At 43.2% G+C, this 206,535-nt stretch overlaps 6 protein-coding genes across 8 annotated transcripts; 3 read left to right on the forward strand and 3 right to left on the reverse strand.

Annotated features, from left to right (window-relative positions):
- Nucleotides 1-2,305: 2,305 nt before the first annotated feature.
- On the reverse strand, nt 2,306-64,468 carry LOC128704906 (ras-like GTP-binding protein RhoL). 3 transcript variants are annotated; one of them, XM_070104330.1, is made up of 5 exons: nt 64,367-64,468; nt 26,733-26,816; nt 18,689-18,835; nt 9,281-9,401; nt 2,306-3,976 (listed from the first exon to the last, which is right to left on the reverse strand). In XM_070104330.1, the coding sequence occupies exons 2-5, from the start codon at nt 26,814-26,816 to the stop codon at nt 3,768-3,770; spliced, it is 561 nt and encodes a 186-aa protein (XP_069960431.1). In that variant the 5' UTR covers nt 64,367-64,468; the 3' UTR covers nt 2,306-3,767. The 3 variants fall into 3 exon arrangements, with proteins under 3 accessions (XP_069960431.1, XP_053656102.1, XP_069960432.1); XM_053800127.2 differs by lacking the exon at nt 64,367-64,468 and adding an exon at nt 33,994-34,115; XM_070104331.1 differs by lacking the exon at nt 64,367-64,468 and adding an exon at nt 33,924-33,943.
- On the forward strand, nt 63,539-133,009 carry LOC128704905 (uncharacterized). Its single transcript, XM_070104329.1, has 10 exons — nt 63,539-64,466; nt 95,241-95,352; nt 103,009-103,110; nt 109,110-109,244; nt 122,211-122,291; nt 122,625-122,775; nt 130,245-130,441; nt 131,155-131,312; nt 131,820-131,918; nt 132,033-133,009. The coding sequence occupies exons 1-10, from the start codon at nt 64,052-64,054 to the stop codon at nt 132,971-132,973; spliced, it is 2,391 nt and encodes a 796-aa protein (XP_069960430.1). The 5' UTR covers nt 63,539-64,051; the 3' UTR covers nt 132,974-133,009.
- A 10,023-nt stretch (nt 133,010-143,032) lies between these two features.
- On the forward strand, nt 143,033-145,958 carry LOC128704904 (oplophorus-luciferin 2-monooxygenase non-catalytic subunit). Its single transcript, XM_053800125.2, has 3 exons — nt 143,033-144,141; nt 144,851-144,964; nt 145,628-145,958. The coding sequence occupies exons 1-3, from the start codon at nt 143,319-143,321 to the stop codon at nt 145,777-145,779; spliced, it is 1,089 nt and encodes a 362-aa protein (XP_053656100.2). The 5' UTR covers nt 143,033-143,318; the 3' UTR covers nt 145,780-145,958.
- Nucleotides 145,959-152,871: 6,913 nt separating this feature from the next.
- Nucleotides 152,872-156,962, reverse strand: LOC128704903 (oplophorus-luciferin 2-monooxygenase non-catalytic subunit). The gene is made up of 3 exons (XM_053800123.2): nt 156,100-156,962; nt 155,337-155,453; nt 152,872-153,590 (listed from the first exon to the last, which is right to left on the reverse strand). Exons 1-3 carry the CDS (start codon nt 156,908-156,910, stop codon nt 153,388-153,390), a joined length of 1,131 nt encoding a protein of 376 aa, XP_053656098.2. The 5' UTR covers nt 156,911-156,962; the 3' UTR covers nt 152,872-153,387.
- An 11,830-nt stretch (nt 156,963-168,792) lies between these two features.
- On the reverse strand, nt 168,793-170,633 carry LOC128704900 (oplophorus-luciferin 2-monooxygenase non-catalytic subunit). The gene is made up of 3 exons (XM_053800119.1): nt 169,785-170,633; nt 169,196-169,312; nt 168,793-169,032 (listed from the first exon to the last, which is right to left on the reverse strand). The coding sequence occupies exons 1-3, from the start codon at nt 170,584-170,586 to the stop codon at nt 168,860-168,862; spliced, it is 1,092 nt and encodes a 363-aa protein (XP_053656094.1). The 5' UTR covers nt 170,587-170,633; the 3' UTR covers nt 168,793-168,859.
- An 8,574-nt stretch (nt 170,634-179,207) lies between these two features.
- LOC128704899 (oplophorus-luciferin 2-monooxygenase non-catalytic subunit) lies at nt 179,208-182,667 on the forward strand. Its single transcript, XM_053800118.2, has 3 exons — nt 179,208-180,076; nt 180,525-180,641; nt 181,991-182,667. The coding sequence occupies exons 1-3, from the start codon at nt 179,254-179,256 to the stop codon at nt 182,161-182,163; spliced, it is 1,113 nt and encodes a 370-aa protein (XP_053656093.1). The 5' UTR covers nt 179,208-179,253; the 3' UTR covers nt 182,164-182,667.
- Nucleotides 182,668-206,535: the final 23,868 nt, after the last annotated feature.

The following is a 206,535-nucleotide window of genomic DNA, read 5'->3' on the forward strand; positions in this document are numbered from 1 at the left end:
AGCCAGGTATAGATACTCAAAAATTAGGGACAAAGGAATTAATGTACAATTGCTATGGATCCCATCACACATTGGATTACTCCTTCATGATAAAGTACCCAGAAGGAGAGTACCCAGAAGGAGAATGTAGAATATAACTTTGGTATAACTGTCTAGCATTAGGAATAATATTAGCAGAGAAATAATGAAAATGATTGTTATAGGAATGCAGTTAGAAGCCTGAGTAGATCTATAACCCACTATGATAACATGAACGTAGATAAGTATGTTTATGGAGCAACTTGCAATGTGAACAGACTGACTGATGTTGTAGTGACCAGACTTAGGCTTAGTTACAAGTACTGACTGATGTTGTAGTGGCTGGCACAAGTTTGGTTGTAGTGGCCAGACTTACACAGATGATGATCAAAGGCTAAAGTGTAAATTATTGTGATCAGTTGTAGTGGCATATGGTCACTGTCTTGAACACTATGTGCTTAATGTTGTCCACTTATTGAGTACTGAATACAGAGGCTTGGTTACAGACAGATAGTAATAACCTATGTGAGTGGCATGTCAAGTAATATTTGATTAATGAAATTATATCAGATACCAGATATGTGCTTACTAAGCAAACAGACAGTTAATCCTAAATTTCAAGCTTATTAATGTAAGATACCAGATATACTAAGCAAATTTGCTTGTAACAGACAAGTGAACTGTAGATATGTAGATATAAATCCATATGTATTCCTGTTAACCCTTTGGGGCCTAGTTCCTGGGCCTTTTGTGTATCCATATGCTCTTGCGCTACCGTCCACAGGATGGATATGGGGTGCACAATAAACTAGCCACTTCGGTGGCAAAATCTAATCTTCACTAAATATTACCCTGCTCACTCCAACAACTCGTCAGGTCCCAGATACCATTCGTCTCCATTCACTCCTAACACGCTCACGCATACTTGCTGGAAGTCCAAGCCCCTCACCCACAAAACCTCCTTTACCCCCTCCCTCCAACCTTTTCGAGGACGACCCCTACCCGGCCTTCCTTCCCCTAAAGATTTATACGCTCTCCATGTCATTCTACTTTGATCCATTCTCTCTAAATGACCAAACCACCTCAACAACCCCTCTTCAGCCCTCTGACTAATACTTTTATTAACTCCACACTTCTCCTAATTTCCACACTCCGAATTTTCTGCATAATATTTACACCACACATTGCCCTTAGACAGGACATCTCCACTGCCTCCAACCGTCTCCTCGCTGCTGCATTTACCACCCAAGCTTCACATCCATATAAGAGTGTTGGTACTACTATACTTTCATACATTCCCTTCTTTGCCTCCATAGATAACGTTTTTTGACTCCACATATACCTCAATGCACCACTCACCTTTTTTCCCTCATCAATTCTATGATTAACCTCATCCTTCATAAATCCATCCGCCGACACGTCAACTCCCAAGTATCTGAAAACATTCACTTCTTCCACACTCCTCCTCCCCAATTTGATATCCAATTTTTCTTTATCTAAATCATTTGATACCCTCATCACCTTACTCTTTTCTATGTTCACTTTCAACTTTCTACCTTTACACACATTCTCAAACTCATTAACTAACCTTTGCAATTTTTCTTTAGAATCTCCCATAAGCACAGTATCATCAGCAAAAAGTAACTGTGTCAATTCCCATTTTGAATTTGATTCCCCATAATTTAATCCCACCCCTCTCCCGAACACCCTAGCATTTACTTCTTTTACAACCCCATCTATAAATATATTAAACAACCATGGTGACATTACACATCCCTGTCTAAGACCTACTTTTACCGGGAAGTATTCTCCCTCTCTTCTACACACCCTAACCTGAGCCTCACTATCCTCATAAAAACTCTTTACAGCATTTAATAACTTACCACCTATTCCATATACTTGCAACATCTGCCACATTGCTCCTCTATTCACTCTATCATATGCCTTTTCTAAATCCATAAATGCAATAAAAACTTCCCTACCTTTAAATACTGTTCACACACACACACACACACACACAAACACACACACACACACACACACACACAAATATATATATATATATATATATATATATATATATATATATATATATATATATATATATATATATATATATATATATATATATATGAAAAGCAGTAGATTTTCAACGAATCTTGGGATTGGGAATGATCTCTGCAATATTTACTTCTGCATTTGGAATATTGGAGCATTTGTGTGGACTGTTTCGTAGATTTAATGATATATATCTGAGTATTATTAAGGATATTCTACCGATCAGAAGTTCCATCAGATATGTTTAATCAGATTGAGTGCATGAATGTAATGAAATACGTATAACACTTTTTAGTCTCTTAAATGGAATTGTTGTAATTTTTTTTCAACAAGTCGGTCGTCTCCCACCGAGGCAGGGTGACCCAAAAAAGAAAGAAAATCCCCAAAAAGAAAATACTTTCATCTCACTCACACATAATCACTGTTTTAGCAGAAGTGCTCAGAACACAACAGTTTAGAAGCATATACGTATAAAGATACACAACATATCCCTCCAAACTGCCAATATCCCAAACTCCTCCTTTAAAGTGCAGACATTGTACTTCCCATTTCCAGGACTCAAGTCTGGCTATATAAAATAACCGGTTTTCCTGAATCCCTTCACTAAATATTACCCTGCTCACACTCCAACAGATCGTCAGGTCCCAAATACCATTCGTCTCCATTCACTCCTATCTAACACGCTCACGCACGCTTGCTGGAAGTCCAAGCCCCTCGCACACAAAACCTCCTTTACCCACTCTCTCCAACCTTTTCGAGGATGACCCCTACCCTGCCTTCCTTCCCCTACAAATTTATACGCTCTCCATGTCATTCTACTTTGATTCATTCTCTCTAAATAACCAAACCACCTCAACAACCCCTCTTCAGCCCTCTGACTAATACTTTTATTAACTCCACACCTAATTTCCACACTCCGAATTTTCTGCATAATATTTACACCACACATTGCCCTTAGACAGGACATCTCCACTGCCTCCAACCGTCCCCTCGCTGCAACATTTACAACCCAAGCTTCACACCCATATAAGTGTCGGTACTACTATACTTTATACACTCCCTTGCCTCCACATATAACGTTTTTTGTCTCCACATATACCTCAACGCACCACTCACCTTTTTTCCCTCATCAATTCTACGATTAACCTCATCCTTCATAAATCCATCCGTCGACACGTCAACTCCCAAGTATCTGAAAACATTCACTTCTTCCATACTCCTCCCCAATTTGATATCCAATTTTTCTTTATCTAAATCATTTGATACAAGCTTTGGTGCTTCAATGCTCGTATATATATTACAACAATCAAATATGATTGTTGTAATATATATACGAAAATTCAAGCAGCAAAGCTTGTTTAATGAATGTAATGATTTATAGGGACGACTGACATTGACTACACTTACTGAAGTTACCAGTGGAACACTTCTGAGTCACATTGATGAAAACGAGAAATTCCCAGAATAAGCTTTTATTGTTGCTTTTCGAACAGTCGTCTCAAAGCTTACTCTGGAAATTGTCTGCGTTATAGTCATATTTGCTGGCAACATGTCATTTCATCCAGGGGCGAGACTGTTGTATTTACACAGAGTTAAGGAGCCGGAGGTTCTTGCCTCGTTCTCTGGACGATTGTTCATAGGATCTTACGAAGATGTTCAGTGTTAACTTGGGTCGTCTTACAGGCGGGCGTTCATAGTATCTTACAAGTATGTCCTCCTGGCTTACTGGCTTGAGTACACGCTCTCACTGCCGCCTTCATAACAGCATCACAGTTAATGATCTTCTTTGCTGAGCACTCGACGTAGCCGTGCATTTTGAGAGAGTCAGCTAGCTTTTTACCCTCAGCCTTCGTCACTATAAGCTTGGAATCAGTAACGTCTCGTAGGTCAAGCTTGGTTCCTACAGAACATTACATCTGCATTACTAAACATGAATTGGGAAAGTAGTGACAATTGTTTAAATGCAAGAGTCTTAACTTAAGTAATTCCCGATAGTGACACTCCATTAAACACAAACAATATAGAACTCACTTACACCTACACTCACTCTAAACTAACATGTACACACGTCTTCCAAAACAAGGACAAGAAGTCACAATACCCTGACTGGAACAATACACAAGTAACGCGCACACAGGAGAGAAAAGTTTACCACGACATTTGGGTTCCATCTGTGAGTCAGATTGTGACTTGCAAATGGTCGAAGTCGGAACGACATGTCCTGATAATTATTATTATTATAATCAAGGGGAAGCGCTAAACCCGGAGGATTATACAGCGCCTGGAGGGGGGATGTGGAAGGCATTCAGGCTTAATTCGGGGAACTGGAGCACAGATCCAATTCCCTAAATCAAGAGCCCCTCACCAACATCAAGGAACCTTCCTTGAAGGGACGTCCTGATAAGCTTCTCTCTTTGTGCAAGTTATTGGTGTATTCTGAAAATTCTTCTGAATCAGTAAAAAAAAAAAAATCTGTGGCAACGTACATACCAGATTCTTTATATTTTAAACCTACACCTCTGTTTAACACACTAGAATTCCATTTTGTCACAAAATTAATTTATAAACATACTATTAACATAGCTGATCCAACGCTCTACCACTGACCTATACTGCTGGATCTGCTACCATTCACGACTGCGGTTCGAAACCCTGCCCATTCTTCTGTTTATTCATTGACAAATATTGACATTATTATTCAGGCAGCAGAAAGAATTATAGAAAATATATTAAATTTCTTTGTCCCAGCAGCGTCTAATAACCAGACCCTTGCTAGCTGGTCTCCTACACCCAGAGGAATAGACCTCCAGACCCTTGCTAGCTGGTCTCCTACACCCAGAGGAATAGACCTCTAGACCCTTGCTAGCTGGTCTCCTACACCCAGAGGAATAGACCTCCAGACCCTTGCTAGCTGGTCTCCTACACCCAGAGGAATAGACCTCCAGACCCTTGCTAGCTGGTCTCCTACACCCAGAGGAATAGACCTCCAGACCCTTGCTAGCTGGTCTCCTACACCCAGAGGAATAGACCTCTAGACCCTTGCTAGCTGGTCTCCTACACCCAGAGGAATAGACCTCCAGACCCTTGCTAGCTGGTCTCCTACACCCAGAGGAATAGACCTCCAGACCCTTGCTAGCTGGTCTCCTACACCCAGAGGAATAGACCTCCAGACCCTTGCTAGCTGGTCTCCTACACCCAGAGGAATAGACCTCCAGACCCTTGCTAGCTGGTCTCCTACACCCAGAGGAATAGACCTCCAGACCCTTGCTAGCTGGTCTCCTACACCCAGAGGAATAGACCTCCAGACCCTTGCTAGCTGGTCTCCTACACCCAGAGGAATAGACCTCCAGACTCTTGCTAGCTGGTCTCCTACACCCAGAGGAATAGACCTCCAGACCCTTGCTAGCTGGTCTCCTACACCCAGAGGAATAGACCTCCAGACCCTTGCTAGCTGGTCTCCTACACCCAGAGGAATAGACCTCCAGACCCTTGCTAGCTGGTCTCCTACACCCAGAGGAATAGACCTCCAGACCCTTGCTAGCTGGTCTCCTACACCCAGAGGAGTAGACCTCCAGACCCTTGCTAGCTGGTCTCCTACACCCAGAGGAATAGACCTCCAGACTCTTGCTAGCTGGTCTCCTACACCCAGAGGAATAAACCTCCAGACCCTTGCTAGCTGGTCTCCTACACCCAGAGGAATAGACCTCCAGACCCTTGCTAGCTGGTCTCCTACACCCAGAGGAATAGACCTCCAGACCCTTGCTAGCTGGTCTCCTACACCCAGAGGAATAGACCTCCAGACCCTTGCTAGCTGGTCTCCTACACCCAGAGGAATAGACCTCCAGACCCTTGCTAGCTGGTCTCCTACACCCAGAGGAATAGACCTCCAGACTCTTGCTAGCTGGTCTCCTACACCCAGAGGAATAAACCTCCAGACCCTTGCTAGCTGGTCTCCTACACCCAGAGGAATAGACCTCCAGACCCTTGCTAGCTGGTCTCCTACACCCAGAGGAATAGACCTCCAGACCCTTGCTAGCTGGTCTCCTACACCCAGAGGAATAGACCTCCAGACTCTTGCTAGCTGGTCTCCTACACCCAGAGGAATAGACCTCCAGACCCTTGCTAGCTGGTCTCCTACACCCAGAGGAATAGACCTCCAGACCCTTGCTAGCTGGTCTCCTACACCCAGAGGAATAGACCTCCAGACCCTTGCTAGCTGGTCTCCTACACCCAGAGGAATAGACCTCCAGACTCTTGCTAGCTGGTCTCCTACACCCAGAGGAATAAACCTCCAGACCCTTGCTATCTGGTCTCCTACACCCAGAGGAATAGACCTCCAGACCCTTGCTAGCTGGTCTCCTACACCCAGAGGAATAGACCTCCAGACCCTTGCTAGCTGGTCTCCTACACCCAGAGGAATAGACCTCCAGACCCTTGCTAGCTGGTCTCCTACACCCAGAGGAATAGACCTCCAGACTCTTGCTAGCTGGTCTCCTACACCCAGAGGAATAGACCTCCAGACCCTTGCTAGCTGGTCTCCTACACCCAGAGGAATAGACCTCCAGACCCTTGCTAGCTGGTCTCCTACACCCAGAGGAATAGACCTCCAGACCCTTGCTAGCTGGTCTCCTACACCCAGAGGAATAGACCTCCAGACCCTTGCTAGCTGGTCTCCTACACCCAGAGGAATAGACCTCCAGACCCTTGCTAGCTGGTCTCCTACACCCAGAGGAATAGACCTCCAGACCCTTGCTAGCTGGTCTCCTACACCCAGAGAAATAGACCTCTAGACCCTTGCTAGCTGGTCTCCTACACCCAGAGGAATAGACCTCCAGACCCTTGCTAGCTGGTCTCCTACACCCAGAGGAATAGACCTCCAGACCCTTGCTAGCTGGTCTCCTACACCCAGAGGAATAGACCTCCAGACCCTTGCTAGCTGGTCTCCTACACCCAGAGAAATAGACCTCTAGACCCTTGCTAGCTGGTCTCCTACACCCAGAGGAATAGACCTCCAGACCCTTGCTAGCTGGTCTCCTACACCCAGAGGAATAGACCTCCAGACCCTTGCTAGCTGGTCTCCTACACCCAGAGGAATAGACCTCTAGACCCTTGCTAGCTGGTCTCCTACACCCAGAGGAATAGACCTCCAGACCCTTGCTAGCTGGTCTCCTACACCCAGAGGAATAGACCTCCAGACCCTTGCTAGCTGGTCTCCTACACCCAGAGAAATAGACCTCTAGACCCTTGCTAGCTGGTCTCCTACACCCAGAGGAATAGACCTCCAGACCCTTGCTAGCTGGTCTCCTACACCCAGAGGAATAGACCTCCAGACCCTTGCTAGCTGGTCTCCTACACCCAGAGGAATAGACCTCCAGACCCTTGCTAGCTGGTCTCCTACACCCAGAGGAATAGACCTCCAGACCCTTGCTAGCTGGTCTCCTACACCCAGAGGAATAGACCTCCAGACCCTTGCTAGCTGGTCTCCTACACCCAGAGGAATAGACCTCCAGACCCTTGCTAGCTGGTCTCCTACACCCAGAGGAACAGACCTCCAGACCCTTGCTAGCTGGTCTCCTACACCCAGAGGAATAGACCTCCAGACCCTTGCTAGCTGGTCTCCTACACCCAGAGGAATAGACCTCCAGACCCTTGCTAGCTGGTCTCCTACACCCAGAGGAACAGATCTCCAGACCCTTGCTAGCTGGTCTCCTACACCCAGAGGAATAGACCTCCAGACCCTTGCTAGCTGGTCTCCTACACCCAGAGGAATAGGCCTCCAGACCCTTACTAGCTGGTCTCCTACACCCAGAGGAATAGACCTCCAGACCCTTGCTAGCTGGTCTCCTACACCCAGAGGAATAGACCTCCAGACCCTAGCTAGCTGGTCTCCTACACCCAGAGGAATAGACCTCCAGACCCACGCTAATAGATCTATACCCTCAGTAATACACCTCCAAGACCCACACTAATAGATCTACTCCCACAGTAGCAGATCTCCAAGACCCACACTAATAGATCTACGCCCATAGTAACAGACCTCCAAGACCCACACTAATAGATCTCCTACGCCCACAGTAACAGACCTCCAAGACCCACACTAATAGATCTACGCCCATAGTAACAGACCTCCAAGACCCACACTAATAGATCTACGCCCATAGTAACAGACCTCCAAGACCCACACTAATAGATCTACGCCCACAGTAACAGACCTCCAAGACCCACACTAATAGATCTACGCCCATAGTAACAGACCTCCAAGACCCACACTAATAGATCTCCTACGCCCACAGTAACAGACCTCCAAGACCCACACTAATAGATCTCCTACGCCCACAGTAACAGACCTCCAAGACCCACACTAATAGATCTCCTACGCCCACAGTAACAGACCTCCAAGACCCACACTAATAGATCTTCTACGCCCATAATAACAGACCTCCAAGACCCACACTAATAGATCTCCTACGCCCACAGTAACAGACCTCCAAGACCCACACTAATAGATCTCCTATGCCCACAGTAACAGACCTCCAAGACCCACACTAATAGATCTACGCCCATAGTAACAGACCTCCAAGACCCACACTAATAGATCTCCTACGCCCACAGTAACAGACCTCCAAGACCCACACTAATAGATCTACGCCCATAGTAACAGACCTCCAAGACCCACACTAATAGATCTCCTACGCCCACAGTAACAGACCTCCAAGACCCACACTAATAGATCTCCTACGCCCACAGTAACAGACCTCCAAGACCCACACTAATAGATCTCCTACGCCCACAGTAACAGACCTCCAAGACCCACACTAATAGATCTCCTATGCCCACAGTAACAGACCTCCAAGACCCACACTAATAGATCTACGCCCATAGTAACAGACCTCCAAGACCCACACTAATAGATCTCCTACGCCCACAGTAACAGACCTCCAAGACCCACCCTAATAGATCTTCTACGCCCACAGTAACAGACCTCCAAGACCCACACTAAAAGATCTCCTACGCCCACAGTAACAGACCTCCAAGACCCACACTAATAGATCTTCTACGCCCACAGTAACAGACCTCCAAGACCCACACTAAAAGATCTCCTACGCCCACAGTTATAAAGATTCTTTGATGGTCCTCTGAATTAAGATTTCTTGCTCCCTTCGGAATTTCGACTTTCTGACGGCCATCAGAGACCAGAACTTACCGACAAGGATGGCAGGGATGTCCCTACCACATTCCTTCCTGATCTCCGGCACCCAGACTGTTTTTACGTTCTCGTAAGACGTTCGGTTTACCAGGTCGAAACACACCAAGAAGGCGTTCGTCTGAGACAGAAACGTAGGTGAGAGACTACATGAACCGCTTAACATAATGAAAAAGTGTTTCAAAGGAGGGTTTCGATCCCATAAGGAGGTAAACAAAGCAAAGTGTTGTAGGATGAGAGTAAACAGGTCGAAATGTTGGCTGGTAAGGGTATAAACAGGTCGAAATGTTGCCTGGTAAGGGTGTAAACAGGTCGAAATGTTGCCTGGTAAGGGTGTAAGCAGGTCGAAATGTTGCATGGTAAGGGTGTAAACAGGTCGAAATGTTGCTTGGTAAGGGTGTAAGCAGGTCGAAATGTTGCATGATAATAGTGTAAACAGGTAGAAAAATTATAGGATGAGAATCTAAACAGGTCGAAATGTTGTCTAATAAAGATATAAACAAGTCGAAATATTGCCTGATAAGGATGTAAACAGGTCGAAATGTTGCCTGAAAAAGATGTAAATAGGTTACAACGTTGCAATAAGGATGTAAACAGGTCGAAATGTCTGATAAATTAGCACTACACCCACGAAACTGAATTTTTTAGACTCATGATAGTGAAAGCTGCGTGTCTTATAACGTCTATATGGTGTGACTGTGAATTTTGTATCAGTATTGTTTGAATTATGTATCAGTATTGTTTGAATTATGTATCAGTATTGTGTGAATTATGTATCAGTATTGTTTGAATTATGTATCAGTATTGTGTGAATTATGTATCAGTATTGTGTGAATTATGTATCAGTATTGTGTGAATTATGTATCAGTATTGTTTGAATTATGTATCAGTATTGTGTGAATTATGTATCAGTATTGTTTGAATTATGTATCAGTATTGTTTGAATTATGTATCAGTATTGTGTGAATTATGTATCAGTATTGTGTGAATTATGTATCAGTATTGTGTGAATTATGTATCAGTATTGTGTGAATTATGTATCAGTATTGTGTGAATTATGTATCAGTATTGTGTGAATTATGTATCAGTATTGTTTGAATTATGTATCAGTACTGTGTGAATTATGTATCAGTATTGTGTAAATTATGTATCAGTATTGTGTGAATTATGTATCAGTATTGTTTGAATTATGTATCAGTATTGTGTGAATTATGTATCAGTATTGTGTGAATTATGTATCAGTATTGTTTGAATTATGTATCAGTATTGTTTGAATTATGTATCAGTATTGTGTGAATTATGTATCAGTATTGTGTGAATTATGTATCAGTATTGTGTGAATTATGTATCAGTATTGTGTGAATTATGTATCAGTATTGTGTGAATTATGTATCAGTATTGTGTGAATTATGTATCAGTAATGTGTGAATTTTGTATAAGTATTGTGTGAATTATGTATAAGTATTGTGTGAATTTTGTATAAGTATTGTGTGAATTATGTATAAGTATTGTGTGAATTATGTATAAGTATTGTGTGAATTTTGTATCAGTATTGTAAATCATGTATCAGTATTGTAAATCATGTATCAGTATTGTAAATCATGTATCAGTATTGTAAATCATGTATCAGTATTGTAAATCATGTATCAGTATTGTAAATCATGTATCAGTATTGTAAATCATGTATCAGTATTGTAAATCATGTATCAGTATTGTAAAATATGTATCAGTATTGTGTGAATTATGTATCAGTATTGTTTGAATTATGTATCAGTATTGTGTGAATTATGTATCAGTATTGTGTAAATTATGTATCAGTATTGTGTGAATTATGTATCAGTATTGTTTGAATTATGTATCAGTATTGTGTGAATTATGTATCAGTATTGTGTGAATTATGTATCAGTATTGTTTGAATTATGTATCAGTATTGTGTGAATTATGTATCAGTATTGTTTGAATTATGTATCAGTATTGTGTGAATTATGTATCAGTATTGTGTGAATTATGTATCAGTATTGTTTGAATTATGTATCAGTATTGTGTGAATTATGTATCAGTATTGTGTGAATTATGTATCAGTATTGTGTGAATTATGTATCAGTATTGTTTGAATTATGTATCAGTATTGTGTGAATTATGATCAGTATTGTGTGAATTATGTATCAGTATTGTTTGAATTATGTATCAGTATTGTTTGAATTATGTATCAGTATTGTTTGAATTATGTATCAGTATTGTGTGAATTATGTATCAGTATTGTGTGAATTATGTATCAGTATTGTGTGAATTATGTATCAGTATTGTGTGAATTATGTATCAGTATTGTGTGAATTATGTATCAGTATTGTGTGAATTATGTATCAGTATTGTTTGAATTATGTATCAGTATTGTGTGAATTATGTATCAGTATTGTGTGAATTATGTATCAGTAATGTGTGAATTTTGTATCAGTATTGTGTGAATTATGTATCAGTATTGTGTGAATTATGTATAAGTATTGTGTGAATTATGTATAAGTATTGTGTGAATTATGTATAAGTATTGTGTGAATTTTGTATCAGTATTGTGTGAATTATGTATAAGTATTGTGTGAATTATGTATAAGTATTGTGTGAATTATGTATAAGTATTGTGTGAATTATGTATAAGTATTGTGTGAATTTTGTATAAGTATTGTGTGAATTATGTATAAGTATTGTGTGAATTATGTATAAGTATTGTGTGAATTATGTATAAGTATTGTGTGAATTATGTATAAGTATTGTGTGAATTATGTATCAGTATTGTGTGAATTATGTATCAGTATTGTGTGAATTATGTATCAGTATTGTGTGAATTATGTATCAGTATTGTGTGAATTATGTATCAGTATTGTGTGAATTATGTATCAGTATTGTGTGAATTATGTATCAGTATTGTGTGAATTATGTACCAGTATTGTGTGAATTTTGTATCAGTATTGTGTGAATTTTGTATCAGTATTGTGTGAATTTTGTATCAGTATTGTGTGAATTTTGTATCAGTATTGTGTGAATTTTGTATCAGTATTGTGTGAATTTTGTATCAGTATTGTGTGAATTTTGTATCAGTATTGTGTGAATTATGTATCAGTATTGTGTGAATTATGGATCAGTATTGTGTAAATTATGTATCAGTATTGTGTGAATTTTGTATCAGTATTGTATGAATTATGTATCAGTATTGTGTGAATTTTGTATCAGCATTGTGTGAATTTTGTATCAGTATTGTGTGAATTTTGTATCAGTATTGTGTGAATTTTGCATCAGTATTGTGTGAATTTTGTATCAGTATTGTGTGAATTTTGCATCAGCATTGTGTGAATTTTGTATCAGTATTGTGTGAATTTTGTATCAGTATTGTGGGAATTTTGCATCAGTATTGTGTGAATTTTGTATCAGTATTGTGTGAATTTTGCATCAGCATTGTGTGAATTTTGTATCAGTATTGTGTGAATTTTGTATCAGTATTGTGTGCATTATGTATCAGTATTGTGTGAATTTTGTATCAGTATTGTGTGAATTTTGTATCAGTATTGTGTGAATTTTGTATCAGTATTGTGTGAATTTTGTATCAGTATTGTGTGAATTTTGTATCAGTATTGTGTGAATTTTGTATCAGTATTGTGTGAATTTTGTATCACTATTGTGTGAATTTTGTATCACTATTGTGTGAATTTTGTATCACTATTGTGTGAATTTTGTATCACTATTGTGTGAATTTTGTATCACTATTGTGTGAATTTTGTATCACTATTGTGTGAATTTTGTATCAGTATTGTGTGAATTTTGTATCAGTATTGTGTGAATTTTGTATCAGTATTGTGTGAATTATGTATCAGTATTGTGTGAATTTTGTATCAGTATTGTGTGAATTTTGTATCAGTATTGTGTGAATTTTGTATCAGTATTGTGTGAATTTTGTATAAGTATTGTGTGAATTATGTATCAGTATTGTGTAAATTATGTATCAGTATTGTGTGAATTATGTATCAGTATTGTGTAAATTATGTATCAGTATTGTGTGAATTATGTATCAGTATTGTGTGAATTATGTATCAGTATTGTGTGAATTATGTATCAGTATTGTGTAAATTATGTATCAGTATTGTGTGAATTATGTATCAGTATTGTTTGTTATGTATCAGTATTGTGTGAATTATGTATCAGTATTGTGTGAATTATGTATCAGTATTGTTTGAATTATGTATCAGTATTGTGTGAATTATGTATCAGTATTGTTTGAATTATGTATCAGTATTGTGTGAATTATGTATCAGTATTGTGTGAATTATGTATCAGTATTGTTTGAATTATGTATCAGTATTGTGTGAATTATGTATCAGTATTGTGTGAATTATGTATCAGTATTGTGTGAATTATGTATCAGTATTGTGTGAATTATGTATCAGTATTGTTTGAATTATGTATCAGTATTGTGTGAATTATGTATCAGTATTGTGTGAATTATGTATCAGTATTGTTTGAATTATGTATCAGTATTGTTTGAATTATGTATCAGTATTGTGTGAATTATGTATCAGTATTGTTTGAATTATGTATCAGTATTGTGTGAATTATGTATCAGTATTGTGTGAATTATGTATCAGTATTGTGTGAATTATGTATCAGTATTGTTTGAATTATGTATCAGTATTGTGTGAATTATGTATCAGTATTGTGTGAATTATGTATCAGTATTGTGTGAATTATGTATCAGTATTGTGTGAATTATGTATCAGTATTGTTTGAATTATGTATCAGTATTGTGTGAATTATGTATCAGTATTGTTTGAATTATGTATCAGTATTGTGTGAATTATGTATCAGTATTGTGTGAATTATGTATCAGTATTGTGTGAATTATGTATCAGTATTGTGTGAATTATGTATCAGTATTGTGTGAATTATGTATCAGTATTGTGTGAATTTTGTATAAGTATTGTGTGAATTATGTATAAGTATTGTGTGAATTATGTATAAGTATTGTGTGAATTTTGTATCAGTATTGTGTGAATTATGTATAAGTATTGTGTGAATTATGTATAAGTATTGTGTGAATTATGTATAAGTATTGTGTGAATTTTGTATAAGTATTGTGTGAATTATGTATAAGTATTGTGTGAATTATGTATAAGTATTGTGTGAATTATGTATAAGTATTGTGTGAATTATGTATCAGTATTGTGTGAATTATGTATCAGTATTGTGTGAATTATGTATCAGTATTGTGTGAATTTTGTATAAGTATTGTGTGAATTATGTATAAGTATTGTGTGAATTATGTATAAGTATTGTGTGAATTTTGTATCAGTATTGTGTGAATTATGTATCAGTATTGTGTGAATTTTGTATCAGTATTGTGTGAATTTTGTATCAGTATTGTGTGAATTTTGTATCAGTATTGTGTGAATTTTGTATCAGTTTTGTGTGAATTTTTTATCAGTATTGTGTGAATTTTGTATCAGTATTGTGTGAATTTTGTATCAGTATTGTGTGAATTTTGTATCAGTATTGTGTGAATTATGTATCAGTATTGTGTGAATTATGGATCAGTATTGTGTAAATTATGTATCAGTATTGTGTGAATTTTGTATCAGTATTGTATGAATTATGTATCAGTATTGTGTGAATTTTGTATCAGTATTGTGTGAATTTTGTATCAGTATTGTGTGAATTTTGTATCAGTATTGTGTGAATTTTGCATCAGTATTGTGTGAATTTTGTATCAGTATTGTGTGAATTTTGCATCAGCATTGTGTGAATTTTGTATCAGTATTGTGTGAATTTTGTATCAGTATTGTGTGAATTTTGCATCAGTATTGTGTGAATTTTGTATCAGTATTGTGTGAATTTTGCATCAGCATTGTGTGAATTTTGTATCAGTATTGTGTGAATTTTGTATCAGTATTGTGTGCATTATGTATCAGTATTGTGTGAATTTTGTATCAGTATTGTGTGAATTTTGTATCAGTATTGTGTGAATTTTGTATCAGTATTGTGTGAATTTTGTATCAGTATTGTGTGAATTTTGTATCAGTATTGTGTGAATTTTGTATCAGTATTGTGTGAATTTTGTATCACTATTGTGTGAATTTTGTATCACTATTGTGTGAATTTTGTATCACTATTGTGTGAATTTTGTATCACTATTGTGTGAATTTTGTATCACTATTGTGTGAATTTTGTATCACTATTGTGTGAATTTTGTATCAGTATTGTGTGAATTTTGTATCAGTATTGTGTGAATTTTGTATCAGTATTGTGTGAATTATGTATCAGTATTGTGTGAATTTTGTATCAGTATTGTGTGAATTTTGTATCAGTATTGTGTGAATTTTGTATCAGTATTGTGTGAATTTTGTATAAGTATTGTGTGAATTATGTATCAGTATTGTGTAAATTATGTATCAGTATTGTGTGAATTATGTATCAGTATTGTGTGAATTATGTATCAGTATTGTGTGAATTATGTATCAGTATTGTTTGAATTATGTATCAGTATTGTGTGAATTATGTATCAGTATTGTGTAAATTATGTATCAGTATTGTGTGAATTATGTATCAGTATTGTTTGAATTATGTATCAGTATTGTGTGAATTATGTATCAGTATTGTGTGAATTATGTATCAGTATTGTTTGAATTATGTATCAGTATTGTGTGAATTATGTATCAGTATTGTTTGAATTATGTATCAGTATTGTGTGAATTATGTATCAGTATTGTGTGAATTATGTATCAGTATTGTTTGAATTATGTATCAGTATTGTGTGAATTATGTATCAGTATTGTGTGAATTATGTATCAGTATTGTGTGAATTATGTATCAGTATTGTGTGAATTATGTATCAGTATTGTTTGAATTATGTATCAGTATTGTGTGAATTATGTATCAGTATTGTGTGAATTATGTATCAGTATTGTTTGAATTATGTATCAGTATTGTTTGAATTATGTATCAGTATTGTGTGAATTATGTATCAGTATTGTTTGAATTATGTATCAGTATTGTGTGAATTATGTATCAGTATTGTGTGAATTATGTATCAGTATTGTGTGAATTATGTATCAGTATTGTTTGAATTATGTATCAGTATTGTTTGAATTATGTATCAGTATTGTGTGAATTATGTATCAGTATTGTTTGAATTATGTATCAGTATTGTGTGAATTATGTATCAGTATTGTGTGAATTATGTATCAGTATTGTGTGAATTATGTATCAGTATTGTGTGAATTATGTATCAGTATTGTGTGAATTATGTATCAGTATTGTGTGAATTTTGTATAAGTATTGTGTGAATTATGTATAAGTATTGTGTGAATTATGTATAAGTATTGTGTGAATTTTGTATCAGTATTGTGTGAATTATGTATAAGTATTGTGTGAATTATGTATAAGTATTGTGTGAATTATGTATAAGTATTGTGTGAATTTTGTATAAGTATTGTGTGAATTATGTATAAGTATTGTGTGAATTATGTATAAGTATTGTGTGAATTATGTATAAGTATTGTGTGAATTATGTTTCAGTATTGTGTGAATTATGTATCAGTATTGTGTGAATTATGTATCAGTATTGTGTGAATTTTGTATAAGTATTGTGTGAATTATGTATAAGTATTGTGTGAATTATGTATAAGTATTGTGTGAATTTTGTATCAGTATTGTGTGAATTATGTATCAGTATTGTGTGAATTTTGTATCAGTATTGTGTGAATTTTGTATCAGTATTGTGTGAATTTTGTATCAGTATTGTGTGAATTTTGTATCAGTTTTGTGTGAATTTTTTATCAGTATTGTGTGAATTTTGTATCAGTATTGTGTGAATTTTGTATCAGTATTGTGTGAATTTTGTATCAGTATTGTGTGAATTATGTATCAGTATTGTGTGAATTATGGATCAGTATTGTGTAAATTATGTATCAGTATTGTGTGAATTTTGTATCAGTATTGTATGAATTATGTATCAGTATTGTGTGAATTTTGTATCAGTATTGTGTGAATTTTGTATCAGTATTGTGTGAATTTTGTATCAGTATTGTGTGAATTTTGCATCAGTATTGTGTGAATTTTGTATCAGTATTGTGTGAATTTTGCATCAGCATTGTGTGAATTTTGTATCAGTATTGTGTGAATTTTGTATCAGTATTGTGTGAATTTTGCATCAGTATTGTGTGAATTTTGTATCAGTATTGTGTGAATTTTGCATCAGCATTGTGTGAATTTTGTATCAGTATTGTGTGAATTTTGTATCAGTATTGTGTGCATTATGTATCAGTATTGTGTGAATTTTGTATCAGTATTGTGTGAATTTTGTATCAGTATTGTGAATTTTGTATCAGTATTGTGTGAATTTTGTATCAGTATTGTGTGAATTTTGTATCAGTATTGTGTGAATTTTGTATCAGTATTGTGTGAATTTTGTATCACTATTGTGTGAATTTTGTATCACTATTGTGTGAATTTTGTATCACTATTGTGTGAATTTTGTATCACTATTGTGTGAATTTTGTATCAGTATTGTGTGAATTTTGTATCAGTATTGTGTGAATTTTGTATCAGTATTGTGTGAATTATGTATCAGTATTGTGTGAATTTTGTATCAGTATTGTGTGAATTTTGTATCAGTATTGTGTGAATTTTGTATCAGTATTGTGTGAATTTTGTATAAGTATTGTGTGAATTATGTATCAGTATTGTGTGAATTATGTATCAGTATTGTGTGAATTTTGTATCAGTATTGTGTGAATTTTGTATCAGTATTGTGTGAATTTTGTATCAGTATTGTGTGAATTTTGTATCAGTATTGTGTGAATTATGTATCAGTATTGTGTGAATTTTGTATAAGTATTGTGTAAATTTTGTATCAATATTGTGTGAATTTTGTATCAGTATTGTATATGGTATGTATGAGCATTGTATTGTTTTCGTAAATTCTCACCAGACAATGTATACTTGTGTTACGTCGAGGGGAAGTATAATGTGTCCAGTAATGAAAACCTGAGTTAAATTTATATATATACACTTTAAGATGTGATTATGAAGTGGTTATAAACATAACCTTAATTTTTAAAGGGGTGGAGGGGTAAGCCAGGATGAGCGTTTGGTCATCTGACTGAGGCCTTCCGCTGGCTTACCGGTCCACCCCTTTAAAAATTATAGTCATGTATAACCATTTTTAGTATCTAATGGAACAAACTTTTTTTTCTTAGTGGTGACCCGACCTTGGCTCCCTATCTGGGGAGTGTCTCGAGACCTCTGCCATGGGAGGAGGTACAAGTATCTCCTCATCTTTGGGACCAAGTGTCCCCAGGCCTAGCCACAGTCCCCGCCCTCACGGGGATATCGGTGAGACTTACTGTAGACTTTAGACCCACTAACCTGAGTGTAAGACAGTACCCGACACTTGTCGAAGCCTTCTTGACCAGCCGTGTCCCACAAGTTATAAGAGTAATCCTTCTCATCTACGGTTATCGTGCCTGCGTAGTTATCAAAGACTGTAGGGACGTAGTCGTTATTGAAGGTCCCCTGGTGGTGATACTCGCAATCAACTTACAAATTCTTACACTAGCGGTACATGTAATAACACTGAGAAAGTTGACTAAGATTGGTTGAGATAGAATGTAAAGATCAACGATAAAAGCTTTCCTGGACACTGAAATAAAATTAATCCAGATTCTAATGCTAATTATAGTAGCAATATTAATTATTACTCTTCCAAGAAGCTACGTTTGTGTCAAAGATTAATTGTACATCTTTGAGGGAAAACCCCAGATGTATGCAAAGCAGTGGAGGTTATCCATCCTGTGTCCTTTACCAAGCTTCCTGTACACTGTGACTACCCTGAGTTCTCTCTCTCAGTGTGTGTACACTGAGAGTTCACCTTCTTATTTCTGGTATTGCTGACTTGTGGTGTATAGGTGACATGCAGCCTTAATGACCCTCGTGTAGTAGATAGGCTTTAAACTCCATTAATCAACCATTTTATAAGGGTAACTGTGTCAGTTTACAGTTTTATTCTGGTGTATCGATATCAATAATAATGCATTTGTCTCTAAATTTAGTGTACTTAAGAGTACTGCCCATCTAGGTAGGTCTACACTGCATTAGGCCTAATTTTAAGGTATTCTCTCATTCCAAACGCATGATTTCCTAGGAATGAGGCCACAAGGTGTCCCGTGGCCTGGTAGGTAACGCTCTCGCCTCACACATTGAGCGTGGTTCGATCCCCAGCACTGGTGGAAACATTGGGCGTGTATCCTTATATCTGATGCCCCGTTCACCTATCAGTAGGTAGGTACCTGGGTGATAGTCGACTAGTGTGGGTTGCATCCCGGGGGTCAAAATTCAAGGACCACAATGGAAATAAGACTTTCTTGGGTTATCCTGGGTGACTAACCCTCCCTACCCTGGGTTATCCTGGGTGACTAACCCTCCCTACCCTGGGTTATCTTGGGTGACTAACCCTCCCTACCCTGGGTTATCCTGGGTGACTAACCCTTCCCTACCCTGGGTTATCCTGGGTGGCTAACCCTCCCTACCCTGGGTTATCCTGGGTGGCTAATCTTGGGTAGCTAACTTCCCTATCCTGGGTGGCTAACCCTCCCTACCCTGGGTTATCTTGGGTAGCTAACCCTTCCTACCCTGGGTTATCCTAGGTGACTAACCCTCCCTACCCTGGGTTATCCTAGGTGACTAACCCTTCCCTACCCTGGGTTATCCTGGGTGGCTAACCCTCCCTACCCTGGGTTATCCTGGGTGACTAACCCTTCCCTACCATTGGTTATCCTGGGTGACTAACCCTCCCTACCCTGGGTTATCCTGGGTGACTAACCCTCCCTACCCTGGGTTATCCTTGGTGACTACCCCTCCCTACCCTGGGTTATCCTTGGTGACTACCCCTCCCTACCCTGGGTTATCCTAGGTGACTAACCCTTCCCTACCCTGGGTGACTAACCCTCCCTACCCTGGGTTATCCTGGGTGACTAACCCTCCCTACCCTGGGTTATCCTTGGTGACTACCCCTCCCTACCCTGGGTTATCCTGGGTGGCTAACCCTCCCTACCCTTTATCCTGGGTGACTAACCCTCCCTACCCTTTATCCTGGGTGACTAACCCTCCCTACCCTGGGTTATCCTGGGTGACTAACCCTCCCTACCCTTTACCCTGGGTGACTATCCCTCCCTACCTTTTATCCTGGGTGGCTAACCCTCCCTACCCTGGGTTATCCTGGGTGGCTAACCCTCCCTACCCTGGGTTATCCTGGGTGGCTAACCCTCCCTACCCTGGGTTATCTTGGGTAGCTAACCCTTCCTACCCTGGGTTATCCTGGGTGACTAACCCTCCCTACCCTGGGTTATCCTGGGTTGCTAACCCTCCCTACCCTTTATCCTGGGTGACTAACCCTCCCTACCCTGGGTTATCCTGGGTGGCTAACGCTCCCGACCCTGGGTTATCCTGTGTGGCTAACACTCCCTACCCTGGGTTATCTTGGGTAGCTAACCCTTCCTACCCTGGGTTATTCTGGGTGACTAACCCTCCCTACCCTGGGTTATCCTGGGTTGCTAACCCTCCCTACCCTCTATCCTGGGTGACTAACCCTCCCTGCCCTGGGTTATCCTGGGTGACTAACCCTTCCCTACCCTGGGTGGCTAACCCTCCCTACCCTGGGTTATCCTGGATGACTAACCCTCCCTACCCTGGGTTATCCTGGGTTGCTAACCCTCCCTACCCTTTATCCTGGGTGACTAACCCTCCCTACCCTGGGTTATCCTGGGTGGCTAACCCTACCTACCCTCTATCCTGGGTGACTAACCCTCCCTACCCTGGGTTATCCTGGGTGGCTAACCCTCCCTACCCTCTATCCTGGATGACTAACCCTCCCTACCCTTTACCCTGGGTGACTAGCCCTCCCTACCCTGGGTTATCCTGGGTGGCTAACCCTCCCTACCCTCTATCCTGGGTGACTAACCCTCCCTACCCTGGGTTATCCTGGATGACTAACCCTCCCTACCCTTTACCCTGGGTGACTAGCCCTCCCTACCTTTTATCCTGGGTGGCTAACCCTCTCTACCCTGGGTTATCCTGGGTGGCTAACCCTTCCTACCCTGGGTTATCCTGGGTGACTAACCCTCCCTACCCTGGGTTATCCTGGGTTGTTAACCCTCCGTACCCTGGGTTATCCTGGGTGGCTAACCCTCCCTACCCTGGGTTTTCCTGGGTGGCTAACCCTCCGTACCCTGGGTTATCCTGGGTGGCTAACCCTCCCTGCCATGGGTGGCTAACCCTCCCTACCCTGGGTTATCCTGGATGGCTAACCCTCCCTACCCTGGGTGGCTAACCCTCCCTACCCTGGGTTATCCTGGGTGGCTAACCCTCCCTACCCTGGGTTATCCTGGGTGGCTAACCCTCCCTACCCTTTATCCTGGGTGGTTAACCCTCCCTACCCTGGGTTATCCTGGGTGGCTAACCCTCCCTACCCTGGGTTATCTTGGGTGGCTAACCCTCCCAACCCTGGGTTATCCTGGGTGGCTAACCCTCCGTACTCTGGGTTATCCTGGGTGGCTAACCCTCCCTACCCTGGGTTATCTTGGGTGGCTAACCCTCCCAACCCTGGGTTATCCTGGGTGGCTAACCCTCCGTACTCTGGGTTATCGGGGGTGGCTGACCGTCCGTGCCCTGGGTTATCCTGGGTGGCTAACCCTCCGTACCCTGGGTTATCCTGGATGGCTAACTCTCCCTACCCTGGGTTATCCTGGGTGGCTAACCCTCCCTTCCCTGGGTTATCCTGGGTGGCTAACCCTCCCTACCCTGGGTTATCCTGGGTGACTAACCCTCCCTACCCTGGGTTATCCTGGTGGCTAACCCTCCCTACCCTGGGTTATCCTGGGTGGCTAACCCTCCCTACCCCGGGTTATCCTGGGTGGCTAACCCTCCCTACCCCGGGTTATCCTGGGTGGCTAACCCTCCCTACCCCGGGTTATCCTGGGTGCTAACCCTCCCTACCCTGGGTGGCTAACCCTCCCTACCCTGGGTTATCCTGGGTGGCTAACCCTCCCTACCCTGGGTGGCTAACCCTCCCTACCCTGGGTGGCTAACCCTCCCTACCCTGGGTGGCTAACCCTCCCTATTCTGGGATATCCTGGGTGGCTAACCCTCCCTACCCTGGGTTATCCTGGGTGGCTAACCCTCCCTACCCTGGGTTATCCTGGTTGGCTAACCCTCCCTACCCTGGGTTATCCTGGGTGGCTAACCCTCCCTACCCTGGGTTATCCTGGGTGGCTAACCCTCCCTACCCTGGGTTATCCTGGGTGGCTAACCCTCCCTACCCTGGGTTATCCTGGGTGGCTAACCCTCCCTACCCCGGGTTATCCTGGGTGGCAAACCCTCCCTACCCCGGGTTATCCTGGGTGGCTAACCCTCCCTACCCTGGGTGGCTAACCCTCCCTACCCTGGGTTATCCTGGGTGGCTAACCCTCCCTACCCTGGGTTATCCTGGGTGGCTAACCCTCCCTACCCCGGGTTATCCTGGGTGGCTAACCCTCCCTACCCCGGGTTATCCTGGGTGGCTAACCCTCCCTACCCTGGGTTATCCTGGGTGGCTAACCCTCCCTACCCTGGGTTATCCTGGGTGGCTAACCCTCCCTACCCTGGGTTATCCTGGGTGGATAACCCTCCCTACCCTGGGTTATCCTGGGTGGCTAACCCTCCCTACCCCGGGTTATCCTGGATGGGTAACCCTCCCTACCCTGGGTTATCCTGGGTGGCTAACCCTCCCTACCCTGGGTTATCCTGGATGGGTAACCCTCCCTACCCCGGGTTATCCTGGGTGGCTAACCCTCCCTACCCCGGGTTATCCTGGGTGGCTAACCCTCCCTACCCCGGGTTATCCTGGGTGGCTAACCCTCCCTACCCCGGGTTATCCTGGGTGGCTAACTCTCCCTACCCTGGGTTATCCTGGGTGACTAACCCTCCCTACCCTGGGTTATCCTGGGTTGCTAACCCTCCCTACCCTTTATCCTGGGTGACTAACCCTCCCTACCCTGGGTTATCCTGGGTGGCTAACCCTCCCTACCCTCTATCCTGGGTGACTAACCCTCCCTACCCTGGGTTATCCTGGGAGACTAACCCTCCCTACCCTGGGTTATCCTGGGTGGCTAACCCTCCCTACCCTCTATCCTGGGTGACTAACTCTCCCTACCCTGGGTTATCCTGGGTGGCTAACCCTCCCTACCCTCTATCCTGGGTGACTAACCCTCCCTACCCTGGGTTATCCTGGATGACTAACCCTCCCTACCCTTTACCCTGGGTGACTAGCCCTCCCTACCTTTTATCCTGGGTGGCTAACCCTCCCTACCCTGGGTTATCCTGGGTGGCTAACCCTCCCTACCCTGGGTTATCCTGGGTGGCTAACCCTCCCTACCCTGGGTTATCTTGGGTAGCTAACCCTTCCTACCCTGGGTTATCCTGGGTGACTAACCCTCCCTACCCTGGGTTATCCTGGGTTGTTAACCCTCCGTACCCTGGGTTATCCTGGGTGGCTAACCCTCCCTACCCTGGGTTTTCCTGGGTGGCTAACCCTCCGTACCCTGGGTTATCCTGGGTGGCTAACCCTCCCTGCCCTGGGTGGCTAACCCTCCCTGCCCTGGGTGGCTAACCCTCCCTACCCTGGGTTATCCTGGATGGCTAACCCTCCCTACCCTGGTTGGCTAACCCTCCCTACCCTGGGTTATCCTGGGTGGCTAACCCTCCCTACCCTGGGTTATCCTGGGTGGCTAACCCTCCCTACCCTTTATCCTGGGTGGTTAACCCTCCCTACCCTGGGTTATCCTGGGTGGCTAACCCTCCCTACCCTGGGTTATCTTGGGTGGCTAACCCTCTCAACCCTGGGTTATCCTGGGTGGCTAACCCTCCGTACTCTGGGTTATCCTGGGTGGCTAACCCTCCCTACCCTGGGTTATCTTGGGTGGCTAACCCTCCCAACCCTGGGTTATCCTGGGTGGCTAACCCTCCGTACTCTGGGTTATCCTGGGTGGCTAACCCTCCGTACCCTGGGTTATCCTGGGTGGCTAACCCTCCGTACCCTGGGTTATCCTGGATGGCTAACTCTCCCTACCCTGGGTTATCCTGGATGGCTAACCCTCCCTTCCTTGGGTTATCCTGGGTGACTAGCCCTCCCTACCCTGGGTTATCCTGGGTGACTAACCCCCCCTACCCTGGGTTATCCTGGGTGGCTAACCCTCCCTACCCTGGGTTATCCTGGGTGGCTAACCCTCCCTACCCTGGGTTATCCTGGGTGGCTAACCCTCCCTACCCCGGGTTATCCTGGGTGGCTAACCCTCCTTACCCCGGGTTATCCTGGGTGCTAACCCTCCCTACCCTGGGTGGCTAACCCTCCCTACCCTGGGTTATCCTGGGTGGCTAACCCTCCCTACCCTGGGTGGCTAACCCTCCCTACCCTGGGTTATCCTGGGTGGCTAACCCTCCCTACCCTGGGTGGCTAACCCTCCCTACCCTGGGTGGCTAACCCTCCCTACCCTGGGTTATCCTGGGTGGCTAACCCTCCCTACCCTGGGTTATCCTGGGTGGCTAACCCTCCCTACCCTGGGTTATCCTGGGTGGCTAACCCTCCCTACCCTGGGTTATCCTGGGTGGCTAACCCTCCCTACCCTGGGTTATCCTGGGTGGCTAACCCTCCCTACCCTGGGTTATCCTGGGTGGCTAACCCTCCCTACCCTGGGTTATCCTGGGTGGCTAACCCTCCCTACCCTGGGTTATCCTGGGTGGCTAACCCTCCCTACCCCGGGTTATCCTGGGTGGCTAACCCTCCCTACCCTGGGTTATCCTGGGTGGCTAACCCTTCCTACCCTGGGTGGCTAACCCTCCCTACCCTGGGTTATCCTGGGTGGCTAACCCTCCCTACCCTGGGTTATCCTGGGTGGCTAACCCTCCCTACCCCGGGTTATCCTGGGTGGCTAACCCTCCCTACCCTGAGTTATCCTGGGTGGCTAACCCTCCCTACCCTGGGTTATCCTGGGTGGCTAACCCTCCCTACCCTGGGTTATCCTGGGTGGCTAACCCTCCCTACCCCGGGTTATCCTGGATGGGTAACCCTCCCTACCCTGGGTTATCCTGGGTGGCTAACCCTCCCTACCCTGGGTTATCCTGGGTAGCTAACCCTCCCTACCCCGGGTTATCCTGGGTAGCTAACCCTCCCTACCCCGGGTTATCCTGGGTAGCTAACCCTCCCTACCACGGGTAATCCTGGGTAGCTAACCCACCCTACCCCGGGTTATCCTGGGTAGCTAACCCTCCCTACCCCGGGTTATCCTGGGTAGCTAACCCACCCTACCCGGGGTTATCCTGGGAGGCTAACCCTCCCTACCTCGGGTTATCCTGGGTGGCTAACCCTCCCTACCTCGGGTTATCCTGGGTGGGTAACCCTCCCTACCCCGGGTTATCCTGGGTGGCTAACCCTCCCTACCCTGGGTTATCCTGGGTGGCTAACCCTCCCTACCCTGGGTTATCCTGGGTGACTAACCCTCCCTACCCCGGGTTATCCTGGGTGGCTAACCCTCCGGGGTTAAAAATCCACCCAAAATCTTATCTCTTAAGGTTGAATCTTACAAGTTTAACCTACCGTAGTTAATGTTTAGTACGTTTATTTAGAAACAGGTACGAATAAGTACAACTGTCATACATTAGTAAATTAACAAAGATATGTAAAATTAATTTAGATAATCGAAGTCGGGTAAATTTACATAAATTTACGCAAGTTACCCCTAGAAAAAAAGTCAAACGTAAACTATTATAAACTTTGATTCGAGAGGAAATAACTGAGAAAGCGTATTAAGAAATGTAATTACGTTTGGAAGGAAAACTTACAACTGTTGTTTTTCTACTCCATCTTATTACTTTGTTAATTTTCCGAATTCCAATATCGACACTAAGCCTATTGATGACTGTGGAGGCTGGGCAGAAAACGAAATTGAAAAAGTTACTGACTTTTTTGGGTGACCCTGGAGAGGTAATGTACACTTGCTGCTGTGTATGATTATATTAGTGTAAGTATTTATGTATACCTGTACCTGTATAAACTTCAATGCAAGTTGAACAACAATGGTCAGCAGAGAATGATTTTTAGAAGTTCACCACTGTATGGTGTTACAGGGGTCTCTTCGACCACTGTATGGTGTTACAGTGGTCTTTTTGACCACTGTATGGTGTTGCAGGGATCTTTTCGACCACTGCATGGTGTTACAGTGGTCTTTTTGACCACTGTATGGTGTTGCAGGGATCTCTTCGACCACTGCATAGTGTTACAGTGGTCTTCTTGACCACTGTATGGTGTTACAGTGGTCTTTTTGACCACTGTATGGTGTTACAGTGGTGATAGTTTTAAACTGGGGAATAGGTAGGTTCTTACCTGTGTATATGCAATGAGGAGGCAGGTCTTCCCCACTGCACCGTCTCCCACTGCAACAATCTTCAGTGTTCGACCTTTGCTCATCTGCGAAATGGACAGAAAATGCTGCATGATTCGTATGATTTCTTAGCACTTAGATGAATCGAGGTTAGTCATCCTGGTATGAAAGAGACAGGCTACGGAACAGGCTTTTGTGTGTATTAATGAATATCGGCTGCCATACTGATTTCCCTGGTTTCCGTCAAAGTACCATGATATTGGAACATAAGAAAGGAGGAACACTGCAGGAGGCCTGCTGGCCCATACTAGGCAGGTCCTTTACAATTCATCCCACTAACAAAACATTTGCCCAACCCAATTTTCAATGCCACCCAAGAAATAAGCTCTAATGTGAAAGTCCCACTCAAATCCAACCCCTCCCACTCATGTACTTATCCAACCTAGATTTGAAACTACCCAAAGTCCTAGCCTCAATAACCCAACTAGGTAGACTGTTCCACTCGTCAACTACCCTATTTCCAAACCAATACTTTCCTATGTCCTTTCTAAATCTAAACTTATTTAATTTAAATCCATTACTGCGGGTTCTCTCTTGGAGAGACATCCTCAAGACCTTATTAATATCCCCTTTATTAATACCTATCTTCCACTTATACACTTCGATCAGGTCTCCCCTCATTCTTCGTCTAACAAGTGAATGTAACTTAAGAGTCTTCAATCTTTCTTCATAAGGAAGATTTCTAATGCTATGTATTAATTTAGTCATCCTACGCTGAATGTTTTCTAACGAATTTATGTCCATTCTGTAATATGGAGACCAGAACTGAGCTGCATAATCTAGGTGAGGCCTTACTAATGATGTATAAAGCTGCAGTATGACCTCTGGACTTCTGTTGCTTACACTTCTTGATATAAATCCCAGTAATCTATTTGCCTTATTACGTACGCTTAGGCATTGCTGTCTTGGTTTAAGGTTGCTGCTTACCATAACCCCCAAGTCCTTTTCGCAATCTGTATGGCTAAGTTCTACATTATTTAACTTATAAGTACTAGGGTTATGGGCACTCCCAAGCTTCAGAACCTTGCATTTATCTACATTGAACTGCATCTGCCACTTTTCTGACCAAGAGTAGAGTTTGTTTAAATCCTCCTGAAGTTCCATAACATCTACGTTTGAATCAATTATCCTACCTATCTTTGTGTCATCGGCGAATTTGCTCATATCACTAGTAATTCCCTCATCAAGATCGTTGATATATATTATAAACAACAATGGGCCCAAGACTGATCCCTGTGGAACGCCACTTGTTACAGATCCCCACTCGGACTTAACCCCATTTATGGACACTGCTTCCTGTCAGTGAGCCATGACTCGATCCACGAGAGCACTTTTCCCCCTATGCCATGAGCTGCCACTTTCTTTAACAGTCTATGGTGCAGAACTCTATCAAATGCCTTACTAAAATCTAAGTAAATAATATCAAATTCTTTATTGTGGTCAACAGCCTCAAAAGCTTTACTGAAGAAAGTTAATAAATTAGTTAGACAAGACCGGCCTCTTGTGAATCCATGCTGAGTATCATTAATCAAGCTATGCTTATCGAGATGGCTTCTTATAATCTCAGCTATAATTGACTCTAGTAATTTGCCTACAATTAAGGTCAGGCTTATTGGGCGGTAATTTGACGGTAACGACTTGTCCCCTGTTTTAAAAATAGGAATTACATTAGCCATCTTCCACATATCAGACACTACACCTGTTTGAAGAGATAAATTAAAAATATTAGTTAATGGTTCACAGAGTTCCATTTTGCATTCCTTAAGAACCCTTGAAAAAACCTCATCAGGACCCGGCGACTTATTTTGCTTCAGTCTGTCTATCTGCTTCACTACCATCTCACTAGTGACTGTGATGTTACATAATTTATCTTCTTCTAGCTCACTGTAAAAATTTATTACTGGAATATTGTTAGTGTCTTCCTGTGTAAAAACTGAGAGAAAATAATTATTTAAAATCGAGCACATTTCATTCTCTTTGTCAGTAAGGTGCCCATAGTTATTTTTAAGGGGACCTATCTTATCTCTAACTTTTGTTGTATAGACCTGGAAAAAACTTTTTGGGTTAGTTTTAGAATCCCTAGCAACTTTAATTTCATAGTCCCTTTTAGCTTTTCTTATCCCCTTTTTAATGTCCCTCTTAATGTCAATATACTGATTCATAAGATGACCCTCACCTCTTTTGATACGCCTATAAATTCCTTTCTTATGCCCTAGTAGATATTTGAGCCTATTATTCATCCATTTTGGGTCATTTCTATTTGATCTAATTTCTTTATATGGGATAAACGTTCTTTGAGCAGCATGTATAGTGTTCAGAAAACTGTCATATTGATAGCTCTCTTCGTTACCCCAGTCAACAGATGATAAGTGTTCTCTAAGCCCATCGTAATCTGCTAAGCGAAAATCTGGGACTGTTACTGAGTTATCGCTACTATCGTACTTCCATTCAATGCTAAATGTAATTGATTTGTGGTCGCTAGCACCCAGTTCCTCTGAAATTTCTAAATTATTAACAAGGGATTCATTGTTTGCCATAACTAAGTCAAGCAGGTTATTTCCCCTTGTAGGTTCTGTCACAAACTGCTTCAAAAAACAATCCTGAACTACTTCTAAGAAGTCGTATGATTCTAAATTCCCAGTCAAGAAATTCCAATCAACATGACTAAAGTTAAAGTCTCCTAGAATTACTACATTATCGTGCCTTGTGGCCTTAACAATTTCCTCCCATAGTAGTCTCCCTTGGTCCCTATCTAAGTTTGGGGGACGGTATATCACTCCTAAAATCAGTTTTTCATGCCCCTCTGAAAATTCTATCCAAACAGACTTTGTATGTGTTACTTCAGACTTAATACCCGTTTTTATGCAACAGTTCAAGCGATCTCGGACATACAATGCCACCCCACCCCCCCTCCCAATACTTCTATCTTCTTGGAACAATTTAAAACCCTGAATATGACATTCTGCAGGCATGTCCCGACTTTTTGAATTAAACCACGTCTCAGTTAAGGCAAATACATCAATGTTACCTGCACTAGCAACTAGTCTCAACTCGTCCATCTTATTCCTAGCACTACGGCAATTAGCATAATAAACATTGAAAGACTCTCCTTTCTCTTTACCCTTCCTGCTCATTTCTATTTTTCTACTAAACCTATTACTGTCCTTATCACCCAAGGCCCCTGGCTTTTCAATATCTACCTCGTTCTTATTATTACTAGTTCCCCTAGAACTCGTAATATTACTACACTGGGACTTCACTGTTTTCCTGCCAAAACCCATACCACTAACTACTCCTAGTTTAAAGTTCTAACTGCTCCCTCCACTGCAGTTGCCAGTGCTCCCACCCCACACCTAGATAAGTGAACCCCATCCCTGGCATACATGTCATTTCTGCCATAGAAGAGGTCCCAGTTGTCAATGAATGTTACCGCATTTTCCTTACAGTATTTGTCCAGCCAGCAATTGACACCAATTGCCCTGGACAACCATTCATTTCCAACTCCTCTCCTTGGCAAAATACCACATATGACAGGGTTCCCACCCTTACTCCTAATTATTTCTATTGCTGACCTATACCTGCTAATCAGGTCTTCACTCCTACGTCTGCCAACATCGTTGCCTCCAGCACTGAGACAGATAATAGGATTACTCCCATTACCTCTCATGATGTCATCCAGACGGCTAACAATATCCTCCATCCCAGCCCCAGGAAAGCAAACTCTCTGTCTCCTACTCCTGTCCTTCAAGAAGAACGCCCTATCCATATACCTAACTTGGCTATCCCCAACAACAACAATATTCTTACCTTCCTTGGTGTCGTTCGTCGTGATGTTCCCAGTAGTCGACTCACATTCGTCGGGTAGCACTGAGAATGTATTAGATGTTTTCACAACAGTTTCCATGGCAGTCTCTTTCTTCTTCATCGTTTCTACCTTTCCATTCGTCTTCTTGATCGTCAACTTCTTTCTCTGCTGTCCAGCCACTGACCAGTTTCCCTTCTTGACCTGAGGACTCAAAACAGGAGGACTACTACGAATCTTCTTGTTTTCCTCGGTCAGTCGCCGAATTTCCATATTCGCCAACCTCAATTCTTCCTTAAACTGTTGATAAAGTTGTTCGATGGAGGGCATCTTGCTTCAATTCTAGAGAGCGTGCAAACAGGTCTTCACAGAGCCAAGTACACGTCAACACTGCGCAAAAGCCAACTCAATCAGGAGCTACTGCGCAGCACGTCCACACGGCCCAATAGCGATGCGAACACTCACGTAATTCACCTAATTGTGGTTGCAGGGGTCGATTCACAGCTCCTGGCCCTACCTCCATGAGCTTCATCATACCTCTTCTTAAAGCTATGAATGGATCCTGCCTCCACTGCATCACTCTCAGGTTTATTAAGTCGTTCATCACAGTTTAATTAAGTCATGTTACATTCAGAGAGCGTTGTCATGTTTCACTCGTTGTAGCGTTTAATCAAGTCATGTTTCACTCGTTGTAGCGTTTAATCAAGTCATGTTTCACTCGTTGTAGCGTTTAATCAAGTCATGTTTCACTCGTTGTAGCGTTTAATCAAGTCATGTTTCACTCGTTGTAGCGTTTAATCAAGTCATGTTTCACTCGTTGTAGCGTTTAATCAAGTCATGTTTCACTCGTTGTAGCGTTTAATCAAGTCATGTTTCACTCGTTGTAGCGTTTAATCAAGTCATGTTTCACTCGTTGTAGCGTTTAATCAAGTCATGTTTCACTCGTTGTAGCGTTTAATCAAGTCATGTTTCACTCGTTGTAGCGTTTAATCAAGTCATGTTTCACTCGTAAACCTTTATTATACATGTTTCACTCGCAGAGCTTTGTCAAGTCGCTTCACTCGGACAGTATTGTCATATTTCACTGGTCGTAGAGCTTTATTATTCATGTTTCACTCGTCGTAGAGCTTTATTATTCATGTTTCACTCGTCGTAGAGCTTTATTATTCATGTTTCACTCGTCGTAGAGCTTTATTAGTCATGTTTCACTCGTCGTAGAGCTTTATTATTCATGTTTCACTCGTCGTAGAGCTTTATTAATGTTTCACTCGTCGTAGAGCTTTATTATTCATGTTTCACTCGTCGTAGAGCTTTATTATTCATGTTTCACTCGTCGTAGAGCTTTATTAATGTTTCACTCGTCGTAGAGCTTTATTAGTCATGTTTCACTCGTCGTAGAGCTTTATTATTCATGTTTCACTCGTCGTAGAGCTTTATTAGTCATGTTTCACTCGTCGTAGAGCTTTATTATTCATGTTTCACTCGTCGTAGAGCTTTATTAATGTTTCACTCGTCGTAGAGCTTTATTATTCATGTTTCACTCGTCGTAGAGCTTTATTAGTCATGTTTCACTCGTCGTAGAGCTTTATTATTCATGTTTCACTCGTCGTAGAGCTTTATTAATGTTTCACTCGTCGTAGAGCTTTATTATTCATGTTTCACTCGTCGTAGAGCTTTATTAGTCATGTTTCACTCGTCGTAGAGCTTTATTATTCATGTTTCACTCGTCGTAGAGCTTTATTAATGTTTCACTCGTCGTAGAGCTTTATTATTCATGTTTCACTCGTCGTAGAGCTTTATTAGTCATGTTTCACTCGTCGTAGAGCTTTATTATTCATGTTTCACTCGTCGTAGAGCTTTATTAATGTTTCACTCGTCGTAGAGCTTTATTATTCATGTTTCACTCGTCGTAGAGCTTTATTAGTCATGTTTCACTCGTCGTAGAGCTTTATTAGTCATGTTTCACTCGTCATAGAGCTTTATTAGTCATGTTTCACTCGTCATACAGCTTTATTAGTCATGTTTCACTCGTCATAGAGCTTTATTAGTCATGTTTCACTCGTCATAGAGCTTTAATAGTCATGTTTCACTGGTCGTAGAGCTTTATTAGTCATGTTTCACTCGTCGTAGAGCTTTATTAAATCATGTTTCACTCGTCGTAGAGCTTTATTAGTCATGTTTCACTCGTCATAGAGCTTTATTAGTCATGTTTCACTCGTCGTAGAGCTTTATTAGTCATGTTTCACTCGTCATAGAGCTTTATTAGTCATGTTTCACTCGTCGTAGAGCTTTATTAGTCATGTTTCACTCGTCGTAGAGCTTTATTAGTCATGTTTCACTCGTCGTAGAGCTTTATTAGTCATGTTTCACTCGTCGTAGAGCTTTATTAGTCATGTTTCACTCGTCGTAGAGCTTTATTAGTCATGTTTCACTCGTCGTAGAGCTTTATTAGCCATGTTTCACTGTTTTTCGAGCCTTATCAAATCAGGAAAAGCAGCCTGTGTATAGACGAAGCTTCAAGGTTACTAAGAAAGGCCAGACACATCACCACTGTTGTTTAACTCTCTCAACGCCACTACTAGGCCTAAGACACCTTTAGCCCCGAGGAAAATGCAGGCGTTTACGCAACTTTTTGAAATTTCTGCGATAAAGCGTAAGATGGTCAGAGATTTGTCTATATACGTACAAAAACACACGTAGTTTGTACGTCGGTAACAGCCTGGTTGATCAGGCCCTGATCCACTTCGAGGCGTAGTCATGAACCGGGCCGCGGGGGCGTTGATCCCCAAAACACTCTCCAGGTATATACCAATAACGTCAACAGCACCTCTGTTGTAAGTTGTATCATGGCTACACAGCATGGAACACTTCACACCGGGGGTCCCAAGGTGGTGATTGCAGTGATGTATAACCCACCACAGAACAGCAGGAGGCCAAGACAAGAATATGAGAGCAACACAACAATGGTGGATACACGAGCCGAGGTGGCAGGAAGGGCCCTCAGCACACACCCTAGTTCGCACTATCTACCTATGATTACCATGGACTTCCTATAGGCTTGAAAAACCTTGATCTCCAAACACTACGTATTAACAATATCTAATTTGCTATATACTTCTCTGTAACAAGTTAGTTTAGTGATACTGACATATTCTAGAATTTGTTTATATTTGTAACCTTCACGATATATGGGTTTGAAGTTGACTACACAAATAACCCGCACACAGAAGTCCGACTTGGACTTTGTCATTGGTCCAAGTCGGACAGAAACATCGTCATAAGCTTATCTATGTGTTCATTATTTTTGTACTGTTCCAGTACGGTATTGTACCTTTTTGCTCTTAAGTTCACCCAAACACAGCAAGTGAACGCGTTCAGTCGCTGGACACACTTATACTGACCTTAAAGTTTGTGTAAACAGACGTAGAACTGTTATAATCTAAGACGTTGTGGCCACCACCTTACCACATCACAAACACCCCTTGAGACTGACAGCACCACCACCGCCACAGGAAGGACGGAGATAATGCAACTCACTGTGGTTTGTGATAAGCTTCTTGCTATGGAGTCCTCGTCATTATTATTACATTTAATATTGAGTACGAATTCCGACTGGGAGGTGGAGGCTTGATACTCCGTTGACTAATATCGAAGTGGAAACTTGGCGTTCACGGTCTGGCTTTTTCCATGTTCGTAAACGAAGAGAATGTTAATTGAAAATTGTGTAGGAAAGACCGTCAAAAACTGGCTTCTCGTTATTAAAGTCTTTTTCGGTTATGTTATACGACACACACAGTGGTAGAGGCGAGATTCATACATAGCTTTAAGAGGAACGACAAGGCTCTACAAGGTGGGGGAGCCTGGACCTAGTAGCGACCAAAGAGGCGAGGCCAGGAGCTGTGAATCGACCCCTGCGACCACATATAGGCGAGCACACACACCATAACAACGTGGCAACCTATTTTAAACCGTAAAAAATCCGCGAGCGAAGGACCCAGTGTTTCAAAAAGGCAGAACGAAGGTCTGGCAAGACGGGAGGTATTCCAGGAACTCAACAAAATCCAGCAGAGCCTGACAAAAGCAGAACAACAGTTTGTCGAAGTTGAACGAGCTAGTTTAGCTCCAGTTGGTACAAGAGCAACACTGTTTTGACAAAAGAAAGTCTATTAAATATGAACAATGCTGGTTCTAACTTCAGTACTTACAAGGACTCGTTTTGACGACTAAACAAGAAGAGTCTGTGGATGCTGGAAGAGTTTAGTCTCAGTGGACCGAGGAACACTCAGTGGTGGCAGAACAAGGAACACTCAGTGGTGGGAGAACAAGGAACACTCAGTGGTGGCAGAACAAGGAACACTCAGTGGTGGCAGAACAAGGAACACTCAGTGGTGGCAGAACAAGGAACACTCAGTGGTGGCAGAACAAGGAACACTCAGTGGTGGCAGAACAAGGAACACTCAGTGGTGGCAGAACAAGGAACACTCAGTGGTGGCAGAACAAGGAACACTCAGTGGTGGCAGAACAAGGAACACTCAGTGGTGGCAGAACAAGGAACACTCAGTGGTGGCAGAACAAGGAACACTCAGTGGTGGCAGAACAAGGAACACTCAGTGGTGGCAGAACAAGGAACACTCAGTGGTGGCAGAACAAGGAACACTCAGTGGTGGCAGAACAAGGAACACTCAGTGGTGGCAGAACAAGGAACACTCAGTGGTGGCAGAACAAGGAACACTCAGTGGTGGCAGAACAAGGAACACTCAGTGGTGGCAGAACAAGGAACACTCAGTGGTGGCAGAACAAGGAACACTCAGTGGTGGCAGAACAAGGAACACTCAGTGGTGGCAGAACAAGGAACACTCAGTGGCGGCAGAACAAGGAACACTCAGTGGTGGCAGAACAAGGAACACTCAGTGGTGGCAGAACAAGGAACACTCAGTGGTGGCAGAACAAGGAACACTCAGTGGTGGCAGAACAAGGAACACTCAGTGGTGGCAGAACAAGGAACACTCAGTGGTGGCAGAACAAGGAACACTCAGTGGTGGCAGAACAAGGAACACTCAGTGGTGGCAGAACAAGGAACACTCAGTGGTGGCAGAACAAGGAACAACTCAGTGGTGGCAGAACAAGGAACAACTCAGTGGTGGTAGAACAAGGAACACTCAGTGGTGGCAGAACAAGGAACACTCAGTGGTGGCAGAACAAGGAACACTCAGTGGTGGCAGAACAAAGAACACTCGGTGGTGGCAGTGGTGGCAGAACAAGGAACACTCAGTGGTGGCAGAACAAGGAACACTCAGTGGTGGCAGAACAAGGAACACTCAGTGGTGGCAGAACAAGGAACACTCAGTGGTGGCAGAACAAGGAACACTCGGTGGTGGCAGAACAAGGAACACTCAGTGGTGGCAGAGAACAAGGAACACTCAGTGGTGGCAGAACAAGGAACACTCAGTGGTGGCAGAACAAGGAACACTCAGTGGTGGCAGAACAAGGAACACTCAGTGGTGGCAGAACAAGGAACACTCAGTGGTGGCAGAACAAGGAACACTCAGTGGTGGCAGAACAAGGAACACTCAGTGGTGGCAGAACAAGGAACACTCAGTGGTGGCAGAACAAGGAACACTCAGTGGTGGCAGAACAAGGAACACTCAGTGGTGGCAGAACAAGGAACACTCAGTGGTGGCAGAACAAGGAACACTCAGTGGTGGCAGAACAAGGAACACTCAGTGGTGGCAGAACAAGGAACACTCAGTGGTGGCAGAACAAGGAACACTCAGTGGTGGCAGAACAAGGAGAACAAGGAACACTCAGTGGTGGCAGAACAAGGAACACTCAGTGGTGGCAGAACAAGGAACACTCAGTGGTGGCAGAACAAGGAACACTCAGTGGTGGCAGAACAAGGAACACTCAGTGGTGGCAGAACAAGGAACACTCAGTGGTGGCAGAACAAGGAACACTCAGTGGTGGCAGAACAAGGAACACTCAGTGGTGGCAGTGGTGGCAGAACAAGGAACACTCAGTGGTGGCAGAACAAGGAACACTCAGTGGTGGCAGAACAAGGAACACTCAGTGGTGGCAGAACAAGGAACACTCAGTGGTGGCAGAACAAGGAACACTCAGTGGTGGCAGAACAAGGAACACTCAGTGGTGGCAGAACAAGGAACACTCGGTGGTGGCAGAACAAGGAACACTCAGTGGTGGCAGAACAAGGAACACTCAGTGGTGGCAGAACAAGGAACACTCAGTGGTGGCAGTCAGTGGTGGCAGAAGGAACACTCAGTGGTGGCAGAACAAGGAACACTCAGTGGTGGCAGAACAAGGAACACTCAGTGGTGGCAGAACAAGGAACACTCAGTGGTGGCAGAACAAGGAACACTCAGTGGTGGCAGAACAAGGAACACTCAGTGGTGGCAGAACAAGGAACACTCAGTGGTGGCAGAACAAGGAACACTCAGTGGTGGCAGAACAAGAACAAGGAACAACTCAGTGGTGGCAGAACAAGGAACAACTCAGTGGTGGCAGAACAAGAAACACTCAGTGGTGGCAGAACAAGGAACACTCAGTGGTGGCAGAACAAGGAACACTCAGTGGTGGCAGAACAAGGAACACTCAGAACAAGGAACACTGTGGTGGCAGAACAAGGAACACTCAGTGGTGGCAGAACAAGGAACACTCAGTGGTGGCAGAACAAGGAACACTCAGTGGTGGCAGAACAAGGAACACTCAGTGGTGGCAGAACAAGGAACACTCAGTGGTGGCAGAACAAGGAACACTCAGTGGTGGCAGAACAAGGAACACTCAGTGGTGGCAGAACAAGGAACACTCAGTGGTGGCAGAACAAGGAACACTCAGTGGTGGCAGAACAAGGAACACTCAGTGGTGGCAGAACAAGGAACACTCAGTGGTGGCAGAACAAGGAACACACAGGGTGGCAGAACAAGGAACACTGGTGGCAGAACAAGGAACACTGTGGTGTCAGAACAAGGAACACTCAGTGGTGGCAGAACAAGGAACACTCAGTGGTGGCAGAACAAGGAACACTCAGTGGTGGCAGAACAAGGAACACTCAGTGGTGGCAGAACAAGGAACACTCAGTGGTGGCAGAACAAGGAACACTCAGTGGTGGCAGAACAAGGAACACTCAGTGGTGGCAGAACAAGGAACACTCAGTGGTGGCAGAACAAGGAACACTCAGTGGTGGCAGAACAAGGAACACTCAGTGGTGGCAGAACAAGGAACACTCAGTGGTGGCAGAACAAGGAACACTCAGTGGTGGCAGAACAAGGAACACACAGTGGTGGCAGAACAAGGAACACACAGTGGTGGCAGAACAAGGAACACTCAGTGGTGGCAGAACAAGGAACACTCAGTGGTGGCAGAACAAGGAACACTCAGTGGTGGCAGAACAAGGAACACTCAGTGGTGGCAGAACAAGTGAGAACACTCAGTGGTGGCAGAACAAGGAACACTCAGTGGTGGCAGAACAAGGAACACTCAGTGGTGGCAGAACAAGGAACACTCAGTGGTGGCAGAACAAGGAACACTCAGTGGTGGCAGAACAAGGAACACTCAGTGGTGGCAGAACAAGGAACACTCAGTGGTGGCAGAACAAGGAACACTCAGTGGTGGCAGAACAAGGAACACTCAGTGGTGGCAGAACAAGGAACACTCAGTGGTGGCAGAACAAGGAACACTCAGTGGTGGCAGAACAAGGAACACTCAGTGGTGGCAGAACAAGGAACACTCAGTGGTGGCAGAACAAGGAACACTCAGTGGTGGCAGAACAAGGAACACTCAGTGGTGGCAGAACAAGGAACACTCAGTGGTGGCAGAACAAGGAACACTCAGTGGTGGCAGAACAAGGAACACTCAGTGGTGGCAGAACAAGGAACACTCAGTGGTGGCAGAACAAGGAACACTCAGTGGTGGCAGAACAAGGAACACTCAGTGGTGGCAGAACAAGGAACACTCAGTGGTGGCAGAACAAGGAACACTCAGTGGTGGCAGAACAAGGAACACTCAGTGGTGGCAGAACAAGGAACACTCAGTGGTGGCAGAACAAGGAACACTGGTGGCAGAACAAGGAACACTCAGTGGTGGCAGTGGTGGCAGAACAAGGAACACTCAGTGGTGTCAGAACAAGGAACACAGTGGTGGCAGAACAAGGAACACTCAGTGGTGGCAGAACAAGGAACACACAGTGGTGGCAGAACAAGGAACACTCAGTGGTGGCAGAACAAGGAACACTCAGTGGTGGCAGAACAAGGAACACTCAGTGGTGGCAGAACAAGGAACACTCAGTGGTGGCAGAACAAGGAACACTCAGTGGTGGCAGAACAAGGAACACTCAGTGGTGGCAGAACAAGGAACACTCAGTGGTGGCAGAACAAGGAACACAGTGGTGGCAGAACAAGGAACACTCCATGGTGGCAGAACAAGGAACACAGTGGTGGCAGAACAAGGAACACACAGTGGTGGCAGAACAAGGAACACACAGTGGTGGCAGAACAAGGAACACACAGTGGTGGCAGAACAAGGAACACACAGTGGTGGCAGAACAAGGAACACTCAGTGGTGGCAGAACAAGGAACACTCAGTGGTGGCAGAACAAGGAACACTCAGTGGTGGCAGAACAAGGAACACTCAGTGGTGGCAGAACAAGGAACACTCAGTGGTGGCAGAACAAGGAACACTCAGTGGTGGCAGAACAAGGAACACACAGTGGTGGCAGAACAAGGAACACTCAGTGGTGGCAGAACAAGGAACACACAGTGGTGGCAGAACAAGGAACACTCAGTGGTGGCAGAACAAGGAACACACAGTGGTGGCAGAACAAGGAACACAGTGGTGGCAGAACAAGGAACACTCCATGGTGGCAGAACAAGGAACACAGTGGTGGCAGAACAAGGAACACACAGTGGTGGCAGAACAAGGAACACACAGTGGTGGCAGAACAAGGAACACTCAGTGGTGGCAGAACAAGGAACACTCAGTGGTGGCAGAACAAGGAACACACAGTGGTGGCAGAACAAGGAACACTCAGTGGTGGCAGAACAAGGAACACAGTGGTGGCAGAACAAGGAACACACAGTGGTGGCAGAACAAGGAACACTCAGTGGTGGCAGAACAAGGAACACTCAGTGGTGGCAGAACAAGGAACACACAGTGGTGGCAGAACAAGGAACACACAGTGGTGGCAGAACAAGGAACACACAGTGGTGGCAGAACAAGGAACACACAGTGGTGGCAGAACAACTGTGCAACACTAAAGCTTTTATCAGACAACGTTTCGCTCATGAATAAACTTACCTGACAGCTTTAGCTATCCATGCTGCGCGATATAGACTGTTTCCTGGTCTTCTCTCCTCGGTTGTCAGCGCTGTATAGTCCTTGTGGCTTAGCGCTTCTTTTTGATTATAATAATAATAATCTCCTCGGTTGTGACCTGACAATGGTCTAGGACGGAGCGAAACGTTGTCAGATGTTCCTCTTCTAATTATTATAATTATGGGGAAGAGCTAAACCCGTAGGATTATACAGCGCGTGGGGGTGTATGGAAGGTATTCAGGCTCAATTCAGGGAACCGGAGCACAGATCCAACTCCCTAGATCAAGAGCCCCTCACCAGCGTCAAGGAACCTCCCTAGAAGAATTCCTCTTCTAAGTTTTGATTATTTGTGAATCGTTTCAGCCACGGTATTGTATAATTTATTCACCTTTAGTTTAAACTCTTTCAGGGATGTAAATATTCTGGTAGTGAACGAGTGATGTGACGTTTTAATTACCCTCGTGTAATTGACTGGTTTTAGACCTCATTTCTCGGCTATTGTTTGGAACTTCTTGTTACTGGTCATAGACCGGGCCACGGGGGCCCTGACCCCCGAAAACCTCTCCATGTACACCTCTTGCATTTCTTTTACCACAGCAGCCACCACATACAGTGATGTAGACCCCTGTGTTTGTATCTGTGTGTGGTGGTGGTCTTCCTAAGCAGGTCCTTGACTCGTGAAATCGTAATGACACGATTACAAACAAATCATACCATGGGCGGTGCTAGAACCCGCGATCAGAGAGCCAGTAAACTCCAGACCGACTCGCTAGCCACTGGGCCAGCTGGCTACAAGATTCGTCCAACTACGTATATTTAATGTACTTGGACGAATTGTGTTGTAGCTAGCTGGCCCAGTGGCTAGAGCACCTGTCTGAAGTTTTGTGACCCTCTGATCGCGGGTTCCATCCCCGCATGGTCACGTCAGGTCCTTGACGGTGGTAGAAGAGTAGGTCGCCACACTCATCTTTCAACTTGTTAGTGCACTCGCCAGTTTATTAGTTAAGTGCCCGCATGGTAACAGTCTTCAATAATAAAGATCAGTTGCAGAAATTCTTTTCGATTCTCTGCAACTATTGTCTACCTGCCTCAACATTTCTGTCTTTCTGTGGAGCTATGTTGAGTTAGTATGAGGAGGATTTACTGTACCTAGTTCCTGAAGTCATTGTTACAGTGAGCTGGGAACTTGGGGCGAATGAATACACATTCGACTTCGAACACTGACGAGTTACAGTGTGACTTGTCATCATAAGCTTCTCTCTCCTATGTCCGGGTTATGTGTGTATTGTTCCAGTCACGGTAATGTACCTTTTTGCTCTAATACACGTTGGATACAAGAGGATTCCTCTTGAACGAGGACCAAGTTGGGCATCCTTCAAGTTCTCGAGCCTAACCCAGTTAAAACTTGGCCCTGATGTCATATTGGAAACAAAGATCGAAAAGTGAATTGAGGAACTTACGAAATTCCCTCTCTAAGAAAGCCAAGATCCAGCTGTCTGCTATTTTCCACAATATACTAGAAATAGGACATCACCCGTTCCTTGAGGTTGTGGTGCACAAAACCTGTGACGTCCTAGTTATCAATGTTCCTAGCAAGACACACAGCAAGTGGTGCACAAAACCTGTGAGGTCCTAGTTATCAAGGTTCCTAGCAAGACACACAGCAAGTGGTGGACAAAACCTGTGACGTCCTAGTTATCAAGGTTCCTAGCAAGACACACAGCAAGTGGTGGACAAAACCTGTGACGTCCTAGTTATCAAGGTTCCTAGCAAGACACACAGCAAGTGGTGGACAAAACCTGTGAGGTCCTAGTTATCAAGGTTCCTAGCAAGACACACAGCAAGTGGTGGACAAAACCTGTGACGTCCTAGTTATCAAGGTTCCTAGCAAGACACACAGCAAGTGGTGGACAAAACCTGTGACGTCCTAGTTATCAAGGTTCCTAGCAAGACACACAGCAAGTGGTGGACAAAACCTGTGAGGTCCTAGTTATCAAGGTTCCTAGCAAGACACACAGCAAGTGGTGGACAAAACCTGTGACGTCCTAGTTATCAAGGTTCCTAGCAAGACACACAGCAAGTGGTGGACAAAACCTGTGACGTCCTAGTTATCAAGGTTCCTAGCAAGACACACAGCAAGTGGTGGACAAAACCTGTGAGGTCCTAGTTATCAAGGTTCCTAGCAAGACACACAGCAAGTGGTGCACAAAACCTGTGACGTCCTAGTTATCAATGTTCCTAGCAAGACACACAGCAAGTGGTGCACAAAACCTGTGAGGTCCTAGTTATCAATGTTCCTAGCAAGACACACAGCAAGTGGTGCACAAAACCTGTGAGGTCCTAGTTATCAAGGTTCCTAGCAAGACACACAGCAAGTGGTGCACAAAACCTGTGACGTCCTAGTTATCAAGGTTCCTAGCAAGACACACAGCAAGTGGTGCACAAAACCTGTGACGTCCTAGTTATCAAGGTTCCTAGCAAGACGCATCAAATCTGAGTTCATCTGAGAGGAAAAACATGAAATATAATGAGGTATAAGTTTGGAGAATGATCAGAGACTTGGAAAACTTAGAGATGGCATCTTTGAACGTTGTTTCCGCTCTCTTGCTAAGCCCTAAAGAATATTTTTTTTTTAGCAATATGTTTCTCACCGTTTGTTATTTTTATGATAATTTAATCCCCACCCCCCAAGTTGCAGTTTATGATAAATATTGTCATGATGCTGTGAACCAATTAGAGATGGTGATGTGTGTTTTTAGACAGTCTTTACACAGAGAGTTTACACACACACACACACACACACACAAAGCATTAAATAACACAGCTTCATATGGTCTTATTTCCTGTCTCTCATAACCTCTCTCCCTCCCACTATCTTCCATCATGGTATATCACTTCTCCATCACTCCCTCCCGCCACCGTCCATCATGGTATGTCAGGTATGAGGTTGATCATCAAGGTTAATAACTGCACCTGACATTTACACGTCGTGAGACAGACTAATCCAATATTTTTGGTATGGAATAAGTCTAATGCTGAGAATGAACATTTCTCTGCCAGGTCTGTCAAGTTCACATGAGTATATGTAACAATTTGTAAACAGGCGAAATTATTTATTAATATTACCTCTAATTCCACAGCAGGATTCAAACCTGCAAACTGGGCATCAAAGTACGTAGTTCTTTGATGCAGAGTGTGTAGGTTCGAATCCCTCTGTAGACTGAAAGATACTGTTGAGTGTGTGTGTGTGTACTCACCTATTTATAGTTGTAGGGGTCGATTCATAGCTCCTAGCCCCACCTCTTCGGTGGCCGCTACTAGGCCCACTCCTTGCTCCTTGAGCTTTATCATACCTCTTCTTAAAGCTATGTATGGATCCTGTCTCCACCACACCACTCTCCAGATTGTGTAGGTGTGTCCTTCACGGTACACCGGATCAACTTAAGTCGTCTTGCGCTGCTCGCCAAAGGTAGAAATCGATAATCAATTTCCATATTCATTAAATGTTGTAAGTGGATTTCTGCCCCGAGTTGACACTTCTAACTCAGCACTCACCTCTTTCATATTTAAGACATTTATAATGAGAATTTTTATTCATGCTAATGGCAATGTTGAGATCTTGCATTAATTACAAATATATATATATATTATATATATATATATATATATATTATATATATATATATATATATATATATTATATATATATATATATATATATTATATATATATATATATATATATATTATATATATATATATATATATATATATATATATATATATATATATATATATATATATATATATATATATATATAATATTTCGGGGCGAATATGTAAAACTGGTCAATTAGCAAGAACTTATTTAAAATTAAGTCCTTTCTAAAATTTTCTCTTATACGTTTAAAGATATATTTTTTTTCATTAATGTTGATGTAATTTTGCACCAAAAGGAACTTAGAAAACTTACCTAACCTTATTATAACAAGAGCAATTTATTTTAGCCTAACCCAACTAAATATATTTTAGATTTGTTTACAATAATTTAATACTAAACAAACACAGTGAAATATATTTTTTTCGTTAGGTTCAGAATGATTTTGGCGAAATTATTGCATACACAAATTTTCATTTGTCCTATATGGCAAGATGATCGTTGCTATTTAAGCCAAGATCGCAAGTTCTGCCTATTCGGCACGACATATATATATATATATATATATATATATATATATATATATATATATATATATATATATATATATATATATATATATATTTGTTCCAGACGGCCGTTCCCATAAGAAACAATGTAAATTAGATTAGTCCGTTTCCGACCCCCAAAAATACATTACAAAAGCACTTACAAAAATACTTGCATAACTGTTCGAGTTTGGAGGTGTTCGAAACTCGAGGTATATTGTTTACGAGTCTCCGGCCGTCTCCCACCCAGGCAAGGTCACCACCACGAAGAAAACAATTTCACTGCTAAAAAATGGTAGGGAGATAACTAAGGAACCGTTTCACGAAACGTTCTCCTTAATAAATGTACTGAAATGTACACAAGTATCTTTTTCCATACCTTCACACTTATTGCTTCAGTCACTGTCTTGCTAAAACAGCGTTGATATTACAGTTCAGTTCCAAACTGTAACATCCTCACTCATCCTTCAGAGTGTAGGCACTGTACTTCCCACCTCCAGCACTGTAACATTCTCACTCATCCTTCAGAGTGTAGGCACTGTACTTCCCACCTCCAGCACTGTAACATCCTCACTCATCATTCAGAGTGCAGGCACTGTACTTCCCACCTCCAGCACTGTAACATCCTCACTCATCCTTCAGAGTGTAGGCACTGTACTTCCCACCTCCAGCACTGTAACATCCTCACTCATCCTTCAGAGTGTAGGCACTGTACTTCCCACCTCCAGTACTGTAACATCCTCACTCATCCTTCAGAGTGTAGGCACTGTACTTCCCACCTCCAGCACTGTAACATCCTCACTCATCCTTCAGTGTAGGCACTGTATTTCCCACCTCCAGCACTGTAACATCCTCACCCATCCTTCAGAGTGTAGGCACTGTACTTTCCACCTCCAGCACTGTAACATCCTCACCCATCCTTCAGAGTGTAGGCACTGTACTTCCCACCTCCAGCACTGTAACATCCTCACCCATCCTTCAGAGTGCAGGCACTGTACTTCCCACCTCCAGCACTGTAACATCCTCACTAAATCCTTCAGAGTGCAGGCACTGTACTTCCCACCTCCAGCACTGTAACATCCTCACTCATCCTTCAGAGTACAGGTACTGTACTTCCCACCTCCAGCACTGTAACATTCTCACTCATCATTCAGAGTGCAGGCACTGTACTTCCCACCTCCAGCACTGTAACATCCTCACTCATCCTTCAGAGTGCAGGTACTGTACTTCCCACCTCCAGCACTGTAACATCCTCACTCATCCTTCAGAGTGCAGGCACTGTACTTCCCACCTCCAGCACTGTAACATCCTCACTCATCATTCAGAGTACAGGTACTGTACTTCCCACCTCCAGCACTGTAACATCCTCACTCATCCTTCAGAGTACAGGTACTGTACTTCCCACCTCCAGCACTGTAACATCCTCACTCATCCTTCAGAGTGCAGGTACTGTACTTCCCACCTCCAGCACTGTAACATCCTCACCCATCCTTCAGAGTGCAGGCACTGTACTTCCCACCTCCAGCACTGTAACATCCTCACTCATCCTTCAGATTGGCACTGTAGGTAACATCCTCACTCATCCTTCAGTGCAGGCACTGTACTTTCCATTTCCCCACCTCCAGCACTGTAACATCCTCACTCATCCTTCAGTGTAGGTACTGTACTTCCCACCTCCAGCACTGTAACATCCTCACTCATCCTTCAGAGTACAGGTACTGTACTTCCCACCTCCAGCACTGTAACATCCTCACTCATCCTTCAGAGTACAGGCACTGTACTTCCCACCTCCAGCACTGTAACATCCTCACTCATCCTTCAGAGTACAGCCACTGTACTTCCCACCTCCAGCACTGTAACATCCTCACTCATCCTTCAGAGTGTAGGTACTGTACTTCCCACCTCCAGCACTGTAACATCCTCACTCATCCTTCAGAGTACAGCCACTGTACTTCCCACCTCCAGCACTGTAACATCCTCACCCATCCTTCAGAGTGTAGGCACTGTACTTCCCACCTCCAGCACTGTAACATCCTCACCCATCCTTCAGAGTGCAGGCACTGTACTTCCCACCTCCAGCACTGTAACATCCTCACTAAATCCTTCAGAGTGTAGGCACTGTACTTCCCACCTCCAGCACTGTAACATCCTCACTCATCCTTCAGATTGTAGGCACTGTACTTCCCACCTCCAGCACTGTAACATCCTCACTCATCCTTCAGATTGTAGGCATTGTACTTCCCACCTCCAGCACTGTAACATCCTCACTCATCCTTCAGAGTGTAGGTACTGTACTTCCCACCTCCAGCCCTGTAACATCCTCACTCATCCTTCAGATTGTAGGCACTGTACTTCCCACCTCCAGCCCTGTAACATCCTCACTCATCCTTCAGAGTACAGGCACTGTACTTCCCACCTCCAGCACTGTAACATCCTCACTCATCCTTCAGAGTACAGGCACTGTACTTCCCACCTCCAGCCCTGTAACATCCTCACCCATCCTTCAGAGTGCAGGCACTGTACTTCCCACCTCCAGCACTGTAACATTCTCACTCATCCTTCAGAGTACAGGTACTGTACTTCCCACCTCCAGCACTGTAACATCCTCACTCATCCTTCAGAGTACAGGCACTGTACTTCCCACCTCCAGCCCTGTAACATCCTCACCCATCCTTCAGAGTGTAGGTACTGTACTTCCCACCTCCAGCACTGTAACATCCTCACTCATCCTTCAGAGTACAGCCACTGTACTTCCCACCTCCAGCACTGTAACATCCTCACTCATCCTTCAGAGTACAGCCACTGTACTTCCCACCTCCAGCACTGTAACATCCTCACTCATCCTTCAGAGTACAGCCACTGTACTTCCCACCTCCAGCACTGTAACATCCTCACTCATCCTTCAGAGTGCAGGCACTGTACTTCCCACCTCCAGCACTGTAACATCCTCACTCATCCTTCAGAGTACAGGTACTGTACTTCCCACCTCCAGCACTGTAACATCCTCACTCATCCTTCAGAGTGCAGGCACTGTACTTCCCACCTCCAGCACTGTAACATCCTCACTCATCCTTCAGAGTGCAGGCACTGTACTTCCCACCTCCAGCACTGTAACATTCTCACTCATCCTTCAGAGTACAGGTACTGTACTTCCCACCTCCAGCCCTGTAACATCCTCACTCATCCTTCAGAGTACAGGTACTGTACTTCCCACCTCCAGCACTGTAACATTCTCACTCATCCTTCAGAGTACAGGTACTGTACTTCCCACCTCCAGCACTGTAACATTCTCACTCATCCTTCAGAGTATAGGTACTGTACTTCCCACCTCCAGCACTGTAACATCCTCACTCATCCTTCAGAGTACAGGTACTGTACTTCCCACCTCCAGCACTGTAACATCCTCACTCATCCTTCAGATTGTAGGCACTGTACTTCCCACCTCCAGCACTGTAACATCCTCACTCATCCTTCAGTGTAGGTACTGTACTTCCCACCTCCAGCACTGTAACATCCTCACTCATCCTTCAGTGCAGGCACTGTACTTCCCACCTCCAGCACTGTAACATCCTCACTCATCCTTCAGATTGTAGGCACTGTACTTCCCACCTCCAGCACTGTAACATCCTCACTCATCCTTCAGTGTAGGTACTGTACTTCCCACCTCCAGCACTGTAACATCCTCACTCATCCTTCAGTGCAGGCACTGTATTTCCCACCTCCAGCACTGTAACATCCTCACTCATCCTTCAGTGTAGGTACTGTACTTCCCACCTCCAGCACTGTAACATTCTCACTCATCCTTCAGAGTGCAGGCACTGTACTTCCCACCTCCAGCACTGTAACATCCTCACTCATCCTTCAGAGTGTAGGCACTGTACTTCCCACCTCCAGCACTGTAACATTCTCACTCATCCTTCAGAGTGCAGGCACTGTACTTCCCACCTCCAGCACTGTAACATCCTCACTCATCCTTCAGAGTGTAGGCACTGTACTTCCCACCTCCAGCACTGTAACGTCCTCACTCATCCTTCAGTGTAGGCACTGTACTTCCCACCTCCAGCACTGTAACATTCTCACTCATCCTTCAGAGTGCAGGCACTGTACTTCCCACCTCCAGCACTGTAACATCCTCACTCATCCTTCAGAGTGTAGGCACTGTACTTCCCACCTCCAGCACTGTAACATCCTCACTCATCCTTCAGTGTAGGCACTGTACTTCCCACCTCCAGCACTGTAACATCCTCACTCATCCTTCAGTGTAGGCACTGTACTTCCCACCTCCAGCACTGTAACATTCTCACTCATCCTTCAGAGTGCAGGCACTGTACTTCCCACCTCCAGCACTGTAACATCCTCACTCATCCTTCAGAGTGCAGGCACTGTACTTCCCACCTCCAGCACTGTAACATTCTCACTCATCCTTCAGAGTACAGGTACTGTACTTCCCACCTCCAGCACTGTAACATTCTCACTCATCCTTCAGAGTGCAGGCACTGTACTTCCCACCTCCAGCACTGTAACATCCTCACTCATCCTTCAGAGTGCAGGCACTGTACTTCCCACCTCCAGCACTGTAACATTCTCACTCATCCTTCAGAGTACAGGTACTGTACTTCCCACCTCCAGCACTGTAACATTCTCACTCATCCTTCAGAGTGCAGGCACTGTACTTCCCACCTCCAGCACTGTAACATCCTCACTCATCCTTCAGAGTGCAGGCACTGTACTTCCCACCTCCAGCACTGTAACATTCTCACTCATCCTTCAGTGTAGGCACTGTACTTCCCACCTCCAGCACTGTAACATCCTCACTCATCCTTCAGAGTACAGGTACTGTACTTCCCACCTCCAGCACTGTAACATCCTCACTCATCCTTCAGAGTACAGGCACTGTACTTCCCACCTCCAGCATTGTAACATCCTCACCCATCCTTCAGAGTACAGGTAAGGTACTTTCCACCTCCAGGACTCAAGTCCGGCTAACCAGTATCCCTGAATTCTTTCATTATTACGGGGAGCGCTAAACCCGCAAAAGATTATTCAGCGCCTGTGGGGGGATATGGAAGGTACTCAGATTTAATTCAGGGAACTGGAGCACAGATCCAGTTCCCTAGATCAAGAGCCCCTCACCAGCATCAAGGAGCTTCCCCTGAAGGTTGAGTTGTTTCAGATGTTACCATGCTTACACTCCAACAGCACGTGAGATAGAGAGAAAACACTTGCCTAGCTTGCTCACCCAAGCCTGCTGCATGTCCAAGTACCTAGCCCTCAAAACCTCCTTTACCCCCTCTCTACAATCATTCCTCGGACGATCCCTACCCCTCCATCCAGATTTATACACCCTCCAGGTCATCCAATTTTGTTCCATCGTCTCTAAACTAAAACACCTGAATAACCCCTCGTTATCCCTCTAGATAACACTAGCAACGCCGCATCTAATCTCCAGACACCGGATACTCAGGATAATATTCATACAACACATTGCCCTCAAACACATCGTTACTACCTCCAGCCTCTTCCTACAATCAAAAGAACTCATACACTCAGGATGGTGTTCCGTGGCCTGGTAGACAACGCTCTCGCCTCAGTGTCCGTAGTTCGATCCTTGGCAAGGGTGGAAACACTGAACGTGTTGTCTTACACCTGCTGTCACTGTTCACCTACCAGTAAGTAGGTACCTGGTGTTAGTCACCTTACACCTACTGTCAGTACTTACAAAATCATTATTAGATACATTTCGATTTATGCTTGAAAAATATTGAAAGACTTAATAGACTATCTATAATATCATTGTAATGGGTCTTGTCATATATAATAATTTAAATGAATATAATCATTGTTGTTTAAATTATATTGGGAGATTATGCATATTAAAATAATGATTTGATCATTATTATTTATGGGAGAGAGGGGGAATATATTATTTTATTCATTATGGTGTCTCGTGGCTGGGTTGGTAGCGCATTTAACTCACATATTGAGGCACCTGCTGTCCATGTTCACCTGGCAATAAGTAGGTACCTGGGTGTTAGTCATTTTACACCTGCTGTCCCTGTTCACCTATTAGTAAAATAGGTACCTTGGTGTTAGTGGACTGGTGTGGGTCGCATCGTGGGACAAAACTGACCTAATTTACCCGAAATGCTCTGTATAACAAGCGGCTTTCTATATAGTAGTATATATACACGTAGACCCGCATCACCGGATACTTTCCTGACAAACAAAGCACCACCGGCAGTATATATTATGTAACTTACAGCATATGCTAACAAAGTTATGGCATATATACAGTGCCTCGCAGCATATATTATAAAAGTCTGGCATATATTAAAGAACTTGTCACACGTGTTGTATCTTACTTGAGAACATTGGCATCTCTAATATTTCCTGTTTTATTAAGCTATCAGTAATTACCTGCATTATACCTATTATTTAATAGTTGACATTACCTATTTTTAGTCTGTTTTACCTATTTCTAACGACCTATGTGTAGTTACCTATTTTTAATTGGTCTTCAGAGCCCAGTTTTCTGATTATCATACAAATTCTTAAGTTTCCCATCGAGTTCAGCTCAAACTATTTTAAATTTCCGAAAATTATCTAAATTGATTTTTTTTCACCGGTATCTCTTCTACACTGCTTTTTGAGCCTTTTTAGGCTGTGTTTTTTTTTTTTTAAATTGAGTGATAGCTCAAGTGACATGAAGGAGTTTAGACACGATCCTTCGTCCGCCTAGATCCTGAAACGGTGAAAAACCTACGTTCTTCACGAAGGATGGAAGACGATTCCTTCTTTAACATTAACGAAGAATGAATGGATTTTGATTCCAGGAGTTGGAGCAATCTTCCCGTTCTTTGGAGTGCACCTAATTACCTCCTGTTCTCCAGGCGCTGTTGATCCCTACTGAATTATCACTTTCCTGTATAATACGTGTAATAATAATACTGTAGGATCTCAATTTCTAAGTATTTCTGTATTTTTAACTACAGAGATTGTTAATATCCACTTGAGACAAGAGTTCAGTATAATTCTGCACACAGGATGTATACACTGAGGTGTATGTTTCTCAGTGTATATAGACTGATTGCACCAAAGTGGTTGGGCCACTTACCTTTTATATCCTACCTCACTCCCCCCTCCCACCCTTTTCCAATATTGCTATCCTTACTCATCCTTCTTCCTTACCCATCTTGCCAAAGACTCTGGTCATAAGAATCGATATACACTGAGAAATATACACCTAGGTATTAAAACATTCTTGCCTAGTGAAGTGCAGGTGACAAGCTGTCTTAATGACCCTCGTGTAGTAGACAGACTTGTTAACATTCAGTCTTAATGACCCTCGTGTAGTAGACAGACTTGTTAACATTCAGTCTTAATGACCCTCGTGTAGTAGACAGACTTGTTAACATTCAGTCTTAATAACCCTCGTGTAGTAGACAGACTTGTTAACATTCAGTCTTAATGACCCTCGTGTAGTAGACTTGATGACATGTAGCCTTAATAACCCTCGTGTAGTATACTTGATGACATGTAGCCTTAATAACCCTCGTGTAGTAGACTTGATGACATTCACTCTTAATAACCAGACTTGTTAACATTCAGTCTTAATAACCCTCGTGTAGTAGACTTGTTAACATTCACTCTTAATAACCCTCGTGTAGTAGACTTGTTAACATTCAGTCTTAATAACCATCGTGTAGTAGACAGACTTGTTAACATTCAGTCTTAATGACCCTCGTGTAGTAGACTTGTTAACATTCAGTCTTAATAACCCTCGTGTAGTAGACAGACTTGTTAACATTCAGTCTTAATAACCCTCGTGTAGTAGACAGACTTGTTAACATTCAGTCTTAATGACCCTCGTGTAGTAGACTTGTTAACATTCACTCTTAATAACCCTCGTGTAGTAGACTTGTTAACATTCAGTCTTAATAACCCTCGTGTAGTAGACAGACTTGTTAACATTCAGTCTTAATAACCCTCGTGTAGTAGACAGACTTGTTAACAATCAGTCTTAATAACCCTCGTGTAGTAGACTTGTTAACATTCACTCTTAATAACCCTCGTGTAGTAGACAGACTTGTTAACATTCAGTCTTAATGACCCTCGTGTAGTAGACTTGTTAACATTCAGTCTTAATAACCCTCGTGTAGTAGACAGACTTGTTAACATTCACTCTTAATAATCCTCGTGTAGTAGACAGACTTGTTAACATTCAGTCTTAATAACCCTCGTGTAGTAGACTTGTTAACATTCACTCTTAATAACCCTCGTGTAGTAGACAGACTTGTTAACATTCAGTCTTAATGACCCTCGTGTAGTAGACAGACTTAACATTCAGTCTTAATGACCCTCGTGTAGTAGACAGACTTGTTGACATTCAGTCTTAATGACCCTCGTGTAGTAGACTTTGTTAACATTCAGTCTTAATGACCCTCGTGTAGTAGACAGACTTAACATTCAGTCTTAATGACCCTCGTGTAGTAGACAGACTTAACATTCAGTCTTAATGACCCTCGTGTAGTAGACAGACTTGTTGACATTCAGTCTTAATGACCCTCGTGTAGTAGACAGACTTAACATTCAGTCTTAATGACCCTCGTGTAGTAGACAGACTTGTTAACATTCAGTCTTAATGACCCTCGTGTAGTAGACAGACTTGTTGACATTCAGTCTTAATGACCCTCGTGTAGTAGACTTTGTTAACATTCAGTCTTAATGACCCTCGTGTAGTAGACTTGATGACATGTAGCCTTAATAACCCTCGTGTAGTAGACAGACTTGATGACATGTAGCCTTAATAACCCTCGTGTAGTAGACAGACTTGCTGACATTCAGTCTTAATGATCCTCGTGTAGTAGACAGACTTGTTAACATTCAGTCTTAATGATCCTCGTGTAGTAGACAAACTTAACATTCAGTCTTAATGACCCTCGTGTAGTAGACAGACTTAACATTCAGTCTTAATGACCCTCGTGTAGTAGACTTGATGACATGTAGCCTTAATAACCCTCGTGTAGTAGGTAAGTTTTAAACCCAATTAACCAAGCAGTTCTGTACCCTTGACTACAGTAGCCTTAGTAACCGTCGTGTAGTAGGTAAGTTTTAAACCCAATTAACCAAGCAGTTCTGTACCCTTGACTACAGTAGCCTTAATAACCGTCGTGTAGTAGGTAAGTTATAAACCCAATTAACCAAGCAGTACTGTACTCTTGACTACAGAAACATTGACAAGAAGAAAAGCGAGAAATTTAAGTCTACTAAGTATTATTTGACTGACATATGTCGACATCCACGTCATTCCGATATTCATTCACCTGTCGTCCATTCCATCATCCTGAGTTTTGATGGGCGGATGGAGTTCAATTGGTTTTTTGACCAGACAAGTGGATATTTCCCATACTTCCATTTTCCCAAAATTATTTTTATACGATATAAAAAAAAATATCGTCAGATAAATTGCATACACCATGTCAGTTTTCGATATTTTTTTTCCTTATTCGCCGGTATTCTCCCGGTCCGGGTCTTTTCCAAGTAGTGGTGACCCGACCTTGGCTCCCTCTCTGGGGAGTATCCCGAGACGTCAGTCTCACATGGGAGGAGGTACAAGTATCCCCTCAACTTTGGGACCAACTGTCACCAGGCCTAGCCACATCCCCCGCCCTCACGGGGCTCGTAGGGATAAGCTAGGCCTCTGGTTTCGATATATTTTGAATATCTATTGAACTAATGAAATTTAAAACAAAAATGCTTGTTCCGATAATATATATTAATTTCATGATGGTGTCCAGTCAACTATTTTAACAAATTTCGAAACAGGCAGAGATGATTTTCAGCTAGGAAATTTATCTATTGAAAGGTTCTCAATTTTAATGGTACAAATTGGAACAAATTGGTTCGTTATGAGGACCTGAACAGCTTACTGGAACGAATTATGTTCGTAACTCGAGGTATCACTCGACTGATACGACGTGCGACTTGGATTTGTTGTAGAGGCTTCAATGAGCCACTTACAGCAATACAGAGACAATGTACACACCTACAACAGCCACTTACAGCAATACAGAGACAATGTACACACCTACAACAGCCACTTACAGCAATACAGAGACAATGTACACACCTACAACAGTTACAGCAATACAGAGACAATGTACACACCTACAACAGACAGTTACAGCAATACAGAGGCAATGTACACACCTACAACAGCCAGTTACAGCAATACAGAGACAATGTACACACCTACAACAGTTACAGCAATACAGAGACAATGTACACACCTACAACAGACAGTTACAGCAATACAGAGACAATGTACACACCTACAACAGTTACAGCAATACAGAGACAATGTACACACCTACAACAGTTACAGCAATACAGAGACAATGTACACACCTACAACAGTTACAGCAATACAGAGGCAATGTACACACCTACAACAGCCACTTACAGCAATACAGAGGCAATGTACACACCTACAACAGTTACAGCAATACAGAGGCAATGTACACACCTACAACAGCCAGTTACAGCAATACAGAGGCAATGTACACACCTACAACAGCCAGTTACAGCAATACAGAGGCAATGTACACACCTACAACAGCCAGTTACAGCAATACAGAGGCAATGTACACACCTACAACAGCCAGTTACAGCAATAGAGACAATGTACACACCTACAACAGCCACTTACAGCAATACAGAGGCAATGTACACACCTACAACAGCCAGTTGCAGCAATACAGAGACAATGTACACACCTACAACAGCCAGTTACAGCAATACAGAGGCAATGTACACACCTACAACAGCCAGTTACAGCAATACAGAGGCAATGTACACACCTACAACAGCCAGTTACAGCAATACAGAGGCAATGTACACACCTACAACAGCCAGTTACAGCAATACAGACGCAATGTACACACCTAGAACAGCCAGTTACAGCAATACAGACGCAATGTACACACCTACAACAGCCAGTTACAGCAATACAGAGACAATGTACACACCTACAACAGCCAGTTACAGCAATACAGAGGCAATGTACACACCTACAACAGCTACAGCAATACAGAGGCAATGTACACACCTACAACAGTTACAGCAATACAGAGGCAATGTACACACCTACAACAGCCAGTTACAGCAATACAGAGGCAATGTACACACCTACAACAGCCAGTTACAGCAATACAGAGGCAATGTACACACCTACAACAGCCACTTACAGCAATACAGAGACAATGTACACACCTACAACAGCCACTTACAGCAATACAGAGGCAATGTACACACCTACAACAGCCAGTTACAGCAATACAGAGACAATGTACACACCTACAACAGCCACTTACAGCAATACAGAGACAATGTACACACCTACAACAGCTACAGCAATACAGAGGCAATGTACACACCTACAACAGCCAGTTACAGCAATACAGAGACAATGTACACACCTACAACAGCTACAGCAATACAGAGGCAATGTACACACCTACAACAGTTACAGCAATACAGAGGCAATGTACACACCTACAACAGCCAGTTACAGCAATACAGAGGCAATGTACACACCTACAACAGCCAGTTACAGCAATACAGAGGCAATGTACACACCTACAACAGCCAGTTACAGCAATACAGAGACAATGTACACACCTACAACAGCTACAGCAATACAGAGGCAATGTACACACCTACAACAGCCACTTACAGCAATACAGAGGCAATGTACACACCTACAACAGCCACTTACAGCAATACAGAGACAATGTACACACCTACAACAGTTACAGCAATACAGAGGCAATGTACACACCTACAACAGTTACAGCAATACAGAGACAATGTACACACCTACAACAGCTACAGCAATACAGAGGCAATGTACACACCTACAACAGCCAGTTACAGCAATACAGAGGCAATGTACACACCTACAACAGCCAGTTACAGCAATACAGAGGCAATGTACACACCTACAACAGCCAGTTACAGCAATACAGAGGCAATGTACACACCTACAACAGCCAGTTACAGCAATACAGAGGCAATGTACACACCTACAACAGCCAGTTACAGCAATAGAGACAATGTACACACCTACAACAGCCACTTACAGCAATACAGAGGCAATGTACACACCTACAACAGCCAGTTGCAGCAATACAGAGACAATGTACACACCTACAACAGCCAGTTACAGCAATACAGAGGCAATGTACACACCTACAACAGCCAGTTACAGCAATACAGAGGCAATGTACACACCTACAACAGCCAGTTACAGCAATACAGAGGCAATGTACACACCTACAACAGCCAGTTACAGCAATACAGACGCAATGTACACACCTAGAACAGCCAGTTACAGCAATACAGACGCAATGTACACACCTACAACAGCCAGTTACAGCAATACAGAGACAATGTACACACCTACAACAGCCAGTTACAGCAATACAGAGGCAATGTACACACCTACAACAGCTACAGCAATACAGAGGCAATGTACACACCTACAACAGTTACAGCAATACAGAGGCAATGTACACACCTACAACAGCCAGTTACAGCAATACAGAGGCAATGTACACACCTACAACAGCCAGTTACAGCAATACAGAGGCAATGTACACACCTACAACAGCCACTTACAGCAATACAGAGACAATGTACACACCTACAACAGCCACTTACAGCAATACAGAGGCAATGTACACACCTACAACAGCCAGTTACAGCAATACAGAGACAATGTACACACCTACAACAGCCACTTACAGCAATACAGAGACAATGTACACACCTACAACAGCTACAGCAATACAGAGGCAATGTACACACCTACAACAGCCAGTTACAGCAATACAGAGACAATGTACACACCTACAACAGCTACAGCAATACAGAGGCAATGTACACACCTACAACAGTTACAGCAATACAGAGGCAATGTACACACCTACAACAGCCAGTTACAGCAATACAGAGGCAATGTACACACCTACAACAGCCAGTTACAGCAATACAGAGGCAATGTACACACCTACAACAGCCAGTTACAGCAATACAGAGACAATGTACACACCTACAACAGCTACAGCAATACAGAGGCAATGTACACACCTACAACAGCCACTTACAGCAATACAGAGGCAATGTACACACCTACAACAGCCACTTACAGCAATACAGAGACAATGTACACACCTACAACAGTTACAGCAATACAGAGACAATGTACACACCTACAACAGCTACAGCAATACAGAGGCAATGTACACACCTACAACAGCCAGTTACAGCAATACAGAGGCAATGTACACACCTACAACAGCCAGTTACAGCAATACAGAGGCAATGTACACACCTACAAAAGCCAGTTACAGCAATACAGAGGCAATGTACACACCTACAACAGCCAGTTACAGCAATACAGACGCAATGTACACACCTACAACAGCCAGTTACAGCAATACAGACGCAATGTACACACCTACAACAGCCAGTTACAGCAATACAGAGACAATGTACACACCTACAACAGCCAGTTACAGCAATACAGAGGCAATGTACACACCTACAACAGCCAGTTACAGCAATACAGAGGCAATGTACACACCTACAACAGCCAGTTACAGCAATACAGAGGCAATGTACACACCTACAACAGCCACTTACAGCAATACAGAGACAATGTACACACCTACAACAGCCACTTACAGCAATACAGAGGCAATGTACACACCTACAACAGCCAGTTACAGCAATACAGAGACAATGTACACACCTACAACAGCCACTTACAGCAATACAGAGACAATGTACACACCTACAACAGCTACAGCAATACAGAGGCAATGTACACACCTACAACAGCCAGTTACAGCAATACAGAGACAATGTACACACCTACAACAGTTACAGCAATACAGAGGCAATGTACACACCTACAACAGTTACAGCAATACAGAGGCAATGTACACACCTACAACAGTTACAGCAATACAGAGGCAATGTACACACCTACAACAGCCAGTTACAGCAATACAGAGGCAATGTACACACCTACAACAGCCAGTTACAGCAATACAGAGGCAATGTACACACCTACAACAGCCAGTTACAGCAATACAGAGACAATGTACACACCTACAACAGCTACAGCAATACAGAGGCAATGTACACACCTACAACAGCCACTTACAGCAATACAGAGGCAATGTACACACCTACAACAGCCACTTACAGCAATACAGAGACAATGTACACACCTACAACAGTTACAGCAATACAGAGGCAATGTACACACCTACAACAGTTACAGCAATACAGAGACAATGTACACACCTACAACAGCTACAGCAATACAGAGGCAATGTACACACCTACAACAGCCAGTTACAGCAATACAGAGGCAATGTACACACCTACAACAGCCAGTTACAGCAATACAGAGGCAATGTACACACCTACAACAGCCAGTTACAGCAATACAGAGGCAATGTACACACCTACAACAGTTACAGCAATACAGAGGCAATGTACACACCTACAACAGCCAGTTACAGCAATACAGAGACAATGTACACACCTACAACAGTTACAGCAATACAGAGGCAATGTACACACCTACAACAGTTACAGCAATACAGAGGCAATGTACACACCTACAACAGCCAGTTACAGCAATACAGAGACAATGTACACACCTACAACAGTTACAGCAATACAGAGGCAATGTACACACCTACAACAGCCAGTTACAGCAATACAGAGGCAATGTACACACCTACAACAGCCAGTTACAGCAATACAGAGGCAATGTACACACCTACAACAGCCAGTTACAGCAATACAGAGGCAATGTACACACAACAGCCAGTTACAGCAATACAGAGGCAATGTACACATCTACAACAGCCAGTTACAGCAATACAGAGGCAATGTACACACCTACAACAGCCACTTACAGCAATACAGAGGCAATGTACACACCTACAACAGCCAGTTACAGCAATACAGAGGCAATGTACACACCTACAACAGTTACAGCAATACAGAGACAATGTACACACCTACAACAGCCAGTTACAGCAATACAGAGACAATGTACACACCTACAACAGTTACAGCAATACAGAGACAATGTACACACCTACAACAGACAGTTACAGCAATACAGAGGCAATGTACACACCTACAACAGTTACAGCAATACAGAGACAATGTACACACCTACAACAGCCAGTTACAGCAATACAGAGACAATGTACACACCTACAACAGTTACAGCAATACAGAGACAATGTACACACCTACAACAGACAGTTACAGCAATACAGAGACAATGTACACACCTACAACAGTTACAGCAATACAGAGACAATGTACACACCTACAACAGTTACAGCAATACAGAGGCAATGTACACACCTACAACAGTTACAGCAATACAGAGACAATGTACACACCTACAACAGCTACAGCAATACAGAGGCAATGTACACACCTACAACAGCCAGTTACAGCAATACAGAGACAATGTACACACCTACAACAGACAGTTACAGCAATACAGAGGCAATGTACACACCTACAACAGTTACAGCAATACAGAGACAATGTACACACCTACAACAGTTACAGCAATACAGAGACAATGTACACACCTACAACAGTTACAGCAATACAGAGGCAATGTACACACCTACAACAGTTACAGCAATACAGAGACAATGTACACACCTACAACAGTTACAGCAATACAGAGACAATGTACACACCTACAACAGTTACAGCAATACAGAGGCAATGTACACACCTACAACAGTTACAGCAATACAGAGACAATGTACACACCTACAACAGTTACAGCAATACAGAGGCAATGTACACACCTACAACAGTTACAGCAATACAGAGGCAATGTACACACCTACAACAGTTACAGCAATACAGAGACAATGTACACACCTACAACAGCCAGTTACAGCAATACAGAGACAATGTACACACCTACAACAGCCAGTTACAGCAATACAGAGACAATGTACACACCTACAACAGCCAGTTACAGCAATACAGAGACAATGTACACACCTACAACAGTTACAGCAATACAGAGACAATGTACACACCTACAACAGTTACAGCAATACAGAGACAATGTACACACCTACAACAGCCAGTTACAGCAATACAGAGACAATGTACACACCTACAACAGCCAGTTACAGCAATACAGAGACAATGTACACACCTACAACAGTTACAGCAATACAGAGACAATGTACACACCTACAACAGCCAGTTACAGCAATACAGAGGCAATGTACACACCTACAACAGCCAGTTACAGCAATACAGAGGCAATGTACACACCTACAACAGCTTATACGTAGAGCTTTATCGCGACTTAATAAAGCTCTACAAGAGGCTCTGCTTCATATAGTCTCTACATTCCTAAAATATTTGCTCTGCTTGGTTAAGATTCTGTGCGGATTTTTAACCCCGGAGGGTTAGTCACCCAGGATAGCCCAGGGTAGGGAAGGGTTAGTCACCCAGGATAACCCAGGGAAGGGTTAGTCACCCAGGATAACCCAGGGAAGGGTTAGTCACCCAGGATAACCCAGGGAAGGGTTAGTCACCCAGGATAACCCAGGGTAGGGAAGGGTTAGTCACCCAGGATAACCCAGGGAAGGGTTAGTCACCCAGGATAACCCAGGGAAGGGTTAGTCACCCAGGATAACCCAGGGTAGGGAAGGGTTAGTCACCCAGGATAACCCAGGGTAGGGAAGGGTTAGTCACCCAGGATAACCCAGGGAAGGGTTAGTCACCCAGGATAACCCAGGGTAGGGAAGGGTTAGTCACCCAGGATAACCCAGGGTAGGGAAGGGTTAGTCACCCAGGATAACCCAGGGTAGGGAAGGGTTAGTCACCCAGGATAACCCAGGGTAGGGAAGGGTTAGTCACCGTGGATAACCCAGGGTAGGGAGGGTTAGTCACCCAGGATAACCCAGGGTAGGTAAGGGTTATTCACCCAGGATAACCCAGGGTAGGGAAGGGTTAGTCACCCAGGATAACCCAGGGTAGGAAGAGTTAGTCACCCACGATAACCCAGGGTAGGGAAGGGTTAGTCACCCAGGATAACCCAGGGAAGGGTTAGTCACCCAGGATAACCCAGGGTAGGGAAGGGTTAGTCACCCAGGATAACCCAGGGTAGGGAAGGGTTATTCACCCAGGATAACCCAAGAAAGTCAGTGCGTTATCGAAGACTGTCTTATTTTCAATGAAATCTTCAAACTTGTCTCCCAGGATGCGACCCACACTAATCCGCTAACATCCAGGTACGTACGTACTTGCTAGGTGAACAGGGGACAGCAGATACAAGGAAACACGCCCAATGTTACCACCCTTTCCGGGCATTGAACCACACACACACACACACCGTGAAGCGAGAGAGTTTATAGCCTGGGTTTATAGCCCCTGGACTACACCAGGGTCATCAAGGTTGCACGCAACCTTTCCTCCACAGGAGAAACAGATTAAGCTAAGCTCTCAGCATAAATCTGCGACAAATACAGCTCTCGGGCGTGCATATCCTGTGCTCTATACACAGTGGTGATAAAGCGATCGCAGTGGAGCAATGTGATTGATTACATACAGAAGACCCGTGATGGGTAACATTTGTAATGTTTCTTGACGAATAAAGCAAAAAATTGAAGTGGTATAGTCTTGACTGACAGTCAGAACTGGTTAAAAAAAAAAGTAAAGGCTGTCTGTTAAAACTAACAGTTGTTCCACGACCGGGTGATCCACCAAGGTCCGTGAAACCAGCAATTAAAACTATCCTACCGTTTCTCGTAACAATGATTACCTCTCATTTCCTAGGCGCTCTGAGACCCCTACGATTGAGCATAGGAGAGGAACAGAGCAACAGCGGCGTTACACTCATACATTTTACAAATCTAGCTATAACATTCGGTTACCTCAAGAGTCTTAGAAGAACATATAAGCACAAACACAGTAACCATGTCCGGGGAATTCAGAAAACTGTTATTCATTATATATTACACTGCCCCCGCCTCCAGGCGCTACTCATTCATGCAAACAAACTGGCATATTAAAGTAAGGACAGGATAGGTAAGTTACGTTAGCAGTGTTTCCTGACGCGGATCTTAGTGATGACCCACCACCTCCATCCCTTTAAAAATTAAGATTAACACATCTACTAAAGGAGAGGATAAAACCCATAAAAAACATACTAAAATATCTTAAAAAGACTAAAAGAAAAAAAGTAATATGAATCTGACACAGAAACTGGAGACGTAGAACGAATATTAAATTCCTGCAGTTATTTATTAACTAGAAATTAAATTGAAAAAAACATACCATTCATTACGAATTAAATGGAGTTCGGCACCGTGGAATTCTATTATATATTGTATTCATCTCAATGGAGGGAGAAGATTAAAACCCACTGGAAGTCAGTCCCAAAACCAGTCTTACAAGTATATATAATACACAGTAAGGTATATATTTCTCGGTGTATATACTCTGACAGGTCACTTTTATCCTTATCTGAGTGTTGTTGACTGGCAGTGAACAAGTGACATAACTCATATAACACTCGTGTAGTAGATAGAATTTAAACCTCATTAATCAATCAAAACCAGCAGGTCTGCTCTAATCACCACACCTTTCCTAATATGATTTATCAAAGCAGAGATGCTTCAATATACAAGGAAGGTCAGCATAGGCCACTATTGTGGCCCAAAATGAATGTTTATACAGACGAACCTAACACAAACATGACTTAGGTTAAGAAATAGGACAAGTGTTTCCTGACGCGGGTCTTAGTCATATGACCCACAGCTGGAGCTTTTGGTCATCTGACTGAGGCCTTCCACTGGCTTACCCCTCCACCCTTTTAAAAATAATGGCCATAGTTATAACTATTTCATGACTGTTACACGAGTTAAAGTCAGTGACGAAAAATCCTTCATGCCTTTGAGTGTCCTTCAACTGAAGCTCGCCACAGCCATGTGGGGGCGATAGATACAGCTGGGGAGGAAACAGATAGCTGTGGAGATAATATAAGACTGAGACAACAGTGCTGTCAGGGCATTAGCCTACTCTGAGGGCAACAGATCACTGCCAGCATAATAGACATGGAGGCAGTAGATCGGTGTGTGGGCAATAGATCAGCGTTAGGGCAATAGATCAGTGTGAGGGTAATAGACTGTTGAGAGGGTAATGGATCACTGCCAGCATAATAGATATGAGGGCAATATATCGTCGAGAGGGCAATAGATTGCTGTGAGGGCAATACCTCGGCTGAGAGGGCAGTTCCCACTGAGCTGGAAGCAAGCCGCTTCAGTCGAGGCTTGGCGGCCATATCGAACACATCTCTTCCCTGCTACCTTGGCACTCTCCTGGCTCTCAGTGCCAATACCTGGCCCTCAGTGCCAACTCCCGCAGCCTGGGTTGTGGCCGCACATCCCCAGTGGACAGTCTGATCAGCCAGGTTATTCCTGTCAGCAGATCAAAGAGCTATCGCAGCCTGGCTGGTCAGACACTAAGAAATAATCCAGTTTTCCCTTGAAAATAACGACTGTATTGTTTATTTCTAGTAAATTATTTCCTTCAACACAGATAGTGTACCATTTCATAAGAAATTATTTAATAATTTCAAGCTCATATTAATTGAAAAACAGTGCAAAATTTCGAATTTAGTGGGGGAAAAAATCTGAAAAATATATACATATATTTAAACCGTTTACTAATTTTATGTATAGTAAAAATAATTAAGATAACTGTAAATAAATGTATCGTTTAATTGTACTTTATTTATAATTTTAAGTGATAAAATATAAATTTAAGTTGCAGAATTTACCCAAAAAAAATGGCTGAGAAAGAGTTGGATGTAAATTATAACCTGTTAGAGGGTAGCTATGGTAGCAGCCAAGCGCCACTATCCTGGGTTAACACTGTCTTCGCCTGCCTCTCTGAGGCGTCCCACAAACTCAACCTTAGTGACCAGGTCACCAGCAAATTACAATCACTGGTCAACAACTCCAGTCTTTATACAGACATGGAACTTTATTGGCAGCTGGTTAATTTGTCTCTGTGGGGAAATATTAACGAAACTGAGTGGGAGAATACCGGAGACTTTTCCCTGGAAGACTGTCTGGGTCCAGGACCTCAAGACCGACCTTACCTTCTACCGTGGTGGCAACAGCTAACGTGGACGTTAGCCTTTGGCTCAATGCTTGTGGTGGCCGTCGGGGGCAACGCTATCGTAATGTGGATCGTCATTGGTGAGTTGAGAATACCTGAAACGGTAATATAGGATTATAAGAAAGCAGTGTGAGCAGGGTAATATTTAGTGAAGGCATTCAGAGAAACCGGTTATTTTTATATAGCCGGACTTGAGTCCTGGAAATGGGAAGTACAATGTTGCCTGCACTCTAAAGGAGAGGTTTGTGATATTAGCAGTTTGGAGGGATATGTTGTGTATCTTTATATGTGTATGCTTCTAAACTGTTGTGTTCTGAGCACCTCTGCAAAAACAGTGATTATGTGTGAGTGAGGTGAAAGTGTTGAATGATGAACGTATTTTCTTTTTGGGGATTTTCTTTTATTTTGGGTCACCCTGCCTCGGTGGGAGACGGCCGACTTGTTAATAATAATAATAAACAATGAACACTGCAGTAGGCCTGTTGGCCCATACTAGGCAGGTCCTTCACAAATCCAGTTCACTAACATAATAAATGGTACCCAAACAATAAGCTTTGATAATTCTATTTACTCAGGTACAAGTCCCACTCAAATCCAACCTCTCTCACTCGTGTATTTATCCAACCTAAAGTTGAAACCTGTGTAACAGGTCTTATAATCACGCTTCAAAATGAAAGTTCTTAAAATATTGATATATTATAATCAACCTTAATTTTTAAAAGGGTGGAGGGGTAAGGCAGTGGAAGGTCTCTATCAGATGACCAAAAGCTCCAGGTCATTTGACTAAGACCCGCGTCACGAAACACTTGTCCTGTTTCCTGATAGACCCTATATACATAAAGTTGTTAAATAAGTGGTAGACATATCACTGGAGTCAGGTCACGCCTCGCCGTGATGAAAGTTACACAGCACCTTACTTATTCCTGGTAAAGAGGCTCTGAAGTGCTGTAATGATGCTAGTTGTTCATTATGTTGGGTAAGGTTTGTCAGGAAACAGGACAAGTGTTTCCTAACACGGGTTTCTACCTTCTGTACCCTTATATAGTCCCACCCATTCCACATAAACAAACCAAAACGTATAATTGGATTATCAGCTTTAATCTATGCTATTTCCATTCTGCATCCTCTTTCAACGAGCACAGAAGATTTATCCAGTTCCATAAAAATCTGTAATCCTTGATCGTTTAATGGCTCTTGTCAGCTGAAGGCAGGCAAAAATAGCAGTTATAAATGGATATAAAAAAATAATCAAGGCTGCAATTACATACAATATAATGCTTATCAAGCAGTTGATTAATTGTTTAAATCGCATCAATTATACGAGGCTCATTAAGACTGCATATCACCTGCTCACTACCAGTCAAGAACACCCTTCAAGTGTCCAAGCACATCTACCTTCACATGCCTGCTGCTACAAAACTACATCTACCGTTTTTTTTACATATTTTCAAATATAACAAAAAAAAAAGTAGATCAAAGTATTTTTACACGTTTTCAAATGTACAAAAAAAAAAGATCTACTTTTTTTACATACTTTCAAATGTTGAAAAAACGTAGATCTACGTTTGGACCGTTTAAGTGTTAATATCTAAATAAGGGTTTAAAGTAAACTTTCAATGTATATCCACCGAGATATACACTTCTGAGTGTATATTACACTTCTGGGTGTATATTACACTTCTGGGTGTATATTACACTTCTGAGTGTATATTACACTTCTGAGTGTATATTACACTTCTGGGTGTATATTACACTTCTGGGTGTATATTACACTTCTGGGTGTATATTACACTTCTGGGTGTATATTACACTTCTGGGTGTATATTACACTTCTGGGTGTATATTACACTTCTGGGTGTATATTACACTTCTGGGTGTATATTACACTTCTGGGTGTATATTACACTTCTGGGTGTATATTACACTTCTGGGTGTATATTACACTTCTGAGTGTATATTACACTTCTGGGTGTATATTACACTTCTGAGTGTATATTACACTTCTGGGTGTATATTACACTTCTGAGTGTATATTACACTTCTGGGTGTATATTACACTTCTGGGTGTATATTACACTTCTGGGTGTATATTACACTTCTGAGTGTATATTACACTTCTGGGTGTATATTACACTTCTGGGTGTATATTACACTTCTGGGTGTATATTACACTTCTGGGTGTATATTACACTTCTGGGTGTATATTACACTTCTGGGTGTATATTACACTTCTGGGTGTATATTACACTTCTGGGTGTATATTACACTTCTGGGTGTATATTACACTTCTGGGTGTATATTACACTTCTGGGTGTATATTACACTTCTGGGTGTATATTACACTTCTGGGTGTATATTACACTTCTGGGTGTATATTACACTTCTGGGTGTATATTACACTTCTGGGTGTATATTACACTTCTGGGTGTATATTACACTTCTGGGTGTATATTACACTTCTGGGTGTATATTACACTTCTGAGTGTATATTACACTTCTGGGTGTATATTACACTTCTGGGTGTATATTACACTTCTGGGTGTATATTACACTTCTGGGTGTATATTACACTTCTGGGTGTATATTACACTTCTGGGTGTATATTACACTTCTGGGTGTATATTACACTTCTGGGTGTATATTACACTTCTGAGTGTATATTACACTTCTGGGTGTATATTACACTTCTGGGTGTATATTACACTTCTGGGTGTATATTACACTTCTGAGTGTATATTACACTTCTGGGTGTATATTACACTTCTGGGTGTATATTACACTTCTGGGTGTATATTACACTTCTGAGTGTGTATATTACACTTCTGGGTGTATATTACACTTCTGAGTGTATATTACACTTCTGAGTGTATATTACACTTCTGAGTGTATATTACACTTCTGAGTGTATATTACACTTCTGGGTGTATATTACACTTCTGAGTGTATATTACACTTCTGAGTGTATATTACACTTCTGAGTGTATATTACACTTCTGAGTGTATATTACACTTCTGAGTGTATATTACACTTCTGGGTGTATATTACACTTCTGGGTGTATATTACACTTCTGAGTGTATATTACACTTCTGGGTGTATATTACACTTCTGGGTGTATATTACACTTCTGAGTGTATATTACACTTCTGGGTGTATATTACACTTCTGGGTGTATATTACACTTCTGAGTGTATATTACACTTCTGGGTGTATATTACACTTCTGGGTGTATATTACACTTCTGAGTGTATATTACACTTCTGGGTGTATATTACACTTCTGAGTGTATATTACACTTCTGGGTGTATATTACACTTCTGGGTGTATATTACACTTCTGGGTGTATATTACACTTCTGGGTGTATATTACACTTCTGAGTGTATATTACACTTCTGAGTGTATATTACACTTCTGGGTGTATATTACACTTCTGGGGTGTATATTACACTTCTGGGTGTATATTACACTTCTGGGTGTATATTACACTTCTGAGTGTATATTACACTTCTGAGTGTATATTACACTTCTGGGTGTATATTACACTTCTGGGTGTATATTACACTTCTGGGTGTATATTACACTTCTGGGTGTATATTACACTTCTGGGTGTATATTACACTTCTGGGTGTATATTACACTTCTGAGTGTATATTACACTTCTGAGTGTATATTACACTTCTGGGTGTATATTACACTTCTGGGTGTATATTACACTTCTGGGTGTATATTACACTTCTGAGTGTATATTACACTTCTGAGTGTATATTACACTTCTGAGTGTATATTACACTTCTGGGTGTATATTACACTTCTGGGTGTATATTACACTTCTGGGTGTATATTACACTTCTGGGTGTATATTACACTTCTGGGTGTATATTACACTTCTGGGTGTATATTACACTTCTGAGTGTATATTACACTTCTGAGTGTATATTACACTTCTGGGTGTATATTACACTTCTGAGTGTATATTACACTTCTGAGTGTATATTACACTTCTGGGTGTATATTACACTTCTGGGTGTATATTACACTTCTGGGTGTATATTACACTTCTGGGTGTATATTACACTTCTGGGTGTATATTACACTTCTGGGTGTATATTACACTTCTGAGTGTATATTACACTTCTGGGTGTATATTACACTTCTGGGTATATTACACTTCTGGGTGTATATTACACTTCTGGGTGTATATTACACTTCTGAGTGTATATTACACTTCTGGTGTATATTACACTTCTGGGTGTATAGTACACTTCTGGGTGTATATTACACTTCTGGGTGTATATTACACTTCTGAGTGTATATTACACTTCTGGGTGTATATTACACTTCTGGGTGTATATTACACTTCTGGGTGTATATTACACTTCTGGGTGTATATTACACTTCTGGGTGTATATTACACTTCTGGGTGTATATTACACTTCTGAGTGTATATTACACTTCTGAGTGTATATTACACTTCTGGTGTATATTACACTTCTGGGTGTATATTACACTTCTGGGTGTATATTACACTTCTGGGTGTATATTACACTTCTGGGTGTATATTACACTTCTGGGTGTATATTACACTTCTGGGTGTATATTACACTTCTGGTGTATATTACACTTCTGGGTGTATATTACACTTCTGGAGTGTATATTACACTTCTGGGTGTATATTACACTTCTGGGTGTATATTACACTTCTGGGTGTATATTACACTTCTGGGTGTATATTACACTTCTGGGTGTATATTACACTTCTGGGTGTATATTACACTTCTGGGTGTATATTACACTTCTGGGTGTATATTACACTTCTGGGTGTATATTACACTTCTGAGTGTATATTACACTTCTGAGTGTATATTACACTTCTGTGTATATTACACTTCTGAGTGTATATTACACTTCTGGGTGTATATTACACTTCTGAGTGTATATTACACTTCTGGGTGTATATTACACTTCTGGGTGTATATTACACTTCTGGGTGGGTGTATATTACACTTCTGGGTGTATATTACACTTCTGAGTGTATATTACACTTCTGGGTGTATATTACACTTCTGGGTGTATATTACACTTCTGGGTGTATATTACACTTCTGAGTGTATATTACACTTCTGGGTGTATATTACACTTCTGAGTGTATATTACACTTCTGAGTGTATATTACACTTCTGGGTGTATATTACACTTCTGGGTGTATATTACACTTCTGGGTGTATATTACACTTCTGGGTGTATATTACACTTCTGGGTGTATATTACACTTCTGAGTGTATATTACACTTCTGAGTGTATATTACACTTCTGGGTGTATATTACACTTCTGGGTGTATATTACACTTCTGAGTGTATATTACACTTCTGGGTGTATATTACACTTCTGGGTGTATATTACACTTCTGGGTGTATATTACACTTCTGGGTGTATATTACACTTCTGAGTGTATATTACACTTCTGGGTGTATATTACACTTCTGGGTGTATATTACACTTCTGAGTGTATATTACACTTCTGAGTGTATATTACACTTCTGGGTGTATATTACACTTCTGGGTGTATATTACACTTCTGAGTGTATATTACACTTCTGGGTGTATATTACACTTCTGAGTGTATATTACACTTCTGAGTGTATATTACACTTCTGAGTGTATATTACACTTCTGGGTGTATATTACACTTCTGAGTGTATATTACACTTCTGGGTGTATATTACACTTCTGAGTGTATATTACACTTCTGGGTGTATATTACACTTCTGGGTGTATATTACACTTCTGGGTGTATATTACACTTCTGAGTGTATATTACACTTCTGGGTGTATATTACACTTCTGGGTGTATATTACACTTCTGGGTGTATATTACACTTCTGGGTGTATATTACACTTCTGAGTGTATATTACACTTCTGGGTGTATATTACACTTCTGAGTGTATATTACACTTCTGGGTGTATATTACACTTCTGGGTGTATATTACACTTCTGGGTGTATATTACACTTCTGGGTGTATATTACACTTCTGGGTGTATATTACACTTCTGAGTGTATATTACACTTCTGGGTGTATATTACACTTCTGGGTGTATATTACACTTCTGGGTGTATATTACACTTCTGGGTGTATATTACACTTCTGGGTGTATATTACACTTCTGAGTGTATATTACACTTCTGGGTGTATATTACACTTCTGAGTGTATATTACACTTCTGGGTGTATATTACACTTCTGGGTGTATATTACACTTCTGGGTGTATATTACACTTCTGGGTGTATATTACACTTCTGAGTGTATATTACACTTCTGGTGTATAGTACACTTCTGGGTGTATATTACACTTCTGTGTGTATATTACACTTCTGGGTGTATATTACACTTCTGAGTGTATATTACACTTCTGGGTGTATATTACACTTCTGGGTGTATATTACACTTCTGGGTGTATATTACACTTCTGGGTGTATATTACACTTCTGGGTGTATATTACACTTCTGGGTGTATATTACACTTCTGAGTGTATATTACACTTCTGTGTATATTCCACTTCTGGGTGTATATTACACTTCTGGGTGTATATTACACTTCTGAGTGTATATTACACTTCTGAGTGTATATTACACTTCTGCGTGTATATTACACTTCTGAGTGTATATTACACTTCTGGGTATATATTACACTTCTGATATTACACTTCTGTGTATATTACACTTCTGGGTGTATATTACACTTCTGAGTGTATATTACACTTCTGAGTGTATATTACACTTCTGGGTGTATATTACACTTCTGGGTGTATATTACACTTCTGAGTGTATATTACACTTCTGGGTGTATATTACACTTCTGAGGTATATTACACTTCTGTGTATATTACACTTCTGAGTGTATATTACACTTCTGGGTGTATATTACACTTCTGAGTGTATATTACACTTCTGGGTGTATATTACACTTCTGGGTGTATATTACACTTCTGGGTGTATATTACACTTCTGAGTGTATATTACACTTCTGGGTGTATATTACACTTCTGTGTATATTACACTTCTGGGTGTATATTACACTTCTGGGTGTATATTACACTTCTGGGTGTATATTACACTTCTGGGTGTATATTACACTTCTGAGTGTATATTACACTTCTGGGTGTATATTACACTTCTGAGTGTATATTACACTTCTGGGTGTATATTACACTTCTGAGTGTATATTACACTTCTGGGTGTATATTACACTTCTGAGTGTATATTACACTTCTGGGTGTATATTACACTTCTGAGTGTATATTACACTTCTGGGTGTATATTACACTTCTGGGTGTATATTACACTTCTGAGTGTATATTACACTTCTGGGTGTATATTACACTTCTGGGTGTATATTACACTTCTGAGTGTATATTACACTTCTGAGTGTATATTACACTTCTGAGTGTATATTACACTTCTGAGTGTATATTACACTTCTGGGTGTATATTACACTTCTGAGTGTATATTACACTTCTGGGTGTATATTACACTTCTGGGTGTATATTACACTTCTGTGTGTATATTACACTTCTGGGTGTATATTACACTTCTGTGTATATTACACTTCTGGGTGTATATTACACTTCTGAGTGTATATTACACTTCTGAGTGTATATTACACTTCTGGGTGTATATTACACTTCTGGGTGTATATTACACTTCTGAGTGTATATTACACTTCTGAGTGTATATTACACTTCTGGGTGTATATTACACTTCTGGGTGTATATTACACTTCTGGGTGTATATTACACTTCTGAGTGTATATTACACTTCTGAGTGTATATTACACTTCTGGGTGTATATTACACTTCTGGGTGTATATTACACTTCTGGGTGTATATTACACTTCTGGGTGTATATTACACTTCTGGGTGTATATTACACTTCTGAGTGTATATTACACTTCTGGGTGTATATTACACTTCTGAGTGTATATTACACTTCTGGGTGTATATTACACTTCTGGGTGTATATTACACTTCTGGGTGTATATTACACTTCTGGGTGTATATTACACTTCTGAGTGTATATTACACTTCTGGGTGTATATTACACTTCTGGGTGTATATTACACTTCTGGGTGTATATTACACTTCTGAGTGTATATTACACTTCTGAGTGTATATTACACTTCTGGGTGTATATTACACTTCTGGGTGTATATTACACTTCTGAGTGTATATTACACTTCTGGGTGTATATTACACTTCTGGGTGTATATTACACTTCTGAGTGTATATTACACTTCTGGGTGTATATTACACTTCTGGGTGTATATTACACTTCTGAGTGTATATTACACTTCTGAGTGTATATTACACTTCTGGGTGTATATTACACTTCTGGGTGTATATTACACTTCTGAGTGTATATTACACTTCTGGGTGTATATTACACTTCTGGGTGTATATTACACTTCTGAGTGTATATTACACTTCTGGGTGTATATTACACTTCTGGGTGTATATTACACTTCTGGGTGTATATTACACTTCTGGGTGTATATTACACTTCTGAGTGTATATTACACTTCTGGGTGTATATTACACTTCTGGGTGTATATTACACTTCTGGGTGTATATTACACTTCTGGGTGTATATTACACTTCTGGGTGTATATTACACTTCTGGGTGTATATTACACTTCTGGGTGTATATTACACTTCTGGGTGTATATTACACTTCTAGGTGTATATTACACTTCTGAGTGTATATTACACTTCTGGGTGTATATTACACTTCTGGGTGTATATTACACTTCTGGGTGTATATTACACTTCTGGGTGTATATTACACTTCTGGGTGTATATTACACAGGCTGTTGTGTCTACGCAGTTAACAGTTGGATATATTTTGTGACGTGAAGTAATATACAGGATTTATTATAATAAAAAAGAAGCCCTAAACCACACGGGCTATACAGCGTAATATACAGTGTGAGTTAGACCTACCTAGCAAGTGTAACTCACAACAACATTGCAAATAAATCACATCGCCTGACATTTTCGGCTTATCCTAGGTACTATATACATGTAAGTGTATAGTGTAAGTGAACTTATATGTATACCCGTACCTAAATAAACTTATCTACTTAACAAAGTTACCCAAAGTTCTGGCTTCAGTGACAGCCTCCGGGAGTTTGTTCCACTAATCCATGCCGTAAGGGGCGTATTCCGCCCAGGGTATATCCTAGGAGTTTGTTCCACTAATCCATGCCCTAAGGGGCGTATTCCGCCCAGGGTATATCCTAGGAGTTTGTTCCACTAATCCATGTTCTAAGGGGCGTATTCCGCCCAGGGTATATCCTAGGAGTTTGTTCCACTAATCCATGTTCTAAGGGACGTATTCCGCCCAGGGTATATCCTAGGAGTTTGTTCCACTAATCCATGTTCTAAGGGGCGTATTCCGCCCAGGGTATATCCTAGGAGTTTGTTCCACTAATCCATGCCCTAAGGGGCGTATTCCGCCCAGGGTATATCCTAGGAGTTTGTTCCACTAATCCATGCCCTAAGGGGCGTATTCCGCCCAGGGTATATCCTAGGAGTTTGTTCCACTAATCCATGTTCTAAGGGGCATATTCCGCCCAGTGTATATCCTAGGAGTTTGTTCCACTAATCCATGCCCTAAGGGGCGTATTCCGCCCAGGGTATATCCTAGGAGTTTGTTCCACTAATCCATGTTCTAAGGGGCATATTCCGCCCAGGGTATATCCTAGGAGTTTGTTCCACTAATCCATGCCCTAAGGGGCGTATTCCGCCCAGGGTATATCCTAGGAGTTTGTTCCACTAATCCATGTTCTAAGGGGCGTATTCCGCCCAGGGTATATCCTAGGAGTTTGTTCCACTAATCCATGTTCTAAGGGGCGTATTCCGCCCAGGGTATATCCTAGGAGTTTGTTCCACTAATCCATGTTCTAAGGGGCGTATTCCGCCCAGGGTATATCCTAGGAGTTTGTTCCACTAATCCATGTTCTAAGGGGCGTATTCCGCCCAGGGTATATCCTAGGAGTTTGTTCCACTAATCCATGCCCTAAGGGGCGTATTCCGCCCAGGGTATATCCTAGGAGTTTGTTCCACTAATCCATGCCCTAAGGGGCGTATTCCGCCCAGGGTATATCCTAGGAGTTTGTTCCACTAATCCATGTCCTAAGGGGCGTATTCCGCCCAGGGTATATCCTAGGAGATTGTTCCACTAATCCATGTTCTAAGGGGCATATTCCGCCCAGGGTATATCCTAGGAGTTTGTTCCACTAATCCATGTTCTAAGGGGCGTATTCCGCCCAGGGTATATCCTAGGAGTTTGTTCCACTAATCCATGTTCTAAGGGGCGTATTCCGCCCAGAGTATATCCTAGGAGTTTGTTCCACTAATCCATGTTCTAAGGGGCGTATTCCGCCCAGAGTATATCCTAGGAGTTTGTTCCACTAATCCATGTCCTAAGGGGCGTATTCCGCCCAGGGTATATCCTAGGAGTTTGTTCCACTAATCCATGTTCTAAGGGGCGTATTCCGCCCAGAGTATATCCTAGGAGTTTGTTCCACTAATCCATGTCCTAATGGGCGTATTCCGCCCAGGGTATATCCTAGGAGTTTGTTCCACTAATCCATGTTCTAAGGGGCGTATTCCGCCCAGGGTATATCCTAGGAGTTTGTTCCACTAATCCATGTCCTAAGGGGCGTATTCCGCCCAGGGTATATCCTAGGAGTTTGTTCCACTAATCCATGTTCTAAGGGGCGTATTCCGCCCAGGGTATATCCTAGGAGTTTGTTCCACTAATCCATGTCCTAAGGGGCGTATTCCGCCCAGGGTATATCCTAGGAGTTTGTTCCACTAATCCATGTTCTAAGGGGCGTATTCCGCCCAGGGTATATCCTAGGAGTTTGTTCCACTAATCCATGTCCTAAGGGGCGTATTCCGCCCAGGGTATATCCTAGGAGTTTGTTCCACTAATCCATGTTCTAAGGGGCGTATTCCGCCCAGGGTATATCCTAGGAGTTTGTTCCACTAATCCATGCCCTAAGGGGCGTATTCCGCCCAGGGTATATCCTAGGAGTTTGTTCCACTAATCCATGTCCTAAGGGGCGTATTCCGCCCAGGGTATATCCTAGGAGTTTGTTCCACTAATCCATGTTCTAAGGGGCGTATTCCGCCCAGGGTATATCCTAGGAGTTTGTTCCACTAATCCATGCCCTAAGGGGCGTATTCCGCCCACGGTATATCCTAGGAGTTTGTTCCACTAATCCATGTTCTAAGGGGCATATTCCGCCCAGGGTATATCCTAGGAGTTTGTTCCACTAATCCATGTTCTAAGGGGCATATTCCGCCCAGGGTATATCCTAGGAGTTTGTTCCACTAATCCATGTTCTAAGGGGCATATTCCGCCCAGGGTATATCCTAGGAGTTTGTTCCACTAATCCATGTTCTAAGGGGCATATTCCGCCCAGGGTATATCCTCGGAGTTTGTTCCACTAATCCATGTTCTAAGGGGCGTATTCCGCCCAGGGTATATCCTAGGAGTTTGTTCCACTAATCCATGTTCTAAGTGGCGTATTCCGCCCAGGGTATATCCTAGGAGTTTGTTCCACTAATCCATGTCCTAAGGGGCGTATTCCGCCCAGGGTATATCCTAGGAGTTTGTTCCACTAATCCATGTTCTAAGGGGCATATTCCGCCCAGGGTATATCCTAGGAGTTTGTTCCACTAATCCATGTTCTAAGGGGCATATTCCGCCCAGGGTATATCCTAGGAGTTTGTTCCACTAATCCATGTTCTAAGGGGCATATTCCGCCCAGGGTATATCCTAGGAGTTTGTTCCACTAATCCATGTTCTAAGGGGCATATTCCGCCCAGGGTATATCCTAGGAGTTTGTTCCACTAATCCATGTTCTAAGGGGCGTATTCCGCCCAGGGTATATCCTAGGAGTTTGTTCCACTAATCCATGTTCTAAGGGGCGTATTCCGCCCAGGGTATATCGAAGGAGTTTGTTCCACTAATCCATGTCCTAAGGGGCGTATTCCGCCCAGGGTATATCCTAGGAGTTTGTTCCACTAATCCATGTTCTAAGGGGCATATTCCGCCCAGGGTATATCCTAGGAGTTTGTTCCACTAATCCATGTCCTAAGGGGCGTATTCCGCCCAGGGTATATCCTAGGAGTTTGTTCCACTAATCCATGCCCTAAGGGGCGTATTCCGCCCAGGGTATATCCTAGGAGTTTGTTCCGCTAATCCATGCCCTAAGGGGCGTATTCCGCCCAGGGTATATCCTAGGAGTTTGTTCCACTAATCTATGCCCTAAGGGGCGTATTCCGCCCAGGGTATATCCTAGGAGTTTGTTCCACTAATCCATGTCCTAAGGGGCGTATTCCGCCCAGGGTATATCCTAGGAGTTTGTTCCACTAATCCATGTTCTAAGGGGCGTATTCCGCCCAGGGTATATCCTAGGAGTTTGTTCCACTAATCCATGTCCTAAGGGGCGTATTCCGCCCAGGGTATATCCTAGGAGTTTGTTCCACTAATCCATGCCCTAAGGGGCGTATTCCGCCCAGGGTATATCCTAGGAGTTTGTTCCACTAATCTTTGTATAACCATGGATATAAAAATGGTTATAACAGTGAATATAACTTTTAAACGTATTCACTTCAATGTCATTACTGGTAACCAGGAAAATCAGTAATAATGAACAGAAATACTGGTGGTAGATCACCTTACCTGGTCAGGAGAAGACCGGAGGTAAAGTGATTCTCCAAACTACAACCCACACCAGGTACGTTAATACTACCAGGAGTAGAAATTAAAGCAAATCAGACTCCAGGAACTGAAGTTTAGCCTCAGTCCGCTAGATTGTAACACGCTAATGGTTCCTGGGTGTCTGGACTACCATGATCTCCATTTATTACGGACTTTTCCCTCACCATGACCCACAGTTTGTCATGGTTAAATATTTCACATCGTCATTTATAACCAATTACTCGTGATTTTGTTTAGGAGCTGTGGAAAATTATGCCAGTGAATTTCACAGGTACAATTCTGAATAATCATTTCACATACATATCCAGGGAGAGCTCTGGCACATGGAAAACAGATTACACTCACTGGGAGACAAGTGGGACTTTAATAACAGTGGGTCACTGTACTGTCACTCCTTCGATGTCCAGCTTCTCATCCCCCCAAACTCACAATGCCTGGAGTATACCTGTAGAGAGTTCCGGGGGTCAACGCCCCCGCGGCCCGGTCTGTGATCAGGCCTCATGGTGGATCAGGGCCTGATCAACCAGGTTGTTACTGCTGGCCGCACGCAATCCAACGTACGACCTTAAATTAGGAACATACGTTTCCTTAATAATTACTACATAAAAAATTGAGCAAGTAACCCTGGCAAATTACGTGTGGAGAGTATAAAAATTATTATTAAATGAGTATCATTATTACGTGTTCGTAAAAATTAAGACACTTACTCAACTATTCCTTGAGTTATACATCCTAACTCCTCCCAATCGGCAGACAACTAATATTGGCCAATAGCTACATTACCTATTGTGGGAGAATTAAAACTCACTGGGAGGGAAAAAACATTAATATCCACACAATAGGTGGCGCTTCATCGTGTTGCTTTTCAATTATCCATCTTAATCTGACATTTGCAGTACACTTCGGTATTATTCCACATGCTCTCCACATTAACTTATTTTCCAGAACCAAATATACGGTGATATTATCCCTATTAACACAACACATTTACACTATAAATAGAATTTTTAAAGGGGGTGGACTGGTAAGCCAGTGGAAGGCATCGGTCAGATGACCAAAAGCTCCAGCTGTGGGTCATCGTCCAAGACCCGCGTCAGGAGACACTTGTCATGTTTCCTGACAAATCTTACCTAACCTAATCCCTATTTAAGGGATTAAAATTATTCTTGACTGGTGATGTTAAGTTTTACAAGCAGCCCTAAAGACCAACAGTGTAGTCGATAGGTTTTAAACTTCATTAATCAATAAATCACATCCACGAACATCCCCAAACAATTAAATGAATCAGCAAATTTTGTTTAGTTATAGCTCAAGAAGAAAAAATTTCTCCAATGATTCCTGAGTGACATTACTTAAGAACATAAGACAGAAGGAACACTACAACACGCCTACTGGCCCATGCGAGGCAGGTCCAGTTCTCGTACCAACTTAAGCCAATGCCTTGACCTAGCCAGGTCAGTCACGTCACTTAAGGAAGGAGCATGGCATCTGACCTAGTAGCACAAGCTAGTCATATCCAACTCACACCCACTCATGTATATATCCAACCTATTTTTATAACTACACAACGTCTTAGCTTCTATAACGGTACTCGGGAGTTTGTTCCACTCATCCACAACTAACAAACCAGATTATTATTATTATAATCAAGGGGAAGCGCTAAACCCGGAGTATTATACAGCGCCTGGGGAGTGATGTGGAAGGCATTCAGGCTTAATTCAGGGAACTGGAGCACAGATCCAATTCCCTAAATCAAGAGCCCCTCACCAACATCAAGGAACCTTCCTTGAGGGGTAACAAACCAGAGCTTTCCTACATCCTTCCTGAATCCCAATTTTTCCAACTTAAATCCATTGCCGCGTTACTTCTTATACAAGTCTATTAAAAACTTAATTTACTCTTGATAGATATACCGCATTGAAGAAAATTCCAATTGCTCTTCGTCGTCTAAATTATTCTGAGAAATAAGCTGTTTTCTCCAGATAATTTTATAATGAGGTTTGAGAAGTTAAAACTGCCGTCTGCTGTCACCCTCCAAACTTAACTATTTTTCTTCCAATGGCTAACTAATTTATAAATTTATATACGAGCCATTTATTCTAGAGACCCACAATGGTCTTTGGTTTGCAGAATGACATATGGTTATTTTAGGTTTGTCAGGAAACAGGACAAGTGTTTGCTGACGCGGGTCTTCAGGTTAGGTATGTCAGGAAACAGGACAAGTGTTTGCTGACGCGGGTCTTCAGGTTAGGTTTGTCAGGAAACAGGACAAGTGTTTGCTGACGCGGGTCTTCAGGTTAGGTATGTCAGGAAACAGGACAAGTGTTTGCTGACGCGGGTCTTCAGGTTAGGTTTGTCAGGAAACAGGACAAGTGTTTGCTGACGCGGGTCTTCAGGTTAGGTATGTCAGGAAACAGGACAAGTGTTTGCTGACGCGGGTCTTCAGGTTAGGTTTGTCAGGAAACAGGACAAGTGTTTGCTGACGCGGGTCTTCAGGTTAGGTTTGTCAGGAAACAGGACAAGTGTTTGCTGACGCGGGTCTTCAGGTTAGGTATGTCAGGAAACAGGACAAGTCTTTGCTGACGCGGGTCTTAGTCTTATGACCCACATCTGGAGCTTTTGGTCGTCTGACCGAAGCCTTCCGCTGGCTTACCGGTCCACCCCTTTCAAAAATTATGGTTATGATTATATATCAGGGTGTGTGACATAGTTGGAGAGTCATCCTCTGACAAGGTTTCGCGGTACGAGACGTTTGTCTTGTTTGTTGGTGAACAAAACGCCTACAATAACAATGTTCAACTGAAGGGAGTGTTGTCAGCTTGGCAGGTGCATGTGTTGGCCTACACCGGCTGTCTGCTGCACTACACCAGCTGTTTGTATGCCTTCATCAGCTGTGTGCATAGCTAAACCTCCTGTCTGCATGGCTGCATCAGCTGTCTGTACTGCTATACCAGCTGTCTGTTGGGCTATACAAGCTGTCTGCTGGATTAAACTAGCTCTCTACTGGACTATACTAGATCACTACCAGACTATACCAACTCTCTACCGGACTATTCTAGCTCTTTACTGGAATATACTGGCTCTTTACTTGACTATACTCTCTACTGGACTATACTTTCTACTGGACTACACTGTCAGTTGGACTACACTGTGTGCTAGGATAACACAAACTGTCAACATAGCTATTCCTAATATCTGGTAAACCCTCCACAAGCGAGCAGTTTTACCAACATCCTAAGATGATTCAGCATTTGGGATAACAGCGGAGAGGAAATATTGCGAACGCAAAAGAGCATTTCCAAGGTCTTTTATCTCTGGCCGTAACTCAAATCCCAAGACAAGCACCAACTCAAGCAGTTGAAGACAAAGGTAGGCACAAGGGGGGTATTTTTCCCCTTTACCAGTATATATTCCATTTGCTAAAGGGATATATAGCATTTCTGCCTTTATATTACTACCTGCTCTCGTTCTCCGGTCCGCCATCCTCTCGTGTATATACTGGTTCCCTTTCCTTCGCGCTTCTGTGAGACTAGTTAATGGTTCAAGTCTGACCGACACATCGTCATTAATTTCTTTTTGCTATGCGCGGGTTGTGTATGTACAATATTTACAAAGTTAAATACGTATTCAACAGTATGTCAATACTGAGCCAAAGCCAAGAGCCACTCATAGCTGCTGGTTTTACGCCTCAGAACAGACAAGAGTATGAATGTACAAGACCAGCGTGTGTGTGTGTGTGTGTGTGTGTGTGTGTGTGTGTGTGTGTGTGTGTGTGTGTGTGTGTGCCACAGCCACAACTCGGCTGATACGCCAGCCTGGTTGAAACCATTGGTTGACTACTGAACTGGAAGATGAATATGTGGGGACCCCGTACATGCTCCACTGTGAACTCCCAGTTGGCTGGTCAAAAGAGCATGTCAATGGGTGTGTGATTGTTGATGAATAAATGCAACGTACTCAGCACACGCCATAGGAAGAGAGGGAGAAGAGAGAAGAAGCAGAGGTATAGGAATGAGGGAGAGGGAGGAGAATAAGGAGAAAAGATTAGAATAAGAAGTAGGCAGAAACGAAGAGGATAAAGCTTGAGGGGAGGAGCGGATGTCATTAAAGGAAGAGGAAAAAAAAAGTCTGGAAAAGACTTGGAAAGAAAATCATTGACTGACCTGTAAGAAGTTTTGAGAGATCTGATAAACTATGATCTGACAGACCATAAATTCAGCCGGGTAAAGGAGAGATAGACAGTAATCTATCTTAACAGAATCCTACCACTTCCTCTGGTGAAACATGAAGCACGGAAGTTTAAAGTTTCTCCAAGTTTACTTTCACTCCACGATAGTTTCATTACACGATTCCTGAGAACTCAATAATTACCAGGTGTTCCTTTCAGTTAAATTGTTTTTCAAAGTATCTTGTTGACTGAGTAAATGTTGGTAAACTTGACAGGTCTGGCCTGTTTACAGACGGTTGTATTTCACCTGTGTACTTTGAAACAACACGAGGTGCCATTAACTGCATTACGGATTAAAGTGCTTGTGTTTGTAAAGTAATGGCTAATTGGGTTACGTCGACATTAACTACACAAGAGTATGGCTGCGCGAAGCCTGGTCACCACCAGTTAAGAATACTTGAATCCTAACTACGATTAAATTCTAGGCGAGTATATACTGACAAATATATATCCCTCCATGTGTACATATGTAGATCCACTCAGTACATAACTAGAGGAAAATGTTCACTAGAATACACGAGTATACAAAGTACGGGTGACAAACAGCCTTAATGAACCTAGTACACACGATTCACTTCCAACATTACACTCAAATATATATCCTTTCTCAGTAGTGTATTATGGTGTCACGTATTCTACTCGTATATCAAGAAATACAATGCTGTGGAAGTGCGGTTAATAAGAGTCATTTAGCCGTAAAACTAGTGTGGAAGAACGCAATAACGTGCGATTCTTCGTTCGGTAGCTGGAGCAAGCTAGCTAGTGCGTAACCTCTTAAAGGGTGATCGTGAAGACCCGTGTCAGGTGATACTTGCTCCTGACGGACAAAACACCGCTGAAATTGGTTGGTTGGTTAACGAGGTTTAAAGCCTATCAACTACACCGGGGTCATTATGGATATGACCCTGGGCATATCCATAATGATGATGTGACCCGAGGGTCATATCATGATGACCCACAGCTGGAGCTCTTGGTCGTTTGACCGAGGCCTTCCACTGGCTCAACCCTCCATGCCTTTAATAAGTTATGGTTGAAGTTCGTTGATTACTGCACGATCTTAACATGTACAACGTTAAACGTTTGGGCTAAGTTTAAATATTAATAGTTTACCTTCTTTTGAAAAATATTTTAGTTATATAAGAGTAAAAATATTTTGAAAAAGTTACTCCTCAAAAATATTTTTAATGATATTTTATAGTGGGAAATTATGGCAGACTTAACACGTCTTGTGGGAGGGGGAGGGAGAGGAGGGGGAGGAGGGGGAGAGGACGGGGAGGAGTGGAAGGAAGAGGAGGGGGAGGAGTGGAAGGAAGAGGAGGGGGAGGAGTGGAAGGGGGAGGAGTGGAAGGAAGAGGAGAGGGAGGAGTGGAAGGAAGAGGAGGGGGAGGAGTGGAAGGAAGAGGAGGGGGAGGAGTGGAAGGAAGAGGAGGGGGAGGAGTGGAAGGAAGAGGAGGGGGAGGAGTGGAAGGAAGAGGAGGGGGAGGAGTGGAAGGAAGAGGAGGGGGAGGAGTGGAAGGAAGAGGAGGGGGAGGAGTGGAAGGAAGAGGAGGGGGAGGAGTGGAAGGAAGAGGAGGGGGAGGAGTGGAAGGAAGAGGAGGGGGAGGAATGGAAGGAAGAGGAGGGGGAGGAGTGGAAGGAAGAGGAGGGGGAGGAGTGGAAGGAAGAGGAGGGGGAGGAGGAGGAAGAGGAGGGGGAGGAGGGGAAGGGGGAGGAGTGGAAGGAAGAGGAGGGGAGGAGTGGAAGGAAGAGGAGGGGGAGGAGGAGGAAGAGGAGGGGGAGGAGTGGAAGAGGAGGGGGATGAGTGGTAGGAAGAGGAGGGGGAGGAATGGAAGGAAGGGGAGGGGGAGGAGTGGAAGGAAGAGGAGGGGGAGGAGTGGAAGGAAGAGGAGAGGGAGGAGTGGAAGGAAGAGGAGAGGGAGGAGTGGAAGGAAGAGGAGGGGAAGGAGTGGAAGGAAGAGAAGGGAGAGGAGGAGGAAGAGGAGGGGGAGGAGTGGAAGGAAGAGGAGAGGGAGGAGTGGAAGGAAGAGGAGGGGGAGGAGTGGAAGGAAGAGGAGGGGAAGGAGTGGAAGGAAGAGGAGGGGGAGGAGTGGAAGGAAGAGGAGGGGGAGGAGGAGGAAGAGGAGGGGGAGGAGTGGAAGGAAGAGGAGAGGGAGGAGTGGGAGGAAGAGGAGAGGGAGGAGTGGAAGGAAGAGGAGGGGGAGGAGTGGAAGGAAGAGGAGGTGAAGGAGTGGAAGGAAGAGGAGAGGGAGGAGTGGAAGGAAGAGGAGAGGGAGGAGTGGAAGGAAGAGGAGAGGGAGGAGTGGAAGGAAGAGGAGAGGGAGGAGTGGAAGGAAGAGGAGAGGGAGGAGTGGAAGGAAGAGGAGAGGGAGGAGTGGAAGGAAGAGGAGGGGGAGGAGGAGGAAGAGGAGGGGGAGGAGTGGAAGGAAGAGGAGGGGGAGGAATGGAAGGAAGAGGAGAGGGAGGAGTGGAAGGAAGAGGAGGGGGAGGAGGAGGAAGAGGAGGGGGAGGAGTGGAAGGAAGAGGAGGGGAGGAGTGGAAGGAAGAGGAGAGGGAGGAGTGGAAGGAAGAGGAGAGGGAGGAGTGGAAGGAAGAGGAGAGGGAGGAGTGGAAGGAAGAGGAGGGGGAGGAGTGGAAGGAAGAGGAGAGGGAGGAGTGGAAGGAAGAGGAGGGGGAGGAGTGGAAGGAAGAGGAGGGGGAGGAGTGGAAGGAAGAGGAGGTGGAGGAGTGGAAGGAAGAGGAGGTGGAGGAGTGGAAGGAAGAGGAGAGGGAGGAGTGGAAGGAAGAGGAGAGGGAGGAGTGGAAGGAAGAGGAGAGGGAAGAGTGGAAGGAAGAGGAGTGGGAGGAGTGGAAGGAAGAGGAGAGGGAGGAGTGGAAGGAAGAGGAGGGGGAGGAGGAGGAAGAGGAGGCGGAGGAGTGGAAGGAAGAGGAGGGGGAGGAGTGGAAGGAAGAGGAGAGGGAGGAGTGGAAGGAAGAGGAGGGGGAGGAGGAGGAAGAGGAGGGGGAGGAGTGGAAGGAAGAGGAGGGAGAGGAGTGGAAGGAAGAGGAGGGGGAGGAGGAGGAAGAGGAGGGGGAGGAGTGGAAGGAAGAGGAGGGGGAGGAGGAGGAAGAGGAGGGGGAGGAGTGGAAGGGGGCGGAGTGGAAGGAAGAGGAGAGGGAGGAGTGGAAGGAAGAGAAGAGGGAGGAGTGGAAGGAAGAGGAGGGGGAGGAGGAGGAAGAGGAGGGGGAGGAGTGGAAGAGGAGGGGGAGGAGTGGAAGAAAGAGGAGGGGGAGGAGTGGAAGGAAGAGGAGGTGGAGGAGTGGAAGGAAGAGGAGGGAGAGGAGTGGAAGGAAGAGGAGAGGGAGGAGTGGAAGAGGAGAGGGAGGAGTGGAAGGAAGAGGAGGGGGAGGAGTGGAAGGAAGAGGAGGTGGAGGAGTGGAAGGAAGAGGAGGGAGAGGAGTGGAAGGAAGAGGAGGTGGAGGAGTGGAAGGAAGAGGAGGTGGAGGAGTGGAAGGAAGAGGAGGGAGAGGAGTGGAAGGAAGAGGAGGGGGAGGAGTGGAAGGAAGAGGAGAGGGAGGAGTGGAAGGAAGAGGAGGGGGAGGAGGAGGAAGGGGAGGAGGAGGAAGAGGAGGGGGAGGAGTGGAAGGGGGAAGAGTGGAAGGAAGAGGAGGGGGAGGAGTGGAAGGAAGAGGAGGGGAAGGAGTGGAAGGAAGAGGAGGGGGAGGAGTGGAAGGAAGAGGAGGGAGAGGAGGGGAAGGAAGAGGAAGGAAGAGGAGGGGAAGGAAGAGGAGGGGAAGGAGTGGAAGGAAGAGGAGGGGGAGGAGTGGAAGGAAGAGGAGGGGGAGGAGTGGAAGGAAGAGGGGGAAGGAGTGGAAGGAAGAGGAGGGGGAGGAGTGGAAGGAAGAGGAGAGGGAGGAGTGGAAGGAAGAGGAGGGGAGGAGGAGGAAGAGGAGGGGGAGGAGTGGAAGGGGGAGGAGTGGAAGGAAGAGGAGGGGAAGGAGTGGAAGGAAGAGGAGGGGGAGGAGTGGAAGGAAGAGGAGAGGGAGGAATGGAAGGAAGAGGAGGGGGAAGGAGTGGAAGGAAGAGGAGGGGGAGGAGTAGAAGGGGGAGGAGTGGAAGGAAGAGGAGAGGGAGGAGTGGAAGGAAGAGGAGTGGGAGGAGTGGAAGGAAGAGGAGGGGGAGGAGGAGGAAGAGGAGGGGGAGGAGTGGAAGGAAGAGGGGCTGTCTGGAGACTTTGGGTAGGACCAACACTATACATTGTTTGACTGGTCTGGGACCAGTCCAGTGAATTACCAGACTGAGGACCAACACTATACATTGTTTGACTGGTCTGGGACCAGTCCAGTGAATTACCAGACTGAGGACCAACACTATACATTGTTTGACTGGTCTGGGACCAGTCCAGTGAATTACCAGACTGAGGACCAACACTATACATTGTTTGACTGGTCTGGGACCAGTCCAGTGAATTACCAGACTAAGGACCAACACTATACATTGTTTGACTGGTCTGGGACCAGTCCAGTGAATTACCAGACTAAGGACCAACACTATACATTGTTTGACTGGTCTGGGACCAGTCCAGTGAATTACCAGACTGAGGACCAACACTATACATTGTTTGACTGGTCTGGGACCAGTCCAGTGAATTACCAGACTAAGGACCAACACTATACATTGTTTGACTGGTCTGGGACCAGTCCAGTGAATTACCAGACTGAGGACCAACACTATACATTGTTTGACTGGTCTGGGACCAGTCCAGTGAATTACCAGACTGAGGACCAACACTATACATTGTTTGACTGGTCTGGGACCAGTCCAGTGAATTACCAGACTGAGGACCAACACTATACATTGTTTGACTGGTCTGGGACCAGTCCAGTGAATTACCAGACTGAGGACCAACACTATACATTGTTTGACTGGTCTGGGACCAGTCCAGTGAATTACCAGACTGAGGACCAACACTATACATTGTTTGACTGGTCTGGGACCAGTCCAGTGAATTACCAGACTGAGGACCAACACTATACATTGTTTGACTGGTCTGGGACCAGTCCAGTGAATTACCAGACTGAGGACCAACACTATACATTGTTTGACTGGTCTGGGACCAGTCCAGTGAATTACCAGACTGAGACCAACACTATACATTGTTTGACTGGTCTGGGACCAGTCCAGTGAATTACCAGACTATATACATTGTTTGACTGGTCTGGGACCAGTCCAGTGAATATACCTGGTCTGGGACCAGTCCACTGAGGACCAACACTATACATTGTTTGACTGGTCTGGGACCAGTCCAGTGTTACCAGACTGGGACCAACACTATACATTGTTTGACTGGTCTGGGACCAGTCCAGTGAATTACCAGACTAAGGACCAACACTATACATTGTTTGACTGGTCTGGGACCAGTCCAGTGAATTACCAGACTGAGTTTGACTGGTCTGGGACCAGTCCAGTCAATTACCAGACTAATACATTGTTTGACTGGTCTGGGACCAGTCCAGTGAATTACATTCCAGTCAATTACCAGACTAAGGACCAACACTATACATTGTTTGACTGGTCTGGGACCAGTCCAGTGAATTACCAGACTGAGGACCAACACTATACATTGTTTGACTGGTCTGGGACCAGTCCAGTGAATTACCAGACTGAGGACCAACACTATACATTGTTTGACTGGTCTGGGACCAGTCCAGTGAATTACCAGACTGAGGACCAACACTATACATTGTTTGACTGGTCTGGGACCAGTCCAGTGAATTACCAGACTGAGGACCAACACTATACATTGTTTGACTGGTCTGGGACCAGTCCAGTGAATTACCAGACTGAGGACCAACACTATACATTGTTTGACTGGTCTGGGACCAGTCCAGTGAATTACCAGACTGAGGACCAACACTATACATTGTTTGACTGGTCTGGGACCAGTCCAGTGAATTACCAGACTGAGGACCAACACTATACATTGTTTGACTGGTCTGGGACCAGTCCAGTGAATTACCAGACTGAGGACCAACACTATACATTGTTTGACTGGTCTGGGACCAGTCCAGTGAATTACCAGACTGAGGACCAACACTATACATTGTTTGACTGGTCTGGGACCAGTCCAGTGAATTACCAGACTGAGGACCAACACTATACATTGTTTGACTGGTCTGGGACCAGTCCAGTGAATTACCAGACTGAGGACCAACACTATACATTGTTTGACTGGTCTGGGACCAGTCCAGTGAATTACCAGACTGAGGACCAACACTATACATTGTTTGACTGGTCTGGGACCAGTCCAGTGAATTACCAGACTGAGGACCAACACTATACATTGTTTGACTGGTCTGGGACCAGTCCAGTGAATTACCAGACTGAGGACCAACACTATACATTGTTTGACTGGTCTGGGACCAGTCCAGTGAATTACCAGACTGAGGACCAACACTATACATTGTTTGACTGGTCTGGGACCAGTCCAGTGAATTACCAGACTGAGGACCAACACTATACATTGTTTGACTGGTCTGGGACCAGTCCAGTGAATTACCAGACTGAGGACCAACACTATACATTGTTTGACTGGTCTGGGACCAGTCCAGTGAATTACCAGACTGAGGACCAACACTATACATTGTTTGACTGGTCTGGGACCAGTCCAGTGAATTACCAGACTGAGGACCAACACTATACATTGTTTGACTGGTCTGGGACCAGTCCAGTGAATTACCAGACTGAGGACCAACACTATACATTGTTTGACTGGTCTGGGACCAGTCCAGTGAATTACCAGACTGAGGACCAACACTATACATTGTTTGACTGGTCTGGGACCAGTCCAGTGAATTACCAGACTGAGGACCAACACTATACATTGTTTGACTGGTCTGGGACCAGTCCAGTGAATTACCAGACTGAGGACCAACACTATACATTGTTTGACTGGTCTGGGACCAGTCCAGTGAATTACCAGACTGAGGACCAACACTATACATTGTTTGACTGGTCTGGGACCAGTCCAGTGAATTACCAGACTGAGGACCAACACTATACATTGTTTGACTGGTCTGGGACCAGTCCAGTGAATTACCAGACTGAGGACCAACACTATACATTGTTTGACTGGTCTGGGACCAGTCCAGTGAATTACCAGACTGAGGACCAACACTATACATTGTTTGACTGGTCTGGGACCAGTCCAGTGAATTACCAGACTGAGGACCAACACTATACATTGTTTGACTGGTCTGGGACCAGTCCAGTGAATTACCAGACTGAGGACCAACACTATACATTGTTTGACTGGTCTGGGACCAGTCCAGTGAATTACCAGACTGAGGACTATACATTGTTTGAGGTCTGGGACCAGTCCAGTGAATTACCAGACTATACATTGTTTGACTGGTCTGGGACCAGTCCAGTGAATTACCAGACTGAGGACCAACACTATACATTGTTTGACTGGTCTGGGACCAGTCCAGTGAATTACCAGACTGAGGACCAACACTATACATTGTTTGACTGGTCTGGGACCAGTCCAGTGAATTACCAGACTGAGGACCAACACTATACATTGTTTGACTGGTCTGGGACCAGTCCAGTGAATTACCAGACTGAGGACCAACACTATACATTGTTTGACTGGTCTGGGACCAGTCCAGTGAATTACCAGACTGAGGACCAACACTATATACATTGTTTGACTGGTCTGGGACCAGTCCAGTGAATTACCAGACTGAGGACCAACACTATACATTGTTTGACTGGTCTGGGACCAGTCCAGTGAATTACCAGACTGAGGACCAACACTATACATTGTTTGACTGGTCTGGGACCAGTCCAGTGAATTACCAGACTGAGGACCAACACTATACATTGTTTGACTGGTCTGGGACCAGTCCAGTGAATTACCAGACTAAGGACCAACACTATACATTGTTTGACTGGTCTGGGACCAGTCCAGTGAATTACCAGACTGAGGACCAACACTATACATTGTTTGACTGGTCTGGGACCAGTCCAGTGAATTACCAGACTAAGGACCAACACTATACATTGTTTGACTGGTCTGGGACCAGTCCAGTGAATTACCAGACTGAGGACCAACACTATACATTGTTTGACTGGTCTGGGACCAGTCCAGTGAATTACCAGACTGAGGACCAACACTATACATTGTTTGACTGGTCTGGGACCAGTCCAGTGAATTACCAGACTGAGGACCAACACTATACATTGTTTGACTGGTCTGGGACCAGTCCAGTGAATTACCAGACTGAGGACCAACACTATACATTGTTTGACTGGTCTGGGACCAGTCCAGTGAATTACCAGACTGAGGACCAACACTATACATTGTTTGACTGGTCTGGGACCAGTCCAGTGAATTACCAGACTGAGGACCAACACTATACATTGTTTGACTGGTCTGGGACCAGTCCAGTGAATTACCAGACTGAGGACCAACACTATACATTGTTTGACTGGTCTGGGACCAGTCCAGTGAATTACCAGACTGAGGACCAACACTATACACTATAGTGAATTATGAGGACCAACACTATACATTGTTTGACTGGTCTGGGACCAGTCCAGTGAATTACCAGACTGAGGACCAACACTATACATTGTTTGACTGGTCTGGGACCAGTCCAGTGAATTACCAGACTGAGGACCAACACTATACATTGTTTGACTGGTCTGGGACCAGTCCAGTGAATTACCAGACTGAGGACCAACACTATACATTGTTTGACTGGTCTGGGACCAGTCCAGTGAATTACCAGACTGAGGACCAACACTATACATTGTTTGACTGGTCTGGGACCAGTCCAGTGAATTACCAGACTGAGGACCAACACTATACATTGTTTGACTGGTCTGGGACCAGTCCAGTGAATTACCAGACTAAGGACCAACACTATACATTGTTTGACTGGTCTGGGACCAGTCCAGTGAATTACCAGACTGAGGACCAACACTATACATTGTTTGACTGGTCTGGGACCAGTCCAGTGAATTACCAGACTGAGGACCAACACTATACATTGTTTGACTGGTCTGGGACCAGTCCAGTGAATTACCAGACTGAGGACCAACACTATACATTGTTTGACTGGTCTGGGACCAGTCCAGTGAATTACCAGACTGAGGACCAACACTATACATTGTTTGACTGGTCTGGGACCAGTCCAGTGAATTACCAGACTGAGGACCAACACTATACATTGTTTGACTGGTCTGGGACCAGTCCAGTGAATTACCAGACTGAGGACCAACACTATACATTGTTTGACTGGTCTGGGACCAGTCCAGTGAATTACCAGACTGAGGACCAACACTATACATTGTTTGACTGGTCTGGGACCAGTCCAGTGAATTACCAGACTGAGGACCAACACTATACATTGTTTGACTGGTGTGGGACCAGTTGAATTACCAGTGAATTACCTGGTCTGACTGAGGACCAACACTATACATTGTTTGACTGGTCTGGGACCAGTCCAGTGAATTACCAGACTGAGGACCAACACTATACATTGTTTGACTGGTCTGGGACCAGTCCAGTGAATTACCAGACTGAGGACCAACACTATACATTGTTTGACTGGTCTGGGACCAGTCCAGTGAATTACCAGACTGAGGACCAACACTATACATTGTTTGACTGGTCTGGGACCAGTCCAGTGAATTACCAGACTGAGGACCAACACTATACATTGTTTGACTGGTCTGGGACCAGTCCAGTGAATTACCAGACTGAGGACCAACACTATACATTGTTTGACCACCAACACTATACATTGTTTGACGGGTCTGGGACCAGTCCAGTGAATTACCAGACTGAGGACCAACACTATACATTGTTTGACTGGTCTGGGACCAGTCCAGTGAATTACCAGACTGAGGACCAACACTATACATTGTTTGACTGGTCTGGGACCAGTCCAGTGAATTACCAGACTGAGGACCAACACTATACATTGTTTGACTGGTCTGGGACCAGTCCAGTGAATTACCAGACTGAGGACCAACACTATACATTGTTTGACTGGTCTGGGACCAGTCTGGACTGACCAGTTTGACTGGTCAGTGAATTACCAGACTGAGGACCAACACTATACATTGTTTGACTGGTCTGGGACCAGTCCAGTGAATTACCAGACTGAGGACCAACACTATACATTGTTTGACTGGTCTGGGACCAGTCCAGTGAATTACCAGACTGAGGACCAACACTATACATTGTTTGACTGGTCTGGGACCAGTCCAGTGAATTACCAGACTGAGGACCAACACTATACATTGTTTGACTGGTCTGGGACCAACACTATACATTGTTTGACTGGTCTGGGACCAGTCCAGTGAATTACCAGACTGAGGACCAACACTATACATTGTTTGACTGGTCTGGGACCAGTCCAGTGAATTACCAGACTGAGGACCAACACTATACATTGTTTGACTGGTCTGGGACCAGTCCAGTGAATTACCAGACTGAGGACCAACACTATACATTGTTTGACTGGTCTGGGACCAGTCCAGTGAATTACCAGACTGAGGACCAACACTATACATTGTTTGACTGGTCTGGGACCAGTCCAGTGAATTACCAGACTGAGGACCAACACTATACATTGTTTGACTGGTCTGGGACCAGTCCAGTGAATTACCAGACTGAGGACCAACACTATACATTGTTTGACTGGTCTGGGACCAGTCCAGTGAATTACCAGACTGAGGACCAACACTATACATTGTTTGACTGGTCTGGGACCAGTCCAGTGAATTACCAGACTGAGGACCAACACTATACATTGTTTGACTGGTCTGGGACCAGTGCAGTGAATTACCAGACTGAGGACCAACACTATACATTGTTTGACTGGTCTGGGACCAGTGCAGTGAATTACCAGACTGAGGACCAACACTATACATTGTTTGACTGGTCTGGGACCAGTGCAGTGAATTACCAGACTGAGGACCAACACTATACATTGTTTGACTGGTCTGGGACCAGTGCAGTGAATTACCAGACTGAGGACCAACACTATACATTGTTTGACTGGTCTGGGACCAGTGCAGTGAATTACCAGACTGAGGACCAACACTATACATTGTTTGACTGGTCTGGGACCAGTCCAGTGAATTACCAGACTGAGGACCAACACTATACATTGTTTGACTGGTCTGGGACCAGTCCAGTGAATTACCAGACTGAGGACCAACACTATACATTGTTTGACTGGTCTGGGACCAGTCCAGTGAATTACCAGACTGAGGACCAACACTATACATTGTTTGACTGGTCTGGGACCAGTCCAGTGAATTACCCGACTGAGGACCAACACTATACATTGTTTGACTGGTCTGGGACCAGTCCAGTGAATTACCAGACTGAGGACCAACACTATACATTGTTTGACTGGTCTGGGACCAGTCCAGTGAATTACCAGACTGAGGACCAACACTATACATTGTTTGACTGGTCTGGGACCAGTCCAGTCAATTACCAGACTGAGGACCAACACTATACATTGTTTGACTGGTCTGGGACCAGTCCAGTCAATTACCAGACTAAGGACCAACACTAAACTGTTTAACAATATTGTCACAACTTAAGACATTACAAGGAATAGTTATAACAAGTATTTCTGAAGGTGTGGACCGGTAAGCCAGTGGAAGGCCTCGGTCAGATGACCAAAAGCTCCAGCTATGGGTCATCATATGACCAAGACCCGCGTCACACTAGTGTGGTTAGAGCACTACTGGCCTGTGGTTAGCAGAATAATAATACTAATAATATCTATTTTACTACCAATACATGTACAAGGTATACAGACCATAGCTGACATCAATGACATACTACTATATAGAAAGTTCCTTGTTATGCTCCGCATTTCGGGCAAATTAGGTCAGTTTTGTCCCAGGATGCGACCCACACCAGTCCACTAACACCCAGGATGCCACCCACACCAATCCACTAACACCCAGGATGCGACCCACACCAGTCCACTAACACCCAGGATGCCACCCACACCAGTCCACTAACACCCAGGATGCGACCCACACCAGTCCACTAACACCCAGGATGCCACCCACACCAGTCCACTAACACCCAGGATGCCACCCACATCAGTCCACTAACACCCAGGATGCCACATACATCAGTCCACTAACACCCAGGATGCCACCCACACCAGTCCACTAACACCCAGGTTGCCACCCACACCAGTCCACTAACAACCTGGATGCCACCCACACCAATCCACGAACTCCCAGGATGTGACCCACAACAGTACACTAAAACCCAGGATGTCACCCACGCCAATCCTCTAAGACCCAGGATGCCACCCACACCACCCATCTAACACCCAGGATGTGACCCACAACAGTACACTAAAACCCAGGATGCCACCCACACCAGTCCACTAACACCCACGATGCCACCCACACCAGTCCACTAACACCCAGGATGCCACCCACACCAGTCCACTAACACCCAGGATGCCACCCACGCCAGTCGACTAACACCCAGGATGTCACCCACACCAGTCCACTAACACCCAGGATGCCACCCACACCAGTCCACTAACACCCAGGATGCCACCCACACCAGTCCACTAACACCCAGGATGCCACCCACACCAGTCCACTAACACCCAGGATGCCACCCACACCAGTCGACTAACACCCAGGATGCCACCCACACCAGTCCACTAACACCCAGGATGCCACCCACACCAGTCCACTAACACCCAGGATGCCACCCACACCAGTCCACTAACACCCAGGATGCCACCCACACCAGTCCACTAACACCCAGGATGCCACCCACACCAGTCCACTAACACCCAGGATGCCACCCACACCAGTCCACTAACACCCAGGATGCCACCCACACCAGTCCACTAACACCCAGGATGCCACCCACACCAGTCGACTAACACCCAGGATGCCACCCACACCAGTCCACTAACACCCAGGATGCCACCCACACCAGTCGACTAACACCCAGGATGCCACCCACACCAGTCGACTAACACCCAGGATGCCACCCACACCAGTCGACTAACACCCAGGATGCCACCCACACCAGTCGACTAACACCCAGGATGCCACCCACACCAGTCCACTAACACCCAGGATGCCACCCACACCAGTCGACTAACACCCAGGATGCCACCCACACCAGTCGACTAACACCCAGGATGCCACCCACACCAGTCCACTAACACCCAGGATGCCACCCACACCAGTCGACTAACACCCAGGATGCCACCCACACCAGTCCACTAACACCCAGGATGCCACCCACACCAGTCGACTAACACCCAGGATGCCACCCACACCAGTCCAGTAACACCCAGGATGCCACCCACACCAGTCGACTAACACCCAGGATGCCACCCACACCAGTCCACTAACACCCAGGATGCCACCCACACCAGTCCACTAACACCCAGGATGCCACCCACACCAGTCCACTAACACCCAGGATGCCACCCACACCAGTCGACTAACACCCAGGATGCCACCCACACCAGTCCACTAACACCCAGGATGCCACCCACACCAGTCCACTAACACCCAGGATGCGACCCACACCAGTCCACTAACACCCAGGTACCCATTTTACTGATGGGGAACATAGACAACAGGTGGAAAGAAACACGTCCAATGTTTCTACTCTGGCTGGGAATCGAACCCAGGTCCTCACCGTGTGAAGCGAGAGCGTTAACCACCAGGCGCACTGGCCTGTGTGTTATAACACTCACTTGCCACTGGTTTAACTACATGTTCCATGATATATTTCTCCTGTGTTGACTTCCAGTTTTGTTTCAGCTCATCGCAGAATGCGAACACCAACCAACTACTTCCTAGTGAATCTCAGTGCTGCTGATCTCCTCATGTCCGTCTTCAACTGCATATTTAACTTCATCTACATGCTACATAGGTAAGTCATATACTATTTCCATATTTTTTCAGGTAAGAATTTATATTTTTTCTCTTTTAGTTTAGTTACCCTCTATACAGTGGACCCCCGCATAACGATTACCTCCGAATACGACCAATTATGTAAGTGTATTTATGTAAGTGCGTTTGTACGTGTATGTTTGGGGGTCTGAAATGGACTAATCTACTTCACAATATTCCTTATGGGAATAAATTCGGTCAGTACTGGCACCTGAACATACTTATGGAGTGAAAAAATATCGTTAACCGGGGGTCCACTTTTTTCTTTTTAATAATACTTATACCTGAAATAATTTTTTTAATTTATGAAGCTCTAAACACGTAGGAGTTATACATAGCTTGGTGAGTGGCACAGTGCTTGTACTCTATAATACAGACATGTATTTAGACGCACTTGTCCTGTTTCCTGACGAACAAGACATCACAATCTGGAGAGACAGCTATGGATGGAGTGATGGTGTGTTTCCTTTTTTAAGGATGAGAAACGCAGTATGTATCTAGTTAAACCTAATTTTGTTATTAAAACTATTTTTTTCAGACGTGGTGGACTTTTAATAGGTAGGAAAAAGTGAAATATTTCATGTTATTCTCAAATTAATAATTAAGTCCCCCTGAGTTTCCATGAAAATAAAATCGTCTGACACAAATTTTCTACTGGATGGCTACTTGGGTTTGTGTTTGGTTTCGAGATCCTCCAATTATGTTTGTATTTTTCACTGAAAAGGTGTCGGATCCTTAGTGGTTTGAGATTCTTGCTGGCCAGCATAGTCTGCTGGACCAGGTGATTCACCGTTTATAAAAATCATGGAGTGTCCTAAGATATATAAACTGAGAAATTGTGTATATGAAGTTCAAAAGCCTAGTCTTGAATTATTAAACTCACATAATGGAAAGTCACTGACTTTTTTGGGTTATCTTGGGTTCTCTACACACTGCTGCTATGTATGATAATGTAACTGTATATACCAGAATAAACTTATGATAATGTATGTAACTGTATATACCAGAATAAACTTATGATAATGTATGTAACTGTATATACCAGAATAAACTTATGATAATGTATGTAACTGTATATACCAGAATAAACTTATTATAATGTATGTAACTGTATATACCAGAATAAACTTATGATAATGTAACTGTATATACCAGAATAAACTTATTATAATGTATGTAACTGTATATACCAGAATAAACTTATGATAATGTATGTAACTGTATATACCAGAATAAACTTATTATAATGTATGTAACTGTATATACCAGAATAAACTTATTATAATGTATGTAACTGTATATACCAGAATAAACTTATGATAATGTAACTGTATATACCAGAATAAACTTATTATAATGTATGTAACTGTATATACCAGAATAAACTTATGATAATGTAACTGTATATACCAGAATAAACTTATTATAATGTATGTAACTGTATATACCAGAATAAACTTATTATAATGTATGTAACTGTATATACCAGAATAAACTTATGATAATGTAACTGTATATACCAGAATAAACTTATTATAATGTATGTAACTGTATATACCAGAATAAACTTATTATAATGTATGTAACTGTATATACCAGAATAAACTTATTATAATGTAACTGTATATACCAGAATAAACTTATTATAATGTATGTAACTGTATATACCAGAATAAACTTATGATAATGTAACTGTATATACCAGAATAAACTTATTATAATGTATGTAACTGTATATATCAGAATAAACTTATTATAATGTATGTAACTGTATATACCAGAATAAACTTATTATAATGTATGTAACTGTATATACCAGAATAAACTTATTATAATGTATGTAACTGTATATACCAGAATAAACTTATTATAATGTATGTAACTGTATATACCAGAATAAACTTATGATAATGTAACTGTATATACCAGAATAAACTTATTATAATGTATGTAACTGTATATACCAGAATAAACTTATTATAATGTATGTAACTGTATATACCAGAATAAACTTATTATAATGTATGTAACTGTATATACCAGAATAAACTTATTATAATGTATGTAACTGTATATACCAGAATAAACTTATGATAATGTAACTGTATATACCAGAATAAACTTATTATAATGTATGTAACTGTATATACCAGAATAAACTTATGATAATGTAACTGTATATACCAGAATAAACTTATTATAATGTATGTAACTGTATATACCAGAATAAACTTATGATAATGTAACTGTATATACCAGAATAAACTTATGATAATGTAACTGTATATACCAGAATAAACTTATTATAATGTATGTAACTGTATATACCAGAATAAACTTATTATAATGTATGTAACTGTATATACCAGAATAAACTTATTATAATGTATGTAACTGTATATACCAGAATAAACTTATTATAATGTATGTAACTGTATATACCAGAATAAACTTATGATAATGTAACTGTATATACCAGAATAAACTTATTATAATGTATGTAACTGTATATACCAGAATAAACTTATGATAATGTAACTGTATATACCAGAATAAACTTATGATAATGTAACTGTATATACCAGAATAAACTTATTATAATGTATGTAACTGTATATACCAGAATAAACTTATTATAATGTATGTAACTGTATATACCAGAATAAACTTATTATAATGTATGTAACTGTATATACCAGAATAAACTTATTATAATGTATGTAACTGTATATACCAGAATAAACTTATGATAATGTAACTGTATATACCAGAATAAACTTATTATAATGTATGTAACTGTATATACCAGAATAAACTTATTATAATGTATGTAACTGTATATACCAGAATAAACTTATGATAATGTAACTGTATATACCAGAATAAACTTATTATAATGTATGTAACTGTATATACCAGAATAAACTTATTATAATGTATGTAACTGTATATACCAGAATAAACTTATTATAATGTATGTAACTGTATATACCAGAATAAACTTATGATAATGTAACTGTATATACCAGAATAAACTTATGATAATGTAACTGTATATACCAGAATAAACTTATGATAATGTAACTGTATATACCAGAATAAACTTATGATAATGTAACTGTATATACCAGAATAAACTTATGATAATGTAACTGTATATACCAGAATAAACTTATGATAATGTAACTGTATATACCAGAATAAACTTATGATAATGTAACTGTATATACCAGAATAAACTTATGATAATGTAACTGTATATACCAGAATAAACTTATGATAATGTAACTGTATATACCAGAATAAACTTATGATAATGTATGTAACTGTATATATCAGAATAAACTTATGATAATGTAACTGTATATACCAGAATAAACTTATGATAATGTAACTGTATATACCAGAATAAACTTATGATAATGTAACTGTATATACCAGAATAAACTTATGATAATGTATGTAACTGTATATACCAGAATAAACTTATGATAATGTAACTGTATATACCAGAATAAACTTATGATAATGTATGTAACTGTATATACCAGAATAAACTTATGATAATGTATGTAACTGTATATACCAGAATAAACTTATGATAATGTATGTAACTGTATATACCTGAATAAACTTATGATAATGTATGTAACTGTATATACCAGAATAAACTTATGATAATGTATGTAACTGTATATACCAGAATAAACTTATGATAATGTATGTAACTGTATATACCAGAATAAACTTATGATAATGTATGTAACTGTATATACCAGAATAAACTTATGATAATGTAACTGTATATACCTGAATAAACTTATGATAATGTATGTAACTGTATATACCAGAATAAACTTATGATAATGTATGTAACTGTATATACCAGAATAAACTTATGATAATGTATGTAACTGTATATACCAGAATAAACTTATGATAATGTATGTAACTGTATATACCAGAATAAACTTATGATAATGTATGTAACTGTTTATACCTGAATAAACTTATTATAATATGGGGCTGGCACAACCAAAATATAACACTTACTGATATTAGTTGTATCTCGGTGATAGGTGAGACTTGAGGTCCAGTGGGTCACAGTACTGTCTCTCCTTCGATGTTGTGCCTCGGTGATAAGTGGGACTTGAGGTACAGCGGGTCACAGTACTGTCTCTCCTTCGATGTTGTGCCTCGGTGATAAGTGGGACTTGAGGTACAGCTGGTCACAGTACTGTCTCTCCTTCGATGTTGTACCTCGGTGATAAGTGGGACTTGAGGTCCAGTGGGTCACAGTACTGTCTCTCCTTCGATGTTGTACCTCGGTGATAAGTGGGACTTGAGGTACAGCGGGTCACAGTACTGTCTCTCCTTCGATGTTGTACCTCGGTGATAAGTGGGACTTGAGGTACAGCGGGTCACAGTACTGTCTCTCCTTCGATGTTGTACCTCGGTGATAAGTGGGACTTGAGGTCCAGTGGGTCACAGTACTGTCTCGCCTTCGATGTTGTACCTCGGTGATAAGTGGGACTTGAGGTACAGCGGGTCAAAGTACTGTCTCTCCTTCGATGTTGTACCTCGGTGATAAGTGGGACTTGAGGTACAGCGGGTCACAGTACTGTCTCTCCTTCGATGTTGTACCTCGGTGATAAGTGGGACTTGAGGTACAGCGGGTCAAAGTACTGTCTCTCCTTCGATGTTGTACCTCGGTGATAAGTGGGACTTGAGGTACAGCGGGTCAAAGTACTGTCTCTCCTTCGATGTTGTACCTCGGTGATAAGTGGGACTTGAGGTACAGCGGGTCACAGTACTGTCTCTCCTTCGATGTTGTACCTCGGTGATAAGTGGGACTTGAGGTACAGCGGGTCAAAGTACTGTCTCTCCTTCGATGTTGTACCTCGGTGATAAGTGGGACTTGAGGTACAGCGGGTCAAAGTACTGTCTCTCCTTCGATGTTGTACCTCGGTGATAAGTGGGACTTGAGGTACAGCGGGTCACAGTACTGTCTCTCCTTCGATGTTGTACCTCGGTGATAAGTGGGACTTGAGGTACAGCGGGTCACAGTACTGGTCTACAAAATACACACAATTATAAGAGTATGACTCACGAAATCGTAATGACATGATTGCAAACAAACCATACCACGGGCGGGATTTGATCCCGCGGTCAGAGAGTCTCAAAACTCCAGCCCGTCGCGCTAGCCACTAGACCAGCTAGCCACAATAAGATTCATCCAACTAGGTATATTTCTACACCATAGGAAGGTTAGCACAGGCACCTCTGTGACCACAAATGCAAGTTTTTACAGACGAATCTCCAGCTAGCGTGGCCGTGACGAACTCTAGCTCAAGTCCCCTCACTGCCGTCAACATGACTCACGAAATCGTAATGACACGACTGCAAACAAATCATACCCCGGGCGGGATTTGAACCCGCGGTCAGAGAGTCTCAAAACTCCAGACGAATCTTATTGTGGCTAGCTGGCCCAGTGTCTAAAGAGAGAGTCTGGAGTTTTGAGACTCTCTGACCGCGGGTTCAAATCCCGCCCGTGGTATGGTTAATTATAAGAGTATATACCTGGAGAGGATTTCGGGGGGTCAACGCCCCCCCCAGCCCGGTCTGAGGCTGTCTGAATGTGTATCAATTACATACATAAATTTTATATTCCATAATAAGTGCATCATTATATATACAAACTTTTAAGAAACATTTACAGTGGCCCGGTGGCCTGGTGGCTAAAGCTCCCGCTTCACACACGGAGGGCCCGGGTTCGATTCCCGGCGGGTGGAAACATTTCGACACGTTTCCTTACACCTGTTGTCCTGTTCACCTAGCAGCAAATAGGTACCTGGGTGTTAGTCGACTGGTGTGGGTCGCATCCTGGGGGACAAGATTAAGGACCCCAATGGAAATAAGTTAGACAGTCCTCGATGACGCACTGACTTTCTTGGGTTATCCTGGGTGGCTAACCCTCCGGGGTTAAAAATCCGAACGAAATCTTATCTTATCTTATCTTACCCAAATATTATTTGGGTCATACATCCTAATACTTTCCAGACGCCGCCTACATATTCCACTCATCACCTCTATTATAACTTAATTACTCTCGAATTTCACAATTACAGGAGTCCACGAAGTTTAATTATTTCATGGTCCTCCATTCACGCCGATACACTCCTTATCGGACGTGATTAAAACAGATTTCTTCTCTTTTACATTCTCCAAGTAATTCTATACTCCGCCATATTGCGACGCCACAACAACCTGTCTGTTGGTTCTCTTCTGACTTCAAACTTTTCCATAAGTCACACCAACACTACATTTTTATTAACTTTTGCACACTTATTTCGGGTAAATTATATAAAAAAAATTACATTAATAGACTTCAATAAGATTTTACAGTATTTCCCCGCTTTCATATCCAACCCGCACACAGAAGCTTACGACGACGTCTCACTCCGACCTGGACCATTTAGTCAATTTGAAAATGGTCAAAGTGGGACCGAAACGTCGTCGTAGGCTTGTCTCTATGTGATAAATGGTTTAAAACCGACAAGTTGAAGATTGAGACGCTTGTGCAACGTATGTTACATAAAGGATCTATGTGTTGGTTGTTCGTGTATTGTTCCAGTAACGATATGTTGCCTTTTTATCCTTTCAGATCGTTATTTTATTCATTATTATTAGTATTATTATTATAAAGGGGAAGCGCTAAACCCGTAGGATTATACAGCGCCTGTGGGGGGGGGATGTGGAAGGTATTCAGGCTTAATTCGGGGAACTGGAGCACAGATCCAATACCCTAGATCAAGAGCCCCTCACCAGCATCAAGGAACCTCCCTTGAGGGGATTTTGTTCGTCAGGAAACAGGATAAATATTTCCTGACGTGGGTCTTAGATGACCTGAATCGCCTATTTCAAATTTTGCTTTTAATTATAATATTCGTCGAGACAGAATCCTGACGAGGTTAAATTAATCTGTCGACGATCCACTTGAATCGCTTTCAATTAAATTAGGGAAGATTCGTTAGGAAACAAGACAAGTGTGTCCTGATCCACCACTGGAGCTTTAGGTCGTGTGACTGAGACCTTCCACTGGCTTAACAGTTTACCTCTTTAAAATTAGGGTAATTAGTCACCCCTTTCATATTTGGTTAGGTAAGGTTTGACTTAAGAAATCGTAATGACACGATTGCAATCGTGTCATTACGATTTCTTAAGTCATGTTGACGGCAGTGAAGGGACTTGAGCTAGAGTTCGTCACAGCCACGCTAGCTGGAGATTCGTCTGTAAAAACTTGCATTTGTGGTCACAGAGGTGCCTGTGCTAACTTTCCTATGGTGTAGAAATATACCTAGTTGGATGAATCTTATTGTGGCTAGCTGGTCTAGTGGCTAACGCGACGGGCTGGAGTTTTGAGACTCTATGACCGCGGGTTCTATCCCGGCCGGGGGTATGGTAGGTAAGGTTTGTCAGGAAACAGAACTACTGTTTCCTGACGCGGGTCTTACTCATATGATGACCCACAGCTTTTGGTCATCTGACCAAGGCCTTCCACTGGCTTACCCCTCCAACACTTGAGAAATTAACGTTATAATTTATCCATGAATGTCATACCATCTTTAATTTTCAGTGACTGGCCTTTTGGAGCGACCTACTGCACTCTCAGTAACTTCATGGCTAACGTCACCATAGCTGCCAGCGTCTTTACTCTCATGGCGATATCCTCTGATAGGTGAGATTTTTTCCACATGTTTCTTGTAATGTACAGTTAGGAATTATGGATAAATATGACGTATGTGTAACACCTGGGGTCTCTCTTGTGGAGACGTTACGCCGACCAGTGGGTACCATACTGACTAAACACATCAACTCCAGGATGAGGGAATGATCACCTCAAGAAACTCCTCTTCCACCTTACTCTGCATTGGACTGAATAAGCCGCTGGTTGGCGAAACGTTTCCAGAATAAAGATAGCCAAGTGTAGCAGATGTGTCTAATACATCGTCCCTCATTAGAATTTAATACTGACAATATTACAGGACTGAGAATCGACCCTACACAAAATTTTTACCCATTTCACACACACTGGAGGAGAGGAGGGTTAAGGAAGACATGATAACGGCATATAAAATACTGCGAGGAATTGACAAGGTGGACAGAAACAGGATGTTCCAGGGAAGGGACACAGAAACAAGAGGTCACAACTGAAAGTTGAAGATTCAGACGAGTCAAAGAGATGTTAGGTAGCATTTCTTCAGTCACAGAGTTGTCAGGAAATGTAATAGTCTGGCAAGTGACGTAGTGGAGGCGTGAACCATACACAGTTTTAAGATGAGGTATGAGAAAGCTCATTTAGCAGGGAGAGAGAGGACCCAGTAGAGATCAGTGAAGAGGCGGGGACAGGAGCTATGTCTCTACCCCTGCAACCACAAACACGTGAGTAAACACACACACACACAAAGGACAGAAGGGTCAGGGGAGACATGATAACGACATACAAGATACTGCGGGGAATAGACAAGGTGGACAGAGATAGGATGTTCCAGAGAGGGGACACAGGGACAAGGGGTCACAACTGGAAGCTGAAGACTCAGACGAGTCACAGGGACGTTAGGAAGCATTTCTTCAGTCATAGAGTTGTCAGCAAGTGGAATAGCCTAGCAAGTGAAGTAGTGGAGGCAGGAACCATACATAGTTTTAAGAAGAGGTATGACAAAGCTCAGGAAGCAGAGAGAGAGAGGATCCAGTAGCGATCAGTGAAGAGGCGGGGCCAGGAGCTGAGTCTCGACCCCTGCAACCACAATTAGGTGAGTACAATTAGGTGAGTACACACACATTTATTATAATTAAAAAACATGTCACAGCAAAATCTTAACAAAATTATACATACTTTCCTGACAATTAAAACACTGCCACAAGATTCACTCTTCCCAATATACAGTTAAATATTTTACGAAAAAAAAAAATTAATATTTCGAGTATTTGTTTTGCCTCGAAACTAACCATAATTATATTAAATTTTACATACAATAAAATATTAAAAATCGTCAAAACATTTAGATTTCTTGATATTTTGCGCTGCAGAAGCCAATTTTCAAATGATGTTGATTTGTGTTCGGATTATTAAACCGGAGGGTTGGTAACCCTGTTAAGCCACTACGTCTGGTTCATCCCCAGTGGAGTGCTTTTATTCCCTCCCCCAGGATGCGACCCTCGACACCCCATTTACACCAAGGTTCCTGTGATGTAAATGGGTTAGAAAATAGTTATAATACTAATGGTTATAATCATAACCATGATTTTTAAAGGGGTGGAGAGGTAAGCCAGTGGAAGGCCTCGGTCAGATGACCAAAAGCTGCAGCTGTGGGTTATCATACAAGACCTTCGTCAGGAAACACTTGTCTTGTTTCCTGACAAACATTACCTAACTTAACCTCGTTTATAAGTCACTGAACGAAGGGAATTTTGCTCAGTGTTGAGGGACTGATAACCCCAAACTCATCTACCGTTCTTCTGTTTTTGGACTGAAGAAGGCAGTGGCTCATTATTCACCCAGGTGCCCGTTTACTGCTAGGTGAACAGTGTCAGCAGGTGTAAGGTAACACCCAGGTACCTACTTATTGCTAGGTGAACAGTGAGACAGCAGGTGTAAGGTAACACCCAGGTACCTACTTATTGCTAGGTGAACAGTGAGACAGAAGGTGTAAGGTAACACCCAGGTACCTACTTACTGCTAGGTGAACAGCAAGACAGCAGGTGTAAGGTAACACCCAGGTACCTACTTACTGCTAGGTGAACAGTGACAGCAGGTGTAAGGTAATTAACACTCAGGTACCTACTTTCTGCAAGGTGAACAGTGACAGGTGTAAGGTAACACCCAGGTACCTACTTACTGCTAGGTGAAGTGACAGCAGGTGTAAGGTAACATGCCCAATACTTGTACCGGGATCGAACCACGGTCTTTCAGAGGCGAGTCAAAGAGCAAGAGATTAAATTATAATGTTATCTTGTTATGCTTTATTGTGCTCGTCCTGGAGGATTAAAATATTCCCCTCGTTATCCGCTAGTGTGGCTGTCAACATCTGTGTGAGAGAGAGAGAGAGAGAGAGAGAGAGAGAGAGAGAGAGAGAGAGAGAGAGAGAGATAGCTGTTGTTGAAACATTTTTGGATGACAGGACTCCAGAAAATTTTGCAAGAATTGCTGGCTACACCTCATGGATGAGAAGAGACAGGCAAGGGCAAGGAGGCGGTGTTGCTGTGTGCTTCTCTAAAAGTGTTCATGCCCAGCACATAGATGTTGCCACCCCTACACATCTTGAAATGATGTTCTTCAAGCTCTGTATAAACACTAGTACCTCTGTACTAGCATGTGCAATGTACAGACCTCAGTGGCAACATGCAGACCCTATCAACTTCCTAATGGAAAATATTGACTCCCTTCTGCTACAAAACTGTCAACATATTATAATTGTTGGTGACCTCAACCAGCACCTTATACAGAGGGACTTTGATGACCTTCTTGCAGTGTTTGACATGAGAAACTTTGTTGATTTCCCTACTCATATCTCTGGCTCCTCCCTTGACCCAGTAGTGAGTGATCTGGCAGAAGGCATAGTCACTTGTCAACCCCTCGGCTACGTTGGATCGTCTGACCACAAGGCTGTTTTTACCACACTTAAGATCCCAACAGAACGAGGTGAGGAGTCCACACGCACAACCTGGCTATGGGAAAGAGGTAATTGGCCAGCCCTTTGCTCTGAGCTCGCCACCACCGACTGGAATGCTCTTCTCCAGGGGGATGCTGACAACCAAGTGAAAGCCTTCACTGGACACATCCTTAATCTGCAACAAGAACACTTTCCTCACCGGCAATATGTGACAAAGCCTACAGATCAGCCTTGGTTTGGCTTTCGTTGTAGAGAGGCTGCTACTGCTAAGTACAAAACATGGCGAAGGTATAAGAGACATCCTACCACCTATAACAGGAACTTGCACATGCAAGCCTGTAGGCATATGGGTGATGTTCAAAAGTGGGCCATTGCTAAATGGGAGGTGGACACTAAAAGAAAGTTAGCATCAGGTAGGGTAGGCTCCAAAACCTGGTGGTCCCTGTTCAAGGACAGACAAGGTTATCTGCCTGATGAACTTATTCCACCTCTAAATCGACAGGATGGGACCACCTCTACTAGTAGTCAAGAGAAGGCGGACCTCTTTGCTGAACACTTTGCTACCAAAATGCAAGTTCCTGATCCAGCAAGGGACCCTCCTTGGCTAGCTGCAAGAACTGTGTCAAAACTGTCAGTGGTGACAATAAGGCAGGAGGAGGTGCATTTCCTTCTTAAATCACTTGACCAAGAAAAGGCTGTGGGCCCAGACAAGTTTAGCCCAAGATTGTTGAGAAGATGTGCAGACCAGCTAGCAGCACCTCTAACTCGCATCTTTCAGCACTGCCTAGTACAGTGTAAATGGCCCTCTCCATGGAAAGAGGCAAATGTAGTCCCTGTCCACAAAAAGAAGAGCAGAGCAGAAATCAGCAACTACAGACCAGTGTCACTCCTGTCAATCACTGGTAAGATCCTTGAGACAATAATCTCAAGACAAATGACAGATTTTTTTGACTACCACTCACTACTTTGTGATCGTCAATATGGCTTCAGGAAAGGTTACTCTGCTGCTGATCTGTTGTTAAACCTCTCCACTAAGTGGCACCAGTCACTGGATGAATCCAAAGTCAGCTGTGTGGTAGCACTGGACATTGCTGGCGCTTTCGACCGGGTGTGGCACCAGGGCCTCTTAGCAAAACTTCAAGCACTGGGAATTGCAGGCTCTACGCTATGTCTCCTCAGTGATTACCTTCATGGTAGATCTCTAAGTGTAGTCCTCAATGGAACGGAATCAGCAAGGCATCCTATTGGGGCAAGCGTTCCACAAGGAAGCGTGCTGGGTCCACTGTTATGGAATGTCTACTTCAACGACCTTCTTCATCTCATCCCAGAATCACATGCATATGCAGACGACTGTACACTGACATTCACTTATCCAAGAGAAGAAATGCCAGCTGCTCTAAGCTACATCAATCACCAGCTGAGGGGAAATAGATGGCAAGTAACATTTGCACCTGAGAAAACGCAAATGATGATCGTCTCTAGGCACCATGATGGTAATGCTGGTGCAGTAGTAAGGATGAATGGGACGATGTTGGCACCTGGAGAAGAAGTTGATATCCTTGGGGTGAAATTTGACTCCAAACTAACCATGAAGAACCATGTTGTAAATCTTGCAAACAAGGCAGCCAGGAAGCTTACAGCACTTCGCCGTATCTCGCATCTGCTTGACAGTAGGGGTTGCAAGATCCTGTACGAGGCACAAGTACGCTCACACCTTGAGTATGCTCCACTTTCTTGGTTTGCCTGCCCCCCCTCTCATCTGCGACTGCTTGACAGAGTAGAGAACAGAGCAAGACGTCTCATCTCTCGCCTGGACCCATCCTGGATAGATCTGTCATTTCAGCAGAGCCTTCAACATAGGAGGGATGTGGGTGGTCTTACTGTTATGTACAAGGCCAATATTGTCAAAATACCACACTTGGATCCACTTCGAGGACAGCGTGAAACAAGCTTTTATGCCACAAGACGGGCAGAAAGCAGCAACTTCACTCTGGCTGTACCCTTCTCCAGAACATCACTCCATCTGAGATCATACATACCCAGGATGACTCGAGTATGGAACACATTCGTACAGCATAATGATGTCAACGAGATAAAGTCAGTTGATCAAATGAAAATGCTGGCCCACAGATGGCTCCAACTTCATCCTGTTCCGTACTTGTATGTCTCATAACAATAAAAATGCTTTCAAATGAGCTGATGTAGGTAACAGCTCTTAGCTTGCCAATAAAGTTAGGAATCCTTAACCTGTAAATAGCTTGTCAATAAAGCTAGGGATCCTTAACCTTGTCAAACCCTGTGTAAAAAAAAAAAAAAAAAAAAAAAAAAAAAAAAAAAAAAAAAAAAAAAAAAAAAAAAAGAGAGAGAGAGAGAGAGAGAGAGAGAGAGAAATACTTATCCACAGGATTGAGAATTCCTCCCAAAATCGTATAATAATAATAATAACAGTAGTAGTAATAATAATTCAAAATATCGTAGTTACCCCATTATACTGTTTATACATATATGTCGTGCCGAATAGGCAGAACTTGCGATCTTGGCTTAAATAGCAACGTTCATCTTGCCATATAGGACAAGTGAAAATTTATGTATGCAATAATTTCGCCAAAATCATTCTGAACCTAACGAAAAAAATATATTTCACTGTTTGTTTAGTATTAAATTATTGTAAACAAATCTAAAATATAGTTAGTTGGGTTAGGCTAAAATAAATTCCACTTGTTATAATAAGGTTAGGTAAGTTTTCTAAGATTCTTTTGGTGCAAAATTAAAATTTTTTACATGAACATTAATGAAAAAAATATTTCTTTAATCGTATTAGAGAAAATTTTAGAAAGGACTTAATTTTAAATGAGTTCTTGCTAATTGACCAGTTTTACATATTCGGCACGACATATATATATATATATATATATATATATATATATATATATATATATATATATATATATATATATATATATATATATATATATATATATATCCATACCTGCTGCGCTGTATGACCCTTGTAGGTTTAGCGCTTTTGATTATAATTATTCACATAATCTAAACCTTTCGACAGATACATTGCCATTGTCAGACCACTGAAGCCAAGGATGTCGAAAGGTGAAGCACTCCAGGTTATCCTCATTATCTGGATATCTTCCATGATTTTAGCTATCCCTTGTCTTCTGTTCTCCACTACTGTCTCTATCAGGTACGCTGTCTGTGTTTGTGCTTTGTAAATATTGTTGGTTTAATTAACATCAGAAGACCATTCCCACGAGACCCCTGAGGCGGAGAAGATGGCAGATCAGAGGCCTGGCTCCTCCCTACGAGCCCCGTGAGGACAGGGAATGTGGCTAGACCTGGGAGGGCTGTTGGTTCCAGAAGATGAGGAGGTACTTGTACCTCCTCCCATGGCAGACATAAGTCTCAGATACTCCCAAGACGGGGAACCAAGGCCGGGTCCCCTTACGGAAACAACTCTGGCCGGGAGAGTACCGGCTAAATAAGATATTGTTGGTGTGTATTACATAAGTGATGAATATGTGTTTTTAGCGTATGTCTGCTGAGAGATTGCAGCCAGCAGCAACAGCCTGGTTGATCAGGCTCTGATCCACCAGGAGGCCTGGTCACAGACCGGGCCGCGGGGGCGTTGACCCCCGGAACTCTCTCCAGGTAAACATCTTGTCCCTGTAGATTAAGGTAATGTTTTTGTGAGTAGCCTGGTGTGACTGGCTCTAATTCTTAGGACTACGACTTACTACTAGTACTACCAATACTACTACTAACTACTACCACTGCTTACCAATACTGCTACCTACTACTATTACTGATAAATTAGACACATGCCACACTAGGATGCCTTTGAGGAAAGGTTTCACCACACAGTAGCTTCATCGGTCCACAGAAAGAATTGTGAATCTCAGGAGTTAAGGGTAATCAGTCCCTCAGCCTGGAGTCGATGTAATTAATACAACTATCTTTTCAAGACTGATAGACTGCTCACCTCAAACTCCTTATAGTCACCATTCTTCCTTGTAAAGGACTGATGAAGCTACTGTGTGGCGAAACGTTTCCCTGTGTCTAATTTATCAACTTATCCGTTCTCTGAGCCATTTATCTACATTCCTGTGTGTGTGTTTACCTGGAGTTTACCTGGAGAGAGTTCCGGGGGTCAACGCCCCCACGGCTAGGTCTGTGACCAGGCCTCCTGGTGGATCAGAGCCTGATCAACCAGGCTGTTGCTGCTGGCTGCACGTAAACCAACGTACGAGCCACAGCCCGGCTGATCAGGAACTGACTTTAGGTGCTTGTCCAGTGCCAGCTTGAAGACTGCCAGGAGTCTGTTGGTAATCCCCCTTATGTGTGCTGGGAGGCAGTTGAACAGTCTCGGGCCCCTGACACTTATTGTATGGTCTCTTAACGTGCTAGTGACACCCCTGCTTTTCATTGGGGGCATGTTGCATCGTCTGCCAAGTCTTTTGGCCTACACTGCCCCTAAGTTAATTTTTCCTCATTTAACTTAAGTAACGCTAATGTAAATTATTTACAGAGCCCATTAAATTTTAAAAGATAAAATAAATCATAATAATAGCGAGACGACTAAGATCAGTTTACATCTCTGGTAATTCAATATTACTGACTGAAAACTCTGAGTGTAAATACAGGAAGGAATTTGACGTTTTTAATGGAGTTGAAGTGGTTGTTGTCTTAGGTGAGATGTTGTTTAATTAGCATTAATAATGGTGGTGATAGTGGTTGTATTTGTGGTAGGAGTATTAGTAATGGTGGTAGTAGTGGTAACAGTAATTTTAGAAATGATGGTAGAAGTGATAGTAGTAGTAGTAGTAATGGAAGAAGTGATAGTAGTAGTAGTAGTAATGGAAGAAGTGATAGTAGTAATGGTAGTAGAAGTGATAGTAGTGGTAGTAGTAGTGGCAATAGTGGTAGTAGTAGTAGTAATGGCAATAGTGGTAGTAGTAGTAATGGCAATAGTGTTAGTAGTAGTAATGGGAATAGTGGTAGTAGTAGTAGTAGTAATGGCAATAGTGGTAGTAGTAGTAGTAATGGCAATAGTGGTAGTAGTAGTAGTAATGGCAATAGTGGTGGTAGTAGTATTAGTAGTAATGGCAATAGTGGTAGTAGTAGTAATGGCAATAGTGGTAACAGTAGTAGTAATGGCAATAGTGGTAGTAGTAGTAGTAATGGCAATAGTGATAGTAGTAGTAGTAATGGCAATAGTGGTAGTAGTAGTAATGGCAATAGTGGTAGTAGTAGTAATGGCAATAGTGGTGGTAGTAGTAGTAGTAGTAGTAATGGCAATAGTGGTAGTAGTAGTAGTAATGGCAATAGTGGTAGTAGTAGTAATGGCAATAGTGGTAGTAGTAGTAGTAGTAATGGCAATAGTGGTAGTAGTAGTAGTAATGGCAATAGTAGTAGTAGTAGTAGTAATGGCAATAGTGGTAGTAGTAGTAGTAATGGCAATAGTGGTAGTAGTAGTAGTAATGGCAATAGTGGTAGTAGTAATGGCAATAGTGGTAGTAGTAGTAATGGCAATAGTGGTAGTAGTAGCAGTAGTAATGGCAATAGTGGTAGTAGTAATGGCAATAGTTGTAGTAGTAGTAGTGGCAATAGTGGTAGTAGTAGTAATGGCAATAGTGGTAGTAGTAGCAATGGCAATAGTGGTAGTAGTAGTAATGGCAATAGTGGTAGTAGTAGTAGTGACAATAGTGGTAGTAGTAGCAGTAGTAATGGCAATAGTGGTAGTAGTAATGGCAATAGTGGTGGTAGTAGTAGTAGTAGTAATGGCAATAGTGGTAGTAGTAGTAATGGCAATAGTGGTAGTAGTAGCAGTAGTAATGGCAATAGTGGTAGTAGTAGTAATGGCAATAGTGGTAGTAGTAGTAATGGCAATAGTGGTAGTAGTAGTAATGGCAATAGTGGTAGTAGTAGTAGTAGTAATGGCAATAGTGGTAGTAGTAGTAGTAATGGCAATAGTGGTAGTAGTAGTAATGGCAATAGTGGTAGTAGCAGTAGTAGTAATGGCAATAGTGGCAGTAGTAGTAATGGCAATAGTGGTAGTAGTAGTAATGGCAATAGTGGTAGTAGTAGTAGTAATGGCAATAGTGGTAGTAGTAGTAGTAATGGCAATAGTGGTAGTAGTAGTAATGGCAATAGTGGTAGTAGTAGCAGTAGTAATGGCAATAGTGGTAGTAGTAGTAATGGCAATAGTGGTAGTAGTAGTAATGGCAATAGTGGTGGTAGTAGTAGCAGTAGTAACGGCAATAGTGGTAGTAGTAGTAATGGCAATAGTGGTAGTAGTAGTAGTAGTAATGGCAATAGTGGTAGTAGTAGTAATGGCAATAGTGGTAGTAGTAGTAATGGCAATAGTGGTAGTAGTAGTAGTAATGGCAATAGTGGTAGTAGCAATAGTAATGGCAATAGTGGTAGTAGTAGTAGTAATGGCAATAGTGGTAGTAGTAGTAGTAGTAATGGCAATAGTGGTAGTAGTAGTAGTAGTAATGGCAATAGTGGTAGTAGTAGTAGTAATGGCAATAGTGGTAGTAGTAGTAGTAATGGCAATAGTGGTAGTAGTAGTAGTAATGGCAATAGTGGTAGTAGTAGTAGTAATGGCAATAGTGTTAGTAGTAGTAGTAATGGCAATAGTGGTAGTAGTAGTAATGGCAATAGTGGTAGTAGTAGTAGTAATGGCAATAGTGGTAGTAGTAGTAGTAATGGCAATAGTGTTAGTAGTAGTAGTAATGGCAATAGTGGTAGTAGTAGTAATGGCAATAGTGGTAGTAGTAGTAATGGCAATAGTGGTAGTAGTAGTAATGGGAATAGTGGTAGTAGTAATGGCAATAGTGGTAGTAGTAGTAGTAGTAATGGCAATAGTGGTAGTAGTAGTAATGGCAATAGTGGTAGTAGTAGTAGTAATGGCAATAGTGGTAGTAGTAGTAGTAACGGCAATAGTGGTAGTAGTAGTAGTAATGGCAACAGTGGTAGTAGTAGTAGTAATGGCAATAGTAGTAATGGCAATAGTGGTAGTAGTAGTAATGGCAATAGTGGTAGTAGTAGTAGTAGTAATGGCAATAGTGGTAGTAGTAGTAGTAACGGCAATAGTGGTAGTAGTAGTAATGGCAATAGTGGTAGTAGTAGCAATGGCAATAGTGGTAGTAGTAGTAATGGCAATAGTGGTAGTAGTAGTAGTAATGGCAATAGTGGTAGTAGTATTAGTAGTAGTAGTAATGGCAATAGTGGTAGTAGTAGTAATAGTAATGGCAATAGTGGTAGTAGTAGTAGTAGTAGTAATGGCAATAGTGGTAGTAGTAGTAGTAGTAGTAGTAGTAATGACAATAGTGGTAGTATTAGTAGTAATGGCAATAGTGGTAGTAGTAGCAGTAGTAATGGCAATAGTGGTAACAGTAGTAGTAATGGCAATAGTGGTAATAGTAGTAATGGCAATAGTGGTAGTAGTAGTAATGGCAATAGTGGTAGTAGTAGTAGTAATGGCAATAGTGGTAGTAGTAGTAGTAATGGCAATAGTGGTAGTAGTAGTAGTAATGGCAATAGTGGTAGTAGTAGTAATGGCAATAGTGGTAGTAGTAGTAATGGCAATAGTGGTGGTAGTAGTAGTAATGGCAATAGTGGTAGTAGTAGTAATGGCAATAGTGGTAGTAGTAGTAGTAATGGCAATAGTGGTAGTAGTAGTAGTAGTAATGGCAATAGTGGTAGTAGTAGTAGTAGTAATGGCAATAGTGGTAGTAGTAGTAGTAGTAATGGCAATAGTGGTAGTAGTAGTAGTAGTAATGGCAATAGTGGTAGTAGTAGTAGTAGTAATGGCAATAGTGGTAGTAGTAGCAGTAGTAATGGCAATAGTGGTAGTAGTAGTAATGGCAATAGTGGTAGTAGTAGTAGTAGTAATGGCAATAGTGGTAGTAGTAGTAATGGCAATAGTGGTAGTAGTAGTAGTAATGGCAATAGTGGTAGTAGTAGTAATGGCAATAGTGGTAGTAGTAATGGCAATAGTGGTAGTAGTAGTAATGGCAATAGTGGTAGTAGTAGCAGTAGTAATGGCAATAGTGGTAGTAGTAGTAATGGCAATAGTGGTAGTAGCAGTAATGGCAATAGTGGTAGTAGTAGTAGTAATGGCAATAGTGGTAGTAGTAGTAATGGCAATAGTGGTAGTAGTAGTAGTAGTAATGGCAATAGTGGTAGTAGTAGCAGTAGTAATGGCAATAGTGGTAGTAGTAGTAATGGCAATAGTGGTGGTAGTAGTAGTAATGGCAATAGTGGTAGTAGTAGTAATGGCAATAGTGGTAGTAGTAGCAGTAGTAATGGCAATAGTGGTAGTAGTAGTAATGGCAATAGTGGTAGTAGTAGTAATGGCAATAGTGGTAGTAGTAGTAATGGCAATAGTGGTGGTAGTAGTAGTAATGGCAATAGTGGTAGTAGTAGTAATGGCAATAGTGGTAGTAGCAGTAGTAGTAATGGCAATAGTGGTAGTAGTAGTAATGGCAATAGTGGTAGTAGTAGTAGTAATGGCAATAGTGGTAGTAGTAGTAGTAGTAATGGCAATAGTGGTAGTAGTAGTAGTAATGGCAATAGTGGTAGTAGTAGTAATGGCAATAGTGGTAGTAGTAGTAGTAGTAATGGCAATAGTGGTAATAGTAATGGCAATAGTGGTAGTAGTAGTAATGGCAATAGTGGTAGTAGTAGTAGTATGGCAATAGTGGTAGTAGTAGTAATGGCAATAGTGGTAGTAGTAGTAATGGCACTAGTGGTAGTAGCAGTAATGGCAATAGTGGTAGTAGTAGTAGTAATGGCAATAGTGGTAGTAGTAATGGCAATAGTGGTATTAGTATTAGAAATGGCAATAGTGGTAGTAGTAGTAATGGCAATAGTGGTAGTAGTAGTAGTAGTAGTAGTGGTAGTAGTAGTAATGGGAATAGTGGTAGTAGTAATGGCAATAGTGGTAGTAGTAGTAGTAGTAATGGCAATAGTGGTAGTAGTAGTAATGGCAATAGTGGTAGTAGTAGTAGTAATGGCAATAGTGGTAGTAGTAGTAGTGGCAATAGTGGTAGTAGTAGTAGTAATGGCAATAGTGGTAGTAGTAGTAGTAATGACAATAGTAGTAATGGCAATAGTGGTAGTAGTAGTAATGGCAATAGTGGTAGTAGTAGTAGTAGTAATGGCAATAGTGGTAGTAGTAGTAGTAACGGCAATAGTGGTAGTAGTAATGGCAATAGTGGTAGTAGTAGCAATGGCAATAGTGGTAGTAGTAGTAATGGCAATAGTGGTAGTAGTAGTAGTAATGGCAATAGTGGTAGTAGTATTAGTAGTAGTAGTAATGGCAATAGTGGTAGTAGTAGTAATAGTAATGGCAATAGTGGTAGTAGTAGTAGTAGTAGTAATGGCAATAGTGGTAGTAGTAGTAGTAGTAGTAGTAGTAATGACAATAGTGGTAGTAGTAGTAGTAATGGCAATAGTGGTAGTAGTAGCAGTAGTAATGGCAATAGTGGTAGTAGTAGTAATGGCAATAGTGGTAATAGTAGTAATGGCAATAGTGGTAGTAGTAGTAATGGCAATAGTGGTAGTAGTAGTAGTAATGGCAATAGTGGTAGTAGTAGTAGTAATGGCAATAGTGGTAGTAGTAGTAGTAATGGCAATAGTGGTAGTAGTAGTAGTAATGGCAATAGTGGTAGTAGTAGTAATGGCAATAGTGGTAGTAGTAGTAATGGCAATAGTGGTAGTAGTAGTAATGGCAATAGTGGTAGTAGTAGTAGTAATGGCAATAGTGGTAGTAGTAGTAGTAGTAATGGCAATAGTGGTAGTAGTAGTAGTAATGGCAATAGTGGTAGTAGTAGTAGTAATGGCAATAGTGGTAGTAGTAGTAGTAGTAATGGCAATAGTGGTAGTAGTAGTAGTAATGGCAATAGTGGTAGTAGTAGTAGTAATGGCAATAGTGGTAGTAGTAGTAATGGCAATAGTGGTAGTAGTAGTAGTAATGGCAATAGTGTTAGTAGTAGTAATGGCAATAGTGGTAGTAGTAGTAGTAATGGCAATAGTGGTAGTGGTAGTAGTAATGGAAATAGTGGTAGTAATAGTAGTAATGGCAATAGTGTTAGTAGTAGTAGTAATGGCAATAGTGGTAGTAGTAGTAGTAATGGCAATAGTGGTAGTAGTAGTAATGGCAATAGTGGTAGTAGTAGTAATGGCAATAGTGGTAGTAGTAGTAGTAATGGCAATAGTGGTAGTAGTAGTAATGGCAATAGGGGTAGTAGTAGTAGTAGTAATGGCAATAGTGGTAGTAGTAGCAGTAGTAATGGCAATAGTGGTAGTAGTAGTAATGGCAATAGTGGTAGTAGTAGTAATGGCATAGTGGTAGTAGTAGTAATGGCATAGTGGTAGTAGTAGTAGTAGTATTGGCAATAGTGGTAGTAGTAGTAATGGCAATAGTGGTAGTAGTAGTAATGGCAATAGTGGTAGTAGTAGTAATGGCACTAGTGGTGGTAGTAGTAGTAATGGCAATAGTGGTAGTAGTAGTAATGGCAATAGTGGTAGTAGCAGTAGTATGGCAATAGTGGTAGTAGTAGTAATGGCAATAGTGGTAGTAGTAGTAGTAATGGCAATAGTGGTAGTAGTAGTAGTAGTAATGGCAATAGTGGTAGTAGTAGTAGTAATGGCAATAGTGGTAGTAGTAGTAATGGCAATAGTGGTAGTAGTAGTAGTAGTAATGGCAATAGTGGTAATAGTAATGGCAATAGTGGTAGTAGTAGTAATGGCAATAGTGGTAGTAGTAGTAGTAGTAACGGCAATAGTGGTAGTAGTAGTAATGGCAATAGTGGTAGTAGTAGTAATGGCAATAGTGGTAGTAGTAGTAATGGCAATAGTGGTAGTAGTAGTAGTAATGGCAATAGTGGTAGTAGTAATGGCAATAGTGGTATTAGTATTAGAAATGGCAATAGTGGTAGTAGTAGTAATGGCAATAGTGGTAGTAGTAGTAGTAGTAATGGCAATAGTGGTAGTAGTAGTAGTAGTAATGGCAATAGTGGTAGCAGTAGTAGTAATGGCAATAGTGGTAGTAGTAGTAGTAGTAATGGCAATAGTGGTAGCAGTAGTAGTAGTAATGGCAATAGTGGTAGTAGTAGTAATGGCAATAGTGGTAGTAGTAGTAATGGCAATAGTGGTAGTAGTAGTAATGGCAATAGTGGTAGTAGTAGTAGTAATGGCAATAGTGGTAGTAGTAGTAATGACAATAGTGGTAATAGTAGTAGTAATGGCAATAGTGGTAGTAGTAGTAGTAATGGCAATAGTGGTAGTAGTAGTGGCAATAGTGGTAGTAGTAGTAATGGCAATAGTGGTAGTAGTAGTAGTAATGGCAATAGTGGTAGTAGTAGTAGTAATGGCAATAGTGGTAGTAGTAGTAATGGCAATAGTGGTAGTAGTAGTAATGGCAATAGTGGTAGTAGTAGTAATGGCAATAGTGGTAGTAGTAGTAGTAATGACAATAGTGGTAGTAGTAGTAGTAATGGCAATAGTGGTAGTAGTAGTAGTAATGGCAATAGTGGTAGTAGTAGTAAAGGCAATAGTGGTAGTAGTAGTAATGGCAATAGTGGTAGTAGTAGTAGTAATGACAATAGTGGTAGTAGTAGTAGTAATGGCAATAGTGGTAGTAGTAGTAATGGCAATAGTGGTAGTAGTAGTAATGGCAATAGTGGTAGTAGTAGTAGTAATGGCAATAGTGGTAGTAGTAGTAATGGCAATAGTGGTAGTAGTAGTAATGGCAATAGTGGTAGTAGTAGTAATGGCAATAGTGGTAGTAGTAGTAATGGAAATAGTGGTAGTAGTAGTAGTAATAGTGGTAGTAGTAGCAATAGTGGTAGTAGTAGTAATGGCAATAGTGGTAGTAGTAGTATGGCAATAGTGGTAGTAGTAGTAATGGCAATAGTGGTAGTAGTAGTAGTAATGGCAATAGTGGTAGTTGTAGTAGTAATGGCAATAGTGGTAGTAGTAGTAGTAATGGCAATAGTGGTAGTAGTAGTAATGGCAATAGTGGTAGTAGTAGTAGTAATGGCAATAGTGGTAGTAGTAATGGCAATAGTGGTAGTAGTAGTAGTAATGGCAATAGTGGTAGTAGTAGTAGTAATGGCAATAGTGGTAGTAGTAGCAGTAATGGCAATAGTGGTAGTAGTAGTAATGGCAATAGTGGTAGTAGTAGTAGTAGTAACGGCAACAGTGGTAGTAGTAGTAATGGCAATAGTGGTAGTAGTAGTAGTAATGGCAATAGTGGTAGTAGTAGTAATGGCAATAGTGGTAGTAGTAATGGCAATAGTGGTAGTAGTAGTAGTAATGGCAATAGTGGTAGTAGTAGTAGTAATGGCAATAGTGGTAGTAGTAGCAGTAATGGCAATAGTGGTAGTAGTAGTAATGGCAATAGTGGTAGTAGTAGTAATGGCAATAGTGGTAGTAGTAGTAATGGCAATAGTGGTAGCAGTAGTAATGGCAATAGTGGTAGCAGTAGTATTGGCAATAGTGGTAGTAGTAGTAATGGCAATAGTGGTAGTAGTAGTAGTAATGGCAATAGTGGTAGTAATAGTAATGGCAATAGTAGTAATGGCAATAGTGGTAGCAGTAGTAATGGCAATAGTGGTAGTAGTAGTAATGGCAATAGTGGTAGTAGTAGTAATGGCAATAGTGGTAGTAGTAGTAATGGCAATAGTGGTAGTAGTAGTAATGGCAATAGTGGTAGTAGTAGTAATGGCAATAGTGGTAGTAGTAGTAGTAATGGCAATAGTGGTAGTAGTAGTAATGGCAATAGTGGTAGTAGTAGTAATGGCAATAGTGGTAGTAGTAGTAATGGCAATAGTGGTAGTAGTAGTAATGACAATAGTGGTAGTAGTAGTAGTAATGGCAATAGTGGTAGTAGTAGTAATGGCAATAGTGGTAGTAGTAGTAATGGCAATAGTGGTAGTAGTAATGGCAATAGTGGTAGTAGTAGTAATGGCAATAGTGGTAGTAGTAGTAGTAGTAATGGCAACAGTGGTAGTAGTAGTAATGGCAATAGTGGTAGTATTAGTAATGGCAATAGTGGTAGCAGTAGTAATGGCAATAGTGGTATTAGTAGTAATGGCAATAGTGGTAGTAGTAGTAGTAATGGCAATAGTGGTGGTAGTAGTAATGGCAATAGTGGTAGTAGTAGTAATGGCAATAGTGGTAGTAGTAGTAATGGCAATAGTGGTAGTAGTAGTAATGGCAATAGTGGTAGCAGTAGTAATGGCAATAGTGGTAGTAGAAGTAGTAGTAATGGCAATAGTGGTGGTAGTAGTAATGGCAATAGTGGTAGTAGTAGTAATGGCAATAGTGGTAGTAGTAGTAGTAATGGCAATAGTGGTAGTAGTAATAGTAATGGCAATAGTGGTGGTAGTAGTAATGGCAATAGTGGTAGTAGTAGTAGTAGTAATGGCAATAGTGGTAGTAGTAGTAGTAGTAATGGCAATAGTGGTAGTAGTAGTAGTAGTAATGGCAATAGTGGTAGTAGTAGTAGTAATGGCAATAGTGGTAGTAGTAGTAATGGCAATAGTGGTAGTAGTAGTAGTAGTAATGGCAATAGTGGTAGTAGTAATAGTAATGGCAATAGTGGTGGTAGTAGTAATGGCAATAGTGGTAGTAGTAGTAGTAGTAATGGCAATAGTGGTAGTAGTAGTAGTAGTAATGGCAATAGTGGTAGTAGTAGTAGTAGTAATGGCAATAGTGGTAGTAGTAGTAGTAGTAATGGCAATAGTGGTAGTAGTAAATAAATAACAAAAAGGCACAATACCGTGACTGGAACGATACACAAATAACCCGCACATAAAAGACAGAAGCTTACGACGACGTTTCGGTCCGACTTGGACCGGGTTATTTGAGTGGTAGTAGTAGTAGTAATGGCAATAGTGGTAGTAGTAGGATAGTATTATTATAATCAAAAAGAAGCGCTAAGCCACAAGGGCTATACAGCGCTAAGTAGGATAGTAGAAATAATAGTAATGGTAGTAGTATTATTTCTAGCATTTCGTTCGACTTAGATTTATATATTATTTGGCTTCGAAGTGGCAAAGTTATTCTCTTTTGCTAGGCCTAAAATCTAACTTTCCCAGCTCCTATACAAACTCTTGCTAGTATAGGTCTATAATTTCGACCGTATTAATTTTTTACCAATTTCTGGAGTTTATAACATGTTAATTAACACGAATAATCTGTAATGGTTATAATAGTATGCATAATTATTAAAGTGGTGGAGGGGTAAGCCAGTGGAAGGCCTCTGTCAGATGACCAAAAGCTCCAGCTGTGAGTCATCATATGACTAAGACCCGCGTCAGAAAATACTTGTCCTGTTTCCTGACAAATCTCACCCAGCCAAATTAACATTACATAAGTGTCAGGGGCCCAAGACTGTTCAACTGTCTCCCAGCATACATCAGAGGGATTACCAATAGACCCCTGGATGTCTTCAAGCAAACATTGGACAAGTACCTAAAGTCGGTGCCTGACCAGCCGGGCTGTGGCTCTTATGTTGGATTACGTGCAGCCAGGAGTAACAGCCTGGTTTATCAGACCCTGATCCACCATGAGGCCTGGTCATAGACCGGGCCGCGGGATCGTTGACCCCCGGAATTCTCTCCAGGTAACGTGATATTTCAGGTTGTGACCTCAAAATCAAAAAGATAATTTACTGAGGTATGATTGCTTGTGTATATATGGTCCCAAATCTGCACACAGAAATCACTCCCTACGAAAGTAAAAGACTGGGCAGGCGATGCAAAATGCCCCCAATTAAAAGTCGGGGCGCCATTGGTACACTAAGGGAAAAAATCATAAGTGTCCGGGGTCCAAGACTGTTCAACAGCCTCCCATCAAGCATTTAGGGGAATTGCCAATAAGCCCTTGGCTGCCTTCAAGAGAGAGCTGGACAGATACCTAAAGTCAGTGCCGGACCAGCCGGGCTATGGCTCGTACGTTGGACTACGCGCGGCCAGCAGTAACAGCCTGGCTGATCAGGCCCGGATCCATCGGGAGGCCTGGTCATGGACCGGGCCGCGGGGGCGTTGATCCCCGGAATAACCTCCAGTAACCAGGTATACACACAGAGAGCTTACTCTAATTCCCTTTGAAGGAATTAATTATTCGTGTCTGGCGGCTAACAGGTTACGTGCAGCCTTAGTGTCCCTCGTGTAATATATAAACCCCAAACCCCATTAAACAAAGTCAAATTATACAAAGGTTCTCTTATATGATTCACGAACATCAGACCTTGAAACACGTGTGTTTCAAGGTTCGAAGGTTACGTTAGGTTCGTCAGGAAACAGGACAAGTGTTTCCTGACGCGGGTCTTAGTCATATGACGACCCACAGCTGGAGCTTTTGGTCATCTGACTGAGGCCTTATACCTGGAGAGGGTTTCGGAGGTCAACGCCCCTGCGACGCGGTCTGTGACCGGACCAGTTATCACCATTTTCCTTAGGGTCTGAAAATTCTTTCCGACTCTTCTTTCTCAGTGACAAAGATGAGAGTTGCCTAACACTGAGGATAAAAGTCGTATAACACCCTTACCTCTGCTCATCCACATAATTATGATGGTACAAAACATTCCTAAAGTCTCCATCTATATCTCAAACATAAAGCCTTGACTTGGCCGGTTGACGACTTGATGTCTGATTAAACTCACGCCTGAGACAACAACAATTATGACAAATGAGACCGGGGAGTTTTATAGCACAGAAACCTGTTGGGGAATAATCCAGTGGAATTGCACGGGAAATTCAGCTTTCAGTCTCGATAATCAGTACCTTTTGCAACTAAATATTGCAACTCTTGCAACTACACCATTCATTCTCCCGACTGTGTTTCTGGCACTGGCGGTTTTTTGTACTTCATAAGCCATCTTATTTCGGGCGATACAGTCACTGTCACACAAATTTCGATTTATAGTGTTTAAAAATATATTGACTACACTAGGGTCATTAAGGCTACCTGGAGGGTATTCCGGGGATCAACGCCCCAGCGACCCGGTCCACGACCAGGCCGCGACCCGGTTCACGACCAGAAGATAAGAATACCTTTATTCCTAAAATACTGATGTTATTTAGTATCCAATATTGATGTTTAATGTATCTCAGTCCCATCACTTTCACCGTAGGTACAAAAACGATGAAATTCGACGGGGTTGCTTCTTAGCGTGGCCAGACGGCGACACCAGCACCTCATACATGGAGTATGTGTGAGTATACACATTATACATGGAGTATGTGTAAGTATATGATACGTATGAATATTCACGAAGGAAAATATATAAGTATACCATACGTTTGGCAAAAGTAACTAAGAGAAATGATTGTAAGTCCTTTAATAATAACTAGAATAAATGAACAGATAGATGATAGAATTTAATAAATATAAATGCTATGTAGGAGAAATGGGAGAGTAAAATCAGAGAGAGAGAGAGAGAGAGATTGTGTACATTAGATGTACTGTGGACGATCAGGTAGCCATTAGTGTTTCAAAACCATGACAACTCTCGAGTTGTACTTTGATTGTAATTTGTGTATTGCAGGTACAACACTGTGTTCTTCAGCAGCACATATATCCTGCCTATGTGCGTCATGTTAGTGAGTTACTCGCTCATTGGATGTGAACTCTGGGGAAGCAGGTCAATCGGCGAGCCTACTGACAGACAAGCCACCTCCATTAAGTCAAAAAAACGAGTTAGATAATTTTTTTTAAAAGTTATACCTGAACTGTGTGTATGTAGATTTTTGTTTGGTTATTGGGTTTGAAGTCTATCTGCTACACGAGGGTAGTTTAGGCTGCATGTTAAGGATTCTTTAATACCTAAATCTGGACTTTAGGTTAAGTCTCAGTGCACATATACCACTTAACGTACTTGAAGACAGCCAGGGGTCTATTGGTAATCCCCCTTATGTATGCTGAGAGGCTGTTGAACAGTCTTGGGCCCCTGACACTTATTGTGTTGTCTTAGTGCACTCTTGGCGCCCCTGCGCCAGGTGTATATATCTTAAGTATATATACAAGTTGAGAGACAGATTTCGGTATATATGCACAGAGATACAAATTTTTTTCAGTGTATATATTCTATGGATTTTCTTGTTCAGTACTGAAGATACCTTTACTTATTAGGGTTTAAATTCTATCGACTACACGATGATTATAAATCTGCATGTCACATCTCCACTACCAGTCAAGAATACTTTAATACTAAAAACAGATTCAACTCTGTGTATATAGACATACATCCCTCGATGTATATAACTACTCATATATTTAAATAACTTGTCAACCTCATAACTGAATGTATGACCGTATGTATGACCGTATGTATGACCGTATGTATGACCGTATGTCTGACCGTATGTCTGACCGTATGTATGACCGTATGTATGACCGTATGTCTGACCGTATGTCTGACCGTATGTCTGACCGTATGTATGACCGTATGTATGACCGTATGTATGACCGTATGTATGACCGTATGTATGACCGTATGTATGACCGTATGTATGACCGTATGTATGACCGTATTTATGACCGTATGTATGACCGTATGTATGACCGTATGTATGACCGTATGTATGACCGTATGTATGACCGTATGTATGACCGTATGTATGACCGTATGTATGACCGTATGTATGACCGTATGTATGACCGTATGTATGACCGTATGTATGACCGTATGTATGACCGTATGTATGACCGTATGTATGACCGTATTTATGACCGTATGTATGACCGTATTTATGACCGTATGTCTGACCGTATGTATGACCGTATGTATGACCGTATGTATGACGCTGTATGATCAACATTAATATGCCACATGCTTGACACAGTGTCTCAGTAATAATGGAAAACATAATGAACAGATAATGACTCACTATATCTATCTTCTATGAATAAAATACTTCCCCATCTTTATTATTCATTGCTTTTCTCCTACGCCATTTGACCTGCCTTTTATTTTGTCTTTCCTGGCAACGACGGCCGTTCCAGAGGCCCAAAATTTCACTTGTTTATGGTTCGGTTATCATACATCTATTGTTGGTTCGTTTCCTTCAATAGTTAATGTTTAATGAACTGCTTCTGTTGTTTCCAGATTCCTAGTATATACCGAGTTGAAGGCAATGGAAATTGTAAGATAGATAGGAGAGGGAGTAGCTGGGTGTTAAGACGTGTCCAGCATGGACAGCAGGTCTACTGTAGTGTAAGACCTACCTAGCATGGACAGCAGGTCTACTGTAGTGTAAGACCTACCTAGCATGGACAGCAGGTCTACTGTAGTGTAAGACCTACCTAGCATGGACAGCAGGTCTACTGTAGTGTAAGACCTACCTAGCATGGACAGCAGGTCTACTGTAGTGTAAGACCTACCTAGCATGGACAGCAGGTCTACTGTAGTGTAAGACCTACCTAGCATGGACAGCAGGTCTACTGTAGTGTAAGACCTACCTAGCATGGACAGCAGGTCTACTGTAGTGTAAGACCTACCTAGCATGGACAGCAGGTCTACTGTAGTGTAAGACCTACCTAGCATGGACAGCAGGTCTACTGTAGTGTAAGACCTACCTAGCATGGACAGCATGTCTACTGTAGTGTAAGACCTACCTAGCATGGACAGCAGGTCTACTGTAGTGTAAGACCTACCTAGCATGGACAGCAGGTCTACTGTAGTGTAAGACCTACCTAGCATGGACAGCAGGTCTACCGCAGTGTAAGACCTACCTAGCATGGACAGCAGGTCTACTGTAGTGTAAGACCTACCTAGCATGGACAGCAGGTCTACCACAGTGTAAGACCTAGCATAGGCTACAGGCCGCGTTCATTATAAGACCTGCCTAGCCTGGACTAATAGGCTGCTACATTACGCACGCCATCAGAATCACCACTACAAGAGCAATACCGTGATTTAATCCCCACGGGTTTCAGTAAATTCCCAGTGTGAAATATTAACCAGAAACAGGGTTGTTTTAAAGCTGCGCTCAGAGGTCAGAGGTCAGAGGTCATCATGTGACAAACAGCTTTTCCGCTACGCTTCAGCCTGTCTTCAGAATAACGTTTAATTCTTTCATTAATAATCCTGCCATCCCCCCTCCCCCATGTCACCTGGTATACTCAACACGACTATTATTCTCCCTGTTTTTTGACTTTCTTCTCGCCCTGTTCTCTTACACAAGGGACGTATATGCTTTATACCACTCCTTAGTTATCTTCATATATACATACACACACACACACATTATATATATATATATATATATATATATATATATATATATATATATATATATATATATATATTTATAGGTAGTAGGTTGGTAGACAGCAACCACCCAGGGAAGTACTACCGCCCTGCCAGATGACTGCGAAACAGAAACCTGTAACTGTTTTGCATGATGGTAGGATTGCTGGTTTCTTTTTCTGTCTCATAAACACGCTAGATAACAGGGATATCTTGCTACTCCAACTTACACTTTGGTCACACTTCACAGACACGCACATGCATATATATATATACATACATCTAGGTTTTTCTCCTTTTTCTAAATAGCTCTTGTTCCTCTTTATTTCTTCTATTGTCCATGGGGAAGTGGAAAAGAATCTTTCCTCCGTAAGCCACGCGTGTCGTATGAGGCGACTAAAATGCCGGGAGCAATGGGCTAGTAACCCCTTCTCCTGTAGACATTTACTAAAAAAGAGAAGAAAAACTTTATAAAACTGGGATGCTTAAATGTGCGTGGATGTAGTGCGGATGACAAGAAACACATGATTGCTGATGTTATGAATGAAAAGAAGTTGGATGTCCCGGCCCTAAGCGAAACAAAGCTGAAGGGGGTAGGGGAGTTTCGGTGGGGGGAAATAAATGGGATTAAATCTGGAGTATCTGAGAGAGTTAGAGCAAAGGAAGGAATAGCAGTAATGTTGAATGATCAGTTATGGAAGGAGAAAAGAGAATATGAATGTGTAAATTCAAGAATTATGTGGATTAAAGTAAAGGTTGGATGCGAGAAATGGGTCATAATAAGCGTGTATGCACCTGGAGAAGAGAGGAATGCAGAGGAGAGAGAGAGATTTTGGGAGATGTTAAGTGAATGTATAGGAGCCTTTGAACCAAGTGAGAGAGTAATTGTGGTAAGGGACCTAAATGCTAAAGTAGGAGAAACTTTTAGAGAGGGTGTGGTAGGTAAGTTTGGAGTGCCAGGTGTAAATGATAATGGGAGCCCTTTGATTGAACTTTGTATAGAAAGGGGTTTAGTTATAGGTAATACATATTTTAAGAAAAAGAGGATAAATAAGTATACAAGATATGATGTAGGGCGAAATGACAGTAGTTTGTTGGATTATGTATTGGTAGATAAAAGACTGTTGAGTAGACTTCAGGATGTACATGTTTATAGAGGGGCCACAGATATATCAGATCACTTTCTAGTTGTAGCTACACAGAGTAAAAGGTAGATGGGATACAAGGAGAATAGAAGCATCAGGGAAGAGAGAGGTGAAGGTTTATAAACTAAAAGAGGAGGCAGTTAGGGTAAGATATAAATAGCTATTGGAGGATAGATTGGCTAATGAGAGCATAGGCAATGGGGTCGAAGAGGTATGGGGTCGAAGAGGTATGGTAGAGTTATTATTGAAAGAATTAAGAGTAAGACGGAGAATAGGATAGCAGATGAACAAGGAGGCTTTAGGAAAGGTAGGGGGTGTGTGGACCAGGTGTTTACAGTGAAACATATAAGTGAACAGTATTTAGATAAGGCTAAAGAGGTCTTTGTGGCATTTATGGATTTGGAAAAGGCGTATGACAGGGTGGATAGGGGGGCAATGTGGCAGATGTTGCAGGTGTATGGTGTAGGAGGTAGGTTACTGAAAGCAGTGAAGAGTTTTTACGAGGACAGTGAGGCTCAAGTTAGAGTATGTAGGAAAGAGGGAAATTATTTCCTAGTAAAAGTAGGCCTTAGACAAGGATGTGTGATGTCACCGTGGTTGTTTAATAAAGAATCACACATAAAGTGGGAGTTGTCACAGTTGCTCTTTGCTGATGACACTGTGCTCTTGGGAGATTCTGAAGAGAAGTTGCAGAGATTGGTGGATGAATTTAGTAGGGTGTGCAAAAGAAGAAAATTGAAAGTGAATACAGGAAAGAGTAAGGTTATGAGGATAACAAAAATATTAGGTGATGAAAGATTGGATATCAGATTGGAGGGAGAGAGTATGGAGGAGGTGAATGTATTCAGATATTTGGGAGTGGACGTGTCAGCGGATGGGTCTATGAAAGATGAGGTGAATCATAGAATTGATGAGGGGAAAAGGGTGAGTGGTGCACTTAGGAGTCTGTGGAGACAAAGAACTTTGTCCTTGGAGGCAAAGAGGGGAATGTATGAGAGTATAGTTTTAGCAACGCTCTTATATGGGTGTGAAGCATGGGTGATGAATGTTGCAGCGAGGAGAAGGCTGGAGGCAGTGGAGATGTCATGTCTGAGAGCAATGTGTGGTGTGAATATAATGCAGAGAATTCGTAGTTTGGAAGTTAGGAGGAGGTGCGGGATTACCAAAACTGTTGTCCAGAGGGCTGAGGAAGGGTTGTTGAGGTGGTTCGGACATGTAGAGAGAAACAGAATGACTTCAAGAGTGTATCAGTCTGTAGTGGAAGGAAGGCGGGGTAGGGGTAGGCCTAGGTAAGGTTGGAGGGAGGGGGTAAAGGAGGTTTTGTATGCGAGGGGCTTGGACTTCCAGCAGGCATGCGTGAGCGTGTTTGATAGGAGTGAATGGAGACGAATGGTTTTTAATACTTGATGTGCTGTTGGAGTGCGAGCAAAGTAACATTTATGAAGGGGTTCAGGGAAACCGGCAGGCCGGACTTGAGTCCTGGAGATGGGAAGTACAGTGCCTGCACTCTGAAGGAGGGGTGTTAATGTTGCAGTTTAAAAACTGTAGTGTAAAGCACCCTTCTGGCAAGACAGTGATGGAGTGAATGATGGTGAAAGTTTTTAGTGGCTTTTTCGGGCCACCCTGGTGGCCACCCTGCCTTGGTGGCCATGCCTTGGTGGCCACCCTGCCTTGGTGGCCATCCTTGGTGGGAATCGGCCAGTGTGATAATATATATATATAAATATATATATATATATATATATATATATATATATATATATATATATATATATATATATATATATATATATATATATATATATATATGCGTCTCCCACCGAGGCTGGGTGACCCAAAAAGAAAGAAAATCCCCAAAAAAGAAAATACTTTCATCATTCAACACTCACACAATCACTGTCTTTGCAGAAGCGCCCAGATACAACAGTTTAGAACATATACGTATAAAGATACACAACATATCCCTCCAAACTGCCAATATCCCAAACCTCTCCTTTAGAGTGCAGGCAACATTGTACTTCACATTCCCAGAACTCAAGTCTGGCTATATAAAATAACCGGTTTCCCTGAATTCCTTCACTAAATATTACCCTGCTCAAACTCCAACAGCTCGTCAGGTCCCAAAAACCATTCGCCTCCATTCACTCCTAACACACTCACGCATGCTTGCTGGAAGTCCAAGCTCCTCGCCCACAAAACCTCCTTTACCCCCTCCCTCCAACCTTTTCGAGGACGACCCCTACCCTGCCTTCCTTCCCCTATAGATTTATACGCTCTCCATGTCATTTTACTTTGATCCATTCTCTCTAAATGACCAAACCACCTCAACAACCCCTCTTCAGCCCTCTGACTAATACTTTTATTAACTCCACACCTTCTCCTAATTTCCAAACTCCGAATTTTCTGCATAATATTTACATAACACATTGCCCTTAGACAGGACATCTCCACTGCCTCCAACCGTCTCCTCGCTGCTGCATTTACCACCCAAGCTTCACATCCATATAAGTGTTGGTACTACTATATTTTCATACATTCCCTTCTTTGCCTCCATAGATAATGTTTTTTGCCTCCACATATACCTCAACGCACCACTTACCTTTTTTCCCTCATCAATTCTATGATTAACCTCATCCTTCATAAATCCATCCGCCGACACGTCAACTCCCAAGTATCTGAAAACATTCACTTCTTCCATACTCCTCCTCCCCAATTTGATATCCAATTTTTCTTTATCTAAATCATTTGATACCCTCATCACCTTACTCTTTTCTATGTTCACTTTCAACTTTCTACGTTTACACACACTCCCAAACTCATCCACTAACCTTTGCATCTTTTCTTTAGAATCTCCCATAAGCACAGTATCATCAGCAAAAAGCAACTGTGTCAATTCCCATTTTGAATTTGATTCCCCATAATTTAATCCCACCCCTCTCCCGAACACCCTAGCATTTACTTCTTTTACAACCCCATCTATAAATATATTAAACAACCATGGTGACATTACACATCACTGTCTAAGACCTACTTTTACCGGGAAGTATTCTCCCTCTCTTCTACACACCCTAACCTGAGCCTCACTATCCTCATAAAAACTCTTTACAGCATTTAGTATATATTGTGTGTGTGTGTGTGTGTAATATATATATATATATATATATATATATATATATATATATATATATATATATATATATATATATATATATATATATATATATATTTCAACACACCGGCCGTATCCCACCAAGGCAGGGTGGCCCAAAAAGAAAAACGAAAGCTTCTCTTAAATTTAGTAATTTATACGGGAGAAGGGGTTACTAGCCCTAATAAGAAAGAATAATGAAATTCCAAGCGCTTTCGTGACTTCTCACACTATCTAGGAACAATTGTTCCTTGATAATGTAAGCAGTCACGAAAGCGCTTGGAATTTCACTTTTCTTTCACAGTGGCTGTTTTGCATGTGTGTGTGTGTGTTTATGCGAGAGAGAGAGAGAGAGAGAGAGAGAGAGAGAGAGAGAGAGAGAGAGAGAGAGAGAGAGAGAGAGAGAGAGAGAGAGAGAGAGAGAGAGAGAGAGAGAGAAAATGTGGAATCCCTCAGGTGTTCTTCCTATTTTCGTTGTGGCATTTTCGATATTTGTAAATCTTGCGTTTATTGTAACTTCTCCCACGTATGTATGTTGCATTCAAAGAATTCTCTGCTACCAGTATGTATATCCCTACTTGACGACTTTTGTTAGTGTCTCTCATTGTTACATTCATTACGCAGGTTGTGCGCATGTTGATGGTAATTGTTACCATCTTCATGTTGTGCTGGCTGCCACAGCAAGGTTTCTTCCTCTACCAGTACCACAACAGACACGTCCTGGATACTGAAAACATTCAACATATCTACTTAGGCTTCTACTGGTTGGCTATGGCAAACGCCATGGTTAACCCTATGATATATTACTGGATGAATACCAGGTTAGAATCATGGAAAGTTCTCCAAAATGAATTATGAATTTTCTTAAATATTAGGTGAATTATAATAATGTATTTCTACAAGGTATACAGACCATAGCTGACATCAATGATATACCGCTATATAGAGTCCCTTGTTATGCTGAGTATTTACCCGCAAATTAGGTCAGTTTTGTTCCCAGGATACGACCCACACCAGTCCACTAACACCCAGGTACCTATTTTATTGCTAGGTGAACATGGACAGCAGGTGTCTTAAGGAAAAGTCCTAATATTTCCACTCGTACAAGGGGATCGACCCCGGGACCCTAGTGTGTGAGCTGAATCATAACCACATGTTTTTAAAGGGGTGGACTGGTAAGCCAGTGGAAGGAATTAATCAATACATCTCAATGTTGCAGTTTAAAAACTGTAGTGTAAAGCACCCTTCTGGCAAGACAGTGATGGAGTGAATGATGGTGAAAGTTTTTCTTTTGCGGGCCACCCTGCCTTGGTAGGAATCGGCCAGTGTGATAATAAAATAAAAAATCTCAAAATTATGTCTTTGTCGGAAACCATAACTGGAATAATTCACAGTCACCCATATTGTGAATATTTGTGTACACTGTGTAGTCTAGTGGGTACAGTATTGAGCTTGTGTGTGTAAACATGATTGGCAAATCCTTTCCAGAACTTAAGATAATCATTATTTGATTGACTTCAAGTTCTATCGGCAGGTTCCGCACTTACTTCCGTGAGGTGGTGCTGCAGTGCTGTCCGGGACGGTGGAGGTGCTGGAACCATTTCTGTTTATCCAGGAAAAACAGATTTCTTGATTCACCTCAACTCCAGAGCAGACAGGACAGTGCTGAGCACACATCACGCACCAGGTCAGGTCAGTAAGCAACGTCAACACACAAACAACTGTATTAAACTAAACTTATTCCAGAAAATAATGGCGTTTGATCCTGATGGAGGATTGAGCCGTACCAAGGATGATTTAAATATATAGAGTACGTCTCTCCAAAGGAGCCTTAACGAGTACCTCATGACAACACTAGTAAGCAGAAACTACGAAAATGCACAATAGATTTCTTCTAGGCCGACAACATGACTCACGAAATCGTAATGACACGATTGCAAACAAACCATACCCCGGCCGGGATTGAACCCGCGGTCAGAGAGTCTCAAAACTCCAGACCGTCGCGTTAGCCACGGTCTGGAGTTTCGAGATTCTCTGACCGTGGATTCAATCCCGGCCGGGGTATGGTTTCTTCTAGGCCTATATGTCACCTAGGCCTTTTCTGGCCTATAGAAGCAAGGTAGATATACTGACGAAGGATATCAATGAAAATGTTTCGCTCATGCTAGAGACCATCTTCAATTCCTCTCTCTCCTTTAGATGGGCGTGTGAATACCAACGTAGTACCTAGAAGCACGGCTGGTCATCACGAAAACCTCTTCACGTACTCGAAAAAGAGTATTAGATGTAGCCATAAGGGTGAGTACATTCTGTGTAGTAGTAGTAGTAGTAGTAGTTAGTGGTAGTAATAGTAGTAGTAAAATGTTTCTAGACAGTTTGAAAAATAATATTTGTGAATTGTGTTTCTGGCAGGTCCTGTGCGTGACGAGCAGAGTGACCAGACAGTGGAGTACCCGAAGCATCCCTTCACATCAAGACCCAAATACAGGACACGAGAGACCTGTAGTCTTGTGCCTGTGAGATACAAGGATTTATCTCAGGGCTATCGTGTGCCTGGGGGAGACGAGGACTTGCCCCAGGGCTATACTAAGCCTGGGGTAGACAAGGAGTTACCTCAGGGGTATCTTGTGCCTGGGGGAAACAAGGAGTTACCCCAAGGCTATACTGAATCTGGGGAAAACAAGGATTTACCCCAGGTCCAGTATCTCTCCCATCAGAGTACAATCAGCATCAACATCCATCAAACATCAACCATAAACCCCCACATGAATGGAGTGAACAGAATCATTAGCCAACCGGCCACAGAAGAATCGACAGACGAGGTAATCAGAGAGCATGCAAGGACCAAGGAGAACCAAATAGATGTTGATTCTCCTGTCCAACCAGTCTCGAGATTACCAGCATCATCCATGAAATCTAAAGCTTGTATGGCTTACATTCTTCATCCCGTTGCTTGTAGAAACGAACCAGCATCACCTCGTCTGTGTAGCCAGTTAATACACAGCTCCACAAACAATACAATAGCGAAAATCGACAAACTAGAGGAAAACAGTGTGGAAAGAGATCGCAAACTAGCTGTGTCAAATTTTGCAACTGACGAAGATGCAACTATAGTCGATCCCAGCAGGAGAGTCACTAAGCAACGCTTCGGTGATACTGACTTGGCAGTGAACAAGTTAGAAACGAAGCAAGCTGAGAGAGTGAAATTACACACCGTTCAACAAGCAATTGCAGACACAATAAACTCTGCATTGCAAGACTTCAACACCAGTCACCACTGTGACTTACACGTGACTGAAGGGGCTTTAGACACGCACATCAGTCTGAATGCCTCCAAAGAGATAATGTTGTGATGTTAAATCATTTCAAACGTAATTTTAAACCTTAAACTTAACGTTAAACTGCGTAAATTTGACGTTTAATAAAATGTAAAAAAAAAAAAATCATTATTTTTATCATTTATTATATTCATAACGAAAAGCTAAACCCGTAGGGGTCTGGAGAATGAAGGTAATCAGGTTTGATCCGTGAAAAGGGAGAGTACCTTCACCATCTTTGTTTCTAGTATGGTTCTTGGCTTCTTCCCCAGGATGCCACTCACACCAGTCAACTAAGCATTCAGGTACCTACTTACTGCTAGGTGAATAGTGATAGCAGGTATAAGGTGAAGAACACCCAGGTACCTACTTACTGCTAGGTGAATAGTGATAGCAGGTATAAGGTGAAGAACACCCAGGTACCTACTTACTGCTAGGTGAATAGTGATAGCAGGTATAAGGTGAAGAACACCCAGGTACCTACTTACTGCTAGGTGAATAGTGATAGCAGGTATAAGGTGAAGAACACCCAGGTACCTACTTACTGCTAGGTGAATAGTGATAGCAGGTATAAGTTGAAGAACACCCAGGTACCTACTTACTGCTAGGTGAATAGTGATAGCAGGTATAAGGTGAAGAACACCCAGGTACCTACTTACTGCTAGGTGAATAGTGATAGCAGGTATAAGGTGAAGAACACCCAGGTACCTACTTACTGCTAGGTGAATAGTGATAGCAGGTATAAGGTGAAGAACACCCAGGTACCTACTTACTGCTAGGTGAATAGTGATAGCAGGTATAAGGTGAAGAACACCCAGGTACCTACTTACTGCTAGGTGAATAGTGATAGCAGGTATAAGGTGAAGAACACCCAGGTACCTACTTACTGCTAGGTGAATAGTGATAGCAGGTATAAGGTGAAGAACACCCAGGTACCTACTTACTGCTAGGTGAATAGTGATAGCAGGTATAAGGTGAAGAACACCCAGGTACCTACTTACTGCTAGGTGAATAGTGATAGCAGGCATAAGGTGAAGAACACCCAGGTACCTACTTACTGCTAGATGAATAGTGATAGCAGGTATAAGGTGAAGAACACCCAGGTACCTACTTACTGCTAGGTGAATAGTGATAGCAGGTATAAGGTGAAGAACACCCAGGTACCTACTTACTGCTAGGTGAATAGTGATAGCAGGTATAAGGTGAAGAACACCCAGGTACCTACTTACTGCTAGGTGAATAGTGATAGCAGGTATAAGGTGAAGAACACCCAGGTACCTACTTACTGCTAGGTGAATAGTGATAGCAGGTATAAGGTGAAGAACACCCAGGTACCTACTTACTGCTAGGTGAATAGTGATAGCAGGTATAAGGTGAAGAACACCCAGGTACCTACTTACTGCTAGGTGAATAGTGATAGCAGGCATAAGGTGAAGAACACCCAGGTACCTACTTACTGCTAGGTGAATAGTGATAGCAGGTATAAGGTGAAGAACACCCAGGTACCTACTTACTGCTAGGTGAATAGTGATAGCAGGTATAAGGTGAAGAACACCCAGGTACCTACTTACTGCTAGGTGAATAGTGATAGCAGGTATAAGGTGAAGAACACCCAGGTACCTACTTACTGCTAGGTGAATAGTGATAGCAGGTATAAGGTGAAGAACACCCAGGTACCTACTTACTGCTAGGTGAATAGTGATAGCAGGTATAAGGTGAAGAACACCCAGGTACCTACTTACTGCTAGGTGAATAGTGATAGCAGGTATAAGGTGAAGAACACCCAGGTACCTACTTACTGCTAGGTGAATAGTGATAGCAGGTATAAGGTGAAGAACACCCAGGTACCTACTTACTGCTAGGTGAATAGTGATAGCAGGTATAAGGTGAAGAACACCCAGGTACCTACTTACTGCTAGGTGAATAGTGATAGCAGGTATAAGGTGAAGAACACCCAGGTACCTACTTACTGCTAGATGAATAGTGATAGCAGGTATAAGGTGAAGAACACCCAGGTACCTACTTACTGCTAGGTCAATAGTGATAGCAGGTATAAGGTGAAGAACACCCAGGTACCTACTTACTGATAGGTGAATAGTGATAGCAGGTATAAGGTGAAGAACACCCAGGTACCTACTTACTGCTAGGTGAATAGTGATAGCAGGTATAAGGTGAAGAACACCCAGGTACCTACTTACTGCTAGGTGAATAGTGATAGCAGGTATAAGGTGAAGAACACCCAGGTACCTACTTACTGATAGGTGAATAGTGATAGCAGGTATAAGGTGAAGAACACCCAGGTACCTACTTACTGCTAGGTGAATAGTGATAGCAGGTATAAGGTGAAGAACACCCAGGTACCTACTTACTGCTAGGCATATCTATGTAATGCAGACATATTTTACCACCGAAGTGACCAGTTTATTGTGCACCTAACATCCATCCTGTGGATGATAGCACAAGACCATATGGATATACAATGGGCCTAGGAACTAGGTCCCAAACTGGTTAACAGGTGTACATCTGGATTTATATCTACAGTTCACTTATCTATTACAAGCAAATTTAGGAAATTTGCTTAATATATCTGGTATTTTATTTTAATTAATAATATATCTGGACATGTCACGTACACAGGATGGGTATGTGGTGCATATTAAACATATTAAACTAAGTAACTAAACTAATATGTCACATAGGTTATTATACTGGCTGTCTGTATACCTCAATAAGTGGACAATTAAGCAGTGTTGAAGACAGTGACCACAGAGGTAGTACAACAGTGTTCAAGACAGTGACCACAGAGGTAGTACAACAGTTCAAGACAGTGACCACAGAGGTAGTACAACAGTTCAAGACAGTGACCACAGAGGTAGTACAACAATGTTCAAGACAGTGACCATAGGGGTAGTACAACAATGTTCAAGACAGTGACCATAGGGGTTGTGCAACAGTGTTCAAGACAGTGACCATAGGGGTAGTGCAACAGTGTTCAAGACAGTGACCACAGAGGTAGTACAACAGTGTTCAAGACAGTGACAATAGGGGTAGTGCAACAGTGCTCAAGACAGTGACCACAGAGGTAGTACAACAGTGTTCAAGACAGTGACCACAGAGATAGCACAACAGTGTTCAAGACAGTGACCACAGAGGTAGTACAACAGTGTTCAAGACAGTGACCATAGGGGTAGTACAACAGTGTTCAAGACAGTGACCATAGGGGTAGTACAACAGTGCTCAAGACAGTGACCACAGAGGTAGTACAACAGTGCTCAAGACAGTGACCACAGAGGTAGTACAACAATGTTCAAGACAGTGACCACAGAGGTAGTACAACAATGTTCAAGACAGTGACCACAGAGGTAGTACAACAGTGTTCAAGACAGTGACCACAGAGGTAGTACAACAGTGTTCAAGACAGTGACCACAGAGGTAGTACAACAGTGTTCAAGACAGTGACCATAGGGGTTGTGCAACAGTGCTCAAGACAGTGACCATAGGGGTTGTGCAACAGTGTTCAAGACAGTGACCATAGGGGTTGTGCAACAGTGTTCAAGACAGTGACCATAGGGGTAGTACAACAGTGTTCAAGACAGTGACCATAGGGGTTGTGCAACAGTGTTCAAGACAGTGACCATAGGGGTTGTGCAACAGTGTTCAAGACAGTGACCATAGGGGTAGTACAACAGTGTTCAAGACAGTGACCATAGGGGTAGTACAACAGTGTTCAAGACAGTGACCATAGGGGTAGTACAACAGTGTTCAAGACAGTGACCATAGGGGTAGTACAACAGTGTTCAAGACAGTGACCATAGAGGTTGTGCAACAGTGTTCAAGACAGTGACCATAGGGGTTGTGCAACAGTGTTCAAGACAGTGACCATAGGGGTTGTGCAACAGTGTTCAAGACAGTGACCATAGGGGTTGTGCAAGAGTGTTCAAGACAGTGACCATAGGGGTTGTGCAACAGTGTTCAAGACAGTGACCATAGGGGTAGTGCAACAGTGTTCAAGACAGTGACCATAGGGGTTGTGCAACAGTGTTCAAGACAGTGACCATAGAGGTTGTGCAACAGTGTTCAAGACAGTGACCATAGGGGTTGTGCAACAGTGTTCAAGACAGTGACCATAGGGGTTGTGCAACAGTGTTCAAGACAGTGACCATAGGGGTTGTGCAACAGTGTTCAAGACAGTGACCATAGGGGTTGTGCAACAGTGTTCAAGACAGTGACCATAGGGGTTGTGCAACAGTGTTCAAGACAGTGACCATAGGGGTAGTGCAACAGTGTTCAAGACAGTGACCATAGGGGTTGTGCAACAGTGTTCAAGACAGTGACCATAGGGGTTGTGCAACAGTGTTCAAGACAGTGACCATAGGGGTAGTACAACAGTGTTCAAGACAGTGACCATAGGGGTAGTGCAACAGTGTTCAAGACAGTGACCATAGGAGTTGTGCAACAGTGTTCAAGACAGTGACAATAGGGGTAGTACAACAGTGTTCAAGACAGTGACAATAGGGGTAGTACAACAGTGTTCAAGACAGTGACAATAGGGGTAGTACAACAGTGTTCAAGACAGTGACAATAGGGGTAGTACAACAGTGTTCAAGACAGTGACCATAGGGGTTGTGCAACAGTGTTCAAGACAGTGACCATAGGGGTTGTACAACAGTGTTCAAGACAGTGACCATAGGGGTAGTACAACAGTGTTCAAGACAGTGACCATAGGGGTAGTACAACAGTGTTCAAGACAGTGACCATAGGGGTTGTACAACAGTGTTCAAGACAGTGACCATAGGGGTTGTGCAACAGTGTTCAAGACAGTGACCATAGGGGTTGTGCAACAGTGTTCAAGACAGTGACCATAGGGGTTGTGCAACAGTGTTCAAGACAGTGACCATAGGGGTTGTGCAACAGTGTTCAAGACAGTGACCATAGGGGTTGTGCAACAGTGTTGAAGACAGTGACCATAGGGGTTGTACAACAGTGTTCAAGACAGTGACCATAGGGGTTGTGCAACAGTGTTCAAGACAGTGACAATAGGGGTAGTACAACAGTGTTCAAGACAGTGACCATAGGGGTTGTGCAAGTGTTCAAGACAGTGACCATAGGGGTTGTGCAACAGTGTTCAAGACAGTGACCATAAGGGTAGTACAACAGTGTTCAAGACAGTGACCATAGGGGTTGTGCAACAGTGTTCAAGACAGTGACCATAGGGGTTGTGCAACAGTGTTCAAGACAGTGACCATAGGGGTAGTACAACAGTGTTCAGGACACTAACCATAGGGGTAGTACAACAGTGTTCAAGACAGTGACCATAGGGGTTGTGCAACAGTGTTCAAGACAGTGACCATAGGGGTTGTGCAACAGTGTTCAAGACAGTGACCATAGGGGTAGTACAACAGTGTTCAGGACACTAACCATAGGGGTAGTACAACAGTGTTCAAGACAGTGACCATAGGGGTAGTACAACAGTGTTCAGGACACTAACCATAGGGGTAGTACAACAGTGTTCAAGACAGTGACCATAGGGGTAGTACAAGTGTTCAGGACACTAACCATAGGGGTAGTACAACAGTGTTCAAGACAGTGACCATCGGGGTAGTACAACAGTGTTCAAGACAGTGACCATAGGGGTTGTGCAACAGTGTTCAAGACAGTGACCATAGGGGTTGTGCAACAGTGTTCAAGACAGTGACCATAGGGGTAGTACAACAGTGTTCAAGACAGTGACCATCGGGGTAGTACAACAGTGTTCAAGACAGTGACCATAGGGGTAGTACAACAGTGTTCAAGACAGTGACCATCGGGGTAGTACAACAGTGTTCAAGACAGTGACCATAGGGGTTGTGCAACAGTGTTCAAGACAGTGACCATAGGGGTAGTACAACAGTGTTCAAGACAGTGACCATAGGGGTAGTACAACAGTGTTCAAGACAGTGACCATAGGGGTTGTGCAACAGTGTTCAAGACAGTGACCATAGGGGTAGTACAACAGTGTTCAAGACAGTGACCATAGGGGTAGTACAACAGTGTTCAAGACAGTGACCATAGGGGTTGTGCAACAGTGTTCAAGACAGTGACCATAGGGGTAGTACAACAGTGTTCAAGACAGTGACCATAGGGGTAGTACAACAGTGTTCAAGACAGTGACCATAGGGGTAGTACAACAGTGTTCAAGACAGTCACCATAGGGGTTGTGCAACAGTGTTCAAGACAGTGACCATAGGGGTAGTACAACAGTGTTCAAGACAGTGACCATAGGGGTAGTACAACAGTGTTCAAGACAGTGACCATAGGGGTTGTGCAACAGTGTTCAAGACAGTGACCATAGGGGTTGTGCAACAGTGTTCAAGACAGTGACCATAGGGGTTGTGCAACAGTGTTCAAGACAGTGACCATAGGGGTTGTACAACAGTGTTCAAGACAGTGACCATAGGGGTAGTACAACAGTGTTCAAGACAGTGACCATAGAGGTTGTGCAACAGTGTTCAAGACAGTGACCATAGGGGTTGTACAACAGTGTTCAAGACAGTGACCATAGGGGTTGTGCAACAGTGTTCAAGACAGTGACCATAGGGGTTGTGCAACAGTGTTCAAGACAGTGACCATAGGGGTAGTACAACAGTGTTCAAGACAGTGACCATAGGGGTAGTACAACAGTGCTCAAGACAGTGACCATAGGGGTAGCACAACAGTGACCACAGAGGTAGTACAACAGTGTTCAAGACAGTGACCATAGGGGTAGCACAACAGTGACCACAGAGGTAGTACAACAGTGTTCAAGACAGTGACCATAGGGGTAGCACAACAGTGACCACAGAGGTAGTACAACAGTGTTCAAGACAGTGACCATAGGGGTAGCACAACAGTGACCACAGAGGTAGTACAACAGTGTTCAAGACAGTGACCATAGGGGTAGCACAACAGTGACCACAGAGGTAGTACAACAGTGTTCAAGACAGTGACCATAGGGGTAGCACAACAGTGACCACAGAGGTAGTACAACAGTGTTCAAGACAGTGACCATAGGGGTAGCACAACAGTGACCACAGAGGTAGTACAACAGTGTTCAAGACAGTAACCACAGAGGTAGTACAACAGTGACAACAGTGTTCAAGACAGTGACCATAGGGGTAGCAGACCACAGAGGTAGTACAACAGTGTTCAAGACAGTGACCATAGGGGTAGCACAACAGTGACCACAGAGGTAGTACAACAGTGTTCAAGACAGTAACCACAGAGGTAGTACAACAGTGTTCAAGACAGTAACCACAGAGGTAGTACAACAGTGTTCAGGACAGTGACCACAGAGGTAGTACAACAGTGTTCAAGACAGTGACCATAGGGGTAGTACAACAGTGTTCAAGACAGTGACCACAGAGGTAGTACAACAGTGTTCAAGACAGTGACCACAGAGGTAGTACAACAGTGTTCAAGACAGTGACCACAGAGGTAGTACAACAGTGTTCAAGACAGTGACCACAGAGGTAGTACAACAGTGTTCAAGACAGTAACCAGAGAGGTAGTACAACAGTGTTCAGTGACCACAGAGGTAGTACAACAGTGTTCAAGACAGTGACCACAGAGGTAGTACAACAGTGTTCAAGACAGTGACCACAGAGGTAGTACAACAGTGTTCAAGACAGTGACCACAGAGGTAGTACAACAGTGTTCAAGACAGTGACCATAGGGGTAGTACAACAGTGTTCAAGACAGTGACCACAGAGGTAGTACAACAGTGTTCAAGACAGTGACCATAGGGGTAGTACAACAGTGTTCAAGACAGTGACCATAGGGGTAGTACAACAGTGTTCAAGACAGTGACCATAGGGGTAGTACAACAGTGTTCAAGACAGTGACCACAGAGGTAGTACAACAGTGTTCAAGACAGTGACCATAGGGGTAGTACAACAGTGTTCAAGACAGTGACCATAGGGGTAGTACAACAGTGTTCAAGACAGTGACCATAGGGGTAGTACAACAGTGTTCAAGACAGTGACCATAGGGGTAGTACAACAGTGTTCAAGACAGTGACCATAGGGGTAGTACAACAGTGTTCAAGACAGTGACCATAGGGGTAGTACAACAAAAGGTGTTTATAAGAAGACCTGCCAAAGGTAGTCGTCTGTAAGATAAGAGAAGGAAGATGTTCATATTTATCTCATAGCTTTCCAGGAAACGAATTTATGAAGTATGTTGATTGTAGCTCTCAGTGTGTGTACCCACTTGTGGTTGCAGGGGTTGATTCATAGCTCCTGGCCCAGCCTTCTCGCTGGTCGCTACTAGGTCCACTCTCTCCCTGTGCCATGACTTTTAAAGCTATGTATGGGTCCTGCCTCCACTACAACACTCGTGTGTGTACACTCGCCTACTTGTGGTTGCAAGGGTCGATTCATAGACTCTCGTGTGTGTGTGTGTGTGTTAGTAGTTAACTTCAACTTTGTCCCTACTTCACACATTCCACTTATTTTTCACTCTCACGCTGAAGAAATTCTTATCTATAGGCCTACGGCTCCTTTATATGTGATTTTCACCTCTGTGTCCTTGTTTGTGGGGCTCTGGTAACGGTCTTATCACCTACCCTCTCCATGCCAAGTAGTATCAACCTGCCCACATGTTTTCGAAGTCTACCTGGAGTCTGCGATACTGACAGACTCCAGTTCGAATCTCCTATCTGTGGATTGTTACAAGCGTCTGTTACGTTTTCTGCTTCATATTAACCTGGCTTAAGAACATAAGAATGGAGGAACACTGCAGAAAGCCCACTGGCCCATACAAGGCAGGTCCTTATCACACACACACGCCTACCCAAAAATTTACTCCCGTGCCCACTACACCAATCAAACCCAGCCCCTCCCACTCACATATGTACCCAATCTCCTTTCGTCTAAGTTTAAAGTAACATACCATAACTTTACATAACGTTAAATCAATAAGAAAAAAAAAACAGCAAAGAAATTGACTTTGAGAACAGCGCAAGAGAATTTGCTTTCCGAAAAAATTCGGATAGTGTGGGGAACAGTAGGAAACAACATGTGTCGCCCATCTGACATTTCCCATCGTTGTGTCTTATCAAGTGAGTGGAGATGGAAGCACATGATGCCTCACCCAGCATGTGGAAATCAAGGCGAGACTGGTGCCACAGGGAACAAGTAAGTAACAGAGGTGGATAATGAGAACTATCAAAACTAGAGAAAGAGTGCCACTGGTGCTGCTTATCAAATTGTTATCTCTCATTTAGAGTGTTGTTCAGTGTTGACGGCTTGGTCTGCACACTGCCTTAACGTACGGGAGCGAGAAATATGGGAAGTAGTGTAAAATAGACAGTGAAAAGCAGGGGCGCTGTTTGAACATTAAGAGAACACTGTATCAACATCTTTAACCTACTGCCAACAGATATCAACCTGTTACCAGCAGATATCAACATAATACCTGTATATATCAACCAAGCTTCCTACAACCTGTTACCTAGCAGTATATAGGTACCAGAAAGTTGGTTGACTGTCGTGGTTCGCACCTAAGGGGGTGTAATAATAATAATATAATTGCAACTTGGGTTAAATTTATCCTCAGGATGCCTCCCACACCAATTCACTAACATCCAGGTATCTAATTACTGTTAGGTGAACAGTGACAGGGCTCAAATTAAGGACACTCAGTATGTAAGCTGAGTACGCTACCATTCTAGCTACGGAACATCTCAATGAAAATAAGCCACATTAACTGGCTTCCGTGGGGTTTCCTGGGTTATTAACCCAGGTTAACCCAAGTTAACATTCATACCGTATGTGATCTGACCCCTGTCCAGGTCGCAGACGAGGTGCTGTAAGGGCTTGATACGGTGTAAGCCGTCAGGGGCTCTATAAACCACAAGAAGCAGTATAGATCTTTCTGATCAACCAAATTTAAGAGTTTGGTTGTCAGACTATGGCATCAATAATAACAATACTTTGTAACTCCTGCGTCCTGATAGGCTTATCTTCTAACTCTCTGAGCAGTATTTTACCCAGTGAAAATTATACATAAGCGAATAGCCGGAAACATTTGTTTTTGGTACGACCGTCTATTGGACTCTGACCCATGATGTTTGGTGAAGCTCTGTACCTTAATGGACATACGTCTTACTGAATGTATCAGCGCAGTACCAACAACTAAGTGAATAATGGCACATTAAGAAGACAATCCTTTAATTACCATCAAAATCTGCGTATAAAGTACACTGAAGATTATGCTGATGCCCGGCAGTAAATGACACGATTGGACAATTTGGGTTCCATGATGGTGGCCTCGTTGCCTGGGTGATAAGATTAGTGAGGCTGGGTATAAGGAAAGCTGTGCGCTACGAAGAGTTATCTTGCTGTGAGACGCACACGAAGACAGGATGGTGCTGAAGGCTGTGGTGACGTGCGTGATGGTGCTCAGTGTGGTGACTCTAGCCTTCACAATTTCGGAGTCAAAGGACTACATACCCCAGCCTCGAGCATGGCCTTGCCCTAACAGTACAGATATCTTGCCCTGCACCTGCACATCTACTCAAGAAACGGATCTTAAAATTGATTGCTCGCTGGTAAAGAGTAACGACGAGTTAGCGAGGGTCTTCCAGTCTGTGTTTCCTTTCAGCGAATTCTTGGAGCTAAATATAGAACAGAATCCCAATGATCCGGCCTATAACTTGAATGCTATCGAGCCAAATGTATTCAACGGACTATCCTTCGAAAGAATTATCATCAGAGGAACTAAGTTGACAGCAGTGGAGGAACAAGCCTTCACAGACTCCTACAATTACCTCAACTATCTCAACCTCGCAAACAATCAGTTAAATAGATTCCCCTTCGAGACACTGTCGAATTATATTAGGCTCTCCAGCCTAGTGTTGGATGACAACGAATTCTCGGAACTTCCATCTATCACCTCGAGTTCCCTGCAGTCTATCAGCGTCAGTGGAAACCCACATATGAAGTTTGACTCTCCTACTCTTTTCGAAGGCGCCCCTCTATTAAGCAGAATTTCCCTGGCAAGAAACAACATTATCAATTCCACCGTGGGCTTACTGGCACCTCTAAATTACTCGGCGATTATCGATCTGTCGGGAAACGAGTTAACATTTATTGATGAGAATACCTTCAAGCCTCCTGGTGATACACTTCTACAGATCATTCTCGACCACAATAAAATCAAGGACATTCGCCACGACGCAGTTCACGGTGAGTTAAATTCATTTTATAACCAACTGAGCCATGATCCTTTCATATTCACTGGCAGGAAATTGTCAAGTGTTCACAACACGATAACACAATTCCAGGGGATATAATTACTTAGTAATTGACTATAATTCTTCGATAGGGAATTTACAAGTCATCCATTTCATTAACCTATCGTAAAATAAATTTGAAATTATAGCAACTAGCCTTAAAAACTAATAATATCGTTTTCCCAATGTAAATATCCTGTTTGTAATAATAATAATAATAATAATAATAATAAATATGAAGATTAAGACATGTTCAACACTTAGGTGTCTTTATTGATGGAACGTTCCGCCTACACAGTAGGCTTCTTCAGTCAAATACAGAAACAGCAGGTGAAGTAGTAAAATAAAGATATAATTAGTCCACCAACCTTGGAGAAACAATATTTGAGGTGGTCAGTCCCTCAGCCTGGGGAAGAGTTCAGAACTCTACTCCAGGCTGAGGGACTGACCACCTCAAATATTTCTCCAAGGTTGATGGACTGATTACATCATCTTTATTTCACAACTACTGCTCCCTTTATATTTGACTGAAGAAGCCTAGTATTTAGACGAAATATTTCATCAATAAAGACACCCAAGTGTTATACATGTGTATTAATCTTCAACTTATCGGTATTTTATTCCAACAACAACGATAATAATGTGTGATCTCTGCTACACAGGTCTGATGAAGACCGCTCACTTCTCCATGACTGGCAACCAGATGACCTCAATCAGCAAGGACGTGTGGAAGACAATCTTTGACCAGCTGCCTAATGGGGCTGTCGACCTCTCAGGTTAGTTCAACCTCCTACCTTCGTCAAACTTTATTTCACCTAATTCTTCAAAACTGAGATAGGTTAGGTTTGTCAGGAAACAGGACAAGTGTTTCCTGACGCGGTTCTTAGTCATATGGGGACCCACAGTTGGAGCTTTTGGTCATCTGAGCAAAGCCTTCCGCTGGCTTACCACTCCAGCACTCTAAAAGATATGGTCATACTACTTTCACTTTCTCCTATATTATTATATGCAAAATATATATTGTAATTTATACAAATTATTATGGCTCTAGAAAGATGTTTAATTGTAGATAACTCAAAAATTTGTGAAAAATTAAATTTTGTGTATATGCCCTGAATGGTGTATATATCTCAGTATATATACACTCAGTATTAATTTTAATCTCTTTCTGGGGCAGATATTTCCAATATTGTTGCTATGTACATATATTATGTACATATATAATTTCTACCTTCGAAGGAGATAAGTCCATATCATCAAATTACAGCCCACTAAACAGCACTAGATGGGAAATTATATACTTTATATAAGACTTAAATAGACATATATGTGTAGTTGAAGACTTGGCGATATGTGGAGGCAATGATTATCAATGCATTCGAGATTAATGTATATTTTGCATATGCAGTAATTTGAAATGAAGAATGGTATTGTTGCAGATAACCCACTGCTCTGCGGCTGTGATATGGCTTGGCTGTTCATTGAGGAAGGCAATACCTATCTTAACCTTCTCACCGACACTACTAAATGCTACGATGGTACGCAAGTGCGTTACCTGGACCCGCAGTACTTCACGGTGCAGTGTACTTAATGTATGAGAGGGACTCCCAGAGCACTCCCTAGCAACACTATCTTAATGTAACTTGAAACATTCCCTAGCAACACTATCTTAATGTAACTTGAAACATTCCCTAGCAACACTATCTTAATGTAACTTGAAACATTCCCTAGCAACACTATCTTAATGTAACTTGAAACATTCCCTAGCAACACTATCTTAATGTAACTTGAAACACTCCCTAGCAACACTATCTTAATGTAACTTGAAACACTCCCTAGCAACACTATCTTAATGTAACTTGAAACATTCCCTAGCAACACTATCTTAATGTAACGTGAAACATTCCCTAGCAACACTATCTTAATGTAACTTGAAACACTCCCTAGCAACACTATCTTAATGTAACTTGAAACATTCCCTAGCAACACTATCTTAATGTAACTTGAAACATTCCCTAGCAACACTATCTTAATGTAACTTGAAACATTCCCTAGCAACACTATCTTAATGTAACTTGAAACATTCCCTAGCAACACTATCTTAATGTAACTTGAAACATTCCCTAGCAACACTATCTTAATGTAACTTGAAACATTCCCTAGCAACACTATCTTAATGTAACTTGAAACACTCCCTAGCAACACTATCTTAATGTAACTTGAAACATTCCCTAGCAACACTATCTTAATGTAACTTGAAACACTCCCTAGCAACACTATCTTACACTGCATTCCCAATAAATCTTCTAAATTTATACTTAATTACTACATTACATTAAATGTTTGTCTTCATACACAGAGTATATAACTAATTATTTTTTCAAATGTTAAATTATCCTCTAATATGTGTGTGTGTGTGTGTGTGTGTGTGTTTGTGTGTATTAACATCACAGTAAACAGGTGATATCACAATATGCAAAATAACCACTGTGAAAAAATAATAAACTTACAAGAGCTTTCGTGATTTTTACAGTTCCCTGATGATGTGAGAAATGACGAAATCGCTTGGAAATCCATTATTGATCACAGTGGACACAGCCATCAATGGTTGTTAGAAGTTCTTAACTGGTCAATGACTCTGAGAAACTGCTTGTATGAAATTCATTTACGTACAGGTAATTTGGGTGAGATGCAACAAAGGCAATTTTTACTTACCAAATTCTGTTGCACCTTTGCTGTAAGTGGGACTTAAGTCACAGGAATGAGACTCCTCCGTTGTGGGATTTAAGTCACATTAGGTCACAGGAATGAGACTCCTCCGTTGTGGGATTTAAGTCACATTAGGTCACAGTAATGAGACTCCTCCGTTGTGGGATTTAAGTCACATTAGGTCACAGTAATGAGACTCCTCCGTTGTGGGATTTAAGTCACATTAGGTCACAGTAATGAGACTCCTCCGTTGTGGGATTTAAGTCACATTAGGTCACAGGAATAAGACTCCTTCGTCGACCAGTACACCTCAAACCACTCACTAAGCGGGACCTGGAATTATTTAATCACATTTAACACATCAGTAGTTTCGGTAAATTTATTTTGGGGTGGACTACACATTTTTTATGACCAACTGCAAGAGAGAGAGAGAGAGAGAGAGAGAGAGAGAGAGAGAGAGAGAGAGAGAGAGAGAGAGAGAGAGAGAGAGAGAGAGAGAGAGAGAGAGAGAGAGAGAGAGATTATAACAATAATTATGAGAGCACTAAACCCGTAGGATTATACAGCGCATGTAGGGGGGTGAAAGGTATTCAGGGTCAATTCAGGGAACTGGAGCACAGATTCAATTCCCTAGATCAAGAGCCCCTGATCAGCATCAAGGAACCTCCCTTGAGAGGGGGGGGTATAATAATTAATTTCAACTCTACAGCTACACGTGGTAAACATCCTAAATTCCAGGTATTAACTTACCAATTTGGACCACAGGTAAAATATTAATTTCTGTGGGAACTGCCCCTTGCAAACTTAGCAAGCGCTGACTCACGAAATTCTAATGACACGATTGGAAACAAGCCATACCACGGGTGGGGTTTGAACCCGCGGTCAGTCATGTTGACTTGAGCTAGAGATCGTCACGGCCACGCTAGCGGGAGATTCGTCTGTAAAAACTTGCATTTGTGGTCACAGTGGTGCCTATACTAACCTTCCTATGGTGTAGAATATATACCGGTCAGGAGTTTTGACTCTCTGACCGCGGGTTCTATCCCACCCGTGGTATGGTTTGTTTAGCAAGTGCTACTGACGTGACTGTATAGAAAGTACAGTTAACTCACTTGGTGGTACCTGGAGTTTACCTGGAGAGAGTTCCGGGGGTCAACGCCCCCGCGGCCCGGTCTGAGACCAGGCCTCCTGGTGGATCAGAGCCTGATCAACCAGGCTGTTGCTGCTGGCTGCACGCAAACCAACATACGAGCCACAGCCCGGCTGATCCGGAACTGACTTTAGGTGCTTGTCCAGTGCCAGCTTGAAGACTCCCAGGGGTCTGTTGGTAATCCCCCTTATGTGTGTAGGGATAAGATTTTCTTCGGATTTTTAACCCTGGAAGGTTAGCCACCCAGGATAACCCAAGAAAGTCAGTGCGTCATCAAGGACTGTCTAACATATCTCCATTGTTGTCTTTAATCTTGTCCCCCAGGATGCCACCCACACCAGTCCACTAACACCCAGGATGCCACCCACACCAGTCCACTAACACCCAGGATGCCACCCACACCAGTCCACTAACACCCAGGATGCCACTCACACCAGTCCACTAACACCCAGGATGCCACCCACACCAGTCCACTAACACCCAGGATGCCACCCACACCAGTCCACTAACACCCAGGATGCCACCCACACCAGTCCACTAACACCCAGGATGCCACTCACACCAGTCCACTAACACCCAAGATGCCACCCACACCAGTCCACTAACACCCAGGATGCCACCCACACCAGTCCACTAACACCCAGGATGCGACCCACACCAGTCCACTAACACCCAAGATGCCACCCACACCAGTCCACTAACACCCAAGATGCCACCCACACCAGTCCACTAACACCCAAGATGCCACCCACACCAGTCCACTAACACCCAAGATGCCACCCACACCAGTCCACTAACACCCAAGATGCCACCCACACCAGTCCACTAACACCCATGATGCCACCCACACCAGTCCACTAACACCCAAAATGCCACCAACTCCAGTGCACTAACACCCAAGAGGCCACCCACACAAGTCCACTAACACCCAGGATTCCACCCACACCTGTCCATTAACACACAGGATGCCACCCACACCAGTCCACTAAAACCCAGGATGCCACCCACACCAGTCCACTAACACCCAGGATGCCACGCATACCAGTCCACTTACACCCAGGATGCTACCCATGCCAGTCCACTAACACCCAGGATGCCACCCACACCAGACCACTAACACCCAGGATGTGACCTACACCAGTCCACACCCAGGATGCCACCCACACCAGTCCACTAACACCCAGGATGCCACCCACACCAATCCACTAACACCCAGGATGCCACCCACACCAGTCCACTAACATCCAGGTACCTACTTGCTGCTAGGTGGAGAGGACAACAGGTGTAAGGAGCTGGATGTCCCCTGACCCCCAGGACACCGTGACATCTCCAGTGACCAGATACTCACCCACAGATTACTACTTCGCCCCACCGGCGGCCAACTATGTTGCTAGAAATTGTAGATTTCGCCTCACTACGGGTGTGCCATGTAGGGACGAGTATCCTATACTTTGGGAAACTGCTCAAAGTTATCTTGTTCCCCAGCCAAGTGTATTAACGTCATTTTTCTGGCTGTAATAACGTCACGTCTTCCCCCGTTGGTGTCTGAGGTGCTACTAATGGCGTCTCTGTTTGAAATTCCCCTCAAGGAAGGTTCCTTGATGTTGGTGAGGGGCTCTTGATTTAGGGAATTAGATCTGTGCTCCAGTTCCCCGAATTAAGCCTGAATGCCTTCCACATCCCCCCCCTCAGGCGCTGTATAATCCTCCGGGTTTAGCGCTTCCCCCTTGATTATAATAATAATAATCTGTTTGAAATTTGAATCATCAGTTCTAACTGATATTCTACATTAAACCTAGTCCTATTTTAGGTCCTAAAAGTGTATTAATACCTACGGTTAGTTACTACTATTTTTACGTACGTAAAACTTCCTAGAAGGGTAAATATGAACAAATGTGTTCCGTAGCTCGATTGGTAGCGCACTCAGTTCACACACACTGAGGTCCGGGGTTCGAATCTCCGGTATGGCTGGTAAACATTAGGAACGCGTTTCCATAAGACACGTTCTGTCCATGTTCACCTATCAGTATAAAATAGGTACCTGGGTGTTAGTGGACTGGTGTGGGTCGCATCCTGGGACAAAATTGACCTAATTTGCGGGAAATACTCTGCATAACAAGGGTCTTCCTATATAGTAGTATGTCATTGATGTCAGCTATGGTCTGTATACCTTGTACATGTACTGGTAGAAATAAAGATATATCGTAAGGGTTCTTAAATGGAGATATCGAGGGTTGAAGGTAGACACACTTGTTGGATGGTAACATATATTGTCAGACTGAGGTGATGAGGAATGGAGCCCAGCCTTGCCGTGTTCTTGTCTGGATGGTCTGCCGCCAAGTGAGGCCGGGGCAGAGGTACAAGCCTACACATGCGCATCCCGTGACGTCACACAAAATCACAGGCCTACAAGGGATCTCCTATCTAAAGCACATGGACGATACTAATATGCTATGCTATATAATACAGGGATCAGCAACTATGCTGACAGATATTATTAAGTGTATGTTAAGGGCTCTTAAAGCTTTTACTATGAAACGTTCCGTGGAATAAGTTTCCACAGAACATCTTAACGCTACCTGGACAGTTAGCAATACGAAGGCCAACGTAAAAACTAATGTACTAAGGTCAACGTTACATTCTAGGTGTACTGTATTATTATTATTATTATTATTATAATCAAGGGGGAAGTGCTAAACCCGGAGGATTATACATCGCCTGGGGGGGATGTGGAAGGCATTCAGGCTTAATTCGGGGAACTGGAGCACAGATCCAATTCCGTAAATCAAGAGCCCCTCACCAACATCAAGGAACCTTCCTTGAGGGGAACTGGAGCACAGATCCAATTCCGTAAATCAAGAGCCCCTCACCAACATCAAGGAACCTTCCTTGAGGGGAACTGGAGCACAGATCCAATTCCGTAAATCAAGAGCCCCTCACCAACATCAAGGAACCTTCCTTGAGGGGAACTGGAGCACAGATCCAATTCCGTAAATCAAGAGCCCCTCACCAACATCAAGGAACCTTCCTTGAGGGGAACTGGAGCACAGATCCAATTCCGTAAATCAAGAGCCCCTCACCAACATCAAGGAACCTTCCTTGAGGGGAACTGGAGCACAGATCCAATTCCGTAAATCAAGAGCCCCTCACCAACATCAAGGAACCTTCCTTGAGGGGAACTGGAGCACAGATCCAATTCCGTAAATCAAGAGCCCCTCACCAACATCAAGGAACCTTCCTTGAGGGGAGGCGTGCTGTAGTGATCCACCCGTGTCCTTCCATATTCTCCAAGTTTAACACTCGAGTGCAGCGGTTTCACACATTTTCGTCGCAGTCTGCAGTGGATAACGCTACTGCATCATTTTCTGGTTGTCTGAGGCTGCTCCATTTTAATTTAGCCCTGATGACGATTAATTGAATTAGTCGGTTGTTTTGACCGGTTTTCCACTATTTTTTCCCCTAATGGCGACCTTCCCATCCGTCCGTCTCTCGTCTGCTGGTTCCTTTTTCACTCGTAAATTAATTTTAAACCAACAGAAACACAATTTACACTTATTTACCTTATAGGAATTGATGCACTATAAATTTGGAAAAATTATATAAAAAAATCTTCACAGGCTCAGTAAAAACGAAGATAACTAAGACAGATATATTAGCCTGAAGTACATTTACTGGGTCGACATTGACCACATTAGACATTGTGGTCGTAACCACAATGGAGTGTTGAAGAATCAGTACTGGAAGTGTTGGAGGAGGGATTGCCTTCCTTATGGCAAACTTGATAAGCTGGTAATATTGTGTTGTCAGGGTGAAGTGTTACTGACTAACCTTTAGCAAGTGTTGTGGCACAGGAATAATCTAAATTATTGTGTTGTATTCCATTCTAACGCTTGGTTGACCACAAACATTAGTGTAACACAAACACTAGAAGGCCTGAGCTTGCTACCACCTGCAGCTCACAAGACTGCCATCCCCACGAGCCCCTTTGGGGCGGGGCAGATGGCAGACCAGAGGCCTAGCTTCTCCCTACGAGCCCCGTGAGGGCGGGGACTGTGGCTAGGCCTGGGGACAGTTGGTCCCAAAGATGAGGGGGTACTTGTACCTCCTCCCATGGGAGACTTAAGTCTCGAGACACTCCCCAGATAGGGAGCCAAGGCCGGGTCACCACTACTTGGAAAAGACCCGGGCCGGGAGAATACCGGCGAATAAAAAAAAAAAAAAAAAACACTAGTGCAACACAAACACAAGTGTAGTACAAACACTAGTGTAACACAAACACTAAATTTATAATCTAAATTGATCAATAAGAATTACCCCATCTAGATGTCATAGATTCACAAGGATATAAATTAATTTATCTGCCGGTCCATTACAGAAAAATACAGCAGTTTCCAAAATATATATTGGAGATAACTATATTTTAATTCATGTCATATGAATTTCTTTTAACGATGGCGTACCAAAAAAAATCAGTAAGCTGGATTCCTTTCTTGTCACCTATGCTGAGATTTTCCCGAGTTAGATTCTCTTTTCTCGGTGGCTGGACTCTGTTCGTCAATTATCCGAGTCTGAAGCGCTGAACAGTTGCTAATTACTTCGAATGGGAAAGTAAACTAAAATTATTGTCTGAGAGGTAGAGGCGAGTCTCGTGAGCTAGCCTAGTGTTCATTTTAAATAAAGTTCATCTTGGTACTGCTAATGGTCAGTCGCTCAGACGTTAGGGTATGGAAGGTGGAGGGATCGAGTGTAATTCATGTCATGTTGGGATCATTTGAGTCTTGTTCTGTTTTAAATTCATTTAAATAGGTGAAAGGAAACACTACATTCTCAAATGCTTGAGCTAATTCTTCATTGGTTTCAACTAAAGAGCAGTCTATGCTCAGAGTGTGGTCAAGTTCATCGTAGATACACAGACATGGATAGAAATCGTTAGCATCGGGACATGGCCAGTCCCGAGGCTGTGATCTGGGGTCCTCGCTGGTGATGACTGGAGTCACCACCACACCGAGCACCACCACACACGTCACCACAACCTTCAGCACCATCTAGCAGCCAGTGTCTCCCGGTGTGTCTCAGCAAGATAACTCGTCACAGCACACAACTCTTCTTATACCCAGCCTCACTTATAACACTACAGAATAAAAACCCATCCATGCCTTACAGTAATTAAAAATGTTGACAATATAGGCAGATATTAACACGGAAAAAACTATACTACAAATAAATCAAACTACGTGTATAGGCTCTTAGAATGTTAACCATTCACAACATACTGAAGATGGCAGGTCAAGGTTTGGTTAAAGTAACTTTATACTGAAGACGACTGATCAAGTACCAATATTAGGTCCTCTGGGGTACATTGCCTGCAGGATACAGCGTCGAGCAGTTATTGGGAAGACACCGATCACAGAAAAACTGGACGTCAAGGTCGACGATTTGATTACCACTGCTACAGGTGGTCGTGTCAGGGAAAATTCTGAGATCTATTTGGTTAGGAGAGAACATTATCCAGTCCATGTCGCAGCCACAGTTCAGAGGGTTATCTGAAAACACAATAAACACATTAAATACATAAACTGGATACCTGGAGAGGGTTTCAGGGGGTAACGCCCCCCGTGGCCCGGTCTGTGACCAGACAATTTAAATACCAACCCCGAGGTTATCTGAGAGGAATCATCTATGCCTATCTAGATTAAGAACTTTTGTGTATTATCTTTATAAATCAATTATGGTAAAGCAGGTGGTTCTCTTCCCACTCTTCACTTCCCCCGACCACTGCTGGCATGAGAAACATGTGCAGTGAGAAACAATGCCCAGAACACATTGTTATCCCTATAACATTTCACATTATTAGAGCAAAAGTTAGTAACATTGAAAGTAATTATCTTTACGTACATGAGACTATGCTGGAAAAAAGTTGAAAAAATAAACACACGGGAGCGGGGCCAGGAGCTATGTCTCGACCCCTGAAAACATAAACATATAACTACTAGGATATATCTATTAGAAAAAGCTTCCTAAGCATAAACATATAACTACTAGGATATATCTATTAAAAAAAGCTTCCTAATCACTATGACCAAGTGTGTGGCACAGTGGCAGTCTTTCTTAAATCCAGTGCTGACAGTCCCCGCTTTACAGCGCTTCACTTTACAGCATCTCACTAATACAGTGGGTTTCATTTACACCCATTCTTCATTTATTCAGATTTCCTACAATAATTATATTAACTATACGAAGTATACGAAAATATTTTATGTTCTGTATGTATATACATTTTTTAGGCCTAGCTCCAGGGCTCACTTAATATATGATAGTGTCAACATGTTACCAGGATTTTATATGCATTTGAAAGTGAAAAAACGGCTAAGTTTCACTTTACAGCTATTTGTGCTTCAACAACAGTAGCTCAGAACCTAACCTGCTGTATAAGCGGGGCCCTACAGTAGTTTGGAACCTAGCCTGCTGTATAAGCGGGGCCCTACAGTAGTTTGGAACCTAGCCTGCTGTATAAGCGGGGCCCTACAGTAGTTTGGAACCTAGCCTGCTGTATAAGCGGGGCCCTACAGTAGTTTGGAACCTAGCCTGCTGTATAAGCGGGGCCCTACAGTAGTTTGGAACCTAGCCTGCTGTATAAGCGGGACCCTACAGTAGTTTGGAACCTAGCCTGCTGTATAAGCGGGACCCTACAGTAGTTTGGAACCTAGCCTGCTGTATAAGCAGGGCCCTACAGTAGTTTGGAACCTAGCCTGCTGTATAAGCGGGACCCTACAGTAGTTTGGAACCTAGCCTGCTGTATAAGCGGGACCCTCCTGTACCTTAAAACCCACTCATAGTCTCAGGCCTCTTAATCTCTCTCTTTTCCTGTCTGCTAAAAAATAGTAGCAGCAGAAATGGCTATAATCATAACCATAATTTTTGAAGGGGTGGAGTGGTAAGCCAGTGGAAGGCCTCGGTCAGATGACCAAAAGCTCCAGCTGTGGGTCATATGACTAAGACCCGCGTCAGGAAACACTTGTCCTATTTCCTGACATCTTCATACCTACCTGTCTATCGCTGTATGTACAATGAGATGTGAATGTCTGTCAATATACACTGAGATGTGTATGTCAGTGATTGTTTTAAATTATGAACAATTTTAATTACTAATATAAGTTGTAAAGTATCCAAGTCTCGGAGAAGAGATCATATGCAACCTTAATGATCCTCATATACTAGACAGACTTTAAAAAGCTTAGCTAACCAGTTGCCTAATTACCTGGCAGCCAATAAGAATACAGGACACTTACCTGCTAGGTCAAGAGTTCCCGTAGGTACAAGTTGAGTAAATAGGTGACTCCACGAGTCCTCGTCCAGTTCAACTACTGTGTTGTTCCTCATTGAGACTACAGCATCAGGAAGCAACCCTGTTGTAGGCGAGGTTGGTAAGTTAGGAACCACATACCTGTGTATGACTACACCTGTGTCCTGTGTATGACCACACACACCTGTGTCCTGTGTATGACCACACACACCTGTGTCCTGTGTATGACCACACACACCTGTGTCCTGTGTATGACCACACACACCTGTGTCCTGTGTATGACCACACACACCTGTGTCCTGTGTATGACCACACACACCTGTGTCCTGTGTATGACCACACACACACACGTGTCAGTGTCCTCTGTGTGTGATGTTTACTCAAACTGTTCATGTGTGACAACGATTATTTATCAGAATTAATAATGAGTTAAAGTGGAGAAGCAGTTTTGGAGAAGCAGTGTTGGAGAAGCAGTGTTGGAAAAGCAATGTTAGAGAAGCAATGCTGGAGAAGCAGTGTTGGAGAAGTAGTACTGGTAGTGTTGGAGGAGGGATTTTCTCCCTTCTGGCAAACTTGATTATCTTGTATTATTGTGTGTTCAGTGTGAAGTGTTACTAACCTTAAGTGTCGTTACAACACAAGTATAATCTTAAGTGTTGTGATAATATATATGTGCTACCGTAGGGTTAATATAGCCCTGATGTAGCATTAATATAGCAATAATAATAGAATGATAATGTAGCACTCACCGTGAAAAGCGTCGTGGCGGATACTTGAGATTTTGTTGTGGTCCAGATTAATGGAGGCTAAGGCGTTGCTCTGGGAGGCGATAGTGTATTCATCCAAAATAGAAATCTCATTTCTCTGCAGATCTACTAGAGTAAGATTTGGTAAATTCCAAAAGAAATTAACTTGGAGGAGTTCGATTTGATTTCGTGCCAAATATATTTCCTGTAACGCTGGTGGACCAAGGAAGTCATCGAGTTGTATTCCTCCATTGCCATTGATGCTGAGAATTTCCAGTGAGTCAGACTGGATTTCTGGCAGCGATGGGATCTGATTATCATCAAGTATCAGCGTCTGAAGCGATGGATAGAGTTGAACGCTAATAAAAGGAAAGTGTTTTATCTTATTGTTTTGGAGGTTTAAGTATGTGAGAGTCTCGTGGGAGCCGTAAAAGTCCTCCTCAAATATAATTTCTATCTTGGTACCGCTGATAATGATTCGCTCAAATGTTAAATCCTGGAAGGTGTTGAGGCCGACTGTGTCTAGTGAGACGTTGGGATTTGCGTCTTGTTCTAATTTAAATTCCTTTAAATATGTGAAGGGAAACACTACATTCTCAAATGCTTGAGCTAATTCTTCATTGGTTTCAACTAAAGAGCAGTCTATGCTCAGAGTGTGGTCAAGTTCATCGTAGATACACAGACATGGATAGAAATCGTTAGCATCGGGACATGGCCAGTCCCGAGGCTGTGATATGGGGTCCTCGCTGGTGATGACTGGAGTCACCACCACACCGAGCACCACCACACACGTCACCACAACCTTCAGCACCATCTAGCAGCCAGTGTCTCCCGGTGTGTGTCTCAGCAAGATAACTCGTCACAGCACACAACTCTTCTTATACCCAGCCTCACTTATCTTATCACACACCACAAAATAAAACCCATCCATGCCTTACAGTAATTAAAAATGTTGACAATATAGGCAGATATTAACACGGAAAAAACTTACTAGAAATAAAGTTTGGGGTAATCAGTCCCTCAGCCTGAAGTCGATGTCTTCAATTAATCAGTCTTTATTAAGATTGATGGACTAAAAACATCGACTCCAGACGGAGGGACTGATTACTTCAAACTCCTCATTTCCCACCTTTCTCTGCACTGCACTGATGAAGCCACTGGTTGGCGAACCGTTCCACAAACATACCCAAGTGTTGAGCAAGTGTCTCATTAGTTTGAGAGTTTAGCAGAAATTCGAAATTAATATAAGTGAAAAGGGTTATGGTTGAGGTAGACCTGCCTAGCATAGGCCAGTAGACCTCTGATTCCTGTCAAGATACATAACTAACAAGAGTCCATACTAGTGAATGTATATTCATACAGTGTGGAACATATGTATACAGGGACAGATCTACTGTGAAGGTAATGAAGCTCAGGCTTGAGGGCCCCTAATCCTGGAGGGGCCCAGGAAGCCACTTTATTAAACACTGCTTAAAAATTTTGTGTCTACTGTATGAGAAGGGGTTGCAAAGGGGCCCCCATAAAAGTTCAAGCTTCAGGGGCCCCTATAACAATTCAAGCTTCAGGGCCCCTATAACAATTCAAGATTCAGGGTCCCCATAACAGTTTAAGATTCAGGGCCCCCATAACAGTACAAGCTATAGGGCCCCATAACAGTTCAAGCTTCAGGGCCCCCATGACAGTTCAAGCTTCAGAGCCCCCATAACAGTTCAAGCTTCAGGGCCCCCATAACAGTTAAAGCTTCAGGGCCCCATAACAGTACAAGCTTCAGGGCCCCATAACAGTACAAGCTTTAGGACCCCATAACAGTACAAGCTTTAGGGCCCCATAACAGTACAAGCTTTAGGGCCCCATAACAGTACAAGCTTTAGGGCCCCATAACAGTACAAGCTTTAGGGCCCCATAACAGAACAAGCTTCAGGCTCCCATAACAGTTCAAGCTTCAGGGCCCCCATAACAGTACAAGCTTCAGGGCCCCATAACAGTTCAAGCTTCAGGGCCCCCATGACAGTTCAAGCTTCAGAGCCCCCATAACAGTTCAAGCTTCAGGGCCCCCATAACAGTTCAAGCTTCAGGGCCCCCATAACACTACAAGCTTTAGGGCCCCATAACAGTACAAGCTTTAGGGCCCCATAACAGTACAAGCTTTAGGGCCCCATAACAGTACAAGCTTTAGGGCCCCATAACAGTACAAGCTTTACGGCCCCATAACAGTACAAGCTTTAGGGCCCCATAACAGAACAAGCTTCAGGCTCACATAACAGTTCAAGCTTCAGGGCCCCCATAACAGTACAAGCTTTAGGGCCCCATAACAGTACAAGCTTTAGGGCCCCATAACAGTTCAAGCTTTAGGGCCCCATAACAGAACAAGCTTCAGGCTCCCATAACAGTTCAAGCTTCAAGACCACCATAACAGTACAAGCTTCAGGCCCCCATTAATGCAGGTGCGCCACTCCACGGGTACACAGTACCGAAAAGATAAAAAATTAGTCACATGTGCAACATGTGGGTATCTATATGGCACACGTTCCTGGATGGTGATACGTCAGCAGATAAAGATACCCAGATGTTACTTGTGCGTCTAATTCTTAACTGCAGAACACGACCAGCAGTGAGAAAATTATCCCGATGTATAAGGGATACGAAGAGATCTTTTAGAGCCTTGTAGAGAGAATACTTGTAGAGAGAATACTTGTAGAGAGAATACTTGTAGAGAGAATACTTGTAGAGTGAGAGAATAATTGTAGAGTGAGAGAATAATTGTAGAGAGAATACTTGTAGAGTGAGAGAATACTTGTAGAATGAGAGAATAATTGTAGAGTGAGAGAATACTTGTAGAGTGAGAGAATACTTGTAGAGTGAGAGAATACTTGTAGAGTGAATACTTGAAGAGTGAGAGAATACTTGTAGAGTGAGAGAATACTTGTAGAGTGAGAGAATACTTGTAGAGTGAATACTTGTAGAGTGAGAGAATACTTGTAGAGTGAATACTTGAAGAGTGAGAGAATACTTGTAGAGTGAGAGAATAATTGTAGAGTGAGAGAATACTTGTAGAGTGAGAGAATACTTGTAGAGAGAATACTTGTAGAGTGAGAGAATACTTGTAGAGTGAGAGAATAATTGTAGAGTGAGAGAATACTTGTAGAGTGAGAGAATACTTGTAGAGAGAATACTTGTAGAGTGAGAGAATACTTGTAGAGTGAGAGAATACTTGTAGAGTGAGAGAATACTTGTAGTGAGAATACTTGTAGAGAGAATACTTGTAGAGTGAATACTTGTAGAGTGAATACTTGTAGAGTGAGAGAATACTTGTAGAGTGAGAGAATACTTGTAGAGTGAGAGAATACTTGTAGAGAGAATACTTGTAGAGAGAATACTTGTAGAGAGAATACTTGTAGAGTGAGAGAATGCTTGTAGAGAGAATACTTGTAGTGAGAGAATACTTGTAGAGTGAGAATACTTGTAGAGTGAGAGAATACTTGTAGAGTGAGAGAATACTTGTAGAGTGAGAGAATGCTTGTAGAGTGAGAGAATACTTGTAGAGTGAGAGAATACTTGTAGAGTGAATACTTGTAGAGTGAATACTTGTAGAGTGAGAGAATACTTGTACAGAGAATACTTGTAGAGTGAGAGAATACTTGTAGAGTGAGAGAATACTTGTAGAGAGAATACTTGTAGAGAGAATACTTGTAGTGAGAATACTTGTAGAGAGAATACTTGTAGAGTGAATACTTGTAGAGTGAATACTTGTAGAGTGAATACTTGTAGAGTGAGAGAATACTTGTAGAGCGAGAGAATACTTGTAGAGTGAGAGAATACTTGTAGAGAGAATACTTGTAGAGTGAGAGAATACTTGTAGTGAGAATACTTGTAGAGTGAGAGAATACTTGTAGAGAGAATGCTTGTAGAGAGAATGCTTGTAGAGAGAATACTTGTAGTGAGAGAATACTTGTAGAGTGAGAGAATACTTGTAGAGTGAGAGAATGCTTGTAGAGAGAATGCTTGTAGAGTGAGAGAATACTTGTAGAGTGAGAGAATACTTGTAGAGAGAATACTTGTAGTGAGAGAATACTTGTAGAGTGAGAGAATACTTGTAGAGTGAGAGAATACTTGTAGAGAGAATACTTGTAGTGAGAGAATACTTGTAGAGTGAGAGAATACTTGTAGAGTGAGAGAATACTTGTAGAGAGAATACTTGTAGTGAGAGAATGCTTGTAGAGGGAATGCTTGTAGAGTGAGAGAATACTTGTAGAGTGAGAGAATGCTTGTAGAGAGAATACTTGTAGAGAGAATACTTGTAGTGAGAGAATACTTGTAGAGTGAGAGAATACTTGTAGAGTGAGAGAATGCTTGTAGAGAGAATGCTTGTAGAGTGAGAGAATACTTGTAGAGAGAATACTTGTAGTGAGAGAATACTTGTAGAGTGAGAGAATACTTGTAGAGTGAGAGAATACTTGTAGAGTGAGAGAATGCTTGTAGAGTGAGAGAATGCTTGTAGAGTGAGAGAATGCTTGTAGAGTGAGAGAATACTTGTAGAGCGAGAGAATACTTGTAGAGCGAGAGAATACTTGTAGAGTGAGAGAATACTTGTAGAGTGAGAATACTTGTAGAGTGAGAGAATACTTGTAGAGTGAGAATACTTGTAGAGTGAGAATACTTGTAGAGTGAGAGAATACTTGTAGAGTGAGAGAATACTTGTAGAGTGAGAGAATACTTGTAGAGAGAATACTTGTAGAGTGAGAGAATACTTGTAGAGTGAGAGAATACTTGTAGAGTGAGAGAATACTTGTAGAGTGAGAGAATACTTGTAGAGTGAGAGAATACTTGTAGAGTGAGAGAATACTTGTAGAGTGAGAGAATACTTGTAGAGTGAGAGAATACTTGTAGAGTGAGAGAATACTTGTAGAGTGAGAGAATACTTGTAGAGTGAGAGAATACTTGTAGAGTGAGAGAATACTTGTAGAGTGAGAGAATACTTGTAGAGTGAGAGAATACTTGTAGAGTGAGAGAATACTTGTAGAGTGAGAGAATACTTGTAGAGTGAGAGAATACTTGTAGAGTGAGAGAATACTTGTAGAGTGAGAGAATACTTGTAGAGTGAGAGAATACTTGTAGAGTGAGAGAATACTTGTAGAGTGAGAGAATACTTGTAGAGTGAGAGAATACTTGTAGAGTGAGAGAATACTTGTAGAGTGAGAGAATACTTGTAGAGTGAGAGAATAGAGTGAGAGAATGCTTGTAGAGTGAGAGAATACTTGTAGAGTGAGAGAATACTTGTAGAGTGAGAGAATACTTGTAGAGAGAGAATGAGAGAATACTTGTAGAGTGAGAGAATACTTGTAGAGTGAGAGAATACTTGTAGAGTGAGAGAATACTTGTAGAGTGAGAGAATACTTGTAGAGTGAGAGAATACTTGTAGAGTGAATACTTGTAGAGTGAGAGAATACTTGTAGAGTGAGAGAATACTTGTAGAGTGAGAGAATACTTGTAGAGTGAGAGAATACTTGTAGAGTGAATACTTGTAGAGTGAGAGAATACTTGTAGAGTGAGAGAATACTTGTAGAGAGAATACTTGTAGAGAGAATACTTGTAGAGTGAGAGAATACTTGTAGTGAGAATACTTGTAGTGAGAATACTTGTAGAGAGAATACTTGTAGAGTGAATACTTGTAGAGTGAATACTTGTAGAGTGAATACTTGTAGAGTGAGAGAATACTTGTAGAGTGAGAGAATACTTGTAGAGAGAATACTTGTAGTGAGAATACTTGTAGAGTGAATACTTGTAGAGTGAATACTTGTAGAGTGAATACTTGTAGAGTGAGAGAATACTTGTAGAGTGAGAGAATACTTGTAGAGAGAATACTTGTAGTGAGAGAATACTTGTAGAGTGAGAGAATACTTGTAGAGTGAGAGAATGCTTGTAGAGTGAGAGAATACTTGTAGTGAGAGAATACTTGTAGAGCGAGAGAATACTTGTAGTGAGAGAATACTTGTAGAGTGAGAGAATACTTGTAGAGTGAGAGAATACTTGTAGAGTGAGAGAATACTTGTAGAGCGAGAGAATACTTGTAGTGAGAGAATACTTGTAGAGAATTATTGTAGAGTGAGAGAATACTTGTAGAGTGAGAGAATACTTGTAGAGTGAGAGAATACTTGTAGAGTGAGAGAATACTTGTAGAGTGAGAGAATACTTGTAGAGTGAGAGAATACTTGTAGAGTGAGAGAATACTTGTAGAGTGAGAGAATACTTGTAGAGAGAATACTTGTAGAGTGAGAGAATACTTGTAGAGTGAGAGAATACTTGTAGAGTGAGAGAATACTTGTAGAGTGAGAGAATACTTGTAGAGTGAGAGAATACTTGTAGAGTGAGAGAATACTTGTAGTGAGAGAATACTTGTAGAGTGAGAGAATACTTGTAGAGTGAGAGAATACTTGTAGAGTGAGAGAATACTTGTAGTGAGAGAATACTTGTAGAGTGAGAGAATACTTGTAGAGCGAGAGAATACTTGTAGTGAGAGAATACTTGTAGAGTGAGAGAATACTTGTAGAGAGAATACTTGTGTAGAGTGAGAGAATACTTGTAGAGTGAGAGAATACTTGTAGAGTGAGAGAATACTTGTAGAGTGAGAGAATACTTGTAGAGTGAGAGAATACTTGTAGAGAGAATACTTGTAGTGAGAATACTTGTAGAGTGAGAGAATACTTGTAGAGTGAGAGAATGCTTGTAGAGTGAGAGAATACTTGTAGAGTGAGAAAATACTTGTAGAGTGAGAGAATGCTTGTAGAGTGAGAGAATACTTGTAGAGTGAGAGAATACTTGTAGAGTGAGAGAATACTTGTAGAGCGAGAGAATACTTGTAGTGAGAGAATACTTGTAGAGTGAGAGAATACTTGTAGAGTGAGAGAATACTTGTAGAGTGAGAGAATACTTGTAGTGAGAGAATGAGAGTGAGAGAATAGAGTGAGAGAATGCTTGTAGAGTGAGAGAATACTTGTAGAGTACTTGTAGAGAGAGAATACTTGTAGAGTGAGAGAATACTTGTAGAGTGAGAGTAGAGTGAGAGAATACTTGTAGAGTGAGAGAATACTTGTAGAGTGAGAGAATACTTGTAGAGTGAGAGAATACTTGTAGAGTCACAGAATACTTGTAGAGTGAGAGAATACTTGTAGAGTCAGAGAATACTTGTAGAGTGAGAGAATACTTGTAGAGTCAGAGAATACTTGTAGAGAGAATACTTGTAGAGTGAGAGAATACTTGTAGAGTGAGAGAATAATTGTAGAGTGAGAGAATACTTGTAGAGAGAATACTTGTAGAGTGAGAGAATACTTGTAGAGTGAGAGAATACTTGTAGAGTGAGAGAATACTTGTAGAGTGAATACTTGTAGAGTGAGAGAATACTTGTAGAGTGAGAGAATACTTGTAGAGTGAGAGAATACTTGTAGAGTGAGAGAATACTTGTAGAGTGAGAGAATACTTGTAGAGTGAGAGAATACTTGTAGAGAGAATACTTGTAGAGTGAGAGAATACTTGTAGAGTGAGAGAATACTTGTAGAGAGAATACTTGTAGAGTGAGAGAATACTTGTAGTGAGAATACTTGTAGAGTGAGAGAATACTTGTAGAGTGAGAGAATACTTGTAGAGTGAGAGAATACTTGTAGAGTGAGAGAATGCTTGTAGAGTGAGAGAATACTTGTAGAGTGAGAGAATACTTGTAGAGTGAGAGAATACTTGTAGAGAGAATACTTGTAGAGTGAGAGAATACTTGTAGAGTGAGAGAATACTTGTAGAGTGAGAGAATACTTGTAGAGTGAGAGAATGCTTGTAGAGTGAGAGAATACTTGTAGAGTGAGAGAATACTTGTAGAGTGAGAGAATACTTGTAGAGTGAGAGAATACTTGTAGAGTGAGAGAATACTTGTAGAGTGAGAGAATACTTGTAGAGTGAGAGAATACTTGTAGAGTGAGAATACTTGTAGAGTGAGAGAATACTTGTAGAGTCAGAGAATACTTGTAGAGTGAGAGAATACTTGTAGAGTCAGAGAATACTTGTAGTCAGAGAATACTTGTAGAGTCAGAGAATACTTGTAGAGTCAGAGAATACTTGTAGAGTCAGAGAATACTTGTAGAGTCAGAGAATACTTGTAGAGTCAGAGAATACTTGTAGAGTCAGAGAATACTTGTAGAGTGAGAGAATACTTGTAGAGAGAATACTTGTAGAGAGAATACTTGTAGAGAGAATACTTGTAGAGAGAATACTTGTAGAGTGAGAGAATACTTGTAGAGTGAGAGAATACTTGTAGAGTGAGAGAATACTTGTAGAGTGAGAGAATACTTGTAGAGTGAGAGAATACTTGTAGAGTGAGAGAATACTTGTAGAGTGAGAGAATACTTGTAGAGTGAGAGAATAAATTATTGAAATTAATTTCGAAGACAGGAATAAATAAGAGATAAAAACAGGGTGCTGAGGATGTCTACCCAGGATAGCACCTGCCCAGGATAGCACCTGCACAGGATAGCACCTGCCCAGGATAGCACCTGCACAGGATAGCACCTGCCCAGGATAGCACCTGCACAGGATAGCACCTGCCCAGGACAGCATCTACCCAGGATAGCACCTGCACAGGATAGCACCTGCACAGGATAGCACCTGCACAGGATAGCACCTGCACAGGATAGCACCTGCACAGGATAGCACCTGCCCAGGACAGCATCTACCCAGGATAGCACCTGCCCAGGATAGCACCTACCCAGGACAGCATCTACCCAGGATAGCACCTGCCCAGGATAGCACCTGCCCAGGATAGCACCTGCACAGGACAGCATCTACCCAGGATAGCACCTACCCAGGACAGCATCTACCCAGGATAGCACCTGCCCAGGATAGCACATACCCAGGACAGCATCTACCCAGGATAGCACCTGCCCAGGATAGCACCTGCCCAGGATAGCACCTACCCAGGACAGCATCTACCCAGGATAGCACCTACCCAGGACAGCACCTACCCAGGACAGCATCTACCCAGGATAGCACCTGCCCAGGATAGCACCTACCCAGGACAGCATCTACCCAGGATAGCACCTACCCAGGATAGCACCTACCCAGGACAGCATCTACCCAGGATAGCACCTACCCAGGATAGCACCTACCCAGGATAGCACCTACCCAGGACAGCACCTACCCAGGATAGCACCTACCCAGGATAGCACCTACCCAGGACAGCATCTACCCAGGATAGCACCTACCCAGGATAGCACCTACCCAGGACAGCACCTACCCAGGACAGCACCTACCCAGGACAGCACCTACCCAGGACAGCACCTACCCAGGACAGCACCTACCCAGGACAGCACCTGCCCAGGATAGCACCTACCCAGGATAGCACCTACCCAGGATAGCACCTGCACAGGATAGCACCTGCCCAGGATAGCACCTACCCAGGACAGCACCTACCCAGGATAGCACCTACCCAGGACAGCACCTACCCAGGATAGCACCTACCCAGGATAGCACCTGCCCAGGATAGCACCTACCCAGGACAGCACCTGCCCAGGATAGCACCTACCCAGGACAGCACCTGCCCAGGATAGCACCTGCCCAGGACAGCACCTACCCAGGATAGCACCTGCACAGGATAGCACCTGCCCAGGATAGCACCTACCCAGGATAGCACCTGCACAGGATAGCACCTACCCAGGATAGCACCTGCACAGGATAGCATCTGCCCAGGATAGCACCTACCCAGGATAGCACCTGCACAGGATAGCACCTGCCCAGAATAGCACCTACCCAGGATAGCACCTGCCCAGGATAGCACCTACCCAGGATAGCACCTGCACAGGATAGCACCTGCACAGGATAGCACCTGCACAGGATAGCACCTACCCAGGATAGCACCTGCCCAGGATAGCACCTACCCAGGATAGCACCTGCACAGGATAGCACCTGCACAGGATAGCACCTGCACAGGATAGCACCTGCACAGGATAGCACCTACCCAGGATAGCACCTACTCAGGATATCACCTACCCAGGATAGCACCTGCACAGGATAGCACCTACCCAGGATAGCACCTACTCAGGATAGCACCTGCACAGGATAGCACCTACCCAGGATAGCACCTACCCAGGATAGCACCTACCCAGGATAGCACCTACCCAGGATAGCACCTGCCCAGGATAGCACCTAGTCAGGATATCACCTACCCAGGATAGCACCTGCCCAGGATAGCACCTGCCCAGGATAGCACCTGCCCAGGATAGCACCTACCCAGGATAGCGCCTGCCCAGGATAGCGCCTGCCCAGGATAGCGCCTGCCCAGGATAGCACCTGCCCAGGATAGCACCTACCCAGGATAGCACCTACCCAGGATAGCACCTGCCTAGGATAGCGCCTGCCCAGGACAGCACCTACCCAGGATAGCACCTACCCAGGATAGCGCCTGCCCAGGATAACACCTACCCAAGATAGCACCTACCCAGGATAGCACTTACCCAGGATAGCATTTACCCTGGATAGCACCTACCCAGGATAGGACCTGCCCAGGATAGCATCTACCCAGGATAGCACCTACGCAGGATAGCACCTTCCCAGGATAGCACTTATTTAGGATAGTACCTACCCAGGACAGCACCTACCCAGGATAGCACCTACCCAGGATAGCGCCTGCCCAGGATAGCACCTGCCCAGGATAGCACCTGCCCAGGATAGCATCTACCCAGGATAGCACCTGCCCAGGATAGCACCTGCCCAGGATAGCACCTGCCCAGGATAGCACCTGCCCAGGATAGCACCTGCCCAGGACAGCACCTGCCCAGGATAGCACTTACCCAGGATAGCACCTACCCAGGGTAGCACCTGCCCAGGATAGCGCCTGCCCAGGATAGCGCCTGCCCAGGATAGCACCTGCCCAGGATAGCACCTTCCCAGGATAGCATCTACCCAGGATAGCACCTGCCCAGAATAGCACCTGCCCAGGATAGCACCTGCCCAGGATAGCACCTGCCCAGGACAGCACCTACTCAGGATAGCACCTACCCAGGATAACACCTACCCAGGATAGCACCTACCCAGGGTAGCACCTGCCCAGGGTAGCACCTACCCAGGGTAGCATCTGCCCAGGGTAGTACCTGTACAGGATAGCATTTACCCTGGATAGCACCTACCCAGGGTAGCACCTAGCCAGGGCAGCACCTGCCCAGGATAGCACTTACCCAGGACAGCACCTACCCAAGATAGCGCCTGCCCAGGATAGCGCCTGCCCAGGATAGCACCTACCCAGGATAGCGCATGCCCAGGATAGCACCTACCCAGGATACTACCTACGCTGGATAGCACCTACCCAGGATAGCATCTACCCAGAATAGCACCTACCCTGGGTAGCATCTACCCAGAAAAGCACCTACCCCGAATAGCACCTACCCAGGATAGCACCTGCCCAAGACTGCACCTGCCCAGGATAGCACTTGCCCAGGATAGCACTTACCCAGGACAGCACCTGCCCAGGATAGCACCTACCTAGGATAGCACCTGCCCAGGATAGCACCTGCCCAGGATAGCACCTGCTCACGGTAGCATCTGCCCAGGATAGTACCTGCCCAGGATAGCATTTACCCTGGATAGCACCTACCCAGGATAGGACCTGCCCTGGGTAGCATCTACCCAGGATAGCACCTACCCAGGATAGCACCTACCCAGGATAGCATCTTCCCAGGATAGCATCTACGCAGGATAGCGCCTACCCATGATAGCATCTGCCCAGGATAGCATCTACCTAGGACATCACCTACCCATGATAGCAGCTTCCCAGGGTAGCACCTTCCCAGGATAGCACTTACCCACAATAGCACCTAACCACGATAGCACTTACCCACAATAGCACCTACCCACGATAGCACCTAACTACGATAGCACATAACCACAACAGCACCCAACTACAACAGCACCTAACCACGATAGCACTCGGAATAATGAATTCCGAAAGGATGATGTCAATGCCTGCATTTTCCTTCGATCTGTTGCCAGCCATCCTAGTAATGTACATGACAGCTGTAACTGTTCTGGTGATGTGGTTTTCTTAGGTAACCTTGAAACATTCTCAGGTACCGTGGACGTAGCCAAGATTACAACGCATTTACTGTTGCTTGTGTGACCTAATTCACGTCTGCATAAATAACTCATTACGGTTGTGGCCAGATATAAATATGTAAGCAGTGCTTTTCCAATATGACTTAGTCAGCTATCACAACCTTGTGGACCAGTCCCTGGGCCCATTATGTGCCTCTAATGTTGAGGTACTGTCCCTGGGCCCATTATGTGCCTCTGTAATGTTGAGGTACTGTCCCAGGGCCCATTATGTGCCTCTAATGTTGAGGTACTGTCCCTGGGCCCATTATGTGCCTCTGTAATGTTGAGGTACTGTCCCTGGGCCCATTATGTGCCTCTAATGTTGAGGTACTGTCCCTGGGCCCATTATGTGCCTCTAATGTTGAGGTACTGTCCCTGGGCCCATTATGTGCCTCTGTAATGTTGAGGTACTGTCTCTGGACCCGTTATGTACCCCTAATATTTTGACTACTGCCCACAGGATGGATATGGGAATCATAACAGATACCTAACAGCTGGTGTAGACTCTTGGAGTTTTAATTATTCTTAATTTAGTGAAGACAGCAAGTCTATGGGATTACTGACACGAAATCAGATGGAAGGAACTTTTTACTGATGATTGATCAAGGAGACATAGCTTCTGCAAAACATACTCTGAAAATTATAACTCCGAGCAGTTATTAGGTAGACATAAATCACAGAAGAGTTGGACGTCAAGGTGGATGACTTGACCGCCACTCTTACAGGTGGTAGTGTTGGTGAAGATGCTGAGATCTGTTTGCTGGGGTGAAAATAAGATCCAGGCCATGTCGCAGCCACACCTCAGAGGGTTGCCTGGAAAGATACAATGCAAATAAGTCACTTTGACTTATGAAGGCTCTTGTTAGAACCTGGATATTATTGTATTTTCATCAAATACATGGAAAGTATCCCTAATTTAGGTATTGAAGTATTCTTGACTGGTTGTGAGAGGTCAAACAATATGCAGGATACTCACCTGCTAGGTCAAGAGTTCCCGTAGGTACAAGCTGATCAAATAGGTGACTCCATGAGTCCTCGTCCAGTTCAACTACTGTGTTGTTCCTCATTGAGACTACAGCATCAGGAAGCAACCCTGTTGTAGAAGATGTTGAGAAGTTAGGAACCACATACCTGTTTCCTCTGTATGACCACACACACCTGTGTTTTGTGTATGACCACACACACACACACCTGTGTCCTGTGTATGACCCCACACACACACACCTGTGTCAGTGTCCTGTGTGTGTGATGTTTACTCAAACTTGTTCATGTGTGACAACGATAATTTTTCAGAATTAATAACGAGGTACAGTGGAGAAGCAGTGTTGAAGCAGCAGTGTTGGAGGAGGGATTTCTTCCCTTCTAGCAAACTTGGTAATCTCGTAATATTGCGAGTTCAGTGTTAAGTGTTACTAACCTTTAGCAAGTGTTGTTGCAACACAAGTATAATATTAAGTGTTGTGATAATATCCATGTGCTATCGTAGGGTTGATGTAGCACTAATATAGCCCTGATATAGCATTAATATAGCATTAATACAGGGATGATAATGATGTAACATTCACCTTGAAAAGCGTCGTAGCTAATGCCTGTAATTTTGTTGTAGTCCAGATTGATGGTGGCTAAAGCGTTGCTCTGAGAGGCGATGTAATATTCATCCAGAAATGCAATCTCATTTCCCTCCAGGTCCACTACGGTAAGGTGTAGCAGATCCCAAACCCATTTAAATGGAAGTTCTTCCAGTTTATTTCGTGCCAAATATATTTCCCGTAACGCTGGTGTACCAAGGAAGTCAGTGAGTTGTATTTCTTCATTGCCACTGATGCTGAGAATTTCCAGCGAGTCAGACTGGATTGATGGCAGGACATCAATCTGGTTATCGTCAAGTATCAGCGTCTGAAGCTCTGTATACATTAGAAGAGTTTGAAATGGGAAATATGTTATTTTATTGTCTGAGAGGTTGAGATAGCTGAGGAATTTGTAAGAGTCGCTGAAAGTATTCTCCTCTATGGCTGTCAGCTTAGTTCCTGTGATGATGATTCTCTCAAAAGAAAGTCCAATGAATATATTCGGCTCAAGTGCGTTTAGATTATACTCCGGATCACTGGGATTCTGCTGAATCGTGAGCTCCACAAATTCACCGAAGGGAAACACGGAACTAAACACTCTGGCTAATTCGTCATTGCTCTTCACTAGGGAACAATCCAGACTCATATCAAAGTGGGGATCAGCTGTACATATGCAAGGTGAGATCTCCGTACTGCCAGGGCAAGGCCACTCCTTAGGCTGTGACTCTCTGATTGTGGATTCCGGAGTCACCACCACACCAAGCACCACCACACACGTCACCACAACCTTTAACACCATCCTGCACCAGTGTGCGTCTCCGTGTACATGTGAGCGAGATAATTTATTGTAGCTCACAGCTCACCTTATACCCAGCTTCACTAATCTTATCACACACCATAGTGTCCAAGAAATTTCCAGATACGGTGAATTACGCACGTAACAAACAAAACTGTAAAGTAAATGACGTATTTTAAACTCAGGAACCGCACCAGAAACAGACCACACACTGCCTGATTGTCTCTGTATTATGTTCAGTTCATAGCCTCTCAATTATTAATTATAATCAAAAAGAAGCGCTAAGCCACAAGGGTTATACAGCGCTGCAGGGTAGGGAAGGAAGCGAGGGTATTGGATGGCAGAAGGGAGGAGGGATGATCAGTAGGTTACAGAAAACAGCGGGGCAGGGGATAGTATGGGGGTAGAGGGTAGCAAGAGATTGAAGTAGAAAGGGTTGAAGGTATCAGAATTTGTGAAATAAGTCAGTTGTTGTCAAAAAGTCAATGAGAGAGTCTGGATGAAAGGTGGGTCCATCAGCGAGAAGGGAAGGTAAAGAGAGAGCAGCGGAGCGAAGACGACGACGGAGGTAAATTCTGCGTGCTCGTTGATAAAGTGGGCAGTCCAACAGAATGTGGCCGACTGATAATGGAACTTGGCAATTCTCACAGAGAGGAGCAGGGCGCCTCTCCATGAGATATCCATGAGTAAGACGAGTATGGCCAATGCGAAGACGGGAGAGAGTAGTCTCCCAACCTCGACACTGGTGATAAGAAGACGGCCAGTAACCTATACTCGGTTTAATAGATTGAAGTTTGTTGCCGAGCATAGTAGACCAACGTTGTTGCCAACGGGTGTGAAGGTGGGAAGATATTGCAGCAAAATAGTATGTAAATGGAATACCTCTACATGAAACTGGTAGGTCATGTACTGTTGACCGCGCAGCAGTGTCTGCCTGTTCATTGCCCTGTACATCAACATGACCAGGGACCCAACAAAAAACAATGTCTTTATGCTTGGTAAAGATGCGGCGTAGCCAAAGTTGGATACGGAGGACTAAGGGGTGAGGTGTATCAAATTTCTCTATAACCTGTAAAGCACTAAGGGAGTCTGAAACAACCACAAATGATGACACAGGCATAGATGCAATATGGATAAGTGCTGTAAGGATGGCATACAATTCAGCAGTAAAAATACTAGCCGAAGATAGCAAATGCCCTTGTACGACGCTGTCCGGAAACATTGCTGCAAATCCTATGCCGTCAGAAGACTTAGAGCCATCTGTGTACACAGCAATAGCATGAGAATGAGTGAAAGTGGTCAAGAAAAAGAGAGCGGGAAGCGACCGTAGACAGTTGGGCTTTCGAGCAAGGGAGAGAGAAAGAACAGACTCGAACAGCTGGAACTTCCCAGGGGGGTAGGAAAAAGTGAGATGCTACATGTACATAGAAAGGTGGTAATTGAAGAGAAGACAAGAGCGAATGAAGGCAAAGAGAGAAGGGACAGAGTAAACAGAGGCAGCGAACAAATGAAGAATGTCTACTAATATCTGTGACCATTCTATAAATGGAAGGATTGCGGAGATCATGAGAGCGTACATAGTAGCGAAGGCAATGGGCATCACGGCGATCGGATAAGGATGGAACGTTCGCTTCTGCATAGAGGCTCTCGACAAGGGAAGAGCGAAAAGCACCAAGGCATAAACGTAATCCTTGGTGATGAATGGGGTTAAGGCTAGAGAGAGTAGCAGGAGATGCCGCTGAATAGATCTGGTCACCATAATCAAGTTTCGATAAAATAAGGGTGGAATGTAGGCGAAGGAGGGTTCGACGATCAGCTCCCCATGAAAGATGAGCAAGGGTTTTAAGAAGGTTCAGCCAGCTGTGACAAGTTGCCTTCAGAGAGGTAATGTGAGGTTTCCAGGATAACCTACGATCAAAGAGGAGGCCCAGAAACTTGACTGTATCACGTTCAGGGATACGGGAGCCATAGAGGTACAAAGGATGATCGGAGATGACAGAGCATCTAGAGAAAGTAATTTGGTGGGTTTTAGTGCTGGAAAATTTAAACCCACGTGTGGTGGCCCAATTGGAAACACGGTCGACTGCATGCTGGAGAGAAACTGTAATAAGGTGACAGTCAGCGCCTGCACAGGCAATAGCGAAGTCATCAACATAGAGTGATGACCAAATATTTGATGGAAGACTGGAGGCCAAATCATTAATAGCAAGGAGAAAAAGTGTTGTGCTCAGAACACATCCCTGGGGGACACCTTCAGCTTGGATAAAGTCCGGGGAGAGCACATTATTAACCCGAACACGGAAATGCCTGCCAGTTAAAAAGTTCTGAAGGAAGGATGGTAGATTGCCTCGAAGGCCTAAGAAGTGGGCTTGGGCTAAAATATTATACCTCCAAGTTGTGTCACATGCCTTCTCAAGGTCAAAAAATATGGCAATAACTGAGTGGTTATTCGCAAAGGCATTACCAACATACGTATCCAAGCGTAGTAAGGGGTCTATGGTAGAACGTCCCTTACGAAAGTCATATTGACAAGTGGAGAGACTGTTGTGTGTCTCTAAATACCACACTAAACGTCTATTTACTAGGCGTTCCATCACTTTGCAAACTGCACTGGTAAGAGCAATGGGACGATAGTGGGAGGTTTCATGTCCCGTAGTGCCTGGTTTGCGGAAAGGGAGAACAATGGCGGATTTCCACAGCTGTGGAAGAACTCCTTGTGACCAAATAAGATTGTAAAGGCGTAATAGGACTGCAAGGGCTGACTGATGTAAATGTTGTAACATACGAATATGAATGTCGTCGGGCCCAGCTGCCGATGATCGGCAAGCTGAGAGTGTTGCCTCCAGTTCTTGAAGTGTAAAAGGCACATTATACTGTTCTTTTCTGAGAGAAGAAAAGTCCAAGGGTGCTAACTCTCTGGCAGACTTTGAGGAAAGAAATGAGGGGCATACATGGAGTCCCTGAGAAATACAGACCAGATGATTGCCAATTTCATTGGCAACATCTAGTGGGTTTGCTATATCAACACCGGCAACCCGCAGAACAGGAGCTGGGTCAGGAGAATATTTACCACTCAGTTTTCGTACTTTTTTCCAGACTGCACTCATAGAGGAAGCAGAGGTGATGGTGGAGACAATCTCGCCAACAAGTGCGTTTAGCGTCACAGATGACATGGCGAGCGATCGCACGCTTCTGCTTAAAATCAAGAAGTCTCTCTGTGGTTCTATTGTACCGGTACCTGCCCCATGCAGCGCGTTTCAAACGTACTGCACGAGCACAAGCAGGAGACCACCAAGGCACGCATTTCTGAGAATGCCTGCCCGAAGTTTGGGGTATAGAATGAGAAGCTGCGGTTAAAACGGAGGACGAGAAGAGGTGTAAAAGCTCATCGATGGAGGATGAAGAAGGAACCTCTAAAAACAGTTAGGTGTGAGTAAAGGTTCCAATTTGCCTGATCAAATTGCCAGCGTGGGATGCGAAGAGGTGGTGAATATGAAGGGGAAGTAAGAATGATTGGGAAATGATCGCTGTCATGTAAGTCCAGAAGAACAGACCAAGTGAAGTCTAATGCGGCGGAGGAAGAGCAGACTGAGAGATCGATGCAAGAGAGAGTGAGAGTCTGAGGATCAAAATGGGTGTGAGTACCTGTATTTAAAACATGGAGGGGGTGGGTGGCAAGAAAAGCCTCTAACTGAATGCCACGGGAATCACAGTGAGACCCCCCAGAGGAAATGGTGGGCATTAAAATCACCAAGTAACAGAATCGGTGGCGGTAATGACGAAACAAGAAAGGCAATATCCGGAATAGATAATGCCCGAGAAGGAGAGAGATATAAAGAACAGAGTATACCACCTATGCAAGTGGATACAGGCTGCTGTGTAATGCAGCGAAGTACGAACAAATAGCTGATGGTACGGAATATCAGTGCGTAGAAGGGCACTTTCATTAAAGGTCCCATCAGGAAAAGGATCTGAAGAATACAATAAATTATAGCCTGAGATGGGAGAGATAACAGCAGAGTGTAATTTTGGTTCCTGTAAGCAAACACCAACAGGGGAAAACTGGGAGAGTAACATCTGAAGCTCACCCCGATTACCCCTGAGGCCGCGTATATTCCACTGTAAATAGGCCATGATCGGCAGGTAAGGGTTCCTACGGACTAGAGGGGTTAGAAAAGTCCACATGTGGAGGCAGTGGAAAACATTCAAGCAGCGAATGAACGGTGCGCTGTGAAGAAAGGAGTTGCGCAGATGGAGTAGAGGAGAGAGAAGGAGCGGAGGGTGGATCAGTGTCCATTGATGGTTTGGTCTCTGCAATATATTCAGAGATTGCTTCAAGTGATTCAGAATTCAGAGACGTCGTATGGGAGACAATATTGGAAATGGTAGGGGGAGGATGAGTAAAGATTGGAACTGTAATGGACTGTACTAAGGTAGGGGGGGCGAAAGGGTGGAGGGAACTGGAGAAGCATGGAAGGGGACAGAAGAGGCAAAAATCTGGGAGGTGGCAGAAGAGGAAGAAACTTGGGAGGGAACAGGGGAGGAAGATACAGTACGAGGAGGAGGGTGAACCTCTACACTTGTAACAGAGCCAGTGAGAGGGGTAGAACCAGGTACAGAGACAGGGAAGGGAAAATGAGGAGGTGGAAGATGGGTAGGAGGTGTTAACGGACCTTTTTTTGACTTCTGAGAAGTAGAGGGATGATTGGGAGGAGGTGTCATACGAGATCTTGTTGCTACTGAGGCTTGTGAGAGAGAACACGAAGAAGCGAGATCAGACAGACGTTGAAGTAGGGACGTCTGAGCCGAGGACAGCAAAAGAATTAGCTACAGGAGTGACTATGGGAGAGTTAACCACAGAGGTGGGTGCAGAAGATGGGATACCATAAGTGGGGGGACGTTTTGAAACACGGGAATAAGAAACACGAGGTAGTCTCCCTTGGAGGCGGAGATGAGAAACTGCCATGGCATAAGGGAGACCTTCTGCCTCTTTGAGGTAACGGATTTCCCGCTTGTTTAAGTAGACTTGACAACGGTGAGAGTACGAAGGGTGAGCCTCATGACAATTAAGGCAAGAGGGAGGTCGATTGCAAGACGTATTAGAATGGTCATCGGCACCACAGACTGGGCATTCAGCGATAGATCTGCAATATTTCGCTGGATGGCCAAATCGCCAGCAATTTCTACACTGTTGCAGTGTAGGGATCACCTTTCGAACTTGTAACCAATTTCCTGCTACATAAACTGAGGATGGGAGTTCACGGCTGTCAAAAGTTAAACGAGCCACATTGCTAGGGTATCGTCTCCGCCCGCGGGCAGGAAGAACGTAAGTGTCTACCTTGAGGATTGGGAGATCTTGGAGTTCCAGCTGTTCAAGAATGTCAGTGCCACATGTCCTAAAATTTTGTTGAACTATGGTATGGGGCAGAATGACGGTACCACTACAAGAATTGAGGGAATGATGCTTTTCAATAGTGACAGGAACAGTATCGATATGGGAAAGACGAGAAAGCTCATGAGCCTGGGTAGCATTCTGTACGGTGATGCGCGTACCACTCTTAAGAGCATGAAAAGAAATATCTTTATCAACATGGCGTATGAGTGCCTTGCCAATACTGTGGTCAGAAAGATAGGCAGTAGAGGAAGTCGGTCGTAAACTGAAGAATTTAGTCCATTGTGCAGTCTGAAACTGAGCGTGGAAAGGTAGTGAAGGATGTGTCGATCTTTTCTGAGAAGAACGAGGTGGAGAAGTATCATCAGCAGGTAATTGTCGTTGGCGTTTAGGCGTGGGACCAGAGTTGGTCCGACGTGGAACAGGCCGGCGATTCGAAAATTGCCGCACCATAGAGGGAGAGGCCGGAAGCATAGTCAGAGGAGAGCGAAGGTCAGATAAATCGAAGGAGTCAGTCGAGGCCTCAGTACCTGAAGCTGGTGAGGAAACAGCACCGGCAAGAGGTACAGAGGCATGAGGAGTGTCCGAAGAGTGGTCCAAAGACGAGGCGGGGTCAGAACGGGGTGCGGTATCAAGAAGGGGCCCGGGGGTAGCAGGTTCATGGACTAGGGCTGCCATGGTTAGGTTACTTCTTTCTTTTTGTTAAGAAAAAAAAGAAAGAAAATAAAAATAAAAAAAGAATAAAAAAAAGGGGGGACCGGGGAGGGATAGTTCCTAGGAGGAATGAAAGGGCCAGAAATCTCCCTCCGCGCCCAAGAGGACCTCAGCACCGCAAGTAGCGCAGATGCAGCATGGAACCCGTGCCATACCCTACCCATCATGCCAGTAAACCAGCAATGCGGGATAGCAACCTCACATCTGCCGAGCTACCTCGGTGGACAAAAGAGAGGGCGGCCGGAAATCCGCCACAAAGCATACCTCCTTCGGCCACCACCCCCGGAATCCGAAAGGTGGCTTCCAGAGATACACCCGTCGTCCGAGAGACGCCCAAAGCCACCCTCCAGGATACCGGAGAGGGATCAGGACATCCCCAGGCAATCCAGATTCCACGGCAAACTACGCCACCGCCAAGAACCTCAACGGAATGGGATGGACCCCGGTACCCTTTCCCCTACCTAGGAACTAGCGTGCCTGTGGGAAAAAAAAAAAAACCCAAAGGCCAAAAAGGAAGGGCAAAAGGGAGGGGTGGGGAGGAGGAGGAGGAAAGGAAAAATGGGAGGATGGAGTAGGGAACGGGGGATTGGGGGGTAATTAGGTTCGGTCTGAGGAAGTAGACCGACAGGTCTAATTCCTCAGACCAAGAGCCTCTTCACCACGCCAAGGAGCCCCCCTTGAAGAGGATAGCCTCTCAAGAAGTTAGTATGCCGATACAAGTCGTCTTTCTGTTGACGGTCTTTCTGTTGACGAAGAGTTCCGTCTGCACAGGAGGAGTCAACTGTCGAATGCAGAGGTGATGACAATACCGGAGACGACAGAAGACAGGAAGAGGTAATAATAATATAATAATAATAATATCTATTTCTACCAGTACATGTACAAGGTATACAAACCATAGCTGACATCAGTGACATACTACTATATAGAAAGCCGCTGGTTATGCTGAGCATTTCCCGCAAATTAGGTTAATTTTGTCCCAGGATGTGACTCACACCAGTGCACTAACACCCAGTTACCTACTTTACTGATGGGTGAACGTGGACAACCAGTGTAAGGAAACACGCCCAATGTTTCTACCCTCGCCATGAATCGAACCCGGATCAGCGTGTGAAGCGAGAGTTTTTGCTCAGCCCTAAAGCCAGTCAGTCTTCAGTCAGAGACTGGCCATATTCAAGGCTGAAGTGACTGATCTCCAATTACTGTCTCGAATATTTTAAACACCTCTGTATTCTACTGATGAAACCTACATGTTCCACTTCGGTTAAGTCCGTCAGGAAACAGGAAAAGCGTTTCCTGACGCTGGTCTTAGTCATATGACCCACAGCTGGAGCTTTTGGCCACCTGAGCGAGACCTTCCACTGGCTTACCACTTGTCGGATTCTATAGCATTAAAATGACATCAACCATATCTACCAAAAAATATTAATACCTGACCACTTAGACTGTTCCAGTCTCTATAAACACTTGAATCTTCTAAACGCAACAAACAGACAATGAATATATTTTAAAAGCTAGGAGCTAGGATCCCCAGTTCTTACTCGGCTCATTGCAAATTCTGCTTCCAGCAATAAATTTACTTCAAACTTAATCTGAATTACAATATTGTATACGGTGCTACATTTTCAGTATGGAATTATAAAATAAATTCAACATACTAGTGTTAATACTTAACACTAATTATTTTATACTTAGTGTCAACATACAAATCCACCATACTAGGATACCAGACTACTAAGAGTCATCCTAGTAGTCAATTACCACCCGACTAGGTTAGCTAGACTTAACCATTGTTACATATAACTCACTGCACTTACAGCATGAAAAATATTTTAACATGATATTAATTTCAATCGAAGCGCTAAACTCGCGTGGGTTATTCGGTGCAGGGAATAGCTGAGGCTTGATCCTCCTGCTCGTCTTGAGGCTGTCTGGCTATCATTCAATATACACATTTCTTGGAACATTTTCAGCGAATTGCACTCAGCAGTGCACATTCTCACATACATGGGATGTAGTTACACTGGGTATCTATTTGTGGATGTACCGCCATCCAGTGGCTTAATCGGTACAGTTCAAGGGTATATTGTGAAGTCGAAATATATACAGAAGATCAGATAATCAGTCCCTCAGGCTTGGAGTTAGTGAAGATTACCGTTCTCTTGAAGAATCTGAAGCACAGGCAGCAGATTTCTGAACTGACCGGAACGAAATGTGAGTTAGTTGTAAAAATCGTATAACCCTTAGAGTTGTACTTAATGCGTATGAGGGAATTTTGGTTGTGACAGCCTGTAGTGGAAGTTAGAAGCGTGAGTGAGACACGTGTAATACTTGGTAATCTTCATTAATCAAACGTTTCCACAAATCGTACACAAGTGTCTCATTTTTCAATTTTGCTTTCTAAATTATTTACATCCGTTAGAAGGCTGTATCTGCCAGCGTCTTGGCATCCATGATGCTAGCCTCGTTCTCTTCTGGCTTGATAAGATAACTGAGGAAGGTATAAGGAGAGCTGTGAGCAGCAAGGAGTCATCTTGCTGAGAGACACACACACAGGTTGCAGGATGGTGTTGAAGGCTGTGGTGAGTGTAGTGGTGTTGGTCGGAGTGGTGGTGATTCCTGCCTTCACAAGCAGCAATTCTGGGGATTTAACAAGACCACAACCTCGGGAGTGGCCCTGTCCTATAGAAACCGACTTCTACCCTTGCGTGTGTACTAACAATGAAAATTATGAGCTAAGTATAGACTGTTCTGCTGTTGAAACAGATCAAGATTTATCAGACGCTTTTTACTATGCTGAATTTCCTTTTAGCCATTTCAAGGAGTTTAAAATAGAACACGACCCAAATGATCCCAAAATGACACTGACCACACTTGATCCTTACACCTTCCGTACCTTAACATTTGAGCGAATCACCATAAGCGGCACCAAGATCGAAATTATACAGGACGAAGACTTCTCTAACTCCCACGATACACTCACATATCTTAACCTCGCAAGCAACAAGATAACTTACTTCCCATTCGACTCCATACAAGGCTACACAAACCTGCAGACTTTGTCTCTTGACGATAATCAAATTGAAGTTTGGCCAAACTTTGAGTCAGATTCTCTGGAATACCTCAGCTTCAGTGGCAATGAAGGAATTACCCTCACTGATTTTACCAATACACCAAATCTACGAGAAATTTATATGGCACGAAACAAACATGATACTCTTCCATATCAGTTGTTTTGGAATCTGTTCAACCTTACTGTAGTGGACCTACAGAGAAATGAAATGACTTTCGTGGATGAATATTACATAGCCTCTCAGAGCAACGCCTTAACCACCATTAATTTGGACCACAACAAAATATCAGTTATCCGTCACGACGCTTTTCACGGTGAGTGTTACATTATCATTCTATTATTGCTATATTAATGCTACATCAGGGCTATATTAGGGCTACACGAACCCTACGATAGCACATATATTATCACAACACTTAAGATTATACTTGTGTTGCAACACTTGCTAAAAGTTAGTCAGTAACACTTTACAGTTACAGCAGAATATTACGAAATTATCAAGTTTGCCAGAAGGGAGGAAATCCCTCCTCCAACACTTTCTCCACTGTAAGACTCATTATAAATTCTGATAAATGATTGTTGTCACACATGAACAAATTTGAGCAAGCATCACACAGGACACATTGACACAGGTGTCTGGTCATTCACAGGGCACGTGTGTAGTCATACAGAGGAAATAGGTGTGTGGTCATAGAGGACACAGGTGTAGTCATACACAGGACAGGTGTGTGGTTCCTAACTTATCAACGTCTCCTACAACAGGGTTGCTTCCTGATGCTGAAGTCTCAATGAAGAACAACTCGGTAGTTGATCTGGACGAGGACTCGTGGAGTCACCTACTTGATCAGCTTGTACCAACGGGAACTCTTGACCTAGCAGGTGAGTGCCTTGCAGTCTTACTGGCTAACGGATAAATGTACCTCGGAGATCCAAGACTACAGTGCTAAACGTACCAGTCTCGGTTGTGATAAATGATTTTAGCAGTGTACATCGTTCAAGGGTGAGTACCTTGAGAGAGGTAAGATCTTGAGCCTATGAATTAAAGCTCCTCCTTTCTTCCCTTGTACCAGCAGTAATTACGCCCCTTTACACAGACTATTTATGCCCCCCCCCCCCGTTCAGCGCAGCCCCATAACTACAGTAATAATATTTGTGGGGAATAAATTACCTGCATTAACCTTATTACATTCATACAAGTAATTTAATTAGGAAGGCAATAAAGATAACTATTACTTACCAATTGTTACACCTCTGAGGCATGTAGGAATATTTTGAGGCCCTAGATTACAAGGAGAATGTCTCCCTTCCATACCTACTACCCTCACACACTCCCACATCTACTCTGGACGTATATTAACATTAAATTTAATAAACATAACCAGCAACTCTGGTAATACTATTTACATTATAAAGTATGTGGAATGTATCATAAGGGTAGACTGACCAAAGAGGGGGAGGGGGGTACATGGATGTATACATCATATGAGAAAAATTCTTATATATGATACCACCACTTACCAAATTTGTCTGGAGGTCGTCTAGATATAAGGAACCTAACTGACCACAAGTTCAACATAAAAAGTGCAGTGTACTTAGCGGTGGGTGTTGATGGCTCCTTATAAACACCTTTCACCATGTAATTTCGAAGTGCTGCCAAGTTGTTTTGCACATCCTGCAGGACTTTAACTCCTAATTTTTTTTTCTCCTATTTGGGAGGCATGAACCCCATTTAGCCTCCGGAGCCACTGAATAATTCCCACAAATTTCAATGTGGTCTCGTTTTTCAAATTCCAATATGGCGTCCTCCCTCACCCGACGCTACTTGTTTGCTGGTTCCCTTTTTCATTCCAAATTAATTTTTAACCGACAATTCATTTCATTGAACTACTTTCTAAAATTATGCACTATAATTTCGGAAAATTTAAAAATTTCATGAATAATAATATTTGAAGAATAAATAAAGATTAGGGGAATCGAACTAGCGACTTTTATGGTCAAAAACTTTCAACCTGGATGATTACTCGTTTGAAAAAGCCTCATTACAGGTCAAGAATGTGACCACCTTTGTTTTAATGACATTGGTCGTGCCTTAACACCCATACTTAATCCCTGTCTAGGTCTCAAGTGGTCTTTAAACATTAGGATTAATCTACCCCAAAATGCACCCCATGTTAATAGCTTCCTTTTGTGACTATATATTATATTTGTATTTGCATATATACTTCCAGGGAATCCACTGAGGTGTGGCTGCGAGATCGACTGGATAATGTTCTCTCCTAAGCAAATTGATCTCAGCATCTTCACAGACACGACTACCTGCATCAGTGGCAATCAACTCATCTTCCTTGACGTTCAATACTTCTGTGACAGATGTGTGCCCAACAACTGCTCGACAACTTAGCCTGCAGGCAGTGTCCTGCAGAAAGTAACATGGCTGCCTGATCAGCTATCGACAGTTTTAAATTTCCATCCCCAGAGTCTGACCACTTAACACCATCTTCAGTGTTTAAAAGCTTCTGTCAGACCCATATATACTGACACCATCTCGGCCCTTAATTTACAAAGCGTGTCACTAAAAAAAACAGCCTATTTATTGCAAACCAGTTTTACTAAATCGTCAAGGAAACAATTAGAGAAAAAATGATCTAATATATATAAGGACGGAAAATTGTCACCTGACAAATGTCTCAGACGTCACCGATAGAACTTCAACCTGTCACCGATATCTTAGTAGCATCTCGTTAATAACATCCTTATTATAAACTATGTACTGTATGACCTGCCTTCTTAGTAATATGTAATGAATTATGTATATTAAGCATTCTTAACAGGGTATATACACTATATATATATATATATATATAATATATATATATAATATATATATATATATATATATATATATATATATATATATATATATATATATATATATATATATATACCTTAGCCCTAACTAAAACAAATATAAATAATAAACACCCGAACAGTTTGTATAAGTTTTAAAGTCCTGTGAATTTTAGGTCAAGAATTATTTTATGTAACAGATTTAAGACAAATCAAAAAGGACATTCCATTGCCTATGTAAATTATAATTTTCTGCCTCTTGGATATTCATACAAATATTTTTTTCTTCAGTTTGTAAAAATTATCCTCTATAACTTTTACATTATTTTGTTTCCTGACAAACCTTACCTAACCTCTTGATTATAACCAACAGGTTATAATCAATAGGTAAGCCAGCGGAAGGCGTCGCACCAATGGCGGGTTGTCATCTAAGACCCACGTCAGGAAACATGACAAGATTTCAGGCCAGGGAGCTTACAGTCTCTCAGGAAGAACCCAGATAAGACTTCTTGGTATCTTGATGGGACTTGCGCTATGCCTTGAAATTCAAGGCATTGTCAGCAGTAGCGGACCTATATTTTGGGGGCCCCTGAAGCTTCAACTGCTATGGGGCCCTCTTATGCAGTAAACCCCAAAAAATTTTAATCAATGTGGATTAAAGTGGCTTCGGGGGCCCCTCCAGGATTAGGGGCCCTCAAGCTTAAGCTTCATTTTCACAGTACATCCGTCCCTCGTTGTCTGTCTTACACAACGGGAATGAAAAAGTTATCCAGCATTTCCTGCTTGTAGGGGCGAATTTGATGGATAGTTCTATACAGTTACCTGCGAGTAGGTACTGAAAGATGATCGATATAGGTAAGTACTGGTTTTCAACGTGGTGGATGTGTGAAACAATCTTCCGAGTAGGGTGATCGAGGCTAGGACCCTGGGTCGCTTTAAGAAGAGATTGGTGTCGTGGGTACAGGAGTAAATTCTTGGGTAGTGGTGTTGATAAGGACCTGCCTTGTATGAGCCAGTAGGCCTTCTGCAGTGTTCCTCCATTATGTTCTTATATCATATACCATAGCCATTTAACATTACTGAAGATGATGTATCTACGACTCAAGCCTACCATGCATAAATTTGTAAATACAGCACTGATGGGTGAACCCATGACCATCACAAAACGCTGCCTACAGATGGCTTCACCGAAATGACAATTTAAATCAGTAGACGGCAGCCTTTTAGTATGAAAAGGCCAATTTGGAAAGCAAAATTTAAAGGAGGGTGGTATTTTATATTTTTTATGAAAAAAAAAATGACCATGGTTTGCAATTATTGACACGTGCAGTGTGGAACCTATATAAAAATGAATTCACAATTTCACGTGAAGACCGCATCCATTACTAGAAGGGCCACATGCGGCCCGCGGGCCTCAGGTTAGGGACCCCTGGTTTAAATTAACACAGATCTACGAGGTTCACGGAACCTTCCAAAGAATAGAAAGGTTAATATTGCCAGAAATTTTTCTGTAGCATCACCGTGATGGCCAGTGGCCTGGGGTTGGTGGTAATTAGCCACGTAATGTTAAAACTGTAGGTTCTAACTTCTATGTCGCGTATACACGAGATCCCCAGAGTTTAAGGTGTGCCTGACTGACATAGTAATTTAGACAGGTGCTTAGGGAATGAACCTGACTTGACTGTTGCTTATATCCAACATCCTAGGTTAATGGACACTGATGCAACTAATGTGATATTTTATTGTGGCAACGTTTGTTCGTTTTTCCAACAAGTTGGCCGTCTCCCACCGAGGCAGGATGACCCAAAAAGAAAGAAAATCCCCGAAAAGGAAATACTTTCATCACTCAATACTTTCACCTCAATCATACATAATCACTGTTTTTGCACAGGCGCCCAGATACAACAGCTTAGAAGCATATATGAAGATACAGTATAAAAAGTGACCTGAAATAATAATAAACTATACTATTTACCATATAGATAATATCAGGGGCTCCAATTTATATATATATATATATATATATATATATATATATATATATATATATATATATATATATATATATATATATATATATATATATATATACCGTCCCATTACAAATCCCTCCAAACTGCCAATATCCCGAACCCCTCCTTCAGAGTGCAGGCATTGTACTTCCCATTTCCAGGACTCAAGTCTGGCTATATAAAAATAACCGGCTTCCCTGAATCCCTCCACTAAATATTACCCTGCTCACACTCCAACAGCTCGTCAGGTCCCAAAAACCATTCGTCTTCATTCACTCCTATCTAACATGCTCACACACGCTTGCTGGAAGTCCAAGCCCCTCGCCCACAAAACCTCCTTTATCCCCTCCCTCCAACCTTTTCGAGGACGACCCCTACCCCGCCTTCCTTCCCCTACAAATTTATACGCTCTCCATGTCATTCTACTTTGATCCATTCTCTCTAAATGACCAAACCACCTCAACAACCCCTCTTCTGCCCTCTGACTAATACTTTTATTAACTCCACACCTAATTTCCACACTCCGAATTTTCTGCATAATATTTACACCACACATTGCCCTTAGACAGGACATCTCCACTGCCTCCAACCGCCTCCTCGCTGCAACATTTACAACCCAAGCTTCACACCCATATAAGTGTCGGTACTACTATACTTTATACACTCCCTTGCCTCCACATATAACGTTTTTTGACTCCACATATACCTCAACGCACCACTCTTCTTTTTTCCCTCATCAATTCTATGATTAACCTCACCCTTCATAAATCCATCCGCCGACACGTCAACTCCCAAGTATCTGAAAACATTCACTTCTTCCATACTCCTCCTCCCCAATTTGATATCCAATTTTTCTTTATCTAAATCATTTGTTACCCTCATCACCTTACTCTTCTCTATGTTCACCTTCTACTTTCTACCTTTACACACACTTCCAAACTCGAGGTAGCAGGTGAAGTGAAAGATTAGTAGTAGTTTCGCTCCTGGAGAGCGAAACGTTGCCTCAGTAAAATGTCAGATGCATGTGTCCATTTGCCTAACATTTTGTTGGTAATTCAACCGTTAATACCATGTGACGTGATATGATCATCTCCCACAAGTGCCTCGATTGTATATACTTTGTCTCGTGAACTTTGTACCACAGGAGTAAACTGTCTCAGGACCGACACGTTTCCCAATAAAATGGTGTTGTTCGGTCTGGGTTGTACCATAATCCATGAAAGCCAGTGTGGCTTATACTGTGGGCCTTCGAGCCGTTTTCCCAGGATGCCACCCACACCAGTCTGCTAACACCCAGGTGCCTACTTACTGCTAGGTGAACAAGGGCAGTAAGTGCAAGGAAATATGCACAATGCTTCCACTCTCCTCAGAGTCAAACCTAAGTCCTTCGGTTGTGAGCCGAGAGCTCTTCCAATTGATCAACGTGGACTAACCCTAGGCCTATCAATGTGGTCTACCCTAGGCCTACCAGTCATTTGAATTCCACATTTTTTTGGGATCAATACCTCCGTGTGGGGTCGTTCCTCTCATGTGCAGACAGATTTTCGTAGAAGTAAAAAAGAAATAATTAAAAAATTGTATTGATCAGGGAAGACTAGCTATCAACGAGGTTGTGATGGCTGGCATGCGCCTCTGTCAAGTCTCAAGTACAATGTTCATCGAATGTTGTTTGTCATGGTTCTTGTGGCTGCTTAGAGTACAGTGTCAGGCGTTATCATGGTTCTTGTGGCTGCTTAGAGTACAGTGTCAGGTGTTATCATGGTTCTTGTGGCTGCTTAGAGTACAGTGTCAGGCGTTGTTTATCATGGTTCTTGTGGCTGCTTAGAGTACAGTGTCAGGTGTTGTTTGTCATGGTTCTTGTGGCTGCTTAGAGTACAGTGTCAGGTGTTATCATGGTTCTTGTGGCTGCTTAGAGTACAGTGTCAGGCGTTGTTTATCATGGTTCTTGTGGCTGCTTAGAGTACAGTATCAGGTGTTATGGTTCTTGTGGCTGCTTAGAGTACAGTGTCAGGTGTTATGGTTCTTGTGGCTGCTTAGAGTACAGTGTCAGGTTTTGTTTATCATGGTTCTTGTGGCTGCTTAGAGTACAGTATCAGGTGTTATGGTTCTTGTGGCTGCTTAGAGTACAGTGTCAGGTGTTGTTTATCATGGTTCTTGTGGCTGCTTAGAGTACAGTATCAGGTGTTATGGTTCTTGTGGCTGCTTAGAGTACAGTGTCAGGTGTTGTTTGTCATGGTTCTTGTAACTGCCATCTTCTGGAGGAGTGATGAGAGTGCCAGTAAGAGTCATCGCTGCTGACCACACCCAACCAACAAATTCTTGAAAGAAATACATATCATTGAAAGTCGTGTCAGTGTACCTGGAGTTTACCTGGAGAGAGTTCCGGGGGTCAACGCCCCCGCGGCCCGGTCTGTGACCAGGCCTCCTGATGGATCAGAGCCTGATCAACCAGGCTGTTGCTGCTGGCTGCACGCAAACCAACGTACGAGCCACAGCCCGGCTGATCAGGAACCGACTTTAGGTGCTTGTCCAGTGCCAGCTTGAAGACTGCCAGGGGTCTGTTGGTGATCCTCCTTATGTATGCTGGGAGGCAGTTGAACAGTCTCGGGCCCCTGACACTTATTGTATGGTCTCTTAACGTGCTAGTGACACCCCTGCTTTTCATTGGGGGCATGTTGCATCGTCTGCCAAGTCTTTTGCTTTCGTAGTGAGAGATTTTCGTGTGCAAGTTCGGTACTAGTCCCTCTAGGATTTTCCAGGTGTATATAATCATGTATCTCTCCCTCCTGCGTTCCAGGGAATACAGGCTCAGGAACCTCAAGCGCTCCCAGTAATTGAGGTGTTTTATCTCCGTTATGCGCGCCGTGAAGGTTCTCTGTACATTTTCTAGGTCGGCAATTTCACCTGCCTTGAAAGGTGCTGTTAGTGTGCAGCAATATTCCAGCCTAGATAGAACAAGTGACCTGAAGAGTGTCATCATGGGCTTGGCCTCCCTAGTTTTGAAGGTTCTCATTATCCATCCTGTCATTTTTCTAGCAGATGCGATTGATACAATGTTATGGTCCTTGAAGGTGAGATCCTCCGACATGATCACTCCCAGGTCTTTGACGTTGGTGTTTCGCTCTATTTTGTGGCCAGAATTTGTTTTGTACTCTGATGAAGATTTAATTTCCTCGTGTTTACCATATCTGAGTAATTGAAATTTCTCATCGTTGAACTTCATATTGTTTTCTGCAGCCCACTGAAAGATTCGGTTGATGTCCGCCTGGAGCCTTGCAGTGTCTGCAATGCAAGACACTGTGATGCAGATTCGGGTGTCATCTGCAAAGGAAGACACGGTGCTGTGGCTGACATCCTTGTCTATGTCGGATATGAGGATGAGGAACAAGATGGGAGCGAGTACTGTGCCTTGTGGAACAGAGCTTTTCATCGTAGCTGCCTCGGACTTTACTCTGTTGACGACTACTCTCTGTGTTCTGTTAGTGAGGAAATTATAGATCCATCGACCGACTTTTCCTGTTATCCATTTAGCACGCATTTTGTGCGCTATTACGCCATGGTCACACTTGTCGAAGGCTTTTGCAAAGTCTGTATATATTACATCAGCATTCTTTTTATCTTCTAGTGCATTTAGGACCTGTCGTAGTGATCCAATAGTTGAGACAGACAGGAGCGACCTGTTCTAAACCCATGTTGCCCTGGGTTGTGTAACTGATGGGTATCTAGATGGGTGGTGATCTTGCTTCTTAGGACCCTTTCAAAGATTTTTATGATATGGGATGTTAGTGCTATTGGTCTGTAGTTCTTTGCTGTTGCTTTACTGCCCCCTTTGTGGAGTGGGGCTATGTCTGTTGTTTTTAGTAACTGTGGGACGACCCCCGTGTCCATGCTCCCTCTCCATAGGATGGAAAAGGCTCGTGATAGGGGCTTCTTGCAGTTCTTGATGAACACAGAGTTCCATGAGTCTGGCCCTGGGGCAGAGTGCATGGGCATGTCATTTATCGCCTGTTCGAAGTCATTTGGCGTCAGGATAACATCGGATAGGCTTGTGTTAACCAAATTTTGTGGCTCATAAAAAATTCGTTTTGATCTTCGACTCTCAGTCTGGTTAGCGGCTTGCTAAAAACTGAGATAAGTATCACCCTAAAGCCTTTGTAGTCCCCTTTACACAATAACAACAACTAACGACCCCCTGGACCGTACTTTTCAAGCTACCTAATAACAATGAAGGTTCGCACAGTTTTAGAGCAGTCCTTACCCTCCATAACACACAACATAATAAGAACATAAGGAGGAACACTGCAGTAAGGCTGTTGGCCCAATTTAGCAGAAGGAAATCACTCACATCAATAATTTAAAATAGTGGATATTTCCCAAATTAAGATATATAGTTACTTTATTCAAGGCTGAAATATTTTTCCAGCAAATACACTTAGCTTAAAAACAGTTTGGATATGTTTTTATAAGGAAGTTTGAAAGGGTTGATAAGTCGCTTCTTGGCGGTGAATTCTGGCCTCATTTTTTATACCGAAGGAAGATAAGGACATTATCAGTGGGAATTAATACCAGCCGTCAGCAGAGCAGAGTTACTCTCCATCACATAAGAACATAAATGAGGAGCACTACCGCTGGCCTACTGGCCCATGCTAGGCAGGTCCAAGTCACATTCTGGTCTAGGCTAATCAGGTCCAAGTCACATCCACCGAAGAAGAAATGCATCAGATCTACTGGACCAAGATAGTTAGGTCCAACTCACACCCGATCATGTATTTGTCTAACCTGTTTTTAAAACTACACAAGGGTTTAGCTATAATCATCGGCTACAGCAACTGTAGTTGATACAGTATAAAATACAGTTTGAAGATTAAGATGTGTGATACAGCTGGGTATCTTTATTGATGAAAAGTTTCGCCTACACAGTAGGCTTCTTCAGTCAAATACAGAGAGCAGTAGTAATGAAATAAAGACGTAATCACTCCATCAACCTTGGAGAAAAAGTATGTGAGGTGGTCAGTCCCTCAGCCTGGAGAAGAGTTCAGCTCCATGGTCTGGAATAAGGTGGTCAGTCCCTCAGCCTGGAGAAGAGTTCAGCACCATGGTCTGGAATAAGGTGGTTAGTCCCTCAGCCTGGAGAAGAGTTCAGCTCCATGGTCTGGAACAAGGTGGTCAGTCCCTCAGCCTGGAGAAGAGTTCAGCTCCATGGTCTGGAATAAGGTGGTCAGTCCCTCAGCCTGGAGAAGAGTTCAGCTCCATGGTCTGGAACAAGGTGGTCAGTCCCTCAGCCTGGAGAAGAGTTCAGCTCCATGGTCTGGAACAAGGTGGTCAGTCCCTCAGCCTGGAGAAGAGTTCAGCTCCATGGTGTGGAACAAGGTGGTCAGTCCCTCAGCCTGGAGAAGAGTTCAGCTCCATGGTCTGGAACAAGGTGGTCAGTCCCTCAGCCCGGAGAAGAGTTCAGCTCCATGGTGTGGAACAAGGTGGTCAGTCCCTCAGCCTGGAGAAGAGTTCAGCTCCATGGTGTGGAACAAGGTGGTCAGTCCCTCAGCCTGGAGAAGAGTTCAGCTCCATGGTGTGGAACAAGGTGGTCAGTCCCTCAGCCTGGAGAAGAGTTCAGCTTCATGGTCTGGAACAAGGTGGCCAGTCCCTCAGCCTGGAGAAGAGTTCAGCACCATGGTCTGGAATAAGGTGGTCAGTCCCTCAGCCTGGAGAAGAGTTCAGCTCCATGGTCTGGAACAAGGTGGTCAGTCCCTCAGCCGGGAGCAGAGTTCAGCTCCATGGTCTGGAACAAGGTGGTCAGTCCCTCAGCCTGGAGAAGAGTTCAGCTTCATGGTCTGGAACAAGGTGGTCAGTCCCTCAGCCTGGAGAAGAGTTCAGCTCCATGGTCTGGAACAAGGTGGTCAGTCCCTCAGCCTGGAGCAGAGTTCAGCTCCATGGTCTGGAACAAGGTGGTCAGTCCCTCAGCCTGGAGCAGAGTTCAGCTCCATGGTCTGGAACAAGGTGGTCAGTCCCTCAGCCTGGAGCAGAGTTCAGCTCCATGGTCTGGAACAAGGTGGTCAGTCCCTCAGCCTGGAGAAGAGTTCAGCACCATGGTCTGGAACAAGGTGGTCAGTCCCTCAGCCTGGAGAAGAGTTCAGCTCCATGGTCTGGAACAAGGTGGTCAGTCCCTCAGCCTGGAGAAGAGTTCAGCTCCATGGAACTGAACTCTGGAGTATTGTGTCGGGGCACAGGGCTACTGGAGTGTGTGAAACGTGGGCTGAAGTATATGTGAAGTGTGCGAAAGGCTGTCTTCTAAGAAGAGGAGAGATGGTAGATACCAGGAACTGGCTGGGAAGGAGAGCAGCTGACTCACTGAGGACCTGGCTTTACCCCGGCTGATAACTGAACATTTTTCTTAAAGGACTGACTTTGTCTTGCGCATAAAATGAAGCTTTGGCGAATGTGTTGGCTAATCACCTGATTCTGTCTCAGGTGATATTTTCTCAAGGAACCCGAAGCTGTGTACTCACAGGTGTACACACTGGTGGATGTACACACACTGGTGGATGTACACACACTGGTGGATGTACACACACTGGTGGATGTACACACACTGGTCCATGTACACACACTGGTCCATGTACACACTGGTCCATGTACACACACTGGTCCATGTACACACACTGGTCCATGTACACACACTGGTCCATGTACACTGTGTATGTTAGACCCATACTGGAGTATGCAGCACCAGTCTGGAACCCACACCTGGTCAAGCACGTCAAGAAGTTAGAGAAAGTACAAAGGTTTGCAACAAGGCTAGTCCCAGAGCTCAAGGGAATGTCGTACGAGGAAAGGTTAAGGGAAATCGGACTGACGACACTGGAGGACAGAAGGGTCAGGGGAGACATGATAACGACATACAAGATACTGCGGGGAATAGACAAGGTGGACAGAGATAGGATGTTCCAGAGAGGGGACACAGGGACAAGGGGTCACAACTGGAAGCTGAAGACTCAGACGAGTCACAGGGACGTTAGGAAGTATTTCTTCAGTCATAGAGTTGTCAGCAAGTGGAATAGCCTAGCAAGTGAAGTAGTGGAGGCAGGAACCATACATAGTTTTAAGAAGAGGTATGACAAAGCTCAGGAAGCAGAGAGAGGATCCAGTAGCGATCAGTGAAGAGGCGGGGCCAGGAGCTGAGTCTCGACCCCTGCAACCACAATTAGGTGAGTACAATTAGGTGAGTACACACTGGTCCATGTACACACACTGGTCCATGTACACACACTGGCGGATGTACACACACTGGCGGATGTACACACACTGGCGGATGTACACACACTGGCGGATGTACACACACTGGCGGATGTACACACACTGGCGGATGTACACACACTGGCGGATGTACACACACTGGCGGATGTACACACACTGGCGGATGTACACACACTGGCGGATGTACACACACTGGTCCATGTACACACACTGGTCCATGTACACACACTGGTCCATGTACACACACTGGTCCATGTACACACACTGGTCCATGTACACACACTGGTCCATGTACACACACTGGTCCATGTACACACACTGGTCCATGTACACACACTGGTCCATGTACACACACTGGTCCATGTACACACACTGGCGGATGTACACACACTGGCGGATGTACACACACTGGCGGATGTACACACACTGGCGGATGTACACACACTGGCGGATGTACACACACTGGTCGATGTACTCACACTGGTCGATGTACACACACTGGTCGATGTACACACACTGGTCGATGTACACACCTGGTCCAGCAATTGGCTCCTGGAGTTCAATCCCACCAAGTGCAAAGTCATGAAGATTGGGGAAGGGCAAAGAAGACCGCAGACGGAGTACAGTCTAGGGTGCCAGACTGCAAACCTCACTCAAGGAAAAAGATCTTGGGGTGAGTATAACACCAGGCACATCTCCTGAAGCGCACATCAACCAGATTACTGCTGCAGCATATGGGCGCCTGGCAAACCTCAGAACAGCATTCCGACACCTTAATAAGGAATCGTTCAGGACCCTGTACGCCGTGTACGTTAGGCCCATATTGGAGTATGCGGCACCAGTTTGGAACCCACACCTAGCCAAGCATGTAAAGAAACTAGAGAAAGTGCAAAGGTTTGCAACAAGACTAGTCCCAGAGCTAAGAGGTATGTCCTACGAGGAGAGGTTAAGAGAAATCAACCTGACGACACTGGAGGACAGGAGAGATAGAGGGGACATGATAACGACTTACAAAATACTGAGAGGAATTGACAAGGTGGACAAAGACAGGATGTTCCAGAGATGGGACACAGCAACACGGGGACACAGTTGGAAACTGAAGACACAGATGAATCACAGGGATGTTAGGAAGTATTTCTTCAGCCACAGAGTAGTCAGTAAGTGGAATAGTTTGGGAAGCGATGTAGTGGAGGCAGGATCCATACATAACTTTAAGCAGAGGTATGATAAAGCTCATGGTTCAGGGAGTGACCTAGTAGCGACCAGTTAAGTGGCGGGGCCAGGAGCTTGGACTCGACTCCTGCAACCTCAACTAGGTGAGTACACATGTTCCCTAATATATAAAATTTTATCAATTTAATATATATATATATATATATATATATATATATATATATATATATATATATATATATATATATATATATATATATATATATATATATATATGTCGTGCCGAATATGTAAAACTGGTCAACTAGCAAGAACTCATTTAAAATTAAGTCCTTTCTGAAATTTTCTTTTATACGTTTGAAGATATATTTTTTTTCATTAATGTTAACGTAAAAATTTATAATTTTGCACCAAAAGAATCTTAGAAAACTTACCTAACCTTATTATAATAAGCACAATTTATTTTAGCCTAACCCAACTAAATATATTTTAATTTGTTTACAATAATTTAATACTAAACAAACAGTGAAATATATTTTTTTCGTTACGTTAAGAATGATTTTGGCGAAATTATTGCATACACAAATTTTCACTTGTCCTATATGGCAAGATGAACGTTGCTATTTAAGCCAAGATCGCAAGTTCTGCCTATTCGGCACGACATATATATATATAATATACATATATATATATATATATATATATATATATATATATATATATATATATATATATATATATATATATATATATATATATATATATATATATATATATATATATTATATATATATATATATATATATATATATATATATATATATATATATATATACATATATAAACTGTGGGCAGTACAGATGCACTGTTGTGTATCATTCAACAGGTGAAATATCTCCCACGCCACCTAAAGCCTCACCTAGAACCCACCTAGTTTCACTAGGTGACTCGTAGCTCAGTGGTAATGCCTTTGGCTCACAGCTGAAGGTCCAGGGTGCAATCCTGGGGCGGGTGGAGATGTTCGGGTATGCTTCCTTACACCCGATGTTCCTGTTCACCTCGCAGTAAGTAGGTACCTGGAGTGTTAGTTGTCTTCTTCTGTTTGTCTTCCTGTCTGCCTAACCACCTGCCTGCCTAAATTGTCTGCCTACTTGCCTACCTACCTTCCTGCCTGGCTGACTGCCTATTTGCCTGCCTGCTTACCTTCTTGACTGCCTACTTGCCTGCCTGCTTACCTTCTTGACTGCCTATTTGCCTGCCTGCTTACCTTCCTGCCTGCCTACTTGCCTGCCTGCTTACCTTCTTGCCTGCCTGCTTACCTTCTTGACTGCCTACTTGCCTGCCTGCTTACCTTCTTGACTGCCTACTTGCCTGCCTGCTTACCTTCTTGACTGCCTACTTGCCTGCCTGCTTACCTTCTTGACTGCCTACTTGCCTGCCTGCTTACCTTCTTGACTGCCTCCTTGCCTGCCTGCTTACCTTCTTGACTGCCTACTTGCCTGCCTGCTTACCTTCTTGACTGCCTACTTGCCTGCCTGCTTACCTTCTTGACTGCCTACTTGCCTGCCTGCTTACCTTCCTGTCTGCCTACTTGCCTTACTGCCTGCCTCCTCATCAAGCAGTGTCATCACTGTTGTGTTTCCACACACTCCACGTCAACAAACACCTTCATCAACCCCCCACCACCCCTCCTTCAACCACCACCACCCCTCCATCAACCCCACCACCCCTCCATCAACTCCCTCCCTCCCTCACCTCCCGAGGTTGTCGTCTAACACGCCTCTCCTCGCTGAATTATACGCCTTCGTCCTCCCTATCACCACCCGTATAATCACACCCTCACTGCTCGCACCCTAACATTATCACAGGCGGGGCCAGGAGCTATGACTCGACCTTTGCAAAAAAACTTAAGTCAGTACAACTCTCAACACATTACTAATGAAAACATGTGTCAGGAGTTGTGATTCAACCCCCTGCAGATAAAACTAGGTTGATACAACATATATATTCCGAAATAACATTTTCACAGGCTGGGCCAGGAGCTATGAATCAACCCCTGAATAAAACTGGGCAAGTACAAAGCTCATCACACAGTACACGCTTATATCGCAACACAGGTGAGGCCAAGAGCTAGGGCTCGACCCCTTCAAATAAAACTAAGTACACGATTAAGACATATGCAACAACAGGCTTCTTCAGTCATATACAGAGGGATCAGTAGTAATGAAATAAAGATGTAATCAGTCTATCAACCTTGGAGAAAAAGTTTTGGGTGGTCAGTCCCTCAGCCTGGAGAACAGTTCAGCTTCATGGTCTGGAACAAGGTGGTCAGTCCCTCAGCCCGGAGAAGAGTTCAGCTCCATGGTCTGGAACAAGGTGGTCAGTTCCTCAGCCTGGAGAAGAGTTCTGCTTCATGGTCTGGAACAAGGTGGTCAGTCCCTAAGCTTGGAGAAGAGTTCAGCTTCATGGTCTGGAACAAGGTGGTCAGTCCCTCAGCCTGGAGAAGAGTTCAGCTCCATGGTCTGGAACAAGGTGGTCAGTCCCTCAGCCTGGAGAAGAGTTCAGCTCCATGGTCTGGAACAAGGTGGTCAGTCCCTCAGCCCGGAGAAGAGTTCTGCTTCATGGTCTGGAACAAGGTGGTCAGTCCCTAAGCTTGGAGAAGAGTTCAGCTCCATGGTCTGGAACAAGGTGGTCAGTCCCTCAGCCTGGAGAAGAGTTCAGCTCCATGGTCTGGAACAAGGTGGTCAGTCCCTCAGCCTGGAGAAGAGTTCAGCTTCATGGCCTGGAACAATAGTTCCACAGTTCGGCTCAATGGTCTGGAATAATATTGTTCCAAAACTGAGGGACTGACCACCTCAGATACTATTTCTCCAAGATTGATAGAATGATCACATCATTTTCATTTCACCACTACACCTGCTGCTTCTGTATCTGACTGAAGAAACCCACTGTGTAGGCCAAACGCTTCAACAATAGACACCCAGCTGTTGCACATGTGTCTTAATCATCAACTTGTCGGTATTTTATCTCTGATTTCAAAGCCGCAGGATACAGATGCCGATATTATTACAGAGTTTTAAGTTCAGGTATGACTGGGCCACATAGCCCAGCAGGTGCTATAACCCAGCACACGTCCAAACTGCTGGCTAAATTTACATTATTTACGTACATGTACACAAAACTATAATTTTCATACCTAGTAACATGTATGTAAATTACACACCAGGGTAAGTCAACAGCCACACCAAGTGACTTATACCATTGGGGTCCTTGACTTATACCATTGGGGTCCTTGACTTATACCATTGGGGTCCTTGACTTACACCATTGGGGTCCTTGACTTACACCATTGGGGTCCTTGACTTACACCATTGGGGTCCTTGACTTACACCATTGGGGTCCTTGACTTATTTCCATTGCCTTGATTACCATTACTTACACCATTGGGTCCTTGACTTATACCATTGGGGTCCTTGACTTGGGGGTCCTTGACTTATACCATTGGGGTACCCATTGGGGTCCTTGACTTGGGGTACCCATTGGGGTCCTTGACTTATACCATTGGGGTCCTTGACTTATTTCCATTGGGGTCCTTGACTTACACCATTGGGGTCCTTGACTTGTACCATTGGGGTCCTTGACTTGTACCATTGGGGTCCTTGACTTGTACCATTGGGGTCCTTGACTTGTACCACTGGGGTCCTTGACTTGTACCCTTGGGGTCCTTGACTTGTACCCTTGGGGTCCTTGACTTGTACCCTTGGGGTCCTTGACTTGTACCCTTGGGGTCCTTGACTTATTTCCATTGGGGTCCTTGACTTACACCATTGGGGTCCTTATTTCCATTGGAGTCCTTGACTATTTCCATTGGGGTCCTTGACTTGTACCATTGGGGTCCTTGACTTATTTCCATTGGGGTCCTTGACTATTTCCATTGGGGTCCTTGATTTACACCAATGGGGTCCTTGACTTTCACCATTGGGGCCCTTGACTTTCACCATTGGGGTCCTTGACTTACACCATTGGGGTCCTTGACTTTCACCATTGGGGTCCTTCACTTGTACCATTGGGGTCCCTGACTTGTACCATTAGGGTCCTTGACTTGTACCATTAGGGTCCTTGACTTGTACCATTGGGGTCCTTGGCTTACACCATTGGGGTCCTTGGCTTACACCATTGGGGTCCTTGACTTGTACCATTAGGGTCCTTGACTTGTACCATTAGGGTCCTTGACTTGTACCATTAGGGTCCTTGACTTGTACCATTAGGGTCCTTGACTTGTACCATTAGGGTCCTTGACTTGTACCATTAGGGTCCTTGACTTGTACCATTAGGGTCCTTGACTTGTACCATTAGGGTCCTTGACTTACACCAGGGTCCCTGTCATATCTTGACTGACTGTCCATATTAAGTTTAGTCAGGTACAGGAACACAAATACAGTTACGTAAATTATCATAGCTAGATTGGTAGCGCACTCAGCTCACACACTGAGGTTCGTGGTTCGATCCTCGGTACGGGTGGAAACATTAGGACGCATTTCTTCAAGACACCTTCTGTCCATGTTCACCTATCAGTAAGTAGGTATGTAGATGAATGGTTCAGAGAGCCGACATGTTGATAAATTTGACACATGTGCAACTCTTGGGTATCTTTATTGAGGAAACGTTTCGCCACACAGTGGCTTCATCAGTCCATACGTAGGTGAAACTTGAAGAACAGGAGGAGAATGAGGTAATCAGTCCCTCAACCTTGAGTCGATGTGTTCAGTCCATCAATCTTGAATAGAATACGGCATATCAGCGGAGAAGCAGCTTATAAACCGTATGGCAGGAGAGGTGCAGCAGTCATAGGTGGTGTCACATTTGTTCAATGTGGAAGTAGGTCGACCTACTTCCACATTTATCAGTAAGTAGGTACTTGGATATTAGTGGACTGGTGTGGGTTACATCCTGGGACAAAACTGACCGAATTTGCGGGAAATGCTCTACATAACCAGGGACTTTCTATACAGTAGTATGTCACTGATGTCAGTTATGTTATGTATACATGTATATGCATTCGTAGAACTACAGATTATCAGCACAAGTGCAGATTACCTAGGATAATCCAAGAAATTTAACTAGAAAATCAAACTAGATCTTATTATCTCCCATTTCCTAGTGCTGCATCAACGCTATTGATGCATTTCTTCCTCTATGAACAAAAAAAATGATACTCAAGACCAGCTTAGTAATCACAAAAAAATCTTTAGTTAACGCTAAATTTGTCTTCGTTTTCTCTTATAAATAAATTGATTTTTAGGGTAAACTTGTGTATTTATTCCATAAGTTTATTTAACGCCTGTTTACTTCAATTTGATCAATTGTTTGCAAAGAAAAGGGTGACACTTGGGAGCATGTTAAGAGCCCATAGTTAGGCGAAACATTTCAGGCAAGCCTAGGCCTAACTTAGGCCTGCAGGGACATAAAACTGTACATGATTGGAAAAAAAAAGTTAGGTTTTTGTTTATCTTTACAAGTACTGTTTTGTACACTGGGTGACATTATACGTACTATTTTGTACATTAGATAAGATAATTAAGTTTATTTAAGCAGGCCATGCAACACCCCCCAATGGAAAACAGGGGCGCCACTAGCACGATAAGAGACAACACGGTAAGTGTCAGGGGGCCCAAGACTGTTCAACTGCCTACCAGCATACATCAGGGGGATTACCAATGGACCCCTGGTTGTCTTCAAGAAGACGCTGTACAGGCACCTAAAGTCAGTACCAGACCAGCCAGGCTGTGGTTCGTACGTCGGGTTGTGTACGGCCAACAGTAACAGCCTGGTCGATCATGCCCTGATCCACCATGAGGCTTGGTCACAGACCGGGCCGCGGGAGCGTTGACCCCCGAAACTCTTCAGATATACAGGTACACATAAGTACAATTAGTATACATAGTGTAAATTACCCACTTTGATAACCCAACAAAGTCTAAGTGGCTTATCTCCACTGGGTCCCTTATTACCACAGTAAAAGTCAATGTTAGGCTTTTGAAACGATGTGGATTATTATTATAATCAAGGGGAAGCGCTAAACCCGGAGGATTATACAGCGTTTGGGGGGGGGGGAAGGCATTCAGGCTTAATTCGGGGAACTGGAGCACAGATCCAATTTCCTAAATCAAGAGCCCCTCACCAACATCAAGGAACCTTCCTTGAGGGGAAACGATGTGGAGTGTGTTGTCTACCAGAAAGATTGATAAATCGTACAGCAGATATTGAGTTATTATTGGCTTAAGGTGATTTGCTGTAGTTGATCCCTAGGCACATATAGCATAGATGAGGTAAATATAGATTATACCTGGAGTTTACCTGGAGAGAGTTCCGGGGGTCAACGCCCCCGCGGCCCGGTCTGTGACCAGGCCTCCTGGTGGATCAGAGCCTGATCAACCAGGCTGTTGCTGCTGGCTGCACGCAAACTAACGTACGAGCCACAGCCCGGCTGATCAGGAACTGACTTTAGGTGCTTGTCCAGTGCCAGCTTGAAGACTGCCAGGGGTCTGTTGGTAATCCCCCTTATGTGTGCTGGGAGGCAGTTGAACAGTCTCGGGCCCCTGACACTTATTGTATGGTCTCTTAACGTGCTAGTGACACCCCTGCTTTTCATTGGGGGGATGCTGCATCGTCTGCCAAGTCTTTTGCTTTCGTAGTGAGTGATTTTCGTAGTATAATGCGAGTAGATCAGGTAATGTGTGTTAGGAAACGGGACAAGCGTTTCCTGACGCGGGTCTTAGTCATATGATGACCCACAGCTGGAGCTTTTGGTCGTCTGACAGAGGCCTTCCACTGGCTTACTACTCCACCCTTTTAAAAATTAGTGTGTTAATTACAACCATAAATTTATATTCTAACATTTGTTAATGGCTTTTGCGCTAGTTTGCCTGTTAACTGACACTACCAAAGTCTCCCAGCTCAGGCTGACACTACCAAAGTCTCCCAGCTCAGGCTGACACTACCAAAGTCTCCCAGCTCAGACTGACACTACCAAAGTCTCCCAGCTCAGGCTGACACTACCGAAGTCTCCCAGCTCAGGCTGACACTACCGAAGTCTCCCAGCTCAGGCTGACACTACCGAAGTCTCCCAGCTCAGGCTGACACTACTGAAGTCTCCCAGCTCAGGCTGACACTACTCTCCCAGCTCAGGCTGACACTACCGAAGTCTCCCAGCTCAGGCTGACACTACTGAAGTCTCCCAGCTCAGGCTGACACTACTGAAGTCTCCCAGCTCAGGCTGACACTACTGAAGTCTCCCAGCTCAGGCTGACACTACTGAAGTCTCCCAGCTCAGGCTGACACTACTGAAGTCTCCCAGCTCAGGCTGACACTACCGAAGTCTCCCAGCTCAGGCTGACACTACTGAAGTCTCCCAGCTCAGGCTGACACTACCGAAGTCTCCCAGCTCAGGCTGACACTACTGAAGTCTCCCAGCTCAGGCTGACACTACTGAAGTCTCCCAGCTCAGGCTGACACTACCGAAGTCTCCCAGCTCAGGCTGACACTACCGAAGTCTCCCAGCTCAGGCTGACACTACCGAAGTCTACCAGCTCAGGGTCACACTACCGAAGTCTACCAGCTCAGGGTCACACTACCGAAGTCTGCCAGCTCAGGGTCACACTACCGAAGTCTACCAGCTCAGGGTCACACTACCGAAGTCTACCAGCTCAGGGTCACACTACCGAAGTCTACCAGCTCAGGGTCACACTACCGAAGTTTGCCAGCTCAGGCTGACACTACCGAAGTCTCCCAGCTCAGGCTGACACTACCGAAGTCTCCCAGCTCAGGCTGACACTACCGAAGTCTCCCAGCTCAGGCTGACACTACCGAAGTCTCCCAGCTCAGGCTGACACTACCGAAGTCTCCCAGCTCAGGCTGACACTACCGAAGTCTCCCAGCTCAGGCTGACACTACCGAAGTCTCCCAGCTCAGGCTGACACTACCGAAGTCTCCCAGCTCAGGCTGACACTACCGAAGTCTCCCAGCTCAGGCTGACACTACCGAAGTCTCCCAGCTCAGGCTGACACTACCGAAGTCTCCCAGCTCAGGCTGACACTACCGAAGTCTCCCAGCTCAGGCTGACACTACCGAAGTCTCCCAGCTCAGGCTGACACTACCGAAGTCTCCCAGCTCAGGCTGACACTACCGAAGTCTCCCAGCTCAGGCTACCGAAGTCTCCCAGACACTACCGAAGTCTACCAGCTCAGGCTGACACTACCGAAGTCTACCAGCTCAGGCTGACACTACCGAAGTCTACCAGCTCAGGCTGACACTACCGAAGTCTGCTCAGGCTGACACTACCGAAGTCTACCAGCTCAGGCTGACACTACCGAAGTCTACCAGCTCAGGCTGACACTACCGAAGTCTACCAGCTCAGGCTGACACTACCGAAGTCTACCAGCTCAGGCTGACACTACCGAAGTCTACCAGCTCAGACTGACACTACCGAAGTCTACCAGCTCAGGCTGACACTACCGAAGTCTACCAGCTCAGGCTGACACTACCGAAGTCTACCAGCTCAGACTGACACTACCGAAGTCTACCAGCTCAGGCTGACACTACCGAAGTCTACCAGCTCAGACTGACACTACCGAAGTCTACCAGCTCAGACTGACACTACCGAAGTCTACCAGCTCAGACTGACACTACCGAAGTCTCCCAGCTCAGGCTGACTCTCCTGAAGTCTCCCAGCTCAGACTGACACTACCGAAGTCTCCCAGCTCAGACTGACACTACCGAAGTCTCCCAGCTCAGACTGACACTACCGAAGTCTCCCAGCTCAGACTGACACTACTGAAGTCTCCCAGCTCAGACTGACACTACCGAAGTCTCCCAGCTCAGACTGACACTACCGAAGTCTCCCAGCTCAGATCAGACTGACACTACTGAAGTCTGCTCAGACTGACACTACCGAAGTCTCCCAGCTCAGGCTGACACTACCGAAGTCTCCCAGCTCAGGCTGACACTACCGAAGTCTCCCAGCTCAGACTGACACTACCGAAGTCTCCCAGCTCAGACTGACACTACCGAAGTCTCCCAGCTCAGACTGACACTACCGAAGTCTCCCAGCTCAGACTGACACTACCGAAGTCTACCAACTCAGGCTGACACTACCGAAGTCTACCAGCTCAGACTGACACTACCGAAGTCTACCAGCTCAGACTGACACTACCGAAGTCTACCAGCTCAGGCTGACACTACCGAAGTCTACCAGCTCAGACTGACACTACCGAAGTCTACCAGCTCAGACTGACACTACCGAAGTCTACCAACTCAGACTGACACTACCGAAGTCTACCAACTCAGACTGACACTACCGAAGTCTACCAGCTCAGGCTGACACTACCGAAGTCTGAAGTCTGACACTACCAAAGTCTCCCAGCTCAGACTGACACTACCAAAGTCTCCCAGCTCAGGCTGACACTACTGAAGTCTCCCAGCTCAGACTGACACTACCAAAGTCTCCCAGCTCAGACTGACACTACCAAAGTCTCCCAGCTCAGACTGACACTACCAAAGACACTAGACTGACACTACCAAAGTCTCCCAGCTCAGACTGACACTACCAAAGTCTCCCAGCTCAGACTGACACTACCAAAGTCTCCCAGCTCAGACTGACACTACCAAAGTCTCCCAGCTCAGACTGACACTACCAAAGTCTCCCAGCTCAGACTGACACATTATGTATGCAACACAGCGTGTGTGATGGAATGTGACAGAGGCAAAACTACCTTTGTTCCCACAATGTAATTATCATACAGAATAGTGTAGCAACACTACTGGTGTTCCCACAATGTAATTATCATACAGAATAGTGTAGCAACACTACTGGTGTTCCCACAATGTAATTATCATACAGAATAGTGTAGCAACACTACTGGTGTTCCCACAATGTAATTATCATACAGAATAGTGTAGCAACACTACTGGTGTTCCCACAATGTAATTATCATACAGAATAGTGTAGCAACACTACTGGTGTTCCCACAATGTAATTATCATACAGAATAGTGTAGCAACACTACTGGTGTTCCACAATGTAACTATCATATAGAATAGTGCAGCAACACTACTGGTGTTCCACAATGTAACTATCATATAGAATAGTGCAGCAACACTACTGGTGTTCCACAATGTAACTATCATATAGAATAGTGTAGCAACACTGCTGGTGTTCCACAATGTAACTATCATATAGAATAGTGTAGCAACACTGCTGGTGTTCCACAATGTAACTATCATATAGAATAGTGTAGCAACACTGCTGGTGTTCCACAATGTAACTATCATATAGAATAGTGCAGCAACACTACTGGTGTTCCACAATGTAACTATCATATAGAATAGTGCAGCAACACTGCTGGTGTTCCCACAATGTATCATATAGAATAGTGTAGCAACACTGCTGGTGTTCCCACAATGTAACTATCATATAGAATAGTGTAGCAACACTGCTGGTGTTTCAGAATGTAACTATCATATAGAATAGTGTAGCAACACTGCTGGTGTTCCCACAATGTATCATATAGAATAGTGTAGCAACACTGCTGGTGTTCCCACAATGTAACTATCATATAGAATAGTGTAGCAACACTGCTGGTGTTCCACAATGTAACTATCATATAGAATAGTGTAGCAACACTGCTGGTGTTCCAGAATGTAACTATCATATAGAATAGTGTAGCAACACTGCTGGTGTTCCCACAATGTATCATATAGAATAGTGTAGCAACACTGCTGGTGTTCCCACAATGTAACTATCATATAGAATAGTGTAGCAACACTGCTAGTGTTCCAGAATGTAACTATCATATAGAATAGTGTAGCAACACTGCTGGTGTTCCCACAATGTATCATATAGAATAGTGTAGCAACACTGCTGGTGTTCCCACAATGTAACTATCATATAGAATAGTGTAGCAACACTGCTGGTGTTCCCACAATGTATCATACAGAATAGTGTAGCAACACTACTGGTGTTCCCACAATGTAACTATCATACAGAATAGTGTAGCAACACTGCTGGTGTTCCCACAATGTAACTATCATATAGAATAGTGTAGCAACACTGCTGGTGTTCCCACAATGTAACTATCATATAGAATAGTGTAGCAACACTGCTGGTGTTCCACAATGTAACTATCGTATAGAATAGTGTAGCAACACACTGCTGGTGTTCCCACAATGTAACTATCATATAGAATAGTGCAGCAACACACTACTGGTGTTCCCACAATGTAACTATCATATAGAATAGTGTAGCAACACACTGCTGGTGTTCCCACAATGTAACTATCATATAGAATAGTGCAGCAACACACTGCTGGTGTTCCCACAATGTAACTATCATATAGAATAGTGTAGCAACACACTGCTGGTGTTCCCACAATGTAACTATCATATAGAATAGTGTAGCAACACACTGCTGGTGTTCCCACAATGTAACTCATATAGAATAGTGTAGCAACACTGCTGGTGTTCCACAATGTAACTCATATAGAATAGTGTAGCAACACTGCTAGTGTTCCACAATGTAACTATCATATAGAATAGTGTAGCAACACTGCTAGTGTTCCACAATGTAACTATCATATAGAATAGTGTAGCAACACTGCTAGTGTTCCACAATGTAACTATCATATAGAATAGTGTAGCAACACACTGCTGGTGTTCCACAATGTAACTATCATATAGAATAGTGTAGCAACACTGCTGGTGTTCCCACAATGTAACTATCATATAGAATAGTGTAGCAACACTGCTGGTGTTCCACAATGTAACTATCATATAGAATAGTGTAGCAACACTGCTGGTGTTCCCACAATGTAACTATCATATAGAATAGTGTAGCAACACTGCTGGTGTTCCACAATGTAACTATCATATAGAATAGTGTAGCAACACACTACTGGTGTTCCCACAATGTAACTATCACATAGAATAGTGTAGCAACACACTACTGGTGTTCCACAATGTAACTATCACATAGAATAGTGTGGCAACACTACTGGTGTTCCACAATGTAACTATCACATAGAATAGTGTAGCAACACACTACTGGTGTTCCACAATGTAACTATCACATAGAATAGTGTGGCAACACTACTGGTGTTCAAGTAACTATCATATAGTGTGGCAATACAATGTAACTATCATATAGTAGCAACACTGCTGGTGTTCCCACTGGTATAGAATAGTGCAGCCACACTGCTGGTGTTCCCATGTAACTATCATATAGAATAGTGTAGCAACACTGCTGGTGTTCCCACTATCATATAGAATAGTGTACTATCATATAGAATAGTGCAACTTGACTCACGCAATGTATGTGTGTGTGTATATATATATGTGTATGTGTGTGTATATATATATATATATATATATATATATATATATATATATATATATTATATATTTCTTTCTTTCACCGTACCAGCTGTATCCCACCGAGGCAGGGTGGCCCAAAAGAAAAAACGAAAGTTTCTCCTTTTAAATTTAGTAATATATACAGAAGGGGTTACTAGCCCCTTGCTCCCGGCATTTTGGCCGCCTCTTACGACACGCATGGGCTACGGAGTAAGAATTCTGTTCCACTTCTGGGGATCAACGCCCCCGCGGCCCGGTCCATGACCAGGCCTCCCGGTGGATCAGGGCTTGATCAACGAGGCTGTTACTACTGGCCGCACGTAGTCCAAAGTACGAACCACAGCCCGGCTGATCCGGCACTGACTTTAGGTATCTGTCCAGCTCTCTCTTGAAGACAACCAGGAGTCTATTGGCAATGCCTCTTATAGCTGTTGGGAGGCTGTTGAACAGTCTTGGGCCCCGGACACTTGTGTTTTTTCTTAGTGTACCAGTGACGCCCCTACTTTTCACTGGGGGTATGTTGCATCACCTGCCAAGTCTTTTGCTTTCGTAGGGAGTGATTTCCGTGTGCAGTGTTGACTTTAATCAGTATTTTAGGTATTAAAGTATTCTTGGCTGGTAGTTAACAGAAGCCTTAATGACTCTCGTTGAACTAGACCTCAGACCAATTTAGAAAGTGTCAGCAGGTGTGAAGTGACTAACACTCAGGTACCTACTTACTGCTAGGTGGACAGTGGCAGCAGGTATAAGGTAACACCCAGGTACCCACTTACTGCTAGGTGGACAGTGACAGCAGGTATAAGGTAACACCCAGGTACCCACTTACTGCTAGGTGGACAGTGGCAGCAGGTATAAGGTAACACCCAGGTACCCACTTACTGCTAGGTGGACAGTGGCAGCAGGTACAAATTACCACCCAGGTACCCACTTACTGCTAGGTGGACAGTGACAGCAGGTATAAGGTAACACCCAGGTACCCACTTACTGCTAGGTGGACAGTGGCAGCAGGTGTAAGGTAACACCCAGGTACCCACTTACTGCTAGGTGGACAGTGGCAGCAGGTACAAGGTACCACCCAGGTACCC

This window comes from Cherax quadricarinatus, chromosome 91 (assembly GCF_038502225.1).
Source record: "Cherax quadricarinatus isolate ZL_2023a chromosome 91, ASM3850222v1, whole genome shotgun sequence".
Classification (NCBI taxonomy): domain Eukaryota; kingdom Metazoa; phylum Arthropoda; class Malacostraca; order Decapoda; family Parastacidae; genus Cherax; species Cherax quadricarinatus.

Excerpts from the sequence above, each read along its gene's own strand:
- LOC128704906 (XM_070104330.1), bottom strand. The coding sequence starts at position 26,816 with ATGAGCAAAGGTCGAACACTGAAGATTGTTGCAGTGGGAGACGGTGCA. Across the intron at positions 9,402-18,688 it reads GGGTACTGTCTTACACTCAG|ACGAACGCCTTCTTGGTGTG; the intron begins GTTAGTGGGTCT and ends TTTCTGTCTCAG. Across the intron at positions 3,977-9,280 it reads CATCCCTGCCATCCTTGTCG|GAACCAAGCTTGACCTACGA; the intron begins GTAAGTTCTGGT and ends AATGTTCTGTAG.
- LOC128704905 (XM_070104329.1), top strand. The coding sequence starts at position 64,052 with ATGGCTGAGAAAGAGTTGGATGTAAATTATAACCTGTTAGAGGGTAGC. Across the intron at positions 122,776-130,244 it reads CCATTAAGTCAAAAAAACGA|GTTGTGCGCATGTTGATGGT; the intron begins GTTAGATAATTT and ends TTCATTACGCAG. Across the intron at positions 130,442-131,154 it reads TATTACTGGATGAATACCAG|GTTCCGCACTTACTTCCGTG; the intron begins GTTAGAATCATG and ends TTCTATCGGCAG.
- LOC128704904 (XM_053800125.2), top strand. The coding sequence starts at position 143,319 with ATGGTGCTGAAGGCTGTGGTGACGTGCGTGATGGTGCTCAGTGTGGTG. Across the intron at positions 144,142-144,850 it reads TCGCCACGACGCAGTTCACG|GTCTGATGAAGACCGCTCAC; the intron begins GTGAGTTAAATT and ends TCTGCTACACAG. Across the intron at positions 144,965-145,627 it reads TGGGGCTGTCGACCTCTCAG|ATAACCCACTGCTCTGCGGC; the intron begins GTTAGTTCAACC and ends GTATTGTTGCAG.
- LOC128704903 (XM_053800123.2), bottom strand. The coding sequence starts at position 156,910 with ATGGTGCTGAAGGTTGTGGTGACGTGTGTGGTGGTGCTCGGTGTGGTG. Across the intron at positions 155,454-156,099 it reads CCGCCACGACGCTTTTCACG|GGTTGCTTCCTGATGCTGTA; the intron begins GTGAGTGCTACA and ends CGCCTACAACAG. Across the intron at positions 153,591-155,336 it reads GGGAACTCTTGACCTAGCAG|ATAACCCTCTGAACTGTGGC; the intron begins GTAAGTGTCCTG and ends TTGTGTTTTCAG.
- LOC128704900 (XM_053800119.1), bottom strand. The coding sequence starts at position 170,586 with ATGGTGTTAAAGGTTGTGGTGACGTGTGTGGTGGTGCTTGGTGTGGTG. Across the intron at positions 169,313-169,784 it reads TAGCTACGACGCTTTTCAAG|GGTTGCTTCCTGATGCTGTA; the intron begins GTGAATGTTACA and ends CTTCTACAACAG. Across the intron at positions 169,033-169,195 it reads GGGAACTCTTGACCTAGCAG|GCAACCCTCTGAGGTGTGGC; the intron begins GTGAGTATCCTG and ends GTATCTTTCCAG.
- LOC128704899 (XM_053800118.2), top strand. The coding sequence starts at position 179,254 with ATGGTGTTGAAGGCTGTGGTGAGTGTAGTGGTGTTGGTCGGAGTGGTG. Across the intron at positions 180,077-180,524 it reads CCGTCACGACGCTTTTCACG|GGTTGCTTCCTGATGCTGAA; the intron begins GTGAGTGTTACA and ends CTCCTACAACAG. Across the intron at positions 180,642-181,990 it reads GGGAACTCTTGACCTAGCAG|GGAATCCACTGAGGTGTGGC; the intron begins GTGAGTGCCTTG and ends ATATACTTCCAG.